Here is a 281,033-nt window from a genome sequence, read left to right on the forward strand (position 1 = left end):
AATAACACTCAGAACTGAATGAAAACTGGTAACTTGCCAGCCATCTGTCGTGAAGCAGATCTCTGCTGGGTGAGGATAGGGTTGCCTTTGTCTTTCCTGATGATGCTGGAGCGTTGCGTCCTCTTCCTCACCAGCCCGGTGGACACGAGTGAAACACGCTGGACGCCAGGCTAGGACCAGAAGCGGAAGAGAGAACTTCCAGAGACGTGCGCCGCATCAGCAGGACTTCCCTGTGGTCATCTCCGTAGCTGCAGGAAAACCTCCCCGGGGAATCGTCAGTGCGTGCTGCTACATGAAAGAAGTCAGTCTGAAAAAGCGACACACTGTCTAACTACAGTCGTAGGACGTTTGTGATGGTAAGAAGATCTGTGACTTCCAGGGGTTTGTGGGGGGGGGGGCTGGGGTCGGGGACGCGCGGGGATGTTTTTAGCGTGGTTGCACTATTCTGTATGACGCAGTAGTGCTGGCTGGCTGACCTCACGCCTGTGTCCAACCCCAGAGAAACACTGAGGGTACACTTTATTGAATGCAACTGAAAAGGTCACTGAGGAGGTTGGGGGGTGTCAGGTGGAATCCAGAATGTGACAAAACCATCCGACTGTGTCACCACCCTCACCAAGAACGGGAGGGGACTGACCCCTTTAGGAATGACCTGTTTTGGAGGCGAGTGGAGTCTGTAAGTTTAGAAGCCAAAGAAACTGCCTAAATTGACATAGTTTTTTCCCGGGGGCATGGGTTGCTAATTCTGGTCCTGCTCTCGGGTTTCCTGTGACCCAACTGAGCTTGGGTCCCCTTGCCCGAGGCAGAGCAAAGCAAATCCACTGACGGGGTTGTGGGGAAGGAAAGAAGAGCGTTTATTTGCAGGGTGCCCAGCAAGGAGAATGGGCAGCTCACGCTCAAAAGACCTGAAGCCCCGATGGCTCTGAGGGAAGGATTTTAAAGGCAACACGAGGGGCGAGGGTCCAGGGCGCCCGATCAGCTCACGGACACATCCTTCTGATGGTTGGTGAGGTGACAGGTGAGGTCTCGGAACCTCGACTATCAACCTTCTGGCTCCAACTTGTCTGTGTGCAGGTGGTCAGCAGGCAGTCAACTTCCTCCACCCGGTGGCGGTGTATTTTCTACAAAACCACCCAAGGATATGCATCAGCATCTTATCTACAGCCCTGGAGGAGGAACCAAGGGCCCTTGACTTTGTTTTTTGGCTCACGTATTATTATTTTGTCTTGCTGACTTCTTTCCTTTCTTTCTGCGTTTTTACACTTTTCTGATTAAAACTGCTCCTTGGAACTCAGGGGAGGCCTAGGAAGCTAAAGCTTTTCTACGAACAAGAGACAAGGGCCACGGGATCTGTTCCTGGGAAGGTCCCGCGGGGTCCTGCTCGGTTTCCACGTCAGAGCTGGACAGGTAAGTAAGCGGATGGGGTGGGGGCCCCGGGGGTCTCACTGTTGGAGGGGGCAGAAGCCACGTGAGGAAGGGGAGGAGGCTGCAGCCACCCCTGTGGTGGCGGGTCATCACTGACCATGCGGACACCGGCGTGGACTCATGCTTAGCTCAGTGGGGACGAGAGGGCTCCTTACAGAAGAGTTTTAGACGTGAGTACAACGTACCTCAGAAATGCACGGCTTCGCTTCCAGGCAACCACAATGAAGAGACCATGGAAGTGAAGCGTCTCGCTGTCTCTCACGTGAAGCTTCGGTTTCACTGCGCTGTGGTCTGCGGCGCGAGCAACGGCCTTGCGTCTAAAACCCCCACGTGCCTTCCTCAATCAAACATAGTTGATTGATAAGAAGTGCTATACAGGAACAGAGGAAGAGGGAGAAACATCGACGGCTTCAGCAAGTCCCGTTGGCAACCTCGCCGATCGCAGATGCTCGCAGCTGATGTGATGAGAGCTTGGAGAGGCCGCGAGAGTTCCAGAGTGCGACGCAGAGACGGGCAGGGAGCAAATGCGGCGGGACAAAGGGCGCCAAGGGACACGCTTGACCCGCGGCTGCCACGGACCTTTGATGCATGCAAGCACCGTGTCTGCGAAGCACAGTGACGAGGCGTCCCACACACCCGCGCGTGAGGATGAGCACGTGCTCCCGTCTTCGCCGCCGGGAGCAGAGGAGGCAGGCGCACGGCAGCAGCGACCAGCACGCCGGGCCCAGGTCTGGCTCCCGGTCCTCTCCTCGGCGGAAGGCGCCGGGCTTCAGCCTGGAGCCCTTTGCCCCAAAGCGGATGGAGGGCGCTCAGAAACAAGGAGCCCCTGGGGGAGGGGGCAGCAGGGACGACAGAAGGGGCCCCCAGCCAGCCCTGGAGCCGGGCCAGCCCCAGGACAGTTGGCCTGGGCCCCGGCCGCAAGCATAGAATAAACCCCATGGTCCAAACCGAGGGCCGTGAGCGGCCGGCAAGTGAGCGGGGAGGGGAGGGGCTCTGCGTGGGTCCACCTGGTCCTGAAGCTGCTCTGCCCTCGTCCCCGGGGAGGGCCGCACCCCTCCTGGGGTGGGTGTGTACGATCCTTTTAGGGGATGCTGCGGGGGGCACAGAGCAGCTGACAGAGGCGCCCGGGCCCGGTGCCCAGGGCCAGCGTCCTCAGGGTGGGGCCTGTGACGGCCCGCGCCCTGGACGGGCAGGACGGGCCCTTCCCCTCCGGGGTCTGTCCTGAAAACCACCGGCCTCGTCCCCCTGCAGCTGTCAAGGTCGTGAAGAGCAAGAGCGTCGGGGAGACTCACAGCAGAGCCGCTCGAAGGGGCCGTGATGTGGGGTCTGGGGTGGCGGGGATACTAGGGAGAAGCCGAGGGAATCTGAGTAAACCATGACTTATCAGCTTATTAATAACAGTGTGTTAGGTGTTCCCACCGTGGCTCAGTAGGTTAAGAGCCCGACTAACATCCATGAGGACATGGGTTCGATCCCTGGCCTCACTCAGTGGGTCAGGGATCTGGCGTGGCTGTGGCTGTGGCGTAGGCCAGCAGCTGCAGCTCCGAGTCGACCCCTAGCCTGGGAACCTCCATATGCCGCGAGTGCGACCCTAAGGAGGAAAAAAAAAAACCCACCAAAACCAAAACCAAATAGAGTTGATAGTGGTTCCTGAGTGGCGACAGATGCGCACCAGCCGAAGAGGTGACAGCGCGGGCGGGAGTGTCTGTCGTCTTTGTTACAGTTTATAAATCTAAACTGGTATGAAAAGGAAGTTTCTTTTTTTGAAATGAAAAGAACAAGCTATACAGGGGGAAGAGCACAGCAAGGATTTCTCCAGTGGCCAGTAAGCCATGAAAAGGTGTCATCATTCATTTGGGGAACGTGAATTAACACCCACTGAGAGCCCTGCACCCCACTGGGCAGCCAAAATTGCCAAGGCTGAGTGGGGTGCTGGCCAGGAGCCGGGGACACAGCGGGCAGGGCCGCTCTGGGAAGGAGGGGGCTCCCCCTTGACATGAACTTTCAAGAGCCACCTTCCGTGGGACCCGGGGCTCTGCTCTCGCTGTTTTCGCCCAAAGGAAGCCAAAGCCCACTCTCCTGGAGGCTTGTCTGCAGCCCCCGACAGCAGAGCTCAGCCCAGAGCTCATCACTAGGTGACTCTGGACATGGGTGCCTGGGGGGGTGCTGGGCGGCCGGATGGGAGAGGGCCCGACCTGCAGCCGGGGCGCGGAGAGCGCGTGCTGTCACGTCATGACGCCAGACCCCGAGGCGACCGTGCTGGGGGCCCCATTTATGTGGAGCTGGGAGAGGCGGCGTTATGGGCATGATAGGAAGCCGCGGCCAGTGGCCTGGGGGCCGGAGGTTCCGAGGGGCAGGAGGAAGGTCTGGGAGGTGTGTTTCTGGTCCTGGTTGTGGTGCTATAGACCCACAGCCGTGTACGCACGCACCACATCGGCCTCAACGGTGGGTGGTTTATTTGTTTCCAGTAAAGTTGTGGAAATCGTGGCTTTTTGGTAAAATCTGTAAACTGGGGCCTGGGGTTGGGGTGGGGGTGGGGCGCTCGTTTGCCCTCCAAGCTGTGTCAAAGTTCTCATTGGGATTTACCGTGCTAAGCGGCCTTTGAAAATGCCCAAATCTGCAAACACGAATGATAATTTAAACTGGCACACGCCAAGGGAAGCAGCAGCTTCGGGTTGGATTCGATTCCACCCCGCCTCACAGCACAGCCAGCAGCTCGCAGGGAGGGAGTCGAGATTTTAAAGACAAACACGTCCTCCGAGTTCTGCCTTTGAACAGGCCTCGTGTTTAAAAAACAACACGGCTAAGCACAGGCTTCTCCCTTGCACGCTGAGCGGAAACGTGCCCTGCTGAGCTGCTTGGCAGGAACGCGACCGCCTGCCTGCCGACCCGATGGGGGTGACGAGAATTGGTCCCCAGCCCCCGGATGGAAATTTCCAGAGATGTTTTTCCTTCGTCACGTCTTTAATTTGTCAAATGGGCCTCTCAGTCTGGCCTCCAGGTTCACACAGCTGCCAAGGCAAGAGCCAGCCAGCTTCCCCAGGGAGGCGTTTCCAACTCGGTGTCAGACCAGCCCCTGGTCCCCCCTTGGGCCCGCCTCTGCCACCCCATCCAGGACCAGGACCCCCCAGGAGTCTGAGGGCGAGGGGATGGCGCCCTAGTGACACGTGGCGCGGCCTCATTCCTGCAGAAATGACCCTCGGCGAACTCGCGCCTTCCTCCTCCCTCGCCTCGAGAAGCAGGTGCATCTGACTCAAGCCAGGGCTCTGCCCAGAGGCCCCGCGAGTGAGGTCACCGTGGGCGAGACCCGCCTCCATTCCCGCAGCCCCGACCTTGAGAACGCAGTTCACTCTCTGGCCCAGGCGTCTCTTCCCTGCCGTGAGGCTTCCTCTCTAGTCCCGCGTTCTGGGCTCTTTGGAGCTGACTTTGTGCTTTTATAACTTCTAAAAACTGGCCATTTATTTCCCTCAATGTAGGAGCACGTCTCAGCAAGCTTGGAAGCCTTACGTGCGTCCCTGCAGCTTTTCTCCCGGGGAAAACAAGCGAAATCCCTCCCAGCGTGACCTGGGCAGCTGTGTCAGAGGGCAAAAGCCAGCCCGTAGGGCACAGGCTGGGACGAGCTGCCCCAGGGCTAGTTTCAGCAGAGGCAGAAGATGCAACCTGGACTCTGGGGAGGGCGTGCGTCTGAGAACAGCCCCCTGCGTCCTGGTCCCCACAGGCCCGAGGCGAGGATGAAGAGCTGGAAGAGAGGCCCCCGCCCAGCCCTGGACACCTGTACCCGATCTGGGCAGGGGCCACCCTGTGGAACCTGGGTTTTCAGCACAGCCGACTCCCCATCCTCGGCTTCCCTGACCCCAGCCAGGTGCCCACTTTCCCCATGCCGTACAGGCCGGGGCCACTCACCCTTCCAGCCAGGGCAGCACTCTGACCGCGTGAGTCAGAATCTCTCTCTCCATGCTAGATGGAGGGTGTGGGGGCTTCCACCTCAACCCCCGGGCAGTTTCATGGCCTTGTTAGGAAGTCTGGGACTGGAGCCAGCTCTCTCTCCCTCTCATTCTCCCTCAAGGCATGCGGGTGCAGAGACTGGACCTAGCAGCTACGGTGACATCAGGAGGGCCGCCCCCCTGAGGATAAGGCGGACAGGTAGAGGGCTGCCTCAGCAGAAATTTGCAGTGATGGGACTGGAAACCTGATCACACCACACCTGAAGCCTGATCTACCGCAGACGGTCCTGACACAAGAGTCAGTCTCACTAGCAAGTTCACATAGAGCCCAGTTTGAGTTGGGCATATTCTGTTTCTTAAAACCTAAAGGGTCACATCGGACACCAGGGCTGGGAAGTGCGTTTCCTAGAACCAGAGAACATCGAACTCTCAGGCTGTTGAAGTTGAGTTTGTGCTGCTGCCTTCACACAAGGAACCCTAGATATAACAGAGCAACTGGCCCTGCGGTGGGAGCATCCTTGGGGCGACGGGTACCACCAAGTCTTCATGGGTCGGAACCCCTTTCCTGCTCCGGTGACATCCGTGAGGGGTCCCGGGACCGGGCCCCTCACGGGAGGGAGGGAACTCGACTTCTAGGCCTGGGAGCAGAGCTCGGAGCCTGGCTGCTCCCTGCAGCCTCCGCCTTGGTGTGTCCATCTGCCGTCCAGGCAGCCCCGTAGCCAGGCCCTGTGGGTCCTGGGTCACGACTCCGCCTTTCTGGGATCCACTCTGGCTGGTTTCCATTCAAGCACAGGGGCCCATCAACCTGGCCCTTCGGCTGTGGGAGCATTGCCTGTCCTGTGTCCTTCAGGTAATTTCTCTGCCCCGCTTCGCGTCTCAGGAATGAAAGTGGGCTGGATCTCCAGCTTTCACACATAACATCTTCTGTTTCCTGCTTTGTCCTCCTCTTACAGACAAGGATGCCCCGCCTTTCCTGGAGACCCCACACACTGTGTGCGGCACCCCCCCCCTCCGCCTCCGGACGCAGCCCCCGCTCCTGGCACTGACTAGGGCCAAGCTCAGCTTGAAGCAGTTGCCACACAGCTGAGCTCTGAAATCAGGCGGAAATCTCCTCGTTTTTGTGGGTCATGAACCACTGATTTGCTTCACTGGAATCAGAGCAGCTGGGCTGATGGGACATGCCTGGGGTCCCCAGGGCCCCTCTGTGCCCCCTGCTGAGGTTGGTCAGCCTTTCCAGGGGTGCGATGCACTTGCGTCCCCAGGGGTCAGGCCAGGGCCTCGCGAGGGAGGTGGCATCTTGGGACTCCCACCTGGGAGCAGGGCCTTGGGGCAGGCCAGGCACGAGGGCAGAAAGCAGGCCCCGTGGCCTCTGCCCCTGTGAGCTCCCGGTGGTCAAAGTACTGGGAGTGTCAGGTGCCTGGGCTCCTGGATGGGGCTGGTCTTGTGGGAAGGACAGGCTGGGACAGAACCCTGGGGCTCCCAGAGGAGGGAAGGACTAGAAGTGGAGTTGACGGTGGGTCTGCCTGCGGGAGGGGCCCCTAACGCCCAGGAGCCCGAGGTTCAGGGCTTCCAGGAGGCAAACACACCCCAACTGCCAGGGGACAGAGGACCTCCGAGGGACCCTCTCCTGCCCCCTCGCAGACCTGCCCCTGTGCGTCTCTTCATCCTGCTGCTCCTCTGTGTCCTCTGTCATGCGTGACCTGGGAGCTGCTCTCACTAATTAACGGAACCCGAGCAGCGGTCCTGGGGGCCCAACTTAAAGCCGATGGGTTGGAAGCACAGGTGATAGCCTGGACTTGAGCTGGTTCTGCAGGGCGTCCTGTGGGGCTGAGCCCTCTACCGCGGCGTGGGCCACATCTCCAGGCGGATGGCGTTGGCCCGGGGTAGGCCGCAGGACTCGCAGCTGGGCTGGCTGAGCACCTGGTGTGGGAAGCCGGGCGCTGGATGTCCTAAGCGCCCTGTGAGCACGGAGGTTGGAAGAGCGGTCCCGGCAAGGACCCCAGGCCCACGGCCAGCTCCAGCCTCTGCGCACACCGCACAAGCGAGGTTGCCCTGGTGCCACACCGAAGCCCTGACCCAAATGCCTCTGTGGGTGGAGCTTGGCGGCTGTCCTGGCTTCTTCCAGGGCCGAGGCCCCGGAGGGGAATCCGCATGCGTTTGTGAGGCGGGATGGCAGCCCTGGCCTCCCGCCGGGTGGGTTCTGCACCTCGGTCCCCAGGCCCTTCCAGCGCCCCCGACAGAGGGAAGGGGGCAGCGGTAAACACAGGCCTGTCCGCTGGGGGGGCGGGGCGCTGGGAGCTGGGGGAGCAGCTTCCAGAATCAGAGGCTCAGGGCAGGCCTGGCGCCGGCTTAGCGTGGGCCGGGGTCAGAGAACAGCCATCCTCGCAGGACTGCCACGCCCTCCCGCCGGCCGAGGTCCGTCTCTGTCCCCATTTGGTGGCTGTGGTCCTGGCAGGCTCCTGGAGGGTCAAGTAGGTGCAGGCGCCTCTGCTCATCCACTGCCCCTGCCACCCCCAAAACCTGGGGGCTGGCACCCTGCCCAGTGCCTTTACTCCAGGCTCCTGGTTCTGGACCCCGCCAGCCGCGCCCGCCTCTCCCGGGCCCAGGAGTGATTTGCACCTATTTGCCGGCAAGAAGCGGCAGCTGTGGCCTTCTCCCATGGGGGTGTCTCAGACTCAGAAGCTTTTCCTGAACTTGGTTCAACAAGCATTGGCGAAACTTGACTCGACACGTGGCTCGCGGCTCCCACCAAGCGTCGGACACCTGGGAGCGGCGGTGAGCGTCTCTGCCGCAGACACTGTGGGAGCCACGGCCGCGCTGCAGGAGCCCCAGAAGGAGGGGTAACAATTCTGTTGCAGCTTCGATGGGAAGAACAGTGCTTTAATATTTACGGGAAAATGTGCTCCTGCTCCTGAGCCGAAAATTCTTTGTTTTTCTTTTGATTTTGAAAGTAATTAAAACACTGATGTGGGACCAACCCCCGCCTGGGTGGGGCAGAGCGGAGGTTGGAGACCCAAGGTCTCTAATGCCCTGGAGGAGGGGCACCTGTGGGGGTGGGGCAAGGTCCGCTGGGGGAACGGGGCAGGGCAGGGCGGGGCTGGTGAGCCCCGAGGAGGTGTGGGAGTGGGCACACGTAGGTAGGGGCCTCTGAGGCCTGGAACCAGGGCACAGCCCCAGCCCCCCGCCGAGAGGCGAAGCCGCCCTCTGAGTGTTCGAGCCTGGAAACCACTGATGCGAGCGGAAGGGGGCCTCCAGGCCCTCGGGCAGGTCCTGACCTCCAGGCTGCGGAGATGTGGCTGGTGAGCCTGCAGTGGCCCTGGGGGCGGGGGTCTGCAGGGGTGTGGTCTGTGTTCCAGAAGCTTCCAGACGCGCCCCCAGCCTCCTGGTCTGTGGCGGGGGCAGCGGGGCAGCGGGTTGGAGGTGAAGTGGGCTCCTCTGTGTAACCCTGACCTGTCCTCAACTTTGGGGGTAGAGCTGGGGATTGTACCCCTAAATCCACACGTGGAAGCCCAAGCCCCTCGCTCCTCAGAAGGAAACTACTGAGAGACAGGGCCCTCCAGAGGTAATTAAGGAAAAGCGAGGTCACTAGGGTGGCCCTGACCCTGTAGGACCGGTGTGCTAAGAGAAGAGGGCACCGAGGGACGACCAGTGGGGACGCGGGGAGGGACGGCCATCCACACGCCCAGGACGGTGGCCTGGCCCGGGGCCCGGGGGGACCCTGTCCTGCTGACGCCTTGATCGGACCCCCGCCTCCAGCCTGAGAGGATGAACCTCGGGTGTTGAAGCCCGCAGCCTGCGGCACTTCGTTAGAGGCCCTCTTCTCAGCGAGGCTAGGGGCTGTGCGGTGGCCCCTCCCTGGGCACGGCTGCCTCGCCCTGCCGCCAGGACCCCCACCGGCCACAGCTTCCCCGAAGCGCTGCTTGGTCCCCTTGTGAGCCGCTCGCTCTGTCAGTGTCTGTGGCGAGAAAGTGTGAGCAAGACTGATTTCCTGGGGGATCTGCGGAGGAGGGTGAAGGGCAGCTGCCCTGCAGGGCCGGGGTGCCCACCGGCCAGGCCCTCGAGGGGACGCCCACGTGGCTCTGCATCGGACCAGCCGCCTTGGAGGGTGCCCTGCGCGTTGCATCATGGGACCGTGGGTGGCCCGCCTCTGCTTCTAAGATGCGCACGCCTTTGATGGAACCTCCCCTCACACTGGCTTTAGTGGCCACCCTCCCCGTGTCCATGCCCCGCTCAGCCCTGAGACGTGCCCCGTCAAGGCCTTGGGTCCACACCAGCGTCAGCCCCTCACCCACTGAGATGCACCGCGGACCCGGGTCCCTCCAGGTCCCACACGTCACCACTGCCATCTCACTCTGAAGCCTCCGCCCAGACTGCAGCTCCTGGAGGGAGGCGCCGTCTCGGCCACCTTGGCCCACCGCTCAGGCAGACGCCCCGGGCCTCTGCAGCTTCATCTTCAACAAGCAGCGGTCAGCAGGTGTTCCGAGGGGGCGGCCGGTGGCGCCTGGGGTCCTGCAAGGGGCGGGGCGGGGCAGGGCAGTGTTAACCACTGCGCCTCCCTCTAGACTCCAGACCCACCCGCCAGTCACACAGGAGTCGGCTTCAGCTTCACAAATGCTTCAAGGAGACTCTCTGTACCACCGGGGCAGGCGAGGGGTGTGACAAACACACCCCAGATGTGCGCAGGCTCGAGCACAGCAGAGGGCTCCCTGCTTCTGGGGTACCAGATGCTTCCAGCCGCTGGCTGCTGGCCCCCGTGTGAGAGGCAGGCCTCTACCTGGCACCCTGTTGGCGTCACCCGAGCAGGGGTGGGGAGCCTGCCGGTGACCAGCTGCTCCTTAAGGCTGTGGCCACATGGCACCTGCTCTCCTTCACGTTCCATGGGGAGAACCAGGCTCCAGGCCACACAAGGTCCAGGGCAGGTTGTCGGGGACCTGGTTCTGGACAGGGTCCCATGCCCCACATCCAGCAGGGCTATTGTAGACACATGGGAGTAACAGCGACGGACAGATGTGGCCCTGGGGTGGGGAGACCTGGGGTGGGAAGACAAGGGACACTGGGTCTGGAGGGAGAAGCAGAGAGAGAAGGCAGCGGGCGCAGGGGTGGGCGATGGGTGGGCAGGGTGCCCAGGTGGGAGCAGTCACCAGAGCTCATGGGGACAGGGGCACGCCCCCACCGCCTCCAGTCCAGCCAGTCTGAGCCCAGGTGTGATGCGTTTCCGGTGGACCAGGACAGGTGCCTGGGGCAGCGAGCCGGGCTCTGTGAGTGCAGCCGTGGGGCTGGTTCGCCTTAGGACGATGGCGCGACAACATCTGTGTCTGATAAAAATCCTTTCAGGGAAAGAGGTTGTTAAGAGGAAGTGCAGCAAACTCACCCCAGCTTCTCCCCTGTGACTCGTGAGCGTTTTGACAGTCCAATTTTCGTAATGAGCGGATTGAGGTCTGAATACTGTGCTTCTTCTCTCTGTTGAAAATAGACCTGGAGTGATGAATCCTGTCACTGACTTGAGCTGACACCGCAACCGGGAAACCAACTGGATACCTTTTTTGAGGAGAGTTCATCAGACTTTTTATCTGATTTTTCTTTCCTTCTTTTTCCATCCTTTTTTTTTTTTTTTTTCTGTCTTTTCTAGGGCCACACCCACGGCATATGGAGGTTACCAGGCTAGGGGTCTAGTTGGAGCTGTAGCCTCCAGCCTACGCCAGAGCCACAGCAACGCGGGATCCGAGCCACGTCTGCGACCTACACCACAGCTCATGGCAACGCTGTGAGCGAGGCCAGGGACCGAACCCGCAACCTCATGGTTCCTAGTTGGGTTCGTTACCCACTGCGCCACGACGGGGACTCCTCCTCCTCGTGTTTTAAAAGTTGATGTGAAACGAATATGTGTGCATGGTAAAATCTAAACACAGTGAAGGGAATAAAGTCAAGATGCAAGTTTCTGTCTGTCCTGCCCCCACACGCTCCATCCTCTCCCCACTGTTGTGAGCATGTGTGAGCTCTCAGAAGATGCACACGCGGGAGCACACATGTAAGCTTGATGCATCCATGAGGCTGCACCGTGAGAGGCTCCTCTGCATCTTGGCGTTTTGAATAAGCAACATGTTGCAGAGACCTTCCCAATAGACCCGGCTCAGTCGTTCATGCCCTTCTGGGCTTGGTTATTGTTGTTAAGAGAGATGCATGAGGTACAACCACTGTGGAAAATAGTACGGAGGTACCTCAGAAAACTAGAGAACTACCGTATGACTCGGCACTCCCACTCCTGGGCACATGTCCAGACAAAACATTCACTCAAAAAGATACACACACTTGTATGTTCATTGCAGCGCTATTCACAATGGCCAAGACAAGGAAACAACCCAAATGTCCATCAACAGATGAATGGATTAAGAAGATGTGGTACATATACGCAATGGAATACTACTCAGCCATAAAAAAGAACAAAATAATACCATTTGCAGCAACATGGATGGATCTAGAGACTCTCATACTAAGTGAAGTCAGAAATAGAAAGGCAAGTACCAAAAAAAAGATCTACTTTATGCCCATACAGAGACGATATTAAGATGGCGAAAGAGAAGGACTGGAGCTCATCTTCTCTCATAAAAACAACAAAATTACAACCAAATACTGAACAACCTTCAACCATATGGACTGGAAATTTTCAAAAAGACATCCTACTCCAGAAGACAAAGAGGAGGCCACATCAAGAGGTAGGAGGGTCAATTATACAACATAAGCGACCCCACACCTCCCGGGTGGGAAGCCCACAGACTGGGAAATAACTATATCACAGAGACTGACCTACAAGACTGAGAGTTCTGAGCCCCATGTCAAGTCTTCACGGCTGGGGATCTGACACTGGGAGGATAGAGCCAGCCCCCGGAGCATCTGGCATGGAAGGCCAGTGGGGCTTGTGCACAGGAGCCCCATGGGACTGGGGGACACGGAGATTCCATTCTTGAAAGGCGCACACAGACGTTCACGTGCACTGGGTCCCAGGGCAAAGCAAAGTCTCCATAGGAATCTGGGTCAGACCTGACTGCAGGTCTCAGAGGATCTCCTGGGAAAACAGAGGTGACTGTGGCTTGTTGTGGGGGAAGGGCATTGGAGGCAAAGGCCTTGGGAATATTCGCAGAGATATTCATCTCTGGAGGTGGCCATTTTGGGAAAGTCTGGCCCCACCCATCAGCACTGAGAAGCCCCAAGCCAAACGATAATCCAGGGGTAGTCACAGCCCCAGCCATCAGTAAACAGGCTGCCTAAAGTCACCCGGCCACGTAGTTGCCTCTAATGCAACCAGAGACAAAGCCCCGCCCACCAGAGGATTAGGAATCAGCCCCTCCTACAAGTGGGCAGGCACCTGTCCCTCCCTTCAGGAAGCCCACAGCAAGCCCCTGTAGGGGCAGACACCAGAAATAAGAGGGACTACAACTCTATTGTCTGCAAAAAGGACACCACACCAAAAACATACAAATTGAAAAGACAGAGAACCATAACTCAGATAAGGGAGAAAGAAAAAAAAAAACAAACAAACAGAGAAACAGCTAAGTGATCTGGAGATTATCAGCCTCCAGGACAAAGACTTTAGGCTGATGATGCTGAAGATGACGCAAGACATTGGAAATAAACTGGAGGCAAAGATGGATAACTTACAGCAAACACTGAGCAAAGAGACACGAGATTTAAGAGTTCCCACCCTGGCGCAGTGGTTAAGGAATCCGACTAGGAACCATGAGGTTGCGGGTTCGATCCCTGGCCTCGCTCAGTGGGTTAAGGATCTGGCGTTGCCATGAGCTGTGGTGTAGGTCACAGACATGGCTCGGATCCCTCGTTGCTGTGGCTGTGGTGTAGGCCGGCGGCTACAGCTCTGATTCGACCCCTAGCCTGGGAACCTCCATATACCACGAGTGGGGCCCTAGAAAAGACGAAAAGACAAAAAAACAAAAACAAGATTTAAAACTTAAGCAAGCAGAGATGCAAAATACAATAACTAAAATTAAAAAAATTCATTAGACGCAACCACCAGCAGAATACAGAAGGCAGAAGAATGAATCAGTGAGGTGGAGGACAGATCAGTGGAAATCACAGATGCAGAACAGAAAAGAGAACAAAGATTGAAAAGAAATGAAGAGAGTCTCAGAGAACTCTGGGACGACGCTAAATGCCCCAAGGTCTGCATTACGGGGTGTCGGAAGGAGAAGAGAGAGCGAAAGGGACCGAAAAGATATTCCAAGAGATAATAGCCAAAAACATCCCCAACATGGGAAAGGCACCACTCACTCAATTCCAGGAAGCACAACGAGTAGCCTATAAAATAAGCCCAAGGAGGGACACCCCGAGACACATGTTAATCAAACTGACCAAAATTAAAGACAAAGAGGAAATCTTGACGGCAGCTGGAGAAAAGCAACAAATGACATGCAAGGGAACCCTGATCAGGTTATCGGCAGATTTTTCAGCAGCAACTCTGCAGGCCGGAAAAGAGGGGCATGATATAGAAAGACAAATACCGTATGAGATCACTTATATCTGGAATCTAACATACGGCACAAATGAACCCGTCTGTGAAAAAGAAAATCACGGACTTGGAGAACAGACTTGTGGTTGCCAAGGGGGAGGCGGAAGGAGTGGGATGGACTTGGAGCCTGGGGTTAATAGATGCAAACCATTGCATTTGGAGTGGAGAAGCACGAGATTCTGCCATAAAGCACAGGGAACTATGTATCCAGTCACTTGTGATGGAGCATGATTGAGGATAATGTGAGAAAAAAAACCTGTATATGCATGACGGGTCACTTTGCTGTGCAGTAGAAATTGACAGAGCACTGTAAAGCAACTATGACGGAAAAAATAAAAATCTTAAAAAACCACAAAAAAGGAAGAAGCATAACAAAGACCAAAAAAAGACGCATGAAACGTCTTCACGGCTGTGGCCTCGTGGCTCTGTAGTGTTCACACTGTGCACGCACACACATACATGAACCCCCTGCATGCACACATGTGCATGTGCACACATGTACGCCCCCAGAGCTGCCTCTCACCCGCACCTCCACATGTGCAAGCTCCAAACACTTACACACACACACACCCCAGGTGCATGCACACACACTCCAGCGCACACATATGCACACACACACACCAGCACACATACCCCAGGTGCACACACACACCAGTGCGCACACATGCACACTTTGCACAATGCTGCATTCTGCCCTGACACTTGATCACAAACTTGGTGGCTTAAAGCAGCAGGCATTTACTCCGTCCCGTGCTAGAGGCCAGACGCCCCAAATCACAGAGCCACTGCAAGGTTACATCGTTGGGGCCAGATTTCCGCTACGACTCTCCCTGTCTGGGTTTCGTTGGGGTCCTTCTGAGGCTGGCTTTGAACCTTCACTAGCACGGGTCCCTTGGTCCGGGGCTAATCTGCCCATTACCGGAGACCCCCCGGGAAGGACACGGTGGAGCATCACCTCCACCGGGACTCGGGGGCAGTGTCTCCCCTCCTCTCTCCCACTCGGCCCTGCGAATGCCATCGCCTCGCCCTCCCGGCTCCTAGCTCAGGGCCCAGCGCAGCAGGACAGCCCACCAGGGCACCTGCAGGCTCACTGCACTTGTTTCCTGCCTATGTCCCTTCACACGAGGAGAAAGTGGGCTCAGGAGGCTGGACAGCTGGCCCTGGTCACACGGCCAAGCACAGGAATGAACCAGCCTTCCTGAAGGTCATGGCTTCGCCGTCCCACTCCGTGGAGCGGGCAGGCGGGTAACTGGGGAGCTGAAAACCCAACCACGCCTGCTTTGGGGCCTCAGGGCTCCATGCACGTTGGTTTGGAGGAGCAGCCACGCTGCCGATGCCTCCTGCCCAGCAGAGCCCATGGCCACCTGGAGGGGTGGGCTCCCAGAGCCCCAAGCTGGGCTGGGGACATTGGCCTCCCAGCCCCCCCGCCCCCTTTTTGTGGGGCCATCCCTGTGCAGCCCCTTGGAGGAGGTCCTGATCTGGGGTCCTGCTCCCGTCGGCGCCCCTAGGCCACCCTGCCTGCCCTTTCAGCGCAGCTGGCAGAAGAGGCACTATCACTCTCCTTCCGCCTGTCACCCCCTGGCTGCAAATGCAGCCTGGCACGTCTGCATGGCCTGATCAAATATTCATACCCCAGCACTGCCTGGATGGCCGGACAGGCCGCAGAAGCTTCTCTGTTCCCATCAGAATGTGAAAGCTGTCCTGGGCCTGCGGGAGGCCTGGCTGGGCAGCCAGCACCTCTGAGGGGAAGGCTCCGGTCCGGGCCAGTACAGCCAGCCGGGAGCTCAGCCAGCGAAGAACCCCCGACGAGGCTCCAGGTGGGGCTGAGGGGTGGGGCTGGGGTTGCCCTATCCACAACCGGGGTCTCCTGCCTCCTCCCCCCTGGGCTGCCTGGAGGGTTGGACAGCCAGCCCTCCAGCCCTGGTCCTGCCTTGTTGCGTGGCTTGAAGTCCGGGCGTCTTCACCACAGGCTCTGGGGGGACACCTGGGCAGGACTTCACTGGCACAGGGCACTCTCGCTGACACAGGCCCTCCCTCTCTGCTGCCCTGGCCACAGACCCCACGCCTCTCTTCCCCTGCTGGGAACAGGAAGGAGCCTGCCCAGCTGCCCACAGCAGTCACTGCGTTGAGACCACGCCACCCACAGAGGCCACCAGAAGGTGAGTGCGTCTTCTCTAGGTGGGGTCCACCTGGCAGCTGAGGACAGGTGGGCATGGGGACCTGCTCCCTGCATCACAGCCCTGAAGAGGGGGAGGGGCAAGGTGGGGCACGGGAGGGACAGGAGGGACGGTGGCAAGGACAGGGCGGGGCAGGGGTGGAGCAGATCCAGGAGGGGGTCCAGCAGGTGGGCCGGATCCAGTCCTTCCCCACAGTCTGCCTGAGCACCTGCTCTTGGGTGGGGGCTCCATGTGCTGGGCAAAGGTGAAGAAGCCTCCGGGGCTCTGTCCCCTGGGCTGCAAACAGCCAGAGAGGCGGGGGCTGGGGGGGGGGCAGGGGCTCCGTGGGGCCTGTGGTCACAGGGAGGACTCAGGCATTGACCCTGAGAATTGGGAAAGCGCTGCGGATTTGAGCAGGGGGGTAACTAACTAGACTTTTAGGATGATCTTTCTGTCACTGTTCAGGGCAGACTGTGGGGGGGCGGGGATGGTGGGGAACCATTTGAAAGGCTCCAGGAACAATCCAGAGCCCTGGACGGGGCTCGGACTGGGGGGCGAGATGATGGGAAACGTGGAAGGGCTCGGAGGATGAGGCAAAGGGCAGTGTGATGCTGGTTCTGGTGTGAGAGGACCGCCCTGCTGGGGACGGGCCTGCACGGGCCGCATGGCCAGGGCGCTGGGGTGTGGAGGCCGCTGGTCAAGGACAGGGTCCACGGGGCCAGGTCACAGTGTGGTGGAGCCAGTGGGCTGACGGGCCCGGGGAGCCCGTAGGTGGAGAGGCGGGGGTGGGGGCTGGGGCAGGAGCACTTGGGCCTGAGGCCCTGGACAGAATCGCGTCCAGGAGGAGGGGGGGGCGCCAGGTGCTCAGCTGGGGGGAAGGCTGCTCGGACAAAGTCGCCCGCCTCGCCAGGTCCTGCTGCCTGGCGCTCTCTTGGTGTCTCCCGGTGACCCAGGGGCCCAGCGGGCTGCTCCCTCTGGTGCTCGGGCCTCTGGTTGCCTGTGGTCCGTGACCGAGCGGCGGGCAGGAGACTGCCCTCTTTCTGGGGCAGCCCACCAGCCAGGGTCCTCCCCGCACCACTCGGGGCCAAGTGGGGAGACGCTGACCGCATGGGCCGCCTTGTCCCTGGACTTGTGGTCCCGCTCCCGGGAGCCCGGCCTTTTTCCTGGGGCGTCCTTGCTCTCTGCTCTGCTTCCGGAGCCCGGGCCCCACACGCACACCCTTGCAGCCCACAGCTGGCCTTGCCGTTTTCAGTATTCGTTCCAGAGAAGGACTTGCACACGGTGCATACACGAGCACACGTGCACACACATGCACACACCACACATACATGCACACATCATAACAGGCATACGTGCACACTGCACCATGGCACACACGTGCTCATGCAGCACATACGTGCACATGCGTGAAGGCACGAGGGTGCTTAGCACCATAGCGATTAAGAGTAAGGGAAAGGAAACCCTGGACGTTGCCTCTGTGTTCAGGGTGGCCTTGGCACACTTGTGGCCACAGACACAGCCTAGGTGAAGCCACTTAGGGCGGGGGGTAAGAATGGGGTTAATTTTATGTGGGATTCGCGCAGTAGCAAAAGGAAATCATTAGCAATTTTATGTGAGGAAGCATGCAAAAGCCTATGATGAAAATCTGATGATGAATGAGAAACTACCACCCACCCCGAGGGGGCCGCGGGTCTGCGGGCCTGCACCGGGCGTGGAGTGTGGCCTGGCTCCTGCCACCGGGGGGGGGGGGGGTCGTGTGTCACGTGGCCTGGCTGCTGCCACGGGGGGGGGGGGGTTCGTGTGTCACGTGGCGATGAGGCCGGTGTTCTCTTCAAGCCAAGCTGGTGCTTTCGCACGTCCATCAGCTGCGAAGGGGGGTGTCTTGAATGTTCTGTCCCGGTTGGAAAATTCCTGCCTCTGACGCTGCAGGTTTTCCTCCGCCTTCCTGAGGGGAGGACGACTGAGCTGAGGGTCCCTGCCCGGAGCGCCTCTCCCGACGGCACCCTCCTCTGCACAGGGACCCCGCGCCCCCGCCGTCTCCAGCTTTGTCTGGGGGGGCGCGTGCCTGGTGTCCCTTCCCTGCTGCTCTTCTCCACCGTGTGTTTGCGCGTCTCCTCCTGCGACCCGCCTGGCCAGCCTCGCCTTCTCAGTGCACCCTTTGGCTCCTTCACCCCCGGTTTCCTCCCTGGGGTGCGGACCCGCCGCGTTGTGTGTGTCTTGGTTTCGCCCCCGGTTCCCCGTTCCGCCCTCCCCTCTTGGAGGCTTTCACTTCGGGTCTGTTTGCCCGCAGCCTGTCCTCTCGCAGGAGCCCGGCTCTAAACGCCCATCCTTTCCGCCGTCCCCTTGGGACTTCCTCGTGACTGACTCAGTAAAGCCTGCGTTCGCTACCCTGTCGCCTCCCAGGGGACCGCCCGCCCTCCGAGTGCTGGGCTCGCTGCGGGCTCCAGGGCTCGCTTCTGTAGACGAACGAATTCCGCCTTCTCTCTCTTCCTTCCTCGCTTGATCCCCGAGCTCCCCTCTGGGGTTGTCTTCCTTCTGCCCAAAGCCCTTCCTTTCATCTGCGCGCGTGCGTGTGTGTGCACATAAGCACGTGTGTCCGTGTGCCCTGTGTGCCCTGTGTGCCCTGTGTGCCAGCGGACGTGTCCTCTGCGCTGGCCCTCAGGCTGAGCTGTGGGAGCGGCGGGGGTCAGATCCTGGAGATCCAGCTGCAGGCACTTCTGGGCAGAGGTGGGCCGTGCAGGACGGGCGTGGTCCTGGGGCACCAGGAGGGCATCCACAGCCCTCCCCAGGCACAGGACCTGGGCACTCTAGCCACTGGGCCCATGGCCCCCGCAAGCCGTGGGGCCAGCCAGCTCCAAGTCCGGGAGCCCTTGTAGCTGCTTGTGCTGCCCACCCAGCCAAGGAGGGGTCCCACACGCAGAGCCAGCACCCCAGGTGTGCCCTTGGATTCGTGTCCCTCCCTCCAAGTCCTCCTTCTGTGCTGCGAGCGTGCTCCCTGGATTTCATTTTCGAGGAGTATTTTAAAACTCAGAATCCTGGCTCCCGGCTTCTGCTCGACAGCACAGATCCTTCTGATAGGAGCGGAAGCAGCTGCACGCTGGTCTGAAAGGAGGTCCAGGCAGCTGACAAGGACAGACCGTGCGCCGCCTCTGGGGCCGAGGCGCATGAAATATTTAAAGCGAAAGTGGATAAGACATCTAGCTGTGTGCGCTGGCCGCGCCCAGCCCTCCTAAGGCCTGCGTCAGATGACGAGTCTTTGGAAGACTGGACGGCTATCAGGAGAGCCCGGCGGTTTGTGTCGGCTGCGCCAGGCGCGACGTCCATGCGGGGCACAGGGCGCCCACCTGGGTCCCACCGGTCTCCCGGGTCTGTCCTCCCACTGTGGCCCCACACCGCCACCTGCTGGCAGCTGTGGGACGTGCGTCCAGACCTCCCGAGGGCAGCGTGAGACGCAGCCGTCTGGCAAATCCTGGCAACAGGACGCGTCCAGGGGCACTACTGTCCCCTCCGTCTCCCAAGCAGGCGTCAAAGATGGGCTGGATATCAGCGCCACACCTGCGCTTCTACACAAGAAGGGGGAAGAGGACAAAATCTGCGCCATTTTTTTTGGGGGGGGGGGCTTCTGGCAACGTGCCAGGAGTGCACAGCCCTCGGATGGTTTTGCTTGAGGACACGGATCATGAGTTGGGTCTTGATACAGAGCACACATGCACGGGCCATGTCACCACACATTTTAGGGCACAGTGAGCCCTTCCAAGGACCCCTCTCGAGGACACTTCAAGGAGGCCTGAGAGCAGGGAGTGCTCAGGGGCCCAGGGACACAGCCCTGCCCCCATGAGGCTTGCTCTGGCTCCAGCCTCTGGAACACGGGACCCTCAGCAGGAAGAGGGCCAGACGGCCAAGGCCAGCACACCCACCCAGTGCGGCTCCCCCCCCCCCCCCGGCTCCTTCCGGCTTTCAGGAGCCTCCTGCCTGGCCCAGCAGAGAGGTCCTCTTACAGCTGGAAGGCCCTCACCCCCTTGCCTGTGAGGGGCCGCCCAGACCTCACCAGCTTCCAGTCCGGGCTCTGGGTGGTGCGCCCCCCGCCCCCTGCAGGCTCCGTCAGGACCTCTTCCCAACATCTGTGTCCTGGGATGCACCCTGAGCTTCTCCGCACGACCTCCCTAAAGGCAGCGGGAGCAGGGGGAGGGAGGCGTGGGGCTTCAGGTCACCCTGCGGTCCTGGGATGCGGCAGGAAGGGCTCCCAGGAAGCGCTCTCATCCGTTCACAAGTCGCATTTCACGCCCCCCTCAGCCCCCCTGCAGTTAGGATGCATCACAGAAGGATGTAACCCCACAAACCCCAAGGGGTGGGGTCCCCCACACACGGGCATGAGGCTCCCCCGCCCCCCGGGGTCTGCCCCACAGACCGTGTTGCCTTCTTGAGCTTCAGTTGATGGGATGGCCCGCCCGCCCTGTGGGGCCCGCCTGCTTTCTCTCAACCTGACCTTGGAGGACGTGTTGTCCTCCCCTCGAAACCCCGCCCCTCCACCCCGCAGGACATCGGCTGCGGCTCTTTTCCTCCTGCTGGAGGTCAGTTGGCATTGTCTCGGTGTGGGGCGCGAAGGTCAGGCTGCCGCGCAGGTTCTTGCCCCAGTGTCTTTGTGGGCAGACACCATCTCCTTGGGGTAAACACATCCTGGAGGGAGAATTGCTGGGCCGTGGGGCGGACATGCCTTCAATGCCGTCAGAAAGGGTCAGACTGCTTCCGGGGCGGCCGCGCCCCTTACGCCCCAGCGCCCGCGAGCGCCTCGGGCTCTGCATCCCGCCAGCATCTGGTGCCCGTCTTTCCGCTTTGGTCCTCCCGCGTCATCCTGGTGGGTTTGATTCTCACCTGCTGGATAACGATGCGCCTTTTTAATATACTTTCCTTGCCATTTGGAGGCCCTCTTCTGCGCAGTGTCTGCTCAAGTCTGCATTTTTCTTTATTTTTCTTTTGTTGGGTTGTCTTTTGCTTTTTTTGTTTGTTTCTGTTGTTCAGTTGTTGTGGGTTTGTTTTTTTTTTTGGCCACACCCACGTCACATGGAAGTTCCCAGGCCAGGGATGGAACCCACACCACAGCAGCAAACAGAGCCACAGCAGGGGCAACTCCAGACCCTCAACCTTTCTGAGCCACCAGGGAACTCCCATTTGTGTTTTTCTTGTTCCTAGTGGCTCTTCTGGATAGAATCCTTTCCCAACTTTGTGTCACAAGTATGTTCACCCAGCTGCGCCTTTTCTTAATGGACTCTTTTGAGCAAAAGTTTTTAATTGCGATGAAGTCCAATTTATCAGTTTCTTATTTTATGGTTGTGCTTTTATCCTGCCTGAGACATTGTCACCGACACCAGGGTCAGAAGACACTGTCCCGTGCGCCCTCCAGAGGCGTCCTGGTGTTCGTGACCTCCCCGCACTTCTCGTCTGCCAGCCACCTCGGGTCACTCTGTGCGTCTGCCGTAAGGTAGGGGCCACGGTCCCCGCGTTCCACACCGACAGCCCGTCACGGCAGCACCGCCGACTGAAAGGATTTGTCTGTCCCCCGTTCAAGCGGGTTCTTTCACCGAGTGTGTGAGCTGTGGTTCCTTCGGAGGCGGTTTGACGGGCCGGGAACATCCTGTTTCCAGTTTTCTGGCGGTTTTTCACAATCACAGTCAGGTTCAGCTGTGTTGATGTCCCCCCGCACCTATCGAGCTGATAGGACGGCGTTTTTCCTCCCGTGCGCCAGGCACGGGGATTGGTTTGGAACGTATGGAAATGTGTTTCTGGAGTGACTTCTTTTAGTCACGGACTTCGACGTGCTGGAATTGAGTTGGTGTCCGTGGGGAGCGCTGGCCTGTGGGCCCGTGAGGCCCTGAGTGAGGTGAGCGGTGCCCTGATTTCTGCAGGAGCCAAAGCCCTCCCTCCAAGGGAGGTTCACCAGCAGCCCCTCAGGGCCTGGGGTTTCTGCGTGGTGGTGTTTACCGGCTCAGTTTCTGTAAGGGCCCAGGAGCTTTCGGGGTTGTTGCATCTGCTGTGAGAGGTTCCGTAGGGCACCTTTTGTAAGGACCTGGCCGGTTCCTCTGTGGAAAGTGACTTTGAGACCCTCGTCTCAACCCCCCGCTGCCCGCGGGCTCTGCAGCACCGCCAGCTTTCTCCCCGAGCGCAGCAGTGATTGGCGCCTTTCTCCTTGTCCACTGTATTCATCAGGGAGAGAACCGGGCTGCCGCTGCTCTTTCTTCACTGCCCGTCGCCTCGAATTCAGTTCCCGCCCTGTCCCTCCCTCCTCCTCCAGCGCAACTTCCTCTTCCTTTCAAGCCCCTGGAGAGGGTGGTCGGCTCCCCCACCCTCCATCCACCTGTCGGCCTTACTCCCTCTTCACCCCAGTGTGCTCTGAGGAGCAGCTGGGTCGGGGCTCTCGTCTGGATGCTGGGAGCAGAGGAGGCTGAGGTCGACGAGAAACTGCGGCTGAAACAAGGATATCGCCATGTGGCGCCAGGGTGGGTGGGTAGGGGGGACGGTGCCCTGGCTGCGTGCCCAGGTGTGGGGACACCCCAGGGCCAGGTGGTGCTTTCCCGCATGTGAAGGTGGGTGATGGGCCTCCAGTTCGGGGGGTCAGGGAGCAAATCTGAGGCTTATTTAGACAAAGAAGACATTTCCGTCCTTCTCAGGCATCAAATTTTAAGTAAGCCGGGAAGTGACCCCAACTCAGTCAGACAGAGGCTCTTTCCTGAAACCCCAGGGAAGACAGGTGTCAGTCAGCCTGCACAGCCGCGTGTGGGTGCTCCCTCGGCGGCTGGGTGCTCTGCGTGGTTTTCTAGGGAGCAGAGTCATGGCTCCAGTCGGGGTCCCTGTGCCTGACCCGCTGCTCTCAGGAGGGATGCTTTGCTCCTCATCCACCAGGACAGGCTCCCACGGGCGTCTCTGAAGCGCCGGCCCAGGACCTTCAGTGTGGATGTGGGAAGTAGACGGCCAGGCCCCCAGGGACCTGGGCTGCTCAGGGTGCAGAGCGGAGCCCTCTCTGCATTTGCGTATTCGATCTGCAACCATGAGAAAGAGGCTGACCCTTCCTGACACCTGACGGAGACTGCAGGCCAGTGTCGGACGTCCCACGAGGTGCTCACCCCACCCTCAGAGCCAGGGGAGGGGGGGTCACAGGGCAGAGGCTGCCCGGCACCCCTGCCCGGGCCTTCTCTGCAGTTCACCTGGGCTCTGGGCGGCATTCTCAGGTCCTATGGTGCAGCTCTGATGAAACTTCATTCCCGTCATGGACACTGGCTCTGGAGGGCAGCCTAGCGAGGCAGGGAAATGAAGACCGGAAGGTGTAAGAGAGAGCAAATCCTAGGGGTGCAGTGGGAGTCTCACAAGCTGGGATTTCAGTCCTAGATGGGAAGAAAGAGAGCAAAAGCCAAAGAAACACTTAAAGAGCTAAAGGCTGATAATTTCCTAAAATTGATGAAAGATATCAAACTCCAGATCCAAGAAGCACAGAACCACCAGGGAGGAGAGTGGGAAGAAAGCCTCCCCTGAGAACATCAAAAGAAAGAAGTGAAAACCAGGGGCCAAGAAACAATGAAAGTAAAAGAGAGGATTTCCATAACCCCCCGAAGAGCAGATCAAGCTCATCCCCTGCACCCGGCCACGGAAGGACCACGAGCCCAGGTGGGTTTCCGGGCCCAGGAGGCCGAGGACAAGGAAGGGGAAAGATTTGGGAAAACCCAGTGACCCTGAAGCATGAAGCAACCGTGGCGCCTTCTCGTGGGATTAAAGCACAAAGTGTGGGGGGGGAGTGTGTGTGGGGGGCTAAGTGCCCGAGGGTCACGCGTCAGGCAAGGATCGGACGCACTGGCCGAGCCCAGAGAGCCCCAGCTGCCACTCAGGGCTGCAGGCTGAGTGAGAGGAGGGTGCCTTAAGCACTCCGTCTTGAGGCAGTTTGTTGTGCTGCAAAGCTGACTGGCACGGAAGTGGCCTCCCAGAGGGGACGGGGTGCTGCCACGGCACATGCCCAATCCTTTGGCGAGCAGAGCTGGTTCGGTGGCCAGGAGTCTTTTCCTGAAGGCGGGTGCCTGTTGGGTGGTCCACGTGGGGGGATTTGCCAAACGACTGGCAGAACTGGTGCCTGGGATGGCATGGGAGGCAGAAAACATATCTGGTGAAGCCGCTGGCCTCCGCAAGGGGCCCCAGAGACAGAACCCACCATGTCAAGTGGCTTCCTTCCGCTGCTGGGACTGCGAATGAAGACAAGGTGAGAAGGCTGGTTCAGTCTGCAAGGAGCCTTGGGGGCACACAGAACAGGCAGGGCTTGCTGCTCCAACCAGGGGCCAGACCCTGAGAGGATGGAGGCCATGCTGGACGCAAGGGTGGCCGGGGGTGGTAAGGTCGTGGCTCCGAAATCAGATCCCCCCCAGAGAGGGAGCTGCCCCTGGGAGACAGGCTGTGAGTGTGGGGGCCCTTCTGTCCCTCCGTCTTTGAGAGGAGAGGACCCAGGACATGGCCCCAGGCCACAGTCAGACGGGGCCGGGGGTCCTGGGAGGGGCTGAGCCAATTGACCCGCGGAGGCTTAAGAACGGTTTGGGCTCTGTTTGGGAAAAGCATCCTGAGAACTTGTCTGGAAACCAGCAATTTCAGAACAATTCACGAGCCATCGTACCTCTCTTGGACTTGAGCTGCAACAGCTCCCAGCGAACCGGGCTCAGCCTGGCCCCGTGATCTTGAATCGGTTCTTCCCAATCCTGTTACTGCTGGTCCTGCAGTTTTTCGTAAACGGACAAGACTGCTTGGTGCCTTGTCTGAGGTCAGCAACCAAGGAGCCGAGTCCTGAGTGTTTAGCCTGCGGGGCTTGTCCCCATATCATGTATAGAGGTAGTTGCACTATCCCTTAAATTTTGTGATGCTGTTTCACATTATACCCTTAAAGCTCTAGAGTTTAGCATTATCAGTGAATTTAATAAAAATGGTGTTAATAAAAATAGTATTATACCTGTAAAAAAAAAGAACAGTCTGGGGCCTGAGGCTGGTCTGGGCACCTGGCGTGGCCGCAGACCCCTCCCCTGTCTCCCTGTGATGCTGCGTTTCCCTGGGTGTCCCTAGACCCTGCCCTCAGCGGGACGCTCACCCAAACCAGAGGGCCGTGTGCAGAGATCAGAGGTGACAGAGGCAGTTGGGGTCGAGCCAGACACAGTGTGCGATGTGGCCCGGGATAGGTGGATATGTTGGGCTCCCGTGAAACCAACGTCTTCGGTTATTTCAAAGGCGCCGCTAAGAAAGTGGGCGGAGCACGCAAACTGCAGGGCCTCAGCCCGGCCTGTCCCGCAAACCGAGAAGGGAAATCACAGCTGCGGTGGCCGTCACTCCCCAGAGAGGACGCTCACAGGGCAGAGAGCAGGTCAAAGGGAAGCCGAGCGCAGGTCCGTGAGACCCCAGTGCTCGATGGTGAAGTGACAAGGCCACACGAGGCCACACGGCCCTGGAAGCCTTGGGGCCTCCTTAGGGAGAGCCTCTCGGCTGGCAACGTGGACCCGGCCTGCGTCCCCGAGAGGCGCACACGTGTGGACACTGACCCCCTTGGAAGCGGGAAACAACCCGCGGCAGCAAGCGGCGGAGCAGGGGGGGCCCGTGGGGCGCGAGGGACGGAGCATGGACGGGGACTGAGGCCGGAGCGCAGCCCCCAAGCGCGGCCACGCCGGGGTGGGAGGTGGCACCGGGCGTGGTGGGCTGCCCGCCTCCCAGGGGATGTCGGGACCGCAGAGGGCCTGTGGGTGCAGTGAGTCCTGAAGGACACGGTGGCTCCACGGCCCGGAGGTCACCGCGCCCTGTGTGTGCACTTGCCAGGCATCCACGGAGGTTAGGTGACCCCAGGAGGACAGTTCCGTCTCACGCCTCCACGGGTGCCAGCTCCACAAGGGACTCTCAGGGCAACAGAGAGAGTGTCGTGGGCTCTAACAGCCTCTCCTGCTGTCACCTCACCACGGTGAGTGTCCCCAGGTGAGAGGCCACACGCACACTCCTGAGGGGTGTTAGCCCTTGGCGGAATAGAAAACACGCACTCACAGGACACGGCACAGGCACAGGCTCATCTGCAAACCCCCTCCTCCCGGCACCCCAGCCAGCTGGTCTGGCGCCCTGCTGCCCGCCGCCCCCAGGCCGAGCCCTGCTGTGTCCATCCAAGGCCAGGCCCCAGAGAGGCCGGCACACCTCCAGCTGCCCCGGCTGAGTCCCCAGTGGCCCCACCTGCTGATAACCTGCAGCGGCCGCGCCCTCCTGCCCAAGTCTCTGCTGAGAGCTGCCCCTCGTTCCTTTGCCCATGCGGTTGCCGCGGGTTTCCTGCCAGAGGGCAGCCTCCAGGCCCCGGCCCCTCCATCTCCACCTCCAGCACTGCCCACTGTGAGCCGGTCCCACGGTAGCTTCTCAAGTTGTATTCCAGGACATTTCGGAAAACTTTAAATAATATTTTAATTACAATTCGAAATGCAACGCTTGGCTAAGACATTGTGAAGTTCGGCTCTTGGGTTGAGCTTCAGTTTCCGGGAAGGATGCTTTGTGCACTGCAATGTGCCCCGCACAGCGGGGACCACACCCTGCGGCCCCATCAGTGCGTCCTGGCTGGTCTCAGGCAGGTCACCTCTTCCTGGACATCTGGCGACAGTTCCTCTCCTCAAGGGGCCTGGCCCTGGGCTGGGCTCCTGGGGGGTCTCTGCACGTGCGTGTCGGGGCCTGTGACTCCCGAGGGTGGCCATAGTGGAGGAGGACCCCTAGCCCGGTGGGCTGCCGGGGCTGGTGGGGCTGGAGGCCTCGGGAAGGCTGCTGGAAGCCCTGCTCTCCCCGCAGACGCTTCCTCCCTGTGTGGCCCGTGGGCTGCTGGGTGGGAGGGACACACGCAGCACAGGCTCAGCCGGACCCAGCAGGGCGCGGCGTGGACATGGAGGGCTTGGCTAAGCAGAACCAGTGCTTTAAAGAGAATGCAGCACATCGGCATTTCCTGAGCAAGCGGCCGAGGTGGGTTAGTGTCCGCGTGGCCCGGCCTGACCTCCGGGTCCGAGCAGCTGGGCATCTTCAGGGATGGACCGAGCGCTGGGCTCTCATTCTCTGGGCACCCTCACCTCTCTGCCCAACTCTCACCTCCGTTGTGGTGCGGCGGGCTCGCTCCCGTGGTCCGCGCGCCGGCCCTGGGCCGCCGTGGTGATGTCCCACAGAGGGCGGTTTGCAGCTCCCACGTGAAACCCCACGCGCTGGAGGCCTGAGGCCAAAGCCGGGATCACCCGCAGAGATGAAGCTGTGGGCAGGGCTGCTCTGCTCCCAGGGCCCGCGGCTACCAGCCGTCCTTGACCCGAGTCAGCCCTTGTCTATGCTTCCCTGTGGTTGCCACGCCCCCTGCCTGCAGTCAGAGCCCCTGGGCTGCTCTCTGTGAGGACACGGGCTGCGCAGGCTCCACCCGATGACCCGGGGTGGTCCCTCATCTCAGCCCTTGGCCTTGGCCCTGCCCGCAGCGCCCTTTCCCACACGGGGTCACACTCAGCTCCAGGGGTCAGGGCACGGACAGCTCCCCTCAGGCTCACCTCTCCCTCTCGGGGCCAGCAGAGACCATAACTGCAGAAACTTCCTTGCCACTCGGGGGCCTGCTCCGTGCACAGTGGTGCATTTCCGTGGAAATGGCTTTAACCCGGCCAGCGTCTCCCAGCCCAGCTCCCTGCAGCTCCTTTTAACTGTGTCCCCTGTAGCTCCATCTTTCATTTAAAATGTTAGGCTCTTGGGGTTCCTGTTTGGCTCAGCGGTAACAAAGCTGATTAGTAACCATGAGGACGTGGGTTTGATCCCTGGCCTCGCTCGGTGGGTTGAGGATCTGGGGTTGCTGTGAGCTGTGGTTTAGGGCACAGGTGTGGCTCAGATCCTGTGTTGCTGTGGCTGTGGTGTAGACCAGCAGCTGTAGCTCCCATTCAACCTCTAGCCTGGGGACTTCCATATGCCAAGGGTGCAGCCCTAAAAACAAAGCAAAAAAAAAAAAAACCCTCAAACAAAAAACTTTAGGCTCAGAATGTGCCCCAAGGAGGCTAAATTTATCTCCTCCACGGACTGCTTGACAGGCGGGGTCACTGAGGCCTGGTGGGGCTGACTGCCCATCCCAGCCTCCTGGGTGTATTCCAGGACCCGGGCCCACGTCAGGCTCAAGCTCCCCAGGACCCAGAACTTCCATTCTGTAAGGAGCTCAGAAATGCGGGTGGTGACGGGGCAGAGACAAAGGGGACAGGCTGGGGTCTGAATAGTCACCGCCACTGAGGGACCTCAGAGTGAGCGAAAGCGGGGGGCTGCTGGTGGAGATAGGAGGCCGCTTCTAGGGCATCCGGGGCAGAGGAGGAGGTGCCCCCGTCAGAGAGGCTGCCTGGGACTCCTGCCTCGCCCCATGCTTTCTGCTGAGAGCCGGCTCTGTCGGCCCTGCCCAGCTGACTGGTCCCCGGAGCCGCCCTCCAGGTGGCAAGGCCCCGGCTGCCAGCATCACTGGGTGGTGTGTGGGTTTGTCACCTGGGCTGAAGGAGAGGCCCGCGTGGGCAGTCTTCAAACGGAGGGTGGCAGAGCCCCTGCCCTGGCCCCGGGCCCCTCCTCGCTCTTCTTTTAGCCCTTTGCTCGAGAATCTACTGGACGGCACAGCCCGAGGCCAGGATGGCTCACGGTCCTGCAGACACACACTCAGAGGAGGAGGCTGCCCCCAGACACACGCCCCCGAGCTGGTTCCTGGGGTGGCAACATCCCTGTGCCCCTACAGCGTTTTCACATAACATGGGTGCTGTTTGCCTCTCACGGTGACCCCAAGGCCCAGTCAGGGGTGTCCACGTTCCCCCTGCAGAGAGGGGACTGGGGCTCAGACTAGGTGCCTGAGCCAAGCGCCCAGAGGTAGCACAGGGACCTCGCTGCCCTGCGTCTGTGGCCCTGCCCTGGGGAAGGAGGGGACCTAAGGCTGGGCCCTCTGGCCATTGAGACCTGACCCAGCCCTGCGGCTCCACACACCTAACCCAACCGGGGTTACCTTGGGCGGTAAGAGGGCGCCGTGGGGGTGCAGGACGCGAGGGGACTTGGGGGTCGCCCTGTGGTGCCGTTTGGGGCACGTCAGACCCGCAGCGGCCCCGTCCACCCAGCCCCGCTTGTCTTTCCTGAACTTCTCACATAAGCAGGTCGCTGGGAGGGGTACAGCTTTCCCACAGCCCTGGAAATAAACATCTTTGCTTTGCAAAGCCGCTCTCGGGGCAGAGTATGTGCCAGGCGGCTTAGGAGGAAAAATAAGCTTAAGCCAAATACTTGCGTTTCAAGTGACAGGCGCAGAGGCGCGAGGAGCTGCGCCTCCAGAGCCGCGGGTTTAATCCAGGCCCTCCCCGCACGGGGACGTGAGCTCCTGGAAGGGACCAGTCACTCCGGCCCCGTCAAAATCAACCGCAGAACATGCTTGAGTGGCGTTTTGTCCCAGAGTGAGTGTCGTTTGTCACCAGGAGCCCTGCATGGAGTGGCAGGCCACCGGGGCGGCGGCCGGCTTCGCGGCGACGCTCGCTTGACGGGCCCTAAACTGAGATCCTGGAGAGGGGGAGGCAGGGCCGTCCTGGGGCCGCCGGGACGCAGAGCTGTTAATCCCAGAGCTTAGGAGGCCTGTCCGGCTTTGGGCTGATGAATGTTCTGCTTTGGCGGAGATTTAAAGGCGCAGACACCGTCTGTGCTGTGGGCCTGCATTGCCATTTCTTTTAAGTGAGATGCAGCGCGAGCGGTCCCCTCGGCCAGGTCCTCGGCCGGGTGGGGCGGCCGGACCTGGCAGCTCCTCTCCTGAGAGACGAGGTCACGGACGTCACACACTCAAATGTCGATGTGCCCGAGTGCCCACGCTCAGCCTCCAGCCCCCCACTGTATGGCTGCAGGAGGCACCTGGGCATCTGCCGTCCCCGACCGTCTCCCCAGCCCTCTCTGGCTGTGCCGAGAACTGGGGGAGCACACAGCTGGACGCTACCCCAGGAAGCTGCCTGTGCCCCTTAGGCAGTGCTGGAGCCAATCGCCCCAACACTGAGGGGCTTAAAGCCACAGCTGTCACGTGTCCCTGCCGCCAGGCCCTGGCCCTGTTGGCCCTTCTGGGCGGCTCCTCCTCACTGGCACTAGGACAATAGCTGGGGGGGCCACTGAAGGCTTGCTCATGCTGGCCTGGCGCCCGGGGTTGGAGGGGCTCAGCAGCTGTGTCCACCTGTCCCTCTGTGTGGCCTCTCCAGCCCGGCAGCTTCAGGCCAGCTTTGTCCTGGGTGCGTCACACCCACCGTCCGAGTGAGGCGCTCCCAGGAGCCCCCTCCGGGCCGAGAGGAGTGGACACAGGTGTCACTTCCTCACGCGCGAGCAGCAAGTTTCTGGAAGGGCCGAGGAGGAGCAGTTGTGAGTGTGTGCCCGCCCTCCTCACAGCTACAGCCCAGGCGTGGGTGGGTCCAACACCGCCGGGCACTGGACTGGCCTCCAGTTCAGCCTCAGCGGAACAGCAGCCTTCAGGGGAAAGCCGTGTGCCGGGCGCTAAAGCGCTCTTTCTGGTGACTCGCTCCCCAGCTGCCCCCAGAGAGGGGCTCTTACTCTCTCCACTCACAGGCGGGGTCGTTCCTGCTCTGGGGGAGGATCATCAGTAGTGCCCACGTGAGACCTTGGCATTTTGTCCTCTGCTGGTGCCAGTTTTCCTCTTGGCATTCTGTGGATTTTTTAACTTAAAAAAATTTTTTTTTTAATTCTTGAATTTGATGAGTGGTCCTAGAACATTTTGATCACCCATCAGTCAGTAAAAAGCATCTGAACAAATTCCCCCAAAGGTATGGAATCTAATTGAAAATATGTGCAGGATTAACGGCACTAAAATATTAAATACACAACGAAACACACTAAAATGAAAGAGGATGAGATAAAATGAAATAAACAATCTTTCAAAATGTTAATTTATTATTAAAAGCATTTTTCACTCGATTTAGCATTCTTACTAATTTAAAGTGAGCAATTACGCTGCTGTTCGGGAGGCTAGTGTGAACAATACGCCTGTCCTGACGCTTGGTCCATCTCGTCGCGAAACCGTTGGAGGCTTTCCTCTGAAACAGGCTTCTTCCAGTGCTCAGCTGCCAGAGCGAAAGAGGACACCTGCTGAAAAATGTAAACTCAAATAAAAAAGAGCATCGGCAGCGACACTTATAAAATCACGCGACTGTCTCGTCCCATCCAGCGATCACGTAAACGCTTCGGGTGCGCTTCAGAGATGAATTTCCGTCTTCCCCCGGATGGGTGCCACTTCTTGCAAATGGACAGTTGCATTATTATGTACATATTACACATGTCGCATATGATTTATATGTATATATTTGTGTCGCTGTACCTGCAGCATATGGGAGTTCCCAGGCCAGGGAGCAGATCCAAGCCAGAACAGTCGCAATGCTGGATCCCTAATTCACTGCACCACAGCAGGAATTCTGAATTAGTAATTTTTTTTTTGTCTCTTCTAGGACCGCACCCATGGCATATGGAAGTTCCCAGGTCAGGGGTCTCATCGGAGCTCCAGCCGCTGGCCTGCGCCAGAGCCACAGCAACATGGGATCCGAGCTGCGTCTGTGACCTACACCACAGCTCACGGCAACGCCGGATCCTTAACCCACTGAGCAAGGCCAGGGATCGAATCCGCAACCTCATGGTTCCTAGTCAGATTCATTAACCATTGAACCACAATGGGAACTCCCTTGAATTAACATATTTTTAATGAATGGTTTCAAAACCCACTGAAACTTTTCATTTGGAAAACCTTAAAAAAAAAAAGAACAGATTAGGAATAAAGTTCCTATATTTTAAAAACAACCAAATGGAGAAGTAAGCAACAAATTTAACAGGTGTTGGCCACAAAGTCACATGGCATCTAAAACGGTACAAATGTCAGTGTTCAGAGCACATTGCTGTTTCTTTAAAAGGGCAGTTATTTTAGGAGTTCCCTGGTGGTCTAGTGGCTAGGATTCTGCTCTTTCGCTGATGTAGCCTGGGAACGATCCCCGGTCTGAAAACTGAAATCCCACATCCAGCTACTGCACACTGTGGCCAAAAAGAAAAGAAAAAGAAAAAAGAAAGAAAAAGAAAATAAGAAAGGCAGTTATTTTAACTTGTTAAAAAAAACCCACTTTTACCTGGAATGAAGGGACAGATTTCATGGGAACTCTTCTGCTTTGTGCTGAAAATATTCGACGGGACCTGACTCCCAGGCTTATTAGAACTGAGGTTCTACCTGCTCTGCCTCCTGAGGGGCCTGGGGAAAGAGGGGTAGGAGGGGCCAGAGCCTGCCAGGGGCCCCGCAGAAGCCCCGGTGTCAGGAGAGGTGAGGGGAACACAGCTGTGTGTGTGCGTCAGGCTCCTTCCTGCAAAGTAGAGGGGGCGCTGTCCTCCGTGGATGGAGCCTGGGGGCCGCCCGCAGCAGGAGCCGCCACCTGCCACCTCCCCTTGGCCGTGGGCAGCACGGAGTTCGCGCAGGGCGGAGGTGGCTGCTGTGGGAGCAGGGCATCAGCACGCCGCCCAGTCCTTGTAGGGTCTGTCCCTGGGGTCATCGGGGGTGTCCTGGGGCCCCCACCTCACATGGAAGCCCACAGCCCTTTCTCGGTGCCACCTCGCTGTCAAACCCCGTGATTAGTCACTGGACGGAGCTGGCTGCTGCCCCCTTGTCTCAGGTCTTTCTCCCGGGTCCAGTCCCAGGTTGCTGGGCTGCCGTGGCCTCCGGGACCGTGTGCGACCCTCTCTGTCTCTGTCACTCTGAGGAGCCCCCGGCCCCCTGCTGAGCACGGTGGCTGGGCCTCGTCCTCGGGGCCATTCGGTCCCCGGAGGCGCCGGAGTGAGCTTCCGCTGGCTCCGCGTCCACGCGAGAGGGCTCGTCTGTCCGGCTCGGGCCGCCCCGTCCTCTCCCGCCGCCTTCAGGCTCCTCTTCTTCGGGGATCCTGCCCACGTCTCCGAGCGCTGCCTCCATCTTTCCCCACCTTTCGTCGTTTCTGTGATGGCCTGGATTGTGTTCCTGGACTTCAGGTGTTGAAGCTCCGGCCCCGAGCCCTTCAGAACGTGGCTACGCGAGGATGAGGTCTCTAAGGATGTAATTCAGGCGAAATGAGGCCTCGGGGTGGGCCCTGATCCCGTCTGACTGTTGTGCTTACAGGAAGAGACCAGGACGCAAGGGGACGGACGACCTTGCAGGGACACGGGGGAGGCGGGGAGCCCGCCGTCCACACGCCCAGGAGAGAAGCCTCGGGAGGGCCCGGCCCCGTGCCACCTGCATCTGGGGGCCCGGCCTCCGGACCGGGAGAGGATGACGTCTGCGACCGTGTCCAGCGGGCCGTTCGGAGACTCCGCGGTCGTCTCCTGCTCACCCCCTCCTTCCGTCCACATTGGCCTGTGGCGTCCGGGTCTGTCTCTGACTGGCCTGTATTTGAAATGCTTTTGCACCTTCTTAGGCTGCTCTTCGGTTAACGCTCCCATCTCTCCGCTGCAGTTTGGTGAATCTCGTTTCCGTGCTGCCGTGTCTGTTTTCGGTCTTTCCCGTGCGTTTTTCATTTCTGTGATTGTATTTTTCATTTCTGTGGTTTCTGAGCTCTCCGCTTCTTTTAGAACTTCGCTTATTCTGGATTCCGGCCGCTTTGCCGTGTCTTGTTCACCTTCAGTCCCGGGAACACCAGCCCTGTTCCTTCCAGCGGCCGACTCCACCGTCTCTGTCCCTAGTGGAGCCTGAGCGTGTCCGTCGGAAGCAGTGTCGTCGTCCCTGGAAAAGAAGGGGGACTCATCGCGTTGGCCGTGCTTTCGTTTCAGACTCTAAGCTGGAGTTCACCCCCGGGCTGAGCGGCGCTTCAGCCTGCACGCCATGCTGTCTCCCACGCTCAGACCTTCCGTCTCTCTGGGGTCCTCTCTTCATCTTGGCCTCCAGACAGATGGAAGACGTCCTTGCTGGCATCTTGCAGCAGTGGGTAGACTTGGTCCTTTTTTCGTGGGTGAGGTGGCCCTTCAGAGGCTGCTGTCCAGCGGCACTGAGGCCACACACGCGCCTGTTACCCCCCCAGCCTGGCTCTGCCCTCCTTCCCGAGGGCTGCCCCACGTCGGCTCCCACCTTAACTCCAGCTTTGACTTATTTGGGACATGATGAAATCCTCGCTCTTTCTTTCTCTTTTATTTATTTTTATTGAATGAAAGTCTCCTTAAATTCTACAGTGCTTTATAACTTTCAGAAGTTTCACAGACGTGATTTCGTATAATCCCCTGATAATCCCTTTTCCCCGCCTCCGGGCTTGCGCCTCCACGTCCCGTCCCCACGAGGAACCCCCACGTGGTCTCCATGCCTGTGAGGCTGCCTCATTGTGCTCTGTTCGCTCTGTGGGTGTTTTTTCGATTCCACGTACAAGTGATACCATCCAGTATTGTCTTTCTCTGATTGCTTTCACTCTAAGTCCATCCGTCACTACAAATGGCAAGCTTTCCCCCCTTTTCTATGGCTGAGGAGTGTTCCATGGGCTATGCCTGTCTTTCTTTTGAACAAGGCTGCCAGGTTGAAGTTTTATATTGATGTTGTCTGTTCTCAGCGCAGATTCCCCAGGAAGAAGAGCCTGGGGCAAGGCTTCTGTGCCAACACTCCTGGGGTTGCAACCCCGGAAAGGGGACAAGGCAGGGGCAGGAAAACACACGAGGGGGGCCCCTCGCATCACGGGCTGCTGCCTGTGTCTTCAGAGAGCCCAGTGGCCTTCGGGGCTCTGACCACGGGGCGGGAGGGGCAGGCGGATCTGCTGGCCCCTCGCTCCTTGGTCAGGGTGCCCCGCGGGGCTTAGACTCTCCCCTTCAGATGGCATGGGCAGGGGCGGGGGGCACGTCCTGGTGCATCTCACCCCCAGGGGCAACATGAAAGCTCTAAGACTACAGACCGGGGCCTCCATCACGGCCTTGATGAAAGCTGCTGCCTGTGGTTAGTTACACGTGGCGTGAAAGACAGGAGGCAGCCACCCCCTGGACACAGCAACTCAGGAGCCAGGCCAGGGGTTGCCAGGGCTTCCCAGTGGACAGCAAGACAACCGTGCCAATCTGAAGTGGACGGAAAACCGAACGGTGACAGTCCAGCCCCGCTGGTCACCCTCCACCCCCCATTCTGGATGGCTCTCCCTCAGCCAGGACTTGGCTAATGGGAGCTGAGCCCTTGGCTGCCTCGCCTCTGCTGGGCCATGGCTGCTGCCGTCATCCAAGTACAGTTATCACCCAGTTCAGACACTAAAGTGCCCTGGGAGCTGCGGGCATCTCTTCCCTGGCCCTGCTGGGACAGCGGAACAAGTTCGTGGTTCTTTATGGCATTCGGGGCTGCCCACCACCTGCACAGCAGGGCCATTCTCCACTTGCTTGTCCACTGGCATGAGGAGCCCATGGCGGCCGAAAGGCGGTTTTGCTTCCTGTCTGGTGGAGCCCCTGGTACAGGCACTTCCTGCCCCTGCCCTGGGAACCGCGACTCCTAGCCCAGCAGCAGGATGCCTGGAAGTACAAGGGGTCCCCCGAGCATCCTGGCGAGAGGGGCCAGATGTGCTTCCAGAGCTCGGTTCCTGGGGCTGGGACTCAAGGTACCAGGGTCTCAGCCATTTACTGGCCGTGGCTTCAGCACCAGTCCTGCCTCCTGGAGGCTGTAACTGAACCCTGCAGGTACTGGTCCAGAGCCGGCACCCTAGCTGAGCCATGAACAAGGCTTTCTGTCCTTTTAACTAGGCTGGCTGCTTCGGAGCCACAGGCATACGGTAACACCTGAATTCCAGGGTCATGTGCCGTCGCTCGCGCCTTTTTACCTTGACTTAGGACTCGTGGCGCAAGACGGTGTTGTGTGAAACACTGTTTTGACCGTTTAACGCAGCGTAACAGACCACTAAAAACTGAGTGGACAGGTCAAGGGGAACAGCCACGTGGTGATGAGGCTGTGCTATAGGCCCCCCAAGGAGCTGCCCGCCACCCCACGGCGTGTGGGACCCAGGAACGGGGAAGCAGGGACCCCTCCCCTCCCTCAGTACCTGAGCTGTGGCCCCCAGCAGAACTGGGAGAGGACAGATGCCACGTGGCTGACTAGGGTGCAAGATGCCCCTCTGTAGGGGCGAGAGCAAAGGGGATGGAGCCTGCCCACCTGCCCGTGAGCTGGATCACCAGGCACAGCTGGTGCCAATCTCCAGCGTGCCTGGGTGTCAGGCGGAGGAGAGCGGGACCTGCCTCTGCAACCCGCCTGCCCAGGGAGCCTCTCTGCTGCTCTTGCTCTGGGGGTCCTGGCTCTTTATTTGGGGGGTGGCCGGCAGGCAACCCGGAGGCCCTCTGATGATTCTTGGATGGCCTGCCTTTGCTCATGGGTTTGCAGACCCCCCCAGCCTTGGTTGGAAATTGGGAGAGGGGCTGCACAGACCTCTCTGGGGCCAGATCCATTTGTGACCCCTGGGTAGCAAGGGGTTTTTTTTTTTTTTCCTCAGTTTTTCATGGTAATTTCTCAGCATTTACCTTCTGGAACTTCCACCTTAAAATTCTCATCAGAGGCCTTCGACAGCAGAGTAAAAACCAGTAAAGTAGAAAGTAGTGCAGCTGAGAAGTGGGCACCCAGAGGGAACCCCAAGGAAATGGGGGTCCCAGAGAAAGAGAGGCTTGGGAGCGCTGGGTCAAGGCTGTCCCCGCACCCTCTTTCCGTGGAGAATATGCAGCTAAACGCTTCTACATTTTGTCTCCACTGATATTAATTAGAGATGATAATTTATGTCAACAGAAGCATCACGTGACCCTCGGAGGGAAAAGCAGCCAGTGCAGAAGAGCCGTCCTAGAACATGAGCCGTTGGCAGCAGTAGACAGAGCGGCGTCTGCAGCGCCCATGGCGCCCGGTGGGCCAGGCGCCCGGCCCAGCTGCTTCCCTCCAGGCTCTTCCGGCCCGAGTGTGCAGGGAGGGAGGGAAGCCAGGGACCAAGACAGGGCTCGCAGCAGAGCCTGAGGGCCCTTGAGGCACAGGGAGAAGGGGTGGGGCTTTGGCTGCCTCTTTCAGGGCCTGAAAGCCTTCCGAAAATTATAGGAAGGCCCAGATGGGCTCTGACTTCACTGCCCTCGCAGGGCGGTGTGTGCAGACGTGGGGCGTCTTTTCAGAGGAGAAAGAAGGCAAGACTCTCCTGTTATGCAAAATATCAGAAATCTTGCATATGAGACAGAGAAAGGGGGGGGGCTCTGCATGTGGTGGGGGAGGGGGAGAGGCAGTGGAGGGCTTGGGGGCTCAGGGGCTGGAGCCGCACCCTCTCCCACTCTCTCTCGGTCTGTCCATCTCTGTCTCTCTCTGCCTCTCTGTCTCTTTCTGTCTCCGTCTCTCTCCATTTCCGTCTCTGTCTCCATCTGTCTCTGCCTGTTTCTGTCTTTGTATTTCTGCCTGAGTCTGTGTCTCTGCCTGTCTCTCTGTCTCTGTCTCTCTCTGTCTTCCTCTGTCTCCCTGTCTCTGCCTCTCTGTCCTGGAAGTGGACAGAGAGGCTTGTTGGCCACAGAGCCCAGGCTGTCGGCCCTGGGAGGTGCAGTCAAGGTTGGGCATGACTCACCGGCGGGCCCTCCTCGGTCCAGACAAGCCAGAACCGCTCAGGTGCCCACGATAAGGATGGTGAGGCTGCCTGTCCTCTGCAGGGCGGGCCGCTGGTGTTGTAAGGATGTGAGGTGCCCTGGTCTCACGGGCACCCAGAATCGAGGCGCCTGTGGCTGTGGGAGAAAGATGCTCAGGAGGTGGGGCCACTGTGGGTCAGCTGGCCGGCCCGAGGGGGGAGCGTCAGAGATTTGGCCGGCTGCAGCCCCCTCCCTATCCACGCTCCCCTCTCCTTCCTTCTGGACCACAGGACCAGCCGTCACATCGTCCGGGCTGGGGCACCTCAGACCAGCGGGACCAGCTCTACCTCTGGTGCAGCATCCTCTCCGCTTGGCCAGGGATGCAGCTGATGACTGGTCGGGAGCTGCCTCTTCGGCAAGAGAGGGGGACGGGGCTCAGGGCCCCTTGAGTGCCCCACCTCATAAAGTCACAGTCAGGTGCCACAGCGGGGATGTGAGGCTGAGCAGGTGCATTAGTTCTGGCGGCACAAGGGTAGTGCCTGAGTCTGGGCCTGGGCGTTCTCCGCGGCCAGGGCAGGGCAGGTGGTGTGGGGCTGCTTTAGCTGCTCCCTCTGCTCATGCCGTGGCCGGGCCACCGTGAGCTCACCCCAGCCCCCAAGGCAGCTTTCTGTGATGGGATGGGCAGCCAGCAGGCAAGGCGGTGGCTGGCATGTGGTCCCTCTGCCTCAGTGTTCAGGGACAGAGGGGATTTTAGCAGCCACGCTTCGGTCCCCACCAGGTAAACCGTGTCCTTGTGGTTCAGGCTGAGCACAAGGGGCGGCTGCGATGACAACGTGCCTTCTCTGCCGAAGGTGAGCAGACTCCACAGCAGATGCGGGGCGAAGGCTCCAGAGCTGTCCTGGGAGTGAGGGGAGCCTGCAGCTGGGGTGCTGGGCACTGGGGGGAGGGACCTGGGCCTGCACATCGGGGGGGGGGGGACGCTGGCACAAATTACCCTGTGACTGCATTCTGCGCTTGGCTCTTTTCTGCCCTTTTAGCCGTCTGATCTGGAGACCCCCCCTCCCCCCGCCCCAAGGCTCCAGCCAGGATAACGTGCCCCCGCCCCACTCCCTGTGGCAGGGATGTATGTGGCAAATCAGGAAGGCCAAGTGCGCTGAGACTTCCCGGGGCTTGATCTGACATCATCCCAAGCAGATGATAATTAAGCGGCCCCTTCGCTTCCCGCCCCTGCGCCCCCAACAAGACACCAGGAGTTATTTATAAACACGGGCCCCTGCATGTGCTCCCAGGCGGCGGTGACGGCGATCTAGAGGTGCCAGTGGAGGGAAGCGCCGGGACGCAGTGCATGCAGAAGCCCAGGCCGGTGGTCCTCGGGGAGGACGGGAGCCCAGGCCCAGCGGCGCGGGGCTGCAGGCTGCTCCCCTCAGCAGTCTGGCTTCAGAGATCTGCTCATCGCTGATAACACGCCAGCGACACAGACTGTCTTGCGTGTCAAAGGCAGAGGCATGAGATGAGCGGCTTCTTCCTCCGGGGCGAGCGGGAGCTGGAAGGCATGGGGAGTGGTTAGGGTCCAACACGCTCTCCCCAACACTATCATTACTTCGCTAATGACTAACTGTGTCTCAGGAGGCGGCGAAGGCAGCCGAGAGGCCGAGGGCTCCTGGAGAAGATGGGGAAGTGGGCGGCTGGCAGCCTGCAATCTGGGGACAGAGGGTGCTCTGCCTGCCCCTCCCCCGCCCCAGCTCTGGCCTCGGAAGCTAGGTCCCAGGTCTCTTTGCCTGCAACGCCCAGGCGAGGCAGACAGCCAGGCCCCCCCTCAGGACAGGGAACATACTCAGCCCTGCTGTCTAGGGCTCCCTCCTTTGGGCCTGAGGCCTGCTGCGGTCCCTTTTGTTCACTTCCCAGCACTGTGTCCCCATGTCCTGACCACGGGGCCACCTGACCAGGGCCTCCACCTTCTGCCCCTGCCCCATCCTCCTCCCTACCCCAGAGCGGGCCTTCCCGAGCACATGGTTAACCAGGTCTTCCTGCTCAGACACAAGTGACCCGTCCTCAGGAAGCACTCATGCCCCAGATGCTGCTGGCACTCCCGCTTCTTCCAGGGCCACTGTCCTTCCCTGGGCCCCACCCCCAGCCTCCCCCCACCCCCACCCCCCAGCCTGGGCCCTTTCTTTCTGAAGGCTTGTCTTTGAATCACACAAATGACACATGGAGACAAAGGAACACACAGCGCTTCCTGACCCGGCCCCGCGCTCTCTGCACACCCTGCCTCTGGTGTGAACCGTGAGAACTCTGACTGCTGCCCAGCTCTGCCTGCTTCTGGGTGCCAGAGTCCCCTGGGTACTGTGGTGAGGCTCTGGGGTGGGGGGCGGGGTTCAGTCATTTCCAAGGCTTTCACAAAAAGCAGAGGTCACGATGGTGATTTTTGAGTGGGTGGGCTTCCAGCAGCCCTCCTACCACACGGTCACCAGCCCATAAAGGAGCAGGCAGAGGAGAGGCTGGGGAAATGCCTCCTGCCTCAGGCCAGGGGCAGCTGCCAACGAGGCCATGAGAAAGGCTGCTGGCAGAGGACAAAGCTGGGTTCCTAGGCCAGCCCCAAAGCCCTGCCCTGGTGGCCTAAGATGCTGGGGGCCCGGTCGGAAGTCCCTCGGTCCTGGAGGGGTCAGATCCTCAGCTTGGCCCCTCCTCTTGCTCCGAGGCCTAAGGAGCCTGAACAAGGCTGAAGAGCTGTCCCTTCCGCGCATCCGGAGAGGGCTTCCGGGGGAGGGCAACACCCCAGAACCCTCTCTGGACTCTGCTCCCCCCCCCCCCCCAGCTCCCGCGGTGCCTGTGACCTGACTCTAGCCTTTAGAAGCAGAGCTGCAAGAAAGAATCCACTGCTAAGAATAACCACAACGCAGGGACGGGACACTGGGGTTCAGTGCCTCGAAAATGACCGTAATAGAAACAAAACAAAGCAGAACGCTGTCCAGAAGGTATATAGAGGACCGGTAACGGTACAAAACCACCGGAGACATTCTCTGTCACCTCCGGTCACCTGCGGACAGGTGTGCTGACCGGGCACCTCTGCGAACGTCTATGCGCAAGCCCACCGCATTCTGGGTCTATCGGGCGGGCAAGCGGCCACGGGCGGCCAGACTCGCGGAGTCTTCCGCGCGAGAGGGAGAAGGGGCACCTGTCGAGGGACCAGGACGGTTGCGGTGTCCGGCTCTCGGACGGCGGGGCGACAGCGGGGTGCAATTCCATGCCAGGAGCACTACCGGCTCCACCACTGCCAGCCCCGGCCCTCTGGGAGAGGCCGGGCTGGGGCCGCGGTGGGGGCGCGCACGCACCCCGGGAGGGTGCGGGGCAGCTATAGCCTCTGACCCGTTCAGGGCACGCCCCCGCCCCTGCAGGGACCCGCCCTTGCCCACCTCTCCGCCCTCCTCCTCCTCCTGCCCCTACCTCCTCAGAACGGGGACTCGCCCCAGGCCACGTCCCCTGCTAGTGGCGCGCCTACTGCCCTACCGCCTCGCGGCCTCACTCTGCCTTGTCTCGCCCCCCTGTCCTGTTCTGGACCCACCCCACCCCACCCCACCCCACCCCACCCCACCTGTGGACCCGCCCTAGTCCCCGCCCCAGTCCCCGCCCCGGCTGGAGACGAGCCCGCCCCAGGCCACGCCCCTTTCCATTGACGTCCCCGCCCCGCATTGGGCTCCACCCGGGGCTGGCCCCGCCCCGCAATGACCCGCCCATGGCCCCGCCCCGCCCCCGCCGCGCTAATTGGTTTCTTTCCGCAGAGCTTCCCGAGTTCCGATTGGCCGCGCCCGTCGCCGTTCGGCTGTTCGATTGGCCCGCGGCGCCCGCTTTCGCGAGGACCTGCTCCTGGGAGGGGGCGGGGCCATCAGCGGCGCGCGGCTCGGGGTTGGTCAGAAGCGCAGAGGGGGCGGGCCCGCGCCGCGCGCAGTGCCTCGCCTGGAGCGCGAGGAGCAGCTATCGCCGCCTCAGTCGCCTCAGTCGCCTCAGGCTCGGTCGCCTCAGGCTCCGTCGCCGCCGGAGCGCCCGTCACCACCCCCCAGCCCCGCCCCGGCCGCCCGCCCGCCGGCCGCCTGCGGGCACGCCCTCTGCCGCGGGACCGGTGAGTGAACGGTCGCAGGCAGGGCCGGGGGGGGGGGGGGGGTCCGCGGCGGGGAATCGGAGTCCCAGTCGGGGTCGGGGTCGGGGGTCGGGGGTCGGGGGTCGGGGTCCGAGCGGGGAATCGAGCCGGGGTCGAGCCGGAGTCGGGGCCAGGCATCCGGGCCGAGACTCGGAGGTCGGGGGTCGGGGTCCGGGCCGCGATCGGGCCGGGGGATCGCGGGTCAAGCCGAGGTCCGGGCCGGGGCCGCGTCGAGGTCGAGCGGGGGTTCGTCCGGGTCGCGGCCGGGAGCGGGGCGCAGGGGGCGGCCCGGCCGAGCCCCGCCGAGCGCCCGGGAGACCCCGGCCCGGCGGGAGCAACTCGGCGGCCGCCGGTGGCCGGCCGGCCGGGCGGGGCGGGAGGCGGGGTCCGGGCGGTCCCCGCGGGACCCTGGAGCGCCCCCGCCCCGAGTCGGCTCCGGGCGGCGGCTGCGAGCTCGCCGGGCGGCGGGCGCCGGGCGGAGCCTGGACGGAGGGGTTCGGAGCGAGGTGAGGAAGTGGCCTCGGGCGCAGCGCGGACCCCCGCCCCTCCCGGGAGCCAGAAGTTGTAAACAAGGGCTGGCTCGGGAGCCGGGGGCGTGCGGCTCGCTTGGTAGCGCCCATCCGCCGCGGCTGTGCCCGGACTCGGTGAAGCTTCAGTTTCCAAACCCTTTAAGTTTGATCGCGTTTGGCCGCGGAGCCGTGCGGGGGAAGCAGGGCGTCCGCGCTGCCCGCGACCTCCGCGCCCGGCGCCGGGAGAAAGGGGGCCGGTGCGCACGCCCTTTGTGTGCCCTTCCCTCGACCCCCCGCGTCGGCCTCGTGGGCTCGCGTCCGCCCCGCTCGGGGACCCGGGGTCACAGGCGGGGGCCGCTTAGACGGGGCCGGGGCGGCTTCCTCCCTCCCGGCCGCGGTGTTTTATTTGGAGGTGGGTCGAAAAGCGTTTTTTATTGTCCCCGCAAGTGTTCTTCCCTGGAAGTACTGCTTTTTTATGCTTGCCCTGTGGCGGTCCTACGTCTGTCCGCGCTCCTCTGGAGGCGATTCCTCGCGCCGCACATTTGGAAGTTGACGGGAAGTCGGGTCTCAAAGCGGGCGGCTGCGGGGGGTTGTCTGCCCTCCGCCTTCCCTGGAGGCGGCACGGACTTCCGGGTGCCGGCTCTGCGCGCGGGCCGACCGCGCGCTGGCTGAGGGCGTCGGACGTGGGAGTCCCCGAAAGAAAAACCGGGGTGGCAGGCCCTTGATGAGACCTTTGCAGACCAGACTGGGTCATGAGCAGACCCTCGGATTCGCCCTCGTCCTCTGGCACAGGCCCTCCCGCGCCCTCTGGAAATTCGGCTTGCTTCCGGTGGGTGAACCGCTGCCCGTTTTTGGTTCTTGGAACTTGGCTTTAGAACTGGGAACCCAAGGAGGGTGGCAGGGTGCTTTCCTACTGAAGAAAACCGATTTCCAGTCTCCTCACCATCTTGAAATGTCTCAGAGGTGTGCAGTGTGGCCTGAAGGGACCATTTGCAGAACAGGGACCCTCTGGAGGGCTTGTTGATAAGATCCCAGGTAATCTCGTTGACGCTGACCTCAGAGGGGCTGGAGTAGTTGAGGGCCGTGTGTTCAGACGGAGATCCACCAAAACTGAGGAGTCTTCAAGTCCAGGGACTGTCACTGGTCCCTTTGGAGTTCTGATGTTTTTCTCTTGCATGTGGATGCTGTTATTGACACGGCGCAAGTTCATTACGGATGTGTTAGAACTTATATAACTTCACACACTTTTCTTATTAATATAAGATTTTGAAAACAGGTGATGGTAAAAGGAGTTTTTTGCTTGCTTGTTTGTTTGTTGTAACCAAAAAAGATTGGCTACCGTATGTAGAATTCAGGGCTTTGTGGCTGGCGTTGCCGCAGGTGATGTGGCTTTGTGGTGCTATTGGACTCGAGAACATCACTTTTCCAGATTAGCTGTATTAATACTTGGGGTTGGAGAAAATACACAGCTTTATGATGACATCGTAAAGGTGTTTATGAAAAAATTTTAGCACATGGGTTCATTTTGTAAAATGTTTAAAAAGAAACTCTCTTTCCCCCTCACGTTTGTGAGAGGCTAAGAGCATGCTGCATTTGTGTATGGAAACGTTCCATGAGGTCCTTGAAATAATCTAACCATTCAAGGCTGGATGCTGTGCTTCTGTTTCAACAATTTCAGTTCCTGGTCCTGTAGCCATGTGTCAATGGCAGTTATTCCTCTTTTCACAGAAATCTCAGGGCTTTACTGTAAAAGTGCTCACTGAAGCAGATCTTGGGAGATGAACGTTGTACATCCCTTTGGGCTGAAACAAGGAAGAAAGCTTTCCTGTGGGCTATAACAAGGAAAAATACCTGCTCATGTATTGGAATCACCCCCAAATTAAACATTAGAATGAATACTACAGATTTTTGGGAGGCTCTGATGTCTCTCAGCTCTCGGCCCTGGTGGCAAGGATTCTCGAAAGCAAGTTCTGGGGCTACTGTCCATGGTGCTGAATGTGTCACTGTTTCTCAGTCTCAATTTGCTTTCTAGGGTGAGAGTGGTTTTGGAGTTTTAAAATGAATTTCAGAATGCACACTATTAAAGAAGAGCTGAACGGGAGAGTTCTATTGAACCTGAATGGAAACCTGCCTTTTAAAACCTCAAGCCACGTTAATGTCTCTCTCTCTCTTTTTTTAAGTGGATAATTGTGCTGAGTTAACATTTCCTTTGCTTAGTCTGCTTTGCTCCAGGTGAGAATTTTCTTGCTAGATTATGGGCCTCAAGTAACAAACCATTGAAATTAAATGACATCGTGTTTGCTTAACAAACACCCTCTAAAAAATGTACCCTTTATTATAATATGTACATATATATGTATGTACACAGAGACCATTTGTTTTTCCCTGAGCAGAGTTGATTGTAACATTCCTCACCTCCACCTGCACGGTGCTTCCCAGCCTTCCTGGAGAAGCACTGGAGCCCTCTGAGAATGTGGTGGGGCTCTTGGGCAGTTGCCAGGCATTCTTGCTATGTTGGAGCAACATCTACTTTCTCATCTATAATTTTGAGGACATCTTTGTAAATCATTTTAGAGAAATCCTTTATTTCTCTTGAGGTTAACTTTGTCTGTTACTTTAGAATTGCCCAAATGGTTAGCTATAAAAAGTAATCACTTGGGGCACAGAGATTCCACATTATAGAAAACTGTGCATCAAACAGAGCAATGGGTTGTTGAGGTGGTTTTGTTAGGAACATCTCAACTAGTTCTCTGACCCCATCCACTGTACAGTTAACTCACGTTACTCTCTGACATCTGTTTTCTTGAGGGAAACCCAAGGCAGCTTCCTTCTGCCTCCTCTGAGCTTTAGAAATACTCTCTGAGTGCCTGTTCTTAGCCAGGCCCTCGGCTGGGATCAGGGAACCCATAGGGGAATGAGGCAGTGTTCTGACCCCTGAAGGACTCACCACTTTGGACTGAGGAAAGGACATGAAAACAGATGATTATCAGGGCCACACTCAGTGCTGCAATTGGGATACACAGAAAACCGGGTTGGTGTGTTGAGGAGAAGTGACTCGTTTTGGCTGACAATCGAAGGCTTCAGAGAGGAGCTGCCTTTTGGGCTGAGCCTTGGAATTTGAGTTCTAATTGTTTGGGCATGGGATAGGTATACACTGATTAGAAAAACACCAGGATCTTGGTGGCATTGGAGGACAGGGTATATGCTGGTGCTAAGGCTGGGAGCGTGGGGGACATTGTGAAAGGGTTGGGACTCCACTAAAGACGTGGACGGGAGAGTCGAGGAGAGGTTGCGTGGTAGGCAAAATAATGGCCTCCCAAAGCTGTCTACCTCCCAGTCTCCAGAACCTGTGGATATGCCATGCATCAAAGAATATTTAAGGTGGCAGATGGAGTGAACATTGCTAATCAGTTGATTTTAAAATATAGAGATTATCTTGGATTACCCAGTTATCACAAGGGTCATTAAATATGGACGAAGGATGCAGAAGAGTCAGCATCAGAGTGATGTGAAATTAGGAAGACTGTACCCCTTATTGCTGGCTTTGAAGATGCTAGGGGGTCATGAGCCAAGGAATATAGGCAGTTTCCAGAAGCTGGAAAGGGCGGGAAAATCGATTCTCTAGCTAAGCTTCAGAAAGAAACAGCCCTGCTAACACCTTGATTCTAGCCCAGGGAGACCTGCCTCTGACTTCTGACTTTGAGAACTCTAAGATAATTCTTTTTTTTTTTTTTTTTTTTTTACTTTCTTTAAATGGCCTCACCCACTGCATATGAAAGTTCAAGGCAGGGATTGAATCTGAGCTGCAGCTGTGGCAATGCCAGATCCTTTAACCCACTGTGCCAGGCTAGGGATCGAACCCATGTCTCTGCAGCCACCTGAGCCACTGCAGCTGGATTCTTAACCCACTGCACCACAGTAGGAACTTCAAGATAATTAACTCGTGTTTTATTAAACTATTACATTTTTAAAAATAATTTTAAAAATGAAAGTGTAGTTGATTTACAATATTGTGCCAATTTTTGCTGTACCGCAAAGTGACCTAGTCATATGTATATATATTCTTTTTTCTCTTATCATTCCCATCATGTTCTATCCCAAGAGACTGAGTGAGATTGGACACAGTTCCTGGTGCTATGCAGTAGGACTTCATTGCCCATCCATTCTAAATGTAACAGTTGCACCTGCTGACCTCAAACTCCAAGTCCATCCCACACCTACCCCTTTCCCCACTGGCAACCACAAGTCTGTTCTCCATGTCTGTGAGTCTGTAAACCATTAAATTTATGGAAATATTTTTAGAGCAGCTGCAGAAAACTGATGTAAGTTGGGATTCTGCTATAGAAAGGTTTAGCTGGCAAAATTTAAAGAGGAAATAACATGGTCAGACTGGCTGTAGAAGATAAGCCGATCCAACTGCTGTTTCGGAGGCGGTTGCTTTATGTAAGCCCCGTTTTGATCCCCAGTTTCACTTCCTGGCAAGACTGGAAATCTGACATTGCCTTACCTGGCTTGAGTTCCACTTGAAGTCTTCCTTGCAGTAGCCTGCTCAGCGTCCACCCCTGCTAATTGCCATGTCCTACCTGTCTACCTTTGCTCTGTGCTGGGTACTCAGGAGAGAGTGGGCCAGGTTTACGTCTACACCTGGGATTTGGGGTTCATAGGATAGGCCCAGTACCAACCTCAGAGCTATTGTTCACATTTTTTCCTAAGGTTTGTTTCTTCACATCTTTGCTAATCTTTTATATGTGCAGATGTTTTAATTGTTGTCATTTGAGTAGACATGAAATATCTCATTGTTTAAATCTCCATTTCCTTGATTATTAGTGACTTTTGAAGATTTTTTTAACCCATTTATTGGCCACTTGGGTTTCTTCTCCTCTAAACTGTACTCTTATATTGTTTGTCTGTTTGTGGCCTGGGTTGTCCTTTTTATAGTGTTTTAGAAGTTCTTTATATATTCTGCATTCTATTTGTGTCCTATTTTTTATCCTTTTAAAAATGCTTATTTTGATGAACAGATGTTTAATTTTAATGCAGTCGAATTTCTCAGTCTTTTGGTTTGTGGTTATTAAGTCTTATTTAAGAAATCCTTTGTTATCCCAGGGCCTTAAGATATTCTCTTAAAACTTTCTGACTATTTCCTCTTTATATTCTACTTTGAACTTATTTTTTGTGTGAGGTGTGAGGTAGAGATGATTTTAGAATTTTTCCAAACATATAACCAATTCTACCAGTACCATTTTTTACTGAGTACCGTCTTTTCCCCAGTGATCTGCAGTGCTACCTTTGAAACTTACCAGACCTCACAAATATGATCTGTTTCTAATTTCTCCATGTAAATAGTGATAATCTCATTTCTTCCTTCCTAGTCCTTAAAATCTTTTTTTTTTCTTATTCACTTTGTTTGGACCACTGGACAGAATTGCATATAAATTGTGATGAGACTATCCTAATATTGTTTTTCACTTTAAAGGCAATGTTTTCAAAGCCTTAAATATGAAGTTTGCTACATATACTGGCAGATTCCTTTTATTAGGTTAAGGATGGCCTTATCTACTAATTGTTTGATAGAAGATTTTTTAAAACTATTAATAGATTGTTAATTTTATCGAATAGTTTCTTTACCTATTTAGATAATTTTATGTCCTTTCTTCTTTGAACTTTGAGTTGAAATATTTTAATCTTTTAATTTTAAACTATCATTGATTTCTTGGGATAAACTTAACTTTGTCACAATATACCACATTTAAAAATTATTATTGAAGTCAATGTTGGTAATATTTCACTTATGATTTTGGCATTTATTTCCATAAGAAGTATTGACCAGTAATAATCTTCTCTTGTGTTGCTCTTAATCAGATTTGGTATCAACATGATGCTTCTTTGTAATAGTTTCTGAAAGGGAGAGATATTTGTTCCTTGGAAGTTTGGCAGAATTGCTTCTTCTTCTTCTTTTTTTTTTTTTTTTAAACTTTTTTAGGGGTGCACCCATGGCACATGGAAGTTCCCAGGCTAGCGGTTGAATTGGAGCTGTAGCTGCTGGCCTACACTACAGCCACAGCAATGCTGGATTCTTAACCAGGGCAGGAACTCTCGCTGCTTAAATTTTCTAGGTCTGGACACTTTTAGAATATGGAGGCTTTTGCAATTAGTCACTTTAGGAGGGACACTGTCCAATCTGCTCACATTTCATTGGCTGGAGTGAGTTATTCTGGACACGCCTAGTTTCAAATGGGGCAGAAAGGTGGAGTTTTAAATGTTCTGGAAGTTTAGGACAACTGGATACTGGTAAATGTTACTAATATTTGCCACACTATGGAGGTTAATTGGTGTTAGTGTTGCCGAATTAGCCAAAATAAAACTGTTCTTCTCTCTAGGTCTTGTTTGTAGCTTTTGCAAGTATGTTGTCCATCAAGGGACCCATTAGAATATGAAGCTAGGCATCGTATTGGTTTGTTTCTTGTGAGCAAACCATCGTGCTTACTTTCTCCAGAGCCCACCTTGGGAATTCCTGCCTCTCTACTTTTCTTTGCAAAGGAAAAGTCTCCCTTTTATATTCCTTCCACCGCTCTAAATCTTAACCATCCTTCAAGGCTGGCACAAGACTTGCTGAAGTTCTCTGCCTGAACTCCTACTCATGGTGAAGGCTCCTTTCACTTTTTACTGTATTGTCTTGCCTCAGAGGTGCAGAGGGAAGGTTCAGTAATGTTTGCGAGTGGTCGATTGATCAGAAAAGTCTGCACGTGCATATGCAAATTTCCCTGCTTTGTCTGAGCTCTGCCCTGGGAAGTTAGATAGAGTGGACAGACTGTATGAAGTTGACCCCACCATGATCCCCACCTCCCGGTGTTCATGCCCTTGTATAATACCCCAGCCCTATTTGAAGTGGGACCTGTGACCTGTTTCTAATTAATAGAAGAAGGCAAAAGTCATGGGATGTCACTTCCATGATTATGTTACATTATCTACAATTCCATAGTGGCTAGAAACTTATTTAGAGACTCTCCTTGCTGGCTTGAGTAAGTGCTTATGCTGGAGAAGCCCACATGGCAAGACCTGCAGATAGCTTGTAGGAGCCGAGGGTGACCTCCAGAGACAGCCATTAGGAAGCAGGGAAATAACGTTTGCCAATACCTTGAGTGAGCCTGGATGCAGATTCTTCCCCAGTTGAGCCTGCAGATGACAACACAACCTGGCCAACATCATTGTTGCAGCCGTATGAGACCCTGAGCAGAGGACCCACGTATGGCTGTTCAGACTCCCAACCCACAGAAACTGAGATAATAAGTGTGTATGTTAAGTTGCTGAGTTTGTGATAGTTTTTTTATGCAGCTATAGAAGACTAACATAGCAAATCTATACTGACCTCTCAGTTGCCCTCACTAGAAGTGGGTTTAGGCTGATGAATCTAATTGAGGTGATCAGTTTTTTATTATTAAAACTTTTTTCTACTTATAAAAGTAATACAGATATTTTGTGTAGAAAAGTTAGAGCAGGCAGAAAGTATAAAGCACAAAATCAACAACATCTTAGCACTCAAGGATAGCCAATTTTTCTACTTTTGTATATGTATGATACACATTTCCTAAAATTGGGATTCATTCCAAAATAGGTTTTATGAACAACTTTTCTTCCTTGTAGAAAGTGAGCATTTTTTCGGTCATATAATATTCTTCTAAAACATTTTGAATGGCTGCGTACTATTCCAGCGGGTGTCCCAGTTTATTGAACCACTTTCCTATAGCAGAACGATTCAATATTTACCATCATAAATAATGCTTGGTAAATATCCTATACAAAAATCATTGTGTGTGTCACCAGTTATTTCTGAAAGGTACATTTCTAAATGCAGAATTATGTCAAAACTTGTAGATGTTTTTAAGCTTTTTGAAATTTAACCATCTAGCTTCCAATGTTTTTTTAAAAGGTATACAACTCAAGCATCTGTATCAGTAACTCACAGGGATGTGATAGGACAGAACTATTGATTTTTCAGCATTTGGGTTCCTGTTTTCTTAACCTGTTTGCAAAGTGCTTTTAAATTATTCATTAAAGTGCAGTGTGGATTCTATTTATAGATACATTTGTGTATGAGATCGCTCCTTAATGTCTGGGCAAAAAGCCTACAAATTGCTATTATCATAGCCCTATCTTTGTAAATCCTTTTCTACTCCTATCCACTGTTTCTTTGTTTTCAACCAAATAGAGACACTGACACACATAAGGTCTTGCAGCTCAGATGGTTACTCAGATGAAAGGGCTGTTCTGAAGGAGCCTTGTGCTTCTCTTCTCACCTCCCATTAACTAGTTGATTTCAAAAAGATGAGAGATCAGAAGGATATTAGTTATGAATTGAAAAATATTTTCCTGATTCATAAAATAATGAGTACCTATTTAGAAATTTTATAAGATCAGCATCGAAAGCGGAAGAAAAACATTTAATTCTACCACCCACGGATGATCACTGTGTAAACACACCTTGTTTGTACTAGTTTATTCTTAAAATACATTGATTAGATTCTTATGAGTAATATATTTTTTTAATATTTTGTGGGGAATTTTTGCATCCATGTCAATGAGTGGAATCGGCCCATAATTTTCTTTTCCTATAGCTGCTCACTCTAATTTGAGATGAATGCTTAGTTTATTAATTTGCAAATTTTCTCTTTCACCAATATGTGCGTTTATAAATGATGCTTCAACTACATATACAGAATTTGATTTGAGATTTTTTTATTATTTTTAATGTAGGCTATGCACTAAACTGTTCCTCCCTCAAATTGCTTTGCTGAAGTCCTAAGCCCAGTGTCATGGAACTTTGGGAGATGATTAGGTTTAGATAAGGTCATGGGTGTGAGGTCCTTATGACAGCATTAGTGCCTTAAATGAAGAGTCCAGAGAGCTTGCTCTCTTTCTCGCTCTCCTTGCCATGTGAGGACACAGCAAGAAGGCAGCCATCTACAAGCCAGAAAGAGGGCCCTCCCCGGAACCTGACCATCAGCACCTTGATCTCAGGCTTCCCAGCCTCCAGAGCTGTGAGAAATAAATGTCTGTTGCTTAAGCCAATCTGGGATTTTGTTATAGTACCTTGAGCTAACTTAGACAATGTAACTTCCATTTAATGGACATATTTTATGGAATGATGGATATATTCCATAACAATAGTATTTATGGTATTTTTCTTTGATTTATAGGTCATTTAGAAGAATATTTTAACATTTCCAGCCATATGCATATTTTCTTCTCTTCCATCGCAATTGCATTGCCCAAAGACCTTGCTCTTTACTTTAATCCTTTGAAATTTGAAAATGTTTCTTATGGCTCAGAATATGGTCTATAAGTTTTCTAAAACGTTTCTGTGTGCTTAAAAAAGAATTAGGTTCAGTGTTCTATATATTCTATTCAGCTAACTTGATAAGCATATTACTCACATCTTCTATTTTCTTGCTGCTTTTTTGTCTGGTTGTTATATCCATTACTGAGATAATTACACAATTTCATTATGATTATGGATTCGTCTTATTTCTCTTTGCAGTTCTGTCAATTTTTATTTATATACTTTGAGACCATGTTATTAGGGGCATGCAAATTTAAAATTGTTATGTCTTCCTGATGAATTGAGACTTTAATTATTATGAGTGGTTCTCTTTATCTCTAGTAATGAATCTTTGCCTTTATGGTATAATGTGTCTGATGCGAATATAGCCATTCCAGATTTCTCTAGGCTCATATTTGCATGATATCTTTGCTTTTTAAAAATCATTTTACTTTCAGCCTTACTTTAGTCTTATACTTTGTAAATGTCTTTTGCAAAGATTATACAGTTAGTTTTTTTCATCCAATCTGATAATTTTTGTCCTCTAAATGGGAATATTCAACTCATTTACATTGAATGTAATTACTGATCTATTTAAGTTTAAATCTGCAAGAATATTATGTATCACTCTTGTCCCACAATTTCTGTGTTTATTTCTTTCTCTTATGTTATTTGCAAGTAGTATTATGATTTTATTTTATTTTATTATTATTATTTTTTTTAGGGCCACAGTTGCGGCATATGGACGTTCCCAAGCGAGGGGTCAAATTGGAGCTGCAGCTGATGGCCTTCGCCACAGCCGCAGCAATACGGGATCTGAGCCTTAGCTGCAACCTAGACTGCAGCTCACGGCAATGCCAGATCCCTAACCCACTGAGTGAGGCCAAGGATAGAACCCACAGTCTCATGGATACTAGTCAGGTTCTTAACCTCCTGAGCCACAGCGGAAACTCCTAGTATTATGATTTTAAAATAATCATTCTCATTTTCCATGCTCTCTAGTGTCTTGGAAGTTATATTCTATTTTTCTTTCTTTTTGTGGTTACTTGCATAATTTAGATAATGTTATTTACTTACCCAGATAATGCAGTTATATGCCTTCCTCCTGGACCATGCAGGGATCATAGCTTCTTAGGCTACTTGAACTCCATTCACTCCTCCAGATTTATATATGCTTGTAATTATGTATTTTAATTCTGTATGCTCTTTTTATGTTTTTTTGTGTGTGTTCTTTTAAAACTCAGCAAAATAATATTAAAAATGTTAGTATTTAACATACTGTCAGTGTTCCTTTAGATTTATTCACATCTTTATCCATTCTTTTCTTTTTTATTGCTCTCTCACTTTTCTTTATCTTTTTTTTTTTCCCCCTGTCTTTTTAGGCCACACCCGTGGCATAGAGAGGTTCCCAGGCTAGGGGCTGAATCAGGCTGCTGGCACATGCCACAGCCGCAGCAACGCCAAATCTGAGCTGTGTCTGGGACCTACACCACAGCGCGTGGCAATGCCGGATCCTTAACCCACTGGGCCAGGCCGGGGATTGAACCTTTGTCCTCATGGATACTAGCCAGCTTCATTCTGCTGAGCCACGATGGGAACTCCCTCTCTCTCACTTTTCTGACCTTCATTTTGGGATTGTTTCCCTTCTGTTCAAAGAGCCTTCTTTAGAAATTCCATTTTTGCTTGTCAGCTGGTAATAGACACTTTCAATTTTTTTCAAAGAGTACTTTGATTTCACTTTTATTATTTCAACAATTCCTTCAATTTACTTACATTTTTGAGGGATAGAATTTATATGCCATAAAACTCACCATTTTAAAGTTTAGATTCACTGGGTTTTGGTATATTTACAAGGTCGTGTGGCCATCATCATGCCTAATTCCAGAGCATTTTCATCACCTTGAAAAGATGCCTCATACCCCTTACCAGTCACTCTCCATCCTCCCTTCCCCCGGCCCCTGGTGACCATTAATCTACTTTCTGAGGTTTTGCCTAATACACATGTTTCATAAGAGTAGAGTCATAAATATGTGGCATGTGGTGCCTGGCTTTTTTCACTTAGTGTCATAATGTCAATGACCATCCATAGTCCACTTTAGCATGTGTCAGTCTTTCCTTCCTTTTTATAGCTGAATAATATTGCATTGTATAGATATATCACATTTTGTTTATCCATTGATCTGTAGGTAGACTTTTGAGTTTTTTCCTTTTTTTTGGCTAATATGAATAATGTGCTGACAACGGTTATATATAAGTTTTTGTATGAATACACGTTTTCTGTTCTTTTGAGTATAGCTTAGGAGTGGGTTTGCTGGATCAAATAACAACTCTTTAACTTTCTGAGTATCTGTCAAACTCTTTTCCAAAGATTTTACATGTGACCAGCATGTATAAGCGTTCCAGTTTCTTCACATCTTCACCAACGCTTGTTATTTTTAGTTTTTTTGATTATTGTCATCCTAGTGGGTGTTGATTAGCATTGCCCAAATGACTGATGCTTCTGAGCACTTTTTCGTGTACTTATTGGCCATTCGTATGTCTTCTTTGGAGAAATGTCTGTTCAGATCCTTTGGCAAATTGGATTATCTTTTTATTTTTAGGCTTGTAAGGGTTCTTTTTGTATTGTTTACCAATCCTTTGTCAGATGTGTGATTTGCAAATATTTCCTCTCCAACTGTGAGCTGTCTTTTCTCTTTCTTAGTAGTGTCTTTTGATGCATAAAAGGTTTTAACTTTCATGACATCCAAAATATCTGTTTTTTTTTTTTTTTCTTTTGTTGCTTGGGTATTATATTTAGGACACCATTGCCTAATCCCAGGACACAAAGATTCACACCTGTGATTTATTCTAGAGTTTTAGATCTTAAATTTAGCTCTTTGAAACATTTTGAGTTAATTTTTATATGGAGTTTCTGCACGTGGTTGTCCAGTTGTCCTAGCACCATTTGTTGAAAAGACTGTTTCCTCAGTGAATGGTCCTTTTTAAGCACCTTTGTCGAAAATTAGTTGACCATAAAATATGGGTTTATTTCCAGACTCTCAATTTGATTCCATCTGTCTATATATCTATCTTTATGTCAAAACCACATAATCTTGATTATTGGAGCTTTGTGGTAAGTTTTGAAATTTGGAAGTGTGAGTCTTCCAACTCTACTGTTCTTATTTAAGATTATTTTGGCTCTGCCTGGTCCCTTGCACTTCCATATAATTTTTTGGGGGTTAACTTGTCAATTTCTGCATAAAAGGCAGCTGGAATTTTTATAGGGATTGCATTGAATGTGTAGATCAATTTGGGAATATTGCCATCTTGACAGTATTAAGACTTCCAGTCCATGAACATTGAATTTATTAGCTGTAATAGTTTTTTCCAGTGGATTCTGAAGTTTTTCACTATCTAAGATTATGTTCTCTACATATATAGATCATTTTACTTCTTCCTTTCTAATCTAGATGCCCTGTATTTTTATTTCTTGTATAATTCCTGACCATAACCTCTAGTATAATGTTGAAACATTGTGGCAAAGGCTGACACCCTTGTCTCTTCCTGACCTTAGGGGGAAAGCTTTTAGCCTTTTACCATTAAGTGTGTTGTTAGCTGTTAAATTTTGTAGATTCCCTTTATTCGGTTGAGGAAGTTTCCTTCTATTTTTCCTTTGTTGATTTTTTTTTTTTTATCATGAAAGAATGTTGTTGTTAGATGCTTTTTCTGAATCTATTGAGATGACTGTGGGTTTTTTTTGTTCTTCATTAACGTTGTGCATTACACTGATTGGTGTTCATGTATTAAACCAACCTTGCATTCCTTGGACAAATCCCAGTTGGTTTTGGTGGATAATCCTTCCTATATACTGCTAGATTTAGTTTGCTAGTGTTTTGTCAAGGATTCTTGCATGTGTGTTCTTGGTCTGTAGGTTTTTGTTTTTTTTTTCAATTTCTTTGGTTTTTCTATCAGGATTATTTTGGTCTCTCAGAATGAATTGGAAAGTGTCCTTTCCTAATTTTTTGTAAAAGTTTGTGAAGGATTGGTGTTAATTCTTCTTTAGTTTTTTAAAATTAAAAATTTTTTTTTTCTTTTTAGGGCCACACCCATGGCATATGGAGGTTCCCAGGCTAGGGGTCGAATCAGAGCTGTAGCTGCCAGCTTACGCCACAGCCACAGCAACTTGGGATCCAAGCCACATCTGCAACCTACATCACAGCTCACGGCAATGCTGGATCCTTAACCCACTGAGTGAGGCCAGGGATCGAACCTGCAACCTCATGGTTCCTAGTCAGATTTGTTTCCACTGCTCCATGACAGGAACTCCTAATTTTTAAAATTTTTTTAGGGCCGCACCCAAGGCATATGGAAATTCCCAGGCCAGGGGTCAAATTGCAGCTGCAGCTCCTGGCCTACACCACAGCTAGAGCAATGCAGGAACTAAGCCACATCTGTGACCTACACCATAGCTCATGCCAGGTTCTTAACCCACTGAGTGAGGCCAGGTATTGAACCCACATCATCATGGATCCTAGTTGGGTTCATTATCACTGAGCCACAATGGGAACTCCTGCTAATTCTTTAAATGTTTGGTGGAATTCACTAGTGAAGTCAGTTACTTTTGGACTTTTCCTTGTGGAAAGTTTTTCAATTATGGACACAATGTCTGCTTGTTTTAGGTCTACTCTTTTTTTTTTTTTAAATTTCTTGTTGAATCAGTTTTGATAGTTTTTGTCTTTCTAGGAATTTGGCCATTTTACCTAGGCTTTCTAATTTGTTGGCAAACACTTGTTCATAATATTTCTTGATGATCCTTTTTATTTCTGTAAGGTGCTTAATTTTATTTCTGATTTTAGTAATTTAAGTCTTCTCTCTCTTTATTTCGGTCCATCTGGATAAAGATATGTTATTTTTTTGGCAATGAGTATATACCTGTCAATAGTTACTTTAAATCTAAACTTCGAGATAAGGCTTTTTAAAGGAGATATCATAGGTGTCACAGCAACAGACTCCCTTCTGGTCACCAGAGCTATATGCTCAATCAAAAGATTTAGGATGGCTGAATGGATACAAAAACAATATCCATCTATATGCTACCTACAAGAGACTCATTTCAGATCTAGACACAAAAAAACTATTCCATGGAAATAGAAATGAAAAGAAAGCTGGGGCAGCAGTACTTACATCAGACAGAATAGACTTTAAAACAAAGTCTCTAACAAGAGACATAGAAGGACATTATATAATAATCAATGGATCAATCCAAGAAGAAGGTGTAACAATTATAAATATATATGATCTCAGCATAGGAGCAACTAAATGCATAAAGCAAATATTGACAGACAAAAGGAGAAATTGACAGTTACACAATAATAGTAGGGGACTCTATTATTATTATTTTTTGGTCTTTTTAGGGCTGCACCTGTGGCATATGGAGGTTCCCAGGCTAGGGGTTGAATTGGAACTATAGCTGCTGGCTTATACCACAGCCACAGCAACACCAGATCCACATCCGAGACCTACACCACAGCTCATGGCAATGCTAGATCCTTAACCCACTGAGTGAGGCCAGGGATTGAACCTGTGTCCTCATGGATACTAGTCAGATCATTTTTGCTGAGCCACAATGGTAACTTCCATTAGTAGGGGACTTTAATATCCCACTTATATCAATGGACAGATCATTCAGATAGAAAGTTGCTAATGAAACACAGGTCGTACGTGGCATTAGACCTGTTGGAATTAATATATATAGAACATTCCGCTCCAAAGTAGCAGAATATATATTCTTTTCAAGTGCACATGGAACATTCTTCAGGATAGATCACATGCTAGGCCATAAACTAAGTCTTAAGTTTTAAGAAAATTGAAATTTTGTCACTCATCTTTTCCCATCACAGTGTTATGAGAGTAGAAATCAACCACAAGAAAGGAAAAAGTGCAAAAAACAAAAACCCGTGGAGACTAATCAGTAAGCTGTTGAACAACCAATGTATCACTGAAGAAGTGAAATCAAAATACCTGGAGACAAATGAAAATGAAAACACAATAATCTGAGATCTATGGGACACAGCAAAGCAGTTCTAAGAGGGAAGTATATAGCAGTACAAACCTACCTCAGGAAACATGGAAACTCTCAAATAAACAGCCTGAACTTACACCTAAAGGAACTAGAAAAGAAGGAACAAAATCCAAATTTAGTGGAAGGAAAGAATCATTACAAATCAGAACAGAAATAAATGAAATAGAAACTAACAAAACAGTAGGAAAGATCAGTGAAACTAAGAGCTGATTTTTTGAAAATATAAAGAAAAATGATAAACTTTTAGTCAGGCTTATCAAAAAAAAAAAAAAGAGGAGCTTCAAATTAAAAAAAATCAGAAATGAAAAAGGAGAAGTTACAACTGACACCATAGAAATACAAAGGATTATAGGAGATTACTACAAACAATAGAATGGATGACCTAGAAGAAATGGACAAAGTCCTAGAAATGTACAATCTTCGAAGACTGAACCAGGAAGAAATAGAAAATACAGACACATCAGTTACCAATAATAAAATTGAATCAGTAACCCACCCCCCAAACAACAATAACAAAAATCCAAAACTCCCAGGCCCACAGTCTAGGACCAGATGGCTTCATGGATGAATTCTGAACACATTTAGAAAAGAGTTAACACCTCTCCTCAAACTATTCCAAAAAATTGCATAAGAAAGAATGCTTATGAACTTATTCTACAAGGCCAGCATCATCACCCTGATACTGAAACCAGACAACAATATCATAGAAAATTATAGCCCAACATCACTGATGAACATAGATGCAAAAATCCTCATCATAATATTAGCAAGCTGAATTCAAGAATACATTGAAAGGATGATACACCATAATCAAGTGGAGTTTATCCCAGGGATGCAAGAATTGTTCAACATCTGCAAATCTATCAGTGTGATACACCACATTAACAAACTAAAGAATAAAAATCCTATGACCATCTCAGTAAGTGCAGGGAAAGCTTTTGACAAAATTCAAAATCCATTTATTATATAAAAACTCTCAACAAAGTGGGCATGGAAGGAACATACCTCAACATTATAAAGGCTATATATGACAGGCCCACAGCTAACATTATACATGTCAGTGAAAATTTGAAAACATTCTCTGTAAATTCAGGAATAAGACAAGGATGCCCACTCTTACCAGTTTTATTCAATATAGTATTTGAAGTCCTAGCCACAGCAATCAAAGAAAAAGAAGTCAAAGGATTCCCGAGTGGAAAGGGAAAAGCAAAACTGTCATGTTTATAGATGACATGATAGTATACATAGAAAATCCTGAGGTTGTCACTGAAAAAAGTATTAGAGGAGTTCCTGTTGTGGCTCAGCAGGTTAAGAACCTGACTAGTATCTGTAAGGATGTGGGTTTGATCCCTGGCCTTGCACAGTGGCTTAAGGATCTGGCATTGCTGTGAGCTGTGCTGTGGGTTGCAGACGTGGCTCAGATCCCGTGTTGCTATGGCTATGACATAGGCCAGCAGCTATAGCTATGATTTGACCTCTACCTGGGAACTTCCATATGCTGCACATGCAGCCCTAAAAAGCAAGATAAAACAAAACTATTAGAGCTCATCAGTGAATTTGGTGATGTTCTGGGATATAAAGTTAATATACAAAAATATTTTCCTTTTTAATTGACTAACAATGAACTATCAGAATGAGAAATTAAGGAAATAATCCCATTTGCAGTTTCATCAAAAAGAACAAAACACCTAGGAATAAATCTAAGAAAGTAAAAACTTGTACTCAGAAAGCTATAACACTTTGTTGAGAGAAATTGAAAATGACAGAAACAGAAAGATATATTGTGTTTGTGAATTGGAAGAATTAATATTGTTAATATGACCATACTGCCCAAGGCAATCTACATATTCAGTGTAATCCCTATCAAAATACTCATGGTATTCTTCAGAGAGCTAGGATAACTAATTTTAAAATTCGTATGGAAACACAAAAGACCCTGGATTATCAAAACAATCTTGAAGAAGAACAATAGATCTGGAGGTAACACACTTCTTGGCTTCAGACTATACTGCAGAGCTACAGTAGTCAAAATGGTATGGAACTGGCACAGAAATAGACACATAGCTCTATAGAACAGTTTAGAGAGCCCAGAAATAAACATATTCATTTATGTCCATTAATACATGACAAAGGAGTCAAAAATATACAGTGGCGAAAACAGTCTCTAAAGGCAGTGGTGTTGGGAAAAGTGGAGAGCTACATGTAAAAAAATGAAATTACAGCAGTTTCTCATACCATATAAATAAACTCAAAGTGGATTAAAGGCCTAAATGTAATATATACATATATATATATGTGCGTGTGCGTGTGCGTGTGTGTGTGTGTGTGTGTGTGTGTGTGTGTGTGGTATGTACCTCTCCAAATATTTATATTTGGATTGGTCTTCTAAAGTAAAGCAAAATAAAAGGGGATTAAGAGGTACAAAATGCTAATATATAGGCATTCCCATCATGGCTCAGCGGAAACGTATCTGACTGGTATCCATGAGGACGCAGGTTTTATCCCTGGCCTCACTCAGTGGGTTAAGGATCTGGCTTTGCTGTGAGCTGTTGTGTAAATCACAGATGTGGCTTGGATCCCATGTTACTGTGGCTGTTGCATAGGCCAGCAGCTATAGCTCTGATTCAACCCCTAACCTGGGAACCTCCATATGCTGTGGGTGCGGCCCTGAAAGACACCCCCCCCGACCCATATATAAAATAAATAAGCTACATGAATATATTGTATAGCATAGGGAATATAGCCAATATTTTATAACTTTAAATGGAGTATAATCTATAAAAATTATGAATCCCTATGTTGTACATATAAGACTAATATATTTTAAATTAACTATACTGCAATAGAAATAGCAATATATAAAATTTTTTTTAAAAAGATAGAAATTCTAATCCCCAAAATGGTATTGTTAGGAGGTGAACTTTTGGGAAGTGCTTAGGTCATGATGTCAGAACCTTCACAAATGGGCTTAGTGCCTTATAAAATAAGTTCCAGAGAGATCCCTAGCCTCATTCACCATGAAGACATAGTGAGAAGGCACTGGCTGTGAACCAGGAAGGGCCGTCACCAGAAGGCAACTGTGCTGACACCTTGATCTTAGACTTTTCTGCCTCCAGAACCATAAGCAATAACTTTCTGTTGATTACTACTAAAAAAATTTAGCATGTTGTGTATTTTTTGAATGGATCATTCTATAGGTATCTGTGAGGTACAGTTGTTTCATAGTGTTTTTAAAATATTCTATTTCCTTGCTGATCTTGTTTTATTGTTCCATCCTGTTTTGAGAATGGGATATTGCCATCTCCAACTACTACTGTTCCATTGTCTAGTTGTCCATTCATTTCTTTTAATTCTGTACATGCATTTTGGGCTCAGTTGTTAGGTACATATGTATACACTTGTTATATCTTGTTGGATTGACTCTTATCACTTAAAAATGTCTCCGTCTCTAGTAATAATTTTTGTGTTGAAGACTGTTTGATCTGATGTTCGTGTAGCTGCTCCAGCTCTTGTTTGGTTTCTGTTCACATATATGTTTTCTTCATCCTTTCACTTTCAGTCTGTTGGTGCCTTTGAATTTAAGAATGCCTCTTATAATTGTATATAATACATTAAAAATTTCATTAATACAATTCTTTCCTTTAAATTGCAACATGTAATCCATTTACATTTAGTGCAGTTTTGATAAAGTGGGAGTTATTCCTGCCATTTTGCTTTTTGTCTTCATCTTTTTTGTTTCTATCCTCTGTTACTGCCTTCTTTTGTTTTAAAAAGATATTTTCTAGTGCGCTCTTTTAATTTCTTGCCATTTCTTTCACTATTTTTTGTTAGTCATACTCTTAGGGGTTGCCTGGAGCTTCTTACTATTAATAATGTATAACAATTTAGTTTGGATTAATAGTAATTTATTTTCAGTTGTATATAAAAACCTTGCTTCTGTGTTTACATTTCCCCCTTACCCGATACTGTTATTGTCCTATAAAGTACACTTTATGCATTCTTACAGTATAATTATTGCCTTTTGCTGCTACCTTTTATTTCAGATAGGAGAAAAAATTTATAAACAAACATTACACTTATATTATCTTTAATACTTCCGTAGTTACCTTTACCAGTGTTCTTTATTTTATTCCCCTGGATTTGAAGTACTAGCTAGTGGGTGTCGTTTCATTTCAGCCTGAAGTACTCCTTTTAGTATTTTTTGTAGGTCAAGTTTCCTAGTGATGGAGTCTGTCAGCATTGTTATCTGAGAATATCTTGTCTTTGCTTTGGAAGGGTAATGTTGCTGGACATAGCGTTCTTGTCGTCAGTCTTTTTTCTTTATAATTTTGAGGACGTCATCCCATAACCTTCTAGTTTGTATGGTTTCCGATGAGAAATGGGCTGTTTCTTTAACTGAGGATAACTTTTGCATGGTGAGTTGCTTATTTTCCTGCTTTTGAAGATTTCTTGGTCTTTGTGTTTTGACCATTTGATTATGATATGCCTAAGTTGTGGAGTTTATCTTTAGAATTTATTGGGCTTCTTGGATTTATATTTTTTTAAAATAAATATGGGAAGTTTTAGTTATTATCTCTTCAGATATTCATTGTACCCCTTTTTCTCTCTTCTCCGTCTGAGAATTTCATTACGCATATGTTGGTATGCTTGCTAGTTTCCCTGCGACTAATTTTTACATTTTTTTGTGAGGAATTCTTTATTCAAGGGGACTACTACAGTGAGGTCACATAGTAGTGGAGAGAGACGGGGCTCTCTGTTCATTTCTCTTCCCACATCTTACCTTCTGTGTAGATTGGAAATTTTCAGTTGACCTGTTTAAGTTTGACAGTTCTCTCTTGCCAACTCAAATATGCTGTTGAACTCCTCTAATGAATATGTCGTTTCAGTCATTGTGTTTTTGAGCTCCATGATTTTTATTTCATTTTTTAAATTATTTTTATCTCTTCATTAATAGTCTCTATTTGGTCAGACTTCCCTTTTAATCCTTTAGACCTGGTTTCCTTTAGTTCTTTCTTTTTTTTTTAATTTTAAAATTTTTATTTTTTTGTCTTTTTGCCTTTTCTAGGGCCGCTCCTGTGGCATATGGAGATTCCCAGGCTAGGGGTCTAATCGGAGCTGCAGCCACCGGCCTACACCACAACCATAGCAACACAAGATCTGAGCCGCGTCTGCGAATTACACCACAGCTCACGGCAATGCCGGATCCTTAACCCACGGAGCAAGGCCAGGGATCGAACCCACAACCTTATGGTTCCTAGTCGGATTCGTTAACCACTGAGCCATGACGGGAACTCCTCCTTTAGTTCTTTAACATATTTAAAATAGATTATATAGTCTCTGTCTTTAAGTTCATCATTAGGTCTTCCTCAAGGGTAGTTTCTGTTGATTGCTTTTTTCCCTGTGTGTGGGCCGTATTCTCTTGTTTTTGTTTGTTTGGTTGATTGGTTGGTTGGTTTTTGTATGTCCTATAATGATTTGTTGAAAGTTGAACATTTAAATAATATATATGGCAACTCTGAAAATCCATGTCTGAGATATTTGGTGCTGCTGCTTGCTGCAGTAGTTTTTGTTTGTTTGTTTGTTTGTTTGTTTAGTGACTTTTCCTGAACTAACTCTGTAAAGTCCGTATTCTTTATCTCAAATTTCCGCTGAAGTCTCAGTTTGGCTAGCTTAGTGGTTAGCTACTGATTGGACAGAGATTTCCTTAAATTCCAAGAATCAGTAAGTCTCCTAGTCTTTCCTGAGGGGCTTGTGTGTATGTGTATACTGGGTGCATGCTTCAGCATTTAATCAGACAGTTTTCAGCTCTGTCTTAATCTTCACCTCCTGCTTGTGCAGAGCCTCAAATTCAGCCCAGTGTGAGCACTTAACAGCCATCTCAGGGCTTTCCTGAATTTCTTTTTTTTTTTTTTTTTTGCAATTTGGCCTTTTAGATTTCCAGGAATATATTGGAGTTTTTCAAATCCTATGTGGATAGCATATTCTCCAGCTTTTCCTTTTAACTTTTTGGGTTAATGTATTTGCCCCAGTGGTTGTGCACTGCCTCAGGTAGTTACAAAATTAAACAACTGCCTCTAATTGTTTTGACATACACCTCTGAGGAAAATGATTTTCTCACTGGGCAAACTCTGACTCAGGTCAAAGACAGCCTTTCAAATGGAAACCATTAGCTATGTCAAATAATGACAGTTCCCTGGGAATAAGGCTCTGAAGGAGTTACAACCTGGTTCTGTCCTCTTCTGTGGCAGCCAGGCTGCTGGTTTTCAGGACTATGATAGAGTTGAGGTGGGGCTAGGGGAAATGGTGGGAATAGGGCCACCAATATTTGGTGTTCTTAAGGAGACACAACCATTTTTCTTTAACACATGCTTCCCATTTGCTGCAAGCCTCTGTTTAATCTCCCAGATGTTTGAAGAAGTTTAATATGACAGTTTTTGCTATATTTTCCTTGCTTTAATTGAAGAGGAAACTTTTAGAGGTCCTTATTTTCATTGACAACACTCTCTCACCTTTATTCTCAAAAGAATTTTTTTCTCTGTATGTTGAATTTTATATTGGCATTGTTTTCTTTTAGCATATTAAAGATGTGTTTCCACTGTGTCTGGCTTTTATTTTTCCTGTTTAGAAGTCAGTAGTCAACATAATTGCTGTTCCTCTGGAGGTAATCTGTATGTTTCCTGTTGCTTTTAAAAGATTTTCTCATGGCCTTCATTTTTTGTTTGACTAAGTTTCATGTATTCTCCATCTCCACCCCCAAGGTATGTTTGCTTCTTTTATCTATGGCATGTTTTCCACAAGTCTGGATAATTCATTGCTGTTTTCTTCAGATTTTGCTTCTGTCTCAGTGTCTCTCTTCTGTCCTTCTAGGACTCTAATTAGATGTGTGTTTCTCACTGTATATTCTCATGCCCTGTCTTTTGTATTTCCCAGGTTTTAGTCTCACCATGCTTTAGTTTGAATATTTTCTTCTGATTTAGTTTCCAGCTATCGGCTCTCTCTTCAGTAGGACCTAATCTACTTTAAATCCCACTCATGATTAAAAAAATTGCAATTCTAGATTTTTTTAAAGAAATTTAAAACTAAGTTACTCTTTATAGTTCATAATCTCATTTGTGTTTTTGACCATAGCAACTGCGAATTTTTGTTTGTTTTTTTTTTTTTTCAGTCTTTTTAGGGCCTTAGGGCTGCACCTGTAGCATATGAAAATTTCCAAGCTAGGGATCGAATTGGAGCTGTAGCTGCCAGCCTTTGCCATAGCCATGGCAACACGGGATCCGAGCCGCGTCTGCAACCTACAGCACAGCTCATGATAACACTGGATCCTTAACCCACTGAGTGAGGCCAGGGATCGAATCCTTATCCTCATGGATACTAGCTGGGGTGGTTCCCACTGAGTCACAATGTGAACTCTGTTTTTCCAATCTTTCATTGTAACAAAATACATATAACATAAAATTTAATGTTTTAGCCGTTTTTAGGTGTGCAGGTCTGTGGTATTATGTACATTCGTAATGTTGTGAAACCGTCACTACCATCCGTCTCCATAGTTCTTTTCACCTTATAAAATTGAAAGTATATACCTAATAATTCTCTATTCCCCTGTACTCCCAGCCCCTGCAGCCACCTTTGATTGGTTCTACTTTCTGTCCCTATGATTTCTGAGATACTCTAAGTACTTCATATAGGTGGAATCACATAGTATTTACCTTTTTGTGACTGGCTTGTTTCACTTAGCATAATGTCCTCAAGGTTTATCCATGTAGCATGTTTCAGAAAATCCTTCCTTTTTAAAGGCTGAGTATGTATCCATTGTATGAATATACCAATTTGCTTATCCATTTAATCCATTTAATCTGTCAGTGGATACTGGGTTGCTTCCACATTTTAGCCATTGTAAATAATACTGCTATGAACATGGATGTGCAGGTATCTTAAGACCTGGTTTTCAATTCTTTTGGGTACATATCCAGACGTGAAATTGCTAGGTCATATGATAATGTTATGTTTAATTTTTTGAGGAACTTACACACTCTTTACCATAGAATGTAGTGTTTTTTTTAATTGCAGTAAAACACATGTAACATGAAAGTTACTATTTTAAGTATATAGTTCTGTGGTATTAAGTACATTCACATTGTTGTAGAACCATCACCAGTATCCATCTCCCAAACCTTTTTCATCTATCAAAACTGAAACTCCCCATTAAGCCGTAATCCTCGCTCCCAGTCTCCTGGAAACTGCCATTCTCCTTTCTGTCTCTACAAATTCGACTACTCTAGGCACCTCATGGACGTGGACTCACACAACTTCGTCTTTTTGCAACCAGCCAATTTCACCTAGTGTAATGTGTTCAAGGCTCATACATTTTGTAGCATATGTCAGAATTTGCTTTCTTTTTAGGGCTGATTAATATTCCATTTTACTGGATTAAACCGCAGTTTGTTTACCCATTCATCTGTCAGGAGACACTTGGGTTGCTTCTACCTTTTGGTAGTGAATAATGCTATTAAACATGGTTGTAAAATACCTGTTTGAGTCCCTGCTGTCACTACTTTGGGGGCGTATTTCCAGAAGTGGAGTTGCTGGATCACATGGTAAGTTTGTGTTTAATTTTCGGAAGAACCATCATACCATTTCCACTGCAGCCGCACCATTTTGCATTTTCACCGGCGATGTACAGGATTCCGGTTTCTCCGCGTCCTCATCATCACTTGTTACTTTCTGTGTCTTTGGTATCCAAATGGGCAGGATGTGGTAGTTGGTTGTGGTTTTGATGAGCACTTCTTGTGATTAGTAGTAACACGGCTTACCTTTTTCTGTGCTTATTGCCCATTGATGTATCTTCTTTAGCGAAATGTCTATTCAAGTCTTTTGTCCGTCCTTAAAATGAGGTTGTTTGTTTTGCACTATTGCAGATGTAGTTTTTTTAAGAGTCTGTATGGGTAATTCTGACTTCTCATGCCTTTGTGGATCTGTTTTGTTTTCTGTGACGTCTGCTGTTTCTTGCCATGGTGGTGTCTGATTTCTTTGTGTGTGCTAGACATTGTATTTGCAGAATTATTTTGAGGAATAATTTGAGACTTAGGATGACTGTTTCATTTTTGGGTAGGTTTTAATTTGTTATCTCTAAGGTTCTTTATTCTTAAAGAGGCCTCCTTAATCCCATCGTAGGCCTGAGGCCAGCTAGATGAGCACAACAGGGCTGCGGGGTCCCTTTGTGCTTCCAGTGCAAGTCGAAGGCTGGTTCCTCAGAGTCTGACTCATGAGCCCCCAGTTTCTGGATTATTTCGGGTAACTTCAGCCTCTGTAATAAAACTCCCAGGTGTCAGGACCTTCCACAGAAAACTTCTCTTTCTCGTAACAATCCACTGTGGCTTTCCTCGGCAGAGCTCAGCTTTCTTCTGCGTGGCGATTCGGGCCTGGCTCTTTGCCGCTCTGGTCCTACCATCTGCTAGGTTGGTAGCGTTGTCTAGGGCCTGAACTTCCTTTTTGTCCAGCTGGCAGATGGGAAAAGTGCGGAGGAGGCGCACATGCTTCTCACCCTTGTTGGCCCGGACGTGCCACGTACAGTAGCTGTCCCCCGGGGAGAGCTAGTCACATGGCTGCCCAGACGCATGTGTGAGATGGTTGACGTGCAGTCCGTGGTCAGCATGTCTGTTTGGGGGACAGTCACCTCTGCGCAGTGCTTCCCCGCGGCCCCGCAGTGTCTGTGCACGTTCTTTTACGGTGCATTGCACGCGTCTTCCTCAGGGAGACACCACGTCAGATATGACTCTTGAGGTTTGGTGGCTGAACTAACACCAGCTTCTCTGCTGCTCACACTCTATAATAGTGGAGCCAAGCCACTGACAACTGCAGAGAGAACAGCTTCCATTTGAAAGGGGAGAAATGGAAGATAAACATCAGTCCTTGGTTCAGAGCAAGAGCGCCACCCTGAGGGCAAGTATTATGAAGGTGTCTTTCAATGACTGCTAAACAAAGGCTGCCACGAACTCACCTGGCGCCTGTGATGGAACAGATGGGGACCTGTGGGGCATCGAGGTGAGAGGGTGTCAGAAAGAATCTTACAGCACTGGGCTTTATTTGGGTGACTTGGGGGAGAGGTCAAGAAAGTCGGGTGCTGTCAGGAAGGAGGGACTGTTTGATGCCTGAGGATCTCGGGTTGTCTGCGGGCGGGTGGCTGGGCGGGCTGCTGTGCCCATGTCTCTGTTTCTGTCCGCGGTGTCCGAAGGCATGGCTGTGGGTGGGAGAGAAACCCTGTCCTCTGCTCTGTGTGAACGCTGAGCCCTCTGTTTAATCAAGGAGTCTTCAGGGGCCTTTGCTTCTCAGAACAGTTCTGGCCTTAGGTCTTACTCTTGGGGTGCAGAAGGGGAGGCTTCCCCACTAGGCGAGCCCCAGGTTTCTGGAGGGTCTCAAGATGCTGTCTGGCTTCTCTCAAGTCAGCCAGCGTTTGCCTGAGCTCTTCTCTTGTTGTGATGGCTGTTTGGGCAGAGCAGGTGGCAGTCACCCGGCCTGCCGGCCCTGCGCTGGGGGCTGGGCGTGAGTGAGGTCTGCCTTCTGGTGATCACTGGACCCTTTGCGGTGCCTGAAAGGGCTTCCTCGCTCCCAGCTGCCTGACTCCGGTTTTCATTATGGCACCACCCCAATTCAAAGAATCCATTTGTGTCTTAATTCATCTCTGTTGAAATATGTATTTAATGATAGAGGATTTAAAAGAGGAAATTTTTTTTTTTTTTTTTTGCTATTTCTTGGGCCGCTCCCGCGGCATATGGAGGTTCCCAGGCCAGGGGTCGAATCGGAGCTGTAGCCACCGTCCTACGCCAGAGCCACAGCAACGTGGGATCCGAGCCGCGTCTGCAACCTACACCACTGCTCACGGCAACGCCGGATCCTTAACCCACTGAGCAAGGGCAGGGGCCGAACCCGCAACCTCATGGTTCCTAGTCGGATTCGTTAACCACTGCGCCACGACGGGAACTCTGAAAAAGAGGAAAATTTCTGATCTAAGCTCTTTCTTTGGGGGTCGTTTGGACCACTTTCTGTGTCTCTGTTTCTCTACCACTGGGATGAGAAGCCATACATTCGGGCTGTTTTCTGGGCAGATGTTACAAGTGCACGGTCCTGGGAGTTCATCGTCCTTGTTTTTAGCAATATTCATGCAGGAAAATCAAGGCTTTTTTGATTTCTTTTAAGAAGAAAAAATTAGATGCTTCGATTTGGGGGGACTAAATTGAGACTATGAATAAGATAAAATCCACGAAGAAAACCATTTAAAAATTTTTTATTAGAGTCTAGTTGACTTATAATGTATTAGTTTCCAGTGTACAGCAAAGTGATTCAGTTACACGTATACATGTATCTTTGGAGAATCTTTCCCATATAGGTTATCGCAGAGTATTGAGTAGATTTCCTACGCACGACAAAGAAGGCAAGAATATACAATGGAGAAAAGACAGCCTCTTCAATAAGTGGTGCTGGGAAAACTGGACACTACATGTACAATAATGAAATTAGAGTATTCTCTTACGCCATACCCAAAGATAAACTCAAAATGGATTAAAGCCCCGAACGTAAGGCAGAGTCTCAAAGACTCCTATGGAAAACAGGCAGAACAATCTTTAACGGAAATCGCAGCAGTGTCTTTTTTGATCCACCTCCTGGAGTAATGAAAATAAAACCAAAATAAATAAATGAGACCTAATTAAACTTAAAAGCTTTTGCACAGCAAAGGAAGCCATTAAAAAAATGAAAAGACAACCCACAGAATGGAAGAAAATCTTTGCAAATAAAGCAACCGACAAAGGAAAACCACCTTGAATCCCAGTTGCAGAGATGCCAAAAACACATGGGGCACCGCTCTTTGCCCGTGCCCGCGGAAGCTCGAGGCCCTGGCTCTGTTTCTACCGTGAGAAAGGGGAGCGAGTTCCTGGCTGCTGTTCTCTTGTGGAAGCGGCTGGGATGACTGACATGCAAACATGTGCAATAGGAAAGCTCTCTGGCTGGAAAAGGCATTATTATTTCATCCTGAAGTACTTTGGGGGATAAATAATTTATTGGCACACTAGGTTCAGCCTCTGAGGCCAAGTGCTCCTGCTCTAATGTACCCAAGCTGACCTTGGAAACTTCCAGCAGCTCAGAGTGAGGAGGGCCAGCGAGCACGTTCCTCTCTTTGTACTGAGTTGGGTGCTTTTCCAGGGAGTTCTGAGCTGCTCATAATTATCCTTACGCAAATAAACAGTCCAAAGTGGTGAGGCTTCATTTGGAGCACAGTTTACGGCTGTCTGTAGCAGGGCAGAGTTAATCATCGCCCGTAATTCTTGGTGTCCCAGGCTGGTAGTGTGAGTTTTCATGGAATTTTAAACAGATGAGATTTGGTTTAAGAGAACCATGTTTCTTACTGATGGCTTCCATAACCCCTTATGATTAAACTGTTGTTGAATTTCCTAGACTTGATTAATTACCTCATTAATTAAACAGACATAATGAAGTAGATTCTTTTGCTTCCTGAGAGATGGCTCATCTTAAGGTGGCTGTACTTCTCCAGGTCCACCTAGGAAGCTGAAAGCGTTCGTGTAATGGCCTTGTCATTTCACATATGAGCCCTGCGATTGTCATGGAGAGTGACACGACAGGGATGCCGTAGTTATTTGTCTCAGGACACTGGGGTGACCTGTGGACCACTGTCCCCACAGAGGCTGTGACCCTGGCTTCTGCCACCTCACTCCCCTACTTCCTGGAGCTCCCGAAGTGGGGCTTCTGCCCTGGGGACCCAGCGCCCACTCCCTGCAGCTTGGCTCTGAGGGGCTTCTTGCTTGTAGATAAACACTCCCCTCCGCCGCCCCAGTAGCTGTCATTTCTTCTTTTCTTGCCCTGAGCACCTCTGCATCTTCTGGGCACTGCTTCTCCTGGGCAGATGGGGAGGCCCAGAAACTGGCCAGGCATGCCTGCTGCCCCACGCTCGGTGGCCAGGTCCCCAGAGCTTCCCCATCTGGAGGACAGTGCGTGGAGGAGGCGAGGCCCTGAGTGCAGCTGGACTTGAGCGCAGAGCTGGCTGTCAGGCCCCCTTGCTTCAGACCCAGAAAGAAGTGCCCTGGGGCCATGTGGTGGGGTCCGCCCAGTGGGCAGACACTGCCCCTGTCCGAGTCCCTCTACTTCCTTGAGGGGCTGAAGACCTTGGCCGGGGCTGTGGGCACAGCCCTCCCGACAGGCCCAGGCCCAGCTGGGCTCCAACAGGGGAACCTGCAGGCGAGGCCGATGCCATTACGTGCAGCTCCCATTAGGCAAAGTGCCGGACTGGCTGGTTGAGCTGGAAGGAGCCACAAGTCCCCACTGAACAGGGACCCGGTGGTGAGTGGTCACAGGGCTCTCGGTTCTGGGCCCCAGAAGGCCCAGGCTGGGGACTGGGAGGCAGGCCGGAGACGCCACGCCCTTGTCTGCCCTCTGACGCCTGGGGTACAATGATGGAACCTGTGATTGTGGACCCTCAGGGTCCCCCCGAAACCCTTGCAGGGGGTTGGTGAGGTCATAGTGTTTTCCTCAAGGTACCGAGCCATGACTTCCTCTCTCACAGAGGGACGTTTGCGCTGATGGCACGAAAGTGCGGGCACCTGAGCCCTGTCGTGAAGGCCCCGAACTAGCAGTCGGGGTGGGCTCAGCACCACCCCTTCGTGCAGCGTCACTCCGAGTGTCCTCAGCGAAGTGGTGAGCTGTGTTCCCCTGCTGAAACCTTGGCCCCTGAGCACACGCCTCGTTCACGCCCTGAGAGACAGACGGCAGGTTTGCACAGCTCACGTCTGCACGTGGGGTCAGGACCAGCCTTCCCAGGAGAAGCAGGTATGTTTTTTAGGATTCGGGGCTGAGCTGGCTCCTGTCCTCATGGAACACTGTTTTTACTTTAAAGAATAACTGACAGACAAACCACGCTTATTCAGACGTGTGCTTTTGGCAGACAGTGTCTGAAAATTGAACTAAGTGAGGCGTTCCTGCTATGGTGCAGTAGGTTAAGAACCTGACTGCAGCCACTCAAGTTGCTGTGGAGCCTCGGGTTTGACCCCAGCCTGGTTGGAGTGGATTGAAGGATCCAGGGTTTGAATCTGAGCTGAGGCCTGGATTTAATCTGGCTCTGGAACTTCCATATGCTATGGGTGTGGCCAAAAAGAAAAAAACAAATTGAACTAAGAGAGCCTGTGACTTCAAAGGAAATAACTGCCAGTATTTGTTGCAACTGACAAAATTTGAGTTTTCAGTCAGATATTAGGATTCTGAAGACTTGCATCTGCCATGGTGATACTTGCTAGCTTCCTAATACTTAAAGATGTTTCTGATGGGCTCAGTGGTAATATGAACAAATGCAGCTTTTGACATTACATATTGCAAAGTACTAACATTTGGAAGATCCACAGAACTCGGTGGGCCTGTGTTTTCCAGAATGCCTGATACGTGATGTGACGACAGTCATGCATAGGTGAACAATATATTTAAGGTGCAAGATTGATAGCTAGTGGGTTTTAATATAAATAAAAGTTTATTGATGGGGTTTCAGATTCCATGTTGCAAGTGACCTTTAAGAAATGACCGCTTGTTAAGTTTTGACGTCATATCAAAGAATATCCACAATGATCTGATAAACTTAGGCAAATACTCCTGTTTCCAGCCACGCGTCTGTGTGCGGATGAGCTTTTTCACATACTTTAACCAAAATGTTTCATGACAGAGTGCGTGCAGACGCAGGTGTGGCAATCCAGCTGTCTTCTATTAATCCTGACTTTAAGAGTTCCAGAAATTCCTCTCACTAATTTATTTTTTTCTGGAAAATATAGTTATTTTTATTAAAAAGTGTTATTTTTGTTATGTAATGGGCTTATTATTCATTGTAAATGAATTACTAAATAAATAATTTTGAAATCTTTCTGTGTTAATTTCAAGTAAATATCATACATAGAATCCTTTAAAAAATAATTTGAGGAAAGACAGGCATCTTAAGTCCGAAAAGTTTGAGAACCACTGGTCTAGTGTCACGGGGTTCGGCGATGCTTGAGTGGAAAGGCAAGTGGGTTTGGTGCAGGACCTCAGGGCACCATGGAGATGAGGAGCTGTCACCAAGCACTGGGTCGAGGTGGCTCCTGATGGGCAAGTAGGCTCCACGGAAAGATTGACATTGGAAAGAAGCAGAGATTCACTTCAACTAGTTTTAGAAATTGATGTCAGGATTTGGTTTTTGACAAAAGCCCTACAAAAGCAACCGAGTCAGCCAGCTCTGTTTGTGAAATGAGGAAATAAAGGCTTAATATCTTAAAAAAAAAAGACAAAAAGAAAAAAAAAAAAGAAAGACAGACGCCTTCCTGGTGATTCCTGTGAGGGAAAATGTAACTGACCCAGATCACTCAGTTATTCAACAACATTTATTGGTACCAGCATTATTAGTAGGCTAAGTGCTAAGAGGGAGACCAAACATTATTGAGGGTTTTTCCCCCTCCAGTCACGAGGGGGAGAAGGTTGGTAGGACAAATTCGTAACTGAAGAGCTGTGTAGGACACAGAGGACAGAGGGGGCAGGAAGGGGAGGGAGTGACCAGGTCTGTTCCAGAGCTGTGTGGCAGGTTTGAGCCCCTGGACAGAAACACACATCTCACCGCCTGGGCTCAGGATGCAGAGCTATTGGCTGGCTCCTGTGGTTCCTGGGTGTCTCTGGGCAGCAGGTGGTTGTTGCATTGGGGGCAGTGCCCTGGGTGTGGAGGCACCATGTGCCAGCCCCCAGCTCTGCCTCAGCATGCTCCCTGGTGGGAACTCTGGGCTGGTTCCCTTGCTGTTTATGGAAAGAACAATGACACTTCTTTTAATGGACTTGGGGAGTAGGGAATTCTGATTAAGCCCTTTTCCCTTTCAGTTCCCAGACTCCCTGAAAGAAGTTTTAAACCCTAAGGTTAAGTTTCTAATTTGTTACTTAGAATATGTTAAACATGATTGAATCTTTCTAAAAAGACAGGGTTTTGCAGGGCCTCAGGGCACGCCTGACCAGAGACTATCACTACTCCCAGGTCCCTGAGAAATCTTACCTGGTTTAGATCTCTTGTCTCAGAGAAATGTCTGCAGGGAACACTGTCATCGTCAGGAGTGGGTCCTGCCCCCAGATCCTCGCTGGTAGAAATGAAATTAGGAGCCTGGTTTCTCGTCCCTAATATGACAAGCTGCATGTGCTTTTGAGCTTTCCTACTGCCTGTGTCTCTTTCTGGAAACTAGGTGTCACCGATGTTGGTGTTAGTGAAACCCACAGAGGGAAGAGATCCCTGCCAGAGTTGAGGGGAGGGAGGGGACTTTCTGAAAGTCATTATCACCTCTCGCTGGCTTAAAGTCACAGGAGTCTCAGCGCCCTTGCCCCCCTGCCCTCCCCTGTAACACACCCATGCACGCACACACGCACACACACACACACATGCACGCAGGCACGGTCTCCAGAGTGAAGGAAGAATGACGAAGTGGGAATTGCTGGCTCTGGGTCACTTGGCAGAGCCCTGGCCACCCAGCCTGGAGACTTCATTTCTGATGCCTCCGAGGTGTGGAGTCGGTGGTCTGTGCCTGTTTCAGCTCCTCTGACATTTCTCATCTCCTTGGCTGTGTAAAGATTTTCTTCCATTTGGGCTGCATCTGAGTTGCTAAACAAAGCGCGGGGCTGGGGCACTTGACGTTAATGAGCTGGCTGGTCTTTAAATAGCACAGCGCCTATAAAGAGAGTCACCTGTTTGATAGCCGGCGGGCGAAGAGGCTTGTTCACTGAGGATGCTGAGTGGCTGCTCTCCCCTGCCCCCACCGCCGGGAGGCGGGACCGGCCCATCAGAGGCTTTTCCTTTGGACTGTGCGGGGGGGGTCAGCCCTCACGATGCATCACACGCAGGTTGCATCAGGATGAGGAATGGCCGAGCCCCACATCTCCTTGATTATCGGAAACTTAGTCATTTGTTCTCTGAGTCAGCTTAATGGCGTGTACTGTTCACATCACATTCTTTTGGGGCTGGGCCAGGAACCGCGTGCTTGCCAGCATTTCAGCAGTGAGCTAATCAGCCTTTTGGCTCCCACATTCTTTGCCAAGAGCTTCTCTGGAATTAATACTGTCACTGCAGCAAACCAGGGTCCTCACAAATGTTGCTCTTCTTTTCCTGTGTCCTGTGCTTTCATCAGAGGAGTCCTAAGCCCCTTCTCCTTCCGAGGCCTTCCCACGCTGAGGCCTGAGATGTGATGCTAGAAAGTCAGCCCAACAAATGATGTACAGAAAAGCCCTGTCCTGATGCTGCTGAGGATGTAAATACGGCAGAGCCTATTCCACGTAATCCATGGGGGTGGGGCGTGATGCACGAACGCACGTGGCCGCAGTACCTGAAGCGTGGGCTGCACGTCATCCGGGGAGCAAGAGAAGCATGTAGAGCTTCGGTGGGGGGGAGGGGCAGGGTGTGGGCACTTTGCAAGGACAGAAGAGGCCTCGGAGAGGATGGGCATTTCAGCCGGAGACTGGCATGAGAGTTGGCACATAGGAGGTGCACAGTAGGTGAGAGCTGTGGCAGCTTTATTGCCTAGACTTCTGTTTTCTAACTAGTAAAAGAGAAAAAAGTGGCGTCTGCGCTCCCGGGGCCTAGCTTGTGAGGCCAGGGAGATGGCAGGGTCAGGTGGGCATGTGGCAGCCGCTGCGTGATGACCGAGGTGCCTGAGAGCCTGGGTGTTGTCCACCCTCTGCCACTCGTGCTGCCGCAGAGTGGAGGGAGTGTCCCCTGTAGTTTGGGAAATGACAGCGCACGTCTGACTAAGGAAGGCGCTGTGGCGACATGGTCTGTCTGTCTTACTAATAAGGTAGGTACGTAGGGAACTGGCTCAGTAAATTTGGAAAAGTGTAATGAGGGGGAAAGTAAAGGAGTAAAAACAATGAAATCAACAGAGGGGGTGTTCTCCGAAAGTTTGTGCCAGAGCAGGAACTCAGAAAGCTGTCGAGAGGAATTTTTTAATGGCTCTGTGGCTTCCCGGGGTGCGCACACACCAGGGATTCTCTTCCACCGCTGAGGGCGCTTGGGATGGTTCCAGTTTGGGGCTGTTAAGAATAGAGCTCCTCCGACAGAAGTTGCGGGCTTCTTCTGGCCGACATCTGCACCCCGTTCTCTTGCATGTATCCTCAGAAGTGGATTCTTGTGTCGTAGGGTTGGTGTCGCTTTAGTTTTAGGAGATAACGGCCAGCCAGCTTTGCAGAGTGACCCAGCCAGTCTGCAGCCTGAGCCCCGATGCCCGGGATCCAGAAGCTCCACATCCTCAACAGCGCTTGCACGTTGCTGCCCTTTTCATGTCTACCCTTCTGGAGTTGGGTGCTGGTCGCTCACTGGGGTCTTCACCTGCATTTCCCTCGTCACTGATACTGTGCATTTTGCTCCACACCCCCAAGCAGTTCTTCAGCACCACCTGTATGTCCTACCTTTCAACTCAATTAGGACACCTTTTCCCTGGCGCCAGAATCAGATGCCACAGGTTAAGGGCTCAGTCCCACCAGGCGGTCCCCGTCCCCCTTGAGACGCCAGTCAAGTCCAGGTTATTCCCTGTGCTTCTCGCCGACTGGCTGTCAATGGGAGGTTCCCATGCCTCCCTCTTGGGGTTTGATCAGTTCCCTAGAGTGACTCACAGAACTCAAGAGAAACATTTCCTTCCGCCACCAGCTTACCATGGAGGATGCGGGTGAAGAGCCAGATGGAAGAGGTTATAAGGCAAGCCGTGCGGGAGGGGCTTGGAGCGCCCATGCTCTGTGGGTGTGCCACGCTCTCCTTGGCTCCTCCTTGGCGGAGAAGCCCTCCAAAGCCCGAGGCCTGTCCTTTTGGATTCTTATGGAGGTCTCATTATTATCTAGGCATAAGGGATCAGATCATTAGCCATTGGCAGTTGAGCTCAATCTCTAGCCCTTTCCCTCTCCCTGGAAAGGTTCAGCCCTCTAATCATGGTCACTGGTCACCTGGGCACCAGCTGCCATCCTTGGGTTACCTAGGGACTTTCTGAAAGTTATTTCATTCACATAGCAACAGATACCTTTTGTTTTGTTTCGTTTTTTAGGGCTGCACCCGTGTCATATGGAGGTTCCCAGGGGTCAAATTGGACACAGCAACGCAGGATCCGAGCCCCGCCTGCGACTTACACCACAGCTCGCAGCAGCGCCGGATCCTTAACCCACTGAGCAAGGCCGGGGATTGAACCCACATCCTCATGGATACTAGTCGGGTTTGTTTCTGCTGCGCCACAACAGGAACTCCTTCAACAGGTAACTTTGTTCCTCTTATCACTTCAGGAGATGCCAAGGGTTTTAAAAGGTGCTCTTTGCCAGGAACAGAGCCGTGCGAACTCACATAGAGAGTATGTGTTTAGAGAATACACAAATATGTATTTCTTGATGGAAATCACAGCATCCCAGCCAATAGCGTGGAGCACCTCCTTATGCTCCTGTCCCTTTGGAGGTCCTCTTTGGTGAAGTGCCTGCTCCAGGCTCTTGTCCGGTTTTGTTTTTTCCTCTTTTTATTGTAGTTATTTTTCTACATCCTGGAGACAGATTCTTTGTTCAGAATATACATTGCAAACATCTTCCCACAGTGGGTAGCTGGTCTTCTCATTCTCTTTGGATGCCTTTTGACCGATAGCAGTTCTTATTAATAAAGTACAATGTATCAGTCTTGTCTTTTCTGAGTAGTGCTCCTTATGTCTGGTCTAAGACACATGGGTTTACTCCAGGGCCATGAAGACGCTCTTCCCTTTCTTCCTCTGGAAACTGAATTATATTCCTTTCGCATTTAGGTCCAGCGTGAGACGAAAGTCCAGGTTCATGTCTTCCTCTAGATGGTCAGTTACTCTTGTCTCATTTACTGAAAACACTCCCCCCCCACCAAATTTCAGGTGGTACCTTTGCAACAGATCAAGTGCCCTTGGGGGTCAGGGTACAGTCAGGAGACAGGAGCTACGCCAGTGGCTACACCAGTAACCTGAATAGGGAGGATTTATTATAAAGGATTGTTAGCTAGTGAAAGGGATTAACTGTCAGACAGAGTACAGGTGCTGAAAAGAATACGGGAATAGTGCATGCCGGGAGCTGGCCATGTCCCTCTGGGGCTGAGGGGAGGTGCCCAGAGGTGGAGCAGACTCCGAAGAGGGTCTCCCCACCAAGTGCCAGATCCAGGCATTGCTGGAGAAGGCATGCCTGTGCCCCACTGGAGAAGTTCACTGGGCTGCTTCAAGCTGGGGTTGCCTGCCGGGGCGCCCCTGAGACCCAGGAAGTCGTCTGCCAGGAGGCCTGCTCTACTCGTGGAGCAACTGCCCCCTGCCTTCCGCCGTAGAGCCCTGGAACCCGAAAGGGAAGCCCCTTCCTCTTGCAGTGCTGTCTCCTGACAATCCCATCACGGTGCCCGCCAGCCATGGGGAAATACTCTTAGGGTCTGCACTGGTATCAAAAAACGGCACAGAAGGGTGGGTTTGGGGCCCAGAAGTAAGAGATCGGTCCCTGGCACACCTGCCATGTGTGGGTCTGTTTCCTGACGAGGTTCTGTTCCATGGGTCTCCCGCTCATCCCCCAGCGCTGCTGCACTGAGTCCTGTGCATGGTAGTGGGTGGTGGAGGCTCTCCACCTGTGTTTGTCTAGATTGGCTGCACTATTCTAGGTTCTTTGCATATTTTTATCATTTTAGAATACATCAATTTCTACAAAAAAAAAATCTGTTAGAATTTTGATTTGGGTGTTTTTGTTTCCTAGGTCATTCTGGAGGAGAATTGACATTTTACAATATTGAGTCTTCTAAGTCTAAGAATATGGATTATTCCTCCGTGTATGTTGTCTTAATTTTTTTCCAGTGATGTTTCGTTGTTTTTCATGTAGAGGTCTCACACAGGTTTTGTTGGATTTATTTCTGAGAATTGTTTTTGGTGATGTTGTCGTTACCGTATAGAAATGCAGCGTGTGTTGCGTGTGGACCTTCTATCCAGCGACCGGGCTAAACTCACTTAACAGATGTCAGTGCCATCGTAGGTCAGAAATCTTCAACTCTGATTGTGGATTTATGGATTCCTCTTTCTAGTCCTGTTCTTTGTATTTTAAATATACAGTATTCGACGCATGCCGGTTTAGGGTCTCATGGCTTCTCATTGACTTGGCCCTTTTATCACTCTGAAGTGCTCTTCTTTCTCTCTGCTGGTCTGTGGTGCCTCAAGGTCAGTTTTGTCTGACGGTGATAAAGCCCCTCCAGTTACTGTACTTACTCTTCACGCGCTAACAACTTTCTGTTCTTACAACCTGACTGCAGACTTAATTTTAAATTATGCTTCTTTTGGAGTTCCCGTCGTGGCTCAGTGGTTAACGAGTCCGACTAGGAACCATGAGGTTGCGGTTTGGTCCCTGGCCTGGCTCAGTGGGTGAAGGATCCGGCGTTGCCGTGAGCTGTGGTGTAGGTTGCAGACGCGGCTCAGATCCCGTGTTGCTGTGTGGCTGTGGTGTAGGCCGGGGGCTACAGCTCCGATTGGACCCCTAGCCTGGGAGCTTCCATATGCCCTGGGAGCAGCCCCAGAAAAGGCAAAAAGACTAAATAAATAAATAAATAAATTAATAATGCTTCTTTTAAACAGATACAATAACTTTTATTCAGTCTGACAGTCTTTTACGTTTGCGTTGGCATGTTTACTCTATTTACACTTCATTTGATTTTTGAAATGTTAGGTTTTCTTTTTCTTCCATCAGTTCTTCGTTCCTTTATTCCCTCTTTCCTGCCTTCATTTGGATTAATCAGGTATTTTTTATTTTATTGTTTATCCTAGATTTTTGTTTATTCACCCTTATGTTATAAAAGTTACCCAAGAGACTTCAGTTACATCATGACTTATTACAGACGTAATCCTATATTTCTGATTCTCTGTGTAAGTCCAACATGACATGAGTCTGTTTTAAGCAGACTATTTTAAAATATTTGTCCCTGTATATACTCTTTCTGGTATTCTTCCTTCCTTCACTTGCTTCTGTGCTTGTATTTGGGCATGTTTTCTTGTAGCATGAATAACTGAAAGTATTTTTACAGTGCAGGTCTGTTGCTGACAAATTCTCTTGACCTTTGCCTGAGAACGCAGTTAGGTTCCCTTCATTTCTGAAAACTGTCTTCCTTAGCATTCTAGGTTGACGTTGTTTTTCCTTTCAGCATTTTAAATACGTCAGCTTTGTCAGTGTTCTCTAAGTCTTCTGGCTGTTATAGCGCTTGTGGAAAAGTCAGCCTGTTGTTTTGTTGAGGTTTCAAAGATGTGCTTTTTCTTCTTTGCCTGGTTTGAAGATTTTTTGCCTTTGTGTGTCTGTGTCTGTGCATGTGTATGTACATGTGTTTTGTGTTTATCCTCCTTGGGGTTCATGGGACTTTTTGAATGACGCATTGACGCTTTAATAAGGCTTGGAAAATTCTCAGCCATTATTCATTCGAATGGTGCTATTACCTCATTCTTTTCCACTGTCTTCCTGATTAGATATGTATGAGACTTTTGGACCATGTCTTGCACATTCTTATACTCTGTATTGTTTTCATTCTTTTGAAATATTTTTTCCCTCTGAGTTTCAGTTTTAGATCCAAATATCTAAAAGTTTGGATCTTTTCTATTGGACCTATCTGAGTTCCTCTAATTGTGTCTTAAGTTCTGGATGCTTTTCTTTGAAAAACACCCAATGAGTTCCTAATTGCGATATTTTATTTTTCAATTAGATTACTTTTCTATAGATCCCAAGACAGTTGAAATTTTTCATCTTTTCATGTACTCATTCCTTTCTTCCTGGTTTTAAACATATTAATCAGTCTTTTCTCATAAAATTTATTGGGGAATACTTACATAACATATACTGCATCTATTTAAAGTGTACGTGGATGAGTTTTGACAGTTGTGCACAGCCATGAGGCAGAGCTTCTCCATCACCCCAAAGATTCCTTGTGTCCATTTACTGTCCTTTCCTGGCTCTGCCTCTGGGTCCCGGGAGAGCACAGACATTTTTTTTTTTTAATCATTTTAGAGTCACTTATATTTTGTATTAATGTAATCACACATCATGTACTCTTTTTCCACCTGGCTTCTTGCACTCAGCATGATCACTCTGAGAGTCATTCAAGTGTGGGTGTCACATACAGTGTTGAAGAGCAGTGGTGAGAGCAGACAGCCTTGTCCTGTTGCTAGTCTTAGGAGGAAAGTGTTTAGTATTTTACCTTTAACTGTGAAGTTAGCTGTAGGTTTTTAGTAGGTGCCCTTTATTGGGTTGAGAGAATTCCTGACCCCGGATGGCTTGGAATTTTTATCATCAGTGGGTGCTGAATTTTGTCAAATGTATTTCTGCATCTATTGAGCTGATCATCTGGTCTTCTCCTTTATTCTGTCAATGTAGTAAATTGCTTTGAATGACGAGTATTAAACCAACCTTGCATTCTTGGGATAAACTTCATTTGGTTGTAATGTTTTTATACTTTTATTTATTTATTTATTTATTTTTCTTTTGTCTTTTTTTGCTATTTCTTTGGGCCGCTCCCACGGCATATGGAGGTTCCCGGGCTAGGGGTCGAATCGGAGCTGTAGCCACCGGCCTATGCCAGAGCCACAGCAATGCGGGATCCGAGCCGCGTCTGCAACCTACACCACAGCTCACGGCAACGCCAGATCCTTCACCCACTGAGCAAGGGCAGGGACCGAACCCGCAACCTCATGGTTCCTAGTCGGATTCGTTAACCACTGCGCCACGACGGGAACTCCTGTTTTTATACTTTTAAAATATTTCGGGGAATTTCCGTCGTGGCTCAGTGGAAACAAATCTGACCAGTATCCGTGAGGATGCAGGTTTGATCCCTGGCCTCATTCAGTGGGTTAAGGATCCAGCGCTGCTGTGAGCTGTGGTGTAGTTTGCAGACACGGCTTGGATCCTACATTGCTATGGCTGTGGCATAGACCAGCTGTAGGTCTGATTTGACCCTTAGCTTGGGACTCTCCATATGCTGTGGGTGCGGCCCTAAAAAAAAAAAAAAAAAAGATTAAAAAAAATCCTTAAAAAAATACATTTCTGGATTTGATTTGAGAATGTTTGAAGGATTTTAGTCTCTAGTTACACAAGGGATAGTTGTCTGTAATTTTTTTTTCTTGTAACATCTTTGTCTGGTTTTGATATCAAGATAAAGGGAATTCAGAGTGTTGTCTCTTCTGTTTTCTGGAAGAGTTTGTATATAATCAGATTATATCCTTCATGAATGTTTGGTAGAATTTACCAGTGTAGTCCTCCGATCTTAGTGTTTTTAACTAGAAATTCAGTGTATATAATTGATATGGCCCAGGACAGTTTATCTATTTCTTTTTGAATGAACTTTGATAGTTGTTGTCTTTCAAGGAATTTTACCAATTCTTCTAAGTTATTGAACCTGATGGCTGAATTAGCTCAGGATAGTCTTTCACTATTCTTTTACTGTCTTTGGGCCTGTGGAGATGATTCCTCTTTCATTTTTGATATTGATGATTTATAATCTCTTTACTATTTTTTAATTTGTTCTGTGAGTTTATACACATTCATACAATTTGTTGATCTTATCAAAGAACCATCCTTTAGCTTGGAAACTTTTCTTCATGCCTTTTAAAAATGTTGATATCTGTTCATTATTTTTTTCTTTTAACTTCCTTTGGGTTTATATTGCTCTCTCTCTCGCTCTCTCTCTCTCTCTCTTTTTTTTTTTTTAAGCTCCTTGAGGTGGACTCTAAGGCCATTGTTTAGAAACCTCTAGTTTGCCCCTAATCTTGAAAACGGCCTTCCTGGTTTCTTGGTTGAAATGCTTACAGGTCCCTGTCTCCTCAGCCCTGAAAGTTCAACCAGTTAAAGATTTTGAGCTCCTGCCACACACTGATGGGTGCGAAATCTGGCAGATGACTTGCGGGAAGATGGATTGTGTACTTGTGGTAGCCCCTTCCGTGTACTGTGACTTGGTCCACTGAACACCTGAAGATGTGGGGAGGATGTCAGTCTGTCTTGCTGTTTTTTTCGCACGGTTCCAGATCTCAGCAGTTGTCTGGAGGGGATAATAGGCTTTTTGTTGGACATTCCCTTAGTTTCCAGTCTGTTGCAGGCTCGGAGGCTGCAAAAAACTCTACTGGTATTTTTTTTTCTCCCATAGAATCCCTTAGCTGGGACCAAGCCTGATTCTTAGCCAGTGTTCAGAATTAGCAGCTTATTTTTAGCTTATCTAGAAGGGCTCTTCCTTGGGAGGAATTTTAATTCATATAGTCTTCATTGCTTTGATGGTGTTAGAAATACAATTTTTGAAACTTATTAAAAAAAATTGTGTTCCATTGGTAACGCTGGCCTGCTCTGACCCACAACATTCTAATGAATGGCAGAATTCCTGCTCCCCTTTGATAATTTATGTACAGTCAAATGCATCTATTTTAAATGTACAGATTAATACACTTTGATAAGTGCATTTTCCATGAACCGCTACCACATCAAGGTGTAGATCATCCCAAAAGGTTCTGGTACACCTTTCCATTCTGATGTTACTTTGTCACTGTTGATGAGATTTACTTTTTCCAGAACTTCCTGTGAATGGAGTCATGCAGTATGTACTGGCTCCTTTTTTGTGTCTGGTTTTTTCCTTTGAGCATCTATGCCTGAAATTTTGTGGATGTGTTTTGTTCCTTTTCATTGCTGAATACTATTCCACTGTATGATGATATGTTTGCTTATTGATAGACATTTGGATTGTTTATAACTTTTGGCTCTTATAAATAAGGCTGCTGTGGATACTTGCATACATGTTGTTGTGTGAGAATATGTTATCATTTCTCTTGGGTAAAAATCTAGGCGTGGAATGGCCAGGTGGAATGGCAAGTGCTATGGTAAGTGGTTTTACAAGGATCTACCAAATGGTTTTCCAAAGTTGAGTGGTTTTACATTCCTTGTAGTCACATATAACAGTTCCAGTTTACTACCATTGGTATCAATACTTTTTATTATCAGTCATTCTGTTTTAGCCATTCTACCAGTTGTGTATTGATATCGCATCATGATTTTAGTTTTTATTTTCCTAAAGACTAATGATAGATATTAGTAGCTTGTTGTGATCCTAGTTAGTTTCCTGAGGAGAGTCCTTCTTTTTCACATACTTCTTTGCTGTTTGCATGTCTTCCTTAATGTATCTGTTGAAGTATTTTGCTATTTTTTAATTGGGCTGTTGTTTCCTTTTTATTGAGTTATAAAAAGTTCTTTGTATATTCTGAATACTGGTCCTTTTTCAGATATATGGATGAGAAATGTTTTTTCATGTATTACTTGCCTTTTCATTTTGTAAATAGTCTTTCAAAGGGCAGAATTGAAAATTTTTGATGAAATACAAATGATCATTTTTTTCTTTGGCATACTGCTTTTTATTGATGTATGTAAGAAATTCTACTCTACCTCAAGGTCCAAGAAGAAAGATTTTCTCCCTAGTTTTCTTCCAAAAGTTGCACAGATGTAGCTTTTATAATTAGGTAAGGATTGAGGTTCACTTCTTCTGACACAGTCCATTGGAAATACTTTCCTTTCCCCATTGAAATGCCTTTGCAACTTTTATCAAAAATCAGTTGATCACAAATGCTGTCTGAGATCTCTAAATCTGTTCCATTTATATGCATATCCTTTAAATTTTTTTTTTTTTTTTTGAGTTCCCGTCGTGGCTCCGTGGTTAACAAATCCGACTGGGAACCATGAGGTTGCAGGTTCAGTCCCTGGCCTCGCTCAGTGGGTGGAGGATCCGGCGTTGCCGTGAGCTGTGGTGTAGGCTGCAGACGCAGCTCGGATCCCGTGTTGCTGTGGCTCTGGCATAGGCTGGTGGCTACAGTTCCAATTAGACCCCTAGCCTGGGAACCTCCATGTGCTGCGGGAGTGGCCCAAGAAATGGCAAAAAAGACAAAAAAAAATTTATCATTAAAGTATAGTTGATTTACAATGTTTCATCAAGTTCTGTTGTATAACAAAGTGACCCAATCGTACACATTTCCCTGTGCTGTATGGTAGGATCTCATTGCCTATCCATTCCAAATATAACAGTTTGCATCCAGAGAACACCCCAAAATACCCATCCATCCCACTCCCTCCCCTTTCCCCCTTGGGAACCCCAAGTCTGCTCTTCTTGTCCATGATCTGTTTCTGTTTTTTGTTTGTTTGTTATTTTTAGATAGGATCATCTGTTCCATATTTTCAATTCCACAAATAAGTGATATCATATGGTATTTGTTTTTCTCTTTCTGACTTACTTCACTTAGTATGAGAGCCTCTAGATACATCCATGTTGCTGTAAATGGCATTAGTTTGTTTTTTCCATGGCTGAGTAATATTCCATTGTATGATGTACCGCAATTTCTTCATCCATTCCTCTGTTGATGGACATTTAGGTTGTTGCCATGTCTTGGCTATTGTGAATATTACATTGTATTTACCCCACTGTCTTGCTTACTGGATGTCTGAAATTAGGTAACCTAAATCCTCAAACTTTGGTCTTATTTTTCCTAATGGTTGTGATTATTATAAGTCTTTATTCTAGAATCAGCTTCTCAACTTCTTCTGAAAATTCTACTAGGTTTTGTTTGTTTGTTGTTGTTTGGCTGTGCTTACAGCATATGAAAGTTCCGGGCCAGCAACAGCAGTGACTTGAGCCACAGCAGTGACAGTGCCAGATTCTTAACCCACTGAGCCACCAAAGAACTCTCCAAAAAACCTGCTAGGATTTTGACTGAGATTTCTTTGAATCTATAGGTCAATTAAAAGAGAATTGACATCGTAACAATACTGAGCCTTCCAATCAATTAATACTGTAATCTCTTCAGTTATTGTCTTTAATTTCTCTCAGCAAGGTCTTGAAGCTTTCAGCATGCAAGTCTTCCATATATTTTAAATTTATCCCTTTAAATATTTTGTATTTTTGGATACTATTATAAATAGTAGTCTTAAAAGATACTCATTTCTAATTGTTAGCTAGTATATAGAAATGCAGTTAGTTTTTGTATTTTGAATTTATATCTCTTTTTCATCCATGGTCTTGTCATCTGCAAATAAAGTTAGTTTTACTTACTCCTTTACAAATATTTTTGCCTTTTATCTATTTATCCCATCTCATTGTCTAGGACCTCCAGTATAATATTGAATAGAAATGGTGAGAGAAGGTGTTTTGTCTTATTCTTAGTGGGAGAGTGTTCAGTCATTTGTCATTAATTATATAATAATAACAGTAGATTTTTCATGAATCTGTTTATCAGTTTGATGAAATTTTTTTCTTTTTCTTGTTTCCTAAATTAAAAAATTCTTTTTATCATGAATGTATGTTGAACTTTGTTGAAGTAATCATAGATTGTTTTTCCTTTGTTCTAGTAATATTTGAATTGCATTTACTAAATTTTGAATGTTAAGCCAACCTTGCATTCCTAGTTGAACTCAACTTGGTCCTGATGGACTATCTTTTTTTTTAAAGAAAAATATATCTAGCCATTTTCCTGAGTTTGATTTGCTTGTCCTTTTTAAAGGACTTTTATGGCTATGATCATGAGGGAAATTGTTCAGTAGTTTTCTTTTCTTGTAATATCTTTGCATGGTTTTGTGACAGGATAAAGCTGGCCACATTACATGTATTAGGCAGTGTTCCTTCCTCTATTTTTTGAAAGAGTTTATGTTGGGTTTCATTATTTTTTCCTTAAATTTTTGGTAGAATTCATCCAGGCCTCAAATTTCCTTTGTAAGGTAGGATTTTTAATTAAGATTTTAGCTTTTTATGCTTTTCAGATTATTGTGTCCTGGGTCAGTTTTAGTAACTTCTGTTTCGTAAGGTACTTATTTTTCTAAGTTACCAAGTTTCAGTAATATCAGATTTCTTTTTATTTGTTATTATTCTTTTTTTTTTATTATAAGATCTGTAGTGATGTCTCCTCTTCCACTGAGGTCTGTAACTTTTACCTTCTCTTTTTTAACTCAATCTAGTGAGTGGTTTATCAGATTTATTTATTTTTCAAATAAGTAGATTTTGCTTTCATTGATTTTTTTTTTTTTGTCTGACTTTCCTTGATTTCTATTCTTTATTATTTCTTCCTTCTTTCTTCGGGTATAATTTACTGTTTTTGTTGTTGTTGTTGTTTTTGTTTTGTTTTGTTTTGTTTTTAGCATCTTACGGTAGAAACTAAAATCAGAAAATGATTTTGGAATGTTCTCTTCTGATATTAGCATAGATCTGTAAATTTCCCTCAAAAGAATGTTTTAAGCATATCCCACATATTTTTAAACTTGTTATTTTGAAATAATTATAGACTCACAGGGAGTTGTGAAAATAATATAAAGAATTCTGTGTATCCTTCATTCACTTTCCCCCAATGGCGATGCCTTATATATGTATAATACAATATCAAATCCAGGGAATTAACATTAACGTATTGACAATGACATACTGTTAGCCAGAACACAGACATTATTCAGCTTTCATCATATTTTTAACCTCCATATTTCTCTGCATGCATGAGTGTGTATGTGTTTGCATGTGTAGGGTTATGTGCAGTTTTATTCCGGATTTAGATTTGCGTAATTGATGCTGTGGTTAAGATACAGAATTGTTTCATCACCACAAAGGAACTCCCTATGCTATCTCTTTGTTTCCTCACCCATCCTCCATTCCATCTGTTGGCTCTGACCCTTGGAAACTACTAATCTGTTCTCCAGCTCTATAGTTTTGTCATTTTTGTAATGTTATTTAAGAGGAATTATATAGTATATAGCCTTTGAGTATTAGTCCTTTTCTCCTAAACATTATGTTCCGGGGGTCCTTCCAGGTTGTTGCATCCATCCACAGTTCATTCCTTTGTATGGCTGAGTAGTACTCATTGTATGGGTGTACCAGGGTTTGTTCACACATTCATTTGTTGAAGGGCATTTGGATTGCCTCCAGTCTTACTACTACTCAGAATAAAGCTGGGATGAACATCCATGTACAGGTTTTTCTGTAAACATAAAATTTCATTCTCTGGAAAAAATGTACGTATAAGTACAACTTCTGGGTCATGTGTGGTTGCAAGTATCATTAGAAACTGCCAAATGATTTTCCAGATTGACTGTATCATTTTATATTGCACCGGAAATTTGTGACTACCTCACATATTTTGTTATCTTGTAGGTTCATTTTCGGTTAGTTTATTTTCTAAAATTCCTTGTAATATCGTCTTTCTTCTATGAGTCTTTTAGAAATGTAGCTTTCTACTTATAGATATTTAGGGTGTTTTTTGAGATAACTTTCTGTCCCTGATTTTTAATTTAAATCAGAAAATAAACTTTTCTTTTCTTCGCTTTTTCTTACTTTTAAGTGATTTTTGTTTTTCCGTCATAGCTTGTTTACAGTGTTCTGTCAGTTTTCTACTATACAGCAAGGTTCTTTTCTTTTCGTTTACTTTGCTTTTTAGTACTGCACCTGTGGCATATGGAAGTGGCCAGGCTAGGAGTTGCATCGGAGCCGCAGCTGCCGGCCTGCACCACAGCCACAGCAACATGGGATCCTGAGCCACATCCTTGACTCACACCACGGCTCCTGGCAAGCAAGATCCGTAACCCATTGAGTGAGACCAGGCATCAAACCTGCATCCTCATGGATACTAGTCAAATTCATAACCCACTGAGCTACATGGGAACTCCCTTTGTATTATTTTGAAATTTTCCATGTTCATTTGAAATTATTTTGTGTTATTCAGATATTGGCTGGAGTGTTCTGAATGTTTCAGTTAGGACAAACTGATTGATGGTATTGTTTAAGTCTTCTGTTCTCTTATTGATTTCATGTCTACTTGATTCATCAAGTGCAGAGAGAGGAATACTGTTGTATATCTATATTTAATTTTGTCTGTTATTGTGCACAACCATGTAGTATTGGTAGGTCTTCTTAATAGATTAACATTTTTGTCATTATGAAATGTCTTCAACTGTGATTAGTGTTTATATGGCTTATCTTTTAACCTACTTTTATCTTTATATATATATAATTTATTTATCTATTTATTTAGTCTTTTTGCTTTTTCTAGGGCCACACCTGTGGCATATGGAGGTTCCCAGGCTAGGGGGTATAATCGGAGCTGTAGCTACTGGCCCACGCCAGAGCCACAGCAACGTGGGATCCGAGCCGTGCCTGCGACCTACACCACAGCTCACGGCAACACCGGATCCTTAACCCACTGAGCAAGGCCAGGGATCAAACCCGCAACCTCATGGTTCCTAGTCGGATTCATTAACCACTGAGCCACAGTGGGAACTCCCTGTCTTTATATTTAAAGTGGGTTTTATTTTAGACAGCTTATTGTTAGGTTTTGGTTTTACTCTGCTTTGTCTCTTAATTGGAATGTTTTGACCATTTACACTTATTGTAATTATTGGTATGCTTGGATTTGACTCTACTGTCTTGCTACTTTTTTTTTTTTTTTTGTCTTTTTGCTATTTCTTGGGCCGCTCCCGATGCATATGGAGGTTCCCAGGCTAGGGGTCGAATCGGAGCTGTAGCTGCCAGCCTACGCCAGAGCCACAGTAACACGGGATCTGAGCTGCGTCTGCAACCTACACCACAGCTCATGGCAACGCTGGATCGTTAACCCACTGAGCAAGGGCAGGGACCGAACCCGCAACCTCATGGTTCCTAGTCGGATTCATTAACCACTGCGCCACGACACGAACTACCCCCCCCCCCTTTTTTTTTTTATTTCTTCTTTGGTTTGGTGGTTGCTCACCTGGTATCATTTTAATTCCTCCTGAAGAAGGTCATCTAACATCTCTTGTTGCTTAAGTTTGCTGGTGACAAATTTTCAGCTTATATTTATCTGAAAAAGTTCTTATTTGTCCTTAATTTTAAAGTTTTTTTTTTTTAAGTAAATTTTTACATTTAAGTCTTTCTTTCAGCACTTAAATTTTTTTGGTCCATTGTGTTGTTGCTGTATAATTTCTGATGAGAAATTATACTCATTCGTATATTTCTTCATCTGTGTTTAAGATTCTCCTCCCATTCTCTGGTGTCTCAGTGTGGTTTTCCTTATGTTTCTCTTTTGTGTGTGTGTGTGTGTGTGTGTGTTTTATTAAGCTTCTTCAATCTGTGGGTCTGTAGTTTTTGTGTTCTTCTTCTTTTTTTTTTAAACCAAATTTGGAATATTTTCTGCAGTTATTTCTTCAAATAATTTTCTACACAACCTTCTCCATTTCTGGAGCTTCAAGGCACATTATAGTATTTGATACTGTCCCACAGGTCATGGAAACTCTACCGCCCAGTCTTTTTTTTTCCTCTGTGCTTCAGTTCGGGTATCTATAGTTCTGTATTGTCTGGTTTCTTTTCTTCTATACATTTAATCAGCAATTAGTCTCATTTATTGAATTCTTATTGTGTGTGTATATATATGTATGTCTGTGTGTGTACACACACACATACACACACGCATATATATATAGTTCACTTTATATACTTCACCTCTAAAAGTTCATCTGGTTCTTTTTTTTTAGGGCTGCGCCGGCAGCATAAGGGAGTTCCCAGGCTGGGGGTCGAATCAGAGCTGCAGCTGCCAGCCTACACCACAACACCAGATCCGAGCCACATCTGCAACGTACACCACATCTCATGGCACTGCCATTTACTTAACCCACAGAATGAGGCCAAGGATTGAACTTGCATCCTCATGGATACCAGTTGGGCTTGTTACCCACTGATCCACAGTGGGAACTCCCTGGTCCTTTTTTATATCTTCTGATTTATCTCCTACCATGTTCATGTTGTCTTTTAAAAACTTACACGCATTTATAGTAGTTGTCTTAAAATTCTTATTTGGACAGTTCATCATTCCTGCCTTTCAGGCTTGTTCATATTGATTACTTTTCCTCTTGTTTTTGGTTATATTTTCCTGCTTCTTTGTATGTCTAGTGACTTTTAATTGGATTGTAGACATTGTGAATATTACAGTTTTCAGGATTTGATCATTTTTTGGAGTGTTGAACTTTGTTCTTTCAGGCAGGTAAGTTAGAAGTGGATCAGCTTGATATTTTTCAGTGTTTTGTTTAAAGCTTTTTAGGTTGGACGTTGAGTGTCTTTTTCCCCAGGGTTAATTTAGCCCCACTATTGAGGTACAGACCCCTGCTATCTCTATTTATTACTTTGGTGGTTCAACTGGAACTCTGCTCTTGCTGGTCAAAATTCTCATTGTCTCCCAACTCTCCGCTGAACAGTGGAATTTGTTCAGTTTTTGCTCTGCCTCATTATTTCATGTGTTGCTTAGAATTTGGCAACAGATGAAGGGGACCTCTTCACCTGCAGATGTTTGGAGCTCTTTTCATGTGGCTCTCTTCTCTTTAGAGCCTTCCCTCACATCTCCTCGTCACAATCTCTAGCCGCCTCAGCTTTCCTGAGCTGTCCTGTGTTTCACTAACTCCACACAGGCTGTGGTGTTCTTGAGTTCCCCTCCTTGTCATGCAGTCTAGAAAGTGCTTTCCCTAAGAAAGGGCAATTATAGGGCTTATATTTACCACGATTTTGTATAGCCTGTTGTCCAATGTCTGAATCACTTGTTTCAAATATTTCTTTTTTACAGTTTTCTGGTTGTTCACAGCAACAGGATAAGTCTTACGCTGGTTACTTCATGATGTGCAGAAGCAAAAGTCTACTTATTTTATTATTATATTATTATATTATTATTTTTTTTGTCTTTTTTAGGGCTGCACCTGTGGCACATGGAAGTGTCCAGGCAAGGGGTTGAATCAGAGCTGTAGCTGCTGGCCTACATCACAGCCAGAGCAACATGGGATCCCAGCCACAACTGTGACCTATAGCACAGCTCATGGCAACGCCGGATCCCTGACCTCCTGAGCGAGGCCAGGGATCGAACTTGAGTCCTCCTGGGTAATAGTCGCGTTATTACCACCGAGCCACAATAGGAACTCCTGCTATTATTATTTTAATAACCTAAAATTTACGATTTTAGCCATTTTATGTGTGCAGTCCGGTGGCATTAAGTGCATCCACACTGTTAGAGAGTCACCACCACCGTCCATCTCTAGAACCCGCTTTTCATCTTGTGCAGCTGAAACTCTGAACCCATCACACAGTGCCTCTTCATTCTCTCCGCACCCGACTGCAGGGAACCACCGTTCCACGTTATGTCTGTGTGAATTTGCCTACACCGGGTACTTCACAGAAGTGCAGTCACACAGGATTCGTCCTTTTATAACGGACTATTTCACTAGCCTTTGTTTCTTTAAAAAGGTGTATCATTTGGTCTTTGTTTCTAATGTTGGGAAGATGGCTTGCAATTCTCAGACTGTTTATACTAACAAGCTGATATGGGGGAGAGTGGGAGGGATCCTTGTTAGTGGGTTTTTTTGTGATTTGTTTATGGGTTTTTTTGTTTGTTTATTTTGGTAGGGGAACAGACTTCTGTGTTTTCACTCTGTAATCTGACATGCACTTAACTCCATGTAAGACATTTTGTTTTATTTTATTTTTTGTCTTTGTCCTTTTAGGGCCACACCAGTGGCATATGGAAGTTCCCAGGCTAGGGGTCTAATTGGAGCTGTAGCCACCGGTCTACACCAGAGCCACAGCAACGCCACATCTGAGCCGTGTCTGCGACCCACACCACAGCTCATGGCAACGCTGGATCCTTAACCCACTGAGCGAGGCCAGGGATCGAACCTGCATCCTTGTGGTTCCTAGTCAGATTCGTTTCCGCTGCCTCACGATGGGAACTCCCAGGTAAGACATTTTATAAATGTTGACATTGGAGAGTTAAAATCTAGCACTGCTCATTCGTTTTCTTTTGGTTTAAAGGACATTATGTGTCCACTAAACTCAGTAACTCTCCATCTTCCTTACGAATTAAACTTAGATCTTTCCCTACCAGTGATGCCATCAGAACTGCTTAGGTTTCATTTCACTTAATATCCTCTTACTTATACATAGTTCTGTACGACGTTGTTTTTAAAAAGCTTTCATCTGAAGAGCCTTATTGATTCTTATGAGAGCCCTTTCCAAGACGCCACCTCCTTGGAGTGGAGAATTCTGTCCTGATTTCCCACTCGGTATAGAACGCTGCCATTCCATTGGGGTAGTTCATCTCTCTGTCTGTGATCTCTTAGAATCCAGTGTGAAGATTTGTGTCTCTCTCTACAAGTCCTATTCCCCTCATATCTCCTTACTTGGCTGTGTCTAGCCCAACGTGGGCACTCAGTAAAGATCAACTTAAGGAAGAAAAGGCACCGCTCTCCTCAGTTGTAGGTGAAGTTAGTGACTCACCTGTCTCAGGTCTGTATTTATTATCTCTGAGTTCCTCCTGTTCTTTCTTGAACTCACTGCATCTGGATTTTCCGTCTTTCTCCACTAAAGAGCTTTGTCAGACTCTCCAAAGACCTCTCTGACTTTGCTAAATCCAGGGGTCAGGTCTCAGACTTTATATTACTTGGCCTCTCAGCAGCATCTGGACCCAGGTGACTGATCCCTCTTCCTTAGAACACTTTCTTTGCTTGGCTTCTGGGACATGCCTTTGTCAGCTCTCCTCCTAAATCTCTGACTGCCTCTTCTCAGCATCTTTTTGCTAGTTCCTTCCCCTGTCTCAGTCTTGATCGGAGAGTTCAGGGACACCTCCTTGGTGCTCTTTTGCTTTCTACCTCATTTCTTCAGTAATCTCTGATTTCATGGCTTTAACTGCAACCTGTGCCCTGATGAATCTGAAACATATCTTTCTAGCCTGAACCTTAGGCTCTCAATTCCAGGCTCGTATCTATAAGCCTACATAACACTGCTATTTAGCTGTATGATGGACATCTTTTGCAGCATATTTGAAAAATAACTCAATCATCATTCTTTCCCTCTAGCCTGCTTCTTCCTTAGTTTTCTTTATATTGGTTGATGGAAGCTCCACTCTTCCACTTTTTAGGCTCAAACCCTGGGATTCATCTTTGACTTCTTTCTCTTATATCCCACGTCTAATATATCTGCAAATTTGTCTGCACTTTCTTCATAATACATTCAAGATCTAACTACTTCTTACCATCTCCACTGCTATCACCCTGACCCCGAGCCACAATTATCTTGCACCCATATGATCTCATTAGTCTTTTAACAGTTCTTCTTGCTTCAGTTTTTGCCCAGTTCCAGATGATTAGTCCCATAGTAGAATGATCTTTCCAAAAATATTGATTATGGAGTTCCCATTGTGGTTTAGCGGAAACGAATCTGACTAGCATCCATGAGGACGCAGGTTCGATCCCTGGCCTCGCTCAGTGGGTTAAGGATCTGGCATTGCCATGAGCTGTAGTGTAGGTCACAGACACGGCTCAGATCCTGTGTTGCTGTGGCTGTGGTGTAGGCTGGTGGCTACAGCTCTGATTGGACCCCCAGCCTGGGAACCTCCATATGCCATGGGAGCGGCCCTGAAAAGCAAAAAAAAAAAAAAGTTGATTACCTTCTGCTTCTGGGAAGATGGAATTTACATGCTCTCTCCTATTCCTCCAAGTAAAACTAAAGATCCTAGACATTATATATTAAACAAACACAAACTCTGGGAGATGAGAGGAAGGTGACCTCAGGACCCGAGGAATGATGTGGCAGTGAATTCCTTGAGTATTCTTTTTGACTTATATATCATAGACTTTAATCTGAGATGTTGACAGCTCATAAATACTAGTAGGCATATTTAAAAAATGCAACAGAATCGCTTCTTGGCCTTTTGACTAAGGTCAGGTGTAAAAAAATGCAATAGAAGCCTGCTCTTTCTATCCAAAGGACCAGAAAGAGACAGCCTAGCAAGAAAGAAAACTTTTAGACAATAACTGCTCTATTTCAAATAAATAGCACAGAAATTTTTAGCCCTTACGTCTTCAAGTACTTTTTTAGATCTGCTATTTTTCTCCTCTTCTTTTGGGACTCTGATGCCATGATTGTTAGTTCTTTTGTCATAGTGCCACAGGTCTCTGAACCCCTGTTTATTTTTTTCAGTCTAGTCTCTTTCTATTTTTTAGAGAGGGTAATTTTAAAAATTCTGTCTTCCATTTCACTCTTTCTTCTGACTCCTCCTTTTTTTTGCCCTTGAGGCCATCTGTTGTGTTTTTATTTTGGTTATTATAATTTCCAAAAGATATGTAAGGGCTGAACACTTCCCAAATCATTTTATAAAGCAGTATTACCCTGGTATTAAAGCCAGAAAAATCCATTAAAAAGTAGATCAGCATTATTAATAAATAGCAGCTACACAAACCTCCAGCTAATAGTATACTTCATAATGAAAGTCTGAGTAGTTTTCCTCAAAGTAACAGGACAAGAATGCATATTCCTTTTCCACTTGGTCTGGAAGTTCTAACCTGTTCAATAAGACAGAAAAAGAAAATAAAAATCTTACAATCAGAAAAGATAAAATAAAGTACTTCATATATGCAAATGACATGATTATTTCTATAGAAAATTCCAAGGAATCTACACAAGCAAAACAAAACAACCTCTAAACCTAGAACAAATAAGTGAGTTCAGCAAGGTTGCACACTTAATACAAACTAAACACAAAAAGTGATTTTGTTTTTGTATACTGTTAGTGAACATGTGAACACTAAAATTAATGTGCATTTTAATTCCTGAAAAGTAAACAAACATGTAGGCGTAAATCCAGTAAGACATTTAGAGGACTTTATGCTGAAAAATATAAAATCCTAGTGAAAGAAATCAAAGTGCATCTAAATAAACAGAGACATACCATGTTCATGGATTAAAAGATCCAACACAGGAGTTCCCGTCATGGATCAGTGGAAACACCCCAACTAGCATCCATGAGGATGCAGGTTCAGTCCCTAGCCTCACTCAGTGGGTTAAGGATCCGGCGTTGCTGTGAGCTGTGGTGTAGGTCGCAGACAGGGCTCAGATCCTATGTTGCTGTGGCTGTGGTGTAGGCCAGCGGCTACAGCTCCGATTTGACCCTTAGCCTGGGGCTCTTCATATGCCATGTGTGTGGCCCTAAAAAGACAAAAAAGATCCAACACAGTAGGGATGTCAATTCTTCTTAAATTATCATATAGGTTTAATGCAGTTTCTGTTAAAATCGCAGCAAAAATTTTTATAGACATAGACTGATTCTAAGTGAGTATGGAAAACAAAGGAACCAGAATAGCTAAAATAGTTTTGAAAAGAAAGAATAAAGTGAGAGGAACCAGTCTGCCCAGTTTCAAGGCTTATTTTATAGCCATAATAATCAAAGACTATGAGGTGTTGTTGGAAGGACAGACACAGAGATCAGTGGAACAGTATAGGGAAGAGCCCAGTAGAGAAAATAGTATGGAAAACCACAGAGGTATGCCCACATGATGCTTGAGCAAGTATTTTCTCAAACAGTTTTGAGAATTGCAAAAGCAATTCAGTGGGGGAGGATAGCCTTTCCAGCAAATGGTGCTGGAGCAATCAAACATCCACAGGCACCCCCCCCCCAAAAAAAAACCCAAAAAACACCAACAAAAATAAAATCACACAAAAAACCTTAATTTACATTTCATACCTTACACAAAAATTAACTAAAAATAGATCTCAAACTCAAATCTAAAATGTAAAACTACAAAACTTAGGAAAAATATGAGAAATTTTCACATTTAAGACAAGAGCTGGGTAGAGTTCTTGGATCTGACACCAAATGTCATCTCTAAGAGGAAAATTGATAAATTCAACTTCATCAAAATTAAAAACCTTTTCTCTGCAAAAGAAACTGTTGGAGGATGAAAAGAGAAGCTACATTCTGGAAAAAATATTTGCAAATCATGTGTCTGAGAAAAGACTGGTACTGGAATACACGAAGAACTATCAAAACTCAACCCTAAAAAAAAAAGTAAAAAAAAAAGCCAATTCAACTAGAAACTGCAAAAGATGTGAGACATTTCGCTGCGCTAAGCATGGCAGATAAGCACATGGAAAGACGTTGGCCATCATTGGCCATTCAGGAGATGCGGTGCCAGCACACATCAGCATTACTACGATTAAAAACGGTGATGATGACAAGCGACGGCGAGCACGTGGAGCAGTCGGAGCGCAGACCTTGCTGGTGGGAATGTGAGATGGTACAGCCACTCTGGAAGAGTCTGGCCGGTTCTTGTAAAGCTAACTGTCTGTAACTACCACACAACCCCGCAATAGAAACTCCTGGGCATTTATCCCAGAGGAAAACTGTATTCACCCAGAAACCTCCTCACAAATGTTCATAGTAAATTTACTTGCAGTAACCAAATACAAGAAACAGCTCAGATTGTCTTCACTGGGTGGATGTTGAAACAAACCATGGCACATGTCCACAGGGCAATCGAAAGCTCGGAACCACGGCCACGTGAACAACCCGAATGCGTCTCCAGAGAGGCCGAGTTACTTACTGTGTGATCCCGTGGACATATGACGTTCTCGGATTGAGAAAATTACGGAAATGGAGAACAGATTGGTGGTTGCCAGGGATTAAAGGGAGGTGGGGTGGGAGGGATGTGGTCAGGACGGTGAAAGTGAAACCTGAGGCCGCGCGTGGGGATGGAACTGCTCTCTATCCCACCGTGTCGGTGTCAGTGTCGGGTGGTGAGGCTGTGCTTTAATTTTGCAGGAGGTGCGTTGGGGGCACCGGGCTGAGGCAGCACGCGATATTTCTACAGCTGCCCGGGAATCTGTGATTATCTCAAAACCAAGCGTTGCATTTGAACACCTAGGTTAGATCATGCCATCCCTCTGCTCAGAACTGCGCAGGGTCTCCCTGTGCCCCTCACATTATAAGGGCATGGGGTCATGAATTTCATGTGACTGGCCTCTGCCTGCACCCAAACTCACTTCCTGTCACCTGCCCCAGCTGGTGCTGCAACCACATTGGCACCGCTGCTGTTCCCCAGAGGCCAAGAACATGGTCAAAACTGAAACTCACTTTATTTCTCTTTTTACTTTGGTTTCTAGGAAACTCAGGTTTTGAGACCAACAGGTTTTTTTTATTATTTTTTTATTACTCAAATGAATTTATCACATCTGTAGTTGTATAATGATCATAACAATCTGATTTCACAGGATTTTCATCCCACCAACAGTTTTTAAACTCAGTTTATGGCATGCTTACCAAGTGCCAGGCCCTGTTCCAGGTGCTTGGGTGCTGTGAGTGAGCAGAAGAGATGGGGACCCCACCCCAAGGAGCCTCATCGGCAGGGGAGGCAGACACAGTGAATAGGAATCGTTAATACAGCAGCCGCTGGTGTGCTGGGATGGAAGGAAGTGGGGGGCCGTGGGGGCCGTGGGGGTGCAGGGCTGCCTTCGTGGAGCAGGTGCCATCTGAGGACAGGCTCGGAGCAGGTGCGGGGTTAGACGAGTGGACGTCTGGGGGAGAGCGTTCCGCGAGTGAGGCGGGCCGGTGGCAGAGGCTGTGGTGGAGGGGGTGGCAGGGGTGGCAGCAGGCCGTGGGCACTTGGCTAGCTGGCTGGGGCTTCTGAAAGGGGTGCAGGGAGCGACGGGGCCCAAGACCGAGGTCCAGGAGACCTGCCCAGAGCCCGGGGGCCACCGAGCAGATGCGTGGGACACGTGAGGGATGCTGGGGGGGGGGGGGGGGAGCGACACCCTGGCAGCAGGAGTGGGTGGTGTGCAATGGCCGGGGGCTGGGCGAAGGCGGGGCCGAGCGGGGAGTGACAGGAGAAGAGGGCGGTGAGCCTCCCCGCGCTGCCGCTGGCATGAAGGCACGTGGTCGTGGCGGGGGTGGCGGGTGGGCCCCAGAGCAGGGATTGTTTTAAAGCGCGCGACACACCAGCTTCTGTTTGCGCCGCTCAGAGGCTGCGGGGCGCCCCCGCCCCGTCCGCACACAGTCGCTCCGGCCCGGGCGCCCGGGCGGCCTCCGAGGGAGAGAGCTGTCTGCAGCCGGGAGGTAATCGGATATGGGAAGAGGTGGACAAGGAGACATAAAACACTGCCTAAATGAAGGGCAATCGGATTTGAAGTAATTTGAAGATTGACAGGAAATTCATAACGGGAATATGGAGTTCCATTTGCAAGAGCAGGAGATTGCCTTGTCCGTAGCTTCCTGACCTCTGCAAGAACAGAACTTGCTGCTGGCAGGGTTCCAAGACATGCAAATGTAAAATGGAATGGAATCATCTCTCCTAAATCAATTCGGAGCCAGATGACCTCCAGAGGGCCGTGATGGAGCAAGGCACAGGGCCGAGGCCGCGCGTCTGCCCGGCACACATGGCAGTGGACTGCGCATGGGCAGCGCGCTTCCTTGGGCTCCTGGGAGCCTGGCTGCTGCTCCTGCGTCAGCCGAGCCAATTGCAGAGCGGGCCACCCGCTCGCCTGGGCCGGGTGTGGGCCGGGGCTCTGGCCCAGCGGGAGGGCCGTGCTGGTCCTCCTGCTCCGCACCGGTTGCTGTCTGCGCGGAGAGCTTCTGGACGTGGCTTCCTGCGTGTAAATTGCTGTGTCCTGCGTCCTGACGTCCTTCCCTGCCATCAGCCAAGTGCCCGGTTAACCGTGGGGGGGCGTGGCTCTGTCGGCCCCTGGGGACACTTAGTCCCAGGAGTGTCTTTGTCTCAAGGCTCCACCGAGAGTCTAGGCACTTTCCTTTGGTGGCACAGTCAGGCCTGGCATAGTGGGTGAGTGACCAGCCAGCGCCAGAGCTGGAGCCCCCGTGCCCTGCAGAGAGCGTGCTGCCCTCCCAGGCTTAGGGGCAGGGCGGTCCCCCAGTGCTGCTGCTCAGCTGTCCAGCAGTTAGTGGCTGTGTTTCTCTGGACACTCTTAGGCTGACTGAGCACATTTCTGCCTTTCAAGGCATTTTTTTCTTCGGCTTTGACGTTGGCAAAGAAGTGCCTGCCAGTGTGGTCCCACACCGGGGGCGCCTGGGCACCTATGGTCAGCACACCCTGGGAGTTCGCAGATATTTTCTGTAAAGGCCCACAGGTGCATATTTTAGGTGTGTGGGCCACATGTGGTCTTTGTCTTAGATTCTTGTCTTTTTTTCTCAATTTTTTAAAATCATAGACTCTATTCCTAGCTCTCAGGTGGCGTGGAAACAGGCTATGGCCATGGCTCGCGCACCCTTGCTGTAGCCCAGGAGGCAGAGGTGCAATGCTGACTGGGCCTCACATTCTCTCTTCCGGCCCCACGGAGGTGAGGGAGGCTCGGAGGGCGTCCAGTGCTGGGACAGCCCATCGCCGTGCTCTGTGCCTTGATGTCCTGGTGAGCACCCATCTTGGAAGGGACCTTCCGTCCGCTTAAGACACCTCCGTGCTCAGGGCACCAGCATGCTAGCCGTGTTGTGTCTTGGGAAACCCACCTCGTTACTTCACAGCATCCGCTGTAATGACTTCCAGCAAATCCTTGCTCCTGGAGTCAGGCCTCGAAGCCTCTGGGGCTGGGTTTCTTGATCCTGCTACACCCGGCCTGCCTGTCCCGTTGGCGGTTGTCTTGTAGTCAAGGTCTGATGTGCAGGTGCGTGGTAAGAGTCCATTATTGCTGCTGCTGCTGCTGGTCTCCCACCCGCCACAAGCTTCCTCTCCCCCCACCCACATGCAGTAAATGCTCGAGGAGGAGGAGAGGTTTCAGCGTAATCGGCAGGTGCTGGATCAGTTAGTGCAAACCCAGATGGCACCGAGGGCCATTTAGCAGCTTAGCCTAAGAAGCTCCAGCCTGACGGAGGCAGTGGCGCTGGCCCACCGTGCACACGGAGGCTGAGCTTGCAGCTTTCAGAAGATGTCAGGAAATGCCTTTTCTTCTTCAATTCGAGACTGTTCCACTTCCCAGGGGGAATAGGGTATTTGCTTATTTTTTAAAATCAGCACTTAGCTCTGCAAACTTTGATGAGAGGAGAAAGTGCTTAGAGGGAGGCTGGTTAAAAAGATGACAGGGAATCTCACGGGTACGAGCCTTGCCGGGACACTTCTGTTTTCCTTCTTTACTGCTCTTGTTTCTGGGCCTGCGAGCAGCCTGTGGTCACTCCGGCCAGCTGACCGCGTGCCCGTTATTAACAGCAGGGCCGGAGGAGAGGATGCTTTCTCGTCCGAGATAGCCCCTGAGTGAGAGTCTCGTTGTCTCTAGGGACCCAGGTCAGCGCTTCTGCTCTCCACCGTGCACGTGAATCACTGGGCTTCTTCAAAACCCAGGCGACGGTCTGGTGGTGTGAGGTCTGGGGGCCCTCACTGGAGAGGCCCTGGTCACGGCCTGACGGCAAGTGCGGGGGCGTGGCATCCAAGCAAGGGAGGTGGGGAGCGCAGCCGGCCTGGCACGTGCAGGTGCCGACCTGCCAGAGGAGCGCGCCGAGCCCTCTGCCAGGCCCAGGGCCCTGTGCGCCCACGTGCTGCCTGAGACTGCCCTGGCAGCCCCGGGAAGTGGTGTCCTGGGGAGGAGGACGCTGAGTTTAGGAGCTGGCCACCGTCGTTCTCCTGGTAAAGTGTCAGGATGTAGCCCGGGCCTCCCTGACCGCAGAGCCCTGGGAGGGGAAGGTTAGTCTGCGTCTGAGAAAGCTGCCCCCAGGGAGGGCCTGGCACGCCCCCTCGTCCCCTCCTAAGGGCGAGGGACACATCCCTTTGGAAAGACTCCATTTTGAAACAGGATGAGACTGGTTCTGCGGGAACGGAGAGTCCTCAGTCAGGGTCACAGCGTTGCTGTGGGGAAGTGACAGCTGGGTTCTCGGAGGTGGGGCTCTGGCTGGGGAAGGGGCCCTCCCCAGAGGCTCTGGCCACCCCGGGGAGGAGGTGGCAGCAGGAGGTTGGGCGCAGGGCCCCCGGGGCCAGCTTCTAAACCCGTTCAGTTCTCTTGGGAGACTTTTGGGATCCTGTGTCCCCTGGTCTGTGACGCTGAATCCTGGCGCGCGGTCCCGTGTGGATCGAGGAGCCAGGGAGGGAGCAGCATTGTCTGCTGTGTGAGGTTCGGGCACCGTGGAGCTCCTGGCGGCTGCAGGGCCTCCTCCTGCTGGTCCGGAAGGAAGGTGAAGGGACCCCTCGTGGAACAGCTTCATCCTAGTGACCTTAAGGCAGAGAGAAAATCAGTGTCTCGTTTACGTGGAGAAAGAGAAGCCAGCAGCTGTGGCCTATGCGAGGAGGGGCGGATTGGGTGCTGTGAAGGGTTAATCCTTTCAGAGGCTCAGATCTACTTTTAGGGAATTCATGTCCAGGATCTAATGGCATATTGATGACTGTGATGCATGTGGTTCCGTAAAAGCTTTTAGACCCTGGCTCTGTTTCAAGGGCACAGATTTAAGATGACTCCTGATCTTTCTCCATGTAGGAAGACTCCTTTGTTCCCCCGGGAGCATCTGTGCTGTTGATGAAAACGTCTGCCTGACCGGCGAGCTCTGCCCAGGGCCTGGGGGAGCAGCCACCTCGCTGTGTCCCCAGCTCTGTGCACAGAGGCCAGGGGCCCTGGAGCAGAACCTGCCTGGCTTCAGTGCCTGGCAGGTGGGCGCTTAAAGGCTGGCTCCCTGGCCTGCTAGCTGTGGGGCTTTCGGACAAGCCATTCAGCCTATCTGGGCCCCAGGTTCCAGGTCTGGAAAATGGAGCTGAGAGTCCCTGTCTTGCTGAGTTGGCGTGAGGAGGCCCCGGCGTGTCGTGGGGGCTCAGCAAAAGGCAGCTGCTGTTGAGGCAGCGCCAGGAGATCTCATCATGTCCAGAATTGATAACCTGCCTTCTAGAGTATTCACTGTCCTATGCTGAGATGCAGTGTAAGAATTCGAAAGGTTCTTGAAGCAAAGCAGATGCTTTGTTCCGCTTTGTTATAACTGAGCAGATGATGCTGTGTGTCTTAGCTCCACTACCGCTTACAGGCTCGTCCAAACGACAGCATCGAGAGCGTTTCCTGTAAACTTGGGCCTTCTAGCCAGAAACGTCCCGTCTCTCGGACTTCCTCAGTTTCAGCATCTTAAGGTCCATGACAGTCTGAAGGTGACAGCGCTGTGGGAAAGCTGCCATCTCCCGCCGTGAGCAGACTAGCCGAAACCTGGTGCCTTGGTCTCTTCTTCCGTTCATTGTTGTTTCTTTTTAAATCAGATTTTTTCTTTGGAACAGTCTTAGGGTCACAGAATTATTATTAAGACGGTACAGAGACTCCCTGTGCCTCCTACGCCCAGCTTAACACTTTACGTTAGGAGGCACCTTCACCATAACTCACGGACCAGTGTTGTTACATTGTTGTTCGCTAAAGTTTATACTTTAGATGTCATTACTTTTTCCTAATGTCTTTATTCTGTCCCAGAATACTTTTTTTTTTTTTTTTGCTTTTTAGGGCCGCACCCTCAGCATATGGAAGTTCCCAGGCTAGGGGCGGAATCAGAGCTGCGGCTGAGGCCTGCGCCACAGCCACAGCCTTGTGGATCCAAGCTGCATCTGGGACCTACACCATAGCTCATGGCAACGCCAGATCCCTGACCCACCGAGCAAGGCCAGGGATCGAACGCACATCCTCATGGATGCTAGTCATGTTTGCTTCCACTGCGCCACAAGGGGAACTCCAGTCCCAGAATACATTTAATTGTCCTGTCTCTTTAGGATCTTCTTGGCTGTGACAGTGTCTCTGATGGAGTTTTGAGGAGTACTGGTCAGTTTGTGACTGTTCCTCTATTGGGATTTGTCTGTATTTTTTCCCACGGCTGGACTAGGGTTAGGGGTTGCTGGGAGGAAGACCCCAGAGGGGAAGGGCCTGTCCTGTCCGTCCAGGGCGCGGACCGTCACAGGACCCACCCCGAGGACGCTGGCCCTGGGCACCAGGCCCAGATGCGTCCATCAGCTGCTCTGTGCCCCCCACAGCATCCCCTGGAAGGAGCTCCTGCACAGCCACCCCCAGGAGGGGTGCGGCCCTCCCTGGAGACGAGGATGGAGCAGCTGCAGGGCCAGGTGGACCCCCCCCCCCCCCCCCCCCCGCAGAGCTCCCTCCCCTCCCTGCTCGGTCATTCGTGTCCGTCAGTTTGGACCATGGGGTTTATTTTACACTTTGGTTTCGAGTCCGGTGCTGCTTTCCTTTGTTGCTTTGGCCAATGGGCTTTCGTTCATGGGCTCCTGTGTCCCTTTGATGTGCCCCTGTCATTGTGTCCGTGTGTTTGCTTGTTTTGCTTTTAAGCGTATTTTTCCTTTCTGGTACTAAAGACATTCCAGACTCATTGTGCATGTGTCCTGCCCTGTCCGAGAATCCAGGACCCTGGCTCCTTTAACCCAGCGGTGGTACGAGAACGCAGTGTCTGGGTGTCCTTGTGCCTGTTTCTCTTGAGGCGTCATTGCTTCTAGGCCCTCTTGGTGGACAGAGCCCTGGTGCTGTGTGTGCGTGTGTTACCCTGCGTGTATGGGCAGATCTCTCAGCTCTCCCTGCAAGCATCTGTATCTACATTAAGCTAAACTTGGTTCACGCTGCCGTTTCTGACTCCAGTTCAGCCTGCAGGGGTCATTCTAGTCCCCCCCCCCCCCCGCCCCCCGCTAATGCCCAGCTCCCACCACCCCATCCCCTTACTTAATGGTTCTGTCCCAGCACAGGGGTGCGGCAGGATCAGAATTGCTAACGTGCATCCTTTGGGAAACAACTTCATCCACTAGAGCACAGCTTTAGGTGCAGGTCCTTTTGCCTTTACTCTCAGACACCACTCATTTCCAGAGGCACTCACAGCAGCAGCGCACTCCCTACCTGCTTCAGGGAGGCTGTTTTAGACATTTGCAGTGCTGCGAAGTTCTTGAGTCTTTTGTCACATTCCACTTTGGGATTCTCCTGATATCCCAATTTAAAAAAAAAATTGCATACATGAAGGTTTACTTTGTGTGCTGTACAGTTCTATGGCTTTTGACGAATGCTTACTGTCGTGTGGTCACCATTACAGCATGATACGTAATAGTTTCACTGCCCTAAAAGTCTCTGTGCTTCACCTATCCAGCCCCTTCCCAGCCGCAGATAACCACCGAGCTGTTTCCCATCCCTCCAGTTGTGCCTTTTCCAGAATGTCACTGTAGTTAGAATCATACTGTCAGACTGGCCTTTTTCACTTAGCAAAGTGCATTTAAGATTCATCTATTGTGCGCATGTGTGTGGGGGCTTGATAGATCATGTTTTTTTACTGCTGATTAATATTTCATTATGTTAATGTACCATGGCTTTTTTTATCCGTTCACCTATTGAACGACTTTTTTGTTGCTTCCAGTTTGGGGTGGTTATGAATAAAGCTTCTATAAACATTTGCCTGTAGGTTTTTGTTTGGACATTAAGTTTGCAACTCATTTGGGCAAAAGCAGGAGCGTAATTGCTAGATGACCCAATAAGTCTTGTTTAGTCCCCACTAGAAATGAATGAGAGTGCCTTCTGCTTTTATTCATCCTTGCCAGCATTTGGTCTTGTCAGTTTTTTGGATTTAAGTAATTCTAATAGGCGTGTTGTCGTATCCCATTATTTTAATTTGCAATTCTCTGAATTCTCCAAATTTGCAAGTTTGCTGTGTTTTTTGGTTTGGCCAGCCAGTTTGGAAGACCGCCTCTCTTGTAGCACTTGCAAATACAGTAGCCCATGCTATCTGCAGTTTTGCTTTTCACGGTTCCAGTTCCCCGAAGGCCAAAAATGTTAAATGGAAAATTCCAGAAGTAAACGATTCATAAGTGTAGAGTCTGAATAGTGCGATGAAATCTTGCACTGTTCCACTCCATCCTGCCTACCTGCCTAGCCATGAATCGCCCCCGCTCCCGGGTCACTTAGTGACCCTCTGTTATCAGATGGATGGTCACAGCGCTTGTATTCAAGGACCCTTATCTGACTTAATACCATCCCCAAAGTACACGAGTGGTGATGCTGGCGGTTCATAGCTGCCAAAGAGAAGCTGTAGAGTGCTTCCTTTAAGTGAAAAGGTAAAAGTTCTTGACTTAATAAGGAACAAAAAATCGTAGGCCGAGGTTGCTAAGATCTACGGTAAGAACGAATCTTCTGTCTGTGAATTTGTGAAGAAGGCAGAAGAAATTTGTGCTTGTTTTGCTGTCACACCTCAAACTGCAAAAGTTCTGGCCACAGTGCGTGAAAAGTGCTTAGTGGAGGTGGAAAAGGCTTTGACTTTGTGAGTAAAGCCAAGAATGGAAACGTGATGATGGCCAAGTGTGGGGCCAGGGAGCGTGGCGCTTGCGTGAACTCTGCAGCAAGGGACCCCCGAAACCAGTGACAGCAGCCATTTGCTGCAAGCGAAGGTGGTTACACACACTCAGGAGTAGGCTTGGACTGAAAAATAGAAAAATTACTGGAGAGGCTGTTAGTTATTTTTGTTAATTTCTTACTGGGCCTAAATTAAAAGTGTAATTTTATATTAGGAAAAAACAGTCTACAAAGGGTCAGTACTGTCCTGACCACTGGGGGGTCAACTGTGAGCTCTTTCTTTTGCAAATGATTCGTTCCGGGTCTTCCACTGACCGGTGTGAATGCTGGCTTGTGGTCAGTGTCTTATTAGCCTGAGCGGTTTTCAAGATCTACATTCGTTTTCTAATTACAGTGATAGGTTTTGAGCGAGCGTTGCTTCTCTGTAATTATGGTGAAATGTTGCTGTTGTAGTGAAACACAGGTCCTCTTCTAGCGCGTCATGCAAGCTCGGGGATGAATGTATCGTCCAGATTACTCCAATGGTGACGGACTTCCAGATTTCAACCGGCCACCACTGGTCTGAAGCCACCCTCGGTGTCCTGCTGTCTTTCAGGGGAGGTCCAAGGGGCAGCAGGCCCCCCCGTTTCTCCCTTTCACTTGGTTTGCATTCGAGCCAGACCGGGTGGAACCCTGACCTCGCTCTTGCTCTCCCTCGGTCGGGACTGCCCTCTGCCCCCGGGCCTGGCTGGGTGTGCCCTGGCCATCCATGGCTTTCCCGTGCTACCCGGGGAGGCCGTGTCTCCTGAACACCGCGGCTCAGTGCTTGCTCCGCATGCTCTCCCCACAAGAGGGGGGCTCCTTGGGGCCGGGCCCGTGCTGGGGCCCAGCTCAGCGGGACCCCCTCAGCTGCCTTACCCTGCCTTGGGTGGGCTCGTAGAGACGACAGGGGTGACAAGAGTGACCCTGAGGATGGGCAGCCCCGTGACTTCTGACCCACGCTGACCCGCCCGGGGCACCGAAGCCCCTGAGCCGGCTCCACCCAGGCCTCTCCCACGGACCCGCAGATGGCTTCCCTCAAGACCGGATTCTTTACCTTCTCATACTTGCTCCTGTCCTGTCCACGCCCGGCTCTGCCCAGACGCCTGTGATGTGTCCTCCTGCTTGGCCGGGGCTGGGGGCCTTTGGCCAGGACGCCTGCAGCTGGGCCATGCACTGAGCCACCGGGTTAAACTCCGTGTTTAACCCTACTGGGTCCCGGTGTGGGGGGTCGGGCGTGTAGACGTTGCCCATTGTGCCGTCAGGCTTTGTCTTTTCCCCCAAAGGGCTGGCGGGCCACACGCGCCGCCCTCGCTCCGCCCCCTCACCCCCTGTTCTGACGACTCCCACCCGGCCCTCCCCGGTCAGCTCTGGACGGATTTGTCTTTCGCCTGTTTGGCGCCTCCGCTTGCAGGGCTCACAGCATCTCAGACCTAACGCGCCCAAGCTGAACGCTGGAGCTTCCACCGCAGCCCTGTTGTCCCGTTGCTGGAGCCAAAGCCTTGCACCTGCCCTGATTTCATTTCTTAAACCGCATCCAGCCCTCCGCGACGTCCTGGGTTTCAGGGAACCCGGAAAGCTGATGCGGACGTGAGGCTCTTAAGATTGGATTTATTTTATTTGTCTGAATCGTATCGGGGTCTAAGTGACTTTCAGTGTTGGGTGCGTTTCAGGTACAGCAGAGTGAATCAGCCTTGTGTGTCCGTATGTGTCCATTCTCTTTCTGATGCTTTCCCCACATAGGCTGTCACAGGGTGTTGACTGGAGGTCCCTGAGCTACAGAGTAGGTCCCTGTTACCGATCGCTTTTGTATGTGGTCCTGTGCGTGTGCCCGTCCCCAACTCCCAGTCCATCCCCGCCTCGGTGCTTCCCCTTTGGTAACCGTAAGTGTGGTTTCAAAATCTTTGAGTCTGTTTCTGGTTTGTGAAGAGGTTCTTTTGTATCGTATTTATTAGGTTCCTCGCATTGGTGATCTCACATGATGCTTGTCTTTGACTTACTTGGCTTAGCGTGGTGTCTCTAGTCCATCTTTACCCATTCCTCGGTGGATGGACGTTTAGGTTGCTTCTGTGTCTTGGCTGTTGTGAATAATGCTGCAGTGAACATTGGGGTGCCTGTATTTTTTTGAATTATGGTTTTCTCTGCATATATGCCTAGGAGTGGGATGGCTGGATCAGGTGGTGGTTCTGTATTTTGTCTTTTAAGGAACCTCCACACTGCTCTCCACAGTGGCTGCACCAGCCTGCATTCCCTTTTCTCCACACTGTCTCCAGCATTTAATGTTTGTAACATTGGATTTAAGTGATACAATACAAAATCCACTTAAATGCTTTTCATATTATCACCTGGGAGAGAGCTTGATAATTTACAGGGAGCAAATATATGAGGTCATTAAAACTGGTATAGCTCTATTAGGTCAGATGAACACATGTAAAGACAAAAAGCTTTTTAATCCAAAATGTTTTTTGAGAGTTCCCGTCGTGGCTCACAGAAACGAATCTGACTAGCATCCATAAGGACATAGATTTGATCCCTGGCCTCACTCAGTGGGTTAAGGATCTGGCGTTGCCTTGAGCTGTGGTGTAGGTCGCAGATGCGGCTTGGATCCTGCATTACTGTGGCTGTGGTGTGTAGGCTGGCGGCTACAGCTCCAATTTGACCCCTAACCTGGGAACTTCTATATGCTGTGGGTATGGCCCTAAAAAGACAAACAAAAATAAAATAAAACATAAAATGTAGTTTATGATGAGAAAATCATCATGATAAAGAATGATTCTGAATTTGGGTATCCTTAATAAGTAAAACCTCAGAACGTATAGAAAATTTGGCTCATTTTCAAGGTGAAATTGATAAAAATTTGCAATCATGTGGCCTACTTTAATGCTTCTTTCTCAGGAACTGGTAGATCCAATACATAAACACGTAAATTAAAGTATACAAGATTTGAGCAAGCTCTATCTCTTGGTCATATTAAAAAAATGCAGCCATTGGGGAATGGATAAGCTCTAATGCACTTGAAACATTTTAAAAATCTGACCTTGTATTTGGTCACAAAGTAAATTTCAGATCCTTTCAGACCATGGTCTCTGACCAGATGAAACTAATCAGAGATCAATTATAAAAGCACAGAGAAAGTTTATATGTTTAACATTTAGGAAACACTAAACATCATTCAAATTAAAGTGGTAGTGACAACGGGACTACCCAGACTGACTGACTGACTGCAGCAGTGTAAATGCAGGTTCTGGTAGGATGTAGCAGTACTTAGAGGGAAATTTATATCTTGAGAGTCATGAATTTGAAAAGAATAAAGGCTCAAAATCGATCAAGTAAGTGTCCACATTAAAAAGTTAGGAGAGCAAAAGTAAGTAGGAGGAAGGAAATTTATAGCAGTAAGCACAGAAGTTGTGAAATGGGAAACAACAAAAAAAAATAATAAGTAATAAAATAAAAAGGTGGCTCTTTGTGAAGAAAAACAAAATTTCAAGCCCCTGGTGGGATTGATCAAAAATAAAAATAAAAGGCATAAATACATTAGCTATATCTTGTTCATGATGTAAATAATCAATATTTTAAAATAACATTGGTTAACCGCAAAACCAAATCCTGACAGGGCCTCTCCTGGGTTTGGAAATGCTGATTCTAAAATACAGGTACCAGAGTAAGGGACCAAAATGCGAATTACTTTTGAAAAAAAAGTTAGAGGGACTTAGCCTTTCAGATGTTAAAGCTTCTGATAAAGGTATACTATTTAGGATTCGCATTATTAGATCAGAGACAGACAAGTATGCCAGTGCAAGAGAGTTAGGGAACACCCCCCCACACACACACAACACACCTGTATACCCGCCTGTCACGCACCCGCATCCACCCACCTGCCTACACAAAAGTATCCACCCACCACACACCCACCCCCAAAGGAATTCCTAATACTGGTGGTTATATTACAGGTCCAAAGGCAAAGGATGGATTTTTTTTTTTTTCTTTTCTTTTTGGGCCACACCCGTGGCATATGGAAGTTCCCAGGCGAGGGGTCAAATTGGAGCTGCAGCTGCGGCCTGCACCACAGCCACAGCAACACAGGATCGGAGCCGGCGAAGGGTGGATCTTTGAGTAAATATTGCTGGGATAGTCTTCCACACATACGGTGAAGATAAAATTGGACCCACACCTAGTGCTTCACATATGAGACTGAGTTCCAGATGGAATAAAATCCTGGGTATGAAAAGCAAAACTAAAATGTATAGAAGACAGAGACTGTCTTTGACATATAGATGAAGATGAATTTCATAACTAAGCACAAAGAACACAACCTGTAAGGAAAAAAGCTTGTTTGTCTGTGTGAAATAGGAAAATCAGCTGTGTGGTAGAAGATGTTTATAGAATTGAAAGACAGACTACAGACAGGAGGATACATTTGAAAGTCATATGACTTGTAAAGGATTAATATAAAGATCTGGAGAAAAAAGCATACAATGGAATAAAGTATATAAAAATTGAAAATGAGGCAGCCATAAAGGTTATAAATGTATAAAAACTTGAATATTTGCATTAATCCATGAAAGACGAATTGAAACGATGAGACCATTCCATAGTCATCAGATTCGGAAGTGTGAAGTCGATGATATCGGTGAGGTTGGAGTCCGTGGGAGTCTGGCTGGTTTAACCGCTTTGGAGACAAACGTGGTTACATTGGAAAAGTCGAAAACATGCACTTAATATGACCCACCACTGCCACTTCAGCACTGGCTCCAGAAAATCTCATGGGTGTCTGAGGACATGGCCCTGCAGTGTTGCCAATAGAAAAACGGGAACCTGCTGAATTGGCCTCGGGAAGGGACCCGACTGTTTTGTTCACACAGTCAGAAATTATTTCGCAGTAAAATAAATGAATTAGATCTCCGTGTCAAGAGGCGTAAACCTCAGTGACAGCGTCGACTGGAAGAACTGTGGGTGCTGTGTGATCCTTGTGTTTGGGGATTTTCATAGCCAGTGAAGGTGTAAACACCTGAATGTGAAGGGCGATGTGCTTTACTTTTGTCATTGTTGTTTTATTTTTGGCTGTGCGCACACCGTGCAGAAGTTCCTGGCCCAGGGCTTGAACCCGCGCCACAGTGGCGACCTGATCTGCTGCAGAGGCAACGCCAGATCCTTGAGCCACTGTGCCACAAGGGAACTATGTCCCCACCTGCCCAGGGAGAAGGAGGGGCCCCCCGTGGGGTATAGGGCTTTGGTGGTATGCGCAGGCGTTTTTAGTAGAGCTCTGAAGCAGAGGAAGCAAAATCTCGACAACTCTTTATTCTTCATGGTACGTGCTTAGATTCCCGTTCTGTTTATTTTCTGACTTGAGGTAGAATGCACATGCCCTAAACTCCCCCGTTAACACGTGTGCCTGCGTGGTGTTGGCTTCTTCACACAGCTGTGCCTCTGCCCACTTTGGGAACGTGTTCTACAGCCACGCAGAAGCCCTGGTCGTTGGGTCGCCGCCATTCTCCCTGTCCCCAGGCCTCCCGACCTCAAGACCTCAACCTCCCTGCTGTCTCCCTGCCCCCGCCGGCCGTTTCGCATGAATGGGGTCCTGCCGACGTGATGTTTTGTGTCTGGGTTTACCCACCTGGCGGAGGGTTTCTGAGGTTCATCTTTGTCGCAGCCTGCGTTAGTCCTTTATTCCTTCCTGTGGCTGAGGAATGTGCCCTTCTGCGGATACGGTGTTTGCTTTATCCTCTCACCCACTGATGGACTGTTGGGTTATTTCCGTTTTGTAGCTGTCACGAGTAGTGCTGCTCGGAACGTTGATGTACAGGTTTTTGTCTGAGTATTTATTTTTAATTCTCTTGGGTATATAGAAATGCACTTTCAGAGTCACACAGCAGCAATATACTTGCCTTCGAGAGAAACTGCCGGCGTGTTTTCCAACATGACTGCATCGTGTCGCAGTCTCACCGACAGGTGCGAGGGCTCCGGCTGCTGCGCGCCCTCGCCCGCGCTTGCTCCCGTGTCCTCGTGGTTCTGGCCCTTCGGCGGGCGCGGGTGGGTGCGTCGTGATTTGGGTTCGCGTTGCCCGCGTGACTGGGGGCGGCTGGCATCTCGGCGTGTGCTTGTCGGCCGTGTATGTGCCTTCTTTGAGGAAGCGTGTATGCACATCCCTGCCGTTGGCTAAGTACGTGTCTTTTATTGCTGAGTCGTGAGCGTTCTGGGTTCTGATGCTAGCCCCCTATCAGATGTGCAGACGTTTTCTCCCGCTAGGCGGCCTGTCTTTATGGTCGCCTTTGAAGCACAAACGTTTTTAATTTTGATTAGGTGCAATGTATTTTTCTTTTCGTATGACTTGCATTTTTGTATTTTAAAATTATATTTTGAAATTTTTGTTATTTATTTTTCTTCCAGTGTTACTGAGGTATAATCGGCATACAGCTCTGTACGAGTTAAGGTGTACAGCATAGTGATTTGACGTACATACGTCATGAAATGAATATCACAGTAAGTTTAGTGAATATCCATGGTCTCATATGGATAAAAAATGGAAGAAATGGAAACACTGTTTTTTTCATCGTGATCAGAACTCTTAGGATTTACTCTTTTAACAACTGTCCTGTGTAACATACGTCAGTGTTCATTATATTTACGGAGTTGTACGTTGTATCCCTTGTGCTTCCTTACCTGTTATCGACGGAAGTTTGTACCTTTGGCCGCCTTCTGCAGCTCCTCCGCCCCACCTTCTGCCTCCGATAATCGCAGATCTAATCTCTTTTTCATGAGTTTGTTTGTTTTTGAAGTGTAATGACCCACAGCACTAGATTAATTCCTGTTACACAACACAGGGGTTCTAGATTTCTCCGCATTTCAGATGCTCACCGTAGCAAGGCTAGTTATGACCTGTCATGCAGAGATATTACCTAATCACTGGCTATTTCCCCCCAGTCCATTTCGTAGCTGTGACTCCTTTATTTTGCAGTTGGCAGTTTGTCCTTTTAATCTCTCTCACCTACTTCTCTCTTCCCTTCTGGCAACCACTTGTTCTCTTATCTATAGTTCTGTTTATTTGTTCAATCGTTTTGTTTTTTGAGATTCCACATAAACGTGAAATTGTCCAATATCTGTCTTTCTCTGTCTGACTTATTTCACTTAGCATAACACCATCTCGGCCCGTCAGTGCTGTCGTAAATGACAGGGTTGCATTCTTTTTATGCTGGGTAATAGTCCGTTGTGTGTGTGTGTGTGTGTGTGTGTGTGTGTGTGTGTGTGTAAACAGATATGAACAGATTTTTGTATATTAATTTTGTGTTCCGCAACTTTACCAAATTCATTTTTGAGCCCTAGTAGGTTTTTGGTGGCATCTTTAGAATTTCCTGTGTCTGTTGATAACAGCTAGTGTAGTTTTGATTTTGGCCATTTCGTTCCACTCTGTTTGGTTTCTTATATTTTCTCACTTGGTTAAAAACGTCTGACTTCTCACTCTGTTCATTTTTCTTCGGTGTTCTTTGAATACCTTTCTGATATTACAGTGAAGCCTTGTCAGCAGATTGCTTGTCTCCACCTCGCTTAGCTCTTCTTCTGGGGCTCTGTCTTGTTTCTTCCTTTGGAACGTGCTCCCCTGGAGCCTGATTTGCTGCTTTGGTTTATATGGATGTGGTAGTTCGGTTACATCTCCCGACCTTAGAGAAGTGATCTGTAGGAGTTGTCCTCTGCGTCTCTGTAGCACTCCCACCCTGGTCACCAGAGCCATATGCCCTGTGGGTGTCCCCTGTGTGGCCTGTGTGAGCCCTTCGCTTTTAGCAGGCGGCCGCTCTGGGTGGTCTGGTTGTGTGGCTGGCCCCTGGTCCAGTTGGTTGTGAGGCCCTGCTTTGTGTGGCAGCTGCCAACCACTGTTAGGTGAGGCTGGATTACTGGGCTGCTGGCTGTTGATCCCTCAGGGGTCTATGGGCTAGTGCTGGCCCATTGATAGGCGGAGCTGGGTACCAGGGTGGGTGGTTGAGGGTCCAAAGGTCCTGGAACTAGTCTTGGCCTGTTCGAGGTTGAAGCCTGTTCCCAACATGGCTGGCTGCAGGTTCCAGGGTGTCCCAAAGCTTTTGTCAGCCTGCTGGTGAGTAAGGCTGGATTCTTGGGCAGGTGGCTGAGGGGTCCTGGAGATGGTGTTGGCCTGCTGGGGGGTGGGTAAGGGTACCAATGTCTGGCTGCAGGACCCTATGGGTCCCAGAGCTGGTGTCAGCCTGTTGGTGTGCGGAGCCAAGGCCCAGAGGTTCTGGGGCTGGTGTTTGCCCACTGGTGTGTGAGGGTGGTGGTGGGGCTTATGCTGGTCCGCTGGTGGGTGGGTTTCGGTCCTGGGCTCTCTGGTAGATGGGACCAGGTCCTGGGGCAGCTGTATTTCTTTTTAGTTTTTGTTTTTTGTTTTTTGTTTTTTGTTTTTTTTCTGTAGCAATTGTTTCTAGCATTTTATGTTTCAGGTTATGCCATTCTGTCTGTACTTCTGTATACACCACAGCAGGCTCACGACCAAAATTTCTTATTCCTCTGTCATGTCACCATGCGGCCTTGACGCTGCTTACTCATTTCGCCTCCCCCCCGGCCCCTTCCCTTCTGGTAACTATTACTCTGTTCTCTATATCTACATGCTTATTTTTGTTTAGTTTGTTCATTTGCTTTGTTTTTTGCTTGTTTTTTTATAGTCCACATATGATTGAAATAATTTGATATTTGTCTTTCTCCTTCTGACCAGTTTCACTTAGCATCACACCTTTAAGATCTATCCAGTTTGTTGCAAATAGCAAGATCTCATTCTTTTTATGGCTAATGTGCCATTGTCTGCACGTGCTACATCTTCCTTCCCCACTCATCAGTCAGTAGACACTTAGATTGCTTCCATAGCTTGTCTATGGTAAATAATATTGCAGTGAACATAGGGGGGCATATGTATTTTTCAAATTAGTGTTTTTGTTTTCTTCAGAAAAATAGCCAGAAGTGGAATTGCTGGAGCATATGGTAGTTCCATTTTAATTTAATGCTACTTTCTATAGTGACTGTACCAGGTTACAGTTTTACCAGCATTTCATGAGGGGTCCCTTTTATCCACATCCTGGCCAGCATTTGTTATCTCTTGCCTTTTTGATGGTTGTGTTCTAACAGGCATGAGATGCTTCCTTATTGTGGTTTTGATTTGCATTGCCCTAATAATTAGTGATGCTGAGTATCTCTTCATGTACCTCTTGGCCATGTCTATTCGGTCTCTCTGTCCGTTTTTAATTGGGTTGTTCGCTTGTTTTGTTGTTGAGTTGCATGTGTTCTTTATACACTTTGGATAGCATCCCCTTACCAGGCAGGTGTATGATTTGTGAACGCCTTCTCCCATTTGGTTGGTCATCTTTTCACTTTGTTGATGGTTTCTCTTGCTGTGAAGAAGATTTTTAGTTTGATGTAGTCCCATTTGTTTATTTCTTTGCTTTTTCTTCCCTTGCCTGAGGAGGCATATTGAGAAAGATACTGCTAAACTGATGACAGAGTGTACTGCCTGTGTTTTCTTCAGAAGTTTTGTGGTTTCAGATGTTACATTTGAGTAATTTCATTGATTTGAGTTGATTTTTCTGTATGGTGTGAGAGTGGTTTGGCTTTATTTTTTTCTGCATTGTGGGCCGTCCAGTTTTCCCCCTACCATTTATTAACGAGACTCCTTATTTTATTGTATGTTCTTTGGTCCTTTGTCATAAATTGTCCATCCAGTTTATTTATCTTTTTCTTTACTTATACTTTTGGTGTGACATCTAAGAAACCATTGATTAATGCATGGTCACGTTTTCACATTTTTCATGTTTTCTTCTAAGAATTTTATGGTTTTAGCTCTTACATTTAGGTCTTTGATCCATTTTGAATTACTTTTTGTGTGTGATATAAAGTGGAGGTCCAAATGCCTTCTTTTCCAAGTGGATATGCAGTTGTCCTGCTGTTTGTTGAGACGTATAGTTACTGTCTATTGAATTGCCGTGGCACCCTTAGTCAAAAACCAGGGGAACTGGAGTTCCCGTCGTGGTACAGCGGAAACAAATCTGACTAGGTTGCAGGTTCAATCCCTGGCCTCACTCAGTGGGTTAAGGATCTGGCCTTGCCATGAGCTTGTGGTGTAGGTTGCAGACATGGCTCAGATTTGGCCTTGCTGTGGCTGTGGTGTCGGTCGGCAGCTGTAGCTCCGATTCCACCCCTAGCCTGGGAACCTCCATATGCTGCAGGTGCAGCCCTGAAAAAACAAACAGCCACAGCCACCACCACAACAAAAACCAATGGACCGTCAATGTAGGGCTTATTTCTAGATTCTTAGTTCTCTTCCATTGAAATGTCTAGATCTGTGTCATCTATTCTGTTTCTGTCTCTACTCAGATTTTCTGTTTCTTCTTGTGTCAGTTTCTATAGTTTTGTAAAGACTTTTATTCATCTGGTTTATCTAACTTCTTGATATAAAATTGTTCTTAGTATTTCCTTATAACACTTTTTACTTCTGTAAGGTTGGTGGTAATGTTTCTTTTTTCATTTCTAATTTTAATAATTCAGTTGTCCCTCAGTTTTTCTTGGTCAGTCTAGGCAAACACATGTCAATTTTTTTTTTTTGTCTTTTTGCTATTTCTAGGGCTGTTCCCATGGCATATGGAGGTTCCCAGGCAGGTGGTCTAATCAGAGCTGTAGCCACCGGCCTACACCACAGCCACAGCAATGCGGGATCCAAGCCGCGTCTGCAACCTACACCACAGCTCACGGCAACGCCAGGTCCCCAACCTACTGAGCAAGGCCAGGGATCGAACACCCAACCTCATGGTTCCTAGTCTGATTCTTTAACCACTGCGCCACCCTGGGAACTCCCACGTGTCAATTTTATTGATCCCACTTTTGGTTTGTTTTTCTATTCTCTGTTCATTCATTTTTGCTTTAGGATTTGTTATTTCCTTCCACATGGAATATTAGGCAGCAGTTAGTGTTTATAGGAATGATTGATGACATGGAAAAATGTACCCAGAATATGAAGTCAAAATACAGGTAAAAACAATATATTTGATATAAGGTATAGGTGTGTGTGAATGCATGTGTGTGTATTTTAAAGGCCTCAGGGAGATGCAACCAAAGGCTTATGGTGTCCATGTCTGAGAAATGGGATCACTGCTGATAGCTGTTTTCATCCATTTCTGAATTTTCTAAATTTTTCCTAAATGAACATGAACCACTTTTATACTCATAGGAGAAATAACATGTTTTTTTGTTTGTTTGTCCTTTTTTTTTTTTTTTGCCTTTTCTAGGGCCACTCCCACGGCATATGGAGGTTCCCAGGCTAGGGGTCTAATTGGAGCTGTAGCTGCTGGCCTACCTCACAGCCACAGCAACACAGGATCTGAGCCATGTCTGCAACCTACACCACAGCTCATGGCAATGCCGGATCCTTAACCCACTGAGCAAGGCCAGGGATCGAACCCGCAACCTCATGGTTCCTAGTCGGATTCCTTAACCACTGCGCCAGGGTGGGAACTCCAGAAATAATATGGTTTTTTAATTAGAGAAGGATTATGTGAAAATTAGTATGATCTTTGCTATGAAGAAGCATTTTCCTAAGCATAAAAGCAATGCATTGTAATTTCACGTAATAGATAAGTTTGATTTTCCTAGACACATTTCTTTGACTACCAGTAAGCATTACTGAAAACTAAAAAGCTGTTATGAACATTTTCTGCAAATATTAGACACAGATATATTACATTGTCCTGAAATCATATATAATCTGTCTCATTACATTTTAAAAAAATGTATCATTGATGGAGTTCCTGTTGTCATAATGCCAACTGGTATCCATGAGGATATGGGTTTGCTCCCTGGCCCTGCTCAGTGGGTTAAGGATCTGGCGTCGCCATGAACCATGGTGTATGGCACAGACGTGGCCCAGATCAGGAGTGGCTGTGGCTGTAGTGTAGGTGGGTGGCTGCAGCTCCGATTCAACGCCTAGCCAGGGAACTTGCATATGCTACGGGTGTGGCCCTAAAAAGACAAATATATGTACATACAGATACACACGCACAAGAAACTTCCAGAAGAAAATATACTACTGCTGTCAGTGCTTCTGTTTGGGAGTTGGAGGTGCTTCTAAATATAGTTCTGTGCTTTTTTGCACTTTGCAGACTTTCTGCAAAGAGAGCAGGCATGTGTTCTGTGAGGATCTGCATTGGTTGTAAAGGGCAGGGCCGAGCCTCAGCCTCTGTGCCTGCCAGGGCCTGCCCTCGCCCGGCACCTGCTTGCCCGGGAGGTCCAGGGCAGGGCCTGCAGAGCTCATTCTCCATCACTGCTTGAAAGGCTTACACGGGGGGCGGGGGTTGTCTAGAAAATCTTGTAGATGTATTTTAGGCAAATCCAGTACCCTGGAGAAAGGCCAAACAGATGTCCTGTGTTGGGTTCTGGTCATGAGAGTGACCCACTTGGGAAACTAAGAAAGGAAAAACAACAAAGTTTAAATTTTTACTTTAATAAGTTCATGTACTGAGATTGAAACAAAACTCCTGTTTAAATTCTTGCAAATTTATGGTGAATAAAGTCCATCAACATAAACGTGGGTGTGCATACCTGTATTGACACATGGGGTATGATCTATCTTAAATAGGAAAATGAGACAAAAAATTACCCCACCCCAGGATGGGTGGCTGCTGTGAGCCTGACACTGAACTTGTAAGCAGAGGAAATTCTCCGTCAGGGGTGTGTGGATGGGTGAAAGCCTGCTCTCCCGGGCCAGGGAGTGTGCCTGACACAGCGCTCAGGACGACGCCAGGCCAGAGGTCAGACAGGGGGCTCTCGGGGTCTTGGCCTCTCGTTCCTTGGGGGCCATGCCCCCACCATGCATTGGCTCCAAATGCTATTTTTTGAGGTGGAGGAGTGCAGAAGTTCAGCCCCCCGGCTGCCTCCCTCTCTTTTGTGCTGAGACCATCACAGAGAGTGTAATTACTCAGAAGCAGTAATTGCATTGGTGGGCTCCGTGGTAGGAACACGGCTGAGTCATCCTCGCCCGCTCTCCCCGAGAGGCTCTTTTAAGCCCTGGTTGCCTCGACTTCTTGTTGGCACTGCAGGGCTCTGCATGTGCTGCTGGAGGGGGCGCGTTAACGGGACACTTCATCCCCAGATCGGGGGGACTGTGTCCTCTCGAAGTCAGACGTTTGCTCTGGCCTGTTTCGTTGCGGGTGAAAGCGATGGCATTTGCTCTTCTTTACTGAGCCCTGTCATGGTGTGAGTTCCCACTTAGCAAAAGCAGGACCAGGAGCAGATTTCTAGGATCTGCGGTGCCAAGGTGTCTGGCTGTGAAACCACCAGTCATCATGAAGTAGCCTTGGGAAGGGCTGCATCGAACCATCCCGTGTCCAGGCTGCCGGTCCCACTTTCTACTGGTCTCTTTCTACCGGCTCATCCTCTCCTGATGCGGAGGGTCCCAGCCCTGCCCCTGCGCAGCGAGCGGGGACAGCCTGGCCTCTCCCTGTGCTCGTGGGGGTGGGCCAGGCCGTTGCGTGGAACACGGACACCAAGTCTGAAGTAAAATGCGAGGTGCGAGGACGGCTAAGGGCACAGACGTGTGCCGTGTGGGTGGCCGTGGGCGGGAAGGGCAGGGCTGGGGCCCTGGAGCTGGGATGGGGCCTCAACGGGACCGCGCAGAAAACCCTCGCTGCCTGAGGTCCTGCTGTCCAGTCTGGGGCTGGAACGTGCAGGCAGCTCCGGTTGGGCGGGGCGGCGGGAGGATGAAACCATCCCTCGGCGAGGGCTCTGCTCCCCATGGATGTTCTGGTTGGAAAACTAAGATGCCGTGAAATGCCTCTACCCCTCTAAGTAGGAAAAGGACAGATAGCTTCCATGAGCGCAGGACTGCTATTTGTATTTATGGTGAAAGCTGGACAAGGAGCTCAAGTTTGCTTGTTAATTGTGCTGCATTTCTAGTGTGTGCTTTTAGGAGGTCTTTCTAATGGTAAAATTCTGTCGTGTGTGTGCAGTCACTTGTGTCATGCTGGGGTGTCGTGTTCAAGCCAAGGCTGATGCGGGAGCCCCGCCTCGCTGGCCCCGCGAGGTCAACAGCACCTGCCACTCGGGCAGTGCCCTCAGCTCCAAATGACCGCGTCTAGTCACCCGTGTCCCACCTGTGCTCCTCCTCACCAGCTCAATTCTGAGCCCCTTGTGGCAGGTATCACGTTTCGCCTTTCTTTTCCTACCGATAAGTTTCATTCTGTGGTTTTGGAAGAAGAGACAGTGCCCACAGACGGAACGGCGGGCCCCCGGGCGTCCCAGCCAGCTTTTCCGAACAGCCCATCCATTCTCCTTCGGGGCCCAGCCCTCCAGGGAGAGGAGCCCCGACCTCCCGCCAAGTGTTCTTTCCGATGTTGCACGGTGGCAGGGAACACAGCTCTGTCCCTGCCACCGTGGGGCCCACTTGTACTGGGGACAAGAGACCCAGAATGAAGGAAGTGACCTAAAACCCAGCAGGCACATGCCAGGTGGGCTAGACCTGGAAGGCAGACAAAGGGGGGCGCTGGCTGGGGGTCCCGGGAGGCCTTTTGGAGGGGTTGGTGGCACAGGCAGCTGGCGCACAGAGGAGACCCCAGGTGGGGTGCGCTTGCTGGGTGGAGAGGGAACACGGGAGCGCAGCTGCGGGTGAGGCCGGGGTGGCCGAGCCTGCAGGGGGGCGGGAGAGCAGATGGTGGGTGCTGACCGGAGCAGGGTGAGGAGCACTGGGGTGACTCCTGGGGGCTAAGTGGCTGAGGGGGGTGCCCTAGGGAGAGGCCGGTTTAGGGGTGGAGGGAAGTCAAGGGCTGGTCTCGGATGCCCAGGTGGCGTGGTCAGGTAGGGGGCAGAACCAGGGAGGTGGATGGGAGTTGGCAGTGGGGAGAGGGCACTGGCGGCCATAGCCGCTGGCCTCACCTGGGGACGAGCGTGTTGTCAGCGGCGGGAGCAGGGCCCAGGCCAGGCCCAAGGAGCCTGTGGCTGAGCTGCCTGAGGCGGTCCGGCGTGCTGACCCTGGCCCCGCGGCGTGCTGGGAGGCCCACCCCACTCACCACCCCGCAGCCCGGGGCCCTCGATCCAACCCGGGCCCCGCAGCCCCTCCCCGCGGTTCGTCCCAGTCTGTGATCTCCCGTCCTTGGCGGCCCGCCCTTGGAAGCATGTCTCCGCATGACCTGCCCGCGCTCCATGCCCGGGCCGGGCTCTGGCCGGTCGAGAGGACACGCCTTCCTCTTTCGCCACCACCTTTTCATGGGCTTCTTTGCCATCCGCGTGCTTTCTTTGGTGAAGGATTCGATCAGATATTTTGCCCGTTTAAAAATTGGGTGGTTTGTTGTCTTGTTGCTTTTGAGTTCTTTGTATAGTCTGGATACCATCCTTTATGGAGCCCATGTTTTGCAAGTGTTTTCTCCTAGTTTGTAGGTTGACTCCTCATGTTTATGTCTTTTGAAGATCAGTGTTTTTAAATTTCATGACGTCTCACTTATCAGCTTTTTAAAAATACATCATGGATTTTGAATCATACTTAAGAATTCTTTGTGAAACTGGAGATCTGTATGATTTTTATTCTTATTTCTCTCATTCTTTTGGAAATTTTATATTTTGGCTATTACATTTAAGTGTATGATGTATTTTTAATTGCTTTTATATGAGATGTGAAGAAAATATCAAAATCTCCTGTGTGTGTGTGTGTGTGTGTGTGTGTGTGTGTGATATCCATTTGTTCCAGCATCACTTGTTAAAAAAGATTACCCTTTACCCATTCAATTGCCTTGGAACCTTTGTCAGAAGTCAATGGACTCTGTGTGTGTGCGTGCGTGCGTGCGTGCGTGTGTGTGTGCGCGTGTGTGTTTAAGGGTACCTGGAAGTTGGCTTCATCGGGAATGGTAAGACAGGCAGATATGGAAATGACTGGCATGGAGGAAGAAGTTTATACTCACAGATCCTTGGAAATAGAAGGCAGGGCAGGTCATTCAAGGCCACATGGGGAAGCACCAAGGTCAACCAGGAGGTGGAGAACAGGTGAGGCAGGGTCAGCAGGCTTAAGGTTGACTGGTTTGAATAATTTCAGCAGGTCCTAGGGCGAGATGTCTGGCACCTGCCCTGGGTGATTAGGGAAGGTGGATAGCGGCCCAGGAGTGAGGACCCCATCGAGCAGGTGGTTGGGGTGTGGGCTCTGAATTGGTTGGTTTGCATTTGAAAGGTGCCCCCAGGGTGAGTTGTTTATTTCCCTCTAGAAGTTGGCTAACTCTAGGAGGGCAGTCCTTCCAGAACCAGCAAGGCCCAGCTGTCAAAGCACAGAAAATTAAAAAAAAAACACACACACACACAAAAAACCAAACAACTCATGGCTAACAAAGTGTAGACTATTTCTGGAGCCTCTATTCTGTTCCTTTGAACAATTTATTTATCTTTATGAGTGTAGCTTTATAATAAATCTTGCAATAAGTTCTCCTACGTTGTTCTTTTTCAAAGTTGTTTTGGCTCTTTTAGTTTAGAATCAGCCAAATCTGCTCTGATTTTGATTGAGATTTCATTGACTTGATAGATTAGCTTGGTGCAGTTGCCATCTTGTTGGGTGGAAGTGCCAAGAGGGAGCATCTTTGCTTTGTCTCTGATCTTAGGGGACAGCACTCAGTGTTTCACTCTGATGTTAGCTACAGCTTTTTACTGGATGTCCTTTGTCAGGTTCAAAAAGTGCTCTTATATTTGAAATTTGCTAAGAATTCTTTCATGAGTGGTATTGAATTTTGTCAAATGCTTTCTCTGCATCTTTTGAGATGATCATATAGTTTTTTCTTTTTTTCTGTTTATATGGTCCGCTCATGTGAAAAATTTTAGGCACCCTCAAAGATACTGTGGGTTTGCTTCCAGACCATAGCAATAAAGCAAATTTTGAAGTAGAGTGAGTCCCATGAATGTTTTGGTTTCCCAGTGCACATGAACGTTATGTTTACACGATACTGTAGCCTGTAAGTGCGCCATAGCATTATGTCTTAAAAACAACACATAGCTTAATTTTAAAATACTTTATTGCTAAAAAATGCTAATCATCATCTGGACCTTCAGTGAGTTGTGATCTTTGTGCTGGTGGAGGGTTTGAAATATCACAAGAACCACCAAAATGTGGCACAGACACGTGAAATGAGCAGCTGCTGTTGGAAAAAAGGAGGGATAGATGTGCTCAGTGCAGAGCTGTGCCGCCTTCAGTCTGTGACAGACCTGCTGTCTGCCGAGCACCGCAAAGGGAGGTGCAGCGAGAGGAGGTGTGCCTGGGTGTTGATTTCTTTTGTTTTAGCATAAAATCATTTGCATTTCTGGATTGAAATCCACTTTGATATGATATACTTTTTTATATTGTAGGATTGGATATGTTAAAATTTCTGCATCTGTATATGAAGAATATTGGTGTCTTGTAGTGTTTTTTTTTTTGGTTTTGGTATCAGATTTATGCTTGCTTCGGAGACAGAGTTGGAAAGTGGTCTTTTATATTCACTTTTCAGATCAAGTTAGCAAGAAAGTGGTATTATTTCTTCTTTGAGGATTTCTTCTATTGAAGCCTTTGGCTCTTTTTTTTGGTGGGAAGTTTTTTGTTTTTTTAACTCAATGAATTTTACTACATTTAAAGTTGTACAGTGATCATCACAACCCAGTTTTATAACAGTTCCACCCCAAAGCCCCAGCCCATCCCCCACCTCCCAACCTGTCTCCTTTAGAAACAAGACATTTTTCAAAGCCTGTGAGTCAGTATGTGTTCTGCAAAGAAGTTCATTATGTCCTTTTTTTAGATTCCACATGTAAGTGATAGCATGTGATGTTGGTGTCTCACTGTCTAACTTCACTTAGCATGATAATTTCTAGGTGCATCCATGTTGCTGCAAATGCCATTATTTGTTTCCTTTTAATGGCTGAGTAATATTCCATTGTGTGTATGGCGTCTTCTTGACCCACTCCTCTGTCAATGGGCATTTAGGTTGTTTCCATGTCTCGGCTATTGTACACAGTGCTGCAGTGAACATTGGAGTATATGTAGATTTTCGAGTCATGGTTTTCCTTGGATAGATGCCCAGGAATGGGATTGCTGGATCAAATGGTCATTCTGTTTTTAGTTTTCTGAGAATCTCCATACTGTTTTCCACCAATTTCCATTCCCACTAACAGTGTAGTAGGTTTCCCTTTTCTCCACACCCTCTCCAGCCTTTATTGTTTGTAGACTTTTTGATGATGGCCATTCTGGCAGGTGTAAAGTGGTACTTGAGTAGTGTTGAGAGCAGACATCCTTGTCTTGTTCCTGATGTCAGCAGGAATTATTTCAGCTTTTCGTCACTGAGAGTGATGTTAGCTGTGGGTTTCTCATATATGGCCTTCGTTATGTTGAGGTAGGTTCTCCCTATGCCCACTTTCTGGGGTTTTTTTTTTTTTTTCATCAGAAATGGGTGTTGGATTTTGTCAAAAGCTTTTTCTGCATCTATTGAGAGGATCATATGGTTTTTATTCTTCAGTTCGTTAGTGTGGTGTATCACCCTGGGTAATTTGTGGATATTGAAGAATCCTTGCATCCCTGGAATAAATCCCACTCGATCATGATGTACAATCCTTTTAATGTATTGTTGAATTTGGTTTGCTAGTATTTTGTTGAGAATTTTTGCGTCTATGTTCATTAGTGATATTGGCCTGTAATTTTCTTTTTCTGTGGTGTCTTTCTCCGGTTTTGGTATCAAGGTGATAGTGGCCTCATAGAATGAGTTTGGGAGTGTTTCTTCCTCTGCAATTTTTTGGAATAGTTTCAGAAGGAGAGGTGTTAGCTCTTCTCTAAATAATAGAATTCACCTGTGAAGCCATCCGGTCCTGGACTTTTGTTTGTTGGAAGTTTTTAAATCACAGTTTCAATTTTAGTTCTTGTGCTTGGTCCATTCATCTTTTCTATTTCCTCTTAGTTTAGCCTTGAAAGATTGTACTTTTCTAAGAATTTGTCCATTTCTTCTAGGTTGTCTGTTTTATTGGCATATAGTTGCTTGTAATAGTCTCTTATGGTCTTTGTATTTCTGTGATGTCCATTGTAACTTCTTTTTCATTTCTAATTTTATTGATTTGAGTCCTCTCTCTTTTTTTTCTTGAGGAATCTGGCTAAGGGTTTATCAATTTTGTTGACCTTCTCAAAGAACCAGCTTTTAGTTTCATTGATCTTTTCTGTGGTTTTCTTTGTTTCTATTTCATTTATTTCTGCTCTGATTTTTCTGATTTCTTTCCTTCTGCTAACTTTAGGTCTTGCTTCTCGCTTTAGATGTGAAGTTAGGTTGTTTATTTGAGCTTTTTCTTGTTTCCTGAGGTAGGCTTATATTGCTATATACTTCCCTCTTAGAACTGCTTTTGCTGCATCCCATAGGTTTTGGATCGTTGTGTCTTTGTTGTCATTTGCTTCTAGGTATTTTTAAATTTCCTCTTTGATTTCTTCAGTGATCCATTGGTTGTTTAGTAGCATGTTGTTTAGTCTCCACTTGGTGTTTTTTGCAGGTTTTTTTTTTGTTGTTGTTGTTGATTTCCAGTCATATGGCATTGTGGTCAGAAAAGATTCTAGGTATGATTTCAATTTTCTTAGTTACCGAGGCTTGATTTATGTGATCAATCCTAGAGAATGTTCTGTGTGCACTTGAGAAGAATGTGTGTTCTGCTGCTTTTGGATGGAATGTTCTATAAATATCTATTAAGTCCATCTGGTCTAATGCATCATATAGGGCCTGTGTTTCCTTGTTGATTTTCTGTCTGGATGATCTGTCCGTTGCTTTCTAAGTGGAGTGTTAAAGTCCCCTGCTATTAATGTGTTATTGTCAATTTCTCCTTTTAAAGTTGTTAGCAGTTGCCTTATATATTGAGGTGATCCAATGTTGGGTGCATATATATTTACAGTTGTTATATCTTCTTCTGTTGATCTTTTGATCATTATGTAATGTCCTTCTTTGTCTCTTATAATATTCTTTATTTGAAGGTCTATTTTGACTGATATGAGTATTTCTACTCCAACTTTCTTTTGATTCCCATTTGCATGGAATATTTTTTTCCATCCTCTCACTTTCAATTTATATGTGTCTCTAGAACTGAAGTGGGTCTCTTGAAAGCAGCATATATATAGGTCTTGTTTTTGTATCCATTCAGCCAGTCTATGTCTTTTGGTTGGGGCATTTAGTCCATTTACATTTAAGGTAATTATTGATATATGTGTTCTCATTGCCATTTTATTAACTGTTTTGGATTTGTTTTTGTGGTCTTTTTTCTTCCCTTCTTCTCTTGTGGTTTGATGACTATCTTTGGTGTTGTATTTGAGTTGCTTTTTTTATTTGTGTGTATCTATTGTACATTTTTGGTTTGCAGTTACCCTGTAGTTTTATTTATTTACTTATTATTTTATTATTTTTAAAAATTATTTTTATATTTTTCCCATTTACAGTATTCTGTCAATTTCCTACTGTACAGCAAGGTGACCCAGTCACACATACATATATACATTCTTTTTTCTTACATTATCATTCTCCATCATAAGTGACTAGATATAGTTCCCAGTGTTCTACAGCAGGATCTCATTGCTTATGATTCCAAAGGCAATAGTTTGCATCTATTAACCCCAAATTCCCTGTCCATCCCATTCCCTCCCCCTCCCCCTCCCCCTTGGCAACCACAAGTATGTTCTCCATGTCCATGATTTTCTTTTCTATGGAAAGGTTCATTTGTGCATATATTAGACTCCAGATATAAGTGATATCACCCTGTAGTTTTTATATAGGCATGTATATATATATATATATATATATGCATGTATAGGCATGTATATATATATACATATATAGGCATGTAAATATATGTATATACACACAAGATTGTTTTAAGTTGTTGGTCTCGTAATTGCAAGTGCATCTCCAGTGTCCTGCATTTGTACCCTCCTCTTCTCATGATTTCTTTCTTTTTTTTTAATAACACTGTTTTTCACCATCGTTGTTGCTTTTCATCTTTCCTCTCCCTTTCTTCTGACTTGTCACAGGTATTTTATTATTATTATTTTTGGTTTTTTTTTTGTCTTTTCTAGGGCCTCACCCACAGCATATGGAGGTTCCCAGGCTAGGGGTCTAATTGGAGCTGCAGCCGCTGGCCTACACCATAGCCACAGCAACGCAGGATCCGAGCCACATCCGCAACCTACACCACAGCTCATGGAAATGCTGGATCTCCAATCCACTAAGTGAAGCCAGGGATTGAACCCACAACCTCATGTTTCCTAGTCAGATTCGTTAACCACTGAGCCGTGATGGGAACTCCTCATGATTTCTGATTTTGGTAGCATCTTTGTGTGTGGATGATCTCCTACCTTTGCTATATATATGCCTTTACTGTTCTGCCTTGTCATTTGTAATATTTTTGTTTCTAGTTGTGGCCTTTTTCTTTTCCACCCAGAGAAGTTCCTTTAGTATTTGCTGTAAAGCTAGTTTAGTGGTGCTGAATTCTCTTAGCTTTTGCTTGTCTGTAAAGCTTTTGATTTCTCCTTCAAATCTGAATGAGAGCCTTGCTGGGTAGAGTAATCTTGGTTAGAGGTTTTTTCCTTTCATCACTATAAGTATACCATGCCACTTCCTTCTGGTCTGCAGTTGCTGCTGAAAAACCTGCTGATAACCTAATTGGGGTTCCCTTGTATGTTATTTGTTTCTTCTCCCTAGTTGCTTTCAGCATTTTCTCTTTGTCTTTAATTTTGGTCAATTTGATTAATATGTGTCTCAGGGTGTTCCTCCCTGGGTGTATTTTATATGGTACTCATTGTACTTCCTGGATTTGAGTGAGTGATTCCTTTCCCATGTTAGGAGAGTTTTCAGCTAGTATCTCTTCAGATATTTTTTCTGGCCCTTTCTCTCTCTTCTCCTTCTGGCACCTCCATAATACGTATGTTGATGCATTTAACATTGTCCCTTATTTCTTTTAGATTGTCTTCTTTTCTTTTCAATCTTTTTTCTCTTTTCTGTTCTGCATCAGTGATTTCCACTAGTCTGTCCTCCACCTCACTTATTCGTTCTTCTGCCTCCTGTATTCTGCTGTTGGTTTCTTCTAATGAATTTTTTATTTTAGCTATTGTATTTTGCACCTCTGCTTAATTCTTAAATCTTGTATTTCTTTGCTCGGTGTTTCTTGTAATTTATCAATATTTGCCTCCAACTTATTTCCAATGTCCTGAATCATCTTCGTTATCATCAGTCTCATCTTTTTCATGGAGGTTGATAATCTCCAGATCACTTAGCAGTTTTGGGGGGGGGTTCCTTGCTCCCTTATCTGAGTCATAATTCTCTGTCTTTTCATTTTGTATAGATTTTTGGTGCGGTCTCCGTTTTGCAGACAATAGAGTTGTAGCCTCTCTTGCTTCTGATATCCACCCCCCTTGTGGCTGAAATTGGTACGGGGGCTTGCTGTAGGCTTCCTGATGAGAGGGACTGGTTCCTGCCCACTGGTAGGTGGAGCTTATTCTTATCCCTCTGGTGGGTGGGGCTTTGTCTCTGGGTGAGATTAGAGGCAGCTGTGTGCCTGGAAGGTCTTTAGGCAGCCTGTTTGCTGATAGGTGGGGCTGTGATCATTGGGAAGCTTTTTGTGTTGAATACATATAGAGTTATCTGATTTTTCTTGAGTGAGTCTTGATAGATTTATTGTTCTAAGAATTCCATCTAAGTTAAATTTATTGGCATGCATAGTTGGTGACATTCCCTTATTATACTTATTTCTTTTTACCAAAGTGAATTTCACATAACACATAATTAATCATTTAAAATTTCTTTAAAATTATGGTTGATTTTTAGTGTTCCTTTAATTTCTGCTGTATAGAAAAGTGATGCAGCCACTCATACTCACACATTCTTTTTTTTTTTTTTTTTTTCATTTTCCATCATGTTCTAACCCAGGAGACTGGACACAGTTCCCTGTTTTATACAGCAGGACCCCATCACCCATTTGTTCTAAATGTAACCATCTGCATCTACCAACCCCAAACTCCCAATCAGCCTCCCCTCTCTCCCCACTCCCCCCCCCCCCCCGGCAAACTCAAGTCTCTCCTCCATGTCCGTGATCTGTTTCTGTTTTGTAGATAGGTCATTTATGCCATATTTTAGACTCCACATATAAGTGATATGGTGTTTGTCTTTCTCTTTCTGATTTACTGCTCATATGAGAATCTCTAGTTCCATCCATGTTGCTGCAAATGGCATTATTTTGTCTTTTTTAATGGCTGAGTGTTATTCCATTTTATATATATATATATATAAAACATCTTCTTAATCCGTTTATCTGGCAGTGGACATTTGGGTTGTTTTCATGTCTTGGGTATTGTGAATATTGCTGCAGTGAACATAGGGGTGCATGTCTTTTCCAGTGATAGTTTTGTCGAGGTATATGCCCAGGAGTTGGATTGCTGGATCATATGATAGTTCTATATTTAGTTTTCTGACGTACATTCATGCTGTTTTCTATAGTGGTTGTACCAATTTACATTCCCACCAACAGTGAAGGAGGATTCCCTTTTCTCCACACCCTCTATAGCATTTTCTGTTTGTTGACTTGTTAATGATGGCCACTCCAGCTGGTGTGAGGTGGTACCTCATTGTAGTTTTGATTTGCATTTATCTAGTAATTAGTGATGTTGGGCATTTTTTCATGTGCCTGCTGGCCATCTGTATTTCTTCTTTGGAGGAATGTCTATTCAGTTCTTCTGCCCGTTTTTTGATTGAGTTGTTTTTTGTTGCTGTTGCTGAGTTGTATGAGTTGTTTGTATATTTTGGAGATTAAGCCTTTTTTTGGTTACATCATTTCCAAAGATTTTCTCCCATTCTGTGGGTTGTCTTTTTTTTTTTTTTAAATGGTTTCCTTTTCTGTGCAAAAGCTTCTGAGTTTAATTAGGTCCTATTGGTTTATTTTTGCCTTTATCATCATTATTCTAAGGGGTGGATCAAACAAGATGTTGTTGTGATTTATGTCAAAGAGCATTCTGCCTATGTTTCCCTCTAGGAGTTTTATAATATCTGGCCTTACATTTAGGTCTTTAATCCATTTTGAGTTTATTTTTGTGTATGGTGTTAGAGAATGTTTTAATTTCATTCTTTCACATGCAGCTGTCCAGTTTTCCCAGTACCACTTATGGAAGAGACTGTCTTTCCTCCACTGAACGTTCTTGCATCCTTCATCATAGAGTAGTTTTCCATAGGTGCTTTGGTTTATTTCTGGGCTTTCTATCCCATTCCATTGATCTGTACTTCTGTTCTAGTGCCAGTACCATACTGTTTTGATGTTGGTGGCTTTGTAGTATAGTCTGAAGTCAGGGAGCCTGAGTCCTACAGTTCTTTTTTTTCTTTTCAATTTTGTTTTGGATATTTGGGGTCTTTTGTGTTTCCATACAAATTTTAAAATATTTTGTTCTAGTTCTATAAAGAATGTCATTGGTAATTTGATAGGGATTGCATTGACTCTGTAGATTGCCTTAGGTAGTATTGGCATTTTGACTGTATTGATTCTTCCAATCCAAGAACATGGTATATCTTTCCATCTATTTGTGTCATTTTTGATTTCTCATCACTGTCTTATAGTTTTCAGAGTATAGGTCTTTTGTTTCTTTAGGTAGGTTTATTCCTAGGTATTTACAGCTAATCATTGTAAAGTGTACAGTTCAGTGGCATTCAGTGCATTAAACAGTATTGCACAACCATCACACAGTTTTAGACTTTTTCGAAGTCTGAGACTTTTTCATCACCTCAGAGGAACAACCCCACACCCATTAAGTAATAACTCTTCATTTCTCCTTTCCCCATCACCTGGACACCACTAATCTGCTCTCTCTGGATGTACCTATTCTGGATATTTCATATAATGGAATCATACAATATATGACCTTTATGCCTGGCTTCTTTTATTGAGCTGAATGCTTTCAAGGTTCATTTGAGTTGTAGCATGTTCCGCATGTTATTGCTTTTTATGGCCATGGAATATTTCATTGAGTGAACATATTGCAATTTATTTATCCAGTCATTCATTGATGGACATTTGGGTTGTTTCTGCATTTTGGCTGTTGTGAATTATGATGCTGTGAATGAGTATCTGTTTGATTCTCTTTTCAATTCTTTTGGATATATACCTGGGGTGGAACTGCTGAGTCATATGACAATTCTGTGTTTAACTTTTTGAAGAACTGGCAAACTGTTTTCCATAGAGGCTGAACAATTTTACATTCACACCAGCAGTGTATGAATGTGCTATTTCTCCATGTCCTCACCAACGCTTGATGTATATTTCTGTTGTTTTTGTGCAGAGTACTCTATAAATGTCAGTTATGTCACGTTGGGTGATAATGTTGTTTGAATCTTCTAGAGTCTTTACTGATCTTCTGTCTAGTTGTTTTGACCCTTTTATTGTTATGTAATACCCCTATTTTACTTCTGTTAATATTCTTTCCTCTGAAACCTACTTTTTCTGATGTTAATATAGCCATTCCATCTTTTTCCATCCCTTTAATTTAATGTGAGTATATTTATATTTTTAAAGGTTGTTTTTCTGGGGGGGTTGTTTGTTTGTTTTATTTGTTTTTTGCTTTTTAGGGCCACACACATGGCATATGCGGGTTTCCAGGCTAGGGGTCAAATTGGAGCTGCAGTTGCAAGCCACAGCCACAGCAATGCAGGATCCGAGCCACATCTGCAATTTATACCATAGCGCTTGGCAACATTGGATCCTTAACCCACTGAGCGAGGCCAGTGATCGAGCTCACATCCTCATGGATACTAGTCTGGCTCATAACCCACTGAGCCATAGTGGAAACTCCCTAAAGTGGGTTTTTTTAAATAAATAGTGTATAGTGAGGTTTAGCCAATCTTCAAATCTCTGTATTCCAATTACGATGTTTTAGACCAATTACATTTAATGTGACTATTGATATAATTAAGTTTAAATCTATCATTTTGCTATTTGAGTTTCTATTTATCCCATTTGGTATTAGATCCTCTTTTTTTTGGCATTACTTTGAGTTGAATACTATTTATGATCAATTTTTCAATTTTATCACCTTTACTAGCTTATTAGCTGTATGTCTTTTTTTTAGGAGTTGCTTTGGGATTCACTGTGTGTATCCTTACTTATCGCTGTCTGTCTTAAGTAGTATCGTACTACTTCACTTATAGTATAAAACCTAACAGCAATATGCTTCCGTCCCACTTCTCCTGGCCTTTATGTTAGTGTGTTGTGCCGTTTTACTTCTGTAAACCCTGCAATACATTGTTATTACTTTTGCTTTAAATAGTCCATTATCTTTTAAAACAATCTTAAAAATTAAGAAAAAGTTTCTCTTATTCATTCATGATTTTTCTGTTTCCAGTGCTTTCCATTTCTTTTTGTAGATCTAGATTTCCTTTGATATCATCTTTCTTTTGTAAGATGGACTTTAATATTATTTGTAGTTCAGAAGTGTCAGTAATGAATCATTTCAGCATTTGTTTATTAGAAAAAGTCTTCATTGTCCCTTTGCATTTTTGAAAGTTATTTTCACTGTTTGTCGTATTTTAGGTTGAAAGTTTTTTCCTTCCTTTGGCGATGTCATTCCCTTGACTTCTGGCTTGCTTGCTTCTGGGAAGCCTTTGTTCACCATGTCTGTACATAATGTCTCTTTTTTCTCTGGCTGCTTTTACGATTTTCTCTTTGGGTCAGTTGATTATGATGTGTCTCGGATTGATTTCCTCCATGTTTTCTTCTGCTTGAGAATTGTTGACCTTCTTGGATTTATGGATTCATAATTTTCATCAATTTTTGAAAAAATTTTGTCCTTATTTCTTTAAATATGTTGTTGACCCATCCTGTTGTCCCTCCCAATTGTCCAATAACACAAATATTTGTTGTTTTAAGGAAGAGGGAGTCTTTCTTTCCCTATGTTTTATTTTAGATCTTTTTATCTGCACAGATTTTTTCCCGCACGTTGACTGGTCTTCCCTTTTCTAGCGTCTAATGAGATATTAATGCCATCTAGTGTATTCTTCATTTCAGGTATATTTTTCACCTTGAGGTGTTTGATCTGGGTCTTCTAAAAAATGCTTTTCCTGTCTCTCCTAAGAGGTTATGCTTTCCTCTGCCTCCTTGAACGTGGACACTGTGTTTAGAAGGGCTGTGATACGGGCCTTATGGACCAGTGATTTCCTTCCGGATCTTTTTCTGATTGATCTCTGTGCTCATTAGGAGGTAGAGTCTCCCGCTTCTTCCCTCCTCCTCCTCCCTCCCTGCCTCCCTCCCTCCCTTCCTCCATGCCTGGAATTTTTTCGGTGGTTGACAGACATCATGACTTTATGCTGTTAGGTTCTGTCGTCTTTTCAGCATTTTAAACTTTCCTTTGGAAGATGCCTTTGCTCCTTGGAACGTTTAGGGCCTGTGGTCGCTTGTCGTGAGCACTGTTTGAAGCACCTGGTTGAGAGCGCCGAGGCTGTGCTGTCCGGTGCCCGGCGGCCCCGTGTCCCAGCTGCTGGTCCCTCGGGAGTGTGGTCCGTTCCTGGGGCCGTGGCCGGCACGGCCATCCTCTGTCCTGCCTCCTGGCCTCACTCACGTGCTGATCAGCGCCCTGGCGGGGGCGCAAGCGAACCTCCACTGGAGTTCTTTAGTTTGATAGGATTTGATGTCTAAGGGGGGAGATCATTCTTTGGGTTCCTTTCTGCTGAGCACCTCCAGTTGTAATTATTGTTTTTAACTTGTTTACAGGGCTGTCCACAGACAGAGAGCGAGGAGCGAGAGAGAGAGCGCGCGCTTCACATGATTCCATGTAAGTAGTGCTTCTTATGACACCATTGGAGATGCATGTCTTTAAATTTAGTGTTTCTCTCTACGTCAGTTGAGTTTTGAAGACTTGCTTGCGTACGAAGCCGTGTGTCCTGCTGACTCTCCTTGTGGCCTGGTTTTCTGTCACATGAGGACCTGTTACAGGTCAGGGTGGGGTGTCAGTGTCAAATGGGCACGATTTCCCTTCTGGCTTCTGCAGGACAGATGTTTAAAGAGAGATGGTTTCTTCCTTTTCTGTTAACCTTTCTTCTTCAGAGTCAAGGAGCCCAGACCACCCAGCAGGGGCCAGTTTGCTTGTGCCGAGTGGACAGTGCCTTTGTCCCGTGTTCCAGCAGTGACGCATGTTCAGTGGCCGTGTGCGGTGGTGCACATCCTGGCCCTGTGGACACCTCTTTGTGGCCATGACTCCAGTTTTGCAAAACCACCTTGAAAGGATTCATTTTAAACTTATCCTTAAGGTGCCTTCATTTTTCTAAAGCTTGTAAATGTTATTTTCTAAAAGTTTTCAGCAGTCTTGCCTGGAAGACTGGCGTGGTCCCAATGGCGGCCGATGGCCCGAAGTGCCCTCTCTGTGCCCGTTCTGCTGGTCTGAGTGCCTCATGTCTGACTCCACACTCGGCCTCGCAGTGCCCTGCGGGGCAGGTGCTGGCATTCTACCCACTGTTCAAGGCCTGGCGAGGTGACATCACTGGGCTTGTCAGTGGTGAGACTGGGATTTGAGCCAAGGCCTCCAAGCTCATGAGCCCGAGTCCACTTGGCGGTGGCAGGATAAGCAGGAGCTGCCTTGATGAGGGCACATGGGCTCTAGACTCGGCGTCTGTCCTTCCCAGTGGCCTGGTCTACAGCCCCGAGTGGGTCCTGCGCTCAGCCGGTCCTGACCGGAGAGCACCACAAGCACCACAGGGCCCTTCTGGGGCCTGTCGCCAGCAGCCCCCTTGGGAGACGCGAAAGGTGGGGGCAGGGGGCAGGGAGCACATACACGTGGTACTTAGGGCTACTAGGTGACTGGACAGACGGATCTTTCTTTTTTTGGCCGCCCTGTGGCACATGGAGTCCCCAGGCCGGGGATCAGATCCGAGCCGTCGTTGTGACCTAAGCCACAGGACAGATCCATAACCCGCTGTGCCGAGCATCAGCCTTGCGTCCCAGCACTCCCAAGATGCCACCAGTCCCGTTGCACCGCAGTGGGAACTCCTGGGCATACTGATATTTGAGGAGGAATGTTCTTATTCTTAATTAAATTGCTTGAGCAAAGATCTTAATTACTCTTTCATTCATTCGGCAAGTATTTGTAGAAAGCCTTTGATGGGCTGGCTACTCTTCTGGAAGCCCAGCTTCCTTTGTTCCATCCTCGTGGGGGTTACCGAGCATAAAACAACAGGCCTCCACATCACGTGCTGTGTCAGGTGCCGATGCTTGCTGGGGAGGGATGAGAAGGGTGGGGAAGGGGGAGGGATGGCAAAGGTAGGGGCGGGGAGTCCTGATGCAGCTCTGAAGACTGGTCAGGGCACCCTGGAAAGGGGCACCTGAGCGGGGCCTTGGGGGAGGCCCAGGAGCGACCCTGTGGGGAGGAGGGTAAAGGGCTCCAGGCCCAGGGGAGCCAAGCGAGCTGGGCCCAGGGCCAGGAGATGCGGGGCAGTGGGGACAGCAGGGCCCAGCTGTCCCTCCCAGGCCTTTCTCGCATGGGGAAGGGCCTAGTGTGGAGCTGTGTTAGATTGCTGCTTCTTCAGACTAAGGCTCTTATAATACCTGCTCCTTAGAGGACATCCAAATCCCTCCTGGCTTGGGACCAGCTTTGTAACTGTGCAAATGTGGATCTGATTTTCACAGAAGTCCCGAGGGAGGGGCCTCCGGAAGTCAGGCGTATGAACAACACCGCATGTGCTGGGCCTCCCCCGGGGCTTTGCTCTTGTCCACGGCCCTCTCCCTGGCAGCCAGGCACCTGAGCTGGGAAGGGGGCCTGCTGTTCTGGAAATGCACCAGTGCGCTTGTAGGGATGGGGGGTGCTGGCCCAGAGCTGCTCACCCTGGGTGTGTGTGCGGGTTCACGGCTGTGTGAGCCCTAGTGCGGGCATAGAGGCCGCGGCGCCTGAGCTGAGAGGCAGTGTGAGCAGATCCTGGAACCCCCAAGGCCAGGCGCAGGCCAGGCAGCGAGCTCTTGGTAGGGCACTGTGGCCTCTTGGCGGTTCAGGAGGGGGCCGTTAGAAGTACTGAGCTGCTGGGAACAGAAATGAGCCCACTTCCACTTGGTGGAGCCCCGCGGCGTCTTCCTGGGGGGTTCCCCGGGGTGTGACGAGCCAGAACGGAGCTCATCTGCAGTGGATGTCTCCCAGGGGAGGTGGCGGCTCTGGAAGAAGTTGGTTTTCCATTTGCACATCTGCCCAGAACTTTTCTCGCTTCCTCAGGGTGGCGTGCAGGGCGGTCTTCCGAGGTGCAGCTGCGCTCAGACAGCGGGGACGCTGATGGCGCTTTGTTTTGTGGGGCCCTCCGGCTCCCCCAGCTCCAGGCTGAGCCTAGGACCACACTCAGATCAAGAAATGCACAAATAAGGATAATGAAAACTTTGTTGAAACCTGTATTTACTCTGCTGGCTCTGCCCCTTTGTAATACTGGCCTGTTTGCTTCTTAGGCTTTTCCCCCTGCGTGAAGATAACAGCTTTCACTACACAACTGAAACATGAACACGAACTTGAAAACTCACCTAATAGTGAACCCGGACAGAGCCGCGCCTGCGCTCCTCCATCAGGGCGCCCGCCCTTCGCGTTCCTCTCGGTGGCCCCGCCGGCTTCGGCCTGCGGTTCGTGGGGCAGCCCTGAGCGCACCCTCTCGCAGCCCGGTCCTTCCTGGCCCTGCGCCGTCCCCTCCAGGCAGCACCGGTGTGGTGCTGCCTGGAGGCCCTGCAGCTCTGCAGACTGGCCAAGGCCTGGGGCCTCAAGCCCTGGCAGGTCTACTTCTGTCTGGGGCTTTGTTGCGCCTCGGCTCTTTCTTCCTCAGGCTTCTGCTGTCACTGGGCCTCTGTCTCAGGGCCGGCCGTGCCTTGCGATTCAAGGAGCAAAGTTGAGATAGGAGATTGGTGGGAAGCCTGTGTGAGGAGCACGCAGACTTTCAGCCCTGCTTCCACCTACAGAGCCCCTTCCCCAGGCTGAGGGCTGAGGGCTGGGCCAGCCTGCAGCACAGCAGCGGGGCTGTCCTGACAGAGGCTGGGGTGCACGCAGTGGATTGTGGAGGCCGGGCCTCTGGGCACCCAGATCCCTGGAAACCCTGCGTGGAGTTTGGGGTGGGGGGGCAGGCAGTGTGCCGGCCGAGGGCCCGCGTTCGCAGGACGGGGCGGGAAGACGGGGTCCGGGAGAGGCCCTGGGCTGTTCCCTGCCGGGCTGAAGGGATCTCGGGGCCAGCACTGCCTGAGAGTTGAGGCAAATTAGCAATAAGAACATAGGAAGGGGAGCGAGCAGCCGAGGCTCGCGTTCGTGCCAGGAAACACCGTGCCCTGGGGGTGCCGCGTGAGCTGCCTGTGGTCCCTGCTCACCACGTGGCCCGGGCAGACCACTGGGAGCGGATGGGGCAGGGAGGGTGCGGGTCGGAGGAGAACTCGAAAATTCTCAGGCTCGGGGAGGAAGTCAATGGAGGACACAGCAGATCCTGGAGAAGAGCCGTAGGAAGCCCGTCATTAGGCCTGGGGAGCCGGGGGAGCAAAAGAGGGAGAAAGAGAAAGACGCCTGCAGGGGGTGGGGGCTGACACTCTAGCTAACACTGTGTCCACGTAAAGTTTGTTAAAAAGAAAAGTTAAAAGGTTATATAGCAAATACTCTTTTTCAAAAAAATAAATAAATTGAAAGCAGGGCCCCTCCGCAGCCCCCGACTCCGGTCTCTGCCTCTGCCCGGGCAGCTCTACCGCGCGGCCATCTGGCCTCCCCAGCAGGGCTGCGTCCTCACCGCGTGGCCAGACCGCGTGGCCTCTGCTGAACTGATGGAAGATCTTCTCGGGGAGCTAAGCCGTGCAGCTCTAGGAACGTCTCGTCTCCTTTCTCAGGCTCCGCAGCCCTACGCTCTCCGGGGTTTGCATGTTTGTTGTGTGTCACCTCCTCCTGCCCCCGCCCGTGACAGTCGCTCCTGCTGCTGGTTGGTGCTGGGGGCTGTGGGGGACCCAGGCCCGGCTGCAAGCGTTTTAGTCTCTTTCACCCCGGACTTGGCCTCCGGGCTTACGATGCACCCGGTTGGGCCTTGCTTGTAAACTCAGTGGTACACTGCCAAGCGTGCCATGTTTGAAAACATTATTTCTCAGAGGTGGCAGAGTTTCCCCACACGGATGTAGGTGTTATTTTACTAAATCTTTCCTTTGGTCCAGTCGACTGGGCCCTTCCCAGGCCGGTCACTACCAGCAGCAGTGAGGTGAGCGTCCTTGCACAGAGGATGCTTCCGCTCCTCCCGAGGAGGCACTCGTGCGCCTCCCGTGGGCTCCTTGGTCAGAGGAGGGGCCGCTTTAAAAGAGGCCTGGTGGGCAGGTGCCAAGTTGCTGGAGGTGGCAGATTATAGAGGCCTGCGGCGCCTGTGCCTCTGTCCCCCTAAAACCCCCAGGCCTTTCCGCGTCTCTAAAAGCCGAAACAAAGACAGTGGAGCTTTTCGCCCAGAGCGCATCATCCCTCCTTAAGTGCGAGCCGCCTCCTCTTAGGAAGCCGTGAAGCTTTTATGTTCCCGGCAGGTATTTTCCCCGGCATCTGCTGGTGGTGGTTGGGGCCCTTACAGCAGAATTTCCCTTCGCGATGTCCTCTTCCACGGCGTTTACACTGGGAAAATCCTTTCCTGTCCTGAAGTGTGGGTAGAGTCACTTGTGTTTTTCTTTTCTGCGTTTACTTTCACCTGAGGGATCTATTGAGGTTTAATTTGATAGGATGTCATTAGGTGAATATATGCTCTTTTTTCTGTCAAGTATTGACAATCCTGTTTATTGAAAATCACTTCATTTTCCCAGTGATTTGTGCTGCTGCTTTTGTCCTATATGTACAACTTCTGTGGAAATATTTATATATTCGTGTCTATTTTTGAATTCTCTAATTGATCTGTTTATTCTTGTGCTAGTACACTGTTTTAATTATTTTTGTTTTATGGTATATTTATCTGATAATCCTGTTACTTAAAAGATATTTTGGCTCTTCTTGGCTGCTCAGTTTCTAGATGAACTTTAGGATGAGGGTCAGTCAGATTAGGAGTTCATTTCAAATGGATCAAAACAGCTGATATTTTAGAAATATCCCGTTCTAATAGAGGAAGCTATTCCATTTCTTCATATATTCTGTTAGGAGCCTTCAGTTACATTTTCTAGCTTCCTTGTTGTAGTTGTTCTGAGCTCTTTTCGACCTTACATTATCTACTCATGTAATTAAAAATTTTCCCCTCACGGTTTCCCAATGTTTACTAATTCATAGGGAAGCCTCTGTTTTTGTGGATTTGCATGCGGCCACGCCTTTGAGGTTTCGCAGTTAAATTCTGACTTCCTCTGACTTGACCCCGGGGCCTCCAGGGAGTGTGCTCTCGCCAGGGCTGGCTGCCTGGTCCACGCTGTTCATCAAGTTACACAGCTGTCCATCTGTGGCTCTTCTATTAAGTTGTTTGTTTTTTGAAATAAAAGATAAAAGTTGTATCTTGCTATATGTTCATTGCCACTATTAAGATAGCCACAGGAGGAGCTCCTGTTGTGGCTCAGTGGGTTAAGAACCCGAGATAGTGTCTATGAGGATGTGGGTTCTCTCCCTGGCCTTAATCAGTGGGTTAAGGATCCAGCATTGCTGCAAGCTGCAGTGTAGGTGGCTGTGGCTGTGGTATAGGGCGGCAGCTGCAGCTCTGATTCGACCCCTGGTCTGGGAACTTCCATATGCTGTAGGGCGGCCCTAAAATGAAAAAGAAAAAAAAAAAAAAAAAAAAGGAAAAAGGGGAAAAAAAGATAGCCAGAGGATTTTCTCCTTTTGTCTCTTAACGTAGAGAATTCCATTGATGAGACTCCAAGCGTTGATTCTTGGAATAAATCCCGTTAGAGCATATGAATACTCTTCAGTACCCTTCCGATTGTAATGCATTCTCAACATTTTATTTGAGCTGAAGTGGGGGCTGGAGTTGAGGTCAGTCCTAGGGTGAGGGTTGGAGTTGAGGTCAGTCCTAGGACCGGATTAGTGGAGCCTTAGTTACGGGAAAGGCCCACACGAGGGTTAGGACTAGGGCCATGGTGGTCGTGCTCTGGAGGTTTCTGAGTCAGACCGGAGGGAGAAGGGGCTTTAGGGAGCCTAGCTCCAAGCTGAGAGAGGTCCGGGGGCTGTGAGTGTCCCCCCCCCAACCCCGGGAGCAGCAGAGGACACACCTACTGGAACACAGTGCCCCAAACTCGGCGGCTCTGATGCGGTCAAGGTCAGTTCCCTTGGCGGTAACAGGCTCCGGGTGGGTGGACCCGGTTGCAGGAGGCCCCCTGCCCAGAGGCCATGCCGGCCCTGGGCCCTGGGTGGCCTGTTACTCTGTGTGGTCCTGCCTGCTCTGGGGTCTTGGCCTGTAGGTGGAATAAATCCACCGGTGGGAAGGAGAAGGGGCCGGGTGGAGGGCAAGCAGGTGCCTTTTAGGATTGGAAGCATGAGCTACATCAGCCATGTCACATGACCGCGTGGACCGCAGGACCACATGCACTGACAGTGTTCTTTGGACCCAAGTGTGTGCCAGCGGTGCTACCCGGACAGCTGAGCACCAGTGGCCGTACGTGGACCCAGTGTGTGCTGGCGGTGTGTGCAGTGGCCCCACTCCCCGTGGGCTGAAGACCCTGCCTGGTCCCTGCTGTGGCTCAGGTGCCTGCTGTGGCTCAGGTGCCTGCTGTGGCTCAGGTCCCTGCTATGGCTCAGGTCACTGCTGTGGCGCAGGTCCCTGCAGTGGCTCAGGTCCCTGCTGTGGCTCAGGTCCCTGCTGTGGCTCAGGTCACTGCTGTGGCTCAGGTCCCTGCAGTGGCGCAGGTCACTGCTGTGGCATGGGTTTGATCTCCGGCCCAGGAACTTCCATGTGCCACAGGTACGGGCCAAAGAAAAGAAAGAAAATCGGTTTTAATGGGAAAAACTGGCCTGCAGCATACTCTTGCTCAGAAAGAGGCGGGTTTACGAGTTCAGGAGTAGTGCTGTATCTTGGCCTTGTTAACATGCCTGTGATACTGCCACAATGAAAAGGGGTATCGTAGGAATAGGTGAAGTATCTAGTAAAAAATTAATATTGAAAAACCAAGAAATCTTTTCAGTTGTGTTCTGGAAGTTGATTGTGTTGACTTACTTTTGCATCTTTGACAGTGAGATTTTTTGTGTTTTTTGGTTTGGGGGCTTAATTTTTCACTGACTCATTTCCTTGTCTGTGGTTGCTTAATTTTGGCTCGCTAATCTACCAAAATCTGCCAGTGTCTTTTTTTATGACTCCTAGAAATTATCTTGTTTTCATCAGCATTTTTGAATTTTAATTTCTCCTCTTGCTACGGCTTGAAAATCCTGATGAGTTTTACCTTCAGCCTGACGTCTTCTGTCCTACCGTGAAGGTGTAGGTGGAACTTGCCGGTGGGTCCTGGCTCCAGCTTTAGTGGGGGCTAAAACTTAGTAACAGAGCAGCTGGTAATAGTTCCAGCTCCTAGCTAAAAGCAAATGAAATAAAAATGTCTTGAAAAGGCCTTAGGATTATGCTTCACTTTATTCTTAAAAGAGTTTTTGAAGTACTTCTCAACGTTCTGGGTGGAAAGGTACTCTCTTGGAGTCGGCAGAGATCATTCTGCTGTCTGGCTGCTGTGGCTGTGGCGAAGCCGTCTTGCAACCTGAACAGTCCTCATTTCAAGGGATGTTTGAAAGCCTGGCGGCTTTGAGGCTCTTCTCTGTCTTTGGTGTCACATGGTCTCATCACGAAGTGTCTCTGTGTTTATCCTGCGGGCAGTTGTCTCATTTTTCACATCAAGGTTGTTCATGCGTAATTTATAGAGTACAAAAGCCCGTGTTTTAAGGGCACAGTGTTTTGTGTTTTGCCAGCCATCATCGGATACTAGCTATCCGCGCAATCGTAGCAGAGAGTATTTCCCCCAGATTCCCTCAAGCCCCTTCTCCCTTCACCTCAAGCCTCAGGCAGTCGCTGATCTGCTTGGTGTGTCTGGAGTTTTGCGTCCTTGGAATGCTGTGTAAATGGAATCACAGCGTGCAGCTTTGTGTGTTTGTTTTTTTCTTCGCTCACCCGTAGGCTCCTGAGATGCATCCACATGGTCATCGAGTCACATTGAATGAATGCAGCACAGTGTATCTATCCATCCGCCGCCAGGGGGACACGTGCAGGTTCACAGCTTCAGGGTCAGGAATAAACCTGCTGGAAAGTGTCTCACATAGGCCTTTGTGTGCATGTGTGTCCTCGTTGAGTAGGTAAAGCGAGGAGTGGGTTTTCTAAGCCACTTCGTAAGAAGCGGCCGAGTTGGCCCCTTAGTTCCTGCCCCGTTGTGCACATTCCCACGACATCTGCTCTTGAGACGTTCACTCTTGACCTCAGATTTTACAATTTTATTCTGTCTCGGGGGGGTGCAGTGGTATCTTAGAGTTTTCATGTGCGTTTTCTGATGACTGATGATGCTGAACATTTTTCCTTATATTTATTTGCCATCTGTCTGTCTTCTTTGGTGAATTGGCTGTTCAAATATGTTGCCTGTTAAAATTTTGCACCATTTGTTTTTATTGTTACTGGGTTGTGAGGCTTGTTGTGTGCTCTGGATACCAGTCATTTATCAGATGCATGTTTTCAAATATTTCCTCCCAGAGGGTGGCTTGAGTGTTTATTTTCTCAATAGTGTCTTTGAAAACAGCGGCGTGCAATCTTGATAAGGTTAAATTTGTCCTTTTTTTCCTTGTGTAGTTTGTGCTCTATGTCCTAGTCCAAATTCTATGCCTTCCTCAAGGTCACAACACGTATTTCCTATGTTTTCTTCTAGAAATTGTACAATATTAGGTTTTACATTTTGGTTACTAAGCTATTTTTCCACCTCTGATCCATTTTGAACCATTTTTTTAAAAAATGTGGCGCAAGGTACAGGCACAGTCCTTTTCCCTGTGGGTGTGCGTTTCTCCCAGCGTGGTCGGTTGAGGACTGTTGCTCTCTCTCCTGATTGTCTTTGCTCTGCACCAGCTGACCACCTATGGGTGCCTCTGTTTCTGGACACTGTTCCGTTTGACGGCTTTATGCCCGTCCTTCCACCAATACCGTGGTGTTTTGGTTCTTGCAACGTTAGAGGAAACCGTAAAATCAAGTTGGATGAGTCCTCCAGGGTTAGTCTTCTTTTTCAAAATTGTTTTCCTATTCTAAGCCCTTGGCTTTTCCATATAAATTTGAGAAGCAGTTTGTCAATTTCTGCAGAAAAGACTCTTGGGATTTTGACTGGAATTGCGTCGGATCTAGAATCCATTTGAAGATAATTGGCATCTTTTTTGAGATAAAATTCACATGTCTGGCAGTCACCATTTCAGAGTGGAAAGTGCAGTGGCTTTTGGTGGGGTCACGAGCTTGTGCGTCCATCACCCCTGTCTAATTCCAGAGCGCCTCCATCACCCTGCGAGGAAATTCCGTACCCGTGAGCAGTCACTCCTTATCCATCCATCCTTCCTCCCAGCCCCTGGCAACCACCAGTCTTCTTGCTGTCTCTATGGAGTTGCCGATTCTGGACATTTCATATAAGTGGACTCGTGCATATATCACCTTCTGTGTCTGGCGCCTTTCACTAGCTTAGCGTTTTCACGGTCCGTACGTAATGTAGCATCTTTAATGCTGTCTTCCTTTGTGGGACTAAATAATACTCCACTGAATGGATATGCCACATTTACTTTATCCAGTCATCAATTGGTGGATATTTGAGTTGTTTCCACATTTTAGCTATTATGAATATTTACATATAATTTTTTGTATGAATATATGTTCTAGTTAATTATTGGGTTTATATCTAGGGGTGGAATTGTGGGGTCATGTGGTAACTTTTTGAAGAAATACCAAACTGTTTGCCACTGTGGCTGCACTATTTGATATTCCAACCAGCAATGTTTGTGTTTCAATTTCTCTGTATCACTTGCTATTTTCCAGTTTTTTTTGGTTCAGGCCATCCTAGAGGGTGGAAAATAGTATGGTCAATGCTTACTGGTCATTTGTATATCTTTGGAGTAATGTCTGTTCAAATTCCTTTCCTACTTTTTACTTGGGATGTCATTTTCTTGTTGAATTTATAAATTCTGGGTACTAGACCCTTAGGTATATAATTGATATAATTTTTCTATCATTCTTTGGGCTGTCTTTTTATTTTCTGGGTAGTGTTCTTTGATACCCAAAAGTTTTTCATTTTTATGAAGTCCAGTTTATCTGCTTTTTTCCTTCATGACTTGTGCTTTAGAAACTTGCCAAATCCAGTGTTAGGAAGCTTTTGCTCTGTTTTCTCCTATGAGTGTTACAGTTTTAGCACTTACCTTTACGTTTCTGACCCATTACAATTTAATTTTTGTATATGGTATAAATCAAAAATCCAAATTCATTCTCTCGCATGTTGATATCCAGCTGTTCCGGCATGGTTTTTTAAAAAAACCGCTCCTTCCCCATTGAATGATCGCAGCATCCTGATTGAAATTTGCTTGACCATAGACGTGTGGATTTATGTCTAGACTCTCAGTGCTAAGCCATTGCCTATATGCATATCCTTCTGCTGGTGCTACAGTCTCAAATTCCGTAGATTTGTAGTAGATTTGAAATTGGCAAGGGTGAGTGAGTCCTTCAACTTTGTTCTCCTTTTTCAAGATTGTTTTGGGTATTTGGATATTCTTTTTGGGTTTTTTTGTTTTGCAATTCCATAGGAATTTTAGGACTGGCTTGCCCGTCTCTGTAAGAAAGGCAGACACTTGGCATTGACTATCTCGAGTCTGTGAATAACGTTGGGAGTGTGACCTGGTGGAGAACACGCGGTCTTCCACTCTAGGCGCAGAGGACGTCTCGACATGCGTTTAGATCTTCCGAAATGTATTTCCATGGCGTTCTTTAGTTTTCACAGGACCAGTCTTACATTCTAGGTAAACTTTCTAAGTGCTTTGTTGTTTTCCATTCTATTGTAAGTATCACTGTTTTCTTAATTTCATTTTGACTTTTTCGTGGTAATGTATATAAATACAGCTGATTTTTAGATATTGAGCTTGTATCCTGCAGCTTTGCTGAACTTGTTTTGAGCTCTGTTCTTTTTCCAGAGGCCAGTCCCTTTACTGGACTTAGGGTCTCTGGCGTCCTGTGGACTAGAGGTGGTGACAGTGGACACGCCTGTCTTGTTTTTGATCCCGGGGGAAAGCATCCATTTTCTCACGGTTGAGTAGGTTTTCCATAGATGTCTTTTATCAGGTTTAGGAATTCGTTCAGAATTTTTGTCATGAATGCTTGTTGGATTTTGTCAAAGCTTTTTCTACATCTATTGAAATAATGGTTTTTCATTTTTAATCTCTAAAAATGGTAAATTACGTTGGTTGATTTTCAAATGTTGAGCTAACATTACTGGGTCAAATCCTACTTAGTTATGATGTATTATGTAAAGGGATTTTCTTAAGGGTTTTTGCATGTATATTCATGAGGGATTTGGGGGTGTGGTTTTCTTTCCTTGAAACGGCTTTTTGTGGCTTTGTTGTTGCTATAATGTCGACCTCATAAAGTGGGGAATGTTCCCTCCTTTTTTTTACTTTCCAGAGGAGTTTGTGTAGGATCGATATTCTGGATTTCTTAATTGTTTACTAGAATTTTCCATTAAAGCCATTTGAGTGTGGCGTTTTCTCTGTTGGAAAGGTTTAAACTCTGGATGCGGTTTCTTTGTGACAAGACTCTTCACTTTTTGCAAAGCTCCAAGTTCCTACTTGATGGCCTCACGCTTCTATGGGAACGGCTTCCTTTCACTTTTCATGTTGTTATCTTGTTCGGTGCTGCTTCTGCCACGTCTTCCTCGTCTTCAGAAGCCCCACTTAGAGGACGTCAGACTCCCCTCCTCCTTACTTCCTACCACTTTCCTTCTCTTCCAAACTCACCGTCCTGCTGTGGTCCTTCGCTGCAATCTTTCGTGATTACCTAGAAGGCAGCTCCCAGACACGGAACAAGATTAACCACGAAAGCCAGGAGGAGAGACTTGCAGAGAGATGGGAAGGCACGACGGGATTCATTGTGTTCAGAGGAGAAGGGAGGGGTGGGGGAGAGGCGGTATTTGAGGAATTATGGCCAACAGTTCTCCAGAATTGGTGAAAGCCACGTCGCACAGTTTCAGAACTCCTCACTACTGCCACTCAGGTGAAACGCAGAGCCGTCTGTGTCCAGGCAGATGGTGCCGAACCTCGGAAACCCTAAAGGCACGTGGAAGGTCTCGAGGCCGGCCGATGACTTTTAACTGCCCCAGCGGAAGCGGGACAGTGGTTGATCTTCCCCGTGGTCGGAGAGAGAAAAGAAAACCCCGGCAAGCGGCGTTCATGGAGAAGCCGCTCAGTTATGAGGACAACACAACCACCTGTCGCAGAAACAGAAACCGAGAGAACCTGGCACTTACAGGCCTTTGCTCCGAGCATTTCTAGAGGAGCGACTTCAAGAGGAAAGAACACTTTCCCACGTGGAGGTTGTGAGATTTAGGAAGAAAAGAAAAACAGGGAAAGTTGCATCTGTGTGAGTTAATCCAAACTTGCGTCGACTCTTCGGAGCAGGGGGCAGCACATGTCCCGGGGTCAGCCGCAAAGAGTGGAACTAAAATGCGGGGCCGGCCCGGCGGGGAGGGAGCTGCAGGGTTTTAGGACAGGGGCTGCCTGCATGGAGTGTGGGGGTATCAGGCTTGGATAAGTTAGAGGCTCCTGGGGTCATTTTTAGGCTAAGAAGTCAAAAGAAAAATATTACCAAGGGGTGGTGGCGAGAAAATCTCAAAGGCAGCAATAAAGGAGACATCAGAGAAATAAGAGAAGGAGAAAACAGAACGGAAATGGAACCTAAGTCAGACAGACCGAAGGTTGCGTCGGCGGCAGCGGGCCCCGTGCCTCCGACGTGCGCCCAGAGACTCCGGCTCTGGCTCGGTCGCGGTCAGAGCCCGCTTCCCGTCCCGGCGCCTCTGCAGTTTCATCGGGACGCGGGTCTCTGGGCCTCTGCGCTCACCCGTCTGGGCCTCGAGGACCTCTTGGGCATGGCTTCGTGCTCTCGTTCTCCTCTTCCTTCCAGTCTGCATTCCAGAAAGTTCCTCGGCTTCGGCTTCTTTCCACTTCGTTGTGCGGCGTGTCCGTGTTCGCAGCCTGTGTCCTAGGTCTGTCGGTCTTTGTTTCGACGGCCGTTCCCCGCCCAAGGCGCCTGCTTGTGCCTGTGTCTCTCCCGTGCGCGGAACGTCGTGCCCGTGGCCTTGGCGGTTCTCAGGCGACCGCTCTTCTCTTGGTTCGCTGGGCCCTTCATGACCCTGCTTTTCTCCCGGTGTCGGTTCTCTGTGGGCCGACGAGCTTTGTTTCGAGAGTGCCCGTCCCCGTCCCTGGTGACTGGTGGACGTTGAGGCCCGGGCGGCGGGGGGAGGCTGGCTGGCACGGCGGGTCCCGAGCCGCCCTGCCCGTCTCCCCCGGCGGCCTCTCCTGGGGCCGATGCCACCGCAGCCCGGCGGGAAGTCGGGAAGTCGCCGCGCCTCCTGCTTCTCCACCGACGTCGCCGTGGAGCCCACCCGCGTCCCTGACTCGGGCTGCACTTCGGGCTCTGGTTCTCTTTACGGCGACGTCTCCGTAGCGGGAGAGCCTCTGCTTTCCTTCTATGTGCTTTTCTGTGGCCGTGAAACAGGAGCTCACACCCGAGTGGCTTCAACCCAGTGCGCATCCCTGCAGAGCGGTCGTGGGTCCGGAGCCTTGGCGGGCTTAGCTGGTGGTTCTGGCTCTGGGTCTGTCGTGAGGGGGCAGATGTTGGCCACGCCGTGTCCCCTGAAGCTCGGCTGGGACTGGAGCCCCGCTTCCAAGCTGGCTTCGTCCTGCAGCCTCAGGCAGGAGGCCTCAGCTCCCTCCCCGCAGGCCTCTCCGCAGGCTGCTGGGTGTCTTTCTGGCGAGCGTCCCCCACCGCAAAGCGAGTGCTCCACAGGGTGGAGGGAGGAGGAAGTCACGGGCTTTTCCAGCCGCATTTTGGGTTGTGTTTGTGTACCTGTTTGTTTTGTTTTGTCTTTTCGGCTGCCCTCGCATCTTGCGGAAGTTACCGGGCCAGGGATCAAACTCGAGCCACAGCCATGACAACGCAGGATCCTTAATCAGCTGCGCCACTAGGGAACTCCTCCACCCTCGTCTTGGGTGTCCCGCGGTGTCCTCCTGCGCTGCTGCGTCCTTTACGAGCGTGGACGAGGGCCGTCCGTCCTCAGTCCACTCTTGGGGGCGGGAACTGCCCTCTGCCTCCTCCAGGGAGGCCTTTCCCAGAGCCTGCCCACGCGGCCGCCCCACCGCCCGCAGTGCCCTCGCGGTCTGCGGCGTGTGAGTGTGACACCATAGCCCGAGCCTGAGCTTTTTCCGTGGTTCATAATTTTGTGATTCTTCTTATTGTCTTTTGTTACAGGCTTTTGTTTACGTAATTTCATTTAAAAACCAGTATGGGTCTAACTTGCCCTCTTGCTCAGTGTGGAGTCTGACACGCTGTTCCTCGCGTGCCCGGCCGGGGCCCTCTGGGGCAGACGGTGCTGCAGCAGGCGCCCAGGCTTGCTTCCCTCCAGCCTGTGGCTCAGCTGGAGTAGAGCAAGGGCGTTTCTCTTATTTCGGGCACATTTTGCAGCCCCGCGGTCGAGCGCCGCCGCGCTTCCCTCCCTCTGTCTGACTTGGACGACGTGTCGGATGATCACTTTCCTCAACACTCATGTGCTTCCGGCCGTGCTCTGATCACGCCTGGCCCGTGGGCACAGAGTTTCCTCACCTGTCGAAGCTCCGGGAGGGGACACAGGCGCCACCGCCACCACCATTGCCATTGAGGGCTGTCTGCACGCAGATTTGTTTCTCTCTTCCCTTTATTTCCGCTCTTCCTCCCCTAGATGCTCTCTGCCAAGAGCATCCGGAAGCCCGGGGCCGGGGGGGGGGGGGGGGGGGGGGGGGAGGCAGGGGTACCTGGTCAGCGTTTGCTCCGGCCCATGGGAACCGCTTCCAGGGCTCTGCCCCGGGGGGGCGGCCCCCTCTGCTGGAGCCTCTCGCACTGACTCCCGTGGCTCGAGGTGGCCGGCTCGGCTCCGCCTCCGGGCGCGAGCCCTGCTGAGTGGGGCCTCCGCACCCACCACGGGAGGCGGAAGGGCCTGCTTAGTGTCTCCAAGCTGAGGGCCACCTGCCAGCCCTTGGGGCTGTGGGGAGGGGCTGGGCCGCAGGCGGGTGGCTGCGTGGAGCGGGGCCCAGGAGCAGCCTTGGGTGCGGCGCCCTCGTCCCTCCTTCCCTCCTTCCCTCCATCCCAGCCGCGTCCTCACAGGAGCAGAGAACACGGGTCTCCCCTGAGCCCTCATGGGGCCTGGCTTAGTTCAAGGAGAGCGACGGCAGGCAGCTCTCCACTTCCAGAAGCATCCTGGTGCTCTGTGGGCGCTTGTGCACCGGCGTCCCTGGGGCAGCCCCTGGCAGTGGGCACAGCCTCTGGCCGGCGTGAAAGGCCGGACAGGGCAACTGACTTCCTTCAACCTGAAGGTGCGTGGGCACCAGGGCTCTGCCTGGCCCTGGGGCCTCAGGGCTGAGGGACTTGTGGATCATTTCGAGCTGGTTCTTTCTTTAAAAATACAAATGAGAAGGCCAAAACCAAATTAAATGAACAAGAACAACAAAAACAGTAATAACAAGAGTATTACTACTACCATGTGTCAGGCACTGTGTAAAAAATATGTATAGGGAGTTCCCTTGGGGAGCAGTGGGTTAAGGATCCAGCATTGCTGCAGCTGTGGCGCAGGTTCCATCCCTGGCCCCAGGAACTTCACCTGCCATGGGCGTGGCCAAAAAACCGTGTGTACATATATCTACCCACCTACCTATCACCTGTCTACCTAGGTGTATATAATATACACCTACCTACCTGCCCACCTCTCATCATTCTGTCTGTCTAGACATGCGCATGCCGACAGAAGACTCACGTTTGATTCCTTTTGCTTTATTGAGCCCTAATTCACATAAAGCAAAATGAACCATTTAAAAATGCGTGGTCCAGTGGTACTGAGGACGCTCACAGTGTTGTACGGCCACCACATGGTCACCGCCCCAAGTAAAACCCTGTGCCCCTTAGGCAGTCACCCTACTCTTTGCCCCAGCCTGCCTCCTGCCTCTGCAGGTTCCTGTTCTAGACATGCGTACGGACAGACTCACGCAGCGTGTGGACTTGTGTGTCTGGCCCCTTTTACTTGGCGTGCTTTCGGCGTTTTCCAACTGTGGTGTCTGTCAGAGCTTCACACCTTTTTACAGGTGCATAATATTCCATCGTGCGTTATGATTCATTGCAGGATATTGAATATAGTTCCCTGTGCTATATAGTAGGACCTTGTTTATCCATTCCTCTATAATAGTTTGCATCTAATAATCCCCAACTCCCAATCCTTCCCTCCCCTCTCCCTCCCCCTCAGCAACTACAAGTCTGTTCTCTATGTCTGGGAGCCCACTTCTATTTCCCAGATAGATTCGTTTGGGTCATATTTTAGACTCCATGTTTAAGTGACATCACAGGGTATTTGTCTTTCTCTGTCTGACTGACTTCACTTCGTATGGTCATCTCCAGGCCTATCTGTGTTGCTGCAAAAGACACGATTTCATTCTTTTTATGGCTGAGTGGTATTCCATTGTATACATGTACCACATCTTCTTAATCTGTTCCTCGCTCGATGTCCATTTAGGTTGCTTCCTCGTCTTGCTGTTGTGAACAGTGCGTGTATCTTTCCGAGGCCTTGCTTTGTAGAATATGCGATTTTGTCATTTTTAAATCTCTTGTTCATAAGCTCTTGTTTGCTTTCTCTGAAAGCGCACGGCCGGCCGCTGGCTAAAGTCACCTGCGTTTCTCTTGTACACACTTCTCCACACATGCTCTTCTTCTGCGTCCTGCTGGTTTTGTGTTTTCTTTGTGTGGCAGATTTTTTTCATGGCTTCGGTGTTTTTCTGTTTGCTCCTCGCTGAAGGAGAAGTCAGTCAGGCCTGTCTCACCTGTGCCCCGGGTGTGTGGCCTGAACTCTGCAAGGCCCTCGTCACTGCCTGGGTCCTCCCCTGGGTCCGCGGACTCTGTGCTGCGTGACAGTCCTCTGGGCTGGGCGGAGCGTGGAGAGCAGGCTCTGTGGGCTCAGGTTCCGACGTGGCTCCATCTGCCTGGGACTTGAGCCCCCAGCCTCTAGCACGCTGCCCTTCTGGAAGGACTTCGGAGAGGCCTCAGAGCTCCAGCCACCCGTGCTGGCACCGCAGAGCTGGCGGAAGGGTCTCCAGCGGCCTGGCCCCGAGTGTCTGTGGTCCTGATGTCTTGGCTCGTGTCCTCAGAGACCTGGGAGGTGGGGAGTGAGAGGCGTGCCAGGCCACAGCCTTCACTGCTCCCCATCCCACCCCCGTGTCCCCCACCTCCACCCCCATGTCCGCCACCGCCCATCCCCTACCCCCCATGTCCCCCGCCCCCCCACCCTCCATCCCCTGTGTCCCCCATCCCCGTACTGGCCCAGGCCACTTGTTCCTGGCTCCAGGTCAGCAAGGCCGTCTGGGGGCAGGACCACCCCTTCTGCTTGACGCTGCTGCTCCGTTGCCCGGAGCCAGGCTTGAGGTTTTGTGACGCTAAAACCCATGCTCACGGCCAGCAGATGACGCGCTTTGAGGCCAGGGCGAGGGGCTGACTGCTGATGCCACCAGGCCCCGCCTGGAGCACGTGCTGGGGCCTTGAGGAAGGGGAGAGGCTTCGGCCGGGGCTAGGCCCTCAGCTGTGTGGCGTGGTGGTGGCTGAAGCAAATGGCAGCTTTGAGCACCTCCTGAGCAGCCACTGTCCCGAACGGGGGTGGGGGCACGTCACTGGAAGAATGTGACCGCGGCAACAACCGTTGCTGGGGCTGACTCCGCCGCTGTGCCAGGCTCAGAGCATGGTGGGGAGAATCGGGAGCGGCTGGCCCGCCAGGTCCCCCGAGACATCAATGTCTGGGTTACAGCGTGTGGCTCTGACCCTGGAGAAGGCGGTGTGGATGGGAAGGGGCGGGGGCCCTGGGCGGGGGACAGAGGGGCTGTCTGTCCCAAGACGCTCCCGGGCCTGAACACAGCGAGCCCGGGGCCCTGGGCAAGACCAAGGGCCCAGTGTGGGCTCGGGGTGGGGGTGGGGGGAAGCGGGCTAAGGACGCCAGAGGCGGGGCCCGAAAGGCGCGGGGTGCCAAGCCCGGGGCAGCCCAGGCGCTGAGGGCACCTAGACGACACTTAGGATCGCCATTCGAGTCTTAGGTCACACAGTCCCTCGAACGATTTCGGGTGGCACCTTCGTTCCCACCGGTCAGCATGTTTGAGTTGGTCTTGGTATTTGAGGAGGGGCCAGGGTGGTGCCCGTCCCATGCTGCCAGTGCTGCCGGTGTCGCGGAGCGCGGGAGAGCCCGCGTGTGCCGTGTGCCAGACGCGCATTCTCACCAGACAGCAGAGACTGGGTGAATTGCCCCAGAATTCGCCCCTTCCCCTTGGCTTTATAAGAGACTTGAGCTCTTTAGGCTAAGGAGTCGTTTTTTTTTGTTTTTTTTTTTTTAAGATTTGCATTAGTCTCCAGGTATGAGCTAGACCAGGCCGGGTGCAGAGCCTCAGGATTGGAGCAAGCATGCCTCCCCCGGCCGAGCCCCGGGTCTTGTGTTCTCTGGGGGTCTGCCTTTATAAAGGCAGAGGGCACGTCCCCCTCACGTCCCCTTGGGACATACTTCTGCTTCTCCCCACCTGTTCCCCAGGCCTCCAGGGCCTGGAGGATTGTCCCTCGCCATCCTGTTTTCCCGGGAGGCGGAGCAGGGGGCAGCGGTCACCCACTGGCACCGCCGGCATACAGGCTGCTTCCTAGGCACCTCTCTCTAGGCCTCCTGTCCAGGACCAGCTGTGCCAGGATTGGGGCACAGAGGTGGGTGATGCTTGAAAGAGGCTCTCCTTATGTGCAGGTTCATGCTTGAAATGCACACAGAGCACCTACTGTGATAGAACTGGTACGAGCTGTAACATAAATGTAAATGATTTTGGATCACACCAAGTGTGTCTCTGACCATGATGGACTCAAACTAGAAACCAGTAACAGAAAAGAATCTGAAAATCCTCAATAAAGGACACATTTCTCAATAACCCATGGGTCCAGAAGAAGCCCCCCCAAGTGAAAATTACGTATCTTGAAAGGAGTGAAAATGAAAGCCTAGCATCTCACATTACTCGAGACATAGCTAAAGCAGCACTTGCGGGAAGCGTGGCGTTTCCAGACACCTTGTTAGTAAAGAAAAAGTGTCTCGAATTAGTGTCTTCAGCTTCCACCTTAAGGAGCCGGGAAAACACCAGCTTTAAAGGAAGCAGAATAAGGGGGGTGGTAGGAGTCACAGCAGAAAGTAAAGAAAGGTCAACTGCAGGCAGCAGTGGAGGCGAGAAACCAAAGCAGAGGGTGGTCTTTGAGGGCATCCGGCCCCCAGCCCCAGGGAGAGCGGGCACGCTCTGAGCCGGCCCGCGGAAAGAAAGCACCAGAGCTAACCTAAGTGGAGACAGATTATCTCCCTAATTTCCCTTTATTTATTTATTTTTGCTTTTTAGGGCCTCACCTGTGGCATATGGAGGTTCCCAGGCTGGGGTCGGATCGGAGCTATAGCTGCCAGCCTACACCACAGCCACAGCAACGCAGGATCCGAGCTGCATCTGCGACCTGTACTGCAGCTCACAGCAACGCCGGATCCTTAACCCACTGAACAAGGCTAGGAGTCAAACCCACATCCTCATGGATACTAGTCCGGTTCGTGACCACGGAGCCACAACAGGAACTCCCCTCTATATATTTAAACATTGAATTTTTATTGTGAACCACCTCCTCTGGCCCAGGAGAAACCTCCTCTGGCTCTACTCGTGAATTTTATAAAACACTTGAAGAAATAATACCAATTCTACGTAAACGCTTCCAGAAAATTGAAAAGGAGGGAATGTTTTCTAAATCATTCTGAGCCCAGCGTCATCCTGTAACAAAACCAGGCAAAGGTGTTAGACATAAGGAAAACTGTGGGCAGATGTCCTCATGAATGTACATGAAAACTTAACAAGAAATTCCCATCATGGCTCAGTGGAAACGAGTCTGACTCGCCTCCGTGAGGATGCGGACTCGGTCCCTGGCCTTGCTCAGTGGGTTAAGGGTCTGGCGTTGCCATGAGCTATGATGTAGGTCGCAGACGCAGCTCGGATCTGGCGTCGCTGAGGCTGTGGTGTAGGCCGGCAGCCACAGCTCTGATTTGACCCCTAGCCTGGGAACCTCCACATGCGGCGGGTTTAAAGACAAAAAAGAAAAGAAAAAAAGAAAACTTAACAAAATTTTAGCAAATCAAATACAAAGTACAGAAAAAGTAATTGAGGTTTATCCCAGGAATTCAGTGTCTTTTACCTTCTAAAATTAATCAACGTAGCTCACGGTGTTAACAGAGTAAAAACAAATCAGTGTCATCTCAGTATATGCTCCAGAAGCATTTGCTAAAACCCAACAGCCATTCCAGACCAAACCTTTCGGCGAAGCAGTGAGAGAAGGAAGCCCCCACGAAGGGCGTCTGTGACAGCCGCAGCCAGAGTCGCGGTAATGCCGCAAGACGGAGTGCCGCCCCCGCCGCACACAAGGGTAAGGCAGGGAAACAGGCCTCGGCTTCGAGTAAATGCTTTCCAGGAGATTCTCGCCAGGGCAATAAGAAATAAGGGGCTCTGAAATTGGAAGGGAGGCAGGACAGCCGTCTAATCTCAGTCCCCAGGACTGTACATGTGGCACGTCCTGTGCTCAGAAAGAGGCTTCAGAGACAAGTTTAGCAAGAATACGAGTTACAAAAGGCAATCATATTTCTCTATACTATCAGTAAATATTTAGAAATTGAGGTGTTTCTAATAGCAAACCACTGCTAAAAGGAGTTATGAAGGCAAGGCAGAGAGAGCCCCATCGCTCACGGCTCAGAGGAGCAGTATCGCTGAGATGTTCATTCTCCTCACCTCGGGCTCTGGGTCCAGCGGCGCCCGAGTGCAGGTCCAGCAGGGCTCTTGGTAGGAATTTGCCGGTGGACACTGTAAGCCACGGTAATCCCAATAGTGTGACCTTGGGGTTAAGACGGACAAGTAGGTTGGTGGATCAGAATAGGAAGTCCAGAAATAGACGGATGCATAGATGGTCATTAGCGCTCAGCACCAGTGCCAAGGCAATTGAGTGGGAAAAGGACCCGTTGTGTCCCCAAAAAATGGTGCTGGAATAATTACACATCCAGGTGCAGAAAAGAAAAGAAAAAGACCTCTGATCTGTATCTTCTATAATGTATAAAAACTGGCAAAGTAGATCAGAAACCTAAAATTCTAAACTGTGAAACATAAAGAACAAAACATGATGTGTTTTTTGTGGCCTTGAGTTAGGCAAAGTTTTCTTAGTTATGATAATTAAAGCATTATCCATAAAAGAAAGAAGGTTATAAATTGTAGTTGATTAAATTTGACATTTTTTAAATCTTCTGTTCTCCAAAAGAGAGTGTTAAGAGAATGGAAAGACAAGCCTTGGGCTGAGAGTGTGCCGGAGTGTACACGGGACTCTTAAAGTGCAGTACGAAGGAAACGACCAGCACAACTAAAAGGACTTGAGAAAAGATTTGAACATCCACTTTACCGAAGAAAATAGGCGAGTGGAAAATTAGTACCTGAATAGAAGTTCAGCATCCTTATTCTTTGACTAAATGCAAATGAAATTCACAGTGAGATACTGTTTGGTATCACGCCAGGCTTCGGCCAAGGTGGAGGACATCGCATACACCGTGTGAGACTAGAAGACGGCGCATTTGCTTTGGAAAACATTTTGGCAGTGAAGCCAGGAAAGCTAATGAAATACACACCCAGCGGCCATTCCAGATGAGGTATTTACCAGAGAGTGATGAAGGCATATGTCCATGCAAAGCTTTGAACAGGAAAGTTTGCAGCCATTTGTTTTCAATAGCTGAAACACCAGAAACATCTCAGATGTCCATCCATAAATTAATGAATGCACATACTGTGGCCTATGGTCCTGCAGTGACACTGAGGAATCTCAGAAGAATTATACTTAGTAAAGGTAGTCAGACCAAAAGTATATATACTGTCTGATTCTAAATGAACTTGTCGAGAAAGCCAGTTCTCTAGCATGAGAAAGCAAGCCAGTGGCCGCCTGGGGCAAGGTGGTCGTTGCAGAGGGCAGAGAGGCGTTAATTGCAGACGCTGCGGCAGATGTCGGGGTGAGCCTGGTCGTTATCCTGACGGCGGCGTGACTTTGTGGGTGTGTGCACGTGAGGAAACTCTGCAGCGTGTACACTGAGCTTACGTATGTTTTATTATGTGTCTGCTATATTTCGAAGCTGATTGACTGTTTTGTTTTGCCCAGAAGAAAGCAGCACCCCTTTTGGAGCAAGATAACATTGTCCAGCATCTAAATTATTTTCCACCACAATGTTCAGTGTTTAGTGAAAAATTAAAAACAGGACCAGTGAGCAAAACCAAGAGATAAAACAGATGAGAAATAGAGCTCCAGATGACACACAATTGCACTACCAGACAAGAACTGAAAAATAACCAAGATACTTGTCTTAAAAATAGAGGGATAGACATAAAAATAAATGAAAACGGAGAATTTTAAATGAAACCATGATGTATAGAAAGACCCCTGTGTATCTTGAATTTAAAAACGTGGGCTCTGAAGTGAGTGGCCCACTGGGTGTGTATCCCCAGGACCCCGGCTTGCTGAGTCGGGCAGCAGTTCAGTGCAGTGCGGCTGCACTGAAGTCCCGAGAGGAGACGAAGGGGTGCTGCGGGCGGAGCCAGAAGGTCCAGTGTCACGCAGTGAGTCTGGTGCGTGGCTCTGAGCGGAGTTGCTGCACCATTGCTTAGGCTTTGCTGGGGTTTTTCACATAGTTTGTATTCACAGCAGCAAAGGCAGACTTGTTCACGTCGTGGCTGTCTGGGCAACCACCTTTTCCCATAATTGCTCTTCAGAACGCCACCAAGTTTTAGGGAGCAATAGCTTTTCCCCCCTCTGTACAATGACTCTTTTGCCCCCAAACAAATTGTTGTTGTCGTCGTTGTTGTCTTTTGTCCTTTTAGGGCCACACCAGCGGCATATGGAGGTCCCTGGGCTAGGGGTCTAATCCGAACTATCGCCGCCGGTCTACGCCAGAGCCACAGCAACGCCAGATTCGAGCCGTGTCTTCGACCTACACCACAGCTCACAGCAACGCCGGATCCGTAACCCATTGAGCGAGGCCAGGGATGGAACCTGCAACCTCATGGTTCCTAGTTGGATTCGCTTCCACTGCGCCACGACGGGAACTCCCCCAAAACGAATTAAGTGAAACTATATGGCGTGATATTGTAGCACTATGGCTTCAAAAAGGGACATTCACCAGTTCTTTGCTACAACCTTTTCCATCGGAAAACCCAGAGCAAGTGTCCTTGTGCACAGTATCCGGCTGAGCCCCCAGCAGCCTGTGAGAGGCTCAGAGGGCCCCTCCTGCCGCGTGGCTCCTGGTGTCTGTGTCCACGTGTCTGGGCCCGTCACACTGTGCTGAGGGTGCTGCGCTGGGCAGGTAACTGTGAAAGCACTCCGAGTGCCAACAGCCATGAGCCTCCGCAGGGGTTGTAAAGTGGTGATGAAAAGAGTGCAGAAGTAAGGATGTGCCTTCCGGAGGGTGACCTCTGCCCTGCGCTCCTCCAGCCCTGGGCCCTGCGCCCTGCGCCCTGGCAGGCCCCGCCCTCCCAGCTCCCAGCACCAGCCTTCCCCGCGTCATGTTGGTGCGAGTGCAAACTCTGCATCCTTCCTTCCGAATCCCGAGTGACGTCTGCAGGTCTGTTTTCTACCTGGAAGAATTGTTTGGTTTTCTTTCGTCAGGGTTGAGGGCGTACTAACTTTTCTACTGTGATTAATGGGTCCTTTTTTCCTGTGTAATAGACGGATTTTCAGAACCAAATAATAGCCTCGGTGACTGGAAGGTGTTTCAACGTTCCCGTTGCTCCTCATCCTTGCCAGCACTTGGCAGGGGATTTTGCCAGACTGTTATATTTCAGGCCGTGTGGTGGGCGTGTGTTTGCATCTATTTTTGGCTTTAATTTGCATATCTTTGATTACTATGAGACTCGGTACCTTTTCAGTTTGCTTATTGGCCGTCCGGATCCCTGCTTTTATGAAGCGCTTTTCTTAGTGTTTACCCATTTTCCTATTTATGTCTGCATCCTTTATGAGGGAGAGCGATCAGGCTGGTCCCAGATGTTTCTACAGCAATTTTCACACTAGATAACAGTGCAGCAAAGTATATAAAATCTTTCGGAAAGAAAGGATTTTCTTAATAATACATTTTCAGACACATAAACACCCAGGGAAAAGCGATGCTTACGGGTCCAGCTGCAAGAGCGCCTTGGAAATGGAACCAGACGCCGGGACAGCTGAACAGAGTAAGGGGTGAAGGGTCAGAGCAAGGCCGGTGGGGACCCCGCGTGCCCGGGGCTCTGGGAGACATGCGGGACCAGGTCCTCGAGTCGCAGACCTTCCTGGGGCGGCAGCGGCGGTATCCACACGTTGACCCGGAGGAAGCGGGAGCGTGGGCACGCGGAGGGCCCGAGAGGGCCAGTCCTGCGCCTCCTGCTCTTCAGGCCACCTGATCAATACACAGAGGCCGAAGAACTTCGTTCCCAGTTCTCAGCAAAAGAATCAAAAGTAGCTAGATGACAGCTCACGGCGGGTGGGGGAGGGTGCGACGTGGTCCCTTCTGAGTCACCCTTGGTGACTCGTCACTCATCCTCTTCAGGGACAGAGGCCCCGGGCAGCCACCGCCCCGCCCCCCAGGTACAGCTATTCAGTGCACGTCCCCAAGCGCCCCCCTCCCCGAAGATGTTTACAGATTAACGTCTCAGGCGGGGAAACCCACGAGGTAACATTATTCATCCCTCAAGGGGTCAAAGACCAGGGCGTGTGAGACCGTCCAGGGGCGGCTGGAGGCGTTGCCTCCCCGACTTGATGAGATGTCGCTTTCAGAGCCCTGTATGGTGACGGTTTCAGGGTTTGAAATGTAAAGTGTGCGTGTTTCACTGCCCAGGCCACGGCACCTCTGAATGTGCCGATTCCAAAACCCTGAGCTGTCTGGAGGCCGAAGAAGAGCGTCCGGCGCAGGACAAGGCCGCGTCGCCTCCTGCCTGTGCTCGGAGCGCCCCGCGAGGGTAGCTGTGACTGTGCGCTTGGAAATAGGACGTTTGTTTAATTTTTTACTCTTTATGCTTAAACATCTGTGGTTGTAAAGAGTGATGAAAACCAACTAAGACGAAGAAGAGTTTAAATAGTTGTTACTGACGGTATCTGCATGCGTTGCCAAGTTCACGTCCACCTCGGGATGTGTGAGCGTCATGCAGTCGTCGGAAGTGGAAACCGGAGGGAGTTCAGCCACTACCCTGGCGAACTCGGCAGAGCAGGCAACGTCCTGACATCGTCACTGCTCCTACACAGAAGGGACACAGACTGCAGTCACCTAAAATTCTCTAAAGAGCAACGAGCCTTGCATCTCCCCCCCCCCCACGAGAGGCCAGCGGCCTCCCTGGGACTCAGCAGCCCCGCAGCCCTCACAGCCGTGCCCCTCTGTGAGTGCTGGTGACACCTGCTTCCTACCCGTGGGAAGAGTGCGGACGAGAGCAAACGTCAAGGTGCTTAGACGTCAGAGCCCTTCAGAATCGTTCATTTCTCTTCCTTTCAAAGACTCTGCATGTTGTCATAACCCGGCCCGTGTTTCTGGAACATGGCTCACTGGCCGGGGTTAGGGCCATGACGGCACCGGGAGGTGTCATCTGAGGGTGGTTTTCCTGCCACCTGCGCTCCGAGGAGGAGCTTCCCCGGTGGCTGTCAGCGGCGCTTGGCTTGGCAGGGGGTCTGCAGCGCGCAGACACCTCTGACGCTTCAAATGCGTCACCAGGTTTTTCAGTGTATTTCTGTTATGACACCGGCTAAAGGAAGCCACCCAGGTGCCGCGCGAAGCCCCGGGTGTGCCAAGGCCCGGGCCCGGGGCCGCGCCGGGCCGTCCGCCTTGCTGAGCTCATCGGGTAACGTGACGCTTTTCCCTCCTTTTTGGTAGATGGACAGTGTCCTCACCCTCGGGGGAGCAGGTGGGCTGGCAGGACAGGCGTCCACAGGCCGGGAGAAGGAGACACTCCCAGGTACTCTCGTCTACCCCGCTGGTCACCTGCCCGCCCGGCCCTGTCCTCTTGCCGCCAGTGACTCACCTGACCCCGCCTCTCCTGGCCCGCTTTGCCACCTGTGCCCTGCCTGCACCCAGCCTCAGTGCCTGTCGTTGACCCACCTCAGCCTGGATCTTGCCCTCCTCCCTCCCCGACTCGGGGCCTGGTCCTCACTTCTCGTTGCCCCCCTTGCTTGACCACGTCTTTGGAGGGTCTCAACCCTGAGTTGCACCCCGACCCCCGTTAACCTCGCTCGGCCACGGGCGCGTCGAGAGGGCCCCGCCGGGGGCGAGCTCCCGCCTCTCGGACGCAGACCTGCTTCTTGTCTGTGCGTTTCCTTCAACAGGGTCGCGCGTAGCGCACTGAGAGAGACCGTCGGACTCTCGGGGACGTGGAGGGGCGCATGCGGTGAGCGTGACATCTCCCCACAGAAGGGTCACGCGTTCACTGGCCACACGTGTTCTCTTCAGGTTGGAGGCACAGCGGGGCGATGAGATGCTCCGGCCTCAGATTGACTTTAGGACTGACGGCGAATGGGCTGCAGGGGCGGGTGGTTGTCAGGTGGCGGGCCGAGCACACCGCGGGCTCCGGGCCGGGTCTGGACCGGGGCAAGGTCGGCTCCCTTGCAAACCGGACGCCTCTGTTCCTGGGGCGGCCCCGAGGCAGGCCTGCAGGCCAGAGGATCCCGACGTGCGGGGCTCGGTGGGTGGAGGGCAAGCCGGGGCGGGCGGGGCGAGTGTGTGCGTGTGTGTGCATGCGTGTGTGTGTGTGTGTGTGTGTGTGTGTGTGTGCATGTGCTGGGCCGCCTCGTGGTCACTGGAACGTCGGGGTTGGCCTCGCTGAGAAGGTGGCCTTTGGGAAAAGGCAAGGGAGTGAGTCCGGCTGGAGAAGAGCCTCCGGCACAGGGAACGGCCCGCGCGAGGGCCGCAGGCGCGGCTGCAGCTGGAGAGTGGCCGGGCGCCGTGGCCGGAGCAGGGCATGAGGGGCCGCGGGGCCTGGGGCAAGCTTTCCCTCGGGTGGGACGACGGCCGGAACAGCAGAGCGCCTGCCGCCTGGCCTCCGAGAGAGACAGACGCTCACCGCCCCGGCGGGAAGCAGGGCCCCGAGAGGAGGCTCTGCCGGCTCCCTCGTGAGACCAGGTGACAGGGGATGCGAGGCGCTGGTTGGGCCGGTCGGATTGGGGCTGTTTCGGAGCAAGAGCCGGTGGGAACCTTTGAGAGGGTAGACGCAGTCTAAGGGCGGGGACGGCGGCGAGGACGGCCCGCCTCCAGAGCGCGCGTCCTTTGGGCACTGGTTGGCCTCTGGAACGGGGAGGTGAGACACAGCCACGCAGACGCCTGCTGAGTTCACAGTGGGACAGGGGGCGCGCTGGAGGTGTGGCGCCCACAAGGGGGTGTCAGTGAGGGGGAGGAGCCTGGCGTGGACCCGGGGGTCTGCCCGCAGGACAGGAGGACGACCTCACGGGGCCAGGGACTCCAGGCCTGCTGTCCGGGGAGGCAGAGCTGGGCTTCATGCGGCTCGATGGCAGCTTGAGCAGCGGGTGGCCCGGAGGGGACACCAGCAGAGGTGGTGCACAGCGGGGAGAAGGGCAGGGAGGGGTTGGGGTGGCGAGGGTGGGGGCAGCGGTGCCCAGGCCAGGAAGCCCCGGGTGGGAGCCGAGAGCCGTCAGGGCAGAGAGGTGGGTGTGACTGTGTGCCACCCTGACGAAGCGCCAGCATCACCTGTCCTTGACCCCCAGTAAGAGATGATGCGGTGCACAAGGTTTGCGTGGGGGCGTTTGGGAGGCCGGGGCCCGGCCGGCCCGTAGCGCAGAGTAGGGCCGGCACGCTGTGGCCCGCAGTGCAAGCAGAAGGGTATTGTGTTTTCCTGGTTCTCTGCAGCCGCCTGGGGGAGGCGTGGGGTCGCAGAGTTAACAGGCTGTGGCTTTTGCCAGGAGGCACAGGGACAAGTGAGGACGAAGGAGCAGAGCAAAGAGCAGATGACGGGGGCTTGGCAGGGGGACGGGAGAGGGGCGGGCCTTCCCGCGGGAGGAGCTGGGACAGCGGAAAGGGCAGGTGGCCGTGGTTAACATTTTATTCAACTGGGTGGCAGTCGTAAATTAATCTCTATCGAAGTAGAATCTAACTTAGAAAAAATTTAAAAATACAACCGCCTTTTCAAGTTAGAGAACAGTACTTGGTTTCCATGGGAACTGCCAACCATTTAACTAGGGCAAGTGTTACGTGGTGACACGGGGTAATTACAGACAACAGGGAAATTGCAGGGTACATTTAAATAACTGCGGAGTGGCTGTGGGCTTGGCTCCCGCCCCTGAAGCCAGGACGCGCTGTTTCCGGCTGCCGCCCAGAGCCTCCCTCGGGTCCCGCGCGGGGCAGTGCCCGCTCCCTGTCCAGCCCGCAGGGCTGAGTCCCGCTCTCCTCCCTCTCTGCACTGGGACCCCCAGGCCCACTTTATCTGCACCTCCCTGGGGCACCCAGGGCCAGGCCGGGAAGCTGGTGGAGGCCACCCATGGGCCCCAGGCCATGTCTGCTGAGATCAGTTTATCAACCTGAACTCAGAAGGACGTTTCTAGACTGTTTGTCGGGTGGCTATGAAAGGGTCCTGACTGGTGTCAAAGACGGTAAAATCAGGACATAAACAAGTCTTGCGTGGATTGGAACAGGGCACCTGCGAACACGCATTTGCTGTCCCCTGTGCCAGAGGCCCCCACAGACAGAAGCTTCACGACAGCTGCAGTGATGGAGATTCGTGGTGTTTGAGGGAACAGGGACATGCGGTCTGAGCCTCAGACTTGGTTAATCATTACGAGGTGGAAACGGATGATGCTCCCGGAATGAAAACATCACGGAAGCCACGTGGAGAGGCCCGCACCGCGGGAAAGTGTGAGAATTCGCACCCCCGGCTCAGAGCCAGTGACCATGGCAGGCAGGTCAAGCTGCCCAAAAACAGAACTCTGGGCAGAGCCAAGAGCTGTCATGCATTTGAGGACAGCCAGCAGCAAGAGTGAGACGTAGCAAGTACAGCAGAAGGACGCGATCCAGAGAAGGGTTCATGGTGCGAGAGGACGGCGTCCATGGGGGACACGGGGCTCCCTCAAAAGCGACGCTGGAGCTGTTGGCAAGAAAGGCATCAGAACTGAAGCTGCAGGGATGGGCTGAGTAACAGACAGGAGATAAAGAAGGACTCAGCAATTGGACAAATAAAGGTTATTCCGGAACACAGGCCTGTAGGGCTGAGAGGTGGCGAGTGTGAGAGAAGGGGGTGAGGCTGGCGCGTCTGAGAAGCTCCCGGTTGTGTCGGCAGGGGTGTGGCGAGGAGAGAGCAGAGAAGGCCGCGGAGCTTATCCTGGAAGAAGCCTTCTCAGGGCACAGAGGCGGTCGGGCTGGTGTGCGGAGCACAGGGATTGAGAAACCACAAGGGCCGGGACTCGGGCACAGAACTCCAGGACACGACCAAGAGACAGCCCCCAAATAGGCAGCAGCAGGAGGAGCAAAGTTCTGCCTATCAGCTGGCATCGCATTTCTCTATGACGGACGTGTGTGTTAAGAGCTCATTGGACCAGTGTCTTCCGAGTACTTGAGGAGGAAGGTTCCAAACCTGGGTCTGAGCCACAGCCAGCGTCTCAGGGAAGGACGACGGAAGGGTGTTTTCAGACAGTCGAGGGCTCAGAGGTCTCCAGCCTCAGCCCTCAGACTGCGACGCAGTGAGAAGGGACAGCCCTGAAAGGTCTGTGCTGGCTGCCGACAGCGGGGTGGCAGGAGAGCCCGGCGTGAGCTGGTGCTGTGTGAGTGTGAGGAGGCTGGCATGCGAATTCTAACAGCAGGTGGAAGACGTGACCTGTATATGTACATGGTGATGGGAAGGAGAAGAGGGGCAGCTTCTTCAACGTCACGTCTTTTTCTGGGGGGCTGTGTTGATGCCCCTGGAGCCCACAGCCTATAGAGGTGCATTTAAAGACGTTACCAGTTTTCAGGAGCCACCGGCCCTAGACGCAGATTGTTCCACTTCAAGTCTTGTGGAGGAAAAACTCTGGAACAAAGAAAACCTGGCTAAGTCTCCAGAAGGAGAGTGGAAGGAAAACATTAGGAATCAAAGAAAATGTACAAAGCAAGATGCCACAGACATATGTGACGTTTCCTACTAAGGGTGAAGCTAGATTGTCTTCAAAATGACCCAGAGGCAGAAAATGTATTGATTAGCAGAAGGGCCACTGAGCCATTGCTGGTCACCGGAAAGCAGGCCTAGCAACATTATTTCCAAGAAAAAGATAAAAAGCATTAAATGGGACCAAGGTACTTCATTCTGGTAAGTCATGGTCCTCTAAGAAGATCTGATATTCATGCACTTTTATGTACATAATTACGTAGCTGTAGAATTTATGAAGGAAGCCTTCTGCGAATCGGAAGTGGACAAATCCAGTACCCTAATGGGGCACTTTAATTGAAAAATCCAGAAGACAATTTCATATGGTTATGAAGAATTTGAATAGCCTTCTTAACACACTCAGTTTCAAACACAGAATGTACTTTCCAGCCTTCCTTCTTTCCCTCCTGCCCGCCCTCCCTTTCTGTTTTTTAAACACCCCGGGACCGTTCTCGAGTACGGCTACCGTGCGTGCGACGCAAAGGAAAACGCTCTTTTTCGATGGTGGAAGGTCATCAAGTACAATCAAAATGGAAGAATCAATCCTAAAGCAGGACGAAAAGACGCCCAGAGCGTTAATCATCTGGGATTTAGGAATGCCCTTAATTGAAAGCGTAAGCTGTATAAGAGGTGAGAGGATATTGGGCATCAAAACAATTCTCAGGAGGAGGCGGTGGAGAGCCAGAAACACTTACACTGTATGAGACAACCCCATGGCTCTAAATGTTGGCGAAGGAATTGCAAGATAACTCAAGACAAAGAGGGAAAATTTCATGAAAAGGCACGTAGAATTGCATGCCGAAGAACGTGAAACGTGGCGCAGGAAATGCTGGGCAGGATGAGAACGCGAAACTCTCAGCAGCTTTGATCAAGGGGAGAGGCAAAACTTGAACACTTGTGTCACCAGAAGGCAGGTGTAACTGCAGCTGTGCAGGCTACTCAAACGTTCAGAGACAGCTGTTTACAACTCTGTGAGACAGTAATTGCCGGAGAAATGGGCATCGGTGAGGTTGCCGCATCTGACACAGACAGCCTGGGTCGGGGCTGTGGAGGAGGCGCTCCCACCGGCGGGTCCCGACACCTCGAGAGGAAACGCAGGTCTTGCGGCGCCCACAGTTTCAGAGACTAGAAAAGGCCACGAGTTCCCCTCATCATCGCGGGTCGACATTGGGTGTAAAAACCCTGCCAGTCATCTTAGAGTAAGCTGTAGGCACCTTCGCCTCCTGGAGGCAGATGGGCGACCCCTCGGGACGATGCAGCAGCCTGAGCTCGGCCGTGCTTTCGGGGCCCGGCGCCTCCGTCGTCTGGGGTCTCTGGAGCCGCGGTCTGGAGAAGTGCGGCCCGCCGGCCGCCTCCCCCGGGCCCGCCCGCTCGTCTGCCCGGGCTTCTCTGCTTGTCCCCTCCGGGTGTCACTCTTAGGGAATTCCTCTCATTGCTTTCTTTGCCTTTTGACTTTTAGAAATGTTCTCTTCTATTTTCCTCTGCCGTGTTGATTCACTTTTGTGTGCCTTCTAATTTCATCTTGATTTTTGAAATATTTTTCTTCTATTTCCTATTCCTTCCTGAGCTCTGGGCCCTCAGTGTTGAGTTTTTCTCATTCTGATTTATTTTTTTCATGCATCATTATCTTAATGCCTTTTAATCAATTTAAAGATATTAGATTATAGGCTTTCTGGTTTTGTCAGCGTAGCTTTATGGTTTCTTGTCAGTAGGGATGTTATTTTTTTATCTTCTGTTATCTTAAAAAAATTTTTCATATGGCATTTGGCTTCACATGAAATTTGTTTTCTTGGACTCTTAGGAAGGAGAGGTGGTGTTTACGGGAGCGTTTCTAATTTCGCAGCTCTAGAACGCCCTCTTCTGTTGGTTTCGTGAAGGTGAAATTTGAGCACTTCGTGTGGTTAGAGCGGGGCGGGGCGGCGCTGCCGCAGGCCCTTGGGAGAGGCCCCTGGTCCCTGCCCTAGGTCCCCTCGTCTTCATCGTTGTGCTGTCTGCCCTCGTGCCCTTGTTTTTAGAAACACACCCTGAAGGATTCGGGGTCAAGGACGGTGCTGCCTGCTCACCACTCCTGGACGCTGGGGATGGAGCGGGAGAAAGGGCGAGTGTGTGGCAGACCAGCGGGCCTTGGTGTGAACGACGGGGCGGCGGATGGGGGGACAGTAGAAGGACACGTGGAAGTTATTTGTGATGTTCATACAACTTCTCTCAAGGTCTGACAATATATCCCAAGAAAAAGTTATCAAGTAAGTCAGCAAAATGAATTCCTCTGCGGAAAACGCCTCGGCCCCCTCCTCTGGACGGGCCCCCCCACCCACGAGACTTTGGGGGGAGGTGACGCGGGCAGGGGCCTGGAGGGGCCCCGTGGGCTGAGGTTGGGGGCGCCAGGCACCTGGACCACCACAGGGCTGCTGGAGCCAGGCTTTCTCTCTCAGTTTCTCAATACTTCCCTCATCTGGAATTTTTAATTAAAACAGAATGAATGCCTGAGAACATAATAAAATGTCTGCGAAGAGGACAAGCAGCATCTCGAAATGACTGCAGTCTGGGAGCCCGGGAGGCCAGGAGGGCGGCCCCGTCCGTTTTCCTGGCGCAGAGCCCCTCCTGTCCCCAGCTTACCTACCAGTCACCATGTGTAAACCAGCCGTGACTCCGCGCCACCCCCTGTGCACTCGTGGCAGGTGCCCAGAGCACGTTTCTGAACGTGGCTGGAGCAGCGTGGGTGGCCGTGCAGTGTGGGGGCCTGAGGGCAGGGGCACAGAGGGGGCTTGGGAAAAGCCGGCCTTCCTGCTCGCACTGAAGCCAGAAGCGTCCCAGGCTGAGGAGAGCAGGACGCAGGAGCTAGCCGGGCGGCTCGGACCCCGGGCGCCACGTGAGCCCGCGTGAAGGGGTGGGATGTGTCCTTTTGTGGCAAAGCAGGAAACGGGCCAACCCAAGGGAGCTGGGCTTCTGCGTCGGAGGACCTGGGGGTGACTCCCCGGGCACGCGGGCACATCTGGGGCATGTGCCTGCTTTGTGCTCAAGAGGTTCATCCTGAGATGTGGGCTGGATGGTGGCCTTGTGGCCCGCTGCCCACCCCCACAGCCAGCCCGGCTGGGGTCCAGCAGGGCCTCCCTCGTCTGCCGTCCACTCTCCCTGCCTGTCTGGCCCCGAAGTCCTTCTGGAAGGCTGAGGTCCAGGCCCAGCGCATCCCTGTCCCCACACCCACTCGCCTGACCCCGGGAGGTCCGCCCGCCGTCTCCCATCCTCACTGCTGGTCTCGGTCACAACGGCCCTGCTGCGGCCCCGCCCTGGGTCTCGCTGCTGCCCGAGGACAGTGGTGTCCTGTGTGACATCAGCCTCACATGGCCTCTCGGTGGAAAAGGAGCCGAGGTCCCCTCGGTGGAAAAGGAGCCGGTCTGGGGTCCTGCAGGCGGGACCACGGCCGACCCCACGGCCCACGGCCTCACCGCGAGGCTCCTCTCCACGCGGCTGCACGTCTGGCGCCAGGCTGGTGGCCGTCATTTGGTCTCCGTCCTGGCTGGTGGCGGGGCTTTCACAGGCCAGCCTGGGGTAGGGGAGTCGGGCTGGTTGTGCGAGCCCAGGGCCCTCGCTGCTCCGCTACCGAAGCAGGTGTTTGGCTCGTGCGGCGAGAGGCAAGCGGCGCGCGGAGATCCTCAGCCACGGCGGCTGTGTCGCCCCAGCCTTCAGAGCAGTCGCGTGAGAAAAACCAGCCACGCCGGTGGCCGTGCGCCTGCCCCTCCCATGTCGCTTGATGACAGTGACCGAGCCGGTCAGTCGTCCAGCTGTGCCCACCGTCCCTGAGCTGGCGCCGCTCCCCTGAGGCCATCGTCACCATCCGGGGGCCTCGCAGCTGGGGCTCCTTCCCGGGGGCCACCCTCACGGCAGCTCCACCGAGGGACCCCCCCACCCCGGGCCAGCCCACAGGTGGCCGGGGCCGAGGCGCCCCCTCCCTGTTGCACGTCCAGCCACCACAGAGCTGCGCCTCTGGGGCCAGGGAGCAGCAGGGGCCCCTGCTGGATGCGGCCCCCCCCTTGCCGTCCCAAGGGTCTGCTGTCCTGGCCGGGAGGGTCTGGGAGAGCCGGAGCTGCGCTGCCTGGGGCTCGGGGCCGTGAGCGACGTGGGCCCTGTGAGCCCCGGGGCCGTGGGGCTTTGAAAGCAGGCGGATCCGCGTGTGCTTTGGGAAGGTGCCTTGGTCTGCAGGAGGTGGGAGCCGGCTGGACAGGGGGCTCCAGGGCAGGCCCTGGGGACGGGGAGACAGCCCGCACCCAGGGAGCGGCTCTCCCCTGCCCTGGCGTCAGGATTGGCTGGGCCGGCCCTATTTCTAACTGATACTCAAGTATTTCTCTTTAATGCCTATGAGTTCTTTGTTATTATTTTTCCTGCTTTCAGTAAAACGTCAAAAACTTCAATCTGCGTCAGGCAGAATTACAATTTAAAAACAAAAATATTTTGTCGTGAAAACTTTGGTTCTGGTTCTTTAACTTTATGTCCCCGAGGCATCTGTTGCGTGTCCCTTGCAGAGTCCCTTGGAGACAGCTGGACTTTTTTCTCCTGCTGCCTCGGCCCCGGGCTTGCCTGCGATGCGGTGCCAGCAGGGGTCTGGCCACTTCCTGCAGCCGGAGGGGCCCGGGGTCTCTGAGCCGCAGAGCCTGCCTTTCTTCCAGGCGTGGTGACCCCGTGTGGCTTTACACATTTTTGTCTGTGTTGCAGGCCTGGCCTTTAAAATAACCTTAATTTTCATTCTGCTGTGTTTTTATTTTATTTCACGTATTTATTTTGTTTTTGTTCTGTTTATGTTTTTGCTTTGTTCATCTTCTGCCCCCGCGGAACAGTCCGGCTGCGGACAACAGTGGTTTCTGCCGTTCCGTGCCTCGGGTGGGAGCAGAGCCTTCTCTCCCAGACCCCTGTGGGGCCCGTGGGGAGGGAGCCTGGCGGCTTTTGCTCTGGGAGGGCGGGGAGCCCAGCCCTGCTCTCAGTGGCCTGGCTCTGAGTCGCCCCAAATCCCTGGGTGCCTGCTGAATGTGGGTGTCCAGGATCTCAGCACAGAGGATGGAGGGGGCAGGCCCTGCAGCCCCGGCCACCTCGCCTGCCCCTGCGCCTGCGTCATGGACGGTCTAGGGACCCTGAGGATTCTAGGGCTGTCCCCCCACGGGGGCGGGGGAGGGGAGAAACATACTCTGAAGAACGTGGGGGGCAGGGAGCAGCAAAACACAGATGTGCGCCCTGCCCCAGCTGGAGGCAGGAGGAGGCCGCGGTCGGCTCCCAGCCAGTCTTCAGGCGCATGGAGAGCCCACTCCTTCCTCCTCCCAGAGCCCGGCCCACCTCGTCCTGCCGCCTCCAGTCCCCTCCCAGCCACGCGGGGCCACCTGGTGGGGCACGTGGGGCACCAGGGCCTCTGCGTGGAGGAGGGTGCCCCGAGGGGGCTAAAGCTAACCAGGGGCCTTGCAGGTAACGCTGCCCGCCGCCCTCTGGGGGGCTGGGGGCTGGAGGCTGGAGCGAGTTCAGAGGAGAAGGCCCAGCCTGAAGGTCCAGCTCTTCCCACCCCGAGCCGAGCCGCCCGCAGGCTCCCGGCCCTGCGCCCGGGGTCGGTCCCATGTGTCTCCCGGGGCACAGCCCTTCCTCTCTTCCCAACCCCAGCAAGCACATGGGTCCTGGCGTTTGAGCCGGGGCCCTTGCAGAAAGATGCCTTCCTCCCTTTTCTCTGCTGCTTTCTCTCATCTCTCATTCTTACTCGAGAATTATCCTGGCAAGATCGGCCTAGGCTTCTTCATTCCAGAGCCCTTTGAGAGTTCCCCGGACTTCCCCACCGCTGAAGGGTGGCTGTTTCTCGTTCCTGTTTCGAATGAAGAGCTGAGGCTGAGAGCAGCAGCCTGGAGTCCAGCTGAGGGTCCTCTGCGGAGCAGGCCCTCAGGGGCCGCGTCACAGGCCAGGAGTCCCCAGGCCCCAGGGCTTGGCCCCAGAGGTCAGGGAGCCGTCGCCTCTAGTGGAGCTGGGGCGGTGGGGCTCTGCGTCCTCCCGCAGCCCCGCTCACTGCTCCGGGCCCCAGCCCCGACCCCTCCTCCGCTGCCCCGCCCTCCTGCCTCCAGCCCGTCTGTGGATTTTCACCCCACCCCGGTCTGTAAATCCCCCCTTAGAGTGGGCGGGAGGTGGGGCGGGCCCCGTGACTCTGCTCTGCCCCTCGGCAAAGGGATTTTGTGGATGTAATCCGGGTTCCTGGTCAGCTGACTTTGAATCGGGGGAGGCGGCCTGACCGAATCACAGGAGCCCCTCAGGCTGGCTCTGGAAGCGGGAGGTGCAGCCAGGCCGCCAGCCCACGGCCACGGGCGCCGCGCTCAGCCTACATGGGAGGCAGCAGGGGCCGAGTCGTGTGGGTGCAGGGACCAGACCTCTGCCCTTCACGCCATGAGCTGGTCCGTGGGCGCTGTATTCAGCCCTCAGTTGGGGACGTTGCTGCCCAGCAGGGGACACAGTGGACAGACAAGCAGGGGGCAGTGGCCTGTGCTGAGTTGTTTTGTTTTCAAAGGATTAGCCGGTTGTCTTGGGGCCGGTTTACAGGTAGTCCAGATTCCACTGCTGATGAGAAACGCTGCTGCCTTTGTCCCTGTCACGCCGCCACTTGTGCCCCTCGGCCTCGGGGTTGATCTGCTCTGCAGAAAAGCCACCTTATGGCCCATCTTGCTATTTTTCTCCAAAATTCTAGTTTATTCCTCACCCTCTCTGCCTCCAGATAACGTGCCAGCCCTTTTGTTGTGGACGCAGGGTGGCCTCTTGTTAAAGTCACAGTTCAGGCTGGGAAAGAGGGCCCCCTGGGCGGGCACGGGGGCCACTCGGGACCGGGACTGTGAGGGTCGAAGACGAGCGCTGGGCTGGTGGCCGCATGTGGTAAGGCAGACCCCCGGGGCAGAGCAAGCAGGGCCCAGGATGCGGGACCCTCAGAGGGCAGGGTCTGCACAGCCTCCGCGTGGGTGGGGCGGCTGCCGGCTCAGCTGTGGACCCTCCCCGACAGCTGTTCACGGACGTCAGCAGCTGGAAGGCGTAGATGATGCAGAGGGACAAACATCGAGAGAAGACGGCAGATGCAACCGGAGGGAGTGACGTGTGCCGAGGGGCCGGGGTGCACTTGAGGCCGTGCCTGTGACCTGGGACACGTCCCCTGCACTGACCTTCAGTTTCTCCCTGAGATGCCGGGAGCTGCCAGGCCGCAGGGTGCCCCTAGAGCCGCTTGCCATAGAGGCGCTGTCCACCCTTGGTAAAATAAATTGAATTGATGATTTGGGGCCCCATGGCCTAGCAGGGAGGAGGTGCCACCGAAGCCAAGGGTGAGGCTGCCCGCTCAGTCCTGAGCAACTCGCGCGTGCTGGTTGAGGCCGTGGGGCCCAGAAGCATCAGACCTGGTCTCCACCTGCCAGGAGATGGTGGCCCGGAGACAGGCTCAGACACTGTCCTCACAAGAGGATGCCACTGCCGGCGAGGCCGTGCTGGGAAGAACCGCAGAGCCACCCATCAACTGCCTAACCTGCTGTCCACCAAAGACCGAGATATGGCAGGTCTAGCTGAGGTCCCCAGACTAAACTGAGCAAACACTGGGACAGGCTGTGCGACAGTGGAAGCAGTTCTTGAACCAGGCGGAGCTCCTGTGACGGCCTGTAAGGCCCGTGTCGCCCATGCTCTTGCCGCCCTGGCCCTCTCCCCGTCCCACCCCAGGGCCTTTGCTCGTGCACCTGTGCTGAGCGCCGCCCTGGCTCCACTCAGCACTGGCCATGCCCACACCCTGTGGGGCTGTTTTGTCTCCTGGCCCCCATCTCATCCACTCGAGGGCGGCCTCCTTGCGGACGGCTGGGTCCTGTGCGGTGCTGTTTCTCAGGCGCCCAGAGCAGCACTGGGGAGCCTGTCTGCTCAGGAATCGTCTGGTCGAAGGTCAGCACTCTCAGGCAGGGGCCCTCGAGGATGTCTTGGCGTCCTTCGTGTGCCTGGGACCCCTGGTGTGGGCACGGGAGCTGGAGCTTCTCCCCGCCTGAAGCTAAGTGAGCGGAGTAGGACCGCCCAGAGCCCTGACAGGCGGCACCGGGGCTCCCGGGGATGTGGAGGGGGCCGAGAATCAACTCCTGAGCCCGCGGCCAAGTGCCACAGGTGTGGGGACACCTCATGACTCGTGTCCACTCCCATCTAGCCAGCCCGCTGTCCCCGGCGTGCTCCTGGCGTCTGTGTGACCTCAGGGAGGTGGTGTCAGCACCGGGTTAGATTGTAGGATGTGCACAGCGGGGATGGCAGAGCCCGCGGTGTGGGAGGCCCCCCCCCAGAAGGCTGTCAGGACGGTGCCCCCTCCACAGGCCTTCCCCCCGCAGCCCGGGCGCCTTCCTCCCCCCGGGGGCGGCGGCGGGGGCGGTGGGGGGGCCACAGACACGTCCAGCAGGGCTGGCGCGGGGCCTGGGCACCTGTTCTTGGCCTCGTGTCCGGTGCCCAGTGTGTCTGGCCTGAGGTCGAGGTGGACCTGTGGGGCCTCTCCTACGTGACATGCCGTGGTCTCTGTCGCAGGAGGGGTGGCCTTGTCCCAAATCCACACCCCCGCTTTCACTGGGACTCGCGATGGGACCTCACTTGCTGGCTGTTACCTGGTGCCTCCAATGCTGTGCGTCCACCTGGCCCGGCTCAGTCTGCAGACGCTCTGGATCCAGCCTCCAGGGTGACCCAGCCTCCAGGGCACCAGTGGCCTCCAGAACCCGTGCGCCTCCCCAGGCCACATGCCCTTCCTCGTGTGCTGGCGGGCGCCAGGCACCAAGCCCGTGCCAGCTTAGAGGCTGTGTTCCACACACGTGCTGAGGCACAGGCCCCGAGACCTTAAGGGAGCCCCGCCCTCGGGCCTCTGTGTGCCCAGAGCACCCAGGCAGCGGGCTCTCTGCTGGTCCGAGTCCATCTAGAAAGGCCCGGGGTGCTGTCTCTGCCGTGTGCAAGCACGAGCAGGTCCTGCCGAGCCGGCGCTAACGGCCGCCCTCCCCGGGAGACACGTGCTGAGCCCCGTCTTCTGTACCCAGGGGCTGAGACGGCCGTGTCCCCGGGCAGAGGTCTGAGATGGGTCAGGGGCCACACAGCAGCCTGTGGGCCTCAGCAGAGGTCCGTCTGCGGCTCACGGCGGAGCCTGTAAAGGGGCCCGGGGGACCCGCAGTCCCTCCCAGAGGCTCTGCATGTGGCTCCTTCCCCACTGCGGCGGCTGGGCTGGCAGGTGGCAGCTGGCCTTTCCTACCTCCACGTCTTACTTTGCAGCCAGGGGACCCAAGTGGCTCTTCTGAGGAAGGGATGGCTGCTGGGTCTCCGCCAGTCTCACCCTCGGCCGGCATGGCGTCCTCAGCACACAGGCCACCCAAACCGACGGCCAGGTTCCACTTGCTGTGTGAACTGGTCCCCTGGCATCGGAGCGAGCTCAGGCCCCTTCTCTCTGCCCACCCCCACCCCCACCGTGGGCTCCTGCACCTGGACTCTGGGCACCCCGATTCGCCCTGGCAGTGCTTGGTGTCAGCCTCTTCCTGGCGTTGTCTGGGAACCCGTGTCGAGGACACCACAGTCTTGGGGGCACCCTCTTTCACTTGCGGTGGCCGCAGAGTGATGGACGTCGGTGCGCCCTGCTCGGCCCCGGCACTGCTGCTCGTTGGCCTGGTGCGGCCTCTTGCGGTCCTCTGGCCCTTGCAGCAGGGCGCCCACTGAGCCCGGCCGCCTCCCAGCCCTCGCCCCCTGCAGGAGGGCCCTCCAGGAGGCACCCGCAGGACACCCACCCCTCGGCCCCGCTCTGCCCGCCCGCCCATTTACGAGGGCGCTGCTCCTCGTCCACCTTGCGGCCCCTTGGTGCCCCTCCTGCTCTCGGTCCAGGGATCTGTGGGGTCCATGGAGCAGGGAGGCAGCCAGCAGGGGTGGGCGACTCTCCAGGAGGATGCCGGCCCCCAGTCTTGCCGTCTGCGCATCTGAGCGCCTCCCTGGAAGAGGGGCCTGTCCTCACGGCCACCACCCCAGGCTCAGAGGCCGTCCCAGCCCGCCCCCCGTGCGGCTTCTCCAAGGCAGCTCAGCCGCCAGGTCACACCCTCTGCACTGCCCACTGCAGCCCCAGCCCAGGGGGTCGGAGGGGCCACCCGCAGTTCTGTCACCAGTGGGAGCGGGGGTGGGGTGTCCACTCAGGTGAGACTCGGAGCGTCCAGGGTGCTAGTTTCCTGAAAGGCATGAGAAGCTGTGGATTTCCAGAGCTGGAGGCCCCTCCCCGTCCCGCCGAGCCGCCTGCCCTGGAGGGACAGGCCCTGAGCAGGCTTCCTGCCGGAAGGTGCCCTTGGCCCGCACCTCGGCCCTGCACCCAGAGGCTGGTCGTCAGACGGGAGGACCACCTGTGGTCAGGGCCCTTGGGGAGGCCCTGTGGGCCATGAGTTAGAGAAGGGCCCACATGTGCCTTCCAGTTGAGCCAGGAGACATTCTGGGCCTGCGGGCCGCCCCTCTGCCCTCCTGGTGGGCGTGGCTGCAAATCCAGGGGGTGGCCGGCCTCCGCTTTGGCCCATTTTTTGAGAATCCTTCAAAATTTGTTTGAGAGCTGGGATTAGGCCAGTGGGGCTCTGCTGCCACCTAGTGGCTGGCGACTTTGCCAGTTCCGGTCACACTCTTCCATCCTGAGGCTTCTAGAATACCCAGACCTCAGGCGGAGGTTCCATTGACCGGCACCCTCTGGAGAGGCCCTGCTCCAGGGCAGGTCTGGGTGTCTGCAAGCAGTGGACACAGAGGAGAGCTGGGGGCAGGCAGGAAGCTGTGAGAACGCAGGGCTGTGCAGGGAGTGGCCTTCTGGGGGGGCAGGGGAGCCGTGGTCCTGGGCTGCTGTGACTGGCTGCCCTGCGCGGAGCTTCTTATCCTGCCAGGCCAGCCAGGGCTTAGGGACATCTTGTCACACACCTGCGAGCTGGCAGGGACCAGGGAAGTTGCGTGGGCTTCAGGGGGCGACGTGGGAGCGCAGGAGGGGAGGGGAGCAGAGATCAGCCTGGGCTGCATGCTCCCTCTGTGACCTTGGACTTCCAGGGCCTTGGGCTGGTGTCATCAGGAGAGGGGGCTTTGGGCCACTGGAAGTGGGGGCCCTGGAGGTCTCCCCACAAAGCTGCAGCTCAATGCAAGGCGATGGGAAGTGGGGTCACCGCATAGGAAGGACCTCGGCCTGGGCCTCCTGGAAAAATTCTGTCCTAAGCTGCCCTCACTTGAGGCATTGACCTGAAGTCAATACCTGTTACCAAAAGACTATCCTGGGAGGGCAGTGCCCGGGGATGGGCAGAAGCGAAGGGGCCTGCCCCCGCGCCCCTCCTGCTGCCAAGTGGCTGTCAGCTGGGGCTCACGGTTTAGAGCCATGAATGCAGGTGAAGAACGTGTGTGCCGTCCAGGGCGCCTTTCAGCTGGGAGGCGGGCAGGTGACCTCTGCCGAGGACGGCAGCCAGCCTTCCCCCTCCCGTCCCCCCCAGTGGGCTCAAGGACCGAGTGTCCTGAAGCCAGCCCCGGGTCCCTCACCAGGCTGACCCCACCATGGCCGTGTTGAGTGTCCACCCTGCCAGGGATGCTGAGCCCATGTGGGCATCACCCTGGGGGCCCAGCCGGTCCCAGGGGCTGTGCTCGGGGGCACCTAGGCCCTCCCGTCCTGACCACGGAGCTCACTCTGTGGCAGGGCCCAGGTCCCGCCCGTCATGCCCAGGCCCCGCTGTGGGAGCCGGGGTCCCTGAGCAGCACTGAGCAAGGGCCGTGTGCGGACTGCGGAAGCGTGAGGAAGGTTGGCGTCCTGCGGCCAGGTGGCTGTGGCTGGAAGTTTGCGCTCACCGAGTCACCTACATTTCAGTCTAAAGTCCCAATCTCGGGAAGTTGATGTGTCTCAAAGTAATAAAATATCATAAGCTAAATGGCCAAACTCTGGGGGGTGGGGGGGTGAAAGACGGGCCATTGCTCTGCTGCTGCTGGAAGGTTTGGGAGAAGGGTGGCAGGAGCGTGGGAAATGGCCAGCGTGGGAGCTCTGCGCGCTTGGCCCCATCGGTCGCTCCCCCAGAGGCCGTGTCCTGGGAGGGTGGTCGACCCCCGGCCGGGCCAGCTTCCGCCACTAGGCGCCTCAGCCCTGTCTGTCTGGTGGCCGCAGATGAGGGTTCTGGTGGCATCTCTGGTTGTCACTGAGCCTGCATGCGTCTTAGTCACACATTGCCAGCATCTGATTTTATTGTGCAAAATGTCCTTACATATTTTTTCTGAAATATATAGTGTATGTGTTTTCTCAGATGACGTGTCCTAACCTCTTGTTGATAATAGCTTTTCAAAAACAGGCTTTAGAACAGCTGGGCTTTACTCTGAGGTCTCGTGAACGTCTGGCTGGGTTTGGCTGGGACTTCCATGGGTCTCTTCATGGCAGGAGGTGCGGCTGTTTAAGCCCAGGCACGGCCCTTCCTCCTGGAAGCTTTCTCTGCCCCTGACCTGCTGCCCATGGGGCTTGTCCTGCATCCCCCAGACCTCCCCAGAGGAGCCCCTGTCCTGGGACCTGGGCTGGGTGTGCTCAGGGCCGTCGGGGGTGCGGGGGCAGCGTGCTGGCCGCTTCCAGCACAAGGAAGGAGCCTCCAAACCCGAGGCTGGCGGGGTCGGGCTTGTTCTGACCAGTGATTTCCCCGCCTCTCGGCACGGAGTTTTCTCAAAGGAGTCCACGGTATTTTTGTTCTTGGATAAACCTAAACACGCGCGTGGTTTCTCTGTTTCTTTGAAGCTCAACAGCTGCACAGTGGTTGGCATTTCACGTTTGAACCACTACCTCCCCCCACTGCCGGCAGAGCCCTGTCCCCACAGACCCAGCGCGGAAGGGCACTCGCAGGAGGGCTTTTAGGTTCGAGGCGAAGCCCGATGCCCTTTCCGGCTCCTCTGGACGAGTGTGCTTGAGAAGCGCTGCTCAGAACCGAGGCAGCAAGCCGACTCTCCAGCCCCTCGAGCAGAGCCCCGCAGTGGCCAGGCTGCAGTCTGCTGGTCCGGGTGCTCAGGTGTCGACAGCATGCGGATAAATGCACGGTCGGGTCCCGTCCAGAAACAGGGCTTCATTCTGCATTTTCCCTCGGTTGGATTGCTGCCTGTAGATGGAAATTTCCACCAAAAACGACCACCTTTGCGGTCACCCGCGGCCCGCTCTCTCTGACCTGTGGGCTGGCAGGTCTGGGGCTCACTGCTGCTCCTTCGGGAAGGCCTGTCTGTGAGCAGCCATGGCTCGCTGGCCAGCTCTTTCGGCGTCTGGTTTCTCCAAGGTCTCACTGGGGGAGGTTGGGTTGCGACCACATGTATATGTGACACGCAGCTGCCTGCGCACACACACATCTGTGTGCACACACGCCTGCCTGCATACACATACCTGTGCGCACACACACCTGCGTGCACACAAACCTGCCTGCACACACACCTGTGCGTGCACACAGACATGCACACACACGCACATATCTGCACAAGGAGACCAGAGAGGGCCATGCGCTGCCTGGGTCCAGAATCTCAGCTGACGCCTGCGCCCGCTCACGTCCGCGAGCTGTGGGCGCTCCTCGAGCTTGGCCGCTGTCCTTCACCAACCACACACGTTTGTTTTCTGCCGCCCGAAGGCCGTGTGCTCCATGTGCCCACAGCGTGAGCCCTGCCCGTCACCCGCCCTTGTGTTCGTTTCCACGGCTGACCCCAGGCCTGCGCCGTGTCCGTGTCGCTTGTGGTCGGCGTGACCGTCGTGCGGCACTGATACCGTGGGGCGGCCGGCAGCCTGAGCCTCGGAGGTGTCACGGCGTGAACGCGCCTCGATTTGCTGGGGCCGCTGGCTGATTTCCAGCATCCTGAAGCGGTTCTTCTCGACGGTTTGGTCTGGTTTTGTCATTACTTTTGGGGGACAGCATTTGCCGAGCCCTTCCCTCGGCCTTCCGGCAGCGCGTCCCCCTCGTTGTTTCTCTGGAGTACTTTGGACAGTCCCGGAGACCACCACGCCGAGCTGGAAGGTGGTCGGCAGAGCACCAGGGTCTTCCGTACTCAGGTTCTGGCTCACCCTTTGGATCTCGACCTCCTTCCGTTTGTGCCGTCCTTTGTGTTCTGAGGCTTCGAGCCACATCACCTGTAGGACGAGTGGCCACATCCAGTCCTTAGACTCCGCCAGGGAAGCAGAGGGTCGCCCTCCTTCCTGCGCCACAGGCCCTGAAAGGAGGCTTTTCAAGTCGGGTTTGCTTATTCCCAGCAGCGTGTCACCGCGTGGGCCTGGAAATAGCGCACAAGCCGAGAGCAGTCGCCCTGTCGCGGCTTGGTCTTCAAGGCCAGCGCGCGGGTGGGGCCTTCTCTGGGGGCTTCTGCAGCAGGGACAGTGCCCCCAAGAAACCAGGCTCTGGCTCCAGGTTGGCCTCCTGCAGGGACACAGAGCACCCTGGGCCGGGGGGCGGGGGCGCCTCCAGAAAACGGCGCAGGCCTTCGACAGGAGACGTGGACATGCCGACAGGAGCGCGTGCAGGCAGCAGAGCTCAGCCGAAAGCCCGCCGGGCACGCTCGGCTCCAAGGAGACAAACCCCCGGGGACAGGCACACGCGGCACGGACGAGCGCGAAGGCCACCGGGTGGAGGGGGGGCTCCCGTTCACGGGTGGCCCGGAAGGGCAGATCTACCATGGGAACAGCCAGCGCACCTCTGCTTCCAGGGGGACGAGCAGACGCCCCTGGTCTGAAACAAGCCCAAAGCCGCTGAAACCAGAGAGACGGGGCTGAGCGGCTGGGGACCCGGGACCTGAGGAGGACACGGAGGGGCTCCTGCCTTGGCAGGCGCAGTGGGCGCCGGCCCCGAGCCCGCTCCAGACCGCCCTGCAGCCCAGGAGCCCGGCCGGAGGGCGCCCCGAGACAGCGCCCTGCAGGGAAGGTGCTCTGGCTGGGAGAGGCCTCGCCAGGCTTCTGCGTGTCCCTGTCGCTGCCCCGCCTGGGAGCCCGCGGAGGCTGGGTGGGGTGTCCGGGCCTCCACCCCGGCCTGGCAGCAGCAAGGCGGCCCCACCCCTCCGGGCCCCTGGAGCCCGAGGAGCGAACGCGGGATCCTGCACCGTTCGGCGTCCCCAGCGCAACGTCCCTGAGCTCCTGGGGAGCCTCGGCCTAAGTGACAGAGACACGGAGGCTGTGAAGAAGCCTCCGGGAGAGAGCTTCCGCGGCGGGCGACTGAGGGGAGACGAGAGCGCGAGTCCGGAGCCCCGTTCGCTGCTGTCCCCGGGCCGCGCCCTCTCCCAAGCCCCGCGGAGCCACGGGCCTCCGCTGCAGCCGCTCCGGACTGGCCTTCACTCAGCACGTGCCTTCAGGGCCCTCCCGGTCCGCTCACGGCTTGATCACCCATTTCTTTCCTCTGTCGGGAGGGACCCCAGTTGATTAACCTTCGCCTCCTGAAGGACGTCTTGGTGGCCGCCGAGTTTCGCCGCCCGTGAACGAAGTGGCCGTGCGCATGCGTCTGCGGGTTTCCTGTGGCCCTGTCTTCCCCTCCTTCTGGTAGATTCCAGGGGCGCACTTGCCGGGTCACGTGGTGAGAGCAGGGGGCGTCTCGTGAGAAGCCACCAGACCGTCTCCCAGGGCGGCGGCGGCGCGGCTCCGGGGGCCCAGCGTGGCAGAGGTCCCGCCGCCGTCGGGCTCCGGGCCGTGCTGAGCCGTGCAGCGGGCTCTGCCGTCGTTGTCATCACTTGTCTTCTCCTGGGCCGATTTGCCGTCTGTCTGGCTTTGGGGAGGTGCCAGTTCTTCAGGGACACTTAAAATAAACACCCCAGAAGGTTTCGGCTGAGAGGGATAGGAAGTTACCAGATTCGTGCCAGGAAGGAAACCCAGACCCGCCCCGCCGGGGTGGGGGGCTGGTCCGGACCTCGAGTTGTCGTGCTGGGCGGGGGGCCGCGCGGAGAAGGACCCCGGGGCCACTCAGGGCTGGGCTGGATGGCAACGCAGACGACCCTCGGGTCTCAGCGCCTTATAAACTGAGTTTGTGTTTCATTCCTGGTCGGCTGCGACTCTTTCTGGCTTGACCTCATCCCCTTCCCGGATAACGGTGCAGACTCTCTGGAATATTCTGGGAATCGTGGCAGAGGGAGGGGAGGGCATGGAGAACCATGCTCCGGCCGTGCAGCTCTTCCTGGAGGCGCGCCCGCCGCCAGGCCTGACCTCGGCGGCTGTGCGAGGCCGGTCCTCTCTGCGGCGGGCAGGGCTGTCCAGGGGCAGAAGGTGACGCAGCCTCCAATCCCCCGTGACAGGCGGCTGCGCCCCTCCTTCCCCTGCCCAGCAGACACCAGAGCGCAGCCCCGTGTGCACAGGCCTCGTGGCCGGCTCTCACGCCCGTTCCCCGGCCGGCCCCAGATCTGCCTCCTCTTGCCCTGGACACCTAAGGACCGAGGGCTGTGGACTACCGGCTGCCTGCCCGCCCCGACGTCCATGTGCGCCCCTGTACCCAGTGGTCTGCCAGCCCAAGGGGCTGCCTCCTCGCCAGGCCCCAGCTCCGGCCCTGGCATCCCTCCCAGCCCGTTGTCCCAAGATCTCTGTCCCCTAGAGCGGGGTCGGGACGTCTGTATCAGACCTGGGGCCGTCCGAGGTCTGTACGGATCGCCCGGCTCCCTCGAGGCTGTGGGAAAGCAGCGGGACTGCGTGCAAACTCGCATGCCAGTAAAACCAGGTGGGGTGGGCTGGCTTCTGCAGCTCGCAGACCCCTGTCCAGAGGTCCCTGTGCTCCTGGGGTGCGTGGGTGTCCCAGCCTGCTCCTGCCCTTCCTGAGGCCCCCCTCGCCAGGGCAGCACCCACACAACCTGGCATCTCCTCCCCCAGTGGCAGCCGAGGGCTGGCGGTCACACCCCGGTTCCTCCTGAGTACGCTTCTCTGCAGACTGAACTGCTGGGCCCGGGCTCTAGAAAGCTCGTCACGGGGCTCCAGCTTCAGTCCTCCCCTGTTGCCAACTGCAGGTGCTGCAGCAGCTTTGGGGGTGTCGTGGACTGGATGGTGTCCCCCCAGATTCATAGGTTGATCCCTATCCACCATTTGGAGGTGGGGCCTTTGAGGAGGTTAAAAGAGCTCATAAGAGTGGCGCCCTAATCTCACAGGGCTGTGTCCTTACGCGAAGAGGGAGGGGAGCTCCCTTGGGGCACAGCAGGTTAAGGATCTGGCGTTGTCACCGCAGTGGTTCCGGTCGCTTGGCTCGGGTTCAGCCCCTGGCCTGGGAACTCCCACATGCGGCAGGGACGGCCAAAATAAAGAAGGGGAGGGACACCAGGAATGAGCTCCCAGGAGCAAAGGCCACGGAGGACCCAGGGGAGGACGGCCCTCTGCTCGCCAAGGCGCGAGGCCACGGGAGGGACCAGCCCAGAGACACCTGAGCTCAGGCCCCCACCCTCCCAACCGGCGGAGGGCTTGCTGGCTGCACCCTCAATCAGAGTCTTGTCATGAGGTTGAATTTTAACAAGGGCTTGTCACTGTGGTCCTCGGAGGGTGGCCTGTGGACCCCTGCAGGTCCCCGAGAGCCTTTCAAGGGCTCTTCAAGGTCAAAAGTCAAAGTGACTCTTTCCACAGTGACCGAGTCGTGACTGTCCCCTCCCTGCGGGTGACTCGAGCTGGCAGCAGTGCTGCTGCAGGTGCCTGAGCCCCTCGAGACCCGGCCACCGTGATCTTAGCCAGACTCACTGACACGTCCTCGCGGGGCAGTGCCCTCACCCCTGGTGCCACAGCGAGCCCCGAGCACCCGTCTCACCAGGCCCTCCACCCTGTGCCGGGAGCGCAGGGACAGTGTGCTTGGGGAGGGGACGCCACGTGCGCTTGGTGGAACGCCTGGGCCTGGGTATTCGGCAGGTGTTTGCTCAGAAGGGACTGACGTTAGCCGTTTGATTCAGGCAAAACAACCAAGGGTTTTGCTGCTGACGGTGACCTTTGAACTCTCGAGCACAGTTAGAATTTTCCAAAATTTTTATCTGCTCCTGTCTACTGCCCCCTCAGGCTTTAAGACTTTGCTGATGAGCTTAGCAGTGATATTAACAAAGGTGATTTTTTAAAATTATCATATGATAAAATCCATCAGCGCTGCAAGAGCTGTGTACCTCAGTGAACCAGTTTCTAGCTGACCGATCAGGCTTGGGTGAAAGATGACCCAAGTTTACTGTAGACCAAGGCTTTTACAGTGACAGGGTCCAGAAAATTCTTTTTATTTTTTGGCCATATCCAAGGCATATAGAGGTTCCTGGGCCAGAGATCAAATCTGAGCCACAGCTGCGGCAACACTGGATCCTGTGGCACCACAGTGGGAACTCCCAGAAAGTTCTTTGATTTGGTTTTCCATGTAGTTTCAGGTTGCAGTTTGCAACTCTTAAGAAATAACCATTGCTGAGTGCCGTCTTGTGACGAGGGAGAATGTCCCAGCTTAGCTTCTTTCCCAGCTGCCCATCTGAGGCCGCTTGTCCTTCCCGAACTTTAGCCACACCAAACTGTCACAGCAGCACAGGCAGGACAGAGCCGAGAATGCAGTGGCTTCTGGAAAAGACATTTACAGAAATGGAAAACGCCGCCACAACATTTGTTTGTTCGTTTGAGAAAATACAGCTATTCATAAAAATTTACCATTGTTAACTTGTGTGAGGTTTATTCTTTTTTTCTCTCTTTTTTTTTTGTTTTGCTTTTTAGAGCGGCACCCACGCCGTGTGGAGGTTCCCAGTCTAGGGGTTGAATCACAGCTACAGCTGCCGGCCTGCACCACAGCCACAGCCACGCAGGATCTGAACCATGTCTGCGACCTACACCGCAGCTCACAGCAACGCCAGATCCTTAACGCTCTGAGTGAGGCTGGGGGTCGAACCTGCGCCCTCATGGATGCTAGTCAGATTCGTTTCCACTGAGCCATGATGGGAGCTCCAGGTTTATTCTTTTTGAAAAATGAATGAAGAGGTAAAATAATTAGGTTGCTCAGGTGAACAGGGCTACAGACAACTGCCTAAGGAAAGGCACGGCAGTGTCCCCAGTGAGTTTTAAGAGAGCTTTTGGGAGGAGAGCTTTGAGGACCACGGCCTCGCGCTGGGAAGAGCAGCAGCTCCCCCGCCCCGGGGCCCTCCTGCCGGTTGTCCCGCCTCGGGCCCACAACCAGCCCAGCACCACTGTCCCCTCCCGAGACCTTTCTGAGCTCCGCCTCTCGGGACGGAGAACGTGCCCCTCCCCTGGGGCTCTGGCCTAAAGCCGCGTCCCCCCCCCCCACCCGCCCCTGCAGGCAGTGACCTTGCCACCCAGCCTCTGCCGCTGCCCTGGGTCCTGGGTCTCGCAGCCTGCACCTGCCACAGTCAGCTGCAGTCCCGCTGGCGTCTTCAGGACACTTGTCACCAGGGTAGAGGAGTGACACACGTCACCCTCTGGTTGGCAGAGCAAGTGCCTGGTGGGATGGGAAAGCATCTCTGCCCCAGGGTGGAACCCAGAGGGTGGTGGGCACCACTGGCCCTCTGCCCCCAGGACCCTGGGCACCACCGGCCCCCTGCCCCAGGGCGCAGCGCACCACGGGCCCTCTGCCCAGGGCTCAGGGCCGTAGCTCCGAGGGTAGTCTTTTTGCCCCTGAACCGTTGCATTTGGGCCCCTGCCCCCCCTGCCCGCAGGCAGCTGCTCTCAGGCCTCGCGCTGGAAGCATCTGCAGCGGTGTCTGCGGGGCTTCTCTGCTCTGCTCTGGCCTGTCAGCTGGTGACTGTCTCTGGTCCCCAGTGGGTCCGGGTCCCCTCCAGGGGCAGGAGCGGCGGCCAGGCCTTCCCAGCTCTGCCGGAGCGTTTCCTGCAGGCCGCCTGGACATTTCTTTCTGATGGAGCTTTTTACTGCGGTTTTATTGCCGTGCCCAGGTCTTTAATAGGCAATATAGGCATATCGAGATTTCCTCTTTCAGTTGGATTGGTTTTTGGTAATTTGGTGGTGGTTCTTCAGCTCCGTTTCCACGCTGAGGCTTTTGAGAGATTTGCTCTAAGGGTGCTCGTTCAGTGTCAGTGAGGCGTCTTTGCGAAGGTGCTTCGCAGCCCTTGTCGGAGGCCCGGCCAGCCGTCACCTCGGCCTGAGCATCCGTTGACTCTCCTTCCTTTGCTGGTGAGGTTTTTCTCGCTGTCCGTGTGGCAGGTGCTTTTTGTCTGTGTCCCGGCGGTGCTGGCTGCCGCGCGCGGACAGTCTGGGTCCTGCAAACCCTCCTGTCCACTCGGGCCTCTGCTGCCACGGGCGGGGCTGGACTGCGGGTCCAGGCCCTCCCTCAGCCTCCCCGAGGCCCTGGGCAGAGGGAGGCCTGTGTTACTGCTGCTGGGAGCCCCCTCGGATGGGGGCGCACGCGCGCGCGTGTTTGTGTGTGTGTGTGTGTGTGTGTGTGTGTGCGCGCGCGCGCGCGCGCGCGCGCACGCCTCCCCTGCCAGCTTCCCCCGGAGCAGGGCCGTGTTCTCCGAAAGCTCCCTCCTGCTCCCCGTCCTTTGCCTGGAGAGGGAGAAGGGGGGAGAGAAGGAGGGAGGGAGTTGGGGGGGGGGGAGAGGGAGGGAGGGAGTGGGGGCGGGGGAGGCGCTTCCCCTGAGGGTTTCCTGTGTGCGTTGGCATTTTCGGGGGCCGGCTTCTCCAGTGACCAGCTGAGAATGGCAAGGAGGGAACCAAAGCCCTGCTGTCGCCCCGCTGTCGCCTCGCCTGAGCCCCGTGCCCGCCTTCTCCCCCTCCTCCGGTTTCTTGTCGGTCCGTCTGTCCCACGTTTCACGCAGGCGTGGGCTGTGCTCAGCGGGCACGTAGGAGGGGCCAGAAGCCTGCTCTTCGTTTAATCGCTGGTGTCGCCTGTGTCTTCTTGATTTTTCTTGGTTGGTGTCATCAGAGGGTAGTATGTTTTTGGACTGTTTTTTGAAGAGCCAAATTTTAAATTTGTTCGTTTTCACAGTTGGCTCTTTTTTCCGAACTTGGGGTCTGTTCGTTAGAATTGCCTTCTTTCTGTTCTCCACGGGTACTTGTGTTATTTTTTAACTTCTTAGATTGGATTTTCTGCTTACCGATTTTCTGACTTTCTTTATTGCTAATACAGGCTTTTACAAGCTGTGTGTTTCCTGTGAGTCCTGTTGTAGCTGAAAGCTGTAAATCCGGCGCGTGGCTCTTTTATTGTTGTGGAGCCCAAGGACTTCCTGCCCCCGTTATGTCCTTCCTGCCCCCCCTTATGTAGACCGTCCCTGGAGCGTCCTGTCCGGGGGGGTTACAGAGTATCTTTTCGAGAATGGTTTCTAGTTTAATTGCCCAGTGGGTGGAAAGCGTGGTCTGTTGGCTCCACGTCTTCAGAATTTGGTCAGCCCTGCGTTATGAGGTAGAACGTTGTCAATTCAGTTTTATCCTCGGAGAGCTTCAGGGGTGCACGCCCCAAAATCTCAGGTGCAGCTTTGCACACGCACACACGCACACAGTCGCCTGCATCTCCGTGTGCACTGCCCCTCTATGAGCTGTGACAGGAGGGCCCCGGTGTCCCCGCCAGCCGCGTGGCTTGTGGGTCTGGCCTGAGGTCACTGCGCAGGGTCTCCAGAACCTCTGCTGGCTCCTCTCCTGCCCCTTTCACCTCCAGCCCGGTCCCCCCTCCCCCGCCCCACAGCAGCCCAAGCGTCGTGACGCAGCCAGGCGTCTCCCCGCCCTGTCTCACGGGCCCCAGCCGCCCCCTCCCAGTGGCCCGAGCCCCGTGGAGGGCAGGGCCGCCTTGCTCCCGGGGGCCTGATGTCTGACCTGCCGCTGACGCCCAGGCCCGTGTGCCGGGCGCTGACGGCTGTGGGAGCCGCTCCCCCCGCGGGCACATGCCTGTCTGCCTGTGCGTGTGTGCGTGTGTGTGTGCGTGTGTGCGTGTGTGTGTGTGTGTGTGTGTGTGTGTGACTTGCAGCTCAGTGAGCTTCTTTTGTCTGCACAAACGGGGCTGGGCCGTCGCCAGCCACTCGTCGTTTGAGGCTGATTTGTTGTGGCGGCCTGTGCAGCGGCCATGGCTCCCCTTGTCACCACGCGGGGAGGCCCCGGAGGGGAGGAGGGGATCAGATACCCCATTTCATCTCCTTGTCGCCCCCTCCTGTCGCCAGCTGAGTTCTGAGATGAGAACAGCAGACACCCCCCAGCCCCCGTCCCTGATGGGCTCACCACTCCGTGGGGCGTGGGGTCGGCTCCTGAAGCGGGTTGCTGACGGGGGTGGAAGTGGGTCACTGCACGACCCAGTCTGTCTGTCACATCACTTTCCGGATCTCTGAGCTCGTGGCGTTCCTTCCCCAATGCAGTGACATATCAGGCTGTATATTTAGTAGACGCGTGCCCTTTAGATGTCTCTAAGATGATGCCAACTCCAGTGGAATGTCCTTCAGCTCCGTTAGCTTCCGGTTGTCTGGCGGTGGCGTCAGAACTGCGGTCGCTGCCTCTGCCTCCTGTGCCGCCTGCGACTGGAGCCCCGTCTTCGGGGACGCTGGGACCCGGGACGAGGGGCACGAAGCCCCGTAGTTCTTCCAGCTCTTGTCCCCGTGACCCCTGTGTGCACGCCGGCCCTTCGCATCCTCCCAGCCACCCTCCCCACGGGGACAGCGCCCTCCGTTCCTGGGGACCGGAGTGCTAGACTGGGGACCAGGGAGGGCGCCCCTCTTGTGGGCCCAGGGCACCCTCACAGCCCGTTGCGTCGTCACTCTTGTTTTCTCCACTCCCCTGCCTCGCGCACCTGGGGGCCTCGGTGCCTCCAGGCCCTGCTCCTTCTGGAGCGCGGCGGGGCGGGGGGGGGGCGGGGGGGATGCACGGGGGGTGCTGCCGGCTCCCTGCAGGCGCCTCCCCTTAGACGCTGCAGCTGCAGTGTCTTTGCTGCTCAGTTGGACGCTTTCACCCACTCAAAGAGCCAAGCGTTCTGCCTGGCCGTCTGGTGGGTTCTCTCTCCTCCTGACCGAGTGCGTGTGGATGTGTTTTGCAGGCGGCATCCAGCGCAGCGCCTGTGGGAGTAAACGCCTGTTCACTCTCTGATGTTTAGAACCGGGTTTCTTCCGTTCCCGGTTTGTTTTTGTTTGTTTGTTTGTTTAGTTGAGCATTTATTGCCTTTTTTTAATGGCCGCACCTGCGGCTTGTGGACATCCAGGCCAGGGATCAAGTCCAAGCCTCGGCTGCGACCTGTGCCACAGCTGCGGCAGCACCGGATCAGACATTTAACGTGAGCTTCTAATTATCTTTGGCACCACGACCTCACAGTTCCCGTGCTGGACGCTCCTGTGACGAAGCCTCTTAAAGGTCCATTCACGAGAACGAGCAGAGGCCACACACGTACACGCGTGGGACAGACTTACAATGCAGCAAAGAGGACAGTGCTGTGGGAATGAGTCCTGGTGCCTGGGGACTGAACTTCCTGTCTGGGCAACAGATGTGGATTCAAACAGTGAAAATTCAAGACACAGTCCCGGGGGGAATGGCGCACCCTGGGGACACACGACGGGCCCGTCGCCTGCTGGAACGGAAGGCCTTGACAGAAGTGACCACCCGGGCCTCGAAAGTGGAAACCAGCAGTGTATTTAAACGAATGTGTAATTCCGAGTGCCCGTCGCGGCGCAGTGGCTGACGAACCCGACTAGGAGCCATGAGGTTGCGGGTTCGGTCCCTGGCCTCACTCGGTGGGTGAAGGATCCGGCGTTGCCACGAGCTGTGGTGTAGGTCACAGACGCGGCTCGGATCCCGCGTTGCTGTGGCTCTGGCGTAGTCCGGCGGCTACAGCTCCGACTGGACCCCTAGCCTGGGAACCTCCATATGCTGCGGGAGCGGCCCAAGAAATGGCAAAAGAGACCAAAAAAAAAAAATTAATGTGTAATTTCATAACTTTAAAGCAGCTGTATGTGTACATATAAATACTCTAAATATTTATTGTAGGTGGAAAGTTGGCTGTTACACTTATATTCTCCAAAGTGTGTATGGTTTCCCCAGACTTCCCATCTTTGACATGGAAGGGCCCTGATCATTCGTAAGTGTGTCCCCGGGCTCCCTGGTGGCCTAGCGGCTACGGATTGGCATTGTCACGCTGTGGCTTGGGTTCGATCCCTGTGGGGCGAGTCCCAGGCTGAGCCTTCACTGCCTCTCATCATGTCCTGCGTGCGTCTCACACCGGAACCATAGGAAGCGCTTGCTGCGCGGCCGAATGCGGGAAGGCAGCTCTGTCGAGCGCAGTCCCTGGGAGGCGCGAGGCCCTCATGGCGCTGTGTTTTGTGTTCTAGGTAGGTGGGCTCCACGACAAAAGGCGCGCCTGTAAACCGGCAGCGGCGGCTGGGCTGCCCTGAGTCTCCGCAAGGGTGAACACATGCGGCCCGCGGCTCTGCTCTGACGTCGAGCCTGCGTATGGGGGAAGGTGAGTGACCCAGGCTTCCGCCGTCGGCTGTCTCTTTACCAGGAACGACAGGATGCGCTGGAAGGGGTGCGACTCTGCTTTTCACCCTCTCGAGTCCGGGATGAGGCATCCGCTGGGAGCAGTGCCAGGCAGGGAGGACAAGCCATGGACAAGGCAGCTGCCAGGGGAGGGAGGGGCACGAGCACAGTCCTGCTTGACCCTCGAAAAGTCCCGCGCGCCTGCGTGAGCCCGAAGAAGCGGGTCTGAGCCGAGGAGGGGTGCTCCTCCATGGCTTTTCCCTGGGATTTGGGGGGGTCACAGGAGGCCTTGGAACTTCCCCGAAGTGCTCCCCGGTGTTAGCCCTCAAGGGCCTTGCCCTGCCGTTTTGTAAAGAAGCTCAGGGAGGGGTATGAAGAGTGGGTCTGCCGTCTGCTTGGCTCTGGGAGGTGAGCGCCAGCCCCATGCAGGGCCCCCTGGGTGACACCACAGGCTGGCCTGGCCCTGCTGGGTGGTGTGGGTGCCCTGGGGGGGGGGGTGCCCGTGGGCAGGGGGCTGTGTGTGCCCATGCGCAGGGGGCATGTGTGCCTGTGGGCTGGGGGCGGGGTGTGTGCTCTGGTGCCACCTGGCCCCCCAGCACCCTGAGGTCTGCGTGTCCCTGGGGCCTCCCGGGTTCAGAGCCCACAGGACTGACTGGCCGCGGTTTCCACCCCGCTCTCGCACCTCGGTCCCCTCCAGGCCAGGTCCAGCCCACTCTGCTGTGTATGGCCCGTTAGGAGGGCGCGGCTGAAGCCAGAGGAGCACACGCTCGGCTGCTTATCCACCTGGGGCCACGAAGCGGCCCTGAGAACCTGCTCTGGGGTTACACGACTCACTGATCCGAACCGCAACGGCTCCATTAGCAGACGCCCAGCCAGCCTGTCGGCGGGCAGCTGTCAAAGACACACGTGCGTGGTTAAAAGGTCGCAAAACTTGAAAAGGCGCGCCAGGCCCCGCGCCGCCTTCCTGAGAGCCTTCCTCCTCCTTCTCCCCCACCGGCTACCCCGCCCTGCCCAGGTGCCGTCTCTCCGGTTGGTTTTGCTTTTGAGTTGCAGCTCCGCATTTCAGTCCTGCGGTGCCTGACCCAGTTCCGCCAGCCCGCGTGCTGCGGTGTTTCGCTCTTTGCTTTGTACAGAGGAGGGTCAAAAATCATGTCAACCTCCAAGCGTCTGCTTGCAGGAGTGGGTGGCAGGTCGCTTACGGTCAGCTCCGGGCCTGGACAGGAGCTGGGTGGGATGGCCCCTTCCACGCGGCTGGCGCGTCCCAGGCTGTGGTGGAGATCGAGGCCGGTTATGTAACCCAGAGCTGCCTGACCGGGGCGCTTCCGTTCCGGGAGGAGGACGGCCCTGAGTGCCCCCAGGCCTGGCAGAGGCAGGAGCCCTTCTGCCCCCCCGGGCCGTGCCAGCCAGGTGCCCTGTGCGCGAAGGTCTGAGCGTCTGACCGGCGGCAGGCCCGGGACGTGGCTGCAGAGGTGACGGGTGGGCTCCAGTGAGACGGAAACCCATAGCTGTCGGGTGGTGGCTGACCGCTTAGCCCAGTGATTCCACTGAACCCAGAGCCGCCGAGCCCCAGCACGAGCCCCCTGCCCCCAGCCGAGGTGCAGTGCCCATTGCGTGTGTCCCCCCCGCCACAGTAGCCATCTGCCCTGCCCGGCCTTGTCCTCCTTGTCAGCCCCGGGTCCCTGGTTCCCCGGACACTCAGGCTCTGCCTCTGGCCTCCTCTGTGGCCCCCACGGCTTCAGCCCCTTCTCTTCTCCCCTCGGCTCACTGGTCCTCTCCTTGTCGCTTCTCCAAGGACTCGGCTCCTGCTCGCCCCCACTGCTTCCCACTGCTTCCCACTGCACAGAAGCAGGCCGGCAGCCCCTTGCCAGCTTGTCCACTTGCAGTGCCACCCCAGCGGCCAGCCTCGCTGTCACCGCTTGTCACCTTGCTCCATCCCTGCCCCCTCCAGACCTGAGGGGCAGTGCCCAGTCCTCCAGCGCCCCTTCAGTGGCCAGCGCTCTGTGTCCATGAGTGACGAGGATGCCCTGTCTGTCCTTGACGGAGCTGCTGTGGGACTGGACGAGCTGACGGCGCAGGACACACCGCAGGGCTCGTGGCCTCCTCCTCCCCGCCTGGCCACCAAGGCTAGTGTCCCCAGGGCTCGGGGCACCAATGACAGTCTGCCCGGGGTGGGCAGGAGTACAGGGAAGGGCCCCTCGTCACGGGCAGGCCTCGGGCCCAGCGGGTTGGGCCCCTGCCAGAAGCACGTGTGTCCTTGGACCCCAGAGATATCTATAAATAAATATTCCAGGGCAATCGGAGATGGAGGGAGAGAGGCCACCCAAAAGGTTATTGTTAAAATATTGTTTAATAGGACATTTCAAAGCCCAGATCATCCAGTCGTCAAGGCTGACTCTATTCTTACCTGTGAAAATGCTTAAAATTAAATGCGTAAAAGCTTAGGTGTTAAAGTGGGTGCCATGTGGCATTTGATCACTTTTGTGTAGATTTGAAGATGGTAACATAAAAAATATTTCGTCCATGATGTTAAGAGAGAAAAACAGGACAAACCTGGGTGGCTTGATCCGATTTTTGTGAAAAAGTACCATGACACATGCCTCCTGGGGAAGGTCTGGATGGGTGACCTCCAAACACCCATGTCACGGGTGGTGACGCTGCTTTGTCTGCATCTCATCTCGGAGGAGATGGCGAGAGGTGGAGGGAGTGACAGTGAAAGGGCGCTCGCTGTCCTCTGCTTGGTGGCCGTCCCCGTTCCGATGGGGACCAGCGCTCTCCCCACGCCGGCAGTCCCTCCGTCCAGCGTCAGGAGTGCTCTCGGCCCACGGTCCCCGCCGGTGGCCTTGGGGCTGCCCCAGAGACCCCGGGCCACAGCGGGAGAGCACTGGGGAAGGAGGGGACGTGCAGTGGGTGGCCTTTCAGCCGCCTCGTCCCGGTGAGGACCCGGCCTGTCGCGCAGCAGGCTGACAGGCAGCGCGGCTCGGGGCTGCAGAGTCGCCCGCGCTTAGTGGGGGCCTGAGGGTCTGCCCCCTCCCTTCCGAGGGCTTGGCTGCTGCTGCGGCGACGACCCGCAGGCGTGCGGTGGCCCGGGTCAGGGGAAGGAGTCATTGAAGTGACAGCGCATCGCCAGGCGCGCCCTCCAACGGAACGCGGGGAGCTGGGCGAAAAGTAGGTCACATGTGCCTGGTCCCATGTCACGAGGTTTCCAACCTGAGGCCAATGGGATCTGTGGCTCCCTGGGTTTAGAGCAAACCCCCCTCCAATTTCCTTCCCTTAGCACTTTCGTCTCCTCCAAAGGGGAGAGCGACCATCTGTCCGCCAGCACAGCCGGCCCTGCCCGCCACTCAGAGTGCCTTTGTTCCGAGGTAAGCGCTGCGGCCGCCCGAGGCCACGCGGAGCCCCGACGGCGCCCCGGCCCCGAGCCGGGGCTGCAGCCTGCGGGGGGCCGTGGGGGGAAGCGCCGTGGGCCTGCCCCGGGCCGCCGGAGCGTGGGTCCTCGGCAGGGTTCCGGACACTGGGACGGCGCCCTCATGTTCAGGCCTCCGCTCCGGCAACGTGCCTCGTTTGCCAGGATCAGGTCAGCGGCTCACACACTGAGGCCCAGGGCTCTTGTGCCGAGAAGTGACGCTGAGGCTCCCCGCCCCTGGGGTGGGGCGGGGACAGCGCGCCTCTCACCCTCGAGGCGCCGGGCGGCCCGGGACCCTCGTGTGTGGGCGCCCACCTCTGCGCCGAGCAGGTTAGCCGTGGGCGCCCGTCGCCTGGGAGCGTCGCGAGGGCACACTCAGAACAAGGTCAGTGCGTGTGAGTCGTGGTGTGTGTGACACGCACCTGGGAGCCTGGCACTTAGATGAGAGACAGCGTCCTGTTGGCTCTGGGAGGCGGCGAGTGGGGTCCCCGGGATGGAGCAGCCGCAGAAAGCGTTTGTGAAACGAGCGTGAGTTTCGTAGCTCACACAGAACAACCCTTCGCTCTGCCTGTCCTCGAAGCGCGTCGCGGTGTCCCACGAGCAGAGGGCTTCCGAGGAGCGTGTTTTGCAGGGAACAAGTAGACCATCGGGTGCTTGCGGGGAGGGTCTGTGTGGCGGGCTGGCCGCCGAGGCCGCACTCACACAGATTTACATTCTCCCGTTTGGGTTTTCTGGGGGAAAATGTTTCCCGGAGTAGTTTGCCAGAAACCAAAGGCGGGTGGTATTTGAGTGTGTTCTACTGGGAGAAAAGGGTTTTGCCTTTCAGAAATAAAATACGTAAAATCCGTATCCCGGCCAGCTTTCCCGGACACATGGGTCCACGGCCAAGCGCACGGACGTGTGTGTGAACCCCTGAGGTGCCCGATCCCTCCGCCTTGGGGACGCGGAAATGACAGCCGCCCCCGGGGGCCGGAATGAGGTTTTCCCTCCCCGCAGAAACGTCAGGATCAGGGTGAAACCCGTTCCTTGCAACGGAGCCTTTGAACGCATCTCCCGCGCTCTTTCCAAAGGGCTCGCATCCATTTTGCAGCCCTGAAGAGAGGGAGACTTGTCCTGGGGTTTTCGTGAAGATGGCAAAGGCCATGGTTTGGGTGCTCACACTTCTCGGGGCTTCCTCTGTGCCCGCCCTGAGCGCGGTGTCCAGCATTGCCTGCCTCTCCCGTCCCACCCGACATGGGTCCCCAGGGCCGGGAGCATCAGCTGGGGCGTTGGGGGGTAGCGAGTCCCCACGCGTCCACGCCAGTGGGACTGTAAGTCGCGCCCGTCATTGGCTCTGGGGGAAGTGAGACCCGTGAGTAAAACCTGCACCCGGAGAGGACTGGGGGGTGTTTGCCGGAGAACAGGAGATTGTTTTTCCAGAAATGCCGCATTCTCAGAAGAGGCCGCGCTAAGCAGAGGGCTGGGCTCTGTCCGCTGAGCCCTCGCCTGCTCCTCGCGGCCGGCAGCATGCCCTCGTCCTCCACGTTGGCCCGGGCTGGTCTCTGACAGGTGCTGTCTCTTCCAGCCTGGCCCTGTCTGGGAACTGAAGGGGCCACAGAAGAATCTGGGCCTGGCCGGCCTTCAGCACGTGCCCCTGGCTGCCCCCTCTGTGCTCCGCGTCTCCGTGAGGGACCCCACTCTGCATAAGGAGGCACAGAAGCCCCCCACCAGGGCCACGAAGTACCTGGAGGCAGCCTCGGGAAAAATTGGGGTCCCCAGCGCCGGCGTCTTCGCTGTGGCTGAGGTGGGGGCATCAGAGGTCAGGGTCTGAGGACCAGCCAGCAGTCCGAGGCAGGAAAGGCACCCGGCCCTCTCCCCGAGTGTGGCTGCCGCATTTCAGAGATCAGTGCTGGTCAGTGGTTCTCCGAGAGGGTCCTGGACCACAGCCACCATCACTTTCCAGAGAGGCAGGTTCGCGTCTGCCCCCGACTGACCGCCTGAGTTGGAAACTCTGGGCTGGGTGGGCCTCGCTGTGTGGTCCACAGAACTTTCCAGGCAATGCTGTGCCCACATGAGTGTGAGAGCCGCGGGCATCGCTACCCAGGCACAGAGAGGCAGACAGCGGTCGGGCAGGGCTCATGGCCATGGCCGGGTGGCTGCTGGGAGGGTCCCGGCCGAGCCACTGCCCTTGCTGCACAGCTAAGGATGCGGCAGGTCAGACGTGAAGCCGTGGCCGCGGGAACCTCGCTGTGTGTTTCCTGTTATGCACGGGTGACTTGGCAGCTGGGCCTCTGTTGCCCTGAGGTGACACGGGTCCTGTTCCATCTGTGCCCTTGCTGCATGGAGACCCTGCTGCTGACAGCACGGCCCACAGCGCCCCTCGGAAACCAGGGGCGACACGGCTGGGGAAACGTGGCCGCCGGGCAGAGGGAGGGCGGGTAGGGGTGACCTTGGGCCTTCTACTGGGCGGCCAGGGGCAGGTGGATGAGAATGCCAGGGATTCAGGGTCACTGTCGTGTCCAGGCATCTTGGGGGACCGGCGGGAGGAGGGGCCGAGGCTGGGCTCACAGCCCAAGGGGGGGCGGAGGGGTGGGTTGAAAACAACCCAGAAGAAGGCAAGAAAGGAGAGGAGAGAAGCCCGTACAAAACACGTTGCTGGCGAGAGTAACGAGCCCCTCGGACAGAATCGGGGGTTGGAGGCAGATCCAGAGGGACGGGGCTCTGATTTGCCTGCTTTGATGAAGGCGGCGTGAAGTCCCTGGGAGCAGAAAGGCTTTTCAGTAAACGGAGCTTGGGAGTCTAGTTGAAAAGGCCAAAGCCAAGTTCGAAGTCGAACTCGCATCAGAGTCGGTGTCTCTGTGGCGCGGTGATGGGCTGAAGGAGTCGGGTCTTTTCTGGGGACTAGCCCCCCGCAGGCGCGTGGCCGGGCGCAGCAGCCGCTGGGAGATGGCCCGGCCGGCCGCACACGCTGAGCGGCGGCCTGGGGGCCAGTGGGAGGGAGTGGGGCAGCGAGGACGCCCCCCGGCAGGGCCCCGTGTCCATCCTTGAGCACGGTCCGCACCCCAAACTGGCGGGCGGCAGAAGGGTCCCCCTCGCAGGACCTCGTTCACGCCCCAGAGTCCCGCGGGGGTGTCAGACGACCTCAGCAAGGGGGGGGCGGGGGGCCCCCGAAGTGCGCACCGGGAGGGGGGAGCCCTGACGCCCTTGTTCCTTGTGTGAGTTGGCAGCCACATCCGCCGCCAAGGGCGGGTGCGACAATCCAGCGGCGGTTTGAGATTGGGGTGTTTACAGCCTCTAAATCACACTGCGTTCAGAGTCAGGGAGCAGGGCTGTGGTATTTATGCAGAAGACCGTGAGTGTCCGTTGAAAACGCTCAGGACAGGGCCCGGCGACAGCGACCCTCCCCGGGCTGGTGACAGAGGGCGTGTGCGCTGCTCCAGGCCGGCCTCTCCGAGCCCCTGGGGTCCCTGGCATAGCCGCGAGGGGCACCCACTCCTCAGCAGGTGGTTCTGCTGCCTTTGTTTCGCCTTTTTGATGCTGTTACTTTTACTGGTTTTAAAAACGATTCCACGACTGTTGGAACCAAATCTTTTAACAGGCATTGGTCTGGGTGGCTGCGAAGTGAGTTTCTTTGACTTTCTGAGGTGTGGCGTCCCACAGAGCCTCTGGGGTGGTGCCTGGGGCCCGTGGGTGACTGTATGGCTGGTGTCAGCTGGTGACACCCTGGCTCCAGCCCCCTGGTGTCAGACGGGGCTGGATGGGGAGGGGGAGGCAGGGTCGTCCCCGGCTGTGTCCACAGTGATGCTTCCAAGACAGCCGCCTGCCCAGATTGCCGACGTGCAGCCAGCTGACCCCTGCCCCGGTGCGGAGGAATGGGCGAGGGGCGGGGGGACGTGGCAGCTTCTTCCCGGGTCTGTCCCCAGGGGTGGGGGTCAGCTCCTCTCTAACATTCAGTTTCAGTCCTGGTCTCGGGAAGCTCGTGTGGACGTAGCCCCGTGAGGCTGGGACGCGCGCCCCACCCGGGTGGTTCTGGGGGGTGGCCTGCACAGTGACCCTGCTGAGTGGCAGATCCCTTTGTGCTTGGGGGGTGGGAACTGTGCTCGCACAAACCAAGCTGTTCCGGGGAGGGAGCCGCACAGGCTGTGCGGGGCTTGCAGGATTAACAGGCTGTCAGCGGACTGACGTCCAGGGATTAAATCCCATCGGGAGCATCAGCTGGGGTGGGGACCTCGCGGGCGGCCATTCTGCCCGTGGTGCCACTTTTCTCTGGCGGCCCAGGCGACCCTGGAACTTTTTATGAATGAGGAGCTGCCCTGTCAATAAGGGGAGCCCCCTTGGCACCTGGGGCTCCCCCACCGGGGCACCCCGCGAGGATACCACCAAGCCAGGGCAGCTCCTGTACCCAGCGCCTCTCCGTGAGCGGACCCTCCTCTCTGCAGGGTCTGGGGGCTCCTCTCCTCCCGAGGCTTGCGCCCCACCCGCCCACTGGCTCCGGCTGTGAGCACAGGAGACTGCCTCCCACTGCCCTCCAGGGCGGTGCTGCCAAAGGAGCAGGGCCCCTGACCCCGACCCAGGGCCTAGGACTGGGCGGCCGCTGCCCCAAGGGACCTCCTCATGGGAGTTCATGGGAGGCAGGCTCAGGGACAGGCTGCCCCCTTGGATGCTCCTGGTATTCCCTTTCGGGCAGGTCCTGAGGTGACCTGGGGAGCAGGCGGCGGGCACCCCTCGGGGGTTGAGGGCTCGCTTTGGGGCCCCTTCCCCCTCACGGGGGAGGCGTGTGTTTCCGAGCTTGCCTCGTAACAGCAGCCAGAGGGAGCAGCTCTCAGGTCCCCAGTGAGCTCCGGGGTCAACGCCCGGCCCAGCCTTCTGCATGACCCGTCGGCTTTTCTTTCTCCCTAAAAACCTCATTTAGCCTTGGCCTCTCGCTTTCATGCTGATGGGCAACAGGCTTTCTTTTGTTGTGTTTATCTAAAATTATCCCCATTTCCCCGTTTTTCTTGGTGTGAATCACCGTCTATGTTCCTTCGTCATAATAAAAGCTGAAATTAAGAGCTCTGTGCCCCCCCCCCCCACCATTTCTTCAGTTGAAAATGGGCCGTAGGGTACAGACTTGAAATCATGCTTTGCTTTTTGTGTATGTGACCTTTTTTTTGGTGGGGGGAGGCCGCAGGGCGTGAAAGTTCCCCAGGCCAGGAATCAAACCCACTCTGTAGCAGCCACCTGAGCTGCTGCAGTGACAACACCAGATCCTCAACCCTCTGAGTCACAGGGGAACTCCCTTCAAAGGGCCCTCGACCCTCCCGAGAGGTCCTCTCCCGTCCCCGCGTTGTCAGGGTTGTGCAGGCAAGGGCGCCCCAGCACCTCCCAGCCCCTCGCTTCCAGCTCGAGGCCACCGCTCGGTCCCCGTCCTCCTGCCCCCAGCCCCGCCAGCATCCGTCCATGGGCAGGGTGAGGGGAGGCCTGCGCCTGGCACGCGGTAAGCCACCAGCTTAGGTGCGGTCTGTCGCCGGTATGATTGCTGGATTTCTCTTTTAACTTACTAATCATGTTGACAGAACGCCCTATCCTGAATCACCGTCCGTTCCAGGAGCGATCCTCGGGAGGTATTTGCATTATCAATCTTCCAGCCACGCCAGTTCTGTTGGTGAACTCTTGTTTCGGAATTTGTAGCTGATCAGAAGCTGGAACTGCTGGCTCCCAGAACACACGCGAGGCAAGCTCACGGGCAGGGCCGTTTCCCCTCGAGGGCCAGGCCGTGTCCTGACGGCGCGGCTGTGCCCCCCACCCCACCCGGTGCTGCGCTATGTGCCCGGCTCATCCTGAGGCCCGGGGTGCAGTGGGTCGGGTCTCTGAGAGCAGATGGCGGGACCAGTTAGCACATTGCCCTCCCCCGGCCTCCATCGGGCTGCCCCGGGCCAGTTCACACATCAGGACACTCACCCACAGGGGGTCCTGCGGGGCACGGAGCCAGCAGGCCCGGGGCAGGGGGCCTGTGCTTCTGGCATCGTCTCCGATGTCTCCCGACTGCACGCTCCACACCGGCTTCGGCTTCCGCCGTCTCAGACGCCCCGTTCCAGGGCGGGGGCGGAGGGAGGCATCCACGCCCCCAGCACAGAGGAAGCGCCTTTCCACCTTCCCGGCGCCCGGACCCGAGGCCCCGAGGCTACGGGAGACTCCTCGCCTCCTCCCAGGAGAAGCCCTCAGCCGTCTGGAGCGGACATCTGCGGCCAGGTCGCCATCGGACGTGGGCTCCGCCTCTGGATGGCCCGCTCTTCACCTGCAGTCCCATTTCGCCGCCAAACCGAGCCCTCCAGGGCGATGGCTGCTCCTTCGCCCCGCGTCCCCAGCGCAGCCCTGTTAGGAACTGCGTGTGAGGTCGACTGTCCCTGCCACGGTCAGCCTCCCCCTGTGGCCAGAACATGGGGGACAAGGTGTGTGCAGACATAGGGAGCCTGCCGGGTCCCGTGGTGGATGCACGAGAGGTGGGCTTCATGACCCACGGCCTCGGGAGGGCCAGGTCCACACCCAGGTCTCCCTCGGGGATGGGGCGGGGGAAGGACCAGTTGGGACCCAGGTAGCCCTGCCACCTCCCCAGCCAAGAGGTGTTTGGAAAAATCGCAGGTGACACCGGGGCCCTGGGCACTCCCCTGGATGTGGGACAGCAACGTCGGCATCCCTAGGCGAGGCCCACACCTTCCCAGAAAGATGAGACCATGCTGCACGGGCTGCGAGCTGGGAGAGAGGCGAGCGGCCGGGGGCTGCCAGCCCGTCTTGCTTGCGTGTCTCACACTTGGGCGACAAAGCCAGCAGGCTGTGCGCAGTGCTCCCTGAGGTCAGCTGTGTGAGCCCCAACGTCTTCGCTTGCGAACGTGACCTCCACGCCTCTCACTGCTGACGTCACCCTGCCCTCCCCGCCAGGGGCGCAGTCCACATCCCGCGGCTCCAGGAGCGGAGAGCGGCCAGGAGCTCCGTGGGCTTCTGCTGCCCTGTCTGCCAGCAGCCCGATGGGGCAGTGAGCTGTTAAGCAGGAAACATCAAGCCTGTGGGCGCCCCTCCACAGCCCCTTCCACCCGCATCTCCCGGCACAGCTGCGGCCCCGGGGGCAGCCCTGGACAAAGCACAGCTCAGCCCCGTGTGGCCTCCGATGGCCGTTGGCTCCCGTCTCGGACAAGAACTCTCCCATTGCATGTGCAGGGAGCGTGGCCGCTGTGCAATTGCTTCTGCCTTAATGTCCAAATCTACTCCCACCCCCACCGCCCCGAGCACGCCTGCAGCTTGGACTTGAAGTGTCACTTTCACACGTGGGTCTCCTCAAGTCCGAGGCGAAGGTCATCGCAGGCCTGTGTGGTGGTCAGAAGCGTGAGCTCCGGAGCCAGCGGGTGGTCGCAAAGGTCATAGGACTCAGAGCTAAAGCAGCCGATCTGCCCCTCCTGCGTTAGGCCAGAGTGGGTCTGCAGAAGTGAGGGTCTCTGCGGACTGCTCGCTGCTGGCTGGCACGGCCGCCGCTACAGCTGCGCACCGCGCTGTGCCCGGGTTTACTTACCAGAAGTCTTCTGATTTGAGTAATCCTTTAAAAAAGAATGCTTGGAGAATTTGTTTTACCAGAATGTCACTAAGTAGTACTGGTTGTAGGTAGATTTTGTCTACTGAATCAAGCTCAGAGATCGAGTGAGGTTTTGGTCCTGGAGCAAAGCTACCCCTGCAGCGCTCATCACAGTTCGCAGGCACTGACGCTTCCGCCTAAAATTGCTAACAAGACAAGGACGCCTGCTCTCACCGCCCCTGTTGAGCAGAAGGCACAGGTTCTGGACAGGTTGATATGACAAGAAAAAAGGAAAGGCATAGAGATCGAAAAGGAAGAAATAAACTCACCTCTGTTTGTAATTAACATGATTATCTACTTGAAAATCCCATTAAGGCCACCAAAACCCTCCTGGAACCAACATGCATGGTCACCTCCTAAGAATGCAACGTCGGAGTTGCTGTCCTGGTGCAGCGGAAACGAATAGAACCATGAGGTTGTGGGTTCCATCCCTGGCCTCACTCCGTGGGTTAAGGATCCGGCGTTGCCATGAGCTGTGGTATAGGTCCGGATGTGGCTCAGATCCAGCTGTGAGCTGTGGTGTAGGCTGGTGGCTACAGCTCCGATTCGACCCCTAGCCTGGGACCCTCCATATGCCGTGGGTGCAGCCCTAAAAAGACAAAAAAGAGAAAGAAAACTTTGAAGGAAAAAAAAAAGAATGCAAAAGTCAGTGCTATTCTATGTCCCGTCATCAATGAACAGTCAGAAGTCAGAATTCAAAAGATACCATTTGCGAGACCTCCAAAAGGTTATATACTTGCTACATATCTAACCGAATATGTCCAGGAGGCGTATGCTGAAAACGAGAAAGTGCTGACGAGAGACCTCCGTGTCACAGGTGGGGCCTCAGCACCAGCAGGTGCCAGGGCTTCCCCAGTGGATCCCCCAGGTTTCACGCAGCTCCCGTCTCAGCAAACAGGATGCTCTTTAAATTTATGTGAAAACACAAAGGCACTATTTAATCCAAAAGAATTTTGTAAAAGGACAAAGTTGGGTGATTTGAAGTTGCCACAGTGCTACATTAATGCAGGCATTTGGTGTGGGTGGGTAGATGGGCCGAGGAGAAATCACACAGGACACAGTCCAGAAGTGCCCCCCACCCCCGCCCCCCGTACAGACAGCTGCATTTTTACAAAGGCAGTGGAGCAGTTTAATGCAGGCAGGGCAGTCTCTTCAAAACCGGTGTCGAAACCATTGGCTAATGTATCAAACAAAAGAAACCAAAAGGACCTTGATTAAACCTCACACCTTGTACAAAATTAACTCAAAATGGATCGAATATCTAAATGTAAACTCTCAAACTGTTTAGGAGAAAATATGAGAAAGAAGCCCATTCGTAAAAGGTAGACATTTTAAACGAAAGTCGTAAAAGACGAAATCGAGAAAGTGTGTCTCTTCACAGTGAGAAACATTTGCTCCAGGAAAGGTGCTGTGAGACACCAAAAGGCAACCCGGCGCCTCAGAGGAAATCCCTGTCAATCCCGGTGCAGCAAGGGCTGCGTCCGCAACACCGGGGCAGGCTCCTCCAGCAACCAGCTAGAAGACGCAGGAAGGACTCGAGCCTGCACTTGTGCACACAGGGAAAGGCACCTCGAGAGCTGTAGGGGAAAGCAGCCCTGGCCACCAGGAGACGTCGCCGCCTTCCGTAAAAATGACAGAGGGACCCCCGCCCCCCAGCCGAGCTGGTGCTGGCGCAAGCGCAGAGCCCTGGGGCTGTCTCACGGGGGGCCGGGGGCCGGACAACAGCGCGCTGCTCTGGCAAATGGGTGCCAGTTTCTTATGAGGCTGGACATGCACTTAGCACATGACTCAATAGGCAGGGTCCTGGGTGTTTATCACCAAAAGATGCAGCCTCGTGTCCACACGGAAGGTGCCCCTGCTATTGCTCTAGCTGCTTTGTTTGCACCCACCAAAGCCTGTGTCAGCCCGCTGTCCTTCCTGGGATAACGGGACACACGGCTGGGGTGCAGCCGTGCAGTAGGAGGCCACCAGCCACCAGGACGAGCGGACTTGTCTTGGGTGCAGTGGCCTGGGCTCAGACCTGGAGAGCATGCGTCTGCTGAGGGCAGTCTTTTGATCGAATTTATTTAAAGTTCTTGAAATGATGCAATTGTGGTGACGTGGGGCAGATCGGGGCCTGCCTCCGGGGGGGGGGCTGGGGGGGAGGGACTCGACAGGGACAGCCCACAGAACCCTTCCCGGTCCTGCTCGGAGGGGAGGGGGGGCCCGACCAGGGAAATCTGCGCGTGGGATGCATTTTCACGGACCCGCCCACCAGAACAGCGCCTGTGACCCCGGCCCTGTCCAGGTGATAGTGTTTGCGAGCGTCGCTTACAGGCCTCGGCGCCGCAGGCAGGTACGTCCAGTGGAAGCTGGTGAGGGACCCAGACGCTCTGTCCTTTCTTCGCAGCTACTCGCGGATCTGAAATCATTTCAGAATTGTGCAACGCACGCGTGCAATGTCCATGCACAGACATTCGATCTGACAGTCGTTAAATCTGAAGTATAAGAAGCCAATTGTGTCAACAGTTCAAAGTCGGAGGTGATCAAGGTGGGAAAAAGGCGAGATCAGTCAGTGCAGCCAGCAAGAGCCAGCCTGCGAGTTAGAGGGCGGAGGAGACGCGTCCTGTGAACACCGGCCCCGGGCAAGCTGGCCAGGCTCCCTGACGTCAGTGAAGCGGGCTTCAGGACAGGGCGAAGGACAAACACAGCAGCCCCAGGGTTCACGCATGGCACAGCCGCAGAGCTCAGAGCGGAGGGGAGGACGCATCCCTGGCTGTCACTGGAGAGCCAGCATGCTGGACGGGACAAGGGGCCTGGCGGGACGCCACACCCAGCCCCGGGAGGGACACGTCTCCTAGGCACCCCCGGTGCTCCCAGGGTGGACCTGCTCTGCCTAACGAATTTAAGATAGTTTGAAATCACAAAAAGTATGCCTTCTGACCAGAGTGAAATTAAACTAGACATCGTACCCAAGGTAACGACATTTCCCAAATACCCGAAGATCAGAACATGCGCCTCTGAGTAATGCGCTGGTTTAAGCAACACCTTGGAATGACAGGAGATAGCATATGTGATAAGCGCACAGCTCTAACTCTCCAGGAATCAAGGCCGGTGCCTCCAGAGAAACACGTGGCTAACGTGGCGTGAAGAGCTAACCGGAAAAGACGGCTCCAAACAATTCTCGAAGCTTTTACCTTAAGAAACAAATAGAAAAGGCAAGGCAGGCAGAAGGGAGGGAGTCACAGCACAAGACCAGAAACCAGTGAAACTGGACCCAAACTCGGCGTTTCGAGCTGGCAACTCGGAGGCAGAGGGAGCCAGGCAGAGGGGGCAGCTGCTGGCCTGGAGAGCGGGGCTCGCTCTGCCCTGTCTGGTTCCTTCATCAGTGTCGCCTCTGCCCTCTCCTGGCGGCTGGTGGCTTTGCAGACCAGCCTGAGCCTGGGAGGGAAGCAGGGACCATCCCTGGACGGGGCAGGTCCCCAGCCAGCCACGTGTGTCCCCAGGGGACCGTCTCGCCCCCAGCACATGCTCAATGACCAAGTGAATGAGCAGGAGAAGGGACAGGGAGAGGGGGAAACTCTGCCTTGGATGTCCCAGGGGTCCCTGAGTTTAGAAATCACTACGTCCTGAGTCCAGGAGGTCCCGTGAGGCCGGGGTGGCGCTGGGCTGGGCCCAGGACGTTTTCACCCAGTCTTTTGTAGGTATTGAGTTGGCTCCTGCTTGCTGGGGGCCTGGACGGCCACTGGGATCTGGGGGTTCGCTGTGGAATGGAGGAGGTGCATATGCTCTCTGCCCACAGGCCTGACCAGGGTGGGGACGGGATGCTGGCAGCTGGGGTTGCGGGTGCCTGCCAGGGAGTGCCCTCAGCAGAAGGCTGTCTGTCCCAGGAACAGAGGCTTCTGAGACTGGGGGAAGGCAGCGGGGCAGGGCCCGGGCCCAGGGGCTGTGCTCCCAAGGACAGTGGGGCGCAGCCAGGAGCTCAGCACCTGCGGCAGAAGGACATTCCCAGGCGAAGGGTCAAATCAGAGCAGCAGCTGCCAGCCTGCACCACAGCCACAGCCATACCAGATCTGAACCATGCCTGTGACCGACACCACAGCTCGCGGCAACACCGGATCCTTAGCCCACTGAATGAGGCCAGGGATCGAACCCACACCTTCACGGCTTCTAGTCAGGTTTATTACCGCTGAGCCACGACAGAAGCTCCAGTCCTGGAGTTTCTAGGTGTTGGGCAGGTGCAGTCCTACGAGACGGAGCTCTGGGGGCTGGCTCTCTGCCCCCTAACTCTCTGCAGCTACATCCTGGTCGCCAAGGTATCAGCAGCTTGTTCGTTTCTTGGCCAAGTCGATTCCACTTGTGTGCATTCTGTGTGGGGCTGCACCCGGCAGGGATGCGCCGAGACTGTCTAACCAGCCCCTGGACGGCGGTGCCGTTGCCCGACATGGCGGTTACGGATACGCCTGCGTCCATCTTCACCGCTCTGTGGTCAAGGCCCAGGGCGACAACCGCCAGGTCGAGTGGAAGTTACCTGTTTAGTTTGTTAAGAAACTGCCCCACCATTTTCCAAATGACCAGGCCACATCCCTGCAGTGTCGCTGTGGCCGGCCTGCCGGGTGTGGTGTCGCCTCTGCGGCCTCCGCTGGCTGTTCCGACAGGGTGTCGCCTCCTGTGGGGCTGAGCACGGCCCGAGCAGCCGGTGACCACGGGCGTCTGTTCCTGCTTATTTGCCTCCCGCCTGTGCTCTGGGTGAAACGTCCAAGGCTTTCGGCCACTTTCTAATTGGATTGCGTGGTTTCATGTGCTTTAGAAACCAGTCCTTTGTCAGTTGTGTGCTTGGCATATATTCGCTCCCAGTCGTAGCTCGTCTCTTCACCGTCTTAGTATTTTTTTTGCAAAGCCATGGTCTTTAATTTTGAAATATCTCATTTACCCGTTTTCCCTTTCACATATCAGGCTTTTAGTGCCAAGTCTAAGAATTCAGCCTTTCTCCTGATTCTCAGGATTTTTCCCTTTTTTCCCCCCAAAGTTTTATATCTTTATGTTGTACCTGCCAGCACATGAACCATTTTGAGTTCAGTTTAATGCAAGGTGTGGCCTTGAGGTCCAAGGCCCCTTTTGGCCTGTGGGTGTCCAGTTTCTCCAGCGGCGTGGCTTGAAAAGCTGTCTTTCCTCTCGAGCTGCGCGTCCGATTTTGGCACAGGTCATTTGGGCGTGTGTGTGTGTGTGTGTGTGTGTCAGGGCGGGTTCTGGGTTCCGCGTCTGCCGTGCCGACTCCTCTGCCGGCACCCAGCCCGACCACAGCAGCTGGGTGACGCCTTATTTTCCCTTCTCACAGCTGCTTTAGCTACTCTCGAGCCTTTGCCTTGCTGTGTGCATGTCGCAGTGGTCTTGTTGTATCTGTGGGACTCTGGCTGGAATTTTAGGGCAGGAATTACGTTAGGACTGTCTGTCCACTCAGAGAGAACTGGCGTCTCGACTCGATGAGCCTCGCACTCGGAGCGAGGTCTGGCTCCCCTTCGTTTAGGTCTGTAATCAACTTCTTCGTCTCCGCTTTGTCGTTCTCAGCCTGTGAGTCCCAGGCGTGTTGTGTTAAGATTTCCACCTGAGTTTTTCAGGCCCGGTGCCGTTCGGGGCGGCTTGGTTTCGTCCCTTGGGACCAGGGGCCTTTGGTTGCCGCGCCTGCCTCGCTGTGCGGGCCGAACCCCGGGACGGCGTGGGGTGAGGGTGGTGAGAGGGCAGCCGGGCCGGGTCCGAGCGGGAGCCTTCAGCCCACGGTGATGCCGGACAAGGTCTCCTTAGCTGAGCAAGTCCCTCCACTCCTGCTCTTTTCTGAGCACCTTTTTTCTTTTTTTATCGTGAATGGATGTTGGACTTTGCCGGGTGCCTTCTGCACTGACGTCACCGTGTGGCACTCCTTCCTTGGTCTGTTAATGTGGTTGACTATGCACGTCGGTGTTGCAGTGCTCGCCCAGCCTGGCGTCGCCGGAGGAAGGGCATAGCGTACACAGAATTCTTACCATACGTTGATGAACTCCGTTTGCTGGTGTTTGGAGAGGATTTTTGCGCCAGGATCCTTGAGGGCCGTTTTCTTCGTTTGTTCTGTCTTTCGCACTGATGTTCGCACCAGGCTAATGTTAGCTTCATCAACTGTATTGGGAACTGCTTCTCTTCCTTCCGTTTCCTGAAGGGGAGTGTGGGGAGCTGATGACGAGCCTTCTCAAAACTGTTGGGAAAATTCTCCAGTGAAACCATCTGCATCTGGAGGTTTCTTTTGGGGGAGTTTTAAAATTGTGGACCCAGTTTCCTTAACGGTCATGTAGGGCTGTTGAGATTATGTGTTCCACGCTGGGTCAGTTGCGGTGCTTTGTCTGTTTCAGGGAGTGGCTCACTTTATCTAAGGCAGCTGATTGGTGTAGAGTTGTTTTCGGTATTTCTCCACGATCCTTTGATAGATGCAAGGTTCTTGGCAACGGCACTCGTTTCATTCCTTGCAATGCTGTTTTGTCTTCTTTTATCTTTGTCAGTTGTCCTAGAAGTCTGTCGACTTTATGGATCGTTTCAAAGAATCAGCTCCTTATTTCATTGATTTTTCTCTAGTTTTTCTGTTTCCAATTTTAATTATCCCTGTCTTACTGTCTTCTGTTTGCTTGAATTTATTTTGTTCTTTTTCTAGATTGTTAAAATGAGAATTTAGAGGCCTTTTCTCTTTTCTAAAGTATACATTTTACCCTGTAATTTCCCTCTGGGCGCTGCTTTGATTGTGTCTTACAGTCTTTTGTGTGCTGTACGTTTATTTTCATTCAGGTCACCGTATCTCTTGTAAGCCTCAGGCTCGCCTCTCTGGCCCAAGGATTGTTTAAAACGCGTGTGGTTTTGGTTTCCTTGTGCTTGGAGATTTTCCCCTTCTTTCTGTTACTGGTTTCTAGTTTGAGTCATTTGTGATCAGAGCACACAGCATGTGGTGTCGACGCGTTTAAATTTGTTGAGGCTCGTTTCATGGCCAAGGATGCGGTTTGTGTTGGTATGTGTTCCGTGGGTTCTGCTGTTGCTAGATGTTCTGTAAATGCCGACTAGGTCCCGCTGATTATCGGTGATGCGGGGTCTGTGTTCCTGCTGAGTTTCCCAACTGTTCTTTCAGTGTTGAGGTGGAGTTTGCAATCTTCCGCTCTAACTGTGGATTTGCGTATTTTTCCTTTCAGTTCTATCAGTTTGTACTTCACAGGTTTTAGTGTTCTAGAGCAGCGGGTCCCCAGGCCACGTCTGGGCCACGTGACCCTGCATCGAGGGCAGGGCCCACACCAGGGCAGCGGGAGTGCCCTTCCTCAGGACGCTGCCCGGGGCCAGCGACACCGGATGTGGACGCTGGGGGCTGTTGTGGGGACTACACCTGCAGGCCTGTGCACAAGAGAGCACGGAGCCACCGTGAGACCTGGGGGAGGACGCACTGCAGGGCACACCCCAGGCCTTGTCCTCGTAGCCACCTTCCCTTAGCTTCAGTGACAGGCTTTGCGTCGGCAGGCGGGGTGCCCCGTGTCCCCAGCAGGGAGGCTGAGCAAAGCCGTGGCAGTGGATGTGTGCCTCGAGTGCACAGGAGCTGGGGGGTGGGGTCGGGTACGGACTCATTCCTCGCACGTGGGCCGAACTGAGGAGATGCCCCGGCCAGGAGCCAGCCCGTGGGACCAAGCAGGGCAGCGCGGCCCGGAGAGGGGCTGGGCCGTGGGTTTGTCTGAGTCAGGGCTTGGGTCGCCTGCATCCTCGGCCTGGGCCAGCAACCGGGTGACGGCACAGAAAGCACTCTTGCCACCATCTCTTCGCGTCAGGGCCGCCCTCAGTGCCTCAGCCTCGACCCAGAAGTGGTGACGGTTATACAAGCAGGGTCATCGGCGCTGTCACGGCTGTGCACCCGTGTCGAGGAGGAAAAGGGCCAGTGTGGCGGAGGACCAGGCCGAGTGTCCGGAGGTGAAGCACAGGGTCCGAGGAGGAGAGTCTGCTGAACTGACGCCCAGGACGGGGCGGTGCAGCCCTGCCACCTGCGTGCGGAGGCCCCACACGGGGTGGGGGCCACAAATCCAAGAACCTCCCGAGGCCCCGAGAGCAGAAGCACAAGGCACCTCATGGGTTACATGGCTCCAAGCCAAAGGTTAAGACAAAGACCTTCCCGTGGGCTGGAGAACAGGAGCCTCGTTTGGAGGGCACACCAGGCCCAGACCGGTGGGCGGAAGGGCAGCCCTGCCCTGGGCGCCAGGCCCGGTGAACCCGCCTTCAAAAGGAGGTGCAGCGAGGACTTAGATGCCCAAAAGCTGTGAGGCTTCGGCGGCACCAGCAGGCCTGCCGCTCGGCAGTGGGACGGGGAGTCACAGGGTCGAAGGGCCACACGGCCCACGGGCGGGGCGGCGGGGAGAAGGCTTGCCCTTGTCCAGATCCCTTTGAAAGAGGACGGGCTGCTTACACTTACGAAGCGCAGTACCGCGGGGTCTCCAACACGCGGCAGGGACAGTGGCAAGGCCGCCAGGAGAAGGGGGGTGCCCGCTGGCAGGTTCTCCTGCGCCCACCAGGCTGCCGGGCAGCAAGGCCAGCTTGCGGGCCGAGTCAGGGTAGAGGGCTGTGCCGTCAGCTGGAGCAGCCTCTGCGATAACAAGGCCACGTGGTCACTAGCACGCAAACAGCGGAGCTCCAATGGAGTCGCCAAGGGCATGCATTTAATCCAGAAGGTGGCAGAGGAAAAGCCTAGACAGGGGACAAAGAACAGAGCTAAAAATAGAAGCACATAGCGGGGTGTTAGATTTAAACCCAGCAGTGTCAACAGTCACTGTAATAGTCCAGTTAAGAGGCTGCTTGTCGAGTGAGATAAAAGAAGCAAGGTCCAAGAGGACGTTACCTAGAGGAAACTCACTTTGAATGTAAAGACGCAAGTTTAAAGTAAAAGACGGAAGAAGATACGCCACGCTAACACCAAGCAGCAGTTAGATTGGTGTCTATACTCATAGCAAAGTAAATTTTAGAGCCAAGAGTATTTCCGGAGATAGATAAAGAATGACCTTTCAGGAGTGCCTGTCGAACCCAACTAGGAACCATGAGGTTGCGGGTTCGATCCCGGGCCTCGCCCAGTGGGTTAAGGACCCGGCGTTGCCATGAGCTGTGGTGCAGGTCACAGATGCGGCTTGGATCTGGCGTTGCTGTGGCTGTGGTGTAGAGCGGCAGCTATAGCTTCGATGAGGCTCCTAGCCTGGGACCTTCCATAAGCTGCGGGTGTGGCCCTAAAAAGACAAAAAAAAAAAAAAGATGCCTCATAGTGATCAGTGTTCATCAACAGAGCATCACGGCGTTAAATGCCATGTCACCAATAATGGCGGTCAAAATACATGAAGCAGAAACAGGACCAGAGGAGGAGCAGACACATCCACAGTCACGGCCAGAGACGTCAGCGTCTCTGCTTGGCATTTCCCGGGATGAGCAGAAGAGCCCCCCGGCACCTGCTCTGATGGGTGTGTCTGTGGAGTGTCCCGTCCAGCCTCTCACGACAGACCACAGTCTGGTCCATAAACAGGTCTCAGCACGTAAGATGAGGTGTGTTTCCTAACGGTGGTGGAATTGAATTCACTAAAAAGCGGCCCTACGAGCAAAACATAAAAAATAAATAAAATTTAAAAAAAACAAAAATAAAAAAATCTCCAAATATTCGATAACTCAATAACACACTTCACAATATCCCAGGAATCAAAAAAGAAATCAAGAGGGAAATTTTAAAGTATTTTAGCATGAATGGAAGAAAAACACAATATAAAAATTTGTTGGATGGAGCTAAAGCCACATGCAGAGAGAACTATACAGAACTGAACACCTCTGTCAAGCAGAAGGTAAGGTTTTAATCTGCACCATCAGCGTCTTAAGACGCTAGAAAAGAGGAGGAAACCGGGCCCTGTCCCCCTGTGCCGGCCTCTGCGGAGGGCCGGGGGGTCAGGGAAGGGCAGGAAGGGCCCCAGAGGACGGGGAGATGACGGCCGGCTCCTGGGAGACGGGGTGGCTATCAGAGGTTGGGGCGCCCAGGGAGTGGGGCGCGGGGCGTGGGTGCACTTCTGTGGACGGCGTCTGCTCAGAGCGGCGTTTAAACCAGGGACTGGACACGCTTCCCCGAGCTGGCGTGTCCGCTCCTCTCCTCATCAAATCAATGAAAATGCATCGGGCCCGATGCCCAGGGGGACGGCGGGAGGGGTCCTGCCACGCAGAGGGCTCTGCCGGCTTCTGAAGCGCGGGAGATGGAGGGTATCTGACGACACAGCCGGGGTGCCCTGCGCACAGGCGTGTGGCTGCCGCGTCCTGCGGGCCCCGTGGGTCCTGAGCTGCGAGCCAGGCCCAGGCACACTGGGCTGGCCTCGGATGAGCGCTGTCCCGGGGCCTGGCGGGGCGGCCCTGGAGGACACCCCGCCTGCCGGAGGCCGCGGCACTTGCGTGCGGGCTCGGGCGGCGTCTTCACGGTCGGGTGCCGAGTCCCAGGTGACCCTAACGGCTCCCGCGCCCGCTCCCGTCCCCCGCGGCCCAGGCGGCCCCTTGGCTCTCCCCCTTGGCCAAGGGAGGAGGACGGCGCTGGGCTCTGCAGCTGCTCACCGGCCTGTGTGACTGATGGTGAGTGACAGCCCGGAGCCTGGAGCCCCCCTGGCTCTCGCTGACCCACTTTCCCCACTGCAGGCTGGGGACGTTTACATAACAGATGGCCCCGGGGCCTGCTGTCCTCGCTGCCACCGCCACAACCACCGGGGGAGGGGCTGCTGAGCCAAGAGGAGGCACAGCGCCCCCCTGGCCGCCCTGCCGCCGCTTCCCAGGCGCTGGCACCTCGGCCTGGCCTGGCCTGGCCTGGCCTGGCCTGGCCTGGCAGCGTCTGCGTGGAAGGAGCTGGGTCTCTTCGGCGCCACTCCAGCTGGTCTTTGACCTCAACTCTCCTCTCCTTTCTGGGTCTTTCTCACAACCACCCCTGCCAACTGCACCGTCCAGCGGAGCCCTGCGGAGACAGAACGTCTGCTCTGCTCTGCAGACGCGGACTCGGCACGTCAGGTGTGAGGTTTCTGCCGCCCATGTGACAGCCAGGCCGTACGGACAGCGGCAGTGTGCGAGGATGCTTTTCTTAAACTCTCCCTTACCTTCGTGCGCCGGGCGCCAGGGCTTCTGTGCCTGCAGGACGTGGGCGTCCTGGGTCACCGGGGGTGGGAGGGACTGTGTGGAGAGACCCACGGAGCCACCCCGGCCCCCACTCACTCGGGGATCCCAAGGCCTTGTCCTCCATCGCCCCAGCAGCCCTGCCCACCCCTCGGGTGGCCCCCTGGGCAGGTGTGGGCGACTCCTCCTGGGCCCAGCCCCGGGCCAGTCATCAGGACTCGTCCCCCAGCCAGGCCTCCCCTGCTGTCTGTCCACCAAACGGCCCTTTGCTTGGCCACAGCCCTCCCTCTGTGGCTCTGCACCCCCCTGCCCCCCCAGCCAGGCTGGTGGCTCACAGACGGGCACCCCCAGAAAGGCCACAGCACCCCTCCCGCTTCTGACCCATTACCCGCAGTGAAGCGTCTCCTCTGCCCCCAGCAGAGGCCAGCATGTGGGGACAGGGCTCAGTCTCCCTGACCACACGGCCCTTAGCAGAGGCTGGCACGTGGGGACAGGGCCCATCTCTCTGACCACACGGCCCTTAGCAGGGGCCAGCACAGGGCCCGTCTCCCCATCTGTTCTGAGACTGGAAGCATGGTAGCCTGTCCCTTGAACGTGCCCCCCATGCAGGCCTTGGTGGGGGCGGGGATCCTCTCAGCTCTGACCTCCGCACAGTCAGGCCAAGTCACCAGTGTGGCGCCACGCTGTCTCCTTGCCCCCCCTCTGGTTGCCATTCCTCACCTGCAGGTCTTGACACAGAGCCTGGGGGGGCTCAGCACTGAGAGTCTGCAGAAATTATCCAGTAAGTTAGAAAAGTGTTTTCTTCCAAAAACTTTATAGAGGGAGACACGCAGCTGTTTGACCGCTGACTTAGAGGCCGAATCCACTTGTGAAATGAGGGCTCCCTGGGCGCCTTGGCTCCAGTCTCCAATTCCCCGGCTTTTTAAGTGTGAAGGGGAGGCTTCTGGCACCGATGCGGTGGGAAAGGGGCAGAGCCTTGGTGACAGCAGAGCAGACATGCGGCACACAGGTGTCCCCAAGGCTCACCCCTTCCCCTCCAGCTGCTGAGAGAGCTGGTCCCACTTGCCTCGTCCCAGAGGTGAAGCTGAGTCAGGAGGCTTGATGACCCGCCCGGGGCCACACATGAGTCAGCAGTGGGGCCGGCTTGCTCCCTGGTGGGCTTTCCCTGACGCCCATCCCCCACTGCCGGGACCCCAGGCCCCTGCAGGTGCCACCACCGCAGTCCCGGCCACCGCTGACGGGGGGGCCCGGGAAGCTTTGTTCCCCACGCCCTGCCCCTCACCAGCTGTGATGCTGGAGTCAGCGGCCCACCTGCCAGGCTGGGGTCGTGCCACCCAGACAGCTGACACGCGCCCGCCCTTTCCAGGCGACACCATCTGGGCCCCGTCTGTCCTTCCGCACGGCACCTTCAGCACGTTGAGCCACCAGCCCCAGCTGCGTTTCGGGGGGAAGATGGAGTCCAAGGTCTCAGAAGGCGGCCTGAACGTGACGCTGACCATCCGCCTGCTGATGCACGGGAAGGTAGGCGGGAGCGCTCGGCCCCGGGTCCCTGCTGCCGGTGCGGCTGTTCAAAGCGCTAAGCCGCCCAGGACCCCCACACTGCGTCTCCCCCGGAACGTTCCGCCAGTGTGCGTTTTCTACACGCGAGGGCGTCCTCCTCGAGGACACGGCCCGCCGTCAGGTCAGGCCACCAGGCCGCGGCCCCACTGGCGCACGGCCACCCCGGGCCCCTGCAGAGGGCGCTCCCCGGGCCCCCTTTGCCTCCTGCTCTTGAGAGTCTCCAGCCAGTTCTTTTGCAGAAAGAATGTCCTCCCTTTGCCTTTTGCCGACACGTCCTCACGATTGGCAGGGGTGTCCCAAAGCTCTCCCATCAGGTGGCCCAGGGTTCAGAGGGTCACCTGCCGGCTGTCTCCCAGGCACGGGCCATCATTGCCACAGGCACGCCAACATCCCGCCTGTCACCCTCGCAATCATTCGTGGCTTCCCGGGCGCAGGGTTGCTCTTTTGCTCACGTTGCCCCCATGCTGCCCCCGTGCTGTCGTCATTTATCTTGATGCTCGTATCAGCCCTGGCGTGGCCGTGGGCGCCTCCTGTTGCTGGGACCTGCCATTCTGGCAGCCCTTCCTCTCTGGCACGAAGCACCGCCTGCCGCTCGCCCTTTCACTCGCTTGCTGGTCCTGGAATCAGCCGTTTCTCCAGAGAACCTGACTCCCCTGAGAGGAGGATGGGCGATGGAGTTAGAAGCCCAGACGTGGGGGTGCGGGTCTCAGGCAGAGGCGGGGAGTACGTGTTTATGTGTGCACGCACACATGCATGTAGAATCACACACGCACATGTTTGCACAGTATTTATTTCCACGTTTACCCCTGAGTTCACACCCCAGGGCCAGTGCTCAGCGTGGGGCTCGCCCGGCTCCCCTGTCCGGGCTGTGTCTGCATCGTGAGAAAACTAGCGCCTGAGGCGCTGCGCTCCCCAGAGTTCCAGGAGCTGGTGCTCACGCCTAGAGACCCCCGGCCGTGATGGAGGCCCGGCGACTGGCCTTTGCTACTCCCAGTGGCAGCGGGGTGGGGGGGGTGGGGGGGGGCGTAGGTCGAGGTTGCTGGAAGCTGGGTGTGTACCGAGAAGGGCAGTCTGAGGTGGGTTCCCCGGCCTCCTCCTCCAGCAGCAGCCTCCGCAGCAAGCACCAAACCCTGCCCGCACTCTGCCGCCCTGCTGCCCGCCTCCCCATGGCCTTGCAGGACTGCGCCTGCCCCAGGGACAGGACAGTGCCGGGCACTTGCTGTGAAAGGGGCCGCAATCTCGGCTGGGAAAGCTGTCCCCTGCCGCGGGAAGCGCGGGGCCGTTCCCGGGCAGGGGGTGTCTGAGCCAGCCCAGGCTCCGGGCCCGGGAAGCGCGGCGGCCTGGTCAGGGGTGTCTTTGAACGTCCTGCCTTTTTAAAAAGCCCAGTAGCAACAGTGACGCCACACTTTTTTACCTCCCGGCCACCCTGGGGGAGATTTTCATCGACTTCTTGCCGGGTTCCTTGAGGCCTCAGATGCGCAGGTGATTCCTGTTGGCACATTTTTCTGGAAAGCAGCCCACCACGCTGCTTCTGTCTGTCTGTCCGGCAGGGCCGCCTGCCCGCTCGCCCCGACCGTCCGGCGTCCCGTCTTCACTCACGCCTCGGAAGGCGGCCGGCCGGGGGGGTCTGTCCCGGGGGGCTCGTGACACTGTCCCTCTCTCTTCCTGCAGGAAGTCGGGAGCATCATCGGGAAGGTGAGTTCGGAGCCAGCCCTGCCCCCGGGGTCTCCGTGGGGACGGAGAGGCGGCCACGTGGCCCGTCCTTCCTCCGGGTCTGAGAGCTGGACGAGAGCCTCCCCTGCGCTCTTCAGAGCGCGTGGGCCCTCCTCACGGAGACCTTGCGCGGGGCGGGTGTGCACTGGCGGGGGGCCTGTGCGTGGGGAGAATAGGGCCAGCCCTCGCGTCCTCTGCTGCCTGGTGACGACCCTGCTTCCCTGGTCCCACGTGGTCCCTGAACCATGAGGGGCCCCCCCGCTGCCCGCCCCGAGCTCGGCTCCAGGCTCTTTCTCATGCGTGCCTGGAGGGGCCCCCAGAGCAGTTGCCACCCACGGGCCAGGTCCCCACTCTGCCCGTGGCGAGGATGGGGGATGGGGGCAGGTCCTCCTGCAGGGAGGGTGGGGGCTGGGAGCAGGCCTGTCCCATCCTGTGGAGCAGGTGCTCAGGCCAAGCGTGGCACTGCGTCAGGTCCCTGGAGCCAGGCCCGCCCAGCATTCATTCAGCCCGTGCCCTGGGCGAAGCTGTGGGCTTCTTCGCCAGGTTGCGGGGCGGGCTGGGGACTCATGCGTGTCAGGCACGGAGCCCCACCCTGGGAGGGATGGGGTGGGAGCCCGAGTGACCCCCCCCACCCTTGTCTGAACCTTTGTTCCAGAAAGGAGAGACCGTGAAGAAGATGCGTGAGGAGGTGAGCGGGGCCGAGCCGCGTCCTGGTCCTGGGCGGCGGGAGGGTCGAGGCCGGGGCCCTTTAGCAGCACTGCACCCGGCCCTGCGCGGCCTGGACCAACCCGGAGCCCCGACGTGCACACGCGGTTCAGGGGCCCCTCGCGGGCAGGCAAGAATGAGGTCCCCAGGCTGCCAGCGCATGGTGTCCGGGGTGGTTGGTGGGCACCCCCGTCGCCCCAGTGTACGCATTTCTGGGGTCTGCTCACCCCCCTCCAGAGCGGGGCGAGGATCAACATCTCGGAAGGCAACTGCCCAGAAAGAATCGTGACCATCACGGGCCCAACGGATGCCATCTTCAAGGCTTTTGCCATGATTGCCTACAAGTTTGAGGAGGTAGGGGCACCCGGCGACCCCTGCCCCTGACAAGGGGTCGCCCCGCTGGGCAAGAGTGCCTCTCAGCACCCCCCCCCGCCCCTGCCGCCTCTGCCTCCCCGGGGGCGGGTCCTCTGGGGGTCCTGGCCTCAGCCTGTGCCCAGGGTGGGCGGGGAAAGGGAGACCAGACCCGGGAACCCTCGGACCAGCCTGTAGAACCTACGTGCGTCCGTGCGTCTGTGCACTTCCATCGGTGAGATGCTTTTAAAGTTTCACGTGTTTCTGGGCTTTGTGAGATCGCTAAAAGTTACTTACAGACGCATCTGGTGTCTGGACACAGAGGGTGATCACGCTGGGGGGTGACTGTCGGATGTGTCCTCGGCCAAGCCCCTCTCTGCCCGCCAGGCCTTAAGGGCAGAGGTCAGACCCTGAGTCCGGGCACCCCCGGCGGCTGCACGCCTGTGGGTCCCCTGGTGTTCTCCAGCCACCCTCTCCTGGCCCCCAAGCCTGGCCTGGCCGTGAAGCCTATGACATCCCGGCCACCACGTCCCTCCTCCGTGCACCCTCGCGCCCCCCCACCCCCGACAGTGAGCCTGACGGGGCAGAGCCTCGCCACCTGGGGTCACGGGCTGTGTGCGCACGGGCCACGCATCTGCTTGCGCAGGACACGCGTGCCTCTCCCTCCCCAGGACATCATTAACTCCATGAGCAACAGTCCGGCCACCAGCAAGCCCCCAGTGACGCTGAGGTTGGTGGTCCCCGCCAGCCAGTGCGGGTCCCTGATTGGCAAAGGCGGCTCCAAGATCAAGGAGATCAGGGAGGTAACGAGCCCTCCCTGCCGGGCACCAGGCGCCAGGCGGGTCAGGAACCCCCCGGGCAGAGCCTCACCGTCACCGCAGCCCCTGGGGCTTGGAGCGCATGGGGGGCAGCAGAGCAGAGTGGTCGTGGGAACCCTGGGTAGGCAGTGGGCAGAGATGCCCGGGCGCCACGAGGGATGCAGCCGCAGCTCCAGGGCAGGGCTCTGCTGCAGGGAGGGGCTGGGGGGCTGCTGAGCCCTGCCCGCTGGGTGGAGTGTGCCCGCCGGGCGGACTCTCCGTGCATGTGTCCGCCTCCCTCAGTGGAGCCGGGGCCCTGCCCCACCTGGAAGGGCAGCCACCCAGGCTCGGTTCCTACCGGGAAAGGAGGCCCTGCGACTAGACTCCATCTTTCCCTGTGGCCTAAAGCTGCACAGAGACAGACTCTCACGGACTCGAACACCCTCTGCCCTCAGCAGAGGCCCCGCCGCGGTTCATACGCCTCCACCTGGCGGCGCTCATCCTGCGCCGGGTCTGCGCTGGCAGCGGGGGTGCCGGGGTGCCCTGTGGGTGTGGAGTGGGTGATGCGGGGGTGACGTCAGGGTAGAGTTCCCTCAAGAGAGTCCAGGAAGCACTGCTCCCTCCAGCTGTGCCCCTTTTGACGTCCAGTTTCTCCAGTCCACAGGTGCCCAGGTCCAGGTGGCCGGGGACATGCTGCCCAACTCCACGGAGCGGGCGGTGACCATCTCGGGGACCCCCGATGCCATCATCCAGTGCGTCAAGCAGATCTGTGTGGTCATGCTGGAGGTACCGTCCGTCGACGCATCCCGTCCCGGCTCCTCGCCGACCCGCCTCGCCCCGCGCCAGCTGCAGCCTCTTAACGTTGGAGGCAGCAAAGGCTTTGATGCCTCGGAGGCCCTGAGGATTCACGTGGGCAGGGTCACGTGGGGACCGCGCCTCGGGGGTGCTTGCCAGGTCCAAGGTGACCTGAGCGAGAGCTGTGCGGGGTGGTGGGTGCTGGGGCGGGGGGCAGCTGTGGGCTTTTGCCACCTCAGTTAAGCTCTTGTCTTCACTGGGATCTGGGGAGAGAAGAGAAAATTGGGGTGGGGGGTTGACCCCCCCCCCATTTCTGGAATTGGATGAAGAGCTGTTCGTCTCTGTGGGCTGAGGGGCCTTCAGCAAAGGGCTGGGCCTTAAAAATGCTGCACGTGTGCTCTGGAGACAGGTGTGAGCTGGAGACAGGTGTGCACTGGAGACAGGTGTGCCCTGGAGACAGGCGTGCGCTGAAGACAGGTGTGCGCTGAAGACAGGTGTGCACTGGAGACAGGTGTGCAATGGAAGAAGTATGCCCTGAAGACAGGTGTGCCCTGGAGACAGGCGTGCACTGCAGACAGGTGTGCGCTGAAGACAGGTGCGCGCTGGAGACAGGTGTGCGCTGGAGACAGGTGTGCAGTGGAAGAAGTATGCCCTGAAGACAGGTGTGCCCTGGAGACAGGCATGCACTGCAGACAGGTGTGCACTGAAGACAGGTGTGCACTGGAGATGAGTATGCACTGGAGACAGGTGTGCGATGGAAGAAGTATGCCCTGAAGACAGGTGTGCCCTGGAGACAGGTGTAACTGGAGACAGGTGTGCACTGCAGACAGGTGTAACTGGAGACAGGTGTGCACTGGAGCAAGTGTGCGCTGGAGACAGGTGTGTGATGGAAGAAGTATGCCCTGAAGACAGGTGTGCCCTGGAGACAGGTGTGCCCTGCAGACAGGTGTAACTGGGGACGCAGATGGAGTGGGGAGGCCCACACCGTGGACAGCACCCCGCTGCCCCCATCAGTGCTGCCGTCGCAGAGGTACAGTGAGCAGGACTCAGGGAAGCACACACACGTGCCTGAACTGTGGCCACGGAAAGGAGCAAACCAAGGAGACGCAGAGGAAACAGAGCGGAGCGGGAAAGAGCCTCTCTTGAAATTTTCGATGGAAAACAAGTTCAAAATACAAATTCCAACCGGTACCCAAGCTGCAGCAAGGTTAACCTAAGCGATTAGGAGTTGCTCTTCTTTTTTAAACTAAAATGAAGTCACTGTGCCTCAAAAAAGGTTCCAGTAGCTGTGCTGGTGGCCCGGCCACCTGGCCCCCCGAGGGAGGGTCTGCTCAAGGTGACGGCGTCGCCCACAGGAGTCAGCGGGGGGCAGCTGGGGGGCCGTCCTCTTCTCTGCCTGACTTGGTGTTAAAGCCCCATGTCCAGCTCTTTAGGAAAATTGGTATCTTTTTTTTTCCCCTGACGCGTCATGTTGTGAAGTCAGAAAGTTTCTCACACCCTGCTCGTGGCGACCGCTGTGTTCTCTCCAGTGCTGGCCTTGGGACCTCGAGGGGCCACGTGGGCAGGTGGCAAGCAGGCCCAGCCCCCCTCGTCTGCAGGTGCACCTCGGGGGTGGGGGGACATGAGCAGCTCCCGGGGGGACAAGGCACCTCCACATGGCGTTGCCTGGGCCCCATGGGCTGTGGGTGCCGGTCACCCAGGGCCACCGTGGGAGCTGCTGGGTCTCCTCTCGGAGGCCCCCCCTGACATGAGACGGTGAATGTTGGCACACACGTGGCAGATGTGACGGTGGCCGAGGGGTGGGCATGCAGCCTCCTATCATCGGGGTCACGAAGTTCCCAGGGTTGGGGCGCAGCCGCTGGCAGAGGGGGAAGCGTCGTGGCTCCGGGCAGCCGTGGTCCGATTTGAGATGAAGGTGACCGGCGTCTCGGCCCGGGCTTTGGGGGGGCCTCACCCTGGAAATCGCCCCGAGGGAGGGGTGCCGGGCATGCGGGAGAGCACGGCTGTCAGGCCGAGGCCCTGGGGTGGGGCTCTGCTCAGAAGCCCCCTCTCCCCGAGGCCAGTGGGGACGGGACCTGGGATGGCGGGCGCTGCCGTCAGCGGGGTCAGAGGGTGCCAGGGAGCAGGGGTAACGGGCTGGGACCGAGGAGTTCGCAGCCCACCCCCAGGGCCGGGGGCCGGGGGGAGCAGCAGCTGGGCTGAGTCCTCTGCTTACCGTGGAAACAGTCACCCAGTCACTCAGCATGGCTGCACCCCCACGTTGGGCCCTGAGTCTCCCCTGAGACCAGAGAACCCGCGGCAGAGGCCTTTGCTCATAACCATGGACATGCCAATGGCGGAGCCCAGAGTCACCCCACACACTGCTCAGCTAGAGGTCACGCCACGTGTGCAAGGTCACTCAGCCCTGACGAGGTCGCAGGGTGCAGCCCGGGCTGCGGAGTCGGTGCTGCGGATCGTCCAGCTGACCCCACGTTCCACGTGTCGGGGGCACTCTGAGGCCCCGCCCGGCTGGCCTGGGCACGGGCTGGGCCGGGGTGGGCAGTGGCCTCGGGCGTCCCCAGCAGGGACAGGCTGCCTGGTCCCGTGCTCTGCCTCTGACTCAGGACGCCCCTCCCCGCTCCCCCCGGACCCTGCACCCAGGGAAGCTGGTCATCCTTGGCAAGGGGCGAGGAGGGCCTGACTGCCTCTGCCAGGGCCAGGGCGACTGTCAGGCCCGGCAGGCCTCCGGCACCCGGGAATGTCGCTGTCCCACGAGAAGAGCCCTGTGCTTTCGGCCACAGAGGCAGCAAGGGAAATTGCAGCAAGTCGCCTCACAACCGTGGGGCATTTCACTTGGACCCTAAGCTTGTTCCAATGACGGCTCTTCTCCAGGCGGGACGGCGGCCGTTTCTCGCTCTCCTGCCATGACGCGGGCGGGCCCCGGGCTCTTCCCGGGACTGGAGGAGGAAGGCCGCTCCCCTCGCGGCTCCCGGCTCGCTGGGCCAGGGCTGGGGCCGTCCTCCGCCCCTCCTGCTGGGCCCGGGCCAGAGTGTGTGTGCAGGGGAGCTGGGGGCCGGGCCGGGCGGGGCACGCGGGGCGGGCTCGGCAGGAGGCCCCCCGACGGCCAGGCGGCGAGGCTGCTCTAACGCTCTCTCTCCCTCTCCTGTCCCTTTTCCTAGTCCCCACCGAAAGGTGCCACCATTCCCTACCGCCCAAAGCCCGCCTCCACCCCTGTCATTTTTGCAGGTGGTCAGGTAAGAGCCGACCCGCTCGCGGCCTCCACTGCCAACCTCAGCCTTTTACTGCAGCCCCCGCCGCTGCCCGTTAGTGCATCAGGTTTTCTCCCTTCTCACGTGCACGTCTCCCGCCCCGCGCGCGCCCGACGCAGAGCTCTCCCGGCCGCTGCCAGGCCCGGGGCGGTGTCCGGAGAAAGGCCCGAGCCCAGGTCCTGTGTGCAGCGTCTTCCCGCTGCCCCGGCCCGGCTCCCGCAGGCTCAGCCTGGGCAGCACCGCCCGAGCCTGGTTCCGAGGTGCTTTGAGGAAGCCCAGCGAGAGCCGGGACGTGGCGATTCGTGGGCAAGGCAGCCGGGACTGAGGGACGAGAGGACGGGAGGAGGCCCAGGCAGGGACCCGGGTACAGGAGGAACCCCCCCCCACCCCCGGCCCTTACCCCTTGCCAGCCGAGGGCCCAGCAGGCCGGGGACACCCGCTTCACACACCCGTGGTTCTGGCTGGAGCCGCTGAGCCTTCTCCCCACCAGGAAGGGCCTGGAAAAGCCCGGGGTCACAGAGACTCTGCCTAAGGGCACTGGTTGGTGTAGTGGGGCCTGGGGGGGCCCCCAGAGGGCGGGACCCACGTCAGGGTCCCCCAGCCGCAGAGGGTGGACTTCGACAAGGCCAGGCGGCTGGTGCCGGGAGGAGCTCTGTGTCCAGGCAGCGCCGTGTGTCTTGTTCGCGGGAGAGTCAAGACGGAGACGTCCTGGGGGCCCAGCTCAGGGCAGGTGGCCGCAAAGGACAAGAGGCAAAGGCAGACTTTGCCCATGGTTTTCTCTGCTCCGGAGAAGAGCCTCGTCCCATCCCCAGTTGAGCCCGTGCACAGTGAGGGTAGGCCCCACGCTTCCGCTCCCGCAGGGGCTGAGGCCATTCAGGGGGGCCGATGTCCACGGTCCAGCCCCAGGGGCCCCGCGTGTCCCCCACACGGCCGCCCTGGTCCAGAAGTCCTTTTCCTCCCCAAATCTGTGCTCAGCTAGCCGGTCAGTTACCTGCGCGGCCTTGGCCCTCCTGGGCCAACCAGCCCGTGATGATTCCATGTGGCAAAGCACCGGCTTGGAGCAGAAGGGTAGCGCCAACCCGAGTCGGAGCCGGGCAGCGCCCCGGGCCGAGCCCAGTGCCCGCCGCAGAGCAGGGCCGTCCGCCCACCTCTCCACCAGGCGCCTTTCTGTCTGAGCTTCGCAAGATGTGGGCGCCTTGACCCGGCGCCTGTGCCCTGTGGTCAGGGGCCAGTCTTGGTCGTCAGTGGGGGAGTGGGGTCACAGGACAGTCACCAGGCACCTCAGGCCGCCTGGCAGAGGAGACTCCACGGGGGCCCCTCCTGGCCTGTGCAGGACACGGGATACAGCTGGACCTCTGAGCCTCCGGCCCTGGCCCAGCCCCGTGAAGGCGGTCCCCCGGCCCAGCAGCGTCCCCTCTGCAGAGGGCAGTCCCGCTGTCCACGCAGGTTCGGGACACAAAGAGTCCGTGTGGACAGAACGTCTTTGCTGTTGCCGTCCTAAGATGGTGGCGCCCGCGCACCTCAGCCAGGACCAGAAACCATGACACCTGCGCGCGCAAAAGGGCATCAGGAACGGGGAGCTCCAGGCCAAAGAAGGGCCCTGTCGGGGTGGGGGCGGGCTGGCGGCACTGTCCCAGGTCTGTTTCGCTTGGGACGTGTTGGAGCAGTGCCTGGTGGCATCTGCAGGACACCTGGGAACTCGTCTCTCCGTTCCCGTGGCCCGCGCACACCCCGGCGTCTCTGATCAGGCTCCTCTCCCTTGGGGAGTGCGCCCGGGACCCCATCCAGACAGGGTGCCCCTGCCCGGCCCATCTGCTGGCCCGGAGCGTGGCTGGCCCGGGCTGGGGTGGAGCGGCCACGTCCCCGAGGCGTGACGGCAAGTCTCCGTCTTCACTCTCCCTTGACTCCGTGTGGTTGGTTTGGTTTTTGGCCATGAGTTTCTGGAAGCATCTTTGGTGACCGACTGTTGAGGCAGGAGGGGTGGGTGGTGGGAGGCTCTGGGCTCCAAGTCACTGTCTTGAAGGCCAGTGACACGAAGAAATCAAAACAGGGCCTCAGGAACCGCCCCCCCCCCGGGAGCTGCACCACCAGGAGCCCGCTGCCCCCCGTCAGGACGGCCACCCCATCCTCTGAGGCTGGAAATCAGTCCGTGGCTGATTTGGGGGCATTTCTTACTTAATTGGTGTTTGCAAAATTGCTTTTGAGTCCCCCTTTAAGGCTCTGTTTTGTCATTTGGTTTTCTGGGGGTAAAGAGTCCCCGAAAGTGTTTACTCGGATGGCTGATTAAATTCTCACAAAGTCAATACTTAGCCTACGGCGGGGGTCAAGCGGCTCGTTCTTGGCTCTTTCCTTTTGGGAAACCAGGGAGCAGGGTCGGAGGCCTTGCAGCCTGGTCCTGCCCCTCCCTCTGCCACCCGGCCAGGTGCAGCTCCCTGTAGCTCCCGGGGATGGGGGGAGGGCAGCTCCCGTGCGCATGTCTTGTGGCTCGGCCACCAAGGGCCACAGGAGGCTCGAGGCCAGGCCCCCAGGCCCTGCCCCTCGGGGCCCCGGGCGGGCTCACCCCTCCTGAGGCGGAGCCGGGGCTGTGTGTGGGTCCCGCGGCTGGAAAGCCCTCATCCTGCAGGAGGCTGACACGTCTCTCTGTCTCTCCAGGCCTACACGATCCAGGGACAGTACGCCATCCCCCACCCAGATGTGAGTTTTCACTCTGTCCCCTCACCTCCTCTTCTTGTCACCCCCCACCTGCATGCTGCTGTCAATTGCTACTAATATTAATATTACACAATAATATTAATACTGTTCTCAGCACTCCCACCTCTGTCGTCTCCGTGTGGCCCCGGATAACCTTTAACCTCGGCACTAACTCCTCGTGCGGAGGACTTGGCCTGATGGCAAATTGTTTTGATTGTGGCTGCAGTCTGGGCTTTTCTTCCGTACATGGGACCTCAGGCGGTGGCCGCCGGCCAGCCCTGTCCTGGGTGCCCGCCCCGGGTGGCGGGGGGGACTGCACGGGGCCTGTGCCACCAGCAGGTCTGCCAGGGGCCTCGGGAAGGGCATTTGAGCGTCTGGAGAAGCTTCGCCGTCCCACTCAGGCCCCAGTTTAAGCCAGGTCCACATGCACGATGTCCAGGCTGTCAGAGGCCCGCGGGCAGACGCGGTGCCCGTCCAGCCATAGGACGTGCCCCGCGGGGGGCCGCTCCCCGCCTGCTCTCCAGTCTGAGTGTAATGGGGCCAGTGGATGGGGACACCCACGGGCACTGCCGGGAGGGGCAGGGGCCGAGGCCGAAACCTGGGGCCAAAGGGCTTTTCTCCGCAGGCTTTCGCTCCGCTGGGTGCCGAGGTCTGCACGGCTGGTCGGGGCAGTGGGGCGGGGAGGGAAAAGCAGGCAGAAGCCCACCGCGGGGCAGGCCTGCCGCTGCTGCCGCAGGAGGCGCCGGGTGCCGGCCAGGCCTCCGCAGAGCCTCCCCTTTGAATCGGCAGGTGCAGAGCCGGTGGTGTCCTCGTGGGAGCCCTCAGGGCAGGGTGGGTTTTCAGAAGTAGCTGCTACCGCGTGGGTTCCATGTTAGAAATAGGGACTCGGCTCACTGTCGTTGCCGCAGAGTTTCTGCGGGAAAGAAAAGTAATCCTGCTGGCTTTTCCTTTTAAAACAAATCCTCACTGAGCAAAACTCACGAGTCCAGTGACAGAGCTGACGGAGGCAGGGCTCTGGTCCCGTGGGGACGTGCCTGTCCCCATGGTCCTGGCGCGCCGTCAGCTGTGACCCGGGGAAGGCGGGTGCCAGAGCCCGGGGACAGGGCGCGTCAAGCCCCAGGCTGAGCGAGTGCTAGCGCAGGTGGGGGCTGGACGGGCGCCGTGGCTTCTGGGCTCTGTGCACCCCAATGGAGCGCCCGCACGGGGTGACAGCCGTCAGAGGAAGCCGGTTCCTGCCACGCGGCAGGGGCCTGGAGCCTTTGAAAGTGCGTCTGGGTGAGAGCAGCGTCTGAGCCACCGTCACGGTCTGGCCTATGAGCAGCTTTACCCAGAGCCCTGCTGAGGTCAGGGCTCAGACCCACCAGCGTGGCCTCCGGCAACAAGGCGCTCCCGTTGGACCTGGTCTGAATTCCCGCGGCTGGGGCACCTGCTTGGTTTTTACGTAGTTGGTGGTTTTTGCTCTTTTTGTGTGATTTTTCTCAGTTTCCGGGTTTTTTTCGGATTTTAAACAAACGTCATAGCCGTTCTAATTGCATCACTGCATCTGTAGAAATTTGAAGCACTTGCTTCTTTGCTGTGAAAGGGCTTCTGTGCAGGCCCGTGTCCTCTGGACCAGCACACCGGGCCGTGAGCAGCGGTCAGGCAGGACAGCCCGACTTTGACAAGTGCTGCTCTTGCAGGAGCGGAAAGACGCGACTGTCACTAAAACAAAAGGTTCAAAACAGCAAAGTGACAGGTGACCATAGCCGGGGAGGAAGTGTTTTTTGTTTGGTTGGTTTTGTTTTGGTTTTGGTTTTTGCTTTTTAGGGCCGCACCCGCTGCATGCGGAAGCTCCCAGGCTAGGGGTCCCGTTGGAGCTGTGGCAGCCGGCCTACACCACAGCCACAGCCACATGGTAGGATCCGAGCCACATCTGCGACCTCCATCACAGCTCACAGCAACCCTGGGTCCCCAACCCTCAGAGCGAGGCCCGGCCTCTGGCCCACATCCTCATGGATGCTAGTCAGCTCCTTTCCGCTGAGCCACGAGAGCAGTTTCTACCTGTGCTTAATCTTCCGTAGGAATCTTTAGAACCTCCTTTCTTAGAACGCAAAGGTAGTGATTACAGGGAGTGCTGATTCGTTTTACCGGATAACTGAATACCCAGGTTCAGTATTTCAGCCGTGGTGGCCGGCACGCACCCCACAGTCATCTTTTAGCCGCCACGCCACCCTGGCCAGAAGCAGACCCGGACTGTGAGGAAATACATCTCTGAGAACCGAGCGTTTCTTTGTCTAGAATTAAAATGTGCACATTCTTCCTGCGTTCTGGTTGCCCTTACTGAAGAACCGGGGCCCACCTCAGCAGGCCTCAGCTCCTGGGCACGAGGAGCGGCCGGGGACTGCCGGCTGGCCGGCCGCCCACTGCCCCGCGTGTCCTGCACGAGGAAGGGCGTGCCGGCCGCCACGTGGCCGTGAGAGCCCGGACCGAGGCGCGCTGACCGCGTCCTTCCTCCTCCGCTCTCTGTGCCCCTCCAGTCGCGGCAGCGCGCCTGCGCTGGCGGGAATCACTTTCTCCCGGGAGAGGGGAGGCAGCCTCACGTGGGGATCTTCATTTCCAGCCTTGAGAGTTTCCACGTCCCTCCCTCAACACCCCCCCGTTGAAGGCAGCGCTGACACCACGACGGGGCCTGGAGCCTGCGCAGCTGATGCGAGGCCCCCCCCCCAGGGTCCACGGGGAGGAGGGGGGAGCCTCGCGGGGGCCCTTGCCAGAGCTGAAGGGCCAGGAGCCCACGGTCCCCTCGGCTCTGGATGTCGGCCGAGGGCAAGGAAAACCTGGGGTGAGGTGGGCGCCTTGTCGGCAGGAAGCCTGCTCCTTAGAGAGTCGGCAGTGGGGGAGCTGGACCTGTGTGTGTCACAACAGAGCGGAGAAGCCAGCAGGAGCGCACAGCCAGATCCCGGGTGGACAGTGGCCCCTGGGGCTCTGCTCACCGTGGGCACAGCAGTCGTGCCCCCTGCCCCCACGGCAGCCTGGACAGAGCATGTCCCCACCCACCGCAGCGTCTCCCTCCCGGACCCCTGGCGGGTGGCGTTGAGGCCATGCCGAGGGGTGCTGACACTTCTCCCAAGATCCTGCAGCTCAGAGCTGGGGGCATGGGGCTCCCCAGGCCCCACCCGGGGAGCAGGTTCCCTCCGGCCGCAGCTCAGGAGCCGGGAGGGTTCGCCACCCCCACCCCCCCCCCGGGCTGTGCTGGGGCAGGGCTCCCAGCCTTTGTTGTCACAAGGCCTGGGTGACTTGTTTGCACAGAACCCCCTCGAGCCGCCTGTACGAGGACTGAGGAGGGAGGACACAGACCCAGGGGAGCCCAGGAAGAACTGGTGGGGGGCGGGGGTCTGAGAGAGCGGCTCAGAGAGCTTCCAGAGCCCACACGGGCCCTCGTCTTCGGGAGTCCCAACGAACCCCAAGCAAGGGCCACCCAGACCATCCCAGACCGCAAGGAAGCCCGCGACGCCAAGCCCAAAAGTAAACCTTCAAGTAGAGAGCTTCCCACGGAGCAGCACTGAGGCAACAGCCCCCTTCTCAGCAAGAGCCAAGCCAGGAGGCAGGAGACATGAAGAAAACAAGAGGCCACCGACCACGCGAGGCTCCTGCAAAACACAGCCGGCCAGCCAGACAGCCGTGAGCAGCAGCCGCCCCACGGACACCCCCGCGGAAGGCACGTGACCCCGAGACCAGAGACGCAGACGGAGCGTGAAGAGGGCCGTCACCGGGTCTCATTCGCGTAAAAGCCCAAATCACAGGGAAAACACGGATGTCTTGACTTCAGTAAAATGCAAGCATGTTGGCACGTGACAGCCAACTGCAAAGGGACGTCTGAGAGCAGCAGAGCGGGGCTAGACAGACCCAGTGGCGCAGGGTCGGGATGCCGCCGGGCGGGCACAGCGTGCGGCCCTCGCGTCGCCAGAGGAGCGGCTGCCCGGCGCGGACGCCGCCTGTCTTCACTCTCACGTGTCACCACGACCCCAAACGAAACCCCTGCTGAGTTCAAAGTCATGACGAGCAGAACGTTGCTTCTGAACTTCCAGGAAGGCGCAGGGGGCGGGTGGGTGAAGGGAGAACTGTCCTCGCGGTGGAAGAGGGAATGAAACGAGGGAGACACGCTGGCCCATCAGGCCAGTTGGGATGAGACCCCCGCCTTGGTCTCCATCCACGGTCGCCGAGCACAGCGGAGGGGCCTCTCCAGCTGAAACAAGGGCTGTCGGACCTGAACTTCAGCGACACAGCCGACCAGGCGAGCCAACCAACACCAAAAGCTCGCTTTTAAAGGAAAATGCTAACCCAAAGAAGCGACATACGATATTACTGTCGGGGGAACCAGACCGGAGGCGAAGCCCCTGCTGAGAAGGGGCCGAGTTCCCTAGACAGTAAAGCAGCTGCACCAGGAAGAGGACCTGCCAGACGTCGTGGTGAGGCCCTAACCTGCCTCGTTCGGTTCAGGCCAAGCCGGCCAAGCGAGGCTGACCGTTGGCAGAGCCTGGCCACGCGCTGGACCCCGGGGCAGGCTCGCCTTCCCTCTAAATTGGACTCATCAGACGACTCTCCCACCACAAAGCAGCTCAGGTGAAATAAGTCATTAAAAGGTGAATTTTTAAGAACACTTGTCTTTGTTGGAAGGGAGACCGAAGGAGTACGATGAACGGAGAGACGCGCGATCTTCGTGGCGGAGACACCACGCGTCTCCCCCAGTCGCGGCTCAGACGCCGTACGTCGGCAGTCGGAAGCCGGCAGGCCGTCCTAAGTGTCCCCCGAAGAGCAAAGGCAGGGTCCTCGAGGCAGCCGCGCAGCGGACGCCCGGCGGGAGCAGACGGGGCCCATAACGGGCCGGCCGGGCAGGGAGCCGCGGCAGCCCTCTGGGTCCGACGCCGGGAGGCGCCCGCTCTGGGCCGCGCGGCCTCTGCAGGTCCAGGGAGCAGGTGGACGGCCAGGCGTGAAGCCGGGAGGGGGGCATCCACGCGGGCCGGGCGGATCTTCCCACGCAGACAGAAACCCCGCGCCCAGAGCCTCCGCACGAGAGACAGGACGCCGAGCAGCTCTCGGTTCACGGGCCGAGGGAGGGCGTCTCGAAGCAGAGGCGGAACCCGCAGGTCCTTGATGAGTTTGATACGTTACAGCGGCTAAATTCCGCTTCTCTGGAGGCTCCGTGGCAGAGGAGGGGCGAGATCGGTTCAGCACCTGTGGCCGAAACGGGCTTCGTGTCTGAAACACGGAAGTCCGCGTGGACCAGCGAAAAGCAGGCCAATGGAGAAACGGGCCGAGCCCCTAGCAAGCTTTCCACAGGGGACGAAGCGAAGCCCAGCTGAGCCCTCCTGGCCGGCCGTCCCCTGCTGTGGGGCCGGCCACACGGGCGCCTGGTGGGGACCCGTGGCGCTGTGTGCTTCGGAGCTCCTGCAGTTCGGGTGTTTGTCTTATGTTTTTGTCCTCAACGGTGACGTCTAAAAGACCAGTTTTGGAGAAATGTCTGTGATTTGACCCTCCTACCCGCCCTCCCCATGACCTGAAGGCACCGATCAGATCAGAAAGTCTGGTTTTCTGGGGTTTTGGGGCAGAAATATCTCAAAAAGGAGGAGGTCCCTGAGCACCTAGTGCAGCTCCCTCCTTTCCAGCGTGCAGAGGTCAAGTCCCAGAGAGGCCACACGTTCAGGCCAGGATGGAAAGGGCCTGCTAACGTCCCTCTGCCCCCACCAGCGGGACGGGGCTTATCCAGGCCCCACTGTCCCCGCCTGTCCCTCCCAGGAGGTCACTTTGCATTCGTGGGTGCCCGAGGGGTTATTTGCTGTGTGACCAGTTTCATAAAAAGCAGCAAATATGCTGCAGGAGAACAGGCCCGGGTCGGAATTGCTGAATTCTGGGTGCGAGGGGAGACGCTTCGGGCGTTATTTGCTGTGCCCGTGACACACATGGCCAGCGGGCTCATCCATTTCCCTGTGGGCAGGTGATGGAGACGGCAGGGAGGCTGTGGGTGGCGGCAGGGACGCCCCCCTGGCTCCCTTGCTCACTGACGCCCGCAAACGTGGGCAGTGCCTCACAGCCTGCCAGCCGCTCACACAGAGCCCCGCCTGTAGGTAAGGGCGTGGAGGCCCGTGGAGCTCAGACGGGGCCCGTCTCCCCAAAGCGTGTCCGTGCTGGAGCCACCCGGGGCCAGTTCTCCTGCCCCAGAGCCCCACTCACCCCTGCCATCCTGGCCAGCGCACAGCCATGCCCTTTGGGGACCCAGGAACCGATCAGAGAGGGCCCTGCTCCCATGGGGACCCTGCTAGCCTGGCCGTCGGACACACAAACACATGCCAGGGGTCAAACAGCCGACCAGGAGAAGAGAGCAGCCAGGCCGAGGCTCCTTAGGCGCTTCGGGTGCAGGCAGACCTCAGGCTCCTGCTGGGGAAGGGCTGGGGCCCCCGGGACGCCGGTCATGCCCCAGGCCGCAGTCCCAGCCCCGGCACAGTGTCCAGCGTGCGGCCCTCACGGCTCCGGGCCGCGCGCTTCACCTGGACGTTTGTCGTCTCCAGAGGCGGGCCTTCCTCCTCACCCCAGGAGCTCGTGTCCCCTCGCGGTGACCTCAGGCCTGTGCAGTGCTCCCATGTCCAGGGGCTCAGGGTGTGGCCCCCAGGCGTCCCCGTGACTCGGGCACCGGCTGTGCTTCCGGGGGAACCCTCAGCCCTGTGCCCCGACCGGACGCCCTGGGTCCTCACCACGTTGCTACGTCCTCAAAAGAGGAGCCTTGGCCAGGGTGCTCGAGCTGTGCGGGGGGTCCCTCCCCTGCGGGTCATCCGCCCGAGGCACGGCAGGTACAGGTACAGGCCACTTGTCACCTCTTGTGCCCTGACAGTGCTTCCTGGGTATGCTCGTCGGACCCCTTTCCCAGGGGCTGTCCCTGCCTCTCTGCTCAGGTCCCACTGAGCCCAGTGGTGCCAGGTCCACAGGGCAGATGGGCCGGGCAGTGGGTGTGCGTCAGCCCCCTGGCCGCTGCTGGGCCTGAACCAGGGACTCTGAGAACTGAATCTGACCCCAGGTCGCCTAACTGCCCTCGGGACCCCGAGTGCTGGGGGCGGCGGGTGCACCACTTGCAGGGAGGGAGGGGACAGCCAGCTCCGCAGTGGCAGATGAAGGTCGCTTGGCTCCCCGCCACATGCTGCACCTGCAGGGCCCATGGACAGGCAGCGGGCTCTGGGGAAGGGCCTCAGGGCCACTGTGATCCCGGGGGCAGGGGGCAGGGTGGTGGGCGTTTGTGGGGACAGGGACCCCCGCCCCCAGGGGCCTGCAGCAGACCCACTGTCCCAAGGGTTCAGCATGAAAGCAGGACGGAGGAGATCCCGGGGCTCCAGCCTCCCCAGCAGATTCTGCAGCACAGGGCCAGTGTGGTGCCTGGACGGATCTTTGTCTCATCTGGGGACGCCCGCAGTGCTCCCTGGGTGCCCCGCCTGCCGGCCGTGGGGCTCCATGGAGGCCCCGTCCTGGCCTCCGGACCAGAGTCAGGCCAGCCCCGGAAGCCTGTGCCCGCGCTTTCGGGCTGCCCTGTGCGGGGCTGGCTGGGAGCTGAGTGGCTGTCTTGGAATGTCCTTCCCGCTCCCCTGGGCTGGAGGCGCGGGCCCTGCGGCCGAGCCAGGCCTGAGGCCTAAGGCCGTGCCTGTCTCCAGGGTGGGAGGGTTCCCCGTCCACACAGCCCCACGCGGCCAAGCGTCGCCACGTTTACCTTCAGCTTTTGTTACTTTGAGTGTTTGTTTACCAGATGAGGCTCAGATAAAGTAAAGCGACCGCATGTCATCCCCCTCAAGGTCTGGGGGCTGGAGGACGGACAGGGCCCAGGCGCAGGGAGGACCCCGATGAGCCCCACGCCCCCCTGGGGGTCTCGCGCACCCCGGGCGGGGCCTTCGAGCCGCCTCCTGCCGAGGTGGAAGCCGCGGGAAGCCCCCCGAGCCGCCCCTGTGCTGCGTGGCGAGGGCTGCAGGGAGGGGAGCGTGTGTGAGTGACGGCACGACACGGAGGCGCGCAGGGGCCCGGCGGGTCCTGCTCTGTGGCTCTGGCCCCTCCCTGCGGAGCCCGGGGCCGCGGCCTCCGCACAGCCCGGCTGGGCCAGCCCGGAGGTGCGGGAGCCGACGGGGGAAGGACTCGGGTGCCTGCCGACCGCGTCCCATTGGCGATCCCAGGCCAAGTCCTTGCGTGCTGCTGCGTCTGCCTTGTGTCGCACGGCCCCTTCTCTCTATCTGTGCAGAGTGTTCCGCGGTTTTAATTTGGTGTGACTTGTACTCGATGACGATAACCTTCTTAGCTCTCGTGTCCCTCCTACCCCCAGCAGTTGACCAAGCTCCACCAGCTGGCCATGCAGCAAACCCCCTTTCCTCCCCTCGGACAGACCAACCCCGCTTTCCCCGGTACGTACCCAGCCGCCCCGCCTGACCTCTCTTCTCACCCGGGACTCTTTCCGAGCGCTCTGTGTTCAGGGCAGTGGGCAGAACAGGTACGGTTCTGTGGCCAGTGCCGGCTGTGCGGTGAGCACGCCGCCGAGGGCGGGCCGGGAGGTCGGTCTGTGTCTGCGTGGCGGGCGAGTCACCCCACAGCTGGCCTTCCTGTGAAGAGGGGGACCCCGGACGGGTCCCTGCTCTCGGCTGCCCGCGGGCCGTCGGGGAGGCCCTCCTGCGGGAGGCCGGCGCGCCCCGCAGCGTGGACCCCCGGAACGGCGCCCGGGGCGCGGGCCCCCCCGCCGGGTCCGCCAGCGGTTCCCCGAGAGCGGCCGAGCGGCCGGGCCTGGGCAGGCCCGCAGGCGCAGCAGTCAGACTTTGAGCTTCCCTAGTTGAAGAGACTGTGCTTATCTCCTTGAGGGCAAAACCTTAAATCTGTTTCTTCTTTGCTCTCCAGGAGACAAGCTGCCTTTACACTCCTCCGAAGAAGCTCCAAATCTGATGGGCCAGCCGGCAGGTAACAGACGCGCCCTGCCGGCCAGGGACCCGGCGGGAGGAGGGGACCCGCGCCGGGCCAGGGGCGGGCCAGTGGGTCACGGGCTCTGACTGTGCTCGGAGCACAGCTGCCCCATCTCCAGGGGCCCCTGCACATGCCGGGGCCACCGTGGTTTTGTCGCTTACTCTCCCCGAGGCACGGCCTGCGGGCCTCGGGAGAGTCCACCGTGGGGCGCGCTCCTGGGGTGCTTCCTGGGAGATGGGGACACAGCCTCTGGGCTGCGTTTGACTGCGGCCTTCCCGGCCGCGGCAGCGCCAGGGCTCCGGTCCCCGGGCTAGGCGGTGGGCGCCGCTCACCGATGGGCATTTGGGAGCAAAGCCATGGAGGCAGGTGGCCTGGGCTTGGCGGGCACCCTGTGAGGGAGGCGCCCCCGCCCCACCCACGTGGCCTGGATCAGAGCAGGAGAGGAGTCCAGCCCGGGGGGCGGCTGCGGCTTGAGGAAGTCCCGAGACTCCCCCGAGGCCGTCTGCCCCTCCCGCGTGCCTCAGGCCCAGGGACCCCAGGGGTCAGGAGGCGCCTCTCCAAGCTCAGAGCCCGGCTCTGACGCTCCGCACACGCGCTGTGGTCCATGGCGGTGCAGCCTTTAGTTAAGTGAACGCCGACTTTGAAGAATGGCAGTTGGAGAGAAAGACGGGTCGGTGGTTTGATTTGACAAACGGACACCAGCCTGCACACCGCCGCCTCCGTAACGAGGGGCCAGATGGGTGCCCACCCATGGTCCCCTGGAGAGCACCTGGGGACCCCAAGGGCCTGGCTTGCCCCGGACGCACAGTCCCCACCCACCCCCACCACGGCCCTCCCAGAACGGCCTGGGGCCAAGGGGCTCTGTTAACACGTCCCGTGCAACTCCCTTTCCAAGACCCCAGGGACCTGCAGTGCTCGTGTGCACACGCACACCACACGTGTATGGGCACACACTCACACACATGCACACACCACACGTGTATGTATGCACACACCACGCCCACATGTGCCTACACACGCGCCCCCCGGGGTGGCAGGTGAGGGGGGGTGGGCCGTGGCCAGAGGCCTGCGCTGGTTGCCTCCCGGACAGGCTGGTGACCCCGCGAGAGGGACACTCGGCAGGGGGCCTGGTTTCAGCACCTGTGAGAAGTGCCCTCCGTCAAGGGCTCGGGGATCAGGTGTGGCCCCGGCTCTGTGTCCGCAGACACCAGGAGCCACCGCAGACTCAGGCCCACGGAGCTCTTCCAGGCGGCGTCTCAAACGTCCCTGCTGAGTGACCATGGGGAGGGGGTCGACCGCGGGTGACGGCGGGGAAACCCCTTTGTTGAAGGACCATAAGGAGCGGACGCGGCAGGTTGGGCAGCTAGCTGGGGACGAGTTAGTGCCCTGAGCACGTGGCACCTGGGCCCCAGCACTGCCCCTGCCTCCCCAGCCGGGACACCGGTGGACACAGGGCGTCAGGTTTCAGGGACACAGGTGCCGCAGAGGAGGACACCTGGCAAGGGGTGGGCTCGGCAGGAGCGCGGGGCTGTGAGCAGGGTCGGGTCGGGCTGGGGCCGGTCTCCGGGGCCCCCGGGCTGCGTGCGTCGGGACCCCTCTGGGCTGTGTGGAGATTGGACCGAGGGGTAAGGCAGTGGCAGGGACCGGCGAGGGAGGGGCCTGGGTTGCAGGAGCTCAGGTTCTGGAATGTTCTGCAGCTGTGAGGGCCAGGCCTGCAGTGGGTGGCTGCAGGGGGAGAAGGGCCGAGCCGCTCGAGCCGCGGGACCCGCGACACCAGCGACACCAGCGCACGGGGGACTGGTGGGGGAGGAGCAGGGTCTCAGCCGTGGGCTGAGGCTGAGACTCCCCCTGACGAGGGCACAAGGCGCCCAGTGCAGGGGGCGAGGCTGCCTGGCGTTGGCCCCAGAGATCAGGCCCCTACGACCCCTGGTGCCATCTCAACCCCCTGCACTTCGTTGTCACTGACTCCAAAGCCAATGTGACCCTGCTCTCGAGCTCTGAGAGGTTGTCGGGTTTGCTGGTCCCTGAGCTGAGATCTATGGGGATGGGAGTTGGGGCAGGGGGTGAGCTGGCCTGGGCCTTGTCCCCAGCCTGGGACTCCAGGTCAAAGGCAATGACCGCCTGGACCGGCCATCGGGTCCCCGTCCACGCTGGAAGCGCTGCCCGGGGGCCTGGGTGGCAGGGCCAGAGGGAAGGGGACAGCTGGTGCCACAGCGGGGTCTGCAGAGGAGGCTGTGTGCCAGGGTCTGGGGGTGGAGAGCCGGGGCCGAGAAGCGAGGGGGCCGCCCCACAGAGACGCAGGGTGTCTGCAGACACCTCAAGAGTGTGCACAGCGCAGCGGGCAGGCGGCTTGGCCCGAAGCGCCCGGGACGGAGAGTGTGCCGTGAGGCCAGCACCCTTTTCCCCGTTCGGAGGGACCCTGAGGCCCAAGAGGGTGGCTGCAGCTGGGCCTGAGAGCCCACAGCCCCGGCCCCCGGGCCAGCCCCCAGCCCTGCCTGCCTGTCAGCCAGGTGTGGGCCAGGCGCCTAACCGTGTCCCCTCATGTGCCCAGGTCTGGACACCAGCCCCCCGGCCAGCACTCATGAGCTCACCATTCCCAATGATGTGAGTATGTGTCCGAGCCTCGCCCTCCCGGCCCCCTGTGTCCACCCCCACCCCCCACCCCAGGTGATGTCACACCCCCAAGATCCAGGCAAGGAAGGAGCTGGGGTGGCTTCAGGGTTGACTCCGATGCCAGAGCTGCCTGGGGAGCCCGGCTGCCCCAGGCGACGGCCCTGCCCTGGTTCAGGGTCAGCCCTGAGAGCAGCTGGCCCAGGAGCGCCCCGTGTGCCTGGCCTCTGCGGGTGGGGTTCTCACGCATCGGCCCCAACAGTGGGTCTGTCTGGATTGCGTGTCCAGGCCGTGGTCTGGTCCTGCCTCGGGCTCAGCTGAGAATGTGGCCTTGCAAGCTCCCCTCGCACGCCCGGCCGTCTCCAGCCACCCCCACTTCTGTGGGTTGGCCTTGATCCCCAGACCGGGACACGGGGTGGCTGTGGCCCACGTGCCCTCGAGGGGAGCTGCTCGGGGGCGTGGTGATGGCTGGAGATGCCGCCTTTCTGGCTCACGTGTCCCCTCCCTACCAGCACCCTGCCGGCCGGGGCACAGCCCAGAGGGGCCAGCGTGGCCTCGAGACCTGCGCTTTGCGTCTCCTGGGCCCCCGAGGGCACCGGGCGAGGCGTCAAGTGAGACTGGGTGGTCTCTTGATCAGTTGGGGGCAAGCAGAGCTGGGGCCCCTGAAGAGCGGGCGTGGGGGGGGGGGCTCTTCCCTCTGGGGTTGGGGGCTGGGGAACCTCCCCCCACCCGGCCACGGGCTGTGCGGCCTCGCCTCTGAGAAGGTCCCCCGTCCCTTCTTCTAGCTAATAGGCTGCATCATCGGGCGCCAGGGGACCAAAATCAATGAAATCCGGCAGATGTCTGGAGCGCAGATCAAAATCGCCAACGCCACCGAGGGCTCGTCAGAGCGCCAGATCACCATCACGGGGACCCCCGCCAACATCAGCCTCGCCCAGTACCTCATCAACGCCAGGTGCGGGCCGGAGCCGCCGCGCCGCCGTGCCCTCCCCGCCGGCCCGCCCGCCCCCAGGCGAGGGCATTCCCAGGGCCTGGCCTGGGTGGCTTCCGGGAGCAGGTCGTGGGGTCCCTCTGCTCTCCCGCGCCTGTGGCTGGGAAGACCCCAGCAGACACTCGTGGGGCAGGTGTCAGGGAAGCTGGCCGGGCCCGAGGTTACGCCCCTGGGGGAGCGCGAGGTCCCCGCCACCAGCCCCGCGGCCCACAGCGGGGAGCCCGGGAGCCAGGGGCGGGTGGGTGAAGCCTGGGCTCCCTGGGCCTCCCAGCCTCCCTGCCCTGGGCAGCCACACCCGGCTGGGCACGGGGGAGGCAGCCCTCGTGGGCAGGGTGACCCCTGGGCCCCTAGAGCTGTTGCCATGGACACGGACGTGGCGGCCTGTGCCTTTCCTGGAGTCTGTCGCCGGACCCCTGATGCAGTGACCGGCACGCGGGCCCCTGTGGCAGGGAAGGAAGGCCCGTGGCTCTGGTCCCTGGTCCCCAGCTGACGGCCACCGCGTAGGGACCTAGGGGACCCTGCGTGGTGGGGGAGGGACGGGGGTACCAGGCCCCGCGGACGCCTCCTTGTGAGACGCCCCGTGCCTCTGTCTCCTCCAGGCTGACGTCCGAGGTCACCGGGATGGGCGCGCTCTAAGGCCGCCGGCGCCCTCCACCCGCCCGCACCCTGTACAGACCGTCCGCTCTCGTGCAAATATGAGGAGATTTCTTTACTCGCAGACGTGACCTGAGCCCTAGACGCACCCGCCCAGCAGACCCGGCCGCATCTCTGAGCCGCGGTCTCTGCCCAACGCTGCTCTCCGCGTTCACCGCCGCTCCCCGTCCTCACGCGTTGGCATGCCGTGCCCCTGTCTGAAACGCCCCGGGGACACCCCATCCGTGACATTTTAGAAGCGTTGTTCTTAGTGTCCGTGTAACTCTTTCGCCACTTGGTTGGACGTGTGGACGGCTCCTCCGGCAGCCGCCCTCTCCGAGGCCACCGCGAGCCGTGGCTGCTTCGGGCTGCCCCCTCCCCCCATGTGGCCGCAGGGGCCAGCGCCGGGCAGGGTGCGCCTCCCCCTGTGTCCGAGGGAAGGAGCGTGGAGGGCTCGGGGATCCTGCAGGGTGAAGTGGGGGTGCTGGGCCCTGGCTTCACGGAGACGTGTCACCCGCAGCCCCAGGCACTTTTGGGGCCGCCTCTGCCCTGCGTCCAAGTTCAATAAACATCGCGCGCTGCCCTCCCGGCTCTGGCTCCTCTCTGGGCCCCTCTGCGCACTCGGACCCCGCGTGCTGGGGCGCTCACGCGGGAGGCTGGCCCTGGGCCTGGGCTCTTTCTCACCCAAATGACGACCCCACCCTCTCCCTCTCTGGGTGCGGGACTTGCGGGAGGCCTGCTGGCTTTTCTGCAAAACTCCTTGAAGTGGCAGTGACGCCCACCCCGGCGTCACAGGGGGGCTGTCTCTGCAGCCACCCCCAGGGGCATGGTAACCCCGGCGCCCCCCAGCCGGAGCCCGTGCACCTCGCCCTCGTGAGTGGGTGCTCTGCTCACCTGCGCTCCCCCGAGGAGCCCACTGCCCCCCCTCAACACTGAAGCCCTTTGGGGGGGACCCAGGACCCTGGCCATGGGGCCTCTTGGCATCAGATCTAGGGTTCAGGGGCCCCCGGCAGGTGGGTGGGCCTGGGAGGGGAGGACAGCCGAGCCCTGGCAGTGGCTGCTCTCTTCCCTCCATCACTGAGGGTCAGAGACTAAAGGAGGTTGATGGCCTGGCCCAGTTCCCCTCAAGCCTGGGTGGCTGGGTGGCCCACACACAGTGCCCGCCCCTCGGCAGGAGCGCCTCCCTGTCTGCCCGGTCGGAAGCAGCCCTGCTCCCCAGACTCTGGCTAGGCCTCCAGCGCTCGTCCCGTGTGCTCTGCCGCCCAGACTCACCCCCTGCCCCTCCCCGGGGTCCCCGGGCAAGGCTGGGTGCACAGCACAGCCCAGCAGCTGAGGCTGCAGATCCTTCGCCTGCCTGCTGGACACACCGGCCAAGTGCCGGCCACTGCTCGGGGCCTGGGAGGTGGCAGGGCGAGGTGGACACAGGCCTTCCTCCGGGCGCCTCGGTCAGCATCAGCATCCGGGCCGCAGGTGGCCAGTATTCTGGGTGAGGAAGAGGCTCAGACGCCGTAGTTGCCACCGATAAAACCAGCCAGTGGGAGAGCACGCAGGTGCGGTGTCACCAGTGGGGCCTCCGGAAGCTGCAGGCGAGTGGGCGTGGAGCAAAGCCCCCCCACTCTTCGGGGGGGGCGGCGGGGGGGGAGCCAGGGCTGGGGCAGCTGGAGCTCGTGCAGGAGGGACGGGGGGGCCAGGCGAGCCGGAGGCTGCCAGGCTAACGGCCGGCGGGGCTCGGGCCGGGCGGGAACTGGAGGCACTGCAAGAAAGAACAAACAGGCTTCCGGCAGGTCCGGAGGGTGCCGTCGGGTCAGGACCCGGGCTCTGGAAGGGCGGTGCCCGGCCAGCGGGGCGCTGCGGGAGAGGGCGGGGCAAGACGGGGCCGAGACAGGCCAGCCCCACCGTGGAGACTGTGCCCTGGGTCAGCGACCGGACTGCAGGCCAGGAGCGACCGCAGGGGCCTCCACGCGGGGCCCCCGGGGGGCCGGGGAGGGCCTCGCTTGTGCCTGCGTGTGGAGCTGGTGCGAGGCCCAGATGAGATGCTCGTGTGTGTACCGGCCGTGTCGCCTGCCCCGCCGACGCCCGGCACCCCGAGGACCTGGCTCGCACTTCCGTGTCCGCAGGCAAAGCTGCTGTGACCGTCCGCCCGCGAGTCCCCGTGGCGCGTGCGTTGGAGGTCCCTCAGGTGAGACCCAGGAGTGAAAGCGCTGGGCCAGACGACCGGCCGGCGTCTACTGAACTAGTAAGAGCCTGCGATGCTGTTTTCTAACGTGGTTGTGCCGGTTTGCCTTCCGTTCCCCACAGGAACGGACGTTCCAGTGGTTTCTCCGCATCCCCGACAACGGCCCTTCCAGGGGGTGGGACGTGGTCCCCACTGTGCTTTCGGCCGCCTCACCCCACGAGCATCTTTTCACGGGCTGCCTCTCTGCCATCCCTGCCTTCTCTGCCCAGGTGTGGGTTCAAACCTTTCGCCTGTCTCTCAACTTGATTTTCTCCCTGAGCCTTAAGAGTTCCTCTTGCAGGTTGGACATCAGTCGTTTATCAGACGGCTTCTCTGTTTGCAAATGTTTGCCTCCAGTCTGCAGCTTGTCTTTTCATTCTCTCAGTGACGTCTTTTGAAGGGCAAGAGTTTTAATTTTGATGAAGTCCAAATTATCTATTCATTCTTTTAGAAACTGTGCTTTTAGTGTCATATCTAAGAAATCTTTGACTAAGCCAAGTCACAAAAATGTCGTTTTACTTCCCCAGTGGATTGCCTTTGCTCCTTTATCAAAAACGAGTGTTGCCCATGTGTGCCGGGGCTCTCTGTTCCGTTCGTTGCTGTACTCCGCTGCCTCTCTCCCCACACCGCGCTCTTTGGAGGACTAGCCTTGTAAGTCTTAAAATCAGGCAGCATTAGTCCTCCAACATTGTTCTTCTTTTTCAAAGGGATTTTGGCTATGCTATCTTCTCTTTTTATTTTTATATGATTTTTAGAATCAGTTGTAGTTTTTCTACCGAAAAAAAAAAAAAAAAAGCTGTGCTATGACTTCGGTTGGGATGGTATGAAATCGCTTACTTCATGTGAAGCTAATTGACAGGCTAATACTACGGAGTCATTTGACCCATGAACGAGGTTTCTCTCTTCATTTATTTGTGTTTTATTTACAAATCTTTTGTCAGACTTATGCTGGCGTGTTTCGTATTTTCCATACTGCTTCAGGAGTTCCCATTGTGGCTCAGTGGGTTAAGAACCAGACAGAGGGTCTGTGAGAATGTGGGTTCGATCCCTGACCTCACTCGGTGGGTTAAGGATCCCACGTTGCTGTGTCTGTGGTGCAGGCCAGCAGCTGCAGCTCCGATCTGACCCCTTGCCTGGGAACCTCCATCTACTGCAGGTGTGGCCATAAAAAGAAAAAAAGGCTTCCCACACTGTTTTAAATGTTGTAACTTTCATTTGTAACTGTTCATTGCTCGTATATAGAAATACAGTGAATTTGTGTATATACATCTCATTTATTTTTTTATTTTCTATTTTATTTTATTTCAATTTTATTGTATTGCTGCACCCGCGACACGTGGAGGTTCCCAGGCTTTGGCTTGAATCAGAGCTGCGGCCGCCTGCCTGCACCACAGCCGCAGCACCGTGGGACCTGAGACCCGTCTGTGACCCAGAGCCCAGCCCCCGGCAACGCTGGATCCTGAACTCAGTGAGGCCAGGGATCGAAGCCGTGTCCTCGTGGGCACTCGCCACAGAGGAAACGCCTGCATCTCACCTCTCATCATTTCTCCTGGCGGGTCTGTCCGTCTCGGCCTTGTCTGGAAACCGCATGGTCAGGCGCACCCGCGTTGAGCGCTGCCGCGTCGCGCAGACCCGTCTGCCCCCTGTTGCCGGGACGCGACCTCTTCGTCTCCAGGAGTGGCCTGGCCTCCGACGCCCCCTGTCCGGCGTTAACACGGCCTGCCTCTGTCTCCTTAGGTGAGGGTCGGCACGGCACGTGTTGCCCATCCTTCTAACGCCTTGTGTTTGATCTTTAAAGTCTATGTGTTGTGGTCGGAGCTTTTGGACCCGGCCTGATGGCCCCTGCCTCTCCCTCGGGACGTGTGGTCCGTGACAGTGGGTGTGACGGGTCGTGCGTCTCGATGTCTGTCTGCGGCCCTTCGTTCTCTTCGCCCCGCAGGCTCCTTGGTCCCTGTTCCTTCCTTTGCTGCTTTCTCGGAGCTCACTCGGTATTTTGATGAGGCCGTGGTATCTCCCTTGTGGCTTGTTACTGTGACTCTTTATTTCGTTACTTCTGATGGAGGGTTTGTAAACTTTCCCCCGTGTGCCCTCGAGCGTGTGCGCTTGCACAGCCTGGTACACGTGGTACCCGAGCCTTAGAGGCGTCGCCCTCATCTTCCCCTCCTGACCTTTACACCGTCACCCCACGTTTTATTATACATATGTGACATATCCCACCTAACATTTTTATGGTTTTTTTCTGGAAAATTCATCTCATATTTTAAAAAGAGATTTATGTAATAGGAGAAAAAATTTTTTGGGGCCACACTCATGGCACATGGACGTTCCCAGGCCAGGGATCGAATCCCAGCGGCCGCTGTGGCAGTGCCAGATCCTTTAACCCACTGTGCCAAGCTGGGGATCAAACCCGTGCCTCCACAACAGTCGGATTCTTAACCCTCCGTGCCATCGCGGGAACTCCCAATAGTGTTATCCGTATACAGTCAACCCTTGGACTCCACGGGGAGTGAAGGGCAGCCGCCCTCACGTAGTCGAAGGTCTGAGGAGACGTTACCGTCAGCCCCGCGCGTCTGCGGTTCCGCATCCGCGGGTTCCCCCGGCTGCAGACCGGGTGGTACGTAGTCCCCGAAAATAATCCGTGTCTCAGTTGGACCCGTGCCGTTCAAATCCACGTCGGTCGAGGGTTAGCTGTCGTTCCTGTTCGCCGTGCTTTTTACGTCTTCGTGCCCGTGCAGGTGGCCACCTCGTGTCCTTCTCCTGTGCCCGTTCCTCACAGGGACACAGGCCTTCGGGTGCCACGTGTCCGAAAAACCTCTGCGGCAGGTCTGCGTTCTGGGAGGCGCGCAGCTTCGCGGGGTGCGGGACTCCGGGTCCGGCTCCAGCGGCCGACGGGTCGGCACTTCCGCAGGGTGCCCGGGGTCTCCCTCGTGTCGCTTCCCGCAGGAACTCGGGGGGGGGGTCCCCATCCTGCCTCCGCGGCGCCCCCCCGCCCCCGACCGTTCGGAAAAAGGTGTTTCTTTTTATTCCTGGTTTTGAGCCACTTCACTCCGGCGGGTCTTGGTGGCGTTTTCTTGTTTCTCTTGTGCTCGGGCCCCGCGGAGCTGTTAGGACCTGCGCCGACGGATCCTGTTCCTGACATTGGGGGGGGGGGCGGGGGTTCAGCCCTGTTTCTTCCAATGCATTTCCTGCCCCCGCCTTGCCCAGCCCGCGCCCCGGGGCCTCCCGACGCACAAACACCGCACACCCGACCTGGGCCCGCAGCTCACCGCTGCTCCTTTCGTGTTTTAATCCTTTCTCCTCCGAGGGCTTCGTTTGGGATCGTGCGGCCGCGTCTCCTCCTGCAGAGGGTCCGCCGCCCCTCTGACCCTTCCAGCTGGTGCTTCTCTCTTCCTCGAGGGCTCTCCTCCAGGCGCGCTGAGCAGCACCTGCTGACCGCGGAGGAGGGGCCTCCGCAGAGCCGAGGTTCTCGGCGTGTGTGGGCGCGCGCGCAGCCCTGTCCTTACCAGCACTTTCTCCTGAAAACTCTCGCTGCCTCGGCCTTATCGTGACTTTCTTATGTCTTTCGTTGAGCTTCGCCTGTGTTCTGTCTGCACCACCGCCTGGAAACCTCAAGGCCGTTTGGAGCAATTGTAGGGCTCGCCCGATTGGATTTCTCTCCGTCACTCTCCAAGGCTGCGTGGGGCACCCAGAGCCGCCAACCGCACCCACCCTCTCTGTAGGCGTCTCAGCCACCCGCTTCCCCGGCAGCCTTGCTCCCGCACTGCTGCTTCCTCCACATGTAGGACGTGTCTCGTGGGGAGGTCAGGCCCCCAGGCCTCGTCTCCCCGCCGGCCCCCCCTTCACACCCACGCCGGCGGCTGGCAGCCCAGGCGCAGAGCCACTCCTGGTCCTGGCCTAGGGTCCACCTCTCACCTGCCCTCAAGCCCACCTACCGGCTGTGTGGTTTCTGTTTCTTCTGCTGTCAGTTCTGGCATTTCAGGTTTTTCTTTGATAGGATCGTGGCGTTTAAACTTTTAGAAGACAGCTCTCGTCATGTACTCGGATTTTTTTAACATCCCGAGTTCTATCTATAGTTATTTCTGCGTTTTCGTTCTCGATTGTCATTCATTCCTCTTTTTGCTCGGCATTGTCAGAACAAAATAGCTTCATAATATTTTCAAAGCATCAGCCACTGACTTTGGCTGCGCACTTTTCACTCTTCTCTGTTTCACTGATTTTTGTCCGTGTCTTTATTATTTCTTCCCTTTACGTATTAATTTGTACTTGTTCTATAGCACTGCTCTTTTTTCAGATATTTGAATTCTATGCTAAGCTCTATTTTTACTTAGTGAATTTGAGACTCTAAATTTCTAGGCACTGCCTTAGCTGAGTGCATGGATTTTGACATATGGTATTTTCATTATCATTCGATTCTAAGTATTTCTTTCATTTCCCTCAAGAGTTCCATATTCCCAAGGTTACTTATTAAAATGTTATTTGATGTCTAAACATACGAGATTCTCTTAGGTATCCTTCTAATGTCACATTCCAAATGTATTGCACACGGTAAGAATTCATAATCTCCCTGAACCTCACTGAGCCTTGGGGTTTATTGAGACGCCTTTTTTTTTTTTTTAATTTTTAATTTTGAAAATTTTGCTCAATTCTATTTTTTTTTCTTTCTTTTTTGTTATTAAAGTATAGTTGGTAGTTCTCTTTGTGCCTCAGGTGGAACCTGACTAGGAGCCATGAGGTTTCGGGTTCGATCCCTGGCCTCGCTCAGTGGGTTAAGGATCCGGCATTGCCATGAGCTGTGGTGTAGGTCGCAGACACAGCTTGGATCCCGCGTTGCAGTGGCTCTGGTGTAGACCAGCGGCTACACCTCCGATTCGACCCCTAGCCTGGGAACCTCCGTACGCCACGGGTGCGGCCCTAAGAAGACAGAATAGGATAGGATAGAAAAGGACAGAATCGACTGATCAAAATAAACCATGTTTGGGTGCCCAGGCCGCGTGGATCGGTCATGAATATCTAAGCCCGTCAAACTTCTCTGTCGAGGTCACAAGAGTGTGTCTGGGGGGATAGAGAAAGCTGTGTCCTTGAGAGACGGCGGCCTCGGCCCCCCGCATGTGGAGACCATCAAAGGCCGTGGCTGAGGTGGCCGAGCCCCGAGAGGCCTCGGAAGATTCCTGGGTGTCCAGCCAGGGCTGCCCACTCTTCAGTGAGGAAGCAGCTCCTGTGTCCTCCCCCTCATGGTCCGGTCGTCAGAAGCTTCCCTGGGCTTCTGGCTGAGGCCCCCTGACAGCCGGGGCTGTCGGGGGTCGGCGGGTGGGGCGCGGTGGACCATATGTGTCCTTGATGGGCTGCTCGCCTCCTTGGGCCCCATCTTCCTGCCCTGCACCCCGCCTGTCCCCTCGCGTCCTCCCCAAGGACCCAGCCGGCTCCTGACCCGGGCCGCCTCCTGACCCGGGCCGCCTCCCTCCCGCTGGCCAGGAGCACCGAGGGCCACCTTCTGCCTCCTTGAGTAGAATTCGAGTAAGAGGCAGAGTCCGCGCACCGACAGCTGCGCCTCCAGGAGGCCTGCGCGCGGCAGGTCAAGGAGGTCAGTTAAAGAAAAGTCGCCGTGTCTTCTCATGGATCATTTGCCAGAAAAAGAAATCTCTCAGGCGCAGACAGAGGTGACGACAGGATGTAGGTTCATGGCTTTGGAATCACGGGTGAAATTGAAACAAAACAGTGAAGTTCTGATCTTTCCATGGCATTTAAAATCCAGAAAGAAAGTCGCTCTAAATTTGGAGGCGCCGCATGGAGGTGAGTCCAAGGGGAGGCTGGTGCCTACGGGTTCACGCTGTCAGTGGTTGAAGCCAGCAGCTCCCACCTTGCTCACCTCCCCGAGCCCCAGGTTTCCATGGGGGGGAGGGAGCATTCCTCGCCTGTGGCCTCCGAGGGGCTGCCCCCTGCTACTCCCTGTGGGAGCCTGGGGACCAGGCACTGCCCGGGCCACGCCGGCAGCTGCAGAAGCTTCCTGCTCAGGGCGTTGCAGCCCCTGCAAAGGAAAGACGCAAGTCTGTGAGCAAAACACAGTCTTGGCTTGCTTTCTCAAACTTTCCAAACAGATGTGGAGTCTACTAGCAAAACGCACGTCCCTCCAGCCTGGAGGGTGATGGAGCATGCTCTTAAATGTTCGGGCCTAGGAATTTAGAATTGAATTTCAGCCCCAGATGGTAGGACGGGTCTAGTTATTTTTCCCATGACATTAAAACATACATGCTTCCTAGTATAAAATTTAAAATGCACAGAAAACTTGAAAACTTAAGCTGTGGACCCATGGTCCCGTCCCTCCAGCCTGTCCCCGACGCTGAGCCACTCTCCTGGCTGTCAGCCTGTGTCTGCTTTTCTCCTGAGAACAAGGGCGCCCTCGCCCCACACACCCCGGGTGACGTCACCAGGTCGCAGGGTCAGAGTCCATCCGGGCTGGCTCACCTGTAAGACCCCCTCGGTGGCCTCCGACCCCACCTGAGAGACGGGGATGGAGACCCCAGCCCCATTTTCTTTTCCCGCCACAATCGGACTGTTTCCACACCGTTAAAAGGTGAGCACTGAAGCCAAGAAGATGGTGTAAGAATTAGTATCCAAAACGCTGTGTTTTGGTCCCGAACGCAGCGGGACAGGGGCCTCGCCCGTGGCGAGCTGCTTCCAGCGCAGGTGGCGGTGGCCTGGTCGCGGCCTGTTCAAGGAAGGGTGAAGGACGCCCCGGCTGGCCCTGACCCCAGCGGGGGGGGTGGGGGGGGGACCGCGCGTGACCCCTGGGCTGCGGCCCGTGACCGAGCGCCACGCCGGCCCTGGAGGTGGGGTCCAGCCAGGCCAGGCGAGGTTGCGGGACCCACGCTGCCCGGCCACAGACGACACCAGCGCTGCTCCTGGGACGGTCACCCTCTGGGTTTATTCTTCATTAAAAAAAAGCTTTTACCTGACCTTTTGATGATTAAAACACAGGTCGCATCACATTTACCGTCCTAACCGTGCCGTGTGCTGTGGCATCAAGTACGTTCGCCCTGCCGTGCCGCCACCGCCATCGTCTCCAGAACTTTCTCGTCCCCATCAGACACTCACTTCCCAGCGCCCCCGCTTTCTGTCCCCACGGATCTGACCCCCAGGACCTCGCGTCCCGGGACTGGGCCCGGGTGGTCCTCCGGGGCTGGCTCGTGTCACTGGCCCACCGTCCCCGGGTGCGCCCGTGTGCTGACACCTGCGGGGGCCCTTCCTCCTCGGGGTTGAGCGACGCTCCGCTCCGGGGGGGACCACATTCCGTTCACCCCCCGCCCGTCAACACGCGTCCGTCCAAGGTACGCAGTGTGTTCTTGGCAGAGTGATGCACGTGCTTAGACTCTTGCCACTCAGGTAAAGCGGAAGGACGCGGGACGGAGGACAAGTCCTCCTGCTGCCGGGACGCCCCGACCACAGGGGGATGGCGACACCCGCGGGCACAGGCGGGCCGGGCCCTGCTTCTCCCTGCACCTCCCCTCCCTTCCAAGGGCCCCGCCAGCGGCCCCGCCGGACTCGCTCCCCCCACCCCCGAAGGCCGCCCCCCGCCCCCCCCCCCGCCGCCTGCGGGGCGACTGGACGCTGCGGGGCTCAGACTCCACGCGGGCCGTCCTGGCGAGTTTTGTTTTCCCGGAAGATTATCCGCTTCATCTCGTTTCTGTCTTGGACTCAGCTAATCCTTTCATTTCCTCTGCTTCTGTGCTTATTTCCTTTCCTCTTTTGAGAAGTCTGTTTGCTTTCTCTGTTTTTCTTGATGGCGCTATCTAGTGTTTTTAGTCTATGTTATTGGGTTTTTCCCCCCTAAAGATCTGCTTGTAGGTTTAGTCATTATTTCATTATTTTTCTATTTTAATTATGCCATATTTACTTTTATTCATTCTTTTCCTCCACTTTTCTTCTGCTTTTATTTAGTTATTTAGTTATTTATTTTTAGGACTGCACATGTGGAGGTTCCCAGGCTAGGGGTCCAGTCGGAGCTACAGCCGCCAGCCGACACCACAGCCCCAGCAACACAGGATCCGAGCCGCATCTGCGACCTACACCACAGCTCACAGCAACGCCGGATCCCCAACCCACTGAGCGAGGCCAGGGACCGAACCTGTGTCCTCATGGATACGAGCCGGGCTCACTACCACTGAGCCACAACAGGAACTCCGGTTTTCTTCTGTTTTTAAAATTTGTTTTCTTGTCACATTAAAAACCAGTTTTGTTTGTGTCCACTTGTCTTCAGCTTTAGTAATGTAGATATTTTAAAATATGCTTTTAAATAAATACTTTAACCCTATCTCATAGGTTTTAGTGTTTTTATTTATGCATTATTTTCTGAATAGCCTATCTTTGAGGCATTATTTCATTTTAGATTTAGTGATTATTGGAGAGCTTAGGGTTTTTTTTTTTTCCCATGGTAGAGTTTTTTCCCATTCTCCTTATCAACACTTTTTAAATTTTTGCACTTCAGAGACTACGGTCTCAAAATTTCCCGAGGTTTTCTCTGTCTCCTTCAACACCGAGGAGAAAATACGCTTTTTCTCAGGGCGAGGAATTCTCGGGTCACAGAGGCCTGGTGACCCCATCAACGTAAGAGCACAGGGTCTGTGTCGCCCGTCGCCCGCGGTAAGGACGCCAGCCCCTGGGAACTCCTACGCGTGAACTTTGCCCTGGTTTCGCGTCCCTTTGCCTCAGACCGAGGGTGACAACTGGGGTCCTTTGTCCCTTGGTATTTTGTTTCCCTGTTTCCCGCGTTTCCCGACGCCGTCTCTGGGGCTCTGCGTGCAGCCAAGTCCCCCCGTGGCTGCTCCCCCGTTGGTTGGCTGCGCCCTCTCTCGTGGGGACCCCGGCTCCCTGCTTTGCGTCGCCCTGTCCTGGCCGGTCGCCCCCACATGTTACCTCCTTTCCATAGACAGACATGCCGCCTATAGAAACACGAGCCCCACACGCCCCGAAAAGCGCTTCTTCTCTGCCGGGGGATGAGCAGCGGGGGAGGGGGGGGGGAGTCGGCGCAGCCCCTGGAACCCAGACCTCGCTGCAGGGCCTCGGGCCCCGCTGGACCCGACCCGCCACGTGTCCAGGCCAGGGCGCCCTCACTCCCTCCCCCACTGGGACCCCCATGAATGCTCTGGGGGTCCCCAGCCCCGCGAAGAATTATATTCACCACTAGGGGCCTGAGCGGGAAACAGGGAAACAAAATACCAAGGGACAAAGGTATTGTCCCTTGTCACCCTCGGTCTGAGGCAAAGGGAAGCGAAACCAGGGCAAAGTTCACGCGTAGGAGTTCCCAGGGGCTGGCGTCCTTACCGCGGGCGACGGGCGACACAGACCCTGAGCCACAGAAGCTGCCACCTGGGAAGAAAGTTGGCTTGGCTCTCTGCCTGGGAGGGAGAACTGCCCCCTCAGTGTCTGAGCTCGAGCCAGCTGGCCCCACCTGACCTCACCTGTTCCCTCCTGGCCCCATGTGGCCCCACCTGTTCCCACCTGGCTCCCACAAGCCCCAGGCCTGTGCCTACCCGTCCCCCCCACACACACACCCCAGCCCCGGCACACAGACCAACTACGTCCCCTGAGCCAGCTCCCCCCGCCCTCCCGGCCCCCAGCTTCTGCCGCCTTCTCCCGGGAGGTCCCGCCAGGCGGTCCTCACTCGTCCTCACACGTCCTCACGCCTCGAGGTGCTGCCTGTCACCAGGGTTCCTGTGCCAGAGGCTCTTGGTTGTGAACAAAAGCCAACTCCCGCAGCTGTCACTACGCAGAGGACGAGACCCTGAGCCTGTTCCTCTGGTCTGGGCTCTGCCAGACCCCATCCTATCCCCCCCGCCAAGTGGGTGGGGGCCACGTAGGTGGTGTGGGTGTCCCTGGAGACCGAGACTCCAGGCGGCCCCTGGCTCTGGGCTGGACAGGAAGTGCCAAGGGCAGCCGGACCCCCGCATCCTGTGGCCTCAAAGTCGGGGGCCCTGTCTCGTCCTGTCCTACCTCACAGGCCCAAGAGCAGGACAGGACCCGGGGCGGGGGGATGTCCCCTCCTTACAGCAGGGCGTCCAAGGACGCAGCCATGCCCACAGCCCCAGGACGTGCAGTGGGGGAGGAGCTGGTGGGGACCGGGCCAGCACACACACCCCCCCCCCCCCGACCACCCGGATGTCACTTCCTGAGTGCTGAGCACGCCACAGCCAGGGCTCAGCCAAGCCCTTTGGATGGGCCCTGGAGTGGAGCCAGGGGAGGCCTGGGGGTCAGCCCTGCCCATGACCCCAGGAGGCGGTGGCTGGGTGGCCGCTGCGGGTCTTTGAGGAAAAATCAGAGAGCTCAGAGAAGCCGATGCCTCCCCTCCCAGCTGGTCCACGTGCCCTCCCGCGGCCCCACAGCTGCCCTCGTCCTCACAGCTCAGGGACCCAGGGGGCTCATCTAGGGAACACTTTATTGGATACACTGGGGACGGGGGGCTCGGGGTGTGTGACAGGACCCCCCAAGCACAGGCAAGCAGGGCCCACTGAGAGTCCAGGCCAGGGACAGGCTCCGGGTCTGCCGGTGGCCAGGTCACCCCCACGCCCTCCATGCTCCACCTCTGCACCCCCACCTCCACTCCCCCCAAAGAAAGGCCTGTGGAAGGGCCCTGGTCCCTCCTGGCACCCCCGCCGTTGTGGGGACACCCCTGTCCTGGCCCCTCCCCTGCAGGTCCCAGTGTGGTGGCTGGAGGCGGGGGGGGGGGGGTGGCTGCAGAGGAAACCTGGCCCAGGCCCCGCTTTTCTGGCCGAGTGGCGGCGTCATCGCTGGGACGGCTCCTCGGGCCGCTCCGTGTCCCTCGGGGGGAGGCCTGTTTATCTCCCCCGGAAGCAGCTTCAGCAGAAATGTGCACGGGGCGGGGGGGCGCTTTGCCAGGTGTCACCCCCCTCCCAAGGTGGGGTCACCGGCTCTGGGTCAGACGGGTGCCGTCTAGGGGTCTCAAAGTCAGGTGACCGTCTTCAGAGCACACGGCCCTGGCGGGCAGACGGCAGCGCGGAGCTGCACGGACCTTCAGGCCCAGGAGTCCCGCCCCGCGGCTCCGAGCTTGGGGCGTCCACGGTCCCCGAGCTGCCAAGGCTCCCGTGCCCGTGGGTGGCCGCCCGGGGCCCCCGAACGCCACCCGAGCCCGTCGCCAGCCCGGCCCCGGCCTCCACGTCAGCCCCTCCACCGGCGCCTGGGCAGCGAGCGGGTCCCTCGGCCTCCAGGCCCTCGGTCCCCGGAGGAAGGAACGCTCTGAGCCGAGCCGTGGGGCCCTCGAACTGGACGCTAACGGAACAGCCCGTCTGGCCTGTCACACACACGGTCCACCCGCTTTCACTGTTACAGAAAAGGACACACCGGCCGGAAGGTAAAGAGCGTCCGTGTCGGCGATGAAGACGCCGCCGCACCGCGTCTTCCTTCTGCGATGGGACCCGCCCGGGGCCGAGGCCCGGCCGACGCGCTGTGGCCGCGCGGGTCCCTGACTTTAACCCCGAAAGGCCTGTGTCCCGGACCCGCGTGCGGGTCTGTTCTGAGGCGACGGACACCTGCCGCCAGCCCTGCGCCCCTGGAGCAGCTCCTCACTGGGGCCCCGGCTGCCGGCTCCGTGGGGCTCGGATGAGAGTCTTTGCTCTGCCCGTGAGTCGGGGTTTGTTTATTTTCCACAACAACCCCCGTGCCCGCCCGGAGGCAGCGCATCCCCCGCCCCCGGGGAGGCCACCCAGGAGACAGAGCCCGGCGTTTCCTCGGGGGCCCTGTCCCTCTGGAGGGCCCTGGGTCCCGGGGTGGGCACCTCAGGCCACACACACTTGGGGACAAGGTCCGCCGGAGAGAGAGCCCAGGCGCAGCCGCCGCAAGGCCGTTGCAAGCGCCCTCGGCCCTGCCGCCCAAGCTGCCACCTGCGTGTCCGCTCCCTCCGTAAACCCACGGGCCGGGCTGGCCAGGGCGGGCTCGGGCCGCCGGGAGCGAGCGGGCTCAGGTGTGCACGCAGCGGGGGCCTGGGGCGTTGGGAACACAGGCGTGCCCAGGGCAGAGGCCTCGTGGGGCCTCCCGGTGGAGACTGGGCTTTAGGCGCCGTCAGCTGGGCCGCGTCTGTCCTGAGGCCTCCACATGCCCCTCGAGACGGGCGCTGCCTGGAGGCGTGAAGGCAGCTCCTCCACTGAGGTGCGCTGGGACCGGTCCCCTCAGGGTCCCCCGGAGATGGGGTTGCTCGGGGGTCGGGGGCTGCTGGGGCATGGCGGTGCCCCCCACCCATCAGGGTCTTTAGAGAACCGCGGGGCTCTGGCCCAAGCCCCACTCCAGAAATGACCGGCCCAGGGAGCGCCCCCCCGGGCTCCCAGGGGACAGAGAAGGAGGCGGGCAAGAATAGCTGAGGCGCGCAGGGCTGGCACTGGGCAGGGAGGCCCGGCCTGGGTGGGCAGGGGCGCTGGGCCGGCGCCTACTTCCGTCTGGGTGGGCAGGGTGCCCAGGCCAGGCAGAGCCCCCCAGCTGTTCACTGCGAGGCCCAGCTTGGGGGGTTTCTGGGGGGAGAGCTGGGCGGGGCGGGGTGATGGGATTCTGCAGGAGCCCCTCAGAGTCAGGCCAAGGCTGTGGTCTCACCACCTCCGGGATGGGCCTGGCAGCCGGCCACACCGCCCACGGCACCCAGCTCCTGCCCCGTACCCTCACCCAGTCCCAGACACTGGCCCCGAGAGGCCCCTGGACGGGCAGCTCCTCCTGCGCCCCAGTGGCCTCGAGCAGCCGCTCTTCACTACATGTGGGCTCCTGCCACATGAGCGGTGGACTCTCACGGCTGCAGGCGGAGGTGCGGGGCCGGGCTGACCAGCCCTCAGAGCAGACCCGCACCCCCGCCCCTGTCCAGGCTCAGCACCTGCCACCCCCTTTCAGACACGTACGAGCCGCATGTGCAAGAGAGAAGCGGGGAGCGAGAGCCCATCCACCCACTGAGCGGCCAGGCCGCCCAGACGGGCTTCGACGTCAGGCAGCTGGGGGCCTCCCGGGCGCCTGCCTCTGTCCCGACCTCAGGCTGGATCGGAGGTGGTCACGTAGGGTCACACCTGTGTCCGGTCCCTGAGGCTCCTGCCCAGCACCCAGGTGTCTGCGGCCAGGCAGAGGGCAGGGACCTCAGGCCCCGGTCCTGGCAACCGGGCAGGATGTGGGGGGCCACGTGGGAGGCCAGCTGCGTGGTGGGCGTGTTTCCTGCCTCCTCCCTGAGGACAAGCTCACTTGCCAACAGTAGAAATGTCTCCGCCTTGGGGTCGGCCCAGGAAAGACCCTCCCCAGGAAACCTGCTCTTGGCCTTGGGGCGGAGCCGCCTCCCGCACAGGCAGCTGGCAGAGACCCCGGGCCTCTGGTTGGCATGGAAGGGGCCGTCCAGCTGCTGGCTGTCAGGCCGCCCACCTCGTGTCTCTGCTAAATTCCCAGACTGAGAATTTACAGGCTGTTTAATTTTAGCATCATCTGTGCTCCTTCCCCACAAGCTTTCTCAGCTCTGCTGGTTTCTATTTACACCCTAAGGACGGTCCAAAACGAGATCCCGCTGGCTCGAAAAACGGGGCCTGGCTTTGCCTGACAGTTTGGCGCAAGCCCAGCCGCCCCCTTTCAGCTGCATGGGGCGCTCACAGGGGCGTGTGTGAGCCGACGCCAGGAAGGGAGGCACCCGCGCTTCTGACCTTCGAATAAACAAGCTCTGCCGTGTGGGTGCGGAGGCACCGCAGAGACCACGTCGCCGTACAAATAACGCAGCGAGAGCTGAGCTGAACCCAGGTCGGAGCGGCGTGGGCTGCTCCAGGGCCCCTGACGGTGCAGGGCCCACTGGCCACGGGCTACTGGACTGGGGTCAGAGCGGCCCGAGCCTCTCTCCTCTGCAGCTTCCACCTGCTGGGCTGAGCCCTATTTCCGGGTGGCTCCCAGCCAGGCGGTAACGGGGGCCCTGAGTCGCCTGGTTCTGCAGGGAGGGGCGTCTTCTGGGAGAACATCTGGGCCCCGGGAAGGTTGTACACGAGGTCGGAGAGACAGAGGCTCCAGCCTGGGAGGCCACCCCACTCCGGGAGCCTCAGAGGAGCAGGGGCGTGGGGGGCTTGCCTCCCTCACCAGCCACGCAGCCGACAGCACACGACAGCCACGGCCTCGAGCACAGAGACACGTCAGCCCGGGAAGGAGGGTGACCGGACTCTGCCTGTGATGCAAAGACCCCAAGGAAGCACGGGAGGGGAAACCAAGGAGGGAGGCTCCGCGGTAACGAGCCTGACGGGGATCCATGAGGATGGGGGTTTGCCTCCAGGCCTCGCGCCGTGGATCAAGGATCCGGCATCACTGCGAGCTGCGGTGTGGGTCCGGCTCGGATCCCACGTTGCTGTGGCTGTGGTGTAGACCAGCAGCTGCAGCTCGGATGCGACTCCTAGCCTGGGCACCTCCATATGCCATGGGTGCAGCCCTAAAAAGACCAAAACAAAGAAAACAAGACAAAACAAAAACAAACAGCAGAAAACAGAGAGGGGTTGGTCCCCCAATTAGCAGGGCTGGAGTGGGGAGCAGTGTCTGCCCACAAGTTACAGGGAGCGGATGATGTGTCCGGGGCTGGCGGTTTAGCATCATGCGTGCTCACGTTTAGGAGACGCTGTTTCTTTTCTGTTGTCTGAGCACATGTTCATTTCAAAAGTCAGAGATGAGCAGAAAGGGGAGACCCTGAGCTAAACATCACCCCTAACTCGCAGGTGTCCATCCTTGGCTTCCTTCTTTTTAGAGACATACAAACTGGGAGGGGGCTCCTGAGATCCTGGTGCGAGGGGCTCGGCAAAACCTCTCCCCCAAGGAGACACCCAGTGCCTGGTCAGAATTAGCAAAGGCGGCCATATAAAGAAGCATCGACACCACAAAACCTGTGGGAACCAAGAAAGACAGCAGAGGCCTCGCCCTCGAGGTCGGAGGCACCCAGGTCTGGGCGTATAGGAGCCACTCTGGTGGACTCAGAAGACACGTGCCCCCCATCTGCCCAGGTTCTCGGTGGAGGGGACAGCATGGTAGCCAGTGTCAGCACAGATCCTTCGTCCCCTCAGTACTGTGTGGGTGGGGACAGCCTGGTGGGAGCCCATCCCCCACCCCCACAGGCCCCACTTGGCAGGAGAATCCTGGTGGGATAGCTGGCAAAGTGAGCACCAAGGGAGCCCCAAGGAGAGTCACAGGGGTCAGAGTAAGCCGTAGAGCTTTTCATACCCTGGCACTGCCTGAGGAACGTGACTGCATCGGGTCAGACTAGGAAGGAATTTAGGGCACTGCTCAAAAGTGTAGAGCTACAGCTGGTAACCAACGGAGAGGCAGAAGGCCCTGGTACAGCATTGCCGTTCCTGGCGGTCAGGGGACTGCGTGTGCTTGAGGCTGTGAGCTTCCAGACGCAGAGGGAACTTCTGAGCTGAACTCAGGCAAACGCACAAAGCCCCCAAAGTGTGAGAGCAGCCTTCTAGCAACACAGACCAACTATAAAAGGCCAAACCCACCCAAATGGAAAGCCACGTGACCTCGAGCAACCCCTCAGAGGCCAGACTTACAGATAACAGCAAAGGGAAGATTCAGAGTCTGGACACAGAGGGAGCAGGCTTCCTGAATCAGTACAAGCAGGTCACTCAACAAACAAGAAGCTGGGTGAGGAGGGGGTGGGATCAATACTCAGAATACCTGAACACACTGACTAAATGACCAGTTTTCACAAAAGAAATTATGAGACATTCACGGAGACAGAAAAATGTGAGCCACGGGGGAGGGGGAAGGAAGCAGGCCCAGAAACTCCTTGAGGGAGCCCCGATATTGAACTTAGCAGAGACCTGAAAGCAGCTGTTATGAATCTGTGCGAAGGCCCAAAGGAAAGCTTGTTTAAAGAAGTAAAGGAAAAGATGATGACACTGACTCATCAAATAGTGAAAATAAAGAGGCAGAAATGATCAGAAAGAACAAAACAAGGATGTTAACAAGAACGTGTGTGGCGACAATTTTGAGATATATACAAAGTCATTACACTGTACACCCAAGACCAACGTGATGTTATGTCAATCATACATCAATAATAAAACAGAACCGCATAGAAAATCTGGAGTCAAAAAGCATCATAACGGCTCTGAAAAACTGACCAGAGGAAATCAAGAGTAGATCTGAGCTGACAGAAGAAAAAAATCAGTGACCTTAAAGATGGATCAAAAGAGATGATTTAACATGAAGACCAGAAAGGGGAAAAAACGGCCGAAGAAGTAATGGCTGAAAACTTCTCAAATTTGGTGAAAAGCAAAAATCTACATATCCAAGAAGCTTCACAGTTCCTAACGGGATAAACACCAGGAGACCCACATTTCAATGCATCATAGACAAGATATTGAAATCCAATATTTTGGACTTTAATTTTTTTAAACAAGAACAAGTTTAATCGTAAAACTAACTTGAGGAGGTGAGCGTGGGGGCCCGATGAGGGGGCAGGAACCTGATTCTTCAGGCAGTGCTCTGTCCCTGGTGCCACCACACAGGACCGGGTCACGTGTCCCCAGAGGGGGCTAGAGTGTGATAAGATGACAATATAAATAGATGTCTAGGAAAAAGGAGGCTGTCCATATGCAGGGGCTGCAGGTGGGTGGGAAGTCCAATGAGAAAGGGAACCTTCTGAAAGCAGTAAGAGAAAAACGACTTGTCGCATACAAAGGATCCCTAAGGATAGTCACAGCTGACTTTTCATCAGAAACGAAGGCAGGAAAAAGGCAGTCAGATGACACTTCAAAGTACTGAAAGTAAAAAACTGTCAACAGGGGGACAAGATTAAGATGGCGGAATAGAAGGACCAGAGCTCAACTTCTCTCCTAAAAACAACAAAATTCACAACTAAAGACTGAGCACTCTTCGCCCAAATGGACTGGCAACCTTAAAAAAGATATCCTACTCCAGAAGAAAAAGAGGAGGCCACATCAAGAGGTAGGAGGGGCAATTACACAATATAAACAACCCCATACCTCCTGGGTGGGAAGCTCCACAGACTGGAAACTAACCGGTTCACAGAGACTCACCTACAGGAGTGAGAGTTCTGAGCCACATATCAAACTCTCACGTGTGGGGATATGGCACGGGGAGAAAGAGCCCTGGAGCACCTGGCATTGAAGGCCAGTGGGGCTTGTGTGCAGAAGCTCCACAGGACTGGGGGAAACGGAGACCCCATTCTTAAAAGGTGCACACGGACTTTCACATGCACTGGATCCCAGGGCAGAGCGAGGTCTCCATAGGAATCTGGGTCAAACCTGACTGCAGTTCTTGGAGGACATCCTGGGAAAACAGGGGTGAAGGTGGCTTGTTGTGAGGGAAGGACATTGAAGGCAAAGCTCTGGGCATATTCAGCAGCTTGCTTGCCTGTCTCTGGAGGTGGCCAATTTGGGAAAATCTGGCCCCACCCATCAGTCAGTGCTGAGAAGCCCCAGGGCAAACAACAATCCAGGTGGGATCACAGCCCTGCCCCTCAGTAAACAGGCTACCTAAAGACCCCTCAGGCACACAGCTGCCTCTAATACCATCGAGACTAAGCCCCACCCACCCGAGGGATTAGAATCGGCTCCACCTACCAGTGGGCAGGCATCAGCCCCTCTCATCAGGAAGCCTACAGCAAACCCCCCATACCGACTTCAGCCACGGGGAGGGGAGCAGACATCAGAAGTAAGAGAGGCTACAACTCTATTGTCTATAAGAAGGTCACCACACCAAAAACCTATACACATGAAAACACAGAGAACTATAACTCAGATGAGGGAGAAAGGAAAAACCTCAGAAAAACAGCTAAGTGAGGAGGACATTCTTAGCCTCCAGGAAAAAGACTGTTGATGCTGAAGGTGATGCAACACATTGGAAATAAACTGGAGGCAAAGATGGATAACTTACAGGAAACACTGACCAAAGAGATACAAGATATAAAACTTAAACAAGAAGAGATGCAAAATACAATAACTCAAATAAAAAATTCACTAGAAGCAGCTAACAGCAGAATACAGGAGGCAGAAGAACGAATAAGCGAGGTGGAGGACAGACTAGTGGAAATCATGGGTGCAGAACAGAAAAGAGAAAAAAGATTGAAAACAAATGAAGATAGTCTCAGAGAACTCTGGGACAACTTAAAAGCATCAACATCTGTATTACAGTGGTGCTAGAAGAGAGAGAGAGGGAGACAGAAAAGATATTCCAAGAGATAACAGCCAAAAACTTCCCTCACATGGGGAAGGAATCACTCACTCAAATCCAGGAAGCACAATGAGTACCATATAAAATAAACCCAAGGAGGAACACCCCAAGACACATATTAATCAAACTGACCAAAACTAAAGACAAAGAGAAAATCTTCAAAGCAGCTAGAGAAAAGAAACAAATAACATAAAAGGAAATCCCAATAAGGTTATCGGCAGATTTTTCAATAGAAAATCTGCAGGCCAGAAGGGAGTGGCATGATATACTTAACATGATGAAAGGAAAAAACCTCCACCAAAGATTACTCTACCCAGCAAGGCTCTCATTCAGATTTGAAGGAAAAATCAAAACCATCACAGATAAGCAAAAGCTGAGAGAATTCAGCAACACTAAACCAGCCTTACAACAAATACTAAAGGAACTTCTATAGGCAGAAAAGAACAAGAGAAGAAGGAAAGAAAAAAGAGCAGCAAAAGAAAATCCAAAGCAATTAATAAAATGGCAATAAGAACATACATATCAATAATTACCTTAAATGTTAATGGACTAAATGCCCCAACCAAAAGACATAGACTGGCTGAATGGATAAAACAAGGCCCATATATATGCTGTCTTCAAGAGACCCACTTCACTTCTAGGGACAAATTGAAAGTGAGAGGATGGAAGAAAATATTTCACGCAAACGGGGATCAAAAGAAAGCTGGAGTAGCAATACTCATATCAGACAAAATAGACTTTAAAATGAAGAATAGTTTAAGGGACAAGGAAGGACATTACATAATGATCAAAGGATCAATCCAAGAAGATGATATAGCAATTTTAGATATCTATGCACCCAACACAGGGTCACCACAATATATAAGGCAACTGCCAACAACCTTAAAAGGACAAATCGACAATAACACAATCACAGTGGGGGACTTTAACACCCCACTTACAGCAATGGACAGATCAACCAGACAGAAAATCAATAAGGAAACACAGGCCCTGAATGATGCATTAAACCAGATGGACTTAGATATTTATAGGACATTCCATCCAAAAGCAACAGAATACACATTCTTCTCAAGTGCACATGGAACATTCTCTAAGATTGATCACATCCTGGGCTACAAATCCAACCCTGGTAACTTTAAGAAAATTTAAATCATACCAAGCATCTTTTCTGACCACAATGCTATACGACTGGAAATCAACAACAAGAAAAAAACTGCAAAAAACACCAACACGTGGAGACTAAACAACATGCTACTAAACAACCAATGGATCACTGAAGAAATCAAAGAGGAAATTAAAAAATACCTAAAAGCAAATGACAATGAAGAAACGACACTCCAAAACCTATGGGATGTAGCAAAAGCCATTCTAAGAGGAAAGTTTATAGCAATACAAGCCCACCTCAGGAAACAAGAAAAAGCTCAAATAAGCAAACTAACTTTACATCTAAAGCAGCTTGAGAGAGAAGAACAGACAAGACCTAAAGTTAGTAGAAAGAAAGAAATCATAAAGATCAGAGCAGAAATCAATGAAATAGAAACAAAGAAAACCATAGAAAAGATCAATGAAACGAAAAGCTGGTTCTTTGAAAAGATCCACAAAATTGATAAACCCCTAGCCAGACTTATCCAGCAAAAAAGAGAGAGGACTCAAATCAATAAAATTAGAAACGAAAAAGGGAAGTAACAACGGACATCACAGAAATACAAAGGATCATAAGAGACTACTCTATGCAACTATATGCCAATAAAATGGAAAACCTAAAAGAAATGGACAAATTCTTAGAAAAGTACAATCTTCCAAGACTAAACCAAGATTAAATAGAAAAGATGAATGGACCCATCTCAAGAACTGAAATTGAAAATGTGATTAGAAAACTTCCAACAAACAAAAGTCCAGGACCAGATGGCTTCACAGGCGAATTCTATCAAACATTTAGAGAAGAGCTAACACCTCTTCTTCTGAAACTATTTCAAAAAATTGCAGAGGAAGAGATACTCCAAAACTCATTCTATGAGGCTACCATCACCCTGATACCAAAACCAGACAAAGATACCACACACAAAAAAAGAAAACTACAGGCCAATTTCACAGATGAACATCGAAGCAAAAATCCTCAACAAAATACTAGCAAACCACATCCAACAATACATTAAAAGGATGGTACATCATGATCAAGTGGGATTTATCCCAGGGATGCAAGGTTTCTTCAATATCTGCAAACCCATCAGTGTGATACATCACATGAACAAACTGAAAAATAAAAACCATATGATCCTCTCCATAGATGCAGAAAAAGCCTTTGACAAAATCCAACACCTATTTCTGACAAAAACCCTTCAGAAAGTGGGCATAACAGGAACCTACCTCAACATGATAAAGGCCATTTATGACAAACCCACAGCAAACATCATTCTCAGTGGTGAAAAGCTGAAAGAATTCCCGCTGAGATCAGGAACAAGACAAGAATGTCTGCTCTTGCCACTACACTTCAACATAGTTCTGGAAGTCCTAGCCACAGCAATCAGAGAGGTAAAAGAAATAAAAGGAATCCAAATTGGAAAGGAAGAAGTAAAACTATCACTATTTGCAGATGACATGATACTATACCTAGAGAACCCTAAAGACTCTACCAGAAGAAAACTGTTAGAGCTCATCCACAAATTTGGCAAAGTCACAAGATACAAAATTAATACACAGAAATTGATGGCATTTCTATACACTAACAATGAAAGAACAGAAAAAGAAATTAGGGAAGCAATCTCATTTACCATCGCATCCAAAAGAATAAAATACCTAGGAATAAACCTACCTAAAGAGACAAAAGACCTGTACTCTGAAAACTATAAGACACTGATGAAAGAAATCAAAGATGACACAAATAGATGGAAAGATATACCATGCTCATGGATTGGAAGAGTTAATATTGTCAAAATGACTACACCAACTAAGGCTATGTGCAGATTCAATGCAGTCCCTATCAAATTACAGAGGACATTTTTCACAGAACTCAAACAAAATATTTTAAAGTTTTTTGGAAGCACAACACACCCAGAATAGCCAAAGACATCCTGAAAAAGGAAAATGGAGCAGGAGGAATCAGGCTCCTGGACTTCAGACTATACTACAAAGCAACAATCATCAAAACCATATGGTACTGGCACAAAGACAGAAGTATAGATCAGTGGAACAGGATAGAAAGCCCAGAATTAAACCCATGCACCTACAGCCAACTAATCTATGACAAAGAAGGCAAGGCTATACAATGGAGAAAGGACAGTTTGTTCAATAAGGGGTGCTGGGAAAACTGGACAGCCGCATGGAAAAGAATGAAATTAGAATACTCCCTAACACCATACACAAAAATAAACTCAAAATTGGAGTTCCCGTCGTGGCACAGTGGCCAACGAATACGACTAGAAACCATGAGGTTGTGGGTTCAATCCCTGGCCTTGCTCAGTGGGTTAAGGATCCAGTATTGCCACGAGCTGTGGTGTAGGTGGCAGACGCAGCTCAGATCCTGCATTGCTGTGGCTCTGGCATAGGCCGGCGGCTACAGCTCCGATTCGACCCCTAGCCTGAGAACCTCCACATGCCGAGGGAGCGGCCCTAGAAAAGGCAAAAAGACAAAAAATAAAATAAAATAAAATAAACTCAAAATGGATTAAAGACATAGATATAAGACCAGACACTATAAAACTCTTAGAGAAAAACATAGGCCAAACACTCTCTGACATAAATGACAGCAACATCTTCTCAGATCCACCTATCAGAGTATTGACAATAAAAACAAAAATAAACAAATGGGACCTAATCAAACTTCAAAGTTTCTGCACAGCAAAGGAAACTCTAAACAAAATGAAAAGACAACCCACGGAATGGGAGAAAATCTTTGCAAGTGAATCAACTGACAAAGGATTGATCTCCAAAATTTACAAGCAACTTCTGCAGCTCCATACCAAAAAAACAAACAACCCCATCAAAAAAATGGGCAGAAGCTCTAAACATACAGTTCTCCAAAGACATACAGATGGTCGAGAAACACATGAGAAGATGTTCAACATCAGTCATTATTAGAGAAATGCAAATCAAAACCACTATGAGGTACCACCTTCCACCAGCCAGAATGGCCATCATCCAAAACTCTACAAACAGTAAGTGCTGGAGAGGGTGTGGAGAAAAAGGAGCACTATTACACTGTTGGTGGGATTGTAAATTGGTGCAACCACTGTGGAAAGCAGTATGGAGATTCCTCAGAAAACTAAACATAGAACTCCTATTTGATCCAGCAATCCCACTCCTGGGCATCTACCCAGAGAAAACCATGACTCACAAAGACACATGTACTCCGATGTTCATTGCAGCACTATTTACAATAGCCGAGACATGGAAACAACCTAAATGTCCATCGACAGAGGAGTGGATCCAGAAGATGTGGTCCATATACACAATGGAATATTACTCAGCCATCAAAAAGAATGAAATACCGGCATTCTTAGCAACATGGATGGACCTAGAAATTATCATGCTAAGTGAAGTCAGCCATACAATGAGACACCAACATCAAATGCTTTCACTGACATGTGAAATCTGAAAAAAGGACAGACTGAACTTCTTTGCAGAACAGATGCTGACTCACAGACATTGAAAAACTTATGGTCTCTGGAGGAGACAGTTTGGGGGGTGCGGGGATGTGCCTGGGCTGTGGGATGGAAATCCTGTGAAATCAGATTGTTATGATCATTATACAACTACAGATGTGATAAATTCATTTGAGTAATAAAAAAAAGTAAAAAAAAAAATAAATAAATAAACTGTATGTAGGAAAAGAAAAAAAAAACCTGTCAACCAAGAATCTTATACACAGCAAAACTATCATTCAGAAGTGAAGATAAAGATACTGGCAACTGAACCAAAACTGAGAAAATCCATTGCTAGTAGACCTTCCTCCTGAGACCTACTAAAGGACTTTCTTTGAGCTAAAAGCACATGACCTTAGACAACAACTCAAATGCACACACACAAACCAAGAGCATCAGTAGTTATTTTTGTCATGATAAAGACTGCATAATTACATGTTCTTCTCCTTTGTCCTCCTCACTGACTTAAAAAGCCATCACAGAAAACAGTATCTATACGATGGTACAGTTGGGCTCGAACACATCAAAATGTACGATACTTGACAGCAAGGGCAGAAGGGGGCATTCATGGGAATGATGCCCCATTGGAAACAACAGCAGACGAAGTCTCACACCCACAGGGAGAAGTGAAGAGACTTCACTATAATGCATTGATGGTCAATACAAAACTCAGTAAACATACATTTGCTTCCTACACGTCCCTCAGAGGCCCATGTGCCCACTTCCCTGCCCCCCTCAGCCCCGCCGGACTTTGATCACGTTACTGTTCATGCTGCATTTTACACATCCCTGCAGGCTGTGCTGTGCAGGCTGTGCTGTTGGGCTTTGCGTGTTTTGTAAAAGCCAATGAGTGGGGTCACCCTGACTGCATATTCTCTATGGCCAGCATTTTCTACGCGACTTTGTGTGTGGCTGCTGACACTGTAGCCCACATATTTTCACAGCCAAACAGCATTCTGGTCCCACATGTCTGTCTGTTCCGTGGCAGATGGCATCCGGGCTGTTTCCAGGGTGCTTTTTCTGCTGTAAAGATTGCTGACACAAACATTCTCCTGGGGCCTCCTCGCACAGAGTGTGTATTTCACAGGAAAAACTAATATTTGGACTGCCCCCCCCAACAGCTAATGAAGACCTCATGGCCACAGGCAACCGGCCGTGGCTGAGGCTGCTTGAAGGAGGCCCCGTCAGAGGCATCTGACACCAGGTCCCCACCCCCGCCGGGAAGCTCTCCAGGTGCGTGCACAGGGCAGCGGCTGGATCCTGCGAGTCATCTTCCCAAGTGGCTGTGCCAAAACCTGCTCCCAGCGGCTGTGGGTGGGGTCCTGGGGCTGGGTGACCTCTCAGCGTTCCTCTCCGTGGCTGAAGGTCCTTGTGCGGTTTTAATTGCACCCCCGACTCCCGACCTCGCCGAGACTCTGTCTATACCCTCGAGATCCACCTGGTTTCCTCTTCGTGGGACACCTGTGCACGGCTCTTGCCATTTTCCTGTTGACTGCGGGTCGTTCTCATGGCTTTTCAGGAGCTCTTTGTCTCTGTCAGTCCGTGGGCTGTGATCTCTCCCCTGGGGTGTCTTGCTCTGGACATTTTCAGTGTCTTTGGATGATTTTTTTCAACGCGTCAAATTTATCAGTCTTTTCCTTCTGGTTCGTGGATTTTGAGTCTCGCCCGAGAAAGCCCTTTCTTAGCCAGAGGCCACATCAACGTCCTCCACTGTTTTCTCCCCAGTTTTCCGCTTGGTCTGATGCCTGCGAGCTCCTCCCTCTGGAGCCGGCCCCTCACCTGGGTGAGGCGGGGCCTCGGTTGTGAAGCATCTTGGCTCCCGCGTCCACTGGGAGCCGAGCCACATCCGTGCCAGAGTCACCCACCCCCTGGCTCAGAGGCCAGGCCTGGCTACAGCCCTTGTCAGGGGCATCGGCCACACTTGTCCACGTGTTTTCCTCACATCGGAGCCAAGGCGGGATTTGGCGAGCATTTGCCCGCCTCTTTTGACGGCTTAGGGTTTGAGTCTCCCGCGCTTCTTGAGTTTTGCTCTTTCGGGTGGTCTTGAATGTCCCTGAGTCGTGTTGTGAACGTCCCTTTATTTGCATTTTTCCCTTTTGTTGTGTCCCTCCCTGGGTGCTTCGTACGCATTCTGCTGACTTAAAGGCTCTGCTTAAGTTTACATTTCTTTAACTTCCTAAACAATCAGTGGGGTTTTTTTTTTGTCTTTTTTATTTTTTGCCTTTTCTGGGGCCACACCTGCAGCATGCAGAGGCTCCCAGGCTAGGGGTCTAATTGGAGCTGCAGCCGCCGGCCTACACCAGAGCCACAGCAACTTGGGATCCAAGCCACATCTGTGACCTACACCACAGCTCACGGCAACACCAGGTCCTTAACCCACTGAGCGAGGCCAGGGATCGAACACGCAACCTCATGGTTCCTAGTCGGATTTGTTAACCACTGCACCACGATGGGAACTCCAATAATCCAGTTTCCATTCTGTATTTTGTCTAGCAGGATGGCAGGAGGCCCAGCCACTTGGGGGTGACAAGGTGGTGGCCCTGCAGGGCAGTTTCATTGGGACAATTAACTTGTGAACTTGCTTGGAGACCCCTCTGCTCTCAAGGCCTGAGCAGGCTCCGTGGAAGGAAAGGCATACGTCTGGGTGAAATAATCTCCCAACTGGTGGCTCCGTGCCTTTTCCCTGAGGGAAATAAGTCACATCGTGGCAGAAACACAGGCGCGCGCCCACGGTTGTGGATGTGAGCCCCGGGAGTGACGGTCCCCACCCAGACAGGCTCCGAGGTAACGCATGATGTGGCTGCAAGACCAAGAAACAGGGAACCAGGCTCCCGGAAAACAGGGAAGTCCTTGGAGTTCCCGTCGTGGCACAGTGGTTAATGAATCCGACTAGGAACCATGAGGTTGCGTGTTCGATCCCTGGCCTCGCTCAGTGGGTTAAGGACCTGGTGTTGCTGTGAGCTGTGGTGTAGGTCACAGACGCAGCTCGGATCCCGCGTTGCTGTGTCTCTGGCGTAGGCCGGTGGCTACAGCTCCGATTCGACCCCTAGCCTGGGAACCTCCATATGCCGCGGGAACGGCCCAAAGAAATAGCAAAAAGACAAAAAAAAAACAAAAAAAAAACAGGGAAGTCCGCCCTCCACAGGGAAGCCACAGATGCCGCGCAAAGGCGGGGCTAGACGCTTCAGTCTGGCCCTCACGGAGCACAGCCTCCCTGTCGGAGCAGCTCTCAGGCTGCACCACTGCCCAGGCAGTGGCCTCGGTGTGGCTGGGCCCTTGGACACCTGCTGGTCAGCAAATCCCATGGGGCTGGACCCACATCACTGGCGGGAGGAAGAGGGGACAGGGTGACGCCATCGGCAGTGACTCCCAGGCAAACACCACTAAGTGAAGCCCGAAAGTGGTCAGTCTGTTCCCTCTCCTGCAGGTCCCTCTGAGGTCGATGACTCAGCAGATGTCAGGAGACTGGTTTAAACAGGTGTCACCCGCTGAGCCCGAGTGTGGAGAGGAAGCCCAAGGGCAGGGCTGGACCAAATGCTCTCCCACCAGGGGGCGTGACGCCGGCCTGGGGAGTGACCAAACCAGCTGGGAAGCTGGACTTGCTCGAATGAGGTCGGTTTGCTCAGACGCCTCTCGGCCCGACGCCCCGTCCCTCGAGATGAGAACGTTTCTTTCGGGGACCGAGGGCGTCTCTCCAGCATCTCCGCCTCTGCTCGCCGTGTGCGGGACGCCACGCGGTCCTGGGGCGAAGCTACTAGAGACACAGGCGCTGGAAAAGAAGGCCGGCAGACGATCTGCTTCTGTAAGACCCGGGAGCATTCGGGAGGAGCAACCCCAGGAAACGGCTCCCTAACGTGTCAGGTGGTGAGATCAGCACCCAAGGTCTGGGAGAGATGGTGCCACCGCAGCCGCCGAAGGACGTCAGCCCGGGCGGAAGAAAGAAAAATGAAGTAGCGACACGCAACTTAACACGGCCTGTCCCAACCCCCTGGGCGGGAGCCGCAGCCGCCCCGACCTTCCCTCCCAGGGAGCCGCCCTCCTCCCGCCGCGGCGCCAGCCTGACCCTGGTGTCCGCGGCCTCTGGTCTGAAAGGGAGGTGGCCGCAGTGACGCAGGGTCCCAGCGCTGCTGGGCAGATGGCGCGCTCACAGGAGGGCATCTGTGCTGTGACACTGTGACCGGCCTGGGAGGAGGAACAGGGTCCCCCCGCCCCCGGCCGCCTCCCCCTTTTCCTTGGAAGTCCATCTGCCTCTTCTCGTGGGGGGGCAGCCCCCTGGGGCACCCGTGGTCACTGCCCGTCCGGGCTCCACCTGCTGACCCGCCCTCCCCAGGGGCTGGGAGCCCGGGCAGGAGGGGACAGCAGGTGCTGGCCCAAGGCCCGGGTGGGAAGGTGAGAGACGGGCTCCCCTGGGGCGGCCTGAGGTGCATCCGAGGACACAGAGGCCTCACGTGAGGCTGTGATGAGCAGAAGAGCCCCCGAAGGCCCCCCCGCCCCCCGCGCCCCCGGCTGTGAGGTTAACGTCCTGGCGCCCTCCTGCCTCAGGGTGGACACACCCGGGCCTGGCAGGGCTCGGGGCCCACGAGGCTGGGGGTGTCCCTGAGGTCCAGGATCGCAGGGACAGTGACTGGGGGCTCCTGGCACGGCCAGCACTGGCTCGGGCCTCAGGGACCTGAGGCGGGACCCTCCCGCCTGGCCTGGTTGACCGGAGCCGGAGGGGGGCGCAGGTGCTCCGCGGCCCCGGGCAGAGCCTGCTGACTGCTGGCCTGGGCTGGGCTGCCCACCACCGGGCGTGGGGTGGCGCCAGAAGGCCCCGCTTCCTGAGCCCTGCGTGGGCCTCTGGGCCGATGTCTGCCACTCTGGAAGGATTGGGACCTGGGGACAGTCAGGGGCCACGCAAGCCCCCGTCCCCAGGGGACCCTCGACCTGCCTTTGGTAGGGTGGTTTCTCATAGTGCGTTTCCACCCAAGACCGTGAGGCTTAGGTGGGAACGTGCTGATTTGAACCGACTGGACTTGAAGGTGGTATTTCTAACACATTCAGGTGTGTCCTAAATTTAAAAAGAAGACAGTCTCCCAGGTAGTGCTGCTGCTGGGGAAACCTGCAGCCACGTGCAAATCAACGAAACCGGATCACACCCTCCCACCCTGCACGAGAATAACTCAACAGGACCTGAAGACCTCAGACAAGCCGCCGTGAAACCCTAGGAAGGAGCGTGTGCCGCTCTCCCCCATAAATGGAGCACATGTGTTATTGGGTGAGTCTCCCAAGGCAACAGAAGTGAAAAAAGAAAAGAAAAGAGAAGGAAGGAAAGGAAAAGAAAAAAAGGAAAAGGAAGCCCTGCTTGGCCCTCCTCCAGGGCGGTCCCTCCTGGCCCGGCCGGCGCAAGGGCCCCGCCGGGCAGCAGAGGGCGCCCCAGGCCCTGCACACTCACCCAGCCGGCCGACCCCTTAGGATTCCTCGTCATTTCCTGATTCCTGTCGGGGTGCGCAGGGCGGGTGTGGGGTGGGGGAGGGCAGCTGTGGGCGCCGCAGGCCGGCCCGGGCTGGACAGACCCCTCCAGGTGGACCGGAAACAGGACTGTCCTGCTATTCCAGCCCCTGCCACCCACTGCCCACCCTATGTCCATCTGTCCTTTCGTGACCCCCAGGAGCCTGTCACCCACCAGCCCCTGCATGCTGCCCCCAGGCTCCACACCAGGCTGCATGACAACAGTGGGCTGTGAGTCCCCGGGGTGGGGGTCCTATTTCTGGGGTCTAGGGTCCCGGGTCCTGGACCGGCCTGGCCACACTCACCTGGACACCACTGGCCAAGCCCTCTACCCAACCTCATGTCCTCTCTCAGTGCAGGGCTGACCCCAGGCCCAGGCCAGGACCCCACAGCCTGGCTGGGAGGTCAGAGGTCTGGGAGCCTTTTCTTCCTTCAGCTTTGTGGGGGGCAGGACGGGGAGGGGGTTTCCCACTCAGCCCCCTCACCTGGGGGGGCCCAGACCCTGTGCCCCCCTGTGCCCAGGACAGGCACGACAACATCCCTTCCCCGCCCCACCCCCGCAGGCCTGGGTGGAGTGCGGGGGGGCGAAGGCTTTCCCTGAGCTTCTTCAGAGCAGCTGCGAACTGCAGGCCCCTGGAGGGTTTTCCCGGAACAGCACGTCTGCTCTTGAGCCCCCTCCTCCGGCTCGACTCGACAGGCCAAGCGCTCCCCTCCCGCCGCCACCGCGAGTTCCTGAGAACCCAGATGTTCCCCCGAGCCCTCTGCCCCCACACCCAGCGCCTCTGTCTGCGGATGTGAAGCAAATGCAGGGAACATGGAGACCAAATGTGGGCTCAGGCTCGGCAGGGCGGGTCCGCCCGGACCGACGTCCAAGCTTCCCCCCCGCCGCCCCCACACCCCTGCCACCGCCCCTCCTGCAGCTCCCAGCCCTGAGCCTGTGTGTGGACGTTTCTGGACAAACGAGGACACGGAGCCTCTGAAGCCCATACGCCCGTCCCGAGGTCACACGGCCAGTAGGGGACAGCGCTGGTCCCACGGCCCCTGCTCTCCGGGTTCCGGGTCTCAGGGACACTGGGCGATGCCAGCAGCGTCCCAGAACTGTGGCTAGGACAGAGGGTTGAGTGGCCCCTGCAGACCCTGTTCCTGGGAAGGGTTAGGGAAGGACATGGGGGGGCGGCTGCAGAACAGTTGTGTGGTCACCCGGGACTCGGGTGACGCCGCGCCTGGCCAGTGGCGGGGAGCACGCCCTCTTTTCTTGGGGTCCAGAGGTCTGGAGGGCTGTCCGTGGTGGGGGTGGGGGGCTGCTGGTCAGGAGGGGCCCTGGCCTCCCCTCCCTCCCCCTGCCAACAGGCCTTGTTCAGCGGCCGTGTGAAGGGGGTGGACAGGCCTGCCGCCAAGTCCCTGGTCACATGCCTGCCAGTGTGCAGTGACCTTGCATCATTTTGGAGACCAGCCGCGGGGCCTGCAGCTCAGCACGAGGGTCTCATCGGGCTCCAGTGACCCCGCCCTCGAGGGAGCTGGAAAGGGAGGCGCCGCAGGTACTGCCCAGCCCCCACCTGCTGAGGAGGGCAGCCCTGTGCCATGGGAGTCCTGGCCCCACATCACCACCTGCCAGGCAAGACAGGGACCCCCACCCTCAGGTGGGGGTGAGGGAGCCGGTGGGGGGGGGTAGGTCTAGGGGGTGCTGCCCCCAGCCCAGGGTCCTGTCCATGGCCTCGTTGCCCACGCCCAGCAGACAGGCCAGGACAGGGCCCTGCCTTGGGGACCAGCCCCCCAGGGCCAGCAGGGCAGGAAGCGACTATTGTTTACAGGATGCTCTGGCGCCCTGGGGGCCCCACTTGGTGGGCTCTGGGCCCTGCTGGGGGGCGGCCCTTGGCTGTCACTGCCTGGGAAGGCCTCACCCCAGGGCCCCGCTGGGCCTCCCGTGGGCCCCCAGTTGCATCTTAGTCTTCTGTCTCTGAGGACGGCTGCCAAGCTTCGCCCACAGCCTCAGACAGCCGCGAAAGGCGTTTCACTGCCAGATGGTTTGCTTTTTCCACGGAACAGGGGCCAGCATGAGGTAGCTGGGGAAAGATTAACCCCTCAGACCCGTGGCGCCGTTACCCTGCCTTGGCCCGTCTTCCAGGGTCCTTGTGCCCACTTTGCCTGGCCCACTCCCCTACTCTGGCAAAGAAATACCTTCTCTTCATTGTGGGGGGCGGAGGGGACCTCCCCAGGAACCAGATGTACCTCAGCCACAGACCCTGGGAACTTTGTGAAACCAGACGTCACAGGCGTGGGGGTCCGAGCAGCCTCTGATGGGGCGTGGGAAGCCCCCCAGACCAGCCCACTCCCACTCTGTCACAACATCCTGCGGGACCTGGGGGATGACCTCAGGCCTCGGGTCTCATTGGTAGTTAGCTGGGCAGAGGTATCAGCCCACCACCCAGGACCCCGGGCTCGGCACCTGCTGACCTCGTCCAGACGACACCCTCCGCCCCCCAGTTTTTCAGTGTTTCTTTCAGAGACGGTTCACAGCCACGGCCTCTAAGTGATTCCCACCAGAGAGTCGAGTTCTCGGCTCTTGGGCAGCAGGACAGAGCAAATCAGGCCAAGGCGCGTGGCCCGGGAGCCAGGCCAGGTGCACGACACGTCTCCCAGAGCGGCTTGGACGGCGCTCCTGCCATCCTGGGAAGCAGGTAGGAACGGCCTGGGGACAGCTTCTCAGCGCAGTTTCACCCAAGGTCGCACAGGCCCGCGGTAATGAACACCGGGCAGACAGGGGAGCCTGAGCCTCCCCCGGGGCCCCCAGGAACCAGAGCGGGGCGTCCAGCCTCCCCAGACAAGTTAGTCCCTCAGCAGCCCCCTGCCAGGCCACCGTCCAGCTCCGTTTCCCACGGCCTGTGATTTACTGAACAATCCCTATTGCTGAGTCTCTGGGGTGTCACCACGTTTTTTCGATAAAAACCATGCATTTTGTGGTAGTTTTTGCAAATAAGTCTGCGGGATGCATTTCTGGCAATGAACTTGTTCTAACTCACACTCGCTGACGGGGGCACCCCCACCCGCTAGCCCTCGCCAACAACAGGTGGTGGCGGCTCCCCAGGGTTTCCCGTCTAAGGCTGGGAGCCCAGCCCCCCCCCCCCCCCCCCCCCCGCTCGGCAGCGGCTGCCGTTCCCACCCTGGCCTCTTTTTCTCTTGGCTTTGCCTTCCCGCTGCCGACCGTCAGTTAGGACCTGAGTCAACGCCTGCGGGTCCCGCCTGCGGGTCAGTGTGACTCAGATGCCCCAGTGCCCAGCGCTTCTGCCCGGGGGGCCAGCCTGGTGTGACGGGCCCGCCCCTCTCCGCCCCTGCAGACGACGTCCCAGCCCCCCGCGCCCTCACGCCCATCCGACCACCGGCTGCTTCCGGTCCAGCTGACTCATCCTGCGGTCAGCAGACAGGCTGGGAGACAGGCCGCACTGGGTGCCCCGGTGCCCGGATGCCCGGGGCCAGGCCTCTGGACCCCACAGTCAAGCCGGCCAGGAGAGGGGCCCTCGCGGAGACGAGGGCAGAAGGGCGGGGTGGCCAAGCTGGGGCAGTGACAGGAGCCAGGACGGTCTCTGCCCTCGGAGCCTGACCGGTCTGGCATCCCTGCCAGCTACGACGTCCGCACCGCTTCATCACCATGGCAACCACATGTGTAACCATGGAAAACATTTTCCTTGATGAATCACGCTCTAAGTTGGGAAGGAACTCACTCCATAGTTGAGACATTAAAAAGGAATCAAAAACGGTTTTGTTCAACAGATGCTAAGAGGGTTTGGGTCTTTGGTGTTTATAAATGAAGGCGGCTTTCCAACACCCACGCCCGGGAAGGGGCAGAAACTTCCGGAAACACCGCCTCCATCACTCAAGGGGGCAGGCTCCTCACACTCCCCCCAGGTCACCCCATCTTCTGGGCCCTTCTGGTCTGGAAGGTCTTATCAGGGGGAGCCCGAGCTTTCGGAGCCCGTGGGGGACGGCTCACGCGGCCCTGGTGGGCCTGGGGGGCGCGCAGTCGGGGGCAAGGGCTCGGCTGCGCCAGCGGCCTGAGTCTGTCGCCATGGGGCCTGGTCCACTGTGTGGCTGCGGGCGCGACAATCCAGCTCAGTTTCCCCACCAGGACAGAGGGGGTGAGATCTGCCCACCGACCCCGAGTCTGACCCGAAAGGCAGGGGGAGCCCTCTGTGCCCTGAAAAGTCGTGTTTGCCAGTATAAATGCACAGTTTTCCCAGAAAGTGCCATTTCTACACAGAAATCAGCGCTCACAGCGTCAGCAATCAGCAAAGTGGACTCGGCTTCCAGGGGCAGCGCATCCGAACCGTCTAGCTGGGGCCTCGGACTCCAGGACGGAGGCGAGGGCAGCTGTCTGGCTTCCATCCGTGCTGGTCACTTCCGACCAGAAGGTGTGACCCCACCATGGCATCATCAGCAGAGGGGTCCACACGCACACCCTGGGCCTGCAGGCTGGCGGGTGGTCCGTCAGAGGATGAAGAGAGCCATCAGGTGGGGCTCTGGAGCCGCCCAGAGCTGGCAGGAAGGACCCGCGCCTACCGTGCTCCGGGGGCCATGGCTGCAAACCCGGCCACGAATGGTGGGCTGGGTGCTCTCGACGTTGCCCTGGCTGGGTGGCCTGGGGCACTGCCAGCTGGTGGGTGGCATGGTGCACAGTGTGGGGTCACTCTGCTGACCACCCTCGCTGCTGCACGCTGTGCTGTGAGCACATGGAGAGGAGGTGCTGAGGGCTACACGGCCCATGGAAGGAGCACCCATTCTCATCCTCTGTGGGGACGGAATTATTCTGAGGGCCTGAGGCAAAGACAGCGAGGTCTGGCAGGGGTCCCTGCTGCCCACAGGGTGTGTCCACCTTCTCCACATGCCCGGGCCAGTGGGGCATCACCCATGGGGGCATCACCCATCAGGGGGATATCACCCGTCAGGGAGGCATCACCCATCAAAGGCATAATTCATCAGAAGGGCATCGCCCATGAGGAGCGTCACCCATGAGGAGCGTCACCCATCGGTGGGGGGGCATCACCCGTGGGCGTGCATCCCTATTGAGGCGCTCCCGCCGGGAGACCAGGGCGGGAGGGAACTGCTCTGGCCTCACCGCCTTGCCCCGGACTCCTTCAGCCCCTCCATTAAAAACCCTTGCACTTGCCCTGCTGTTCTTCCTGAGGGGACCCGTGTCTGGGGGCCCCTGATCCCTGGCTGCAGCGCCCCCCCCCACCCCCCACCCCCGGCCCTGGCCCTTCACACCGGCTGCTACAAAGGCGGCAGTGGGGGGAGAGAAGAGGGAATTTTACAGGCGTCCGCCCGGCTGCGGTGAGGAAGCCGCCGAGGGGGCGCTGCTGCTCCCGTGAGCCGGTGGGGAGGGCTCCCGGCTGCTCCGCGCTGAGCCGAGCGCCCGAGGCTGTGCCCCTGGGGCCGCTCTTTCCTTCCCGCTCCGCCCGCTTCGTGGTTTTGACCCCAAGGCAGAGGACAGCCCAGGCGAACAGTTTCCCCTTTCCCGGAGCGCTCTGGTGTTACAGGGACCTGTGAGGGGCAGGGGGCTCCCGGAGGGCTCCTGCCAGGGGGCGGAATCCTATCGCCCCAGACCCTCGGAAGCCTGGGTCCCCAAGGGTGGCCTGTGGGACCTCCGGGCACCATGGGGTACAGCGCACTGAGTCTCTGGGGCACCCCTGGGGCAGGAGACCTGAAATAGTCCCCCGACCCTCCCTGCAGGGCCTGGGGCCCGCCCTGTCCCAAGGCCCCTCATCCCGTCCCCCAACCCCAGGCCTTGTCTCTGCCCCCTGGAGACCTCAGCTGCCTGGACAGGGTCACCTGAGAGGCGGGGGTCAGTTCGACCCTGCAACAGGCCTGCTACTGCCCCCCAAGACCCTGCAGCCTCCCAGCCCAGTCCCTGCGGACCTGGGCCCGTCTCTCGCCTCGCATGGATGTCCAGACACCTCCCACCCCCTGCGGCCCCTCCTGCCCCCACCCCAGCCTGGGTTCACACGGGGCCGTCCCTGCTCCCCAAAGGCTGTTCTGGGGCCAGTGACACCCTTGCACCCCTGGAGGGGTCGGCAAGGCTCCTGGGAGGAAGGAGAGGGAAAGGGCGCCGAGCTGCCGCCAGTCCCCCCCTCCAACAGCGGAGGGGCTGCGAGCCCCCGAACTCCACCCTCAGGGCGGCTGCGAGCTCCACCTGGCCCCAGGAGCAATGCGGGGACAGATCTGCTGCCCAGCCCTGACTCTGGGGTGTGCGAATTTGAGGCTGTGCCCAAGGCCATCCCACCTCTCTGGTGACCTTGCCTGGGGCACCAGCCCAGCAGTGTGGGCATCCTGCACCCCTCACACCCGTCCTCACTGTGGGGCAGACACCAGTGGTGTCTGCAAACCCACCCAGCAAGGACCCCGCAGGGAGGGCCAGAGGCCCCGCCATGGCCCCCGTGACCTCCCATCTGGGCCCCTGCCGCCCAGTCTCATGGTCCTGGTTTTACACAACGTACTCCAATTTCTTCTCCCAAACCTGCAGGACCAGAATTGCCGGCCTCGCAAAGAAAAGACCTCGGACTCGAGAGACGCGTGAGCAGGTAACGGCCTCGCACGCGGGGCTGAGCACCAGACTCAGAAGCAAGAGAGACGTGACCCCTGCAGGGTCTGGACCAGACCAGGGAGGGGAAAACCACCCCCGCGGTTCATTCACAAAGGCTTCACAAAGCAGGTGTGGAAAATACCAGAAGAACGCCTGGAACGACCTGTGAGCGGAATAATTCCTCTTTCTTCCCTTCTTCCTCCCGTCCTTCCTGGCCGCGCTCGCAGCTTGTGGACGTTCCCGGGCCGGGGTGGACTCCGAGCCGCAGCTGGGCTCTACGCCACCGCTGCAGCAACACGGGATCCTTAACGCACTGCACGGGCTGGGGTCGGAACCCGAGTCGCTACAGAGATAGCGCTAGGTCCTTAACTCACTGCACCGCAGAGGGAACTCCCTGAAAGACATAATTTCTGAAGGTTTTCTCGAACATTCTTTATTACAGTCATACAGACCTTTGCATGCGTAAACTACAGAACAAGTGTTAACAGCTCCAGCTCTGGGACGATTCTTCCAGAACCTTCTCTGGGGCCACATCCAGAGCCCACCCACTGGGCACAGAGTGGGGCCTTCACACCTGTCCTCAGAATCCGGGTCTCTCTGTGTGTCTGTCTGTCTCTGTCTCGGTCTCTAGATATTTAAATACAACAAATGCATGGGTGGTTATTGTTGTTTCCCCACAAAAATGCAAAGTATCTTTCCTCAGAGTGAGTGTGTGTTGGACTAAACTGTGAAGAGACATGCACGCGAAACCTCAGAAGTCAGAGGAAGCCCTGGAGTTGAAACATTTAAAAAGCATGTGGTCTGTAGACACAGTCGCCAGGGGACCGGCCCCCCGCGAAGGCTGGGAACCGAAATCACCATCCCCGGGTCCGGGCTCTTGCAGGCAGGCTGCTTCACCGACGACAGAGCAGGAGCGCGGAAAAAGCCCCACAACCCGGGGGGTCCCTCTTCAGCTGTGCGGCGTCCAGGGCTCAAAGCGTCCCTGCTGGGGAGAGAGCCGGTGACTCACCAGAGCTGGGAGGACCCCCCTCCCCCCTTCCCGCCTCAGCCCCCCCTCTCCCGCCCCAGCTCCTCCCTCCCGCTCCTCCCTCCACCCGCCTCCCTCCTGCGCTGCAACGACGCCGGCCCGGCCGGGAGAGCAGAGCAGCTCCTCGCAGCTTCTCTCTCGGGTCACTGGTGTTCGCCAGCCCGCCCTGCCTCTTGCCCCTGCTCGATGGTGACACCAGGCCGGTGACATGAAGCTGGCCTGTGCTCTGCTGCCCCTGCTGCTGCAGGCCTGCTGGGCCACCGCGCAGGACGACCTGATAGACACAAGGGCCGTCGCGTTCCAAGGTGAGCAGATTCGCCGGGTCGCCCACTCTGGGAAGCCGGCCTGGACCCGACACTGGGCGAGGTCCTGCCCCGGGGGGACCCCAGCCCTCCTCTCGCTCTGCGAGCGCTCAGCGGGGTGCCCCGCTGGCCGGGGCGGGGGGTGGGGGGGGGACGTTAGGCCGAGTCGGGGGACCCGACGGAGGAAGGCAAGCTCATCCGGGTCTCGGCCTGTCCCGCCCGGCTGCTCCCGCTCGGCCTCGTTGGTTCCCTGGGCCCCCACCGGGCATCAGCGAAGAAACAGCATCAGCGTTCTCGCCCCTCTTCCTGAAGGTCCTGCCCCGGGGTTTGAAATTCAACTTGGGAGAGTGGGGAGAAAGGGGCTGAGACGCGGCACCTCCGGGGGTGGGACCCTGACCTGATCTGATCCGGGCGGGACGCCCGGGCCTGGGCTCTAGGGCCCTGTGGGGTGCAGGGGGCTGGCTGGGCCTCGCCTGGGGACGGTGGGTGCAGTGCGAGCCCAGCCGCCCCCCCCCGCCCCCCCAGACTGCCCCGTGGACCTGTTCTTCGTGCTGGACACCTCGGAAAGTGTGGCGCTGAGGCTGAAGCCCTACGGGGCCCTGGTGGACAAGGTCAAGTCCTTCACCAAGCGCTTCATCGACAACCTGAAGGACAGGTAGGACCTCAGCCTCCTCCTGCCTACGAGCCTCCCGGTGGAGGGCTCGGGGCCCAGGGCCGCCGGCCTGGTGTCGCCCGGCCACAGCCCAGCCAGCGGAGCTGACGTCAGCGCCCCCACCTGAGAAGGGAGTCGAGGGCCACCCCTAGTCTGTGTGGCTCAGATGGGCCACAAAAAGCTGCGTTTCAGATGGGACAGGCTGGTCAGCCAGGAGGCTGGTGGGGACAGAGCAGGACGGGGGCTCCCCAAACACCCCCACCCCCACAACTGGGCTGGCCAAGCCCCCCTGGCTCCAACCACCTGACACTGACTGCTGCCCTTGTGGAGAGTCAGAGAACGTGGACCAGACCCAGACAGACCCCTGTCCAGTGGGAATGGCCTCCAGCCGGCTTCTGGTTTGGGGGCAGCACCCTCTGGCCATCACTGACTCGGTCAGTCATGGGGGGCAGCCATGGATGGGCAGTGGGTGAGGCGGGGGCAGGGCTGCAGGGGGAGGGGCTCGCATCAGAACAGGCTCCTCCCCGTCCCACCCTGTCCCTGCTGACCCACTGACCCGCTGACCCACTGACTGGCTTAGCCGGGCCCTGAACCTCACACCTGGAGGGGCCTCAAGGACAGAGGGTGGGGCCGCCCAGGGCAGGGCACTGTGGAGACCCCCGCTTCCCCAGATGCCCAGGTCCAGGAAGCAAAGCAGCAAGGGCCCAGGTGTGGACGTGCCTTGGGAGGGGCCTGGGCAGCCCTCGGCCCAGCGTCCCCCTCCAGGGAGCTTTGGCCTGGGCCTTGCTTTCCCACCCGTGAACAGAGGCGGGCTCTTCCTGCTGCCGATGCTGCTGGCTTCCGCAGGGGCCCCAGTCACCCATCTGCTGATGGGCGGGAGGGCCTGGCCACCCCCCGAAACCCTTGGCAGAGGAACATGGGGTGAGAGAGGAGGTCGCTCATACCCAGGGGCCCCCACCAGGGTCCCTGTCAGGACAAGCCTTCCCTGCCCCCCCACCGCCTGGCCCCACTGCTGTCCTCGAGAGTCTGCCCCCCACCGCCTGGCCCTGAAGCTGGCCAGCACGCAAAGCTCATTGCAAGTCCTGGAGACAGGGGACACGACGTCCCCCCTTGCTGGTCCCGACCACCTCCTCGCGCAACGTGTGGCCCCCGGGGCCAGGACCTAGCCACCAGGCCCTGCGCAGAGCCCAGCCTGGGAACCGCAGGCTCCTTCCTCTCGGGGCGTCACAGGACCAGGCAGTCTGGGCGCCTGTAACAGGGCGGCCGACCTGCCCTCGATGGACGGCGGGAGGGAGCGGGCCTGGGCCCGGGGCGGCCCGGCTCACCCCCACGTGGCGCAGGTACTACCGCTGCGACCGCAACCTGGTGTGGAACGCGGGCGCGCTGCACTACAGCGACGAGGTGGAGATCATCCGCGGGCTCACGCGCATGCCCGGCGGCCGCGACGCGCTCAAGGACAGCGTGGACGCGGTCAAGTACTTCGGCAAAGGCACCTACACGGACTGTGCCATCAAGAAGGGGCTGGAGGAGCTGCTCGTGGGGTGAGTGCGCGGCGGTCCTCCCTGCTCGGTCTGCGGACACGCCCGTGGCCCCTGCCTGGGGAGCGGCCTGTCCCCACGCCCCGCGTGCCCAAGACCCGTCCTGGGGGCCGAGAGGGTCGTGCTGGTGACCCCACCCCCCCTCACCCCCCCCCGCCTGCCCCACAGCTGCCAACGTCCCTCAACCCCCGAAGGCAGAGGGACCTGAAGTCTGGCCCCAGAAAACCTTATTTTCTGACTTCATAGCCTTTGCAAAAATCCCACCGTGTGGCCAGTCACGCGAGAAACAGTGACGTGCCTGAGCGGCCTGGGGTCCGGGTCTCCCTCTGGGTTTCTAGCCCACCGCCCCGACCGGGGTCTCAGCCCTGCGGTTCTGGGGGCCCCAGCTGTCGGGGCCGCAGGTCTCACCACCCCCACCCTCCCAGGGGCTCCCACCTGAAGGAGAACAAGTACCTCATCGTGGTGACGGACGGGCACCCCCTCGAGGGCTACAAGGAGCCCTGCGGGGGCCTGGAGGACGCCGTGAACGAGGCCAAGCACCTGGGCATCAAAGTCTTCTCTGTGGCCATCACGCCCGACCACCTGGTGGGCACCCCCACCGGGCCTGGGCAGGACGCGCGGAGGGGCACAGGCGTGACCCCGGGGGGGCGCAGAGGCCGGGGACCGGGGCTCCGGGAGCAGAGACGGGGCCGGGGGGGGGGCGGGGGGGGGGCTGTGCTCCCGCGGACGCTGACCTCGGCCCTTGTTCCCGGCACGTCCACGCCAGGAGCCACGTCTGAGCATCATCGCCACCGACCACACGTACCGGCGCAACTTCACGGCGGCCGACTGGGGTCAGAGCCGCGACGCGGAGGAGGTCATCAGCCAGACCATCGACACCATCACCGACATGATAGTGAGCCCCGCCCACCGCCCCGCCCACCGCCCCGCGGCCGGGCCCCCGCGGCCCCGAGCCGGGCGGGAAGCTGAACCGACCTCTCCCTTTCCTTTTTCAGAAAAATAACGTGGAGCAAGTGGTAAGCCCCCTCCCCTGACCCCCCGCACAGCACGGCAGGCGCCCGCGCCCCCACCAGCAGGCAGAGCTCGGGCTGCCAGCGCGGCTGGGCTCGGGCTCTCTGACGTGTCCCTCTGTCCCTTCTCCCGCAGTGCTGCTCCTTCGAGTGCCAGGTGAGTGAGCGCCCATCCCCCGCCCACCCCACCTGCCCAGATGCTGTCTCGCGCTGACTCTCCTCTTGCGTCTTGCAGCCCGCCCGGGGACCTCCAGGGCTGCGGGGTGACCCTGGGTACGAGGTGAGTGGCCACACCTGCCCGCACCTTTCTCCGGGAGGGAAGCTGGAGAACTGTCCCTGCAGCCTGGCATCAGGAGTCAGGGACACGGCTGGACCCCAGGCAGCCCCTGACCCAGGCAGCCGATGACCCCAGGCGGATGTGGGGGCTGAAGGCTGGTGTGGGGTGGGGTCCCCTGCACCGGCCCCCTCCCTGTGATGGAGGGAGTGGCCTCTAGAGTGAGTGTCCCCTGTGGCTCTGCTCCTGGGGGTGCCCCCACCATGAGGTGGTGCAAACGTGGGCCCATGGCAAGAGAACTTTGGGCCGAGGTTTTGGAAGACAAACTAGCTGCCAACATCCAAACCTGAACGCTCACTCGTCAAAGTCCAGATCTCAGGTCCAACCGCTGTGAGCTTCATGGCTGCCAACCTGGGGGTTGAGCAGCAGCCCCTTCCCCGGGGGGGCGTCTGTGCCCATCCACCCGCCAGCCGGGCCGCCCCTGGGAGCCCAGCGCAGCCACAAGAACGGGGGGGGGGGGGCGGCGGGGAGAAAAGAACCAAGGGGTGTGGAGGGAGCTTGTGGACCTGACCTCGAAGACCCAGCCTGGGCCCGAGGAGAGGTGCCTGAGAGCAACGGGAACGGGCGTCGGGTGGGGTGGCTCCTTAAGGCAAGTAGGAGCCCCTTTCACCAGCTTTCTAGAAGTAAATGGAGTTTGTCCCCCAACCTTGCTCTGCTCTGTGTTCCAGGGAGAACGAGGGAAGCCAGGGCTTCCCGGGGAGAAAGGAGAAGCCGGAGACCCCGTGAGTGTCCAGCGCCTGCAGTTGGGGGAGGGGGGTGGCACGCTGAGAAGACTCAGGCGGCGGAAACTTCTGGAAGGATGGCTGGTTTCTGAGTACCGTCGTTGTGGGGGCCTGACCTTCCGAGGGCATGGCCCTGTGGGAGGCGAGGTCGGAGGGCACAGCGCACAACACCTGCCAGCACCTCCCACCCAGGCAGACCCCGCAGAGCAGAAAGGGCAGGTGGCAGGGTCACTGTCCCTCCATGGCAGTGTCCCCAGGGCCCTGCGCCGCCCTCCCCGGAGCTCCACCGAGGAGCCCCTGGGGGCAGGCTGGGGCCTTCACAGCAGGGCTCTTCTGGGGCTCAGGTCAGTGGTCAGTCAGCCTGGTCTGTCCAGCTGACCTGGCCTGGGCCGGGTGGCGGTGAGGAGGCTGGGCGGGGCTGCCCCCCCACGACGGTCTGACACTCTCCTCTGTTGCAGGGGAGGCCCGGAGACCTTGGACCCGTCGGCTACCAGGGCATGAAGGTGGGCCCCCCTCCTGCGGCCTTCCCTGGGGTCCTGGGCTCTTCGGCCTGGGCCCCCCTAATTGTCGCTCCTTGCCTCTGTTTGCTGTGTAGGGAGAAAAAGGGAGCCGAGGGGAGAAGGTGAGTGAAATGTGATGGGGACACGTCCCTCGGGGCATGGAGAGCCCCCACTGGACAGGGACAACGCAGCCGGCTCCTGGTGTGGCCGGGCGGCCACCGGCTGGCGAGGCCCCCTTGGGGACCTGGCCCCGCAACAGGAAGACCAAGCCCCTCACCCTCCCTTTCTGTCTCCACAGGGTTCCAGGGGACCCAAGGGCTACAAGGTGAGAGTGGCCGGCGGGGGCACTGCCCCGCGGGGTGCAGTCTGACCTTGTCTGACCTTGCCTGACCTTCTCTGGTTTCTGCGCTTTGCAGGGCGAGAAGGGGAAACGTGGCATTGACGGCGTGGATGGCATGAAGGTCACCCTCAGCTGGGGGGGGCCCCAGGGTTTGGAGAAGGGATGGCGGGCAAAGCTGGCCACCCTGGTGGAGCTGGGGAGGAGGGTCTCGTGCGTGGGCACTCCTGGGCAACCCTGAGGTGGCAAAGCCCTCCAGCCAAGCTCAGAGTGACTTCCGCCAGGCGGGGCTTTCTGGGGAAGGGGATGGATGCACCAGAGCCCAAAGCCTTAATCACGAAAACCGCCTTCCTCCTGCAGGGGGAGACGGGGTACCCCGGCCTGCCAGGCTGCAAGGGCTCGCCCGGATTCGACGTAAGTCGCTTTCTCTCGGGGCGTCCTAGACTAAGTTCCCGGGAGTCAGAGCTGCCTCAACTCTCCCTCTGATGCGCAAGAAGTCCTGCGGGCCGTCGAGCTTTTCCCCTGCATGTGCGGCTGGTGGCTGCGGCTTCAGACTGTGGACTGACTCTGCGTCCTTTCTCCAGGGTGTCCAAGGACCCCCAGGGCCCAAGGGTGATGCGGGCGCCTTCGGACTGAAAGGCGAGAAGGTCAGTGACTGAGGGCCAGGCCGGGGGGACGAGGCTCGCCGCTGCCCTCGGGGGCCGGCAGGGCGGGCGGGAGCCTCTGCCCGGGGAGCCTCGTCCCTCAGCCTCGGACACCGTCTCCTCCGCACCTGCCCGCCCGCGGCCTCTCGGGAACGTCCACGTTCCCCGCAGCCCGGCATGTCGTCCCAGCATCTGTCTGCACACGTGACGTCAGGCACAAACGGGCGATACCGATGTGGCGAGCGTGCGGAGGGCGAGGCCCAGGGACGGTGCGATCTGAGTCGAATCCAAATCTGTGGCTGGTTCGCCTCGGGGTTTTCAGCAACAGGAAGTGCTAGGAGAGGTGGAGGGGTTACGTGGACTCTGGCCCGAACACGTCCTAACGACACGGGGGTCCCAGAATCGGGCCCGTCCCCATGGCGACTCTGGGCCTCCTCGCACAAGGGCGGTGTTTGAGCCCAGGAGGTGGATTTTGTGCAGAGAAGTGAGGGGAGAGCGTCCTTGACGTCCAAGGGCCCTGTGGTCCTTCAGGGCTGGCAGCCTGACCTCCGGGTGAGGACGGCCAGCGTGGGGTCACGGGCCCCCAGGATGGCCAGGTGTGGCCGCCTGAGGGCTGACAGCCCTGTCTTTCCAGGGGGAGCCTGGAGCAGATGGGGAGCCTGGGCGGCCAGGGAACACAGGTCCCCCTGGAGACGAGGTGAGCAGGCACACAGCACCCCACCCCTGATGCAGCGGGTGGGCCGGGCCCTGGGAGGGGCTGCAGGGTCAGGGACTGAGCATCTGCACTTTCCGCCCCCAGGGCGAGCCTGGAGAGCCCGGTCCCCCCGGAGAGAAGGGAGAAGCCGGCGACGAGGTAGGAACTCCCTGCGGCCTCCTGCCCCATTCCCAGGACTCAGCCGGCTCGGCAGAAAGTAACGCCTGCTTTCATCCCTCTTAATCCCAGGGGAACCCAGGACCAGACGGCGCCCCGGGAGAGAGGGTGAGTGGGTGCTCTGGCTCCAGCCTCACCGCTTAGGGGCAGACGTGGCCGGCACGACCAGCCCCGTGTCCTGGGTGGACAGGTCCTGGAGCTCCACGCGGGCCAGTGGGACTCTGGCCTCTGAAGGGACAGGGTGTGGGGATGGAGCGGTCGGGTCCTGGGCGTCTGCTGGGGGCAGGGAGGGCGGCCCTGGGCCCAGGCCTCGAGCCCCCGCGCCACTCCACCTGGGCTGTGGCCTCATTGCCCTCTGCTCCCATCTGCGCAGGGCGGCCCCGGGGAAAGAGGACCGCGGGGGACCCCAGGCGTTCGGGGCCCAAG

General features: G+C 54.5%; 2 protein-coding genes and 2 long non-coding RNA genes across 12 annotated transcripts in view; 3 read left to right on the plus strand and 1 right to left on the minus strand.

The window, feature by feature from the left end:
* The first annotated feature begins 41,591 nt into the window (after positions 1-41,591).
* On the plus strand, positions 41,592-236,148 carry PCBP3 (poly(rC) binding protein 3). 9 transcript variants are annotated; one of them, XM_047798277.1, is made up of 17 exons: positions 41,592-41,721; positions 133,458-133,518; positions 159,816-159,897; positions 188,254-188,384; positions 211,886-212,040; positions 213,751-213,774; positions 214,448-214,480; positions 214,735-214,851; positions 215,520-215,651; positions 216,303-216,431; positions 219,599-219,742; positions 222,341-222,382; positions 230,706-230,784; positions 231,269-231,328; positions 233,883-233,935; positions 234,727-234,896; positions 235,532-236,148. In XM_047798277.1, the coding sequence occupies exons 4-17, from the start codon at positions 188,375-188,377 to the stop codon at positions 235,566-235,568; spliced, it is 1,185 nt and encodes a 394-aa protein (XP_047654233.1). In that variant the 5' UTR covers positions 41,592-41,721; positions 133,458-133,518; positions 159,816-159,897; positions 188,254-188,374; the 3' UTR covers positions 235,569-236,148. The 9 variants fall into 9 exon arrangements, with proteins under 9 accessions (XP_047654233.1, XP_047654243.1, XP_047654252.1 ...); XM_047798304.1 differs by having other exon boundaries at positions 41,593-41,721; positions 230,709-230,784; XM_047798309.1 differs by having other exon boundaries at positions 41,593-41,721; positions 219,599-219,673.
* LOC125137556 (uncharacterized) lies at positions 73,012-74,031 on the minus strand. Its single transcript, XR_007137435.1, has 2 exons — positions 73,683-74,031; positions 73,012-73,432 (listed from the first exon to the last, which is right to left on the minus strand). It is a non-coding gene; the product is annotated as an uncharacterized LOC125137556 (long non-coding RNA).
* Positions 236,149-266,994: 30,846 nt separating the features above from the next.
* LOC125137570 (uncharacterized) lies at positions 266,995-269,863 on the plus strand. Its single transcript, XR_007137440.1, has 2 exons — positions 266,995-268,774; positions 269,432-269,863. It is a non-coding gene; the product is annotated as an uncharacterized LOC125137570 (long non-coding RNA).
* Positions 269,864-273,766: 3,903 nt separating this feature from the next.
* Positions 273,767-281,033, plus strand: part of COL6A1 (collagen type VI alpha 1 chain) — an 18,646-nt gene continuing 11,379 nt past the window's right edge. Inside the window, exons 1-19 of the mRNA XM_047798364.1 lie at positions 273,767-274,002; positions 274,525-274,654; positions 275,992-276,192; positions 276,615-276,774; positions 276,956-277,084; positions 277,185-277,205; positions 277,336-277,356; positions 277,435-277,479; positions 278,202-278,255; positions 278,714-278,758; positions 278,851-278,877; positions 279,054-279,080; positions 279,172-279,216; positions 279,453-279,506; positions 279,677-279,739; positions 280,371-280,433; positions 280,536-280,589; positions 280,680-280,715; positions 280,981-281,033. The exon at positions 280,981-281,033 is cut by the window's right edge and continues 10 nt beyond it. Of these exons, the coding sequence (XP_047654320.1) occupies positions 273,906-274,002; positions 274,525-274,654; positions 275,992-276,192; positions 276,615-276,774; positions 276,956-277,084; positions 277,185-277,205; positions 277,336-277,356; positions 277,435-277,479; positions 278,202-278,255; positions 278,714-278,758; positions 278,851-278,877; positions 279,054-279,080; positions 279,172-279,216; positions 279,453-279,506; positions 279,677-279,739; positions 280,371-280,433; positions 280,536-280,589; positions 280,680-280,715; positions 280,981-281,033 (1,325 nt within the window). The 5' untranslated portion in view covers positions 273,767-273,905. The remainder of the gene's footprint in view (positions 274,003-274,524; positions 274,655-275,991; positions 276,193-276,614; positions 276,775-276,955; positions 277,085-277,184; positions 277,206-277,335; positions 277,357-277,434; positions 277,480-278,201; positions 278,256-278,713; positions 278,759-278,850; positions 278,878-279,053; positions 279,081-279,171; positions 279,217-279,452; positions 279,507-279,676; positions 279,740-280,370; positions 280,434-280,535; positions 280,590-280,679; positions 280,716-280,980) is intronic.

This window comes from Phacochoerus africanus, chromosome 1 (genome assembly GCF_016906955.1).
Source record: "Phacochoerus africanus isolate WHEZ1 chromosome 1, ROS_Pafr_v1, whole genome shotgun sequence".
In the NCBI taxonomy this organism is placed as follows: domain Eukaryota; kingdom Metazoa; phylum Chordata; class Mammalia; order Artiodactyla; family Suidae; genus Phacochoerus; species Phacochoerus africanus.

What these genes read in the sequence shown, in the direction of transcription:
- PCBP3 (XM_047798277.1), top strand. An exon ending in TCGGGAGCATCATCGGGAAG is followed by an intron (nt 213,775 to 214,447) that starts GTGAGTTCGGAG and finishes CCTTTGTTCCAG; the next exon opens with AAAGGAGAGACCGTGAAGAA. An exon ending in TCTGATGGGCCAGCCGGCAG is followed by an intron (nt 231,329 to 233,882) that starts GTAACAGACGCG and finishes TCATGTGCCCAG; the next exon opens with GTCTGGACACCAGCCCCCCG.